Source organism: Anopheles marshallii, chromosome 3 (assembly GCF_943734725.1).
Source record: "Anopheles marshallii chromosome 3, idAnoMarsDA_429_01, whole genome shotgun sequence".
NCBI classification, from domain to species: Eukaryota; Metazoa; Arthropoda; class Insecta; order Diptera; family Culicidae; genus Anopheles; species Anopheles marshallii.
Genome location: NC_071327.1, coordinates 62,637,515 through 62,856,367, shown reverse-complemented (window position 1 = coordinate 62,856,367; position 218,853 = coordinate 62,637,515). Strand labels below are relative to the sequence as shown.

The 218,853-nt window shown below is 46.0% G+C and overlaps 19 protein-coding genes across 20 annotated transcripts; 9 read left to right on the top strand and 10 right to left on the bottom strand.

Moving 5' to 3' along the window:
* Nucleotides 1-4,937: 4,937 nt before the first annotated feature.
* On the top strand, nt 4,938-6,739 carry LOC128715729 (succinate dehydrogenase [ubiquinone] iron-sulfur subunit, mitochondrial). Its single transcript, XM_053810640.1, has 4 exons — nt 4,938-4,997; nt 5,766-5,876; nt 5,957-6,261; nt 6,343-6,739. Exons 1-4 carry the CDS (start codon nt 4,938-4,940, stop codon nt 6,737-6,739), a joined length of 873 nt encoding a protein of 290 aa, XP_053666615.1.
* A 3,459-nt stretch (nt 6,740-10,198) lies between these two features.
* LOC128712087 (klaroid protein) lies at nt 10,199-16,300 on the top strand. Its single transcript, XM_053806982.1, has 5 exons — nt 10,199-11,351; nt 11,429-11,635; nt 13,681-15,417; nt 15,686-15,798; nt 16,091-16,300. Exons 1-5 carry the CDS (start codon nt 10,199-10,201, stop codon nt 16,298-16,300), a joined length of 3,420 nt encoding a protein of 1,139 aa, XP_053662957.1.
* Nucleotides 16,301-39,909: 23,609 nt separating this feature from the next.
* Nucleotides 39,910-94,885, top strand: LOC128715493 (putative cyclin-dependent serine/threonine-protein kinase DDB_G0272797/DDB_G0274007). The gene is made up of 6 exons (XM_053810398.1): nt 39,910-39,988; nt 71,246-71,438; nt 71,716-71,773; nt 72,302-72,462; nt 72,536-73,181; nt 94,433-94,885. The coding sequence occupies exons 1-6, from the start codon at nt 39,910-39,912 to the stop codon at nt 94,883-94,885; spliced, it is 1,590 nt and encodes a 529-aa protein (XP_053666373.1).
* Nucleotides 61,933-62,636, top strand: LOC128715495 (uncharacterized). The gene is made up of 3 exons (XM_053810400.1): nt 61,933-62,062; nt 62,158-62,397; nt 62,482-62,636. The coding sequence occupies exons 1-3, from the start codon at nt 61,933-61,935 to the stop codon at nt 62,634-62,636; spliced, it is 525 nt and encodes a 174-aa protein (XP_053666375.1).
* Nucleotides 63,085-63,816, bottom strand: LOC128715496 (uncharacterized). Its single transcript, XM_053810402.1, has 4 exons — nt 63,702-63,816; nt 63,535-63,626; nt 63,320-63,461; nt 63,085-63,257 (listed from the first exon to the last, which is right to left on the bottom strand). The coding sequence occupies exons 1-4, from the start codon at nt 63,814-63,816 to the stop codon at nt 63,085-63,087; spliced, it is 522 nt and encodes a 173-aa protein (XP_053666377.1).
* LOC128715497 (uncharacterized) lies at nt 65,595-66,419 on the top strand. Its single transcript, XM_053810403.1, has 3 exons — nt 65,595-65,724; nt 65,968-66,198; nt 66,277-66,419. Exons 1-3 carry the CDS (start codon nt 65,595-65,597, stop codon nt 66,417-66,419), a joined length of 504 nt encoding a protein of 167 aa, XP_053666378.1.
* Nucleotides 79,949-83,052, bottom strand: LOC128715494 (uncharacterized). The gene is made up of 4 exons (XM_053810399.1): nt 82,893-83,052; nt 80,612-80,703; nt 80,266-80,410; nt 79,949-80,196 (listed from the first exon to the last, which is right to left on the bottom strand). The coding sequence occupies exons 1-4, from the start codon at nt 83,050-83,052 to the stop codon at nt 79,949-79,951; spliced, it is 645 nt and encodes a 214-aa protein (XP_053666374.1).
* Nucleotides 92,636-93,484, bottom strand: LOC128715498 (uncharacterized). The gene is made up of 4 exons (XM_053810404.1): nt 93,343-93,484; nt 93,186-93,277; nt 92,985-93,105; nt 92,636-92,751 (listed from the first exon to the last, which is right to left on the bottom strand). The coding sequence occupies exons 1-4, from the start codon at nt 93,482-93,484 to the stop codon at nt 92,636-92,638; spliced, it is 471 nt and encodes a 156-aa protein (XP_053666379.1).
* A 3,981-nt stretch (nt 94,886-98,866) lies between the features above and the next one.
* Nucleotides 98,867-99,383, top strand: LOC128715224 (anaphase-promoting complex subunit 15). The gene is made up of 3 exons (XM_053810106.1): nt 98,867-98,986; nt 99,073-99,169; nt 99,232-99,383. Exons 1-3 carry the CDS (start codon nt 98,867-98,869, stop codon nt 99,381-99,383), a joined length of 369 nt encoding a protein of 122 aa, XP_053666081.1.
* A 2,024-nt stretch (nt 99,384-101,407) lies between these two features.
* LOC128715479 (RNA-binding protein 1-like) lies at nt 101,408-108,014 on the bottom strand. 2 transcript variants are annotated; one of them, XM_053810384.1, is made up of 4 exons: nt 107,806-108,014; nt 107,646-107,725; nt 103,412-103,430; nt 101,408-101,507 (listed from the first exon to the last, which is right to left on the bottom strand). In XM_053810384.1, the coding sequence occupies exons 1-4, from the start codon at nt 108,012-108,014 to the stop codon at nt 101,408-101,410; spliced, it is 408 nt and encodes a 135-aa protein (XP_053666359.1). The 2 variants fall into 2 exon arrangements, with proteins under 2 accessions (XP_053666359.1, XP_053666360.1); XM_053810385.1 differs by lacking the exon at nt 103,412-103,430 and having other exon boundaries at nt 107,636-107,725.
* A 1,597-nt stretch (nt 108,015-109,611) lies between these two features.
* On the top strand, nt 109,612-110,853 carry LOC128712978 (collagenase-like). The gene is made up of 3 exons (XM_053807843.1): nt 109,612-109,871; nt 109,943-110,100; nt 110,237-110,853. The coding sequence occupies exons 1-3, from the start codon at nt 109,612-109,614 to the stop codon at nt 110,851-110,853; spliced, it is 1,035 nt and encodes a 344-aa protein (XP_053663818.1).
* Nucleotides 110,854-111,009: 156 nt separating this feature from the next.
* Nucleotides 111,010-111,921, bottom strand: LOC128711996 (brachyurin-like). Its single transcript, XM_053806889.1, has one exon. The coding sequence runs from the start codon at nt 111,919-111,921 to the stop codon at nt 111,010-111,012; it is 912 nt and encodes a 303-aa protein (XP_053662864.1).
* A 1,457-nt stretch (nt 111,922-113,378) lies between these two features.
* On the bottom strand, nt 113,379-114,299 carry LOC128712977 (brachyurin-like). The gene has a single exon (XM_053807841.1). The coding sequence runs from the start codon at nt 114,297-114,299 to the stop codon at nt 113,379-113,381; it is 921 nt and encodes a 306-aa protein (XP_053663816.1).
* Nucleotides 114,300-116,330: 2,031 nt separating this feature from the next.
* LOC128714212 (brachyurin-like) lies at nt 116,331-117,254 on the bottom strand. Its single transcript, XM_053809087.1, has one exon. The coding sequence runs from the start codon at nt 117,252-117,254 to the stop codon at nt 116,331-116,333; it is 924 nt and encodes a 307-aa protein (XP_053665062.1).
* Nucleotides 117,255-120,870: 3,616 nt separating this feature from the next.
* Nucleotides 120,871-121,794, bottom strand: LOC128711074 (brachyurin-like). Its single transcript, XM_053805938.1, has one exon. It carries the CDS (start codon nt 121,792-121,794, stop codon nt 120,871-120,873), a length of 924 nt encoding a protein of 307 aa, XP_053661913.1.
* Nucleotides 121,795-124,245: 2,451 nt separating this feature from the next.
* On the top strand, nt 124,246-125,235 carry LOC128716145 (brachyurin-like). The gene has a single exon (XM_053811066.1). It carries the CDS (start codon nt 124,246-124,248, stop codon nt 125,233-125,235), a length of 990 nt encoding a protein of 329 aa, XP_053667041.1.
* A 183-nt stretch (nt 125,236-125,418) lies between these two features.
* Nucleotides 125,419-126,518, top strand: LOC128712976 (uncharacterized). Its single transcript, XM_053807840.1, has 4 exons — nt 125,419-125,490; nt 125,806-125,872; nt 125,964-126,337; nt 126,414-126,518. Exons 1-4 carry the CDS (start codon nt 125,419-125,421, stop codon nt 126,516-126,518), a joined length of 618 nt encoding a protein of 205 aa, XP_053663815.1.
* Nucleotides 126,519-127,160: 642 nt separating this feature from the next.
* LOC128716144 (gamma-glutamyl hydrolase-like) lies at nt 127,161-128,633 on the bottom strand. Its single transcript, XM_053811065.1, has 4 exons — nt 128,377-128,633; nt 127,810-128,295; nt 127,487-127,740; nt 127,161-127,255 (listed from the first exon to the last, which is right to left on the bottom strand). The coding sequence occupies exons 1-4, from the start codon at nt 128,631-128,633 to the stop codon at nt 127,161-127,163; spliced, it is 1,092 nt and encodes a 363-aa protein (XP_053667040.1).
* Nucleotides 128,634-133,101: 4,468 nt separating this feature from the next.
* LOC128716143 (collagen alpha-1(V) chain) lies at nt 133,102-151,674 on the bottom strand. The gene is made up of 13 exons (XM_053811063.1): nt 151,591-151,674; nt 143,774-143,995; nt 143,511-143,690; nt 137,941-143,384; nt 137,243-137,878; nt 136,857-136,910; nt 135,804-135,899; nt 135,645-135,721; nt 134,430-134,473; nt 134,236-134,365; nt 133,524-133,615; nt 133,298-133,362; nt 133,102-133,165 (listed from the first exon to the last, which is right to left on the bottom strand). Exons 1-13 carry the CDS (start codon nt 151,639-151,641, stop codon nt 133,102-133,104), a joined length of 7,155 nt encoding a protein of 2,384 aa, XP_053667038.1. The 5' UTR covers nt 151,642-151,674.
* Nucleotides 151,675-218,853: the final 67,179 nt, after the last annotated feature.

Sequence of the window (218,853 nt, the reverse complement as noted above, 5' to 3'; positions counted from 1 at the left end):
CTAATCTTACCGAAACAAATGTTGTTTTGTTTGGTTTTTTTTTTAACATTACCCACATTACCACTTTCGCGTCTACCATCTTTCGTCACTATTTTGTAATGCAGTATTTAAGTTGTATTATTTTGTTTTTCTTTTTTAGCCTTTTACGCGTGAATAAACATCTCGACGTTAAAGTATTGTAATTGTTTTCGTTTCTTTTCCTTTGTTGTGTCTATCGTTTTTAATCCATTTCTGTCTGGCTGCTGCAAATGCAGCCAACAGTCGGCAAGTTGCACTTATTAAACTCAATGCACAACCGCCAAGTCTATCTCATTTTATAAAGCATCTTTTTCCTACGTCCCCTTGATGTGTTTCGAAAGGTTTCCCTGTAGTACGGATGTGCCACAACAAATGAGTTTACTAAGGCGACGCTCTGCTTGCTGAAGGATGCGACATGCCAGTGCTAGAGCGCCGCCTCATAAAAATCCACCGAATTAAAATACACACTGGTTCGCTCGTGGAAATAGCTCTGCAATGAATGCAGGGTAAATTGCGTGCCACTCTTCATCACTACACCGGCTATTTTGGCTTCCATTTGCTTTGTTCGAAGTTGTGTTGTGTTTCACCAAACTTCCATTTTATTGCGACCAATACTAGCACACAAAATATATCATACACGACAAAATGTTCGCCAATGTCAATATCAAGTGCATGTTAAGGATAAGTCACAAGAAACGCTAAAACTAAACTATTTTTCGTAACGAACAAAAGAAAAACAAAACAGAAATGCTATTTACAAGTGCGGGACAGCAAGGTCACCCAAGCGAATATTTACACAGTGCTGCGCAAATTTACTCAACACTCGCTCCTGTTAAAGTCCCCAACCAGAACGGTGAATGGAAATCTTTGGCTGGCCCAAAGCTGGAAATCCATTTCCTATTGTTTTTTTCCCCCCTTTTACTGCCTATAGCTATAGCTCCTTCACTGCTTAACAATCAGTATATCAGCTCAACTGTGGCTCAAGAAATGGCTCTTTATTTTGCAGAACAAAATAACCAGCCCCACAGGCATGTGTTTGTTAGCGTAAATGTGTTGTTAGCTTGTAAGAAAACCCCAAATGCAACCTATATCCACTAAAGTAAAATACCCTTACTCACACACACACCCCCCTAGCATCCGAACAAAAAAAGAAGGAAAAACATAACGAACATACGCATGTCCATGTGATTAGCAGACAATCTTTCCAAACAAATATAATAAAATGTAACAGATAGCATAGACAACATATTCCGTCGATGTGCAACCAGAAAAGAAAAACCAAGCGAACAGTGTGATGGAAATAGTAACACACATCGCCTGACTACAAAATGCAAAACCAAACGTAGATCTTACAGTGTTGGGTGTAGTGGAGGACGGCTGACTAAATGCTACCTTAAACCTTTACAAAATACCACCGGAACACCTCTTCCCGCTTGCTGGGTTTTTGGAAAGATACCCAAACATAAATCGCTTCACCAATCTCTTGCCGTATGTTTTGATAAATGCAACCCTGTTTTTTCGATCCTGTACTCCACCTTTTGTGTGACCGAGGCCGCGCGAATTCATGAATAAAAACAAAACAAAACCGTTTCAATGTGAATGTGATCTTACGTAAATAGTGTAGCGGAACCGATCGTTAGTAGCAGCTAGATCGATCGTTAAAATGTCAAAGAAGGTACTAATAGTGATTATAAATACAGAAAGAGAGAGCACAAGATAAAAGTAAAGGAGAGTGAGAAAGAGAGATGTACTAAAACGTTTAAAAGAGGATAAACAGCAGCATGTTTATTGTTTGTTTACGTTAGTAGGCTGTCATGCTCAAGAATGAACTGTGTTCATTAATGACTTCATCGGTTTTCCTTCAACCAACTTTCAATAAGACAATCATGTTTCGTACAGTGTGTGTGATGTGTGTGAAGAAACCCCCCGATTGAATGCAATTTCGTTCCACCAACCTCCGACGGACATTCCGCAGTAGCAGACGTTAATAAACATGGGTGGGAGGGCGAACAAACATAAATGTCACCTAGTAGAAGAACAATGTGTAATAAACGTTTATATCGATGTTCTGCAGGTGCGCCTGCCACTGTTTCACGTTTGCACCTAAACGATAGAGTATAAACAAAAACACATACGAGAGAAAACATTGAATTGAATATAAGCAAAACAAAATGGTGATTCTTTCTGAAAGGTGTTTAGCCGTAGGGAACTCTTAAAATTCACAACTCGTGAACACAACGCATGTTTCACTACTGTACCTTTTTGCTGAGACTAATACTTCGATTGATAGTGAAGACGATAGATAGGACAAACAAGAGATATATCTGTGAATGTGAAACAATGTGAAGGAGAGCAAAACGGACAGGGCTGAGGTTAAATGTTGTAGCAAACAAAGCAAACAAACATGAAGAATTAAGATAATGCCACAAATGTTAGCGTCTTTATCGACAATCATTCAGAGGGTAGAACAGCCCTAGTACAACATACAACATTTCGAACACTATCACCACCTGACCGGCGTCTAGCAATGTTAATGGAGAGTTACATTTTCGTTTTTTTGTTTACAGCAGCGCACCTAATTATACACCTTGTCTACTGATATACTCATTTATTGGTTTGTAACGCATATGGTAATCGAAGAGTGTAGCGCATTAGTAAACCGATCTAAAGTAGCTGCAGAATTTAGTTTTTTATTTGTTTTTTGCTAAAAACTTACACTAAAGCTCACACCAATGTGTATGTATGCCTAACACGAACAAACAAACAAACAAAAACACAAACACACAAGGAGATATCAAACGAAACGGCAAAGAAAACTGTAAGGTTAACTCCAATTTGAAAGCCAAACATGAATTAGCAGCAGAACATTTAGTGGGTGGATGGGGGAGGGGAGGGGCCGGGGAGTCGTTATTTGTAGTGCAGAAATATAGGGCGTCAGATCAGAATCTTTATGTTTGGCGAACTATCGCTTAGCATCGATAACAAAACGCAGTCATTTACCACATCAAACAGAATGGCTACACGCGTCACACCCGTCTGGACAATGTTGTACTTGTTTTGCGACTTAAACCCGAAAATAAGCTCGCTACAAATGCGGCTCTTTCAGCTCGTTCCGGCACGACCCTTTTGCTGTGCACGGTTAGCATCTCTTTCTTCCAACCGCCTTCCGCCCAGTTTTAATGGATTCCTATTTCCTTGGGAAGGGCACGGTGACGACTCGCTAGAAGTGAAAAAATAATAACCCCGGTAGCCATTGTGCGTAGTGTGCAAAAAAACCGTAGTGAAAATCGTAATACTAAATGTAATTAATGTGTATGTGTTATGTGCTGTACATTTGGAAGTCATACGAAAAGAAGACACATTCTAAAAGCAAAAAAACAAAAAACACGGTCTCCACCTGTATGCGGAAACGGACGAAAAGGTTAAATCGCGAAGCAACAGACAGATAGAACGGTCACTTAATTGTACTAAAAAATACACTATCAGTAACACTAACAGTGCATGTTCCATTTACTTAGCGAATAAGACGTTGAGGTTATCGTTCCTCTCACTCTCACCTCCTCTCTTGGAAGGATCAGAGAGGAAACGATCGGAGTCCGTGGAGGAAGTCCTTTTTCTACGCCGCTAGTTGATCTGTTTGTTGGAGAACGTTTATTAGAGTGTTTAGCCATGCGGGAACAATTGCATTCCAACGATTATTGACGCACGTGGTAGGCGGTCTGTACTTAAATGTGGTTATCCTTCTGAATAGGAATTGGAAATGCTAGGACGGAGTAATACGATTTTCTCGTCTTAACATCCTGTTGCGATGCAGAAAGTTGGCCAACCAGTTTCATAATCAAGCTAGAACTAACAGAACTATTGACTAACTATTTTTAGTACATAGTACACCACTGTACTACTATCGAGTAAAGCAAATATAGCGCGAATTGACAAATGGTACAATGGGTTTAAGAATGAAGGAGAAATACCGCTCATTACACGATTCAAAACATGGACCCCAAAAAAAACCATTTCTGTATCATACTTTGTAGCTATGAATTTAACAATTTAACAAGATTCCATCGATAAAAAGTTCTTACTCTCTACGCCACTTACACGCCTACTAGAATGCCCGTTTGAGGCAGGAAGACATTAAACCATAAAAAACCCACTAAGCATAAAGAAATAGTAGTTGAACAAAAGTAGAAATATTATTCTAAAACAAAATGGTAGATGGGAAATAAAATTGTCCAGCACTGTGAGCGCGAGCCGTGAGCGATGGTGTCGTTGTGAGTGTGTGTATGCGTGTAGTATGGAGAAGCGGCAAATATGCATGCGCCATACATTGGACATGAAATAATAAAGTATTTTCAAATATTTTCTCTTTTCAAGAAGAAGGTTTTGCTATCGTTTTATGAACATTCGAAAATTTTACATTGTTAAATGAAGTGTTTTTTCGTTTATTTTAGAAATGCTGTGCCCAATTTGTTTCATGTATATTTATGCAGACTTCTTTTCTACATTTATTAAACTTCGGTATTTTCCCTCAACTAGCACGAGCTAATAACGGTCGAATGATGTTTAACGAAACATTTGAAAAAGCATTTTCTTTTAACGATTTCGTCAAAACTATTCCACATTGAACGAAACATGCGTCAACCGGAACAACCACTCAACGAAACCCATGTCAAACAGATCCATCTTTTAACGAAAACAAAAAAAAAAACGTTTCTTGATTTGTTGCACTTTTTTGCGCCCTCTTATTTCACAAATTTGGGCAACGCAAATCGGTCAGGATCTTCGTGCCAGCGGAAAATCGCGGAATTCGTCGCCGCCCGTCGAAATCAAAACAATCTTCGAACGCTTCCTAAGCCCCGGTCCGTTGTGTGTTTTCGTGTGTGCGTTGTGTGCAAGGAAAAACCTTCGCAGCTAAAACGATGGCCGTAATTGCTGCGGATCTCAAGTTTCTGCTAGCTTGCCGTGGAACGTTCGGCCAGGTAATGCCTTTAACCCATTGGCGGTGGCGGGTTTTGTTGGCAGGTTTTCCTTCCAGAAACATCGTAGATGGTGGAGTGGATTGATTTATCAAACGTACCCATAAGCCCCTGGGATAAGTCGGATGCTGACGCACGTACCAAAACACACCAACATTGTCTCCGTGTTAAATTAGTGTGCCATTATATAACGTCTGCCGTGCAAAATGTGATAATTCCGAACGCACGAAGCTTTTAAAAATGGTTCCAGAAATGTTTTGATGGAATCGTAGAAGTCATTTCCCGGGGTTACCAATCTGTCAATTCCTTTTTCATCGTAAAGCACAACCATGGTCAACCTTATCGCTTCCCTGGATTGGCGCCAACACGGAGCGCTCTGAGGAAAGTGATGACTGGGTGGGTGAAAGGTGATCACGGGTCAACACGTCCCACCACTAATTGATTACAGCTCGCGTGGAATCTGGAATGCGCCAGACCTGTTTTCGTCGCCATTCCCTTTTCTTTCCCAATTTGTGCTGTAAATTATCACGATCGGCACGCGGCCACCGAACGAGTGTGACGCAAATTAATTCAGTAAATTTTATTGCCTCGTATACGCCAATTGACTTGTCGGCCTTCTCTCTCTACCGTTCATTCACGCCACGCCACCGTGTAGGTCAACAAGGCCAACGCGCGATCAAGTTAGCACTGGAAACGATTTTGCAGTTTGCGCTTGCTTTGAAATCGTGTTAACCGTGCCGTGAATTCGGTTTTTCTTGTGCTTCGTTTTAGATAAGAAACATTCACCTCGCTGCTGCCAGTAATGCTGCTGCTAAGAAAGTTAAAAAGTTCCAGATTTACCGCTGGAATCCGGATCAGCCCGAGCAGAAACCGTACAATCAGGTGAGCCCAGACACACGTAGAATGTTATGCAATGGCTGCATTTATGGTTAGATTGTATATCATCATTCTTTCACACACAGACGTATGAAGTCGACCTGAGTGCCTGTGGGCCGATGGTGCTGGATGCGTTAATTAAGATTAAGAACGAGATGGACCCCACGCTGACGTTCCGACGATCGTGCCGTGAAGGTATCTGTGGTTCCTGTGCCATGAACATCGGTGGCACCAACACGCTAGCCTGCATCAGCAAAATCGATGCGGATAACTTGGATAAACCGACCAAGATCTACCCTCTACCGCATATGTACGTGGTAAAGGATCTGGTGCCAGATATGAACAACTTTTACAACCAATACCGTTCGATTCAGCCTTGGTTACAGCGCAAGTATGTCTGCTGCTTATCAGCTTCGACCCTCCGGTGGCCTAGTAACTGACCTAACTCTCGTCGCACACTGTGTCTTTGCAGGAACGAAAGCTCCGAAAAGAAGGGTGATGCCCAGTACCTCCAGTCGGTGGATGATCGTGCCAAGCTGGACGGTCTGTATGAATGCATTCTGTGCGCGTGTTGTTCCACGTCCTGTCCGTCCTACTGGTGGAACGGTGATAAGTATCTTGGACCGGCGGTGCTGATGCAGGCTTACCGCTGGATTATCGATTCGCGTGACGAAAGCACTGCCGCCCGGTTGGACAACCTAAAGGATCCGTTCAGTGTGTACCGGTGCCATACGATTATGAACTGCACCCGAACGTGTCCGAAGGGTTTGAATCCGGGCAAGGCGATTGCCGAAATCAAGAAGCTATTGTCGGGTATCGCCAAGAAAGACGCACCCGGTCTAGAGACGGCCGCTCTTCACAACAAGTAAAGAGACCTCGGAGCCTCGGAAAGGCACTGCACATACATCCGCTTCCCAGTGCAGCTTTTGTTTGATAGCACACAGATAAACAAAGAAAAAAAAGGAAACGATGTGGATTAAGGAACTACTAGGAACGTACGTAACACGGTGTGTTGATAGAAGAAAGGAAAGTATTTCGATACCAAAAAAAAGAAACTAGCAGCTTCATCTTAAACGAATTGTTAAATTCAAACATTAATCGGTTACTTAAACACGACTACCACCGACAGCAACGGGCAGGCGGAAGTATTGTGCGTACAACAGTACGCTCTGTATTCCACTTGCTTGGTGCATAGATCCTACGGTGCAAAAATCAAACCAAAAACCTTATCCTGCCCCTGTCGAACGGTTCGATTTTAGTTTAATTTGCAAATTAGCAATGTAGTAGCGTTAGTTTTTCGATTCCAAATGCAACATTGAGGCCCCCTCTTACACCAATCCCAGTCCTACTACCCAGTGCGGTAACATACGAACGCGCGAGACATCAGAAAAGCAACAACACGTATAATCTACATCCACAATTTATTTATTTTCGTTCCGTAGCAAATGGATTTGTAATTATGAGGGAAATAAAGAATAGAATATCTACAAAACATTTGCTTGTTTAGTAAAAGAACAGTTGAATGAGATAGTGACTCTACCGAAGGGGATTTTAAAATGCCATTTTAAATAGCAAAAGTTAATATTCAAAATAAACTACCAAATGCGAACTACGGAAATTCCAGTTGAAACGGTTTTCGAAATTGGTACGAATATGAAAATTGATACAAAAATGTTGCTTGGGCAGTTACACGGCATTCGTCAACACAGGGCTCTTATACGCGATGGAATTTTGTTGTTGTCATTTCTTGAATTCGTGTATAAAGCTTACCTTCCTCTCTTTATAGACTGAAAATGCTTCAAATTCCCACTCGCAAGTAGGAATTAGTTTAAATCAAATTATTGCTAAGCCATATGATTTATAATTCAAGCAAAAATCATTCGATTCATTCATGACACGATAAACTAAACGAAAGATCTACCGTTAACAATGTCGCTAAGAACCCTGTCCAGATCTGGAGGTGGGTTTGACAGGTCTGGATGTGAACGAATCCCATCCGGAGCGGTAGTTTTGTTCGTTCAATGTGTGTGTCGCACGGGTAGCAGAAAATGGATTAAAATTTCTTGTAAAAATTGCTGATTTTGTGGTAGAAATAGTTGCAAAACATCGGTAAAACTGCACTGCAGGTACGTACATTCGAGAACCGTTGGTATTGTGTAGGATTTTGTCGAAAATCGAGTGTTTCATCGGTGCGACGACGGGATGACGCGAACTTCTAGGGTAACGCGTCCCCTGTGGGTGCTACCGCTGCTTCGTTACGATGTTGTTTGTATTGTACGGCTTGCTTTTCTTCCCGCGGCAAAACGGTTCGCGGTGTGACGAGGTAGCATTGCCTTTGGGCTTTTGGCCGTGGGTTGTACGGTGATCAGCTCCAGTTTCTTCCACAGTGCCACAGGAAAAGAGAGATCGTATGAAGTGAGTTTGTTTATTTATAACCACATTAAACCTCTTGTGCCCTTTAACGTTCTGCTTTCATGCCTCGAACGCATCTGAAGTGGACTGCCGAAAAGCATAATTGGTGGCTTCGCAATCGGATCGATCATCCGACACTTGGGTAGAAAAGCACCAACCGGGCTCTCATCCGTATTCGAGCGCAAATGATGATTGATACGCTTCTTCTAAAATTCAAGAGCATTGCGTTTTATCATCAACCGCGGCAAGATAACCTATACAGACGCATTATTCAATTGGCTAACATGCTCGTACGCAGGGAATGGACCGCTTGATCGAACACCCTAATCCGGCTTCTTCACGGTGCAGTGAACGGTGCAAACAATCTCAAGCACACGAGCAGGGTGGGGCCGCATCGAGCATAGAACGCGAATGAGCGAATAATCAAAAATTCGAAAACCTCCAACCGTTGCGCCGATACACGGGCTAAATGCGGCCCGCGATCACGCGCGACCAACGGCGTGCGCTTTAAATGAAAGTAATCGTCACACGACCAAAACGACCATCGGATTAGAAGTGTAGCAGTGGAAGAAACCGGGTCTCAGACGGTGTTCCACACCAACACGCACTCACTCAAGAAACATTTAACATTCGGTACAGCATACATCCGTCGACGATTGGTGACGCACTTGTTTACGGGGATCCTATTTTTAACAGATGCGTCCCATACGCCCCATACGAATTCGGTGCGGTGAAGCGAAAGAATAGAGCACAAACATGAGAATGATGATGTATGCTGCATCGTACTACGGAGCGTTAGCAGCGGTTTGGAAGTTCTCTTTAAAGTGCAGCTGTAGTTTTATTCGCACGAAATAAAACTTCATCTTTCCCCGCTGCATTCTCTAGAGGGGTGATCGAAATCGATGCATTTAAACCAGTCACGCATGAGAAGAATCACCACGCGATCAAGAGATTTTTAATTGCTTTAAAGGGCGAAGGGATTGCGGAGAGAGTATTTTTTCAGTTCCAGTGCCCACATACGTGGAACTCTTTTAGACCGTCCACTTGGGTAGAGGAGCTTTGGTAGGTCCAAACTGAAATTGAATGAAACAGTTGATGCGTCCGCCAGAGAGGCCGGCATATTGCATTGAATTGTCAGACTACGTTGCTCGATTGTCGGTGGTTTAGAACATTTCTGCAGTAGGCCACGACGGACCGCGAAGCGGTGATTGTTGTACCGCATAAGTAATTGAAAAGTAAAGGAATTCTAGTAAGATTACGCGTGTAGTTACTGTCAGCGTGTCAGTAACTTGTACAAAACATTCAATTTGTACATTACATAGCAAACCCCCTTTGCATAGCCTTGTAGAAGCATAAATCAAGTTACAAGATTGTTTACATTTAGCGTGTACACCACCGGGCATGAATGGCGCGAAGCATGTGAAGTGTTAATTACACATCGCCGACTTTGGTATGAGATTTTGTTGCGCGGGTGGTGGGAGCGTTTTGAAGCCACCAAAAAGGGGCGAGTTATTGAATTTCAATGTCAGTATTCTAATATTTCCAGTTTAGGTGACGTGGAGAGCCCGAACGGATATAGTGTGTACGTGCGTAGGCCCGTCAAAGAATTCATGTTCTGCGTGTACAACCGCCTACCTCTGTTTTTACATGTGTATGTGTGTGAATGTAGCTATTGCTACGGGTTTCAATGATCATGGGTTGCTGTGCTGACTGTGTACAAGCATGATCGTGCGTGCCACTTTGTTTATCTATGTTATGTGCCTGTGATGTGCCTTTATCTTTATTGTGTCTTCTTTTTATCTTCCTTTTTTTCAGATGACACCCAAGGCCGGATAGAAGAAGCAAAATAAACAACTTCTGGCAATAAAAGTGAAAAGAATTAGAAAAAATAACAGCAGCAGTCGTACACGTTCACCATGTCTCAACCACAGAATATCGGCGATGTAATAGATACCCGGCGACGGTCACGTTCCAAAACTCCCAGCATGAACCTACGCGTCAGCTCCGACCGTGAGCTGAACGGCTCGGAAACATCACCCGGTCGAAAAGTGCGCAAAACGCCTACGGTCGGTATGATCGAGGAGGAAGCATCACCCACCGTCCAGAAATCTGTTGCGGCCGCTCAAGGACGGCCCAACACGGTGCGTACTGCCCGCAACGTAACCTCGGACTACTCGTCCGAGGATGTATCGCCGGACCGAGCACGGCAGGCGGCAATGGCAGTGGCCGCAAACGCACAGCTATCGAAAACCACCAGCCAGCTGACGCAATCGTCCGTTAATACCACAACAACGAAGACCACCACCCAGCAGACGACGATCATTCTCGATGGTGGCAAGGAAAAGCTAAGCACCACACAAACCGTCACACAGACCAGTGCAAAGGCAAACGAGAAAGATAATGCGACCAGCGGGAAGGAAAGCCTTTCGAGTTCGCCAAAGAAAGACACCGAGACGCAAAAGTCTTCAAGCACAGCCTCAACCGTCACGCGAAGCACCAAAATGGCCGCTGCCACTGTTATTCGTACGAGCACGCCCAAGAATGCCGCTCAAAAGCTGACCACGTCGAAGGTGATGCTATCGCCGGAGGAGTTGCAACAACATGCGGCCTACAAAGAGTACCTGGAGGCGGGCGAGTACTGGAACAAGTACCCGAAGACGGATTACACGTACTCGGAGCTGTCGCCCCATCGGCGTGAGGTAGCACCTGGTCTGGTTGCAATGCCGAATATGTCCCGGCCGAGCCTGAACAAGCACGCCGAACGGGTGCAAACGATGATCCAGCGTAATCCCGAGCAGGAAGCGTTTATACGCGAGCGCTATACCTCGGCACGGTCGCGTTTGATCCGATCGAATCCGTACGATTCGAACGACGAGACGGATGATCTGGCGCAGAGCAAAAGTAGCCATCGGCAGCAACAGCGCGTAACGGTCGAGCATCGTTCGATCGTGAGCCGTTTCTTCCTGTCGATTGTGACGATCTGCTTTACGTGCGTCGATGCCGTGCGCAGCGTGTTCCGTCGTCGGGATGAACAGCACATGTACTACACGCGCATTGAAGACGAGCGAGGTATGTGTCGAATGTAATGTATGGTCCAAGCCAAGATGGTTCGATTATCGATTGAAATGTTTTCGTTTCTGTTTTAGGCTTTTTTACGCGCGTGTACGGTTCTGTGACGTCCTTCTTCGTGAACGTATTCAAACGCATTTATATGTTCATATCTTCCGTAATGTTTTTGGACGCTTGGTTGCTTCAAACAACGGCAGGTAATGCGGAACAACAGCAGGGCGGTCAACGAAAGCGTCGCTTCCTGCTGTTCCTGTTGCTGCTGCTACCATTCTTGGTTATCGGAGGTAAGTGTTGCAACAAGTACACGACGCTCACGAGACTTCATTTTTTCATTAATACTTAACTTGTGCCGTATCTTGAACTGCACGTTAACTTAAGTACACGCGTGAAACGAATATTTTCCTTAATCTCATTTCATAACAATCAAAACTGATAATGAGTTTGCGCGGGATTATTGTGATTTTTTTTTTCTAACCAAAGTTCTCTCTGTCGCCCTCTTTCACTTCCTTCACGTTGCCTTCTTTCCAAACCCCGACATACACTCTACAGGTACCCTGCTCTACCTAGATCCTTCTGCGCTGGAAGCGGTTCGCGCATACCTTCCGTCTGCTTTGCCAGACCTGCCCGAACTCACCCTTCCGAACCTTCCCGATATGCCGAACCTGCCCAGCGTACCGCTTCCCGACGCTGAGTCGGTGAAACAGTACGTCGGCGATCGGTGGACCGATTTGTCCGATTTGACCGGGTACTATCTTGAACAGTTGAAGCTTGCGTCTCAGAATTCGGCCGATGCCGTCCGCCAGCTGTGGGAAGGAGGGCCCGAAGAATCAAGTGCCTAAATGTGTATGGCGCGCGCGCCCGTAGAGGAGTTGTTTGCTCTACCGTGTTAGCATGTGTTTCTTTTTTTTTCTTTCTTCATCTTGTTTGCCATTTAATTTTTCTTGGCTTAATCAATACTTATAGCTTAGTTAATGATCGGTTCAGAGCAGGCTGGAGAAGGTCCTCGGTCGATCTTCGTAATGCCATAATTTTATTCTGGTTTAAAAGTTTAACCGTCAAGAAGCGTACGGATTCATCACAAGCATTATTATCACACGATTAAGTCAAGCCAATAGAAACGTATCTCTCTCTATTTCGTTTTAATGTTTGCATAATTCCAAAACGATTAGACATCGTTTTTAACTGTTTTATTATCTTTTTTGTTTTAAAACACCACTTGCCATCAATCTACCACCGAGCAAAACTATATTGCGTAAAAAGCAAACGATAATTACGTAAAAAGCAAAAAGGAATAAAAATTAGCATAACGTTTCCGTAAGAGAATGGATAGAGGAAAAGGATACAGTATAACTACGAATAAGTTGCTTTCCCGTACCGCAAAGAACAGTACACATTAGTTTCAGAATTTGTTTGTCACTCCTCGCACGTATAGCCGCGAAGTACAATCAGCACGAAATGTTTTATGTTACTTTTCTTTACTTTTCGGACCCATATCTGATTGTCTTGCACATTACATGAAATGCTTTTGTTTATGTTTTTTTTTTGTTTTTGTCATTTGAGGTTAGGCTAGTTACGTTACTTAAGAACATTGTCAATTATCTTCGCTACAACACACGAATAGGCCAGTAAAGTTTTCGCGAGTTAAATAAAGAGCGTATGGACGCAATGGGTTGTCCAGCGACAAGCAAAACGATCGACGTGAGCGTTTATTTTTCGCCTGTTTTTACGTACGGTAGTAAAGAAATTAAAGTTTGGCATTTGGAAGATACACTTGAAGTTGTCTGTACGCGCGCACATAGCTGAACGAGCTTCTTAAGAGAGGGAAATTGTAATAGTGCCAGGTAAGCAATAGTCTTTTCTGTTTGTCTGTATGTGTTCTTTTTACACTTTACTTTCTTAATTGCGATTTGTCAGAAGTTTGTTTTAATTTTGTTTGTTTCTAGTTTGTTTTTGTTCGTATTGCGTTTTTTTTTTCTTCTAATGTACGTCCGTCCTCTATCCTTCTCTCTGTTTCTTTCGTGTGACTAGATGTTTTGGGATGAAGAAATTGTTAGTTGAATGTGAAGTTTTGCTATAAGAACCTTTGGTTTTGGTTACAAGTTTGCTGATTCGTTTGATTTCGTTTTGATCGGTTTATGTGAAAAAATTTAACCTTATATTTTGGACATTCATGCAAATAACAAAATAATCGTTCATGTTAACGAATAAGAGAAGGTTAGAGGGCGACATCTATGTATTAAACACCTTTTTTTATCCTTAATCCTTTTACATTTTAGAAACAAACTGTCGTGTAATGTTATACGAAAGTAATTTATGATTCTAATTTTAGCGTACTTGTTGGCGGATGAGGATCAAACGATCGTATTGCCTGCCTCGTCCCGGGCCACACTCGCCCTCTCATCGCTGTCCCGCATTCTTCCATCAAACCTCAAGGATTCGGACGCGAATATGGAATCTTTTTACCAGTACTTGAACGAAAAGAACCTCAACTTCCGCGCGAATGTGCATTCCGCATCGTCGTTCCTTGCAGCACTGTCACCGTTCGGCTGGATACCGGCCATCTCCTGGCCTTGGTCATGGTCGTGGAGTTGGATTGTTGGTGATGGGTTCAAAAAAGACACGCCGTATCGGGAAACCATTCGCAACACCCTTCAGCGTACCCTTAGCAAGGAAGAGTTCGATGAACTCATGCGGTACATCGATGGGTATATCGATGGGGTGATGGAACAAAAGTACGCTTCCAAACTAGAAGTAGAACGGTTACAGAGGTCGATCGAATCGGAAGCTACAAAGGAAGCTATTACCCCCGCAATTACCGTCCACGTTGCGCAAGTAATCGAGGAAAGCTTGAAGTCCTACAACTACCATCTAACAGACAGTGATGTGGATAAGGTGGCGGAAAAGGTCCACCAAGCGTTGCAAGCCAACTATCCCCAGCTATTCAAGGAATCGTCCAAGAGCGAAGACACTACCCCGGAAAGAGGTACCGTCGTGCTGTCGAAGGAATACATTGCCGAGATTCAGCGATTGGTTGAGCAGCATATTACGGTGCAAAACAATCACTACGTCATCGGTGGTTCTGAGCTGGAGGATATTCTGGCGCGCATACTATCGTCCGATAAACTGAGCGCTTTAATCGATCAACGAATCGTTGCGAACAGTGTCGCACAGTCTGAAGATCGCAGTACGGCTGATCAACGCCAGCGAGAAGCGTTGGTGGACGATCTTCGCAAAGAGCTGAAGGATATTAAGGCACACTTTAGCGAGCAGCTGCTGAGCAGCAGTGTCACGTGGGAGGAACGCCTTCTATTGGTGCAGCAAAATCAAAAACAGTTCGAAGAACAGTTGAAAGCCTACAGGTTAGAGAGTAACGCGTTGTACCAAAAACTGCTCGCCGACATTGACAATCGTTTGAACGCGTTAAAGGAGGAAAAGTATGAAGGAGTGAATAAGGTTATTCGCGAGAACATTATCACAATATTGGGCCTTAATGTAAAGCAAGACATTGCCGATGGTGATCTGCGTGCGTGGATTAACGGGCTGTTCGTAGCACGGGACCATCTAGAGCAGCGGTTGCAGGAGAAACAGGCGCAGGTGAATGTGGACGTACGTGAGGAAATCGATCGAGCCGCGAGCCGTTTGATGAAGGAAATAAGCGAACAGATGCGCATGGAAATGATGCTGCGTTTGAAGGAAGAATCGGTACGAGAAACTTCCACTGTCAGCCATACAACTGTTACCTCAGAGTCGTCGACCGGAGGAGATGATACCCCGGCTAAGATTACCAGCTCCAATCTCACCGAGGACGACGTGAAGCGAATTGTCCGTGATGCTCTAATAGTGTACGATGCCGACAAGACGGGTATGGTGGACTACGCGCTTGAATCGGCCGGCGGCCAGGTGCTTTCGACCCGGTGCACCGAAAGTTATCAGGCGAGTTCGGCCGAATTTCGTATCTTCGGCATTATACCGATATGGTATCCGTCCAACACACCGCGAACGGTCATTTCGCCCACGATGGAACCAGGCCAGTGCTGGGCGTTCCAAGGATTCCCCGGATATTTGGGTGAGTGGCACAATGACCCTCTAGCTTTGCATTAGCCGTTTCTCTTTGTTTCATTCAGTATCGTATGGCTCGATAAATGTTCCGTTTGTTTATGTTTTTGTTTCTTCCGTTCATTGTTTTGTTTATCTCGCTTTCCTTATTTCCTTATTATCTTTCTTTTATGTTATGTACCTTTTTCTTAGATTATTCCTACTTGCGTTCAAAACCATTCCATTTTCTAGTACCGACCCTTCCACTGTTGCTTATTTCTTCTCTTCTCTATTTCTAGTCATACAATTAAATACCGAGATTATCGTGACTGGCTTCACGCTGGAGCATATTTCCAAACTGCTTGTATCGAACGGATCAATTAGCTCAGCCCCGAAGCACTTCACTGTTTGGGTAGGTTTCGATTGTGTCTCCAATGGAACTGTATCGTTGTGGTAGTGTCGTAATTGGGGAGAGCAAGAAGTTTTCGTGACGGGAACCCTTTTAGTTGTTAGTGTCAATTGATCGATGGCATGTATCCAAATTCAAAAAGCGTATTTCTTGTTCGAAACCTTCCACCGTTCATCCCATAACTAATGGCATGTCGTAATCCGTAGCGAGGCATAGTTACCGCAATAGTGCGTAGTAGAAACAACGGTATGGTATCGGTTTCTAACTTCTAACTCTGCTTCCTCTTACATCACAGGGTCTGGTGGCACTGAACGATCCCGAACCTGTCCTGCTGGGCAGCTACGAGTACCTGGACAAGATGGGCAGTAGTGTGCAGTACTTCCCGGTGCAAAACAACGACTGGAACAAGCCATTACAGATTGTTGAGCTACGCATCGAATCGAACCACGGCAATATTCACTACACCTGCCTTTACCGATTCAGAGTGCATGGCGATAAGGTGTAATGGTAACATTTCAAAGTTCAATAGCAATGAAGGTTTTTGTTTTTAGTTCGCAGCTATTTGAGATGAGACGGGGCGATACTTTTAAATTGTTTTACATATTTATTTCTCAGTTATGACGAACGTTTTAACGTGTCGCGCGTCGCATTGCAGTCCACAATGTAAATAATGATTTTGTTTTTGTTTCATGCTAGTGTGTAATTTAATTGTATTTGTGCGTCCCCGTTTTGCTAGACAAAGCGTAGGAATTATACCATTGATTTTAGAGTTTAGGATGCTGTCGTTTCGAGTGTCCCATCGCTAGCGCATTAGTAGGAAATTGTTGTCTATAATGTCAGTCCGTTAGAAGGTTTATTTTTTATCGATATATTTTAGCTACTTTATATATACAATACCAAAAACTTAAGCAACAGCAACAGTTGTGCGAATTTAATTTCACTTTTCTTACATTTCACATTAATCTTTTTGTTTTTATTTCTATTTAACACCCCCCCTGTTCGATATGTTTTCTAATACCTTTTACGGTCTCGTTGATACTTTTCTCCTGCTATTCGTCCTTCGAATAACGCTTTGGATATAAGTTACACAGGCTAACCTTTTCTTATTTCAACTAATGAAAACTAAGTGTTTCTGTTTATTTCTTTCTATTAGTTCTCTCTAACCAAAGGTGTGTTTTTTCATAAATTTTCACTATAAAATGACCAATAACGTTTCATGTTTTGTTTTCTGTTACTTGCGCGTTTGATCTACATACGTCAGAGCCATTTAATTACTTAAATAGATTGTATTATGGTTTTCTCGGTTCAGTATCGATTTTTTTTTACATTATTTGGAATCGTTTTAAAGAATCAAATGAATAGTACGTCCTAGTTGTGTTCATTGACTCTAGCAATATTTTCAGGGCAGTTGTACAACACAGAATTACCTATAAATTAAGTTCGCTATAATGTTATAAATACTTTCGAAGCATATATACCTCTAAACCCTCTAAACACAAGCTGATTAAGCAAACACATGTTCATAATAGGAGTCAAGTATTAGCAGTTGATTTTGTCCTGGAAAACTAAGTGCTGTATGATGTTTTGGATTGATTTTACTTACTAAACGAAGGCTAACGTAAGAATCAAACTACCATAGCTTAAGCTAGTCGTATCATGGGAGTACTAACCGACCAAATGTCAAGATAATAAAGAACCATAGCGGCCTTACTGATAGAAACAACAAAATAAATGGACAGTGAAAGTTAAGAAAGGAATTCGTAACACAGACACACGATGGGTCCAGTTGAGCTAGAAAAGGAAACGGTGGTTTCAATTTTAACCATTTCGAACAACTTCATTCCAAATTGAGTAATGTGTGATACGATCGATTGTTTGATTGTATTTTTTTTTTACAAAATTCTTATCAGCATACGTAAGTTAGTTATCATTACCAGAGAAAAAAAGGTTTTATCGTTTAACTACAATTTCAATAACTATGTATTAGTACAAATCGGGCACAACAAATGATAATTGCTATCATATTTTGATTTAGTTTTCCCACTTGCCAAACGCACGCAGCAAGGCCAGCGCTAAAGCGACTGTTTAATGTTTTTTTCTTCTTATCAGCAGTTACAGTAAAACAATTAAAGTAAAAGCAATGAAATCGTAACGGAAAAAGGATAGGGAAACGTGTGAATGGTAGAATTAAGTGTAGCAGTAAAGACTAAAAAACGCCATCCTCGTAATAAAATGAAACGTTGTCTGGGTTGAATCATAAAGTACAGTGGTGATGGCTGTTGTGTTGTGTCGAGGAATGCGGAAGCCGGCAGTGGGTTTTAATGACTGAGAAATTAAGTTATGTGTTTTTTTTTTCATATGCTGTTTAATCGAATATGTCCTCTTGCGAAGGTGTTAAACGGATGTTATCGTTATACTTATTGCGTGAAAATACCTTAAAGTAATGCTTCATAACTTTGGAAGGTTAATAACTATATCAAGCTACGCGTTTGAATCACCGGATTCTGTGTAATGCGAATGACACCGAACAATATCGGATTCGTGCGTTGACCTGAAATAGAGAAAATACCCTTAACTACTGTATAATGAATGTTTTAGTTGCATTTAAACCGTACGTTTAATTGTTATTGTGTTTTTTATCGTTATTTTAGAACGAAATTCTATTAGGACGAGCCCAAAAGGTTCTATGCTGTGCATTTAAAATCAAAGCTCCTTCTGCTATGCTGAACTCAGTAGCACCAGCGGCACACACAAAAGTACCAACTTTATGCAAACGGAGTACTAACAAATAAACAAAACTGCTTCCCGCACATAGCTCAAAGTGTGGAATGTGGAAAAACAGAATCGCGCTGTGCTACGCCATGCCAGGGGCTAATCCTCGAGGGCACTTGAAGAAGAATAATTGCATCGCGGTGTGGAAAGCGCAAAATGCAGCCAGTTGCAGCGTACTACGTACCGGTCGCCTGTCTGCTTCACTTGCTGGCGGGTGGAGTGCCGGGACGAGTCTTTTTGTGTGTCCCCGGGAAAACCCAAAACCCGCCTCGCATCGGATGCAAATGGTGCGGGATGGTTAAATGCTGCTGCACACCCTGCATAGCTTTATTTCCCGGGCTCATCCACTGTCCACTGAATCGTCGGTCTTTATTCGTTTCCTTCACACAACCGCATGGTTTTCCTCCGTGGAAAGTGGTTTGTAAAATGGTTTCCCATTTTCGGAGAATGAAAGTGTCAAAGAAAATTATCTTCTCCCCCACCCCCGTTCGAAACTGTTCGAGGTGGAAAATGAAAAATGAGCTTCCGGTTTCACGATGAACCGGTGTGTGTGTTCGTTGTCGGTGCTCCCGGTGATAATGTACGGGAGCGAGGCACGAGGCTTGGAAAATGGTTGTGTGCCGGGGCGCAGAATGAATATTTCATTATTCAAATGCTTCAAACGATTAGCTTACCCAAAGATAATGGCGGAAGGAGGGTGGTGGTGGGGAGAGGGAACACGTTAGGAAAAAAGGGTTGTGCACAGCCCGAAGCTTTTCGCTTTCCCTTTCGTTCCCGGAATTGTCGGTAGCCGTAGCGTCTAACAGCGGTGCTGGAGGGAAATGGAGCAAATATTAATTATGGCCAGGAGTTTCTTGGGAAATTATTTTAGTTTCCGTTGCATTCATTGCGCCGAAATGCATTCGGGTATGCCCTACTTAAAAGAGGGGGTAAATTAAAATAACGATCAATTTGTAAGTAATTTTAACTATTTAAAGTGTATGTAATGTTCGAGGTCTCTCTTTGTTTTATAACCACCGTCACTAATGCATTTCCTCCCCTTTTAATGAGGAAATCTGATCCATCCCAATTCCGTAATCCTTTCGTCCTGCCACCGTCCATCCCTTTGCATCGCGAAAGGTTCATGTTACAAACATTCCTTTGCTCTTGTCCAACCGGCGATGGAACCGGTAGTGTAGCAGCAAACATCCGACGAAAAAAAGGGCAAGTGGATTACGGGAACAAAAAAAAAAACACACACACAAAAAGAGACCGTGGTGTAGTCAGCTTGAACGTATAATTTTCCCTACCCACGGTACGTTCTTGTGCGCCATTCCCGGGAAGGAAAAGTCGAAATATGCATCAAAATCGAATGAAATATTCATTCGACCGTGAGCTGCTGGGGTAGGACGAACCGGACCCGGGACGTAACGTTGATGATGAGGATCCTTTCCCACCGACATTAAGAACCGCTGATGGAGGAGGAGAGAGATCATCATACTTTTGGGGGCGATTTGACCGGCCTGTCTCGCAAAGGCCGTTGTGATGTCTTAATATCGGACGGTTTGCACACAAAAGCCGCCCTCGCCACCCGAAACCATGGATGGAGATTTTTGATGGCCTTTCCCCCCGGGGCGCCCCTTTCAGCGGCATGACGAGCGAAAACTGTTGGAGCTAAGAACCAGCGGGAAGACAAACACATGAAATGGTTGTGTATCGCTTTGTAAGGTTCTCTCTCTCTCTCTCGATGGAACAATCAATACATATTACTGACTGCTTTATCATCGTTTCAGGATCTGGCGTCGGTCGCGGTGCAATCAGCGTGCGGAAATCGAGAGCCTCAGCTGATCGTTAATCGAAGGACTCGTCTCCGTCCGGAAAGCTACGGACTATTAACCCCGTGGCGAGTGGATTACTACGCGCGGCTAGTAAAGATAAGCACTGCAAGAAACGTAACGAAACGAAAGGAAATTACAGCAGAGAAAGGTCTCTAACGTTGTAAATAATATGTGCCTCATTTAGCTGGATTCGAACAGTGCGTTTGAGCGATCATTTCACAAACACACACACAAAGAATGGTAGCGTGTGGTACAATTTATTCAACACGCTTCAATCGCGCGTCATTCTTCATTTACAGCCACGGCGGAACCATGCCCGTCACCGTCACGGCACGGACTGATTTTATTATTACGAAAATTCAAATTAGCCACTCGCCCCTCCCGGCTTCCGACACCTTCCGCAGGACAGTGTGTGGAAATGGCCACGGAATGGCCAGCCGGCAGGCGAAGGAAACGGGGAGCATGACATCAATTAATGCTAATATAATTGGTCCGGAAGGAGGTGTGTGCAGTTCGCTTTTCCCTGGGGTCGACCCCACGTCCCACCGGGAGGGGGATGGGGATGGGGATGGGGTGGAGAATTCCTTTACGCATTTATTATGATGTGCTTTTTTACCGGAGCACCGAGAGGATGCTCGTTTGTGGGATTTTATTTTTCCACGCCTTTTTGTCTCGGGTTATTTGATTTTAACGACCTTTTCCTGGGACCGCTGTAAGTTAGTTTGTTTAAAGTAAAAAAAAACATCTGTAGAAGAGTATAGTTGTTAAATTGCTTTATCCGTTTTTGGGAAGCAAACATCCTTTTCAATAGCGAAATAGCAATATTGTTAACAACGATAGCACTCTTGCGCATCGGGAACGCTTGAATTGGACGATATCAAAGATAAAAGACTCTCGATGTATTTTCCAAAATTTCCATCTTCAATCACGCTTTGCTGAACGCTTGCACGGTGCGCTAACAAACAAGAGTCCTGCTGCCTCTACTCGACACAAGGAAAAAGGAACAAGAAAGAGCGAGAGAGCGGGAGAGCGCAATAGAATGTTTAATGGAAAAACAGGATTTGAGAAAATGGGGGAGGGGGTTGGAGTTTTCCCCTTTCATACAAACCGCATGCGAGAGCGCAACGGAGTTCGTGTGAGAGTAAGCTTAACCGTTCTCCACCGTTCTGGTGAGCGAACGATCTCATAATCTGCTACGGAAAAGCGTGCGAACACTGATGCTGGTGTGTTTGTTTTGTATCGATTTTTCCACATCGCTCGCCACTCGTGGATGTAGCAAAAGGCGCCTCGGTGTGCGTGTGTGAGTGTAAGCAGCAAGTGTATCACTATGCGTGGTAACCTTTGCCAGCAATGGCATGAGATGAAACAGTGCGATTTGGTGTACGTTCGCATGGGTAACTTAAGACTTTTCCAAGAGGCGTCAGAATATTGAGAAAGCAAGACCTGCTTATGAATTCTCAAGTGGCCAGTAACTGTTTACAACTGTAAAGGATGTTTCAAAGATGTTCTTCAATATTCAATCAACGTTAGCTTAAAAACCCGGCTCAAAGTTCAACATGACGAGCTGACATGGTCATGATACCAAGCTGTTTCCAAGGAAACTCCGTCCAAGGTTGCTCATCTCAACTGCATCTCTGGCAGGTGTAGCTCCACTTGTTCCAACCATCGACACTCTGTACTCCTCATGACTGACGTGTCTTTGACAAGGACCTTCTGGTAGGGCATTGGACCGGTATCCTCATCCTCCTACTCCAAAGTGTCTCAAATATGCTCAAATATAATCCGTAGCACCCACTGATTGAAAACAAGTTGGCGTCCTCCGCTCATTTCGATTGAGATTGATTAAAGAATCTTTTAAGAAGAGTCATCCATATGAAACTTTAGCGAGGAGTCATTCAAATCTGGAGTCGACTCTCAAAAGATTGATGAATCCTCAGAGCAGCGTGGCGGATCAAATTCTTTGAAGGTCTATCATCTTGGATGACTCATGATTCTTAGAGGATTTATGAATATTTGGAATAGAGATTCAGATTCATTAATCCAATTCAAATATTCATAAATCTTAATCAGATTTATCCATGGCTAACTGAGACATTCATAGTCTAGGGAATATGTGTTTAGCTGCCGTCCCCATTGAAAATTAGAGGTAGTTGAGCACCTTAGGTTCAACACTAACAGAGTAACTAGAGAAGGTCCTGGAAGCTGAATTCCCCAGTCAATCCCATCATAGTCATAGAGGACTATTACATTTATGTCTTCACGGAGTCACCTGAAACTCTGCTCCCCAATCAGGGAACTCCTATTACGGTCAAAGCCTTCGACAACCCTATACTTTACCTTCGTCCCAGTGATCCTCAATCCAATCCTTCAAGAACTCGCGTTTTGGCCGAGCTAAACTAAAACCAAGTCGTGTATCTAAAAAGATAACGTTTCTAGAGCAAATAATGATCCAAGTAGGTGCCAGTGTCAATGTGTATTCCAGGAAACGTTTGACCGGTTTCTGTTCTGTGCAAACCCGAAAACAATTGCGTGCTGTCACTGGCTTCGAACACTAACCTTGTTTTCTTGCGCGTGTGTGTGCGTGCGCGGTTCCATATCGTGCTATGTAAACAGAACGAGCGCTGTCATCTCGGAGCACGCTCCGTGAAAAAACCAAACTCTTCTGGAAAAACGCTACACAAGGCTGCTTTGCATACCATTTTCCCCAGGTAAGAACGCGTGCTCTTCCGCTCTCTTTCTCTCTCTCTCTCTCTTCGGTGGTGTTGCTTCTTTCGCTCTCTTCGCTCTGTGGCGGTTTACGCTCGTGCAAACGCGGTGACAGTACGCTCTCTTCTTTTCTCTCTTTCTCTCGCTCTCATCGCCGGTCTCGCTCTTCTAACAAAAAAACCGTTCCGTTGACAAATCACCCGTACCCGAAGCCAGACAGGCGCAAGCACCACGACATTAGCTAAGCGACCTCCCGCGCGCGTGTTCTCAGTGTACGTTTTCACGTTCGAATCGCAACAGAGTCCGCAGCTTGCACCATCCACTTTCTGGCTCGAGGGGACACACGGTGTGTGTGTGTTTTTTTTTCTCTCTCTCCCTCGTTCTTTTCGCATCACGGTGGTGGCAGGGAAGCCGTCGTCTGTGCGTTTCCGTTTTGACCGTCGACCGTCTCGACCGTGTGACACATCCGGACAGGCGGAGCGCCAGTGTCCGGGTGGCGTCCATCACTTTCCGCGTGTTGTTCGTCCTTCGTCAACACGGTGCCTGACTTACGTGTCCGTGAATACGTACGGCGCGCGCGTGTGTATCCTTGTGTGCGTGTGTGTGGTGTTCGGTGTGCATGCGTACAAGCGTGCCTGTGTGTACGGTGAAGTCGTCCGTCGTCTTCGCAACTCCTTGCGTAAATTCACGTACGCCTTGATAGCCTTCTGTGTGCACGCGAAGTGGAAGCGGATAATAAGCGGTGTTGGTGAAAATAAATAGGTAAGGTAAATCGTGCGTGTACGTGCGTGAGTGGGAAAGCAAAACACGGCTCCTTCACGCAATCGAAGAGCGATTGGTGCGAAGCTTCTTTCGCTGGCTAGTCTTGAGCAATCTTGAAGTGGTCCAAACACAAAAAAAAACGGTGGAAAAAGTGTTAGAAAGTGTTGGTAATATTATTCAATATTGTTGTTCCTTCTAATAAGATGTGTTTGGTACGAATATCATTATATTACGACTTGTCTATCCGTGAAAGTACACCAACTCCCATGCTGTGGTTGAGATTCTTTTATTCCCGGAAAGGTGAAGTGTTTTGTTAGTAGTGTCGTATCGTACTCGGTGCAGCAACATTCTCCCTTACACGCACACATACGCGAAGCATTATGCGTGTGTCCACCTCACTGAAGCGAAACGAAACGGAAACGGGTTTGCTACGGTGCTATAGAGAAGCCAAGGCAGCGTCCACTTCATTAGGCAGCAGTTCCTGTCTCCCCCCCCCCCCCCCCCACCCTTTCCCCCTTCTACAGGGAGTGTATTATCCGGTGGTTAAAGAAAAGGCAGTGAAGAACAAACCACCGACAGGGAAAGGAGGAAGTCGCCGCTTTTAAACCTCAAACATGCTCACACACAGGCACACACGGTGCATGCCGCCGGCCTGCTTTGTTTTGTGACGGTGTGTACACTGTGACTTCTCCGTTTAGTAAACCCCACTTGGGGGAGTGGGGGGAGCAGTTTTGGGACTGATGTTGGAAGGGATGCTGCCCAAGAATCGTAATCAAGCTGCCGCAGGACGTTTCAACGTGAAGCTCGGTGCCTGAATGTATGTACAAATTCCTGCACTGGTGGAATTCATACATCAAGTGACCGTGTGGTTGTGCTGCTAAGATGGATGGAGGGGGAAAGATGTGTTAGTACAAAAGGCAGAAAACTAGGCGAGTGTACTACAAGCAACATCCCGTTTAATCCACCAATTGTTAGCAAGTACAGCGAGTGTGCGGTCGAAACCTTACAAAACTCCCACGTCGAAAAACGTTTTTTTTTTTTTTGCAAAATACCTAACTAATTGCAAGTAGGTATATACGTACACTAATTAATTATAGTTTTCATCAGGATTATACCAAAGTGACATCGTTTGGAGCCTGCTTAGGTTTTTGGACAGGGATGCGCGTATCCTTTTTGTGGTATGCCCCTGTTCCGTAAAAACAGGGGTAAAGGGGGGAGGAGAGGGAGGGTTCAATTTTCCGACCATTCGGTCTCCAAAGTTCTCTCAGCTGCGAAATGGTAAAAAGAGCACGGGGACGTGCCGAAAACGTGAGTGCGTTCCTTCAGAGCCATAAGAAGAAAGAGAAGGCAAGAGACTCGCCTTACGTGTGTGTGTTTGATTGTGTGGGAAAACTGTGAAGCGAACACACCGTTTTCGAGGTTGATCGAGCATGAAAAGAAAAGCCTACTGTCATGTCGCTGTGTGAGTGTGTGTGTGTGGTTGTGCGAGACAAGACAAGGATGAAAAAAAAACACGAAGGCTCATCTCAACACCAGCGCATGGAAATAGTGGGATGTGTATGTGTGTATGCGTGCGTGAAAGTAACAGACATACGCACAAACACACGCGAAAGTGAAGGTGAAAACGTGCATCAACCGGAAAAATCCTGTGGAAAAATGGTGCCAACAAACAACGTTCACAATCCCAACCCCAGGAGAGTGTGACTGTATGCGTGCGTGTGTGTGTCAGTGTGAAGGAGGTAGTTTTTGAAGGTACCGGAGGTTGAAAAAAAAAATCGGCACAGGGTTTGGCGGAAAAAGTATGGAAAATGTCAACCCCGAACGCGGGTGTTCATTTCGGGCCGTGGGGTTGAAAATCCTTGCCAAGCCAAGTGTAAATATTGTGAACATGCTGCCCACGCACCCCCCCCCCCCCCCCTTAGCGCGGAGTGTGGCCTTCATCGTTTTGGGCCATGTTGGCACGTCGTTTTCGTGTTTTTTTCGGTTGTTGTTCTGCTACTACGTTGAAGTAGCTCGGGATGTGGCGGGAAAGCGGCTCTCATCGGCGGTTGATGTTGTGCCAAACCAACTGGATAATTTCGGTTGCTTAACGTTATCGTAAGCTCTTCAAGCTTCGAAGGCATCCTAATCTGCATCAAAGTCAACAGTCCGTGTGTATCTCGCACACAAGTGCGTTACACTCCCATTTCTCGACCGCTACAAACATTTGACACGTTGCTTTCTTTGACATCCTTTTTTTTCGTGGTGGGAAACTGCTTGCTGCTTGGCAGATTGTGCAGAGCTCTCCTAGCAATTCCAGGAATTCGACTCCCGTACGGAATGCAAGGGGAGGAGAAAAAAAACGGAGTAGCCACAAGTTTAACCGCAAAACCACAATCTGTCAGTTGCTCGGAACCGTATAAACCAATCCCCCACACAGGCGCATCGCCTACTTGCGCGTCATCTTGGTGAAGAGAATTTTCCACGCTGGTAACGTCAGCAGCCGTGTTTGGCTGTGATAAAACGCTTCACTGTGTGTGTGTGTGTACGCGTTGGCTGTCGTACACTTTCCACGCAAACACCCCCCACCCGACTTCTTTCCTAGGCAACCTCCCCCCACCCCTTGGAATGGGGTGTCATCGGTTACCAGGGGGTTTTGTGGTCTCTGGAAATGGTGTGAATTGGTGTGAATTTTTATCCACCTTTTCAACCCCCCCTCACCCCCTTGTCTGTCTGTCCCTGTGCGAGTGTTATCAACATTCTGGCTTCTGTGCTTGCCATCCGTGTGATAAGCAACGGAGACACGTGCTGCGTGCGGTGTTTTGAGTGTTCGATCGTGTTGGCAGCTGTCGCTCGATGAAGGTGTCTTCGTCACTCCTAATCAGCGTGAAAGTCGCCGCATCGGTGCATACTTGGAACTTGGTCGGTAAAACCGTAGCGATGGGCACGTTCGACTAACCTTCATCCGGTTTAGGTAAGTCACTCGGCGAAGGTGTTTTGTGGTTCGTTATCAGCGTGGAATACACTCCGAACACAGCACTCAAACCCCGCGCCCGCCTGGTACCCAATCCGTTATGGAACCGTCGGAACCGATAAGCTGGCGGGAAGATTTGAAGGGATTTCACCTATTTTTTCGATACGCAAAACATTCAACCGTCTGCTAAGGCGCCTCTCAAGCGTCACGGGATCGTCCGCGAATGTCTGGCGGTGTTCCCCCTTTTTTGGGGCAGGGGGTCTGTTTGAATGTTTAATCCATTGACAACGGGCCGTGTGTACCCGTGAGGGTTTCGCACTGGGTCTGGCACGAAGTTGAAGAAACCTTTTTGGATTTATTCTTAGTCACCAGAGGTGTTTTATGGCTTAGCAATTGGGGGAATTGTCAGGTAAACAGCAGTAAATCAATAGAATCCCTCTGCAGCGCATACGCGTTCAATCAGTCGAATCAATTGCCATCCAAAGTTTGCACACGAGAACCCAATACTGACTAATACGGCACATGGGTGTGTGGATTAATCGGTTCTTGTTGAAGTTTTGTAGAATTCCTCTGAAGAACTCAAAGGTTAAACGTTGCAGCAATGAATGTGCTACTTCTTATCCAGAATTGAGAGCTCCAATTTCTTGGAATCTCTTAGCATGCGAAAAGGTTCTCCAGAGCTTGTTTTAGAACTGCCACATTCAACATTCGAACAACATCATAAAAATAATGATTAGAAGCCTGTTGTTGTCACCGTGTGGTTTTAAGTGTCGCTCCCTCGAGATCGAACGGGCGAGAGACACAAGGTAACGAATCTCGAGGGCTCCTGTCAGTGCATCGGTGGTGTAGTCTCCTATTCGACATTTAATACCGAACGTGCAGATATGATGGCCCCAAAGCCCTCGATAGGGCCGGTGCCGAAGAGTACGCTGTGAGGGACCTAATGAAAGGCTTTTCCTCCGATATTATGTATCACACCGGAATCCAATTTGCGGTGTGCATATATTCCCCCATATGCACATAGCTCTTGCCGTACGCCGGTCAACATGTCTAAGCCCCGTACCCAGCGTGGTGGAGGTCACCAGGATAAAATCAAATCTATATTTTTATCCTCTTTACGACTGCTCCACCGAACTACTCCTTCGGGGAGGGGAGTGCCTCATGGGTTCGGGAGTGGCGTGGTCACTGTGTGCAAATAACTCGGTGACACCGAACTGCAGTTTGCGAACCGAACCGGATTTGCTTCGGGATCGAATGCGCTTGGCTTAAATTTCGCGAAAACTCCGACACTCCATGTGCAGCAACCCGGCCCAGGATATCGCCTCCCACATGGAAAAGAGTCCTATGGAAGATATGGATGTGTGTGTGTGTGAGCGATGTGTGCCTGTTTGTGGGGGTTAGAATATGCAAATCTCCTCATTTCGGTCTTAATGCCAGTTCAACCCTTTTTCGTATCGTATCTACCCGGACGCACCTCCCCAAAACCACTGCGCAACCTTGGCAGTGCTCTGCATGCATAATTGAATTATAGCTGTAACGCTATACCGTTGACACTCCGGAGCACAGCTGTGTCTTTTAGTGTCGAGTTTCTGCTGCTTTTACTGCGTCTAACGCCATCACAGTCCGACCGCCAGCCGATTGACCGTCGTGTGGTGGACGGGAAAAGCACTAAAAGGAGCATCGAAGAGATGGCTTCCGTTTTCTTTCTTTTTTTCGGTGGCCAAACACACATGGGGCGCAGTAGAACCTCGGGGGTGCGGATCTGCGAATGAGGGCATGAAGAGTTTTCGCATCCTCAACACACCGGCCATATACGCTCTAATTAAGTTATTGGATTTCCCTCTGCAATGCCACCATTTGCCTTCGGGAAGGGTGGGATAGGTTATTCTCGTTTTGGTGTGCGAATGAACCATCCGTTACTTGTGGAACGGTCAGGAGGGCGCTGCTGTGTGCTGCGTGAGAGAAGCTTTCAACCGTAAGGAGATCGCCGATGGGTAAATGATGGGCGCGTACTGGTTCAATAAATCTTGCCTCAAGATGATCCAGGTCTCTGCAGTCGGATGTCGGTGTGTTTGCACACGTTGGGGGGTGCCCATGAAAGAGGCTGCAGGAAGGACAAATTAGAATAACTCGATCATCTGCATAACTGATTGCAAGTGGGAGACGCAATGGATATTTTTTGTATGTTTGGTAAATGGGCTCACCTGCCGATCAGGGATTCCGGTGGGTTTTGTCGTCTAAATGTGTCACTCAATATTTGTGACACCTGTCAAACCTGTGATAAATAGAAAATTATGTGGTATTGACAAAATTTCACTCCATTGATCATGAATTTCGATCCTCTTTCTCTCAATTTTAAAGCATTTTTTGTTTCCATTTTGATTGCGTGTTGATTCAAGTGCATTACTAGCTTTGACGGCTTTTCACTGGACTGTAAGAAGGTTAAATTCGCCTAAAAGTATGCAATTTATTAAGCATCACCCTGTACCAGACGAAACCCCTGGAGACTCCTTCCTGTCCAGGTTGCTGATTGACAAGGGCCACAAAGTCTGTAAAAAGTGATTAAAAATTTAGTGATTGCATACTTTCAGGCGTTTATCAACAAAGCCAACTCGCGTTCTATTCGGAATGATGTAATCAATGGCAAATATGAAATACCAGTTTGAACACAATAGAATACTCGCGTGTTTTTCTCCTATGCACCTGTAATGCTTTGTTCCAAAATTCTGCCACCTTGACACGAATATGTATGGCCTGAAAATCGCGTTCGCATCGATTGCGATACAGCGATAGCCACTTTTCTATTGCGCCGTTAACCTACTTGGGTGAGTGACAGTAATGTCAGTGTAAGATAGCACGAAAAAAGGAGATAGCCCACTATTGTTCCAGTGACCCTTCTCTAACGAAATGTCAACTGCTTCGAAACGTTCAATTCGCAAAGCTCGGTGATGCGGGGCAGTGTCCCTTACAGCGCTCTATTTTTTCGCGTAACAAGCGCAGATCAAGGGACAATTGCACGGAGCGATGGTGAATATAAAAGCCCACTTTCCTTTGCCCCCGGAGAAGTAATCTTCCCGTCATCGGGGAGTTTCCTTATTATGGGTTCCCAAAAATAGAAGAAAACACTCAGCCGGTCGCTCAATATCTAGGGGTGGCCTTTTCCGAAGGGTGTGCTTGCTTCGCACCTTCCCACACACACACACACTCACACACACATACACTAACGGACGTCAGCAGAAGCTCAAGGATGTTTATTATTTATCGCAACACTTTCCAACTCTGCCGCCTGCCGCCATCGCCCGGCACATGCCCTGAAGAGCTTTTGACCCTCGTCGTCGTTGTGCTCGTCACTGTGCTGCTAAATGAATCATTGGCAAGTGGTTGGAAATGGGGCGGTGGAGGAAACGGCACAAGAGCACATGCCAGAAGTGTTTGAAACCTCATCCAACCCCCGGAGGGGGTTAGGTGGTTGGTGGGCTTTTTCTCCGAAAGCTGTGCGCGATTGTCCCCGGCAAAGATGCCGGTTCTAAGCAACATGTGACGGAGAAAATGGTCCTTCATTTGTCTTCCGTCGCTTCTTCGCTTACGATGCTACTTTCTATTTTCCCATTGCTACTTCCCCACGCTTACCACACTTTGACACCCGGGTGTCTTCTCTTGTTCGTGTGATTCTTTGTCACTAGTGTTGTTGTTGCAGCCCTTGTGTGTGTCTCGTAATCACTGCAGATAGTCCTGAAAGAGGATTGCCCGTCGCTCGATGTTACTGCTCCGTTTGCTATTGTCGTGCAGGTGGGGGGGGGGGGGGGCACCTTGCTACGATTGCGTGTCTATCGTGCCCTACGGGAAAACGTTTCCATTTCCCTGTGCGATCCACCACCCTTAGCGCTGCATCTGCTTCATTTGGGTCGATTCGAACTCCGGTAATGGAGGTGTACTGTAGGGGAGCTTGCTATATCATCACCTCAACGACAGATAAAGGCCCTAGAAATAGTTGATGACGAACCATGGGGCAACGTGTTGTTTTCGGACAAAACATGGAATTGTTGAGAAAGGTTCGAAAATACCACTTGTCACACAAAAATGTCAAGGCCCAATTCCTTTCCGTCTATGCAAAGAAATGCTTAACTAATCCTCTAAACTTACTTAATTATTACTGTGATTATGTGATTGTGAATAAATTTCTTAAATGTACTGTTATTTACAAGGATCATATTTCCACACAGAATTATAGAATTGGGGCAGATCATACAATAGAATTGGGGCAGATCATACAATAAGTTAACAAACTTAAGCTTTCTGCCAGTGTCTGTCAAATAATAATTCTGTCCAGATTTGTAAAGAACATAGCATTTTGACATAAAGAATAACGTAAGGGATCATTTTTGTGCAATTATAACTTGAGAAAAATCTAATAAAGTTCAGAAATTTTACTTTAAATTCAACTCATCCCAAACAATACATAACTAATTTTTAAAAAGATTATTTTATAGTTGTTTTCGTTAAAAATGTTTGTTTACATTTGTAGCATATGAGAAACATGACCTAACCTGGTTCCGATCTGTCAGCAAAATGGATTGTTCTGATATTTGTCGAGCAGCTGATCGAAGCTTTAATTAAGAAACCAATCTAATCCTTTTTTCCTAGACTTAACTTGGCTTGTCATTTGTATGGGGGGCTGAAAGCTTATAAGCCTGGAAACGTCAAAACGCATACAAAAAAACTGGCTTAGAGTATGATTCCGGCCATTATTCGTTGAATTTTGAAATACGTATTGCATAACTTTAGGCTATTTTTAAGCAAATGAAGTCGATCAAACTCTAGTTGGCCTAAAGTTAATGATTTCTATCTAGAACTTCTAGCACCTAGTTGGAAATTGTCCACCAAGTAAGGGTAAAATTCTTAATGTTGTGAAATTGCCTGGAATTCCCTACAGTATCTAAAACCTAAATCTAAACTCTAAACCAGAGTTTTGCATTTTGTCAAGAGTGAATCGATTTGCTGGTTCTGTACAATTGATGCCCTCCAGCAAAACCGGCCCGTTGTTCGACCACACGAACCCACATTCCCGCTCGTACGTCAACTCTCGTCCTTCCGTTTTTTGACAGATCTGTATCCGCCCCTCCCAACCCCGGGAGCCACCCGGTACGCCCACCCCTTATCGGCGCTGTGTCCATCTGCCCCAATCCGTGACCTACAGCCGCACAGGTTTGCACGGCCAGAAAGTAGGCCGTGTTGCCCCCGTTCGCTCGCGCACGGTGGTCGTATGTCATAGCGAGTCGGTACAAAATCTAATTATACCTAGTGCACTAAAAATAGCTCCTCACCGTCGACCGTCCAACCAATCGTGCGGAATCTGGTGCGCGGTACGGGCGGCCAGGGGGGGACGGTGTGCTAGAGTGAGGAAGGAAGTGCACCGTGCGTGCACCATAACCTCGTGCACGAGTGGTGCACGAGTTTACCACCTAACCCTCCACCTCCCCCCACCCCCATATACACACCCCCCCACATGGCGCGCGTTTATTGATTCAACTCGGCCCATCATCCCGGGCGTTTTGTTGCTGGTCGTGATCTACATTTTCCGACGAAAGATGGCCATTGGCTCATAACCGACCCGCAGCTGCGAAGGGTGGCAAAGAGGAGCCGTGTGTTGGTAGTGGTAATAGGGGTTTGTGTGAGCACTTTGCACTCAATTTCGAAGCGGCCGAGACACTCAACACTCGACGCATGTCCGCCCAGGGTATGTTTGTACGGAATAAGAAGGGAAAAAACGCCACCACCACCCTTCAAATGCTTCCGTTAATGGGTTGTTTGTTTAAAACCGGGTGGTTTGTGTTAGATTTCACGTACGTCTGTGTGTGTATGTGTGTGTCTAAGCATTAGCAGGACGGAGTAGGAAAAGAAAACGCGCAAAAATGTGTGTTTTTTTTTTTATTTTTGCACAATCGCCTGTGAGGCCACCGACCGACAACACCGCCACCTATGCCTTCCATGTGGTGGTTGAAACCGCAGCAAAAATGGTGAATGATTTCCCGAACATATCATTAAAGCACTCACAGTCCGGTTCCACATCAAACAAACGCCGGGAGCGTGCCTTTTATCAGTGCTGGTTCAGTTAAACCGTGTTGGTTTCTCCATCAATGTCGAGGGAAAATCTGGCCAGAAGTGAGTGGTGTGGATCAATTACGGGCGCGGCGCGAAAGATGGACACCTTTTGCAATTATGGGATAAATAATTGCATGAAATATTTCAATGATGCAGCATCAAAACTGAACGTGTAACAACACATTTGAGAATTATCATTTGTGAACACGCTAGGGGATGTAATTTCGTTACTACGGGTATCAACAGCTCAACAGGGTATTAGCTATTGCATTAGCTTTTCCACTGGGATGTTGGGCTCGTGGGATTGAAAACCCACGCTTTTGGCCAAATGGCAAATGGCTTGGCTGCGTTACCCCAAACGACGAAAGCCGGACACAGAAGAGTTGTTGTTATCGATTGTTGGTTAATAGCAGCCAACAAATTACGCTCGCAACAGCAATTGGAAAGAATGGAACACTCGGCAGCTGAAATAGGCATTGAAGTCTGAATGGAACACCGGTGAAATCAGCAGTTCTAGAGTATGCTGTTCCTCGCATGATGCTGATGAGGCACCAGAACAACACATTTTGGACTTTAAAGAAGAGGTTCTATGGGATGTTGGTCATTGAAGTTCAAAATCTGGTGCATAACTTGGCTTAGAAAGGCTTAGTTTTGATGATTTTTTTTTATAATAAACAATTTATTTAATAAACTGGCCTTGGCCTACTGCAGGAGTCCTCTAGACCGCTCACGGTTGAGCGCCGTCGTCTGCCAATCCATAATCCCGGCCTTTCTGGCGAACTCCATCTCAGTTTGGGCCTTTCCAAGCCTCCTCTGTCCATGTGGACGACCTAAAAGGACTTTACGGGGTGGGTCGTCCGGTGTCATTCTCATGACGTGACGAGCCCACCGGAGCCTGGCGAGCCTAATCCTCTGTACCACAGTGAGTTCGTCGTACACCTCGTCATTGTAGCGGCTCCCCCATTGTCCTTCCGCACACAAACTGGGCCAAAAATCCTTCTAAGCATCTTCCTCTCGTCAGTTTTAGAGTTGTTAGTGCTGGAGCTATATAAGTTCTATATAGTCCCAGCTTCGTTCGTCGCGATAGGTGTTTTAAGTGGAGAGGAGAAGTGAAGAACACGTAAAGCAATGCATATTTTTACAACTTTACTAGCTTCTTGAACTTCAAACCTTTTCTAGAAGTGTTCGTCTTACTCTTCATTGTGTCCATCTAACCCATATCAGGTGTCAGGCGTTGAAAATCTTGACGTCGATGAAAAAGTTCTATGGATGTTATTAATTATCTGATACAGTATGGATGTAAAACAAGGTTTGTACATTGCTCATGACTACTGCATTAATAGTTTAAAAGATATTTTTAATTGATCTTAGGGTGTCCATCTTTATCTACCATCCCCTACTGCTGATGAAAATGGTGTTTCGGAGTACTACGGAATACTTTTCTCATATTATTAAACAAAATGAGAATCCTTCGTGTCCTCCGATACTCCAGACATTGAAGTTGAACGATTATTTTCTAGCAATACAAATAAATCACCCAACAAGAGAAGGGCCCACACGGGAAACATTTTAAAAAATTCACCGGAACTCTGTTGGAGTGCTTGTTCTCCATGCCAGGAAGCCAAATTCCTGGATGTTTTTTTGTTTTTGCAAAAGCGACGCCTCCACACCCGGCTGTAGCAACTTTACACAAGTAAAACAAGCACTGTGTAACTATGGGCATAACTTTACTAACGAACCAGGCACGTTTCCTTTACCGAGCGCCTAAAGTTATGCTATTCGCATAACAAAATTGGATTTTAATGATTTTATTAGTTTATCATGCTCTTTCTCGCTTTCTCGTTCTCGCTCGTGTAACAAGCGTATGCACATTTTCCCGGAAACACTATCAAAAAGTATGTGGCTTGGGTTTTTTTTTGTGTTGATAGCATCCTACATTCTTACACATAGAGAATTTTTACCAGCATTCTGGAGGTTTTGTTCCACCCTTTTTGGTTGTGTGCGGTTCAACTGAAATGTGTTACTTTTTGCCTTGCTTATATTACTGCATGCATTTTTCACCCCTGACTGTTGATGTTTGACGGTACCACGGATGCATCTAAACCGTGGCACCATGATTGAGCGCGTGTTAAACCGTAGAGAAAAACCGGAATGTACGCACACACATGGAGCTCCAACACAGATTCGTTAGAATTCTTGCTCGTCTAACGTGGAAGGGAACCCCGTTTGGAAGGATGCACGATGCGCCATTGACTGATGTGTACAGCACACGTCATCGTTGGAGATGATAAATATTTAAAGAATGTTCTGTTTTCCGCCGTACCGCTTCCGTTCCCGTGCACTTCCGTGGCCATGCTGCCTTCATCCAATCCGCGTTCTTCTGTGATGTTGTTGGAAGGGCAAATTTGTTCCGAAGGGAAGGAACTGTTTTTTTTTGCGCTACCGTCGCCCACACATTCTGCCGATGGTTCGTTGACCTTTGCCGCTTTCTCCCTCTCCGTACATGCTGTGGTCTGCGGTATTTTCCCAGCCCGAGCAACCATTTTGCGTGATTTGCTCTGCTTCTGATATTGTAGTTACAGTTACATTCCACGAACGAACTTTGCCAATTGAGAAAGAAACTGAAGCCCGATTTGCCAAACGGTGAACCCATTCGGGGCTGTTGTTGTTTTTTTTTGTCTTTTTTACTGTTCGGGTTTTTGTTTCCAACCGAGCCTTAATGACACTGGAAAACCAATGTCCTGCCATCTTGCTGTGCAAACCCGCCCACGGAATGAAAATGGAAATATGATGAAAAATGCTTTTCTATCGTCATCATCCACGGCACACAAACACACACACACAAACAAGGGCACAAACAAAGGCAAGGTAGGTACAAGTTTTCATTCCCGATACAGAAGAAGCGACAACTGTGGGTATTATTTTTAGTTCCTTTTACGTTAAAAAGCCTAGCATGAAAGGCTTTTTTTAATCCGGGCCACCACTCCCGAGGCAGCTATAACTTCTTATCATCCCAGAGCTTGTGGAGTCCACTGGGAATAGTCCGTTTTCTGTTGCGTGCGGTCACCCCTACTCCAAAGGTAGGAAAGGGGAGACACGTGCGCTCCGCCACACACCGCGTGTGGAAAACATGGGCAGGGAAAGAATTACTCAGAAAAGAGCATTCCACAAAACCACCCCCCATCCACCTAACCAACCCACCCACCCTCCTGGCGATGGTTGTGGACATGGCGTGGATTGTGTTGCTTTCGTGTCGGCTCAGTCCGAGGGATGAAGAAAGCTCTTTTTTACACCTTATCGTTGCTTTTGAGCTACTCTTCTTCCCAACACACCGCTCCCGGATTTTTTTCCCCTTTCTGAGTCTTGCGCTACCTCCCCAAGCTCCACTCTAGTGTCTCCGCCCGGCGGGGGGAGTGGTGAGAGAAAAAAAGCGCCCACAATCTCGGCACGGCTCGTTTATCGTGGGAATGATAAATTATGTATCCATTGGCGAGTGTCACGCGCTAAGCTGAAATTATTAGTACCCGGTTACTGGTGGGGTCATTTTTACGCAATTGCCTCCCTGTCTCCCCTCACTCCCTCCCTTTCCAAGCTCGCTTCATCGCTGGTGGAGCTTAACGATCTTTCTGTTGCCGCTGCGAGTGCAATGAAGTGTAAGTGAATAGTTTGCACACATTGATTAAAAGAACGGTTGCCAAAGAAACCTTTTTGAAACGAGGAAAAAGAAAGCAGGAAGGATGAGAGTTAAAGAGAGAAACAGAGAGAATTTAATCTATTTGAATCGACCAACGTTGCCGCATTCTTTTCACTTCTCCGCTGCCCTGGGGGAAAAGAAGTAATGTTAGGTGTTGTAAAATAATTGATAGTGTTTGCGTGGAATGATGGGATAAATTAAAGTGGATTAGCAAGGAAAACGTATTACTGTTGCCATCCGGCAAGAAAAACTGAATTTGTGAAGTACCATGCGTCTCCATCAAAGTTGATGCGCTTGGAAGTTGAAGAAATACTGATTATAAAACTTTTCTATTTGCTAAGGATTTTTTATGTATTTTACATTTAACATTTTTCACTTGTAAACGTTTTAAAATGAGCAATCTTCGCAAAGAAAACAATCTACATATATCTTATGCAAATTTTACATGAAGTAACCTTGACACAGAACTGTCAGATGTCAGAAAGAGAGAGTGAAATGAAGTTCGGTAAACAATGGAAAAACTTTGCTCCGGGTGTTAAACCTCCCTGAAACCCTAGAAAACTTTTAAAAAATCCTGAAGAATTCCTTTTTTTAGGTGACAGAACAACGCAAGCGCCTATCCCCACATGCTCAGCACATGACATTTCAACATGACTTAGAAGACACCACAATTCCATCAGTCTTAGTATAATGCAAGCACATGATATCACAATGGCAGCGCTGCTTATCACAACACCAATATGACGGTAGAAGTAAAGTACGATCAGAGGAGTATAAACGTGTCCTAGGATGGATTTTCATAGCCAGACAATGATTTTTGGTAATATTTCCTTTTTTTTATGCAATAAAGAATATTTAATTCGCTAAATGCAATAAATATTTCTTCGGATCAAAGCAAACATCGTTTGGTTGTCAAAAAAAAATCAAAATCCTTCCCCGAGTGCGTTTAAACTCCTCGGATCGAATTCACTTCTACCGTCGTTCGAGTTTTGTTGTAAGCTGCGCTGCGATTGTGATATCATGTGCTTGCATTGTACTATACCTGCTGCGGTTGTGGTGTCTTCTAAGGTCGTTGAAATGTCATGTGTTGCGCTTGTTGTGAAAAGCGCTTGCGTTGTCCTGTCATCTCCAAAATCCGGTATAGTCCATCAAGTAAAATTAAGTGTGGAGCCCCCACAATGGAGGCCTTTTCCAAGGTTTATAAATTAAATACGTACACAATTAAAAGTTTGATTATTTTTTTACTGTACGTTATTAAACATGTTTTATTTTCTGTGAGTTGCATCTGTATTTTTGTTTGAAAAATATTTTTTAAGTCTACCAGATTGCCTATTTTTTAATATGCAAATGTTTAGAGCCAATATCAATTATTCTGTCACGTTTTAGGATACTATGGTACTAATGCAATGTGTATTAAATCGCCCTCTCAAGACACAATCAATGTGACCGTCTGTTATTGGTTTTCAGGGTGTCGCATACACATCAAGCCTTGGGCCATTCGAAAAAGCGATTGTGCGTTTGTTTCCATCTCGGCATTTCCATAAAAGATCTGCCAACCTCTTTTCCGCGCCACTCTCGCTTACATACTTTTATTTTCACCCCGTCATTTACCTCACGCTGGCTGCCATCAATCACTGCCGGCGCTGGGAGGACAGAAAATTCAATTAAATTATCGCAACGAAATGATTAATTAATTTTCCGGGCAACGCACGTTCGGCATTTGACGGTATGACGGTGCGCGCTGCTATTTGCCCGCCCCGTGTACCAACCAGAACAGGAAGGAACAAGCGCGCTGGTGAGAATTTCATTCGCCTGTGAGGCGGGACCGGCTCCGGGTCCGGTTCGGTTGTGGTGTGTGATGAGTTTATTGCAGCAGCAGATTGCATTAGGTGAAATGAACAGATCATTTTGAGGGAGTCCGGAAATGGGAACCCGGAGCTACTAACATGGGTATAGCAGGAACGGCACGGCAACGTGTACGAGTTGCCGGGAGAAAGGGGGGGAGAGAGAAGACACATTCGCTCCACGGGCAGTGCATGGGTACGATACAGCTGGACAATAATTTCCCCCGAGTGCAAGCACGATGGCGCAGCATTGCGCTCATCACGGGGACCCAGTTTGTGATGGGAAAGCGAGCATAAAAATGCTTACGCAAACAGGCTCCAGGGCTTTTGCATATACCGGACGCGCTCTCGTCAGCTGCTGCATGTTCCACGGGCGAACGTTCTGACGTTCACACTGTTACCCCGCCCCCCCAACCAGGGCTGTTAAAAGGTTTGGTTTATCCTTTTTTCGTTGTTGGGACGCGGGACGGAAGGAAGCGAATGGCTGGCTGAGAGAAGGCGGAAGGCAAGCAGTGGATGGGTGAGTGTGGAAATTGATCCACGATCCATTACTCCATTAGCTTATAATTTTCCTCTTTTTCGATCACTGGCTGTCGATGTGTAAGTTGGTTGCATCCGGGAAACGGCACACACACACACACGCACACACAAACTCTAATAGCTGGGGTTTTTGTGTCGGATTTATTTATACGATGGCCACATTTTGCTGGCCTGCTGACACTGAGCAAATTATATTGTTGATTGCATTTAGAACTGTGGTGCATTGTAAGGAAGAGAGCGTATTCGAACACATTTGTGCGTTATTTCTATGCGGTCTGATGATGTGGAGTCTATTGATGATCTGATGAGTGAAATTGCATACTTTTAGGCGTTTTTATTGATTTTTCAAATTTGTGTGTTGCGTAAACAAATCGTTACTAATTTTGTTTTACATTTTTATTTTCTTTACAGGATATCAGCATTCCCGATCAGGCCGAATAGAATTTTCACATCAAAATATCGATTTCGGTAAAAATTGATAACATACGAATCAACTCGGTGCAATAATACCCTTGTGGCGCCATCTATAGAGTGGAATTGATAGTTTGTTTAAAAAAAATAACAGATATAAACGTGTGCAAAAGTGAAAAAAAAGTCATTCTCAATGGTTTTCTGGTGTTCGAAAAGTGTTCTACAATGAAGTTAATTCGGGTTTCCTTATCTTCTCCAGCGTGTTCCTACTTATCTTACTGAATGAATGTGACGAATGCGGGGTTGATTGTATTGCAGTCTCGTTGGTGCTACATGCAATGGTGCTATGTGATGTGAATCCAGTCCGCACGGCTGAAAGTGCTCTCCCCGATGGGCGGTAAACTGGCCCGTGCGATCATAACCAGCGTCTGCAAAGTCTAAGTGTTGGTGCACGTGCATTTCCACGCGTGCGCGTGTGAGTGTGTCCCGGTGTTTAGATAAGCGTGCCACAGGATGGGATGCGGACAGAGCAAGATCCATCTCTACCCGAGGAAAAACAAAAGTAAATCGAACGGAAAGAAGAGCGGCCATAGTAAGTAACAGCCAACATTTAGCCATGTTAAGCAGAAGTAATTAGATTGAAGTGTTTGTTTCGGTGGTAAAGAGCAAAAGGAGAAAAAAAAACTCTCCCCGTGTGGCCCTTATACACAGAACCGGTCGCCCACTTTGATGTATCACGATTCGTTTGATTTCTTGAATTTAAATGTCCGTTTAAGGATGCCGCCCCACGGCCGATGGCTTAAAAGACGGACGGTTTCGGGAGATGAAATTCACGTTTCCGGCTGCAATCATGATCAAACGTTGCCGATTAAAGGGAGAGCTGGGTGAAGCACACACCGAAATAAAAGCTTCCTTGGCCTGGCTTCTCCATTCACCTTTCCCCGTTGGGGGGATTGTGGTGCAGGGAAGCGAAACCTTTGCTGCGAGCCCAACCTGAAGCCCCCAAAATTGGTCGATAAAAGATGCCCTCTATTTTGGTCCGGTTTTAACTTTTTGTGCTGCTGCTGTTGCTACGGGCATAAGGTTTAGAGAATCAATTTTACAACCACGGCACAAAAAAAAAATTGTTATAAACTGAGCATCTGCTCGTAGAAAGCAGTAAAATCTATGGGGTTTATTTTTCGTCTCTTTTGCGGCCGCTTTTAAGCACCACCCTGTGCGGCGTCCGGTGGTGCGCTGTGTTCGTCTGCAAATCAATGCTGGGACCGACGATGGTGTATAGGCATTTAAAGGGATATAAAAGGCAAAAAATATGAGTAGCAAAAAAAAAAATTATTAAACTGCTAAACTGTTGAACCGTGCCGGTGAACGGTTGTGAATTTATCAGGAAAAAAAATTTTGAACCGGGATCGGGAGAAGCTTTTGCTTCCGGGAAGCAGATATCGTAATCTAACATAAACTTCTAACATAAAAAAAAACTTCTACGAGAATTTTCGGTGGGATATCGCAATAAAAGGAAATGCTGTGGAACAATAGCACTAGGATTAGTGGTTGGAAATTTTCGACAAAGATTTATAGTTACCCCTTCGCTTATGGACAACGGGAATTGTAAAGCTTTCGCGATGTGTTTTATCCTATCTTCGTGCAAACAAACAAAAAACATAGAATGGCGAAAATCCAACAGATTTCAGGAAATATTTTATTTATCTAGTTTTAGTAACAATTTAGTTGCCAACTATTTTTAAACGGAGGTTTCACCCTACCAATTCGTGCCGTGTTTGGACATTAACCATGTTCTTCCTTGATTGAAAACTAAGGGAATTGGGTGTTTTGCTTCCATCAGTGGCCAAATTTGATTGAGAGCTCATTATCAAAGCGACTGTCCTCGAACCGCTTTTTTTTTGTTCTGTCCTTACGCAGAGTAGAGTGCCATAAAATGAGCTGTACACGTAATTTAACGATGAAGAAGCCAAAAGGAAAACCAAGACAACTCCATTGTGGGACGTCCCTCGGTGTCCATCGTGCACCGGTGGCGCAGTATTGGTGGAAACTCGTCCGAAGGTCGACCAAATAGACTTACGGTGTTGTAAAAAAAAAAAATAATGGACGCAAGAAGCTAAATTGTGTGAAAATTGGTTTATTGATCGGATGTTCGTTGAACCCCGGACCAGAGCATGGGTGGGTATTTTGGGGCGGAGTTTCCATCCCCAGGTAATACCGGTCAACGTAAATGAAGTGCTGAAGAAAACCCGGCCTGTTACTGGTTCATTCCTGCCGGACCAGGTTTCCCATTGCCCGTTCTATGTGTGGGGTTTGGTTTTTTCCCCCTTTTTTTGTGTTCTTTTAATTTTATTAACCTTCGGTCAAAAGTGGAAAATAGCGACGGTTGTCGCCTTTTTTTTTTTGTCCCCTTCGCGTAAACATTGCGCCTTTGCTGGGGTTGGACGGTAATAATGACCGTACATAAATGTCGGTCCCAGGTGAGCCTTTTTCCTTCGATCGATATCATCCGGTTACATTTCCCCGCGTGCCGTCCCCGATCTGGCCGGTCTTTTCCACCACCGTAATGGATAATGGTGATAGAAAAGTATGGGGTTTTTTGTTATACCGGTTGTTTACATCGACCAATAATCATTAATTTTGTTTCGGTCTGGACGGCGTGCCGTTGGGAGTAAAAAGTGCAAATTAAGCTCGTAACCATTGATGGCCTGGTGTTGTTTTCGTTGTGATGGGTATGGTTCTTCGGCGTAGAAAATTAAGATGACAAATCAATGTGGAATGAAGAACCTTACAAATTACCTGTTGATGTCCTTACGCTGTGTTCCCATGGGAGCAAAATGATAATACGCGAGAGCTTTAGGTGCAAAATAGGTCTTGGCCAACGTAGTTGTCATCCTTCCACTGCGTAGTTTGACAGCTGACCCGTTGGAAGTGGAATTCGAATGGAAAATTATAAATTTTGTTGTGGAATTGTAGAAACAGTCATGCAGATTCTTGCACAAAATAATGTTGAAAGTTCTGTTTCTTCTTGAGCTTGGCTGTAGTTCTGTTGACTTGTAGTCATTCCTTACCCAACCTCTTGGGAGGATGGGTGATATGGCTCAATTGGGGGGAAGGGACAGTAGTCAGCGTGTGCTCTCCATGTCAAGGGCGTCTGGCTTTAGCTTTCGTTGTGGATTACTAAAGGACTTTAAACAACTGGGAAGCGTAGGCCCTCCGACGAGACTGTGGATTGGATCTAGAGGCCTTGTAAACCACCCCCCAGTAACCACGTGACTTAAGGAACCCAAAAATAGTCGAATCGAAGACAGTATCGAATGCGCGTATTTCACATCTTTAGGTGTTCACACGAGGGAGGGCAACGCGCGTCTACGTCGTAGTGTCAAAACTCTCTCTCTCTCTTGAGAACACAACATTTAAGTCGTTTTGATTGGAGGGTTCTAGAAGGATTCGATAATAGCTTCTAATTGTGTAGGAATAACGTCTCGAAGCTTTAATATTTATTTTCGATCGGTACATTATGTATAGCATGTTTGGTTTTTTTTCTACTAAAAGGTGACCTAATAGACAACCCCAAAAAGTGGTCCCACCAAAAAATTCATTAAAACAGTTTTTCTTAATTTAATTTGTAGCACTATTTCAACGAAAATAGTTCTCTAAAGTACGGTATCAAGCGCAATGTTGCACTATGCAGACTATCCTTGTGCTGCTGTAAAATCCCGAATTACTCGCACACTCATCGCCCCACCCTTGCGGACGTCGCGCGAACGGCGGCTGCCATAAATCAATGGCGCTGGCCATAAATCAGTTCGCTTGAGAAGTGTTTCTTCTGCCGGGATGCAGAATCTCCGGTACCGAAAGGATGGAGAAAAATGGCGTGTCGTAAAGCTGGAATTGATTTTCCTTGTCCCCGTCGGTCGTAAACCGTGTAACAGCTTTGTGTTGGCAAAAATTTCTATGCATAAAAGCATAACATGTGTTGGACATTCTCTCGTGTGGATGGTGTTTGTTTTTTTTTTTTTTGAAGTGCCATTGGAGAAAAGTAGTTAACTTTCTTGGGAATTGTTTAAACATGTTTGCTGAGAAAAGTGGACGTATAACTAACGTTGTCCATCCAACATCGCCGCCAGGGAACCATGCGCAGCTTAAAGTGCTATCAAGGAGATAACATTGGATTCGGTAATTTAAGACCCTTTCGGCAAAGGAAAAAACAACACGGATGAGGGCATGGATGAAGTTTGGTTGTTGTTTCCAAAGCTTGGCTCGCCGTCCGCCCGGATTTCGTTTTATGTGGTGAATTTCAATCGGTCATCGTGCATATCGGACAAAAGGCGAAACCATACGAACGAACCCCTGAAGTGGTGGGGAAAAGCCTGGAAAGCAGCCTAATTTGTCTTCACCGCTTGCTGCACGCGTCGGTGGCAGTAAAAGAAGATTAATGAGGTACGCTTTTGGGCGTAAAGCTTTAGTTTTGGTTTTCCGGTGGTACGGTCGATGACTGGCGTCCGGTGTAAATTGCGTTCTGTCGCGTGGTCAACCATTTTTATTTTTTTTTGTTTGCTTGCGTGTGTCCGTTCGGTGGGTAATAGATTCCTACTATCATTCTCGGTGTAATGCTTGCTTCGCCGGAGTGAGATGCAATCTTGGTTTGGTTATTTCGAAGGAAAATAATTAAAATGATAGTTTCGTGACGTTATTTAACATATTGTGTGCTCGAAAAAGGGAAAGCAACCATAACACACATAGGCCTTCATCTGTTTTGCCCCGCAAGAGATAAATAACGTAATATTTAATCGTATTGCATACTTTACGGCGTAAATTGGTTAGCATTGCTTCAAAATAAAGCGCCTAGATATATGCAATTTGCGTGTCAAAATTATATTTATGACCTTCTTTTTGAACTCTTTCAACAAAGTTCGGATGTGTTGTGAGCACCCATTGATTACTGACGTTGATGGAACGATCCGTTCCTGCTGTCGTTACCCAGCTCAACAAGATAGCTAATTTACAATCGTTCATCATGAATCACATTACTGGTAGGTTACTGTTAATGTATTTTTCAAACATTACTCATCCTTGCCCCCACCTGCATGTATCTCACATCGCAACCCTCACATCAAAAATCTATAAATCATCGGATGAAAGTCGATGAGCGGAGATTCTTTTGAAGAGAAGGACCCATTTTACACCACCATCACGGCAAAACGATGTCTTCTCGGTGTATGTGTGTGTGCGGAGACGGAGTGCTGAAAAATGAATGAATCAATTCCGGTTCCATCTCCATCGAGGCGCGCGGGGTATGCATTAATGAAATTTTACACCGAAAAGCTTGGCCCGGCCGCTCGCATCGATCCACAACTTTATCGCACAAGTTCGATAAAATGAGCTTCCTGTTCCTGTTTCCCAACTCGAGACGTTGTTCTTATCTCATTTGCAGATCAGTTTTAGAAATTCATGACAGTTTTGGGTGAAAAATCGTCGCACACAAAACCCCCCCCCCCCATCGCCTTCTATCGGATGGTAAATCGACCGCTGGTCGAAAAGTTATAATGATCTTTCCGAGCTGCTCACTATTTTTGCACCGTTTCAGAGCGGGGTGTGACGTACACCAAAAAAGGCCACAGGGTTTTGCGCCTGGTAATGCGTGCTTGTTGCGAAAAAGGACGAACAGAGGACAAACATGCACACGCACACGCTGTATACGTTGGAGTATTCTCGTGCACCACAAACTGCTCCCGAAACGTATCACTGTTGCCATGTCGGAAATATTGGGTCCCACGAGCAGCACCGGCAGACAAACATTCACACAATCGGGGTGGGAAATTTTCGATTGTTACCACTCGCATGTACTCGTCTCTGCAGGGCGATGATGCCACGCTCTTGCGTATGTTTAAATAATTCACTAAATATTAGGCGTGTTCGTTCGCACGGTTAAGAGAGCTGACGGTGGTGCCGTATGCGAATCGTATACGTTTTATGACGAAAATATTATTGAACTTAATGGTAAAAGCTTTTCGGGATTGGAAAAAGTACCCGCAACGATTGAAATTTGTTTTAAAATATATAAATTGCCCATATATTGGTACTAAGTCGAGTTGAAATGATTTGCAACGATCGGTTGGTGAAAAATGCGCCGTAAGGTATGCAATCAGCGTATCAAAACGCCTAATTTAATGCAATTACGATAGCATAATAATCTTTTCTTTAGGTTTCGGTTTTCCACGCTTACTTTGCTGCCGTACTGGTAAGAACATTCACCCTGGGTTGGGTTTCGTCGGGGCATGGCAACAAAGAACAAAAGCGCCCAACTACCATTCGGATTCGGTTGCGCACTGCTGAATCCGTACATGCCTCGTACGGGTGGCACCATACGGTGGTTTTCGACTTCACAGATTGTTGTTATTAAGTTGTTATGATGTTGAAACCAAAGGGAGTTTTATATCTCCGAGTATAGCCAAAACCCATTCCGAAAAGCACAAAGCACCAGCGCCGACATTTGCTGACGTCAGCTGCGCAAATTCGAGTAGTCGAAGGGGGGGAGGATGACGGGACTGAACGGGAAGGGAATCCTTTGAGAGAGCAAAAGTTTGCATTGAACTGATTTGCGGTAACTCTCAAAAACAAAAAAAAAAGAAAAACGAAAAGGGATCTCAAAGTCATCAGAAATGGAGCAGAGCCGTGCATGGTGTGTGGAAATGGGATTTAACGAGCACTTTTAACATCGTGTGGGAATTGAAACCGAACCAAACGGGACGAACGGAAACAATCAACTTCTACGCGAGACGTATCTGATGGGAGATGGGAGCGCACGATAAAGGAAATTCGAATAACGATGTCGCATTTCTGACATTCTCCTGGTTTTAAACTCAATCTTAAATGTGTGCATTTTACTCTTTTTCCCAATGAGATAAACATCGCTTTAGAATATTAGGGATAGCCCTGATATTCCCAGCGTACTTCCATTTTTATAATGTGCCAAATATTCGAAAATTTTCTCAACGTACAAACTTGACTCATTAAATGTTTCACTAGATAGCGATAAATTAATAGCGCCGGGTTGATGTGTAGGTTTTCCCCCATTTTCAAATTCAAAGAAATTAAAAATCAAATTTCTCATTTTATGGCTTCGCTTGGTTGGTGGAAAATCGTCCTCGTTTTCTACATTTTCTTCCCCGTAGACACACGCCTGCATTGGGCAAGATAATGAAATCGATTTTCCAACCGAATGCACCACAAATAACAGCGGGATGATGTGATTTTATTTTTATTCCACGCAAAGACACATTTCCCTTTGATTGGACATTGTTTTTTTGTGGCCGGTTGAGGGTAGGGGGGAAGAAAAACTTTGTCACTTTTGCGAAAATGAGTTTCTTTTCGAAAGTTTGTGATTTGTACGGTGGCAGGAAGGAAAGTGTCTTGTTCTCCGTCCGTGCGGTGCGAACAGTTTTGTCCAGCCAGTTTTTTCTTCTCCCCTTTTTGCTGCCAACAAACAGCTCTTTTATATTTACCTTCTTTGGTTTTGTTTTGCAAGAAGTAAACACAAAAAAAACACTCAATAAAAACCACCTTCGGAGCGGTAAGAAAACCTGTAATGTTAGCAAAAGAACGATAATGCGCTGCAGAAGAACATCTCCCTCGGCCCACGGTCGTAGGTGCTCGAGTTCCCGCTTATCGGTGAGAGGCACTCACTCGCCACTCGCGCAGAAAGCTGAATAAACTTAGATGAAAACAACCACTTTCTTCCACAAACTGGGCCCTTCCCTGGTTTCGCTCTGCTAGATTTCTTTCCTGCCCGGGGGTTCTATTTTAGTCCCGAAGCTTTTCGAACCACGTCCGACGTTGCTGCGTTCGTTTCGTTTCGGAAAACTTTCAGCTTTGAGTACTTAAACATAATGGCATAAAGGTGGTTTTCCGCAATGAAGAAGGTGGTTTTGTTGCTCTGGTATGACCGGTACTGGATGGGAAATTACTCGACCGAGGCATCGCTGTTGGTTGCAGAACCTTTTTTTTTTTTGGATACGTTAGATCCGGTGGCGTGCCATATCCACAAACATACATGCATGCATGCCCCCGAACCGCAAGGCCCCTCTGCACGAAGACGCTGCGGTAGACATTTATTTCTTTGCTAGTAAAAAATTATTGCAAATGAGCATAACGAGCAATGAGCTATTTTTAGTCCAACCAACCACTTCCAGGGTGTGGAAGGGCAATCAGCTAGATCGGCAGCATGGCGAATGCCGTGATTCGATTACCCATCCGCGATGCTTGGCAAACGAATATAATGTCCCGCTTGTGTTTGTGGTATCGCACAAAAATGGAGGCGCCTGGTCGTGTGAGGGATGCCAGAAGCCTCATCTCTGTGTTCGGCTCCGGGCGGTGATTTATAATGCTCCGCGCAGAATACCGAACCGGTTTCGATTCCGAAGCGAACGTCAAAATGAGCCACGGCACGGTACTAACGATGGTTTTGCACATCTTAAGATGGTGTTTTCCAGCGGATTGGCGTGGCGTGGGGGGGTGGTGGTTGTACCCCACACTCACAAACCCTCCCCCCCGGTAACGATGATCTTCACAACCGTGGGCAAATTGTAAGCATTTGTTTCCATTCCATTTCCATTTCGAGTGGCTTCGTTGGCAAAATGGAGCCCACCGTCGACCCGGTAAGACACACACACCCGAAATCCGTTCTTAACGTTCTTTTTTTTCTACCCTTGCGAATGGTGGTGGATTCCGCGCCCCGAATGTATGTAATTCACTGGTGCAAGGTGTTGTTACCGCCGAGGTTTGTTGCGTTTTTTTTTTTTTGCATATCCCATCTCGCCTAACAGCCAATCTCGGATGGCACATTACGCTATGCTCCGGCAGCACTTTGTTACTGGATGATATGTTTTTTTTTTTATCTTTTAGCAGCATAAATATGGCAACAGGCCAGCGTGTGTAGAAGTAATGAACGGCTGAACGGAGTTTACATTTCCATCAAACCCTAAATCTCTTCCCTCCTACCTCCCAACCCCCCCAAAAAAAAAAGGGATGGGGGGGGGGGGGGGGGGGGGGGGGGAGGGAAGGAAATTTATCCAATTTTTCAACCTCGAGAAAATAGATTGAATAATGTGTTTGTATGCTTTTCTTGTCTTGTCGACTTTTGTGCCGGTGGTTACTTTCGTAGCGGCTGTTATGTTGATACTGTTTCTTGCCTACAGTCCAAGGGGGGTTTTAGGAGGTAGGCGTGCAAAGACTTTGAATGAAAGGCTGATATGAATTGGCCGCATGCGTTTGATGGGGTAGAAAATGTGATTTTCACTGCGTTCTCTTTGTTTGAAACGATTGATGTCCGTTTTGTTCAATAATGTTGCTGGTTTTGTTTTTTTTGTTGTGGGTTTTTTTTTTCATTTTAAGTCCAAATGTAAGATTTTGTGTCTGACTATTGTAATTATTTGTTGAAAAACTAGTACGCCACTGTAAAATGTTTTGAACTTTTCTTTAAAAATTCATAGTCTATTGTAAATGGACGTAATTTTGCGTTGATTTGTTTATAAGTACCAGGCGCCTCCATCATAGTGTTAAGCCTGTCTAAAAAGTAATACAATTATTTACGCAAGCTTCGAGTAATGGCACGATCTGACAACGTTACTCACGCTTATATTAGTGGTAGCGAAATGAGATGCATCATCATAAACCAAGTTCATGGAAATTTGTTGCGTTTTCCCCATTTTATGAAACGCCATTACTTTTCCCAGTTTGCTCCATTCAGTTTGATTGCCATTTGAATTCCCGATTTCCTTTTGCCAATTCATTTACATTAAACACGGTGTCAAAAGGTTCATCGTACGAACCGAGTACGTATTGACTTGAACCTTGTAAGCGGGGGGAATCGGTCGCATGAAGATATTTTCCATTTCCTGCTACTGCTCCACCCCTACACCTTCTCGTTTTCACTGCCAAGCGCTGCGAAGATTGTTGCGCTTTTGCGAAATGAGTTTAAAATACGTTCGCCCTAATTATCATCTGTTTATATTACTGTTGGCGCTGTTGGACCGGTTTGTTTGCCCCTCGTGAGGAGGTCAGCGATGGTGGCGGGAACTGGAAATGGGGATTGGCAATGGTTTGATTTGCTAAATGGATCTTCCGGCATGCTTCTCGCACTCCGGCGACGTGGGTTCTGCATCGCTGTTTAGGGGCCAATCGGTTGGACAAATCGTAGTTTACATTCTTCTATCGCCACCTACTGTTTCACATCCGACACGAACGTAACGTTTGAAAGGTGAGGAAGAGAAAACTGCCCTTGTGGCACGGAAATACTCGTCGCTCGAATCGCTCGTTTCGCTTCACGACTGTGCCCAATCGGAAACGATCTTCCCGGGGATTATTAATCTGACGACACTGCTTGACGTTTGACTCAAGTGTTGAATTATTTACAAAGCGTCGTTTGAGTGCGAAGACGATGGCCATCGTGAGAGACACGCGATGAGTGGTCGGTGGTGACGAGACACTCCGCCGCGACATTGATTCTTCGCCGAGTATCCACCCATAATGGCACCCCTACGAACGACGCTCAAGTTGTGTTGTTTGGAGAGGAAATCAATTTTGAACAGCAAAATGGCAAAAAATTATCCCAGACGCCTTAGTTTTGAAGCACTCGCAGACCGGAAACCCAAGCAATCGAGACATTTGGGAGCAGGGCGAGCGGAGTGGTCGGCGAAGGATGAGGGCAGGCGTATAACGGACGTAAACGAGGCTCAATTCTATTGGTCACTACCACACAGGTACGGTACCCACTAGGCAGGCCGGTGAAAAATAAAAGAAAAGGGTTCGAGAAAAGGTTGGTGTTTTGCCAAAAAAGAAAAGAAGGAAGCTTCCCGGTCGCTTCCTGACCTAGACAGCGGAAATCCATTAACATTTTCATATCCTTTTTACGTAGCTTACGCATCGTCCATTTCCTCGGAATTGCCCACCGCTCGCATTGCCTCCCCCCCCCCCCCCCATGCCCTCCACCCTTTTGTGAAAAGGCGTCCCTTTTTTTATTATCCCACCCTCCAATTTCCCTGCAACAGACGATGTGTTTTTTCCCTACCTTTCATTTCGCGCCTGCACACCGATTAGCAAATGTTACACCGTTTTCGCACAAACATACGCAAAAGTCAACAAATCGTAAGGATTCCGAGATGAAAGTGGATGGCAAAAAATAGCACAACCACCGCGCACACACGTGTGTGGTGCGGTACGGTGCTTCATTCCATTCACCGTAAGGTAATGACAACAACACGATCATCAAAGCTTTTCCGGCCCGTAAAGGATGCCTATTTTTCACCATATCGCTCCCATCACCCCCGTCCCTTCACCGCCCAATATTATTTCTCTGACGCCCATCCCGCCCCCCCGTCTGTGGACACACATCCGCTTTTCATCCCTGGCGCTTTTACGCCTGGTGTGTGTGTGTGTGTGTTGGGTTGGAATGAGCTGCAACAATTTACCGGTTTTGGGGGCGGGAAGAGCGAACGGTGAAAATTAAATTTTGTTTCCAATATCCTCCTACACATCTTAGAGAAATAAAACACCCAGACGCACCACCAGCCTCTTCCATTCCGTAACACGTAATTGTGCGGGCGAGAGCTAAGCACTTGAAGCGAAGGATACTGATTAGATTTTACTCACCCGATTGCTCATTTAAGGGGGCGAGTGGGGGGTGGGGTTAAAAAGGAGAAAAACAGCTGCTTTTGTCGGGCGATAAATTTTCTTCAACTCCCGACAGTAGCCCCCCCTTCCCTATTCCCATATTTACGTTGAAATATTCCCTTAAGTTGGGGTGTCGAAATACATTTTATTAAGGTGCGCTGACACGAATATTTATTTCGAAATGGTAATAAAATTTTTAATAGCGTTAATTCGCTCAATTTTGTTTCTATTTGCAAACACTAATCAAAACCAGGGTTTGTAACGATCAATTTTATTCGCAAAATTGGCCAGCCATGGAGTTAATAACAGTTGTTTGCAATTCGTATTGCATACTGTTAGGCGTCACAATCATGTAATGCTGGAAACCAGACGCAAGACAAATATAACGGCTTCACTGGATGATGTAATAGCGTCTTTCGCCCGTATCTTGGATCGATATTTTTGATAGTAAAAATAAGAAACTTACACAAACACACACCAACAAATCCATCCCGCCAGCCCATGAAGCTGACCCAAATTTAATTTATCTCTTCCCATACGTGGGATCGTATCAAAAGGTTTTATTCACAGGGCGAACATAAAAGTCTGCAGATCAAATCCGTGCTAAGCGCAGTACCGAGAGAAAAATCAATCGACGTTGCATTTATGGTGCATATAACATTCGTTCTGCTGATAGTTTTGCCATCGTTTTTTTTTTGTCCCCGTGGTTGGGAGCTTAATACGGGTACGTATGAAAGAGCGTACAAAGAGGATGCAACCTAGCGAAAAACGATTCAATTTAAGTCTTGCGACCGACATCCGGATGACATCCTTCAGTGTCTCGCCCGTATTAGTGGCATGGTTGATAATGTTGCGTTGAGATTGTGCACTGGAAAATTCTGTTTTGATATTTTTCAGATTCGTTTCGTTCGATTCGATGACATAAGGTTGCAGACTAGAGAAGTATAACAGTATAATAAGAAAGGGTACATTTATATTCTTTCATTTCATTTTATTCATTTCAACCATTTAAATTTGAGTTAAAGAATTAGAATAACGATTTAACTCTTTAACTCACTCTTAAAGATTCCAACATTGATAATGATGATCATGATTTATCTCATGATCGAGAGTTAACTCAAAATTTAACTCTTCACGGTGACCTTTAACTTACCATTTAAATCAAGAGTTAACTCTTGTGTGAGTTAACTCAAGATTTAACTCTTCATGGTGACCTTCAACTCACGATTTAAATCATAAGTTAGCTCTTGTTTGAGCTAACACATGATTTTAATCGTGAGTTAAAGGTAGCCGTTAAGAGTTTAATCTTTATTTAACTCACACAAGAGTTAACTCATAATATAAATCGTGAGTTAAAGGTCGCTGTAAAGAGTTAACTCACACAAGAGTTAACTCTCAATTTGAATCGTGAGTTGAAGGGCGCTGTGAAGAGTTAAATATATTTTTTTAGAATGATTTAATTCCCTAAGAATGAGTTAAATCGCAAAAGCATTACAAATAGTATTCTTTGACATTTGAATCAATTCACTCGCTGGATAGATTTAAATCATTTATTCATGTTCATAATCATCGTGCACATCACTAGTTCCAACCCAAAACTTTAATTATCACAAGCCAGCTTGTTCATGGTTCTAACCTACATCCCACTTAATGGGTACTATAAACAGAAACCTAGCAGCATCTTGGCATGAGAGAGAATAACATTAACCCATTCGAGCGTAAATTGCAAACAGCAGTGCGTACGCACTTGGTATCACCTGCAGCTAATCATTATAACGTCACGGCAATCACAACACTCACACTAGATGTCCGGCCAGGGGGGAAATTAGTCTTGGGGATACCATAATGATTATCCAGACCCACCTCGTGCAGACAAATATTCGATCCGGAAAGTCACACCAAAATCCTCCTAGCGACCGCGGGTGCGTTGTCCGTGCTCTCCGGCCATCCGGGAAGGTGATTTCGTGGTATGATGTTTGTCTGTTTTGCGGGACACATAATAGAGGACGTAATCTGGGCAGCCGCCTCGAAATGTGGTCCACACCTCCGTGGCAATCCGGCACTAATTTAGTTTTGTGCTGCACCATAAAAAGAGGTTTGATCGAGACGAAAATATCGAGGGGGGGGGAATGTTTTTGTTTTGGGCCAAGTTTACGGGGGTTTGTTCGACAAATGGTGAAACATTTCATGGTGGTTCGTGGATTGTTTCGTCGGGGCTGTTTCGCTGCGAGACAGCGTGATAATAAGGCATTAATGAGCTAGGATCGAACCGTTCTCCCAACCCTCCAATGGCGACCCGATGGTTTGTGTGGTCATGCAAGCGCTGGACAGCCGAACATTGTAACCGAAAGGTTGTTTATGGCTGAACAAAACATCGGCCGAAGCTTGCGTGTAATGTACGCGGAATAGTTTAACATTATCACACTACACATCTTGTAAGTATGTGTGCGTGATTGATCGTTGTAAGATGGCAGTTTGGAGAGGTCCATTTGCACGAAGGTTTTATTAAATTAAAACTGGCCCGCAACATGTGAATGAAGTCATTCGCCAGCCAACTAAGCATGTTTGTTTGGGTGTATAAATTATGATTTTTAAATGAGACGCTCGTTAGGAAAGGTTCATCGCACACGAATTGCATGCTTGTGCACACTTTGTCCCGCTTTTTGCATACATTTAGGCGCATTCTTTTCGCAATTATCCATTATGCAAATATCAGCGCAAAAATAAACCAACGAAATAGTGTCCAGTTCTGTAGTGGTGTGTGTGCGGTCTTATTTCCTGCCAAAACAAAGCATCTTCATCCATTTTGGGCTACATAGTACCGCGTCAAACAGCTACAATGTGTTCTGCTTCGGGGACGATAAAATTAATCGCTTCAAAAATCCCCGCACGTCGTTTGCCACCGACCTTACCGACCCGAATGTATCACGATGGACAATGTTGCTCATTTTCCATTCCGTCCTGGAAAGTTTGACGGTACCAAGAATCTGCGTAAAACCGTAAAACCTCCGATCAAGTTGAAACTTACCCAGAAGGCATTCGACCGATCCGCTCCGTGTTACACTAGACCGTGCGTCAACTTTCGTGTCCATTCTCCCGGTCCCCTGGTCCCATTGTGTCGCTGGAGATGGGGGGAGGTTTACATGCGCATTCTCACGTCAACGCCTCGAGACGAACTTGGGCCAGTAGTTTGCGGCTCCGGCAAACGTCGATCACGAACGTGACGGTACGGTTACCGCAAAAGACCGCGACAGTGTACAATGTAAGACGATGGTACACATTCTGCCGGGCCGACCGACCGACCGTCACCTTCCGTCCCGTGGTGACCAAACCGGTGGAGAAGGATGTGCTTCTTAGGCGGACAACGCTGCCACAGCCGGGTGGTGTAAGATGTGTCCAGCGGAGTCTGCATGTGGTACACCCGGGCATCCGAACAGCTGCCTGGCGTATTAATTTCTGGTACGCTGTCATGTAATGAAATTATTTTACATGTTTTCTAATTATAGCGTCTCGGGACGTGAGTGGTGCCGTTGTTCACCGTTGTCTCGTATACCGGCGATTCCGTAAGGGATGGTTTCCATACCTTGACGTAGTTGTGCATTTACACGCGGTATCGCTTCGATCTTTCGCAGGCAAGCGGACGAGAAAGCAGAGGCTTGGGGGTTGGAATTGTTTCTCGCAACACGAACCGTGTGCCGCTCCGGTGCCGTTGACTAAATTCATTAAATACCGGTGACATTTCAGTGGAGCCTTTCGCCTTCCCTGAACGTTCCGAATCCGTGCAGGTGCTGCCCCCTTTTTTGCTGGAATTTGCAAGAAGCGGTTTTGGTATGAGCGTCATGATTGAGTCGCACTTTAACGGTTTTATGCAAACGAGCCTGGTTTGGCAGGTAGTTCGGGTGGAATTTATGTGAAAAATTTGTCATAAAACATGCAACCGTTTCTACAAATTAGGGATACACGATCAAATGTGTGTCGAGGCAATCGCTGTCTACCGCCAATGACTGTATAAAAGGTGACAGTATAAATTGTGTAGTGGTCGTAATGGGTTCAGATGAGATTGGAAATCTCAATTTGCCTGTGGTGTAGAGATGGGTAAAATAGACAAGCAGCCGGAGCTGATTCCGAATGATTTTTTTAAAATTCTCTAAATCACCTCCGGAAGATTGGTGCAATTAGAACCGTTAGAACCGCTCAGAAATTGTCCAGAACCGTCGGAGTCGTCCGGGATCGACGGAACTGTTCGAACCCATGAGTGATGGGTTCTCTGAAGTACACCCACGGTTTCCGATCCTGTTCCGGCTAGTGTGACCTCGGTTCCTATTCCGGAAAAAAGGAACCGCTAGTTCCGCTCGGAATCGTTTGAAATCGTCTGAAACAGTCGGAACTATTCGGACCAGTCGGAATCGAACTATCTGGAATCGCCCAGAACCGTTGGAATCGTCTAGAATCATGGAAAGCGTCGGAACCATTGCAAACTTAGGAACCAACGAAATCATTAGCTTCGTACGGAACCGTCGGATAGTCGACCCATAGGTTGGGCACATACGGACATCCATGAGCTGTCCAAAATCATCAAAGTCATACAAAAATTCCTGCTTCTAAAATTCCTACCTTCTGGAACTGTTTCCGAATTTTTGTTGTAATCATTCGGAACCAGTTTCGATTTTTTGTCAAATGTGCCCATCAGTAGTTCCGACGGTTTCGGATGATTATAGACAATTCCAACCAGTTCCGGACGGAACTGGTGGTTCTTTTTTTTCGGAATCGAAACCGGAGTCGTACTGGAACCTGTTAGGAACTGTGGGTGCGCTCCAGAAACCCATCACTACCGGGGTGTATTAAACCTGACGTTCATCACCGGACGAAGGGTGTACCGTTTCTGGAAGATTACCTACTTCTTGAAGACGATAAAAGTCTTGCAGGCAGTGAATGGCATTGTACTACCTTTGATTATTTTATCTTTATTCTTGATATTTTGGGTGAAGGACGGTTCTTAGCGGGAATTGCTGAGATATTAGGAATTCCTTTCATTTAATACTGAAGAGTGATGATCAAACCATTCTCGTTGTGCATTCCCGAATGGAACTAAACGCTCGTACGCAGTTTCTCTCAACCAGGAAAATCAAAATCCCGGTCATGGTCAAAAGTTGCGCGTTCAAAAGGTACCCAAACGGAAGCGATCCAATTTGTGTGAGCGTTGGTCTAAGGTGTGGTACTTGAAAATGAAATTGTCTCTGCCTTGCTTGGGTACAGCAGGCTCGGAGCATTTCCAGCATGGGAGGAAAGCAACTACAAAAAAACCCTCGTCCAACCGTAGTCCAATTTCATGTCCAGCATTACAAATCTCTAATGCCGTTTGCAGCACTTAAAACGTCAAAGGCAACCTTAAAAACAAATAGGAAAGAAGAGAACTAAATCAAGATACCAGCCGTGCCTTTGGAACACGGGCATATTAACGGCGGACGGCAAAAGAGTGTGCTGTGCAATAATAAGCACACACTAATTGAGCCGTTAAATGAACGACGGCGACGAAATGGCATTTTTCGTTCGTTCTGCGTCCTTGCGTCGGTGGATGATAAACGCGACCGCGGCCCCATTTGTGCGATGATTGCGCCGCCCCGCATGCGGAGCGGGATATCCTCTCAACCCCCATTGGCGGACGTTGGCGATAACGGGCCGCCGCATGTCCTTGATTAAAAAGTGACCTTTTTTTTTTTTGCTTGGTCGCTGCGCCGTCTCTTTCCTCCGTTGGTTCGGCCGCACTCAGCACTCGTCAGCCGGCACTCACGGGAGCGGGGGCACACACCACGGATAATTGCATATTCTTTTTTATGGCGAATCCCATTAAGTAGCAGTACCCGGGGGAGGGAAGCCAAAGGGAAGGAGTCGGCAAAAACAGGAGACGCTACGAGACATTTGTTCGTGAACGTTTGTTTGGTGGATTAGTACGTGATTCTGATCCTTCCACGAAGAAAACCGGCAAAAAGAGGGCACACTGCTCACGGTGTACTGCTAATCCGCTCATGAGGTTTGAATGGTTCGGAACATGATGGGTACGCTATTATAAAGCCCCAGATGGGGGGTTCAATCCATCCGACAATCACACAAGGCAAGCGAATGAATATCCTTGAAAGCAGCCCATAAACTAATCGACGGAACCTCCGATAGTTACACTGAGTGTTTCTTGTACCTTCAATGACACACAAGCCGTGTGGGGACCCATCAGCTGCACGTCAGTCAACCGTTCAGGTAACACGTTGACCGTGTCCTCAAGAATACGGGCCCCCATTTCGTATGCACACCGGTGCACTGCTCGTTCAACCGTGCAGTTGAGCACCTTCCACTCTTAACCTCACTTTCTTAAGCCAGATCTTTTTTTTTTTTTTAGCGGATTTACGAAGAAAGTTCTTCTTCGGTACACACCGACAAGTCGCTTATCATCTTTAGTAGGGTAAACCATGGTACGAGAGGCAAGAGACATGCAAAACGCGTGGCCCAGTTCACTCCCACCAACCTTCCATTGCCGTACCATACAGTTCTTCCGCACGAGAACCACGGTGCGTCCCGGTGAATGCGAAGAGTTTGATTAAAGTTCCCGTTCTTTTGGTACAAACGGTACGGCTGCATCGCGTTCGGTGCAGCAAATTTCAGTTCTTTAAAACGAGCTGCGGGAGCAGCGAGAGAAGGTGAGGCCGTGGTGAGGACTGCTTCCTTCTTAAGATTGAGTAACACCGGACAAGAGCCGAAGGAGCACACGCTCGTGTCCCAGCGCAGGAGGACACACCGTTTTGTGCTACATCAACTGAACCAAGCACAGGAAACGCTATTATCTTGTGATGCATGCACGGGATCAGGAGCTTGGTGGTACAAACAAGCGAGAAAAGAAAAGCGAAGCCTAAAGGAAGTTGACTCCCGCTTCCTGTGTGTACGTGGGGTTGGGGGAACGCAAGCACTCTACACGGTGAAGCATTTTTGCATGCATGTATGCATAGTTTATGGGTGAACAAGATGCATCCTGCCTCGCTTGACAATGCCGATGACAGCTCTGAGGGAGCGCGTTTGGCCAAACCGCGAGGGTGGTGGACCCCACAGGCAGAACCAGTAGGACCGCTGTCCTGGAGCGGGAAAGTGTTTCGGTTCCGGTACGTTAGAATCGGCACGAACTGTACCGTCGCGTCCACGCCCTCTTTTAGAAGCGAGCGTGGGTATAACGTGGAGTTGGTCACACTGGCGCCATCTGCTGGAAACTCGGCCTCGACTTCTTGGTATGCCGCTTTTGGACTTTTCAAGACTTTTTCTGGGTTTCACGCCGGAATCGTACACCATCCAAGGATGGCAGGATGGCTAACATTAGTGTGGAACTTATCGTTCCCGTCCCGGCTATGATGAAAGGTTTTGCACGTTTCGCGGCCAGACTGACGGGCGATTCTATTTATAGTCTTACGATACTAAATTATATTACATTTATAGAGAGCGAACCAATAAAAAAAAATGGCGTGCTCGTAAATCGTGTCCTGCATTCCGGGGTTCCACCTTCAAATTGAACAGCTGTAGAAGTTGTCCTGCTTAAGGATGTTAAGTACCATAGCTAAACATCTTCTCCAACAATACATGATATACGATTCCATCCGTGGGGGCGCTATCTCCCTGGCTGGAAGCCATTTCTTCGCTGTAAGAATATGTAATGGTACTCGGTGGGTACCGAGCATGTCGTCTTGCAGTCCAATTTGCGGCCGTGCCCGCATCAGGGCGCCGGGAATGCGTGTCGTACATTCCGCACGCCGCAGCAGTAGACCGTAAGTGCCCCGATCGACTTTCAAGTGGTGTGCAGTTTGAAGAACTGTGCGTCTGGAATCGGAGTGTCGGGTTACAACAACACTTGCACGATGGTCACGTTTCCAATTTGCAGCGCAGACACGAGCGTAAGATATTGGCAAATGGTAGCCCCCCAGGGCAGCACCGAAGACGGTAAGGTTCCTGCTTGCGGTGGGGCACCGAGGCTCACCAGTGCCGAGTGCCGAGCTTTCGTTCGGGTTTTCTCAAACATACAGAGAGCAACTTGCACGATAAGATCAATACGCAATACCTCACCGGTTTGGCTTGAAGGTTTCATCTCCGTACCCAGGAATTTACCACACATCATTGACTGGGCACTTCTGAAGGTATATTAAACGTCTTTACTGTTTGCTCAGCTTGGACCGCTTGTTCCGCTTGCGTTAGCTTGTTCCGAGTCTGTGTTTGACGCGTGCGAGCATAGCAATCAGTCAACTAGAAGCTATCAGTTCCTGCGAATCTATTGCATCATAGCAACTTCCTCCTACGTGTGTGTGTGTGTGGGTTTAGCGTGGTGAACTTCGCAGAAGATCTAACCTAAAAATACTTCTGACGCAAGGATGTCTTACGCATACGCGACCTTTATGGCTTTGCTATAAAGGTAAATGGCTTTGCTATAAACTAAATTTCAACAGTCCTGTCTATAGTGTCTTCGTAATGTTTGTAATCTTGCACGAACTTTTAGATAAAAAAACGAAACAGATTGAAACTCCGCAACACTGTGACAGATAGTTAAGTTCGTTCAAGAATGAACGCCTTGCGGATATTTTTTCCAATAAACGGGTCGACAGCAAAGCGAAGCACTATTGGTTGGAACTCGTCATCCGTGTCGATAGAATGTCCTTCGGGGAAGGCAAGCGGTAACTTTCTACCACACCGCACATCAATCGATTGATACCGACTCGAGCGATACCGGTTACATGAAATATTGATGCTTCTACATCGTTCGATGAACAGGTCATTTGTCAGGTTTACAATGGTATTGGACGAGAGCGTCGGGTTTTTTCGGGGAAAAAAAAACCAACCACAATCAAACAGCTGGATGATTCGGATTAAAAGAACGCAAATGTGGGGTAACAAACTGCTTTTGCTGTCCGATGTATCAACCAGAAACCCGCTGTACCTACCCGGAGGGCTAAATGATCTACGGGCACGAGTGGAGCAACTGGCTTTGTAACACCTGTCAGCTGGGATAGTAACGTGTGTGTGTTTTTGTTTTCCTCCGGCGTTGGAAAGGGTCCAGTGAATGGCAACAGATATGCTTCGTTTGTTTCAGGATGGGCTGGTTATGTTGAGGTGGGAGTCGGGAGACCCAAGGAACGTAAGATATTTGCGTTAGAAAACAAATGTTTAAAGAAGGATCTTTAACCCTTAACACTAAATGTACCGAGTCATTTTAACTAGAACGCTTCATGTTCATCACATTATTTTTTTGTTCGGGGTAAAACAATTCTACAATGCTTGATGCAACAGTTTTACATATCTTTTCTATAACATGAACTCAAAAACGCATTGAAACATAATCAAGGTCTTTTAAATTGATGATAAAATGGCAATCTCGGAAAAAAACGCTTAAAACGCTTGGTAGTTCCAGTGTTAATCGTATAAAATTATTGGCTTCTAAGAAAATTAAATCGCATGTCTCTTGATGCAGTGGCATTTTGTCAAACGACGTTCCTATCAACCGTCCGTATAAGATGGCGTATGGCCGTATGATTCCACTGAATCTAAACATTACCCAGAATTACATTGGGACGTCACATCAAACAATTTCTTCATGCAAAGAGAATAAACTCACTCTTTTCATTATCGCTTCCTTCCCCCCGCCCTCGCTTTTCTAACCACGGCTCGTAATAGCCCAGCTTACCCATGTAAATGTTTTCTTATCACCATCAAAGATCGGGCAACACATTTCAATACACCCGTTTTGTGTGTGTGTGTGTGTGTGTGTGTGTGTGTGTGTGTGTGTGTGTATCCTAACCCTCAACTTCCGATGCGAGCCTGCGAGTGCGTGATGAATGAGCCGGAAATGAATGCCCATTCCAACAGGTGTCCCGTAGCATTGACTGTGAGCGTGAAATTGTGGCACTCCAGAGGTCGTGCCATTGTACAACGTTCGCCCCAGTTACCACCGAATACTTTCCTCCAATTTCGCGTGTAATGGCCGCCATTTCCTTTCCACCGGGAGCAGGTATGATTTACATATCTTAGCGACGGCATCGATGGCAGCTAATTAAGGGTGGCATTTTCCCTAAAGCAGCCTTTTCTTTAGCTGCAGCTCACCATTTCGATGTTTAGCTCGGGATATTGTGGAGGGTATTGTAATACGTTTGCTGACACGATTATATTTTTTTAGGTAAGATATTGTTTTTCATCACACTTTAGTATTGAAGCGTCGTCTAAAAAGGGGAAATCATCCCTTTCGCTTTACCCATGTAAGAGATAAAGATGTCAAATGTGAGTTCCTGGTGGTTTACATCAAGCATATCCTTATCTAACATTCGGGACGGAACTAAAATGACAATGCAAATCTTCCCAGCCTAATCTGTTTTGGAGACACAACCGGTTCCAACCCGTCAATAACTAAAGGCTGGAGAATCATTTCTTGCAGCTAAGTTGGTCACGGTGCTCACAAGTTGTCTAATTGTGTGTCGTTTTCTTTTCTTTGCTTGGATAAGGGCTCTGAACGAGAGTACGCTCATGTCGGATACCGAAGGCTCTTCCGCTTTCTCGGTCAAGATCAATCCGAAACGATTTCGCCCACTCCCACAACCGGTCATATGCAATGCCACACAATAACTCTCCCGGACCCGGGAGAGGAGGAACCGCTTATCAGCAAGCTCTGACCTCCGTGCTGGTTGTCGGCCGAACCAAGCGTAAAACGCACTGAAAGCGATTATTCGTCTGTTGGTGTTTGCATTGCGCAGTGTGCGACACGGTGCGCTGGAAGAACCGAAACAATTTCGCTGCAAAATAAACCCTTTTTTTGATAACAAATTTCACTGCAGAGTGTTCAGACAAACAAAAATGGAGCGTTACATACGGTTTTACATAAAATTCCAAGGCTACATGATCGGTGCGTTCACGTTGCTGTTGGCGGTGCTATTAACGCTGGTGATATACGAAAATAACGAACCGTACTATCCGATGGAGCTCTGTAAGTTGTCTAGTGCTACTAGTTGGATCCAAATTCCACCCCGCTAGAGCGCACAGTCTAATCCTTTTCGTCCATATTGTGCATTAACTACGCAGATTATAACTTCCGCTTCATGGGCAGCACGGCGTTAGTGTTGGGAGTGTTCTGGTTTGTAGCCGGTGCGGCCTTCCTGTATGGTGTGCATCAGGAAATCAAGCAATGCCTACTGCCGTTTGCTTTGCTGTATCTGCTCGATTTGTTTCTGCTTGCCATCCGGGATATTGTGATGGTTTGGCACGACCGCCGCTGGTACACCATGGTGTTTGTGAACATACCGTCGTTGTTGGCAGTGCTGTGTATGTGTGAAACATTCTAAGCCTCCCCCCCCCCCTACGTGTCGAAGCGTATATTAACATAGGAGCCTTCTTTTTTTTTCGCAGACATCACTTGTTACTTGTTCATGACGCTGATCGCTCTGGCTCGTTTGTTCAGCACCGATCCGAAGCCGCAAACGGGTGATAATTTTGTACGGTTCAACAACGGCATCACCAATCCAATCGCAATGGACGAGGAAGCTGCACTGGTGGCGGAATAACTCGTAGCGCTCCCATGCGTTGGATTCTGTGGCGTGTGCCTATCAGTGTATTGTGTGTATGCTTAGCTCAAACCCCAGTGGCCACCAGTAGTTATGGTCTAATGTTTCATGTTTCCGCGTTATCGTGGTACAGAAAGCATTGTTTGTGATTGATTCCATAGAGCTGTTTAGTTTAAATAGCAAACGAAACTCGTGTTTGCTGATAATGCATCGTTTTCATCGAACACCACACTATTATAGTGTTAGTAATAAAGTGCATAAAGTGCCATCGTACAGTTTGTAGTGTTCAGTTCAGAAGAATTTATTAGAAAGGTAACTTTGCCATTGTTTTGGAAGTCATATGTCTACTCACACGGTGTAACTTTTCCTGCAAGGCTGTACGATGTAGACTGCTTTGCCTACACACGGCCTTCGTGTAGTTCTGCGTATCGCATTAATCCTCAACCACCTACACGTCTGGTATTGTACGGTTCGTCGAATTGCTGGTTGTATTCGGCTCCTCGGCAACGGTCATCTCGTTGCGATCGAAACGCACAAACCCTTCGCTTCGCTGAGATTCAATCGGGTCCACGGTAAAAAGTCGATGCAACGCAAACAGACTGGCAAACACGTACGGTGCGACTAAAAGATCAACATCGCCATTCTCAGAAATCGGGATTTCATCCGCAAATTGCAATACTCACTCAACGTAGCGATGAATATTTTAAGCGATATTATTTCTATAAAAATCCCATGGATTATCATGAGGTAGAATTCGCGCAGTATTAGCAATGCGAGATCCAATCCGAACACGGCCAGATACGGGAATATAAAACGTTTATCTTCCTGTGTAAGAAATAACACACATCACAATATGTTCAGGCTAAGCTTATTGTGCCTACACGGTTACGATATTTACCTTCTGTATGGCTATCATCAGACACAAGACGGCTGCGGCCCAGGTGAAGCCAAATATTGTCGCCACGGGGCCCCCAAAGCGAAGGTTTTCAACTGAAAGTACAAGTACACAACGACATCAAACGTACCCGTTTGGCAGTGATCTAAACGCTACGAAACCGCTATTACTTTCACGCTGGCTGTGGTCGGACATTGCCGGTGTGATCACCACCACCATCGTCAGCGTAAACACCACGATCATGTACGCCTGATATTTGATGAACCATCGCAAATATCTATCCATTGCGAATTCAGCAACACACTTCGCACACAAACGATCAACGTCCGCTTCCGGCAATCGGGATTAAATCCGGATTATTACCGGCACCTGCCGCGACTGCAACTCATTGCGATCGGTCGGAACGCTAGTATTGCTTTATTTACAACACAAGAACGATCGAGGCGAACGGTTCTGACGTTTCAACGAACGATCGAGTGCGTTCCGTTTATAGCGGAAACTCGAAAACTTGCGATCGCGTTCAGATCGCATACGAAGCCAACTTAACGATGAAAAGTTACATGGAACATTTGAAATGTTTCACAATTGCGTGCGTGCGTGATCGGTACACGATTGTGTGTTTTCCATTGCATGACGTGTGGGTTTCAACACTAGTTTGAACCGAAATTTATATTTGATAACAGTTAATGTTTGATCATCTATTCAGCATTCAGCTCTGCAAAACAATAACGTTTCTTGATAATGATGTCCAATCACTGAGTGACGTTTACTGAATCATCACTTTGTGCATTCTCAAACTCAACATTCAATACAAATCGTTATTCTCTGGTTCATGTAATAAAAATATGTTGACACCGTTTTGTATCAAGAGCGCTGAACGGCAATCGCCATTTTAACGACTTTGGCAATGATAATTTCTAAAATAGAACTGCTTATTCACTTCTTCGTCTCAAGGCACTTGATCCCTTGTGTTTGTGTACGACAAAGATCAGATAAGATCTTGTACCTCATCCTTGATAAAGTATATTCTTTCCCCCGATAAAAAAAAAAACAAACATTTTCGTTGTAACTATCCAACGAAAAGCAAACAAAACTGGTAGAAAACAAGTGTTAAACACGTGGCATTAAAACAAAAAGTGGAACACATATTTTGTCTGAAAACATGCCCTGAAGCACAGCATGTGCACCAATTGCGTACTGTGTGTGTTGACACTTCTAACGCAACCTCGCACACTTCTTGTCACCTTGCTCGTTACATGATGGCGATCGACAACGGCCCATCGTACGCATATGATCCCGACAACCACATCACTGTGTGCCTCCGAGTCGTCACCAGTCGCCGACGCGCATTTGCTTATCGCATCGTGCGCGTCTTTCTACCGTTACATTGCAGTCGGTACCGAGATCAGGTTCCCATCACACCTTCCCCGTTCGTGTGCGTGCGCGACGGTGTGCACATGTTGCGTGCCCGTTCTGACGCGCGCGGGTACCCCAAATTCCACACCGGTGCGCCACACGGCTGGGGTGCCACTCGCTGGGAATGTCGGGAAGATGGTCAGTATGCATGCAGCGAAGTGGGCACCTCGCCGCCTCCGATCGGTGTGGCGGGTTTTGTCGTCATCAGCGGCGGTTTTTGTCGGGACGACGCTGCCTGCCCTGTTGGTATTGGTGGTTGCTTCGTACAGTGATCCGGATTATCGCGCGCGCACAGCGCAGCCGAAGGGGGCCGTTATGTTTGAGGCCATCCCGTTTGCCAGTAGGCAGCGAGAGCTTGACCGCCTCAAACGAGTTTTCCCCGACTCGGCTAGTGTGCGTGCGTGTTGTGCTTGATTCGTGAACGGGTATATCGCGGGGGTCCCTGCCGCATCGCTTCCCACTGCAGTTCGCTCCCTCCGGCTAGTCGCGCACCTCAGTCGTTCGCCAGTTCCCAGCCAGAGAACAATCGATTCCCTGGAGTGGATCGACCGATACGCGTGCGGTAGAAGCAAGATTACGAGCCGTTTAGACAGCTCGCAGGCGAGCGACTCCCCAAAAAGTCACCGACGACGGCAAGTGTTACACCAATGGAGCGCGCCCTAAGACGGTACGTGAAATCCCACGGGTATGCAATCGCCATATCTGCCCTGTTTTTCGGCTGCATCTACGTCGCCAGTATACTCAACGAAGATCAGCTGAGTCGCACCGCTAGCGAATGTAAGTGAGCAAAACGGCAGGGAGGGGGACGCAGTTCCCTCCGGCCACCTGCCGACGGTGGCTTCATACAGACCGAAGTCGATTGTTAGTTATTTTTAGTTGTAATAATTCGTACGACCGTTTGGTGATGTGTTTTTTTTGTTTTGCGTTTACCTTTTTCCCAATTTTTTTTCAAAACAAATGGTGTCGCCGTGTCTGTGTGTGTGTGTGTGCCGCACTCGTTTCACCCCGCCCCCCACGCAGATGCTTTCTTCCGCTCACGACCGCTCGAGCAGTTGATCTTTTCGATCGCGTGGATCGTCGCCGGGTTGATCTTCCTGCTGGGGCTGATCTGCGAGCGTAAGGAGGCGATCTTTCCGTTCGCCACCATCTTTCTGGTCGAGTGGAGCCTCATTCTGGTGCAGCTGGTCGGCAAGCTGGAGCACCGGAACCTGCTCGAGGTGTTCCTGTCGGCCGAGGCGGCAGTGTTTCTACGTAAGATACCGATACCGACCAGCGGGTTCGACGTGCAGACACTTAATTTGGGTTATTCTTTTGGCTCTCCTGATACAGTGGTGCCGTTGTACGTGGGATACACGCTGGTCATGCTGTACCGTGCGTTTGACAGTCTGTGCAAAGATGACGAAGACATCGAGCAGGCACGGCGTCCGGTGAAGTTCTTTTTCGGCGAAGATCCCGACGATACGTACAGCTAGAGCAGGCTGTCAGCTAGAGCGATTAGTTCGTAAGGTTCTAATGCTAAGGACTAGACTCTACTTTAACTTATGAATAGCGGAACGTGTGATGTTGGGGCAAAAAGAAAACCCCCGCCCCCCCGGGACAAGAAACAGTAAAGTCATGAAGATCTGCAGTACTCCTCTGTTGTTAGCGTCTTGCCATCATTGTTCAGTGATGCTTCTGGTACGTTTACTATCTGCGGAGCACGGGAAGAGCATCCTTCGGCAGTGGCATCAACAACCTTCTTATGACGTAAATCGCATTACTACGCTATCAATCGCACCACCATTCTTCCCATTTGTGATTAATCACCAAGAATTCCGTCCGTTGCCGGGGAACTCGTTCGGTGCCAGTTGGAAGAATCTGGCTCGAACTCGAGTCCCGGGGGAAAAAAAACATAAAATGAACATCACTGGCCGGTAAACAAGCGATAAGGATGGTTCTAGGATTGGTGGTCGAATCGCTATCACGTGAAACGGCACCGAGCTGGCGCGTATCAGTTTCCCGCCGTACATCACCGGCGAACGTTGGTATTGGCTCTCGCACAGCATGGAGCCTAAGTTCGGTGCGTACATCAAGTTTAACGGCTGCATTATGGTGCTAATAGTCGGGTTTCATGTAATTGTAAACGCCCATCAGTGGATTGTACAGTTGCAGCACTGGAGCGAATATCGTTTCCTTGCGGGTGAGAAACGGCGTCTGGTAGCCTGGTCTGGTAGTGTTGTGTTGATGCTTTAATACGGGGACTGCCCGTGTGTGTTTTTTTCCTTCATCGCATCACAAACCCAGGTCTTGGAATGCGCCATCATCCGGCCGTAGATGGAGTGTTTCAGATTATGTGGATTATTGCTGTAACGTCGCTGTATCAGGCGCTCTGGCTGGTATGTGTGGTGGCTGTCCCGCCCGCGGGGTTTGCGTTCGATTCGGCATGGCTTATGAGCGTGGTTTTTCATGATTGACAGGAGGTGGGACTGCTGCTGTACCCGATCGGGTTCGTGTTCGGCATAGAGACGCTGCTTATTTGCGTCGGGGACGTGATCAACTGGTGGCACGATGATGTGGAGGAGTGCTACCTGCGCAGGGGACAGGACGCAGTCCTGTTCTTCGGTAAGACCCCAAAACCGGGTGAGATGCCGGATTGCCTACGTTCTAGAGATGAGAATAATCACTCTTTTCAATGATTTGAATCGGAGTCAAAGAGTGGGTTTAAAGATTTGAAACCTTTACTCACTCTTTTGAGATTCATTAAAAAATATTACACTGCAATTTATGTTTTTACCACTCTTTTGCGTTTATACTCACTCTTACTCTCTGTGCCGACTAGAAACTCACTCAGGAGTGAGTAAAACTGTTTTATCACTCTTTGGATTATAATCACTCTGTAAGAGTGAGTAAAAGAGTATTATCACTCTTTGGATTATAATCACTCTGTAAGAGTGAGTAAAAGAGTATTATCACTCTTTTGGGATTGTAAGCACCGAGGATGAGTGAGAATACGTGTTTTATCACTCTCTTTGGATTTTATTCATCGCCCGCCAGGGGATCTCCTGTCGTTTCCTGGACGTTTTTTCACTCATCCTCGGTGCTTACAATCCCAAAAGAGTGATAATACTCTTTTACTCACTCTTACAGAGTGATTATAATCCAAAGAGTGATAATACTCTTTTACTCACTCTTACAGAGTGATTATAATCCAAAGAGTGATAAAACAGTTTTACTCACTCCTGAGTGAGTTTCTAGTCGGCACAGAGAGTAAGAGTGAGTATAAACGCAAAAGAGTGGTTAAAGGAGTCATAAAAACTCTTCGTGCTGATTTATATTCATTCACTCTCTCGAAGGTTTCAAATCACTCACTCACTCTTACTCAGCGTGCACATCTCTACTACGTTCCCTGCGGTCATGCTCTCTTTGTTCTTCACCCACTCCCAACAGCTGTGTTAGTGTACTTTTACTACACTTTGTACATCCTGAAGCAGCTGTTTCGATCGGAAGATCGCAAATGCACGGCCCTGCCAGCACCAGGATCGGTGCAAAGCCAACCAACGTACCCATTAGTAAGGGTACGCTAGAAAAGGAATTGACAACCCCCAACTAATGGCATGCTCGTGTACGCCCGTACCATCTTTATCGGCAAACTGTTTGTTTACGTTTTAGTGAACGTTGTATGGCCCTAGGTTGCTGCTGTGCCCCTCCAACTATGGACGATGCCTTCCAGACCCCCAGGGGAGTGCACACCACCCTTCCATGTGCACGAAGGCCGCCAGAGACAAAAACGCTCACTGTGCGGTTATGAACCGTGGACGACGACGTCTCGTTATCGGATCGAAAGCATCAATGTTTACAAGCACCGAAAATAATCGGCACACTGCCCATTGATGAGACATTTGACGGGTTGTACTTCGGCGTTCCGTGCACAAAGAGGACGACGCGCTACCTTTATCTTTCCGTTGACCCTTTTCGCAATGAACGTGGAAAGGTTTTTGTTGGCTGCCATGCGCAGAAACCCCGGGCTTGATTGTGATTGACTTGAGTGTGTCAAGGTTGTCAAACTGCAACTGGGCTCCCAGGTGCGTGTTGTAATGCTTTGTTTCGGCCGGTAGTTTGATCCTACTTAACCGTGTTGTTGTGTCTAACTTGTGATTAAAACGAATTAATCGAATAAAATAACATAAGTATCACTTTTTTTAAGGTTAATTTTACAATTGATTATGATTTTATTGTTTAATGATGACATTCAAAATATCTGGACATTTCAACGGCCTTGCTAGACACCTCAACCCCAGCAGGCATAGTACAATTCAAGCACATGATATCACAATCGCAGCGCAGTTTAGCACAACACCAATATGACAGTAGAAGTGAAGTACGATCCGTGGAGTATAAACGTGTCCTAGGATGGATTTTCACAGCCAAACAATAATTTTTAATGGTAATATTTACTGTATTTTTCATTAAATTGAGCATGTTTTATTCGCTGAATGCAGTAAATATTTCTTCGGATCAAAGCAAACATCGTTTGGCTGTCAAAAAAAATCAAAATCCTTCCCCGAGTGCGTTTAAACTCCTCGGATCGAATTCACTTCTACCGTCGTATGAGTTTTGTTGTAAGCTGCGCTGCGATTGTGATATCATGTGCTTGCATTGTACTATTCCTGCTGCGGTTGTGGTGTCTTCTAAGGTCGTTAAAATGTCGTGTGTTGCGCTTGTTGTGATATGCTCTTGCGTTATTTTGTCATCTCGAAAACCCTGTAACTTCCGTTGAGCAGAAGAGCATCGGTCCTAACAGAAGAGCATCGGAAGAGAAAGCTTTTTAGCTATAATTCTGGAACCCTCGACTTTTATCCCTCCTGACTCTTCCTTTCTGTCTCTCGGCTTTTGAAGTTGACAATTATCTAATTCTGTAGATCACTGTAGATCAATTATCGGGATTTTATTTGCTAATTGGTCGATGGTTGAATGGAGACAGCATCAGTATTATCATCAATTGGCAGTATAGTTGACGATGAAGCATTGTTTGTATATTTCCGACACTGAGCTTCAGCCCCTGGAGAGGCCCAGGGCGGCCCGGTGGTTTATTAGTAGCGGCACCGGTCATCACACGGTAGAACCGGCCCAAAATTCCATCTGGATCAATCCCCCGTACGCTCGCAATCCCCACTGACTATCGCAGCTATGGGTAAATTAAACTCAAGGAAAGTCAGAAATGGCAAACCTTAGACCTCATGACGTAGTTGAACTTCAAGAAGAAGAACTTCAACTCCTCGCTTCAATTTCCTTCTGAGAAACCAGGGCCCAAACTGGGCAAATTGTTTCACGAAACAGTTTCAGATGTTCGACAACAGCTCGACAGTTTTGGAGAAAATGGATCAATATCTAACAAATTCATCAACATACAGCAGCTCGACGATTTTCGCCCAAAATGGAAAGTTTTGTGGAAAATGGTATATTCCACCGCCTGACGGTTGAATCATTCTTGGAAATTGAGATTTTATTGAAACAATTTGCTTGCAAAAGGAGCTTCAATATCAAGAATTTCATTCAACCACTTCTAAAACTCGATAATTCTTGAGTTCACTGAACAGAGTGGCGTGTGAAGTACACAAGTTTAACACACACACACACACTCACTACCGGCTAACTTGTACCGGATTTGCATCGGATTTCATGTACGAGGTTTGACATTTTGCTACATTTGGATACAGCGCTGCCACCGAACCGTCCCCGCACGACGATTGGGGATAATGTACGGAAATGAGAATAGTCCTGGGGGGAAGGGAGGTAGCTGGAAGGGAGCATGGAGGGCCCCCTCCCTCCAAAAACCCCAAATTCGATTACCAACCAAGTAACACTGTTTTACGCAGTATCACTTCGCTGGAAAGTGCAAAGGTCAACCAGTGTGTAGTGCGATTCTGTGTGGGAGTGGTGGGAACAAAGTGTTCAACTGACTGTCCTCAAAAAACAAAACAAAAAACCCCCCCCCCCCCCCGGAAAAATCGATGAAACCGAGCGCGCCACATCGAAATTATGTGACCTTTTACTTTTACCACCGAAACACCCCCAAAAATTCGACACACACACACACACAACCACCAGTACAACCGGGAAGGATCCACCGATGCGAGAAAGGCACATATAGGAGCAATCGTTTATATTGTTTCTGCCCCGTTCCGGTTGTCATTTAGCTTTGTTTGTGTGTGTGTGTTTTTTCAACATTTATGTTATTATTTCGCTTTTAAATTAATTTTTATTCTTCTTTCTTTTCCGCCGAATTCCAACACCAAAATTCCAACGCTTTCCCAAAAAGTAGAGGACGCCGAAGCGGACGAAGAGGACGGACAGAATGGCCGGAGTGACGACCGGGGCGACCGGGGCGACCTCAACGGCGAAAAGGAGAAGCTGGACGAGGAACATTCGCTACGGGACGACGGTTCGCCGGAACCCCCGAATGGGGAAATCGTGTCAATACTTCGCAAAAATGGATCCCTGCTCCAGAGCCAGTAAGTATGCGGAAACAGAAAAGCAATTCTAGGAATGGAGAGAAGAAAAAACCCTTAGGAGGTCTGAAGGGCGAGGGAGGGGGCAGAGCGTGGGAACGATCTTCCAAACACCAATCATCGAACCGGTGCTTACTGCTTATTTCCCTCGTCTTTTTTCTTTCTTTTTTGCGGCACCTTGCCCAACACCCTGGACACGATGAAATTGCAAACGATGCTGCTGCTGCTGCTGCTGCTCTCTCACTCGCTCGCACTGCCGACCGGGTCGGCTCTCCTCCAGGGAAATATCCTCCAGCCAACAGAACTTCTTCCGAATGCTGGATCAGAAGATCGAAGAGGTAGGTGTTTCGTTGTTGTTGTTCGGGGAAATTGAATTGTTTCGCTCGTATCACGCGTAACAAGCGTGTTTCGCATGTGTGTGTGTGTTCGTGTTTGCTGCTGCCCTTTGTTTGTGTTTCATTTTTCCGACCGACGCAGCAACATGTGTGTGCTTGGTTGGCGGCGATGTCCCCCTTTTCTTGTGTCCTTCAAGACGATGTCCTGCACTTGTTGTTGACGCGAGAGACGCTGAACTTTGGCGCAAGAGAGTAAATTGAGTTTGGAATCCAATCAATTCTGTTTATAGTTGCTTTGTATGGGCCCTTTTATCAGGCACTGCGCGTGTGTTTGTTGGGGTGAAACAGAACATTGGAAGCTGCAATTCGAATTCCAGGTATTGCGATGATTCATTTCCTGCTAAGCTGTCCGAAACAGTCAAGTTTACGGGTAAATGGTTTATTCTATAGCGTGGAGTGGTTCGCCGAACAGAATAACCGGTACCGGTGTCTAATGGTTACTCTTTTTCCCGCGCGGGGGCGTCTTTGTAGGGCCCAGATTATGACTCGAGCAGTGAGACGGAGCAAGCGCTGGAAGAGGCCCGCCTGAATGCGCTGGTGCAGCACTGGGAGTCGGCCAGCTTGACCACGTCGATGTGTTCTTCCACCAGTCGGTCCCTGCAGGGTACGCCGGTCCGACAGGTACCGCTCAGGTAAGCCACACCACCACCATGCAGGGCGGAGGCAACGCGACGTGTATGTAACGCTTTAGCATCGAAATTGCAGACAGCCTCCACTGAGGCCGCCGTTCCAGCAACCGCTCAGTGCCGAGCTGTTGTCCCAGCAGCAACTGCTGCTCAAGCAACAGCACCACCATCTACACCAGCAGCAGCAGCACCAACAGCAGCAGCATCTGCAGCAGCAGCAGCAGCTGATCCAGCATCAGCAGCAGCAGCTGCACAACCTCCAGCAGCAGCAGCAGCAGCAACACAGCCTGCAAACGGCACAAGGTTCACAGCAGTCACCGCAGCAGCAGCCCATACTGCACCCGAACCTCAGCATCGGCATGAACAGCCCGAAGCGGATAATTGCCACGGGTAATGCGGTCAGCGTTGGCGGAATGCCGCTAGGGGGCGATGGACCCACCCAGCGCCAGCTGCTGTCGCAATCGATCATCCATCAGAACTATGGTGTGATACAGCCGTCCCAGACGACGCCTCAGCTGCGTCCGAGCTCAGGTCGCACACTACCCTCGCCGGTTCAGTGTTTGCAAATGTCCTACTACCAGCAGCAGCAGCAGCAGCAACAACAGCAACAAAGCCAACAACAGCAGCAAGCCCAATCCCTTAGCCAACAATTCCAACAGCAGCAAACGTTACCTCCACATTCTGCGACGTCCTACTACAATGACATTCTGCGACATCCGATGCAGGTGAGTGACAATTCCTGCACATACCGGTTACGGTAGAAGAGCTCTAATGCTGTATTCTTGGGCGTGATTGGAGTAAGTTGGAAGATCTTCAAGACTCATCATGACTTATTGAAGATATTCATGACTTATTGAAGATAGTGCTCTAATGCTAGAGAGCTCTAATAGAGCTCTAATGCTGTATTCTTGGGCGTGATTGGAGTAAGTTGGAAGATCTTCATGACTCATCATGACTTATTGGAGATATTCATGACTTATTGAAGATAGTGCTCTAATGCTAGAGAGCTCTAATAGAGCTCTAATGCTGTATTCTTGGGCGTGATTGGAGTAAGTTGGAAGATCTTCATGACTCATCATGACTTATTGGAGATATTCATGACTTATTGAAGATAGTGCTCTAATGCTAGAGAGCTCTAATAGAGCTCTAATGCTGTATTCTTGGGCGTGATTGGAGTAAGTTGGAAGATCTTCATGACTCATCATGACTTATTGAAGATATTCATGACTTATTGAAGTTAGTGCTCTAATGCTAGAGAGCTCTAATAGAGCTCTAATGCTGTATTCTTGCGCGAGCTTGGAGTAAGTTGGAAGATCTTCATGACTTATTGAAGATAGTGCGAGATCTTTGACTTTGACTCTCCAAACATCTTCCTTCGTGTCTCAACGAACCTTCATTAGTCTAACACAAGCGGTATTGCCCACTTCTGGTAATTAGACTATGACTTCTGTAGCTGTCTAACACCTTTATGACAGGACAATGCCTACGAATGTGACAGCTATGCGTGGGGAGTTGAGAACACTCAAGAGAAGACTGCGATGCTTCGTGCAAAAGAGAATATTCCCGCGATAAATGGGTGGTACTTAAAAATGGCTTCTTTGAATCATTCAATTCAATTTTCTTGACGATGGGAAACAACAAGTGAAACAACGCAACATAAGTTTTAAGTTCATTGCTCAACAAAACTGAGCGAAAATTTATTGTACTGCAAGAGATACCCCGTGTACGGAAGGGCAGTTAGGCTTCATTATTTCTTCGATAAATTACCTGAAGAGTCATTAGAATGTGAAAAAATAACGCTTCCGAAAGCGTGTTTATGGGCGGCAATGTGTTTGAAACGGGCAAAGCACAACCGAAACCGGCAGGACAATATCTCCGCTAAAGATGTTCCAAGAATACCTGAACGCGACTACAGGAAGAAAACGCTTGTTGTTGCTGCTGTTTTTTTTTCTTCTTCTTCGGTTCGTTGCAATGCTATCAGCCAGTGGGTCCATTTATCAGCTGCCTTTTGGCGGTGAAAAACAGACCCATCGTTCGGAAAGTCTCCCACGCAGCAGCGCAGTAGATCATCTGGCCCCTGGTGGCGAGGGTAAACTTTCGCGTAGCTGCCATTTTTCACCACCTAGGGGAAGAAGTTTGCTAGTTCGCGCGGCGAGTGCCTATTTTACTCGCACCAGAACCTCGTTCACACGCTTGCAAATGGAACACCAGCAGCGATGCAAAAAAAAAAAATGAATAAAAAACAAAGGTGTTGTAATGTTTTGCTACGGCGTTGGCGTGCTTCACCCGTCAGCTGCCGTATCGGTTGGCGAACATCTCCCCGGGAACACTGTGCCGGCACGCAAACGATCCCCCCCCACGGCAGGTGGTATCGGTGGCTAGGAAATTGCGTGCCTTGGGGCAACAGGTAATCTTGGCTTGGACCTGATTAGAGACACTGATATCATCACTTGTAAGCTTCAGGTCGCCGTTTTTTTTTTTGTTATTCGGTTAGCTATTGCCACCAAGCATCCAAACCGCCTACTAACAACGAACGGACCCGCCATCGGTTCGTCTCCCCGTGCATAATCCACTTTCAGAACGCGCCCCTCCAACTGCTCGAATTTCCAAAACTGTGTAAGAAGGCCACTTTTAACGCGCGCCTTCAATTACCCCTCGGCAAACGGCATGTGCGGCTTTTCGCGAGACACCCCCCACTGGGCGCGCGGTGGGAGGGGTGAACCGCACATTTACCGGATGTGCATGCAATATTTCTTTTAGTCCCAACTTTCCGCGTTCGCGAGTACCGGATAGATACACAAACAGCTCACGCTACATGAAGGAGAATTTTTAAACTCTTCCCCCCCCCACCCCCCTTCCCTCCCCCGCATGTACTTAACTACCCCACCGGCGAGGAGAACGTTTCATTTTTCATGTGGCGTTTGTTAATGCGCGCGCAAACACAAGTAATCGGATGACTGGCAGTGGGGTTGGGGGGGGGGGGGGGGGGAGGGAAAAGCAAAGAATATATATGGCAACATAACGTATCGTTTGTTTTTTCATTTCTCCGATTGTGTGTTTTATATATTTTTTTTTCTTAGGGCGCTCATTGTTGTACATTGTTTGTATTAACCGTGCTGTTTAAACTGCGTGTGTGCTCTCTTTCATCGTTTATTTATCTATTTTATTATTTGGCTTCGGGTGCACTTTATGTTCATGACCTTTAGCGTTCTAAATTTTTCGGTCTCAAATTACCCAACCCCCACCCCCCCCTTCCCGCTCACTCCTATACAAACAAGAAGATGCCTTTCATTTGTAAGGCAGGTTCGCCACCGAAGGATTTAGACATGTGTGTACGTTGTGCACTCTTGCTCCGATGGGAGGAAATCGGTAATGTGGCTTTACGTTACTACCTAGTACTGGCCATAATGGGAATGTATTCTTTTTTTCGCATACTACAAACCATCAAGATTAAGATCTTGTATCTTGTATTAATACATACAACTTCTACTACTTCTGCGTGACAGCATTTGCGGCACCACAGTTTACTAACCCTGTTCCAGCGCAGTTTGTGGCGTGCACCTAATCTAAAACCCATCTCACGTTACCCTACCAACGGTCTAACAATAACGCCACACGCAACATTATCTACATGCTTGATATGGACAACATATTTATAGCTACCGCTACTAAACTAACCATTAAATAAAACAGTAAACACATAACATTTCGCTAAAACAACGGTGGCCGGGTTTATCGTTAGACATTGGTTAGGTCATCTAAGCGCTGATCTCGTGTATCATCTTTCCCGGGCGAGGATCGCCGTATCATATCACTGTCCAACCGCTTCCTAACGTTGGCTCTTGCAGTGGCCTTGCTAAATGTCCCATCGACAACGCACATACAGACAGCACCCACAAGCGTTCCGTACGCTGAGATGTCCGGGTCTTTTGGAGGATCATTTCCCAGATGGGTACATTACACGCGAACATGATCACGGTGGACACGCACCGCATAGAAAGCCACAGCCACACAGATGGATGCGAGTTCTCATGCCCAGTTGCCCTAATTGGTCGATTGTGGTAAAGCACGTGAGTGACATTCTGCACGCATGGTTGATGGTAAGCGTGTGTGCGTTGATCAGTAGATCAGTTTCCTTTGCTGATGATGTTCATTTAGCTGCAGTTACACGGATCGTCTCGTTCGCGTTCGTTGGGTAATGGGCAACACATGTTGCATCGTGCTTGAAGGATTGGTTGGCATTAATCTGTAAATGTAAATAACACGAAAAGATCTTGTTTAGTTTTAGGTTTTCCAGTTCCAGGAAGATGTCAATCATGAAGCGCCGTAAAGTATGCAAATGAACCGTTTACTGCTTGAAACTCAATAGGTGGATAAATGGATAGGGTGAGAAAGTTGTACGACAGCTTAAGCTTCAAATGTTTTCACAAACACTGTCTATTGTTTATGCAATCGAAGCTTTGCAGTCTCATCGCTTCGTATCGTCCATTAGAGTGGTTCCTAATTAGAAACAGTTGTTCACAGACCGACCATAATTTTGACGAGCCGCAAACAAACGGCCAGGCGAATTAATCATTGAGCTATTTTCAAACCACAACGACATGATTGAAAACAGTTCATTACTGTACATCTTTCACCCTCCGTGTAACGCAATCTCTACGCCGAATGAGCTTAACTTTTACTTCGATTAGCATCTCCGTCTTAACGACCTCCAGTCCAGTGCGGAAAGAAAAACTTCCCCAGAGAAACCGATGGAAACTGAAAATAAACCCGGCACCGTTGGTAGCCCAATGCTCATCTATTCATGCTACGCTACGCGGGTTCGTGAAGATCGTTGCTTATCCTATCGCAGCGTAGTTCGTTATCGCACCCGATGGTCGTTTGCGGACGATGAACAACGTTTGCTGCCTTACCGGAAAACGGCCACAAAGTGTAATCCGAGATGATAAGAATTAATTTCGAGTAGTCTCTCATCGTACAATCCGATAGCAGCGAATGCAGATTGCCCCCGAAAGATGACTGAGCATGAAAGGTTCGGAAAGGTTCTCAGAATTCCTTGCTGGAAAGAGAGGACGTCAGCAATAAAGCAAAGATCTCCGAATATCCGATTTCCATGCACTTCTTGTCGTGGGTTGTATGACTAGCATTGTTTAAATTATGGCTTTCCTTTTAGCATCCTGCATTTCCCGAGTACCCGAACGAAACCACATCCATCTCAAATCAAAAGTGTGCACGAAAATCGGCTAAATTACGGTGTAATCACACGGCAACAATAACGAAAGTCATGTTAGTTCAGGATTTAACAAACCAAAAATCCCTCCCCCCGGCGCGAACCAACAATCGAAAGGCTGTGTGCATGCAAACATGAAAGGTTACAGTCGCCGCAATGCCTACGACACTCTTCCACGTCGCTTGTAGGTCATTGTGGATCACATTTTTTTTTTACATCTCCATCGCTCGCGATACGCACTGGAGAACTACTCTGTCCGGAACAATGCGTATGCGTTGCAGGAAAAAAACAACAACCAGCCCCCAGATGGTTGAACGACGAGCACAAAGACGGCAGCGCGCTAAACGGTGCAGCTCCGGTTGCGTGATACGCAATAATGGGTCGCCGCACGCCGAACGGACGCGCGGACGTAATATGTAGCGTGGAAAAGAGAAAAGAGCAGTGCCAGCGCGCCGTGCGGCCCATGTTGTATCCGAGCGACAACAATGAGTTGGATAATTACAATTTGTGAGCGAATTAAAATTTCGCCAACAGATGAAACCCACCAGGGGCGGTGCGATATAGTGTTGACCCTGCCCTCGGGAAAGGGTAGGAACCGCAGTTGAAAATCGCCTCCACGGACGTACACACAGCGGTGATCCACACGCAAACATTGCTTCTGTTTGCGTGCTGCAGGGGATGGATGAGTGAAGTACGCAAATCAGACGGTCGTAAATAATACTCAATCAGAAGGGGTGGAGGGAGCCTGCGCCAGCACAGGTGGGAAGGACGTCAGGTAGGTTAGGCACACGGTCGCACTATCAGTAACACAGCGCTATTGCATGTCTTCCGGGAGCACTAAGCTCCCCGGCGCTGTTTCGACTTAGATGTCGAGCGGAAATCATAGAGCTGCTGGCAGTCGTAGCAGTATACTAATGGTGGTGGAGGCTATTTACAGTAAATGACGGGGGTGTGGAGAGCGGCACTCTGTTTGTAGAGTGTGTGCTGGAAGGGTTTAAGCTGTGTCACTCATAAACGGTTTATTATGGCTGTGTTTATAGCGGAAAGCAGATGAGATCTATTATTGGAGCTATTACTAATTTCATCCAGCAGAGAGCAGACGGTAGATGGCGCTAGTAGTAATTGGCTCATCATGTTTATTACCTCCAAGAGTTCTTCCAATCGGGGGAGAACGCTATTACAAATGCGTTAAGATATCTCTCCAATGCCCATTCAATTGGGATCTCTATTAGCTATAACCCAACTGCTTATTGGGTGGTTAAGAAGTTGAAGCGATGATCTATTGAAATCTCTTTCTCACACCTTTATTAATCGATCAAAAGTTTAACTTTCTCTTGCAGCTGGCCAGGAAGATCTCACCCAAATAGAGAGCCGTTCCAACAACCTGCCGTCGGGGCAAACCATTCCCAAATCGTTGATAAGCATTGAAGAGTTAATTAAAAGTCAAAAATTTATTTCCACACCGAGCGGGAAAAATTTGCGTTTAATATCATCTTCTTCCATTCGCCGTTCGGTGTCTATTTTCGTTCGCCGGCCGAGGCAAATCGATATATTGCCTCTCGGTACCGCCCTTCACGGGCCATTAAGCGCCAAATGCGCCGTCAGGGCAGAGCAATGAAGTTGCAATATTTTTGGAATTAGCTGAGCACCATTAAAGCCCCAACTGCTCGTCTGGAGTTATCCTACAGAGAGGCCAAACAATTTCTCCCATCTTAGATGTACGGGATGGGTTTATCCAGCTGAAAAAACGCTGATTAGTCTTGGGAAGAAGTGAACAAAAATGTGTACTGAACGCAGGGGTGTGCGAATCTTCACGTTTCTGCTCGGTCTCTGAACTTTCTCTCGCATTGTGCTTTAATGCGTACGCTTCTTGTTGTAGTGTCTAAACAGGCGTTCGTGGGATTTGGCGTTTGTCAAACGCTGCCTGTACAAAACTTTGCTACCAACGCCGTACTTGGAATCTTGAGAGGAACTTACACAACAGACTGCGTGGAATTCGCGGTATCTCAACGCCTCACCACAGCTCCCGGAAAGCCTGCCGAACCGTATCCACGCTCCATCGGGCCGCATTGATCACTGAAGTCGGCGCGACAACATTCCAAACAGACACTTATAAAACAAGTATGTACATCACTTTCACTAGCATTTTAATGCCTCGCACCGCACTCCCGTGTGTGTGGCCCATTAAGGAGCTTGGATGGGGGGGACCTGGTTTGACTTTCCCGGGCTGTATGAGTCACCGCGGATGCCCCCGCCGCACCCTTAGGTCGCGTGCTGCGTGACACCGTTACTCGCGAAACCGGGCGGCGGCGAGTTCAACGCACCGTTGACATTGGCTGTTGTGACGGGTGGTGCTGTGGGAATGATCGTTGCCGGGACGGTTCCCGGGCCCGCCTCCACGTCCTGCTCGTTATCGAAGCGCACGAAGTTGTTCTGGGTGGTTGGCAGCGGTTCCTTGCCGAACATCCGATACAGCACGATTAGGCTGACCAGCACGTACACGTTCGCCACTGGAAAGACATTGTTCGATCAGTGGCGACTCGGCAGGAGGTGTTTGGTCCACCGGCAGCAATACTTACGTATCATCACCACCAGCTGGCGCGTATCGATCGTGGCCAACTCGGACATGCGTCCGGTGCAGAGGTTGACCGTTTCCTGCACGATCACCACCACACCGTCCGCAATGAACAGCGCCAGAAAGGGGGTGATGTAAATCTTGTGCTCCTGTTTGCCGCCGGGGGGATTTGGAGATGTGATGGTCGGAGTTGGTCCACATGTGGAGTAGAGTGGGCAGATAGCGAAGAGAGAAGGAAATAAGTAGATGCACAGCACAGTACAGTGCGCTATCGAACAACAAGATCGAAATTTCTCGCGGTAAAGTTTAAAGCTGACTCCGGTCGCCCTCCTACTCCATCCATCCCTTACCTTGTACAGTCCGGCCACCAACAGCACCGATGCCGTCAACCATAGGACCGATTCGAGCTGTATCAGCACGGGAAACTTTAGCACCGGTTCGACTGCATGATGGCACCAAGCGATGTCAACCGTCGGTTGGCCAGATGATTTCGCCAGTTTCGTCCCGGTAAGATGGCGGAAGGGAAGCAGAAGAAGAAGGAGATAAATTCATTACTCGAAAGTTTGTCTTTCGCTGCGGATACGCTTGTGCATCGTGTGGCGCATCAGTTCAGCGATGGCAGATGCACCTGCAAACCACGAATTGGCAAGTTGGTGCGTGTTTGCGATTTTCTCCACCATTTTTTTTTTGTTTTCTTTTTGTTGCTTGCTTGCCGCTCCCATTACTATCGAGTGCACCGGCTTTGGCCGGGGCACAATATCGTATCATTCGCGTGTGGCCAAACAACAGCAACTGGAACAACTTATGCTTCACCGGTCCCCCGGTGGGACGATGGGAGGTGGTGGTGGTGTCCGGCGCCGTCATCTGACCGTCGCCGGGGAACCGTTTTGCGGTCGGTGCTGAAGTTTCTAATTGGACCAACACTTTGGAATATTGACACTACACGAACTACGGCTGTCCATGTTCATAAGTTTCAGCTTCCGAGCAGGGAAAACTCCCTTCCAGTCACAATCAAAACGGATGTGATTGAAAGCTCTCTCAGTTGTATAGGTGGTTCCGGAGGAAAACAGTCCAAATCTCCATTTTTTTCCGCGGAACAACACCTAATAAATATTAATTTGTTGTTTTCATTTGCCTCAATTGCAAAGTGAAAAAAAAAACATTGCAAAAAACTGAAGCAACCTTTACGTATTGGGGATTTTTTTTTGACTCATCAAGTTTAAACTAACGGCAAGAGGGGAACAAAAAGGTCTGGAGCTAGTTCCAAATAACAAACCATCAACCTTTTTTTTCGATAACAATATTTCGTGAGTGTGGAACAAGATAATCAACCAGCGTGCACAACAACAGCAGCAGCAGCAACAACAAAAACGATAAATAAACAATGATCAGCCTGTGCTCTGCAGGAAATGGAACACGAAACAGAGCAGAGGAAATGGGAAATTCGCATCAGGTAAAGTTTGCACTTTCGGGGGTGGTGGAAAAAAACAGAATTGAACCCCCCTTCTTTTTTAACCAATTATTTTTCGATTTAGTATGATTAATCACTAGCCTTTTTTTTTAACTGCGGTGAAACTGCTCCAAAAAAAAAGGACCGTGGTGACCGTGGAGCAATTGTGTTTTGCACAGCACCACCTTGCTTCTATCGTGCTTGGTCTGCACAGCTGAATAAATACATGTACGAGCGCACAAAACAACGGTGTGCGCCTTAGAGACTCGCACCTTTTCGCGCTATTTATAACATCAAAGCCGAACCTTAGAACTGTGTCATTTATGTAAGAGCGATCGCTAGTAGGGATGGGAAAGTTAACTCTTTGCATGATTTAGAATAAAGACTTACCTCACTGCAACCAGCAATGATTTCAATCGTGAGTTAAATTGGGGATTTAACTCTTCACGGCGATCTTCAACACATGAGTGTAACTCGTGAGTTTACTCGGAATTTAACTCTTCACGGCGATCTTCAACTCAAGATTTAACTCTTGTGTGAGTTAAATCAGTGAAGAGTTAATTCATGATTTAAATCATGAGTTGAAGGTCGCCGTGAGGAGTTAACTCACACACGAGATGTCTCATGATTCACAATGGTGAGTTAAAGGTCGCCGTGAAGAGTTAATCCCGACTTAACTCACATTACAGTTAACTCATGAGTCAGAATGGTGAGTTGAAGGTCACCGTGAAGAGTTAAATCCCGAGTTAACTCACACAAAAGTTAACTCATGATTTTAATTGTGAGTTGAAGATCACCGTGGAGAGTTATATTCTGAGTTGACTCACACACGAGTTACCTCATGAGTCACAATCGCCATGAAGAGTTTAATCTCGAATTATTTGCAGCAAGAGTCAATTCATGATTTGTGAGTTAAAGGTCGCCGTTAAAGGGAATTGAAGTTATTCTTCTTGGAGTTTTGAATTAACTCTCACTCCCTAGAAAGATTCAGATCGTTCCTTCATTCTGAATCATTGAGCACATCATCAGCCCCCGCTCTATAGCGGTCTATTAAACGAACAAACCCTTTTTTGTTTGCGTAATGGTGAAGTTAAAGATGCCCTTTGCTTGTTAAACAGATCTAGGCGCGATCGTGATGTGTCTATCCCAATGTTCCCTGCTATCACCCTCGGTGAACTTACACTCTTCCTCCACGAACAGGGGCTCGTCGTGTACGTCCCGGCCCATGAACGAGCTCACGATGATGACGGAGGTGAAGAAGATCGTGCAGAACGCGATGAAGTATCCGTGAAACTTCATGAAGTACCGAAAGATTCGGTTCATGATCATCGATTCAAGCATTTTCGGGCGTGTGATTGGGGAAGGGGACACAGATTTGGGTGAACGATCGGGGATTTGTCGTTGTTTTTCGGCGTGCTGTGGGTTTGGAATTTGTAACCCACAAACGAGATTATAATGGGCAGATCAGTACCCAGTACTGAGCCGTGATGCGAGGGGTGGTTCTGCAAACGCAACACTGTTTTGCTTCCAATCGTTGTTACTTTTGTTTCTCTGCTCACTGCACACTAACTCGCCCACCGCGTTGTTTCTTCTACTTGCTGTTCTGCAACGTTCCGCTAAACGCATGCCACGACATGCCAGGTGGCGCAACACGCGACGAACCCTTGGCGGATCGCTTCGAACCTGACGAGGAAGCACTTTAACCAACCACGGTGTTTTGTGCCCTTTTCGACGATGCGTTGCGCCAGCGGGGTCTTCGTTTTCGGCCTGCCGTATTTCTTTCTTTTGCGGTATGTTGGTCGGTTCGCGACTCGCGTTTCGAAACGCACACAACGCGAACGCGGCACCGCGAAACACGGACCACCCCACCGCACACACTTTTGCAGCAGTAGCAGCACGCAACACGAGACCGAGCGGATCCTCCAACAATGAGCGTTTATTTCCGTTAGTGACCGCGCGTCAAGTGTTGATCTCCCTTTCACCGGGAGATGTGTACAATGGATGATCTCTGGAGATGGATGGACACACACACAAACACACACACACACACGGTGCGCAAAATCCGGATGAAAGCACTTCGAGAATTCACTGCGACACTGCGGCACGCTGAAGTGATCACACACAGAAAAACCACTGCGCCCACTGCCTGCACCGATATGATTGGATCGATTGTCGTCGCTTCGCAACGAAGCACAGCACACTTTGCTACTTTGCTGCCATATTCTTCCCCTGTTACGGGGGTGTGTTGCACTATTAGGCACGTGAAGTAATGCACGACATCGTTAGGACGGCGACGCGGTTCACTCTCTACCTGACGGTGGCCTCTGGTACACACGGTTCAGCTGAAGAGTTGCTTTGCGGAAGCAGACACGACCGCACGAACGACCGACTGACTGAGTTATGTGCGTACCTATTTTGGGGAACCTGTGGATAAACACGGTTGTTTTGCTGTTTAGGGTATGGTGGAGCGGTTTGGACTGCGCATTAGTGTAACATTATTAAATTTATTAAATTTTTTTTTTTTTGTAAAATTTTGACAGTTCGTTTTTTTCTGGTCAACCATTATAATTAATCATAGTGCTTTTATTAAGACCTGCTGTTAAAACTGACTACATATTATATATTCCTGCCCAGTCTCTTTGTCGTCGTGATTCGTTGTCTGTGCCAATCAGTCACACCTTGCATTGGTGTAATGATCCTCTGCTCTCTTCAGATAGTTTAGCGATTTTTCTGATCGTTATGATTAACAATTCTTCCTTAGCCTCCTTCCGTTCATGCGCTCGTTTTTAAATTGTAATGCATATTTGCTTTCCTTTTTTGTAATTCCTTTTTCGCCGGTTGCCTTTGCTCCCACTTTAAATTTTTCGATCGTCAAAGACTGTCTTATTTCAATTTATCTTTTTTATTGGTATTTTTTATATTAGTGTACATTGTTGAGCCTAAATGGAAGAATAATAATAATAATAATATTAGCAATATTTTAACTTTTTTATTACTTCACGGAGAGGATCTTCTGTAACAATATAGTCAAAGTCCAGTACAGGTCCCATAGTAGGCATAGGTTTTTGGTAGCTCTTGGAACAATAATGCAAAACAAGATAATAATACATCGCCAAGGACCCTCCTAATTATCAAAAATAAATCCAAATTGTAAAACTATTACAAGATCATATTACTCAATCAATTTTGAGCATAACATTTTTCATATACAGTTGCAAATGAACCGTCCGGAATCGGTGGAATAATCACGTCATTGAAACAACAGTAATGAAAGAACAGCTCATAAACCCTATACAAAGCTGAAAAGCCATACCAACGGTCAGCGGAAAATAAGCAAAGTGAGCAACACACAGTGCTCAAGCTCCACCATACTCTACAAACATCAGGGCGACACTACCACCACCGGCACGCAAACGCGGTTTGAAATCATGTTTGGAGCGAGAAACGTCTCTAAACGCTCCACCAACGTTACTGCTACATCATTTCGCACACTGTTACAAATCCGTCTGCGTGGTTGTGTCTGTGCAGCGGTTTCAAATGCATTTCCCCGTGTGGCTTCCTCTAATGCTAATTCTTAATCGCTCGCCCCGTTCGCCTCCCTATGCTGGGTGCTCGTTACAACCGTTGCGAGGCCTTATTGGACCGGGACCGGGAAGGACCAACTGGGTCATTAAGTCGGTAGATATGTAAATGCTAGGAATCAATTCTTTGCCGGTGAAACTTTGTTGAATGATGTTTGAAGTGAGTCACGTATTTAACACGTGGCTTATTCTCATCATTACGGAGCTTTATTATTCAAACCATAAATCCTCCCTTTGTTTCTGCTAACTGCTACATTTTATTCCTTTAGATCGTGTCGATCGATTAAATCGGTTCCGATTTTTTTGAACCTTACGCACAAAACGTCCCTACGCTGTGATCGTCCCATAGTTCCAAACGAACCAATGCAATGCGGGTTGCTCTCACACACTCACTCAAATCCCTCACTGTTCGCTTAGACACGCTTGCAATGTACGATCTTATGTTGTGCAAGATTTCAACACACCACCACCACTAAACGGCTGCAACGGCACGATGCGATCGTTGATTGTTTACAGCATACTTAGAAGACGGCAGACACGCAGTACCGGCCTTTCGTTACAAATGTGACAACCAACCGCATTTCTTCTACAGGGGCGACGTTGTTTTTACGTAAATTAAACTATTAAAATGTGCACAATTTGTTATACTCCCTTTTGTTTACGTAGGGTGCAACTTTCCTGCCGACCAAACAGCAGTGATATGGACTGGCTGGATGTTCCTCAGTACTCCCCAACGCTTCCTTAGCGCTTGAACGAAAAAAGAACCATCTTTGTTATTGGAAAATTTGATTTCGTTCCATGTTTTCGATATGGTTGCAACCCGTCAGTTGTAACCCGCGCAACGTATCGCTTATCGCCAGTTTGGTGTAATTAAGCTTTAGTTAGTTTTTGAATAAAAAAACAAACAAATTAAGCTAACAATCCGTTGTACAGTACGAATCCATTGTACGATTTGAATTAAGGTTATCGTCGTGCAGTTATGTTAAGTACCACTACACGCGTGATAAGAGCGAATCCGTTGCGGAGGCATTGATTTGAATAAAATTTCTTACACAGTGGTAGAGGAGTAGAATATAATTTTCGATGAGTGCGTGTGTATGTGTATATTTTTTTTCTGTTTTTTGATGGGCTTTCTGACTTAAGCGAGCAGAGGCAAGAAGTCATCTTGGCCGGAAAGTCCCATACCCTACGTACTGCCTTAAGCTGGCTGAGCTGGGCACGATTATTGGTGAGAAATTAAAGTATCAAAGCGTCTTAGCTGATTCGCTTTCTGGGTACGGTAAGGCTTACCTTGAGGGATACCCAAAGAGTACACAGCAGTTGCTCGATCCTCCTCAAGACTTCAGAGGCTTGGAGGTCAGGTGAACGCGAAAAGAAGTCATATTGAAGTGTGTTGAGGCAGTGTTTGATTATTGACGAACAAATAGAACGTAAAGTCGTACAAACTACTAAAATGCATTTAAAACAACTTATCATCGCCATTTAGTTACGCGTGTAGATGCTACTCGATCATAATTCTGTCACTACGTGTTTTGGTGCTGTTGTAACATAGCACGCGGGATCGCATATCCTTGGCTCCGGCTTGGCGTAGTCCGAGTTTACGTCACGCAGCTGAAGAGTCACCAACAAAAAGTAAGTTTTCACGACTAGTTTGACAGGAGAGAGAGAGAGAGAGAGAGAGTATGCAGAAAGCGTTAACAAGCGTGTGATCCGTCTGATTCGTTCACTTACCAAGCACGATCAGCATTACGTAGGCAAAAGCGATCTTCAATTCGAGCATCGCAACCACCAGTCCCAGGAAGTGCAGCGTGATATGTGCGACTATCAATCCGATGCACAGCGTCAGGCACCATCGTTGGCTCTGGTTGTTCGGTGAAGATGTAGAACGAAATCATAACGAACTGGGGGGTTTGGGGCCGATTTTGAGCATTACCTTGAGGAAACCAACCAAGAACACGATTGCGCAGAATATATGCACAACCACACCAACCACGAGAAAGGCCTGCACCGTAAGCCCGAAATGTATCACTGCAAGTAGCGAGCGAGCGAAGATGGAGTTAGCAGCAAACTTAACACCCGTCGTGCATTGCGACTGGCAGCTTACACTCGGCCCAAGGATCGTGTAGGTTAACAGGCAAAGTAACACCCATCAGCAGGACCATGATCGCCTCCAGGGTCAGTATAACTCCCACGAACACTGCGTGCGTTTGGATGTCTTTGGTAAAGTTGATATACGCCAGAAGCTCCATCGTGTGTTGGTTGGTTGGTTGGTTGGTGCTAAAATAAGTCTTTTTCGATCGTACCGAAACTGTTGGACGTTGAACGCCGACTGTGTAGACTGCTTGATGATGGTGCTACGTCTTGCACAGTCCACGTCGCGTCGTGTTTTAGCGTGGAACAAACCGTGGAAATCCTTGGGTAAATAGCACTCTACCCGGTTGTTGCCCGGTTTTTTCGCTGAGCTACTATCAATTTTGTTTATCAGACGTTAAGCGATTTTAGCTCGTTGGCAAGAAGTGGTGCCTCTGAATCACACACTCAACCGTCAGGTCAGTCGAACGCGGACGATCGTTCTCAAATGCTTTCCTTATGTTACTCATTTGCGTATGTATGAATTAAACTCTCGTTTAAACGGCTAAACGATTATTGGCTAAGCGAACTAAGCTTGTGCGAAAGAGAGAACCAGTGGAACTATTAATACTTACTTATCGGTCGCTACAACCGCTTCGCGGGCCTTGGCCTGTTGCAGGAGCAGTCCTCTATATCGACTCAACCATTATTATGACCAGCAACTACGTCATCACTCCTTCTCAATTTGGGCTTTTCCACGCTAACTCTGTCTCCATATGGACGACCGTGAAAGGATTTTACGGGCTGGGTCGTCCGGTGTCATTCTCACGACGTGACGAGCCCACCGGAGCCTAGTGAGTTCGTCGTACAGCTCATATAGCTCGTGATTGTGGTGGTTTCTCCATTGTCCTTCCGCACCCAAAAATCCTTCTGAGCTTCTTTCACTCGTCAGTTTTGGACAAAGTCCGGTGTCTCGGAGGCGTATGTGAGTACTGGAACTGTGTAAGTTCTGTAGCGTGTATAGTATATAGGTATAGTTCGTCGCCGACAGTAGGTCGCAGTTAGTACCACTATAATTTGAGGGTTTTCCATGTTAATCTCCAACGCTCCTACTTTCAATGCTATGCCAGGATAGCCTTATAGACGAAGGTTCTCATCGCCGAGACTGGGGTCCCCTCACCTGGCTAAAGTATTATGCATATTAAAGTTTAGTATTACGTGTTTACGCAACAAACGCACTTGGTATATTGAATGCATCGGGCGCACCGAGTAAGCTAAAAAACGGAATCGATTGCACCTCGCAAAAGTTCCACAAAGTGGGAAGAATTCCAGATCTTCCAGGTGTCTCGAAACAACTAGCTGTGGAAATATACCACTCGTTCCACTTCAACATAGCGGTCAAAAGTTTAGTATTTCAATCGCCCAACAAAAAAAAAAACTTCCCCGGCAAGTACCAACTACATAAAGGTGCACAACAGAACGTGCGGGCATGATAAGACATGATAAGAGCAACTTGTTTGAAGACGCATTGATTTGAATGGTATTTCGTACTTTTTGTTGGCCGCTTTTTTCATAAACATTGTTCCGTTTCCTATTTGTGATTATATTTTGGATTACGGGCGTGTTGGTGGAAGTACGCGCGATAAGACCAGTCATCTCGACCGGATGGATGGAACCGTATTAAACACATTGCGTATTCAGTTGGGTAAGGCTCTGATTATTGGGTGAGCAAACGGGGAAGGTACAGCACGATCTGATGTCAAACTCCCTAAACTCCTCCTTTACAATCGTTGTACGCACGCGGATGTTACGCAATCACGATTCCGGCGTGTTCTGCATGCCGCAACACAGTACGAGCGCCTTGGGTTAGACACCAAATCCGTCCGGCGGTGCCGTAAAGTTGGAGATACTGTTGCGCAGCTGAAGAGTCACCAGCAGCACGTAAGCGTTGGCGGCTAGTCGTGTTGTGAAGCGAGCGAGCGCGAGAACGAGAACGAGATGGAAAGATGGATCCGTTAGCCGGTGCCGACCACCGTCCCCTTTACTCCCCGGTGGTAATTATTCACTTACCAAGCACGATCAGCATTACACACGCACTGATGACGTTCAGCTGCAGCATCGCACCGAGCAGCCCTATGAACTGGAGTGTGATAACTACCGCCATGAAGCCGACAAACACCGTCAGGCACCATCGCACGCGCTGTAGCGGGGAGAAGAAAAGACGAAAAGACGAATTTCGATTGTAGCAGCATCCGAACCCGTGTGAACTGCGAGGTGCGAGTAGATTCTGTGCTGTTTTGGTGGTGGGCAGCCTTACCTTGAGGAAACCAACCCAGAACATGATGGTGAAGAGTGTGTTCACGATGCCCACCGCCAGGAGGACATCCTTCAAATACGCAATGTGTTGCACTGCAAGGAGGCGTTATTGGCAGAGTTATTGGCACATTTATTGGCACGCTTTGCTGTCACACAACTTACACTCTTTCGGCAGATCCTCAATTTTCACAGACCAAGCAGCTCTCATGAGCAGCGTCACGATCGAGTCCAGTGCCAGTATTACACCCACAAACGCTGCATGCGTTCGGATGTTGTTGGAAAAGTTCAAATAGCTTGGCAGAGTCATCGAGAGGCTTGTTGTTCGCTTGGGGTCGCGTTAGGACTGCACTAGCACTGGAGCGGTTGGCCGCTAGTTGTCAACTGTTCGAATGGTGGGCCACCTGTGGAGCGGCACACAATGCGTTCCGATTCGGTGATGCTGAGCGATTGTTGTTTTTGTATGGGAGATCACACGATCGCTCACACCACCACCACTACTACTACTACCACTACTGAGGGGCCGAGCGGTGCAGAATCTTGCGTATACGCGTATAAACATGGCGCCGAATCGAATAATCAACTCGAGTCTTTGTTTTTTGTTGTTTTTTTTTTCGTTGGTTTTTGTTGGTTTGTGTATGAAGATCGTTCGTTACATTATTGGTTCATGGTGCTTACCGGTTACATTACTCCGACACTGTAAGCACAACACAATGCCTCATGTGCGGCCCCGGCCCTCTACTGTTGGGGAACGCTGCTCCGAATTCCGAACTGCTGCTGACTCACTCGCACGTAGTACGTTTTTAATAGTTAGCATATAATTCATATAATTCATGTTATAATCAGTTGTAGAATTCATGTACTCAACCTCCCAGCTATTTCGGACAATTACCTGTTTTTTTTAATGCAGGAAGTGTTTGTGTCTACAATATCGGCATGCTGTTTACTGTGGCTTAAAGGATCCTCTTGGCATCTTCCTTCGTAATCCATCGACAAATACAGGCAGTCCCCGTTCAGATACGATATTATAGCGGACCGCTATAACGCGGGAAAAATCCGCGTAAGCCCCAATCCGAGACTAAAATCGTTTATACTTCAAAGTTAAATAGTTGACTTCCTCTCTCTCTGCACTTAAGTTATTCAGCAAACGTGGCTACTTTTTGATAGAATACTTTACAACAAACTAAAAACTAATGTTTTACATGGCAAAGGAAAGCTATTTTAGAACAATTTTACACCTTTTTGCTTAGATTTTGTGCTATAAACTAACTTAGTTGTAAAATTGCCAAATTGGTCTTCGAATCCGCGTATCTCGGGGAGGACTGCCTGACATTCCTGGTGCGTGAAAGAGTGGAGATGTTTGAAAAACGCATTTGCGTACTTTTGTTTATTTGTTTATTGTAAATTCCATTTCTTTGAGAAACTGTTGCTACCAACTGATCACAACGTTGATCCTTGTACATGCTAGAGAGTTGTGGTTAGTAAAAGTGAACTTACAGCGCTAAAATTGAAGGTACTTAGAGGAAAAATACAAAAAGAACTAGATACTGATTCAATCGAGGCAACGAATCACATTTCCATATGCTCGGTACTGCTGCTCAAGCTTCGATATCCACGCAGTCGTTCCTCCTGCATGCGACGGCTTCGCCGCAAGTCCCGGAACAGACAGAACACCGTCAGCAACATGTAGCCGAAAACAGCTGCAAACGAGGGAAGAATTAATCGTAAAGCCTCTCCCCCCAAATTGTCGAAGTGCTGTGTTATACCTATTTCGACCACCATGCCCATCGTGCGGCCCTGGAACATTTCCGGCCGGTCACTGTTCAGGATGGTGGCTATTTCCGTTCCAACGTACCCCATAAAATCTAACAGCAGCAGCATACCGAACGGGATGGTGTAGTATTCGTTCACCTAAAACAACCGCACACACACACACAGAGAGAGACAGACACAAGCAAACGTGTACACACGTGTGTTGATTTGGATTTGTTTGGGGCTGAACGCCGGAAGATCACTCACTCTCGCGATGCCGATGAAGTATGCTATGACCACCAGCAGTACGATGGCCACAAATGTGATGTCGATCGTGACGTACCGATAGTAAAGTGACACTGGGAAGAGAGGGAAAACAGGTGCATGCCTTCGTTATTATGCAGGTGTACACCCCTTCTGTGGCACACTTACACTGCTCCGGAACCTTCTGGAAGTCTGCGAACTTTACGCGCAGGTAAGCGGAAGCCATAATGGAGGAGATGGCATTGACCAGCACCAGCAGCCCTACCACCACGCCGTGCAACCTTGCGCTCGAAAGCCATCCACATATGTGTCCTTTTTTCGCCATCAGGTTACACTTCCGTCCGCAAATACTTTGGCTTAGTTCTGGTGTGTTTGATTTATGGAGCTCCCGCACCGTTGAAGAAGCCACGCACAACTGTCGTTGCGCTGCAGTCACCACCGCAGTCGCGTCTTGATAATAACGAACCTCTCGTGGATCACGGGACGCGCTCGGCATTTGCTTATCGGTTCGAATAATTAGTTTTTTTGTTGTATGCCTTTTTTGTTCTCTTAATTCGTCACAAATCAAGCTACAGGATGAAACAGATGAGGAAGGGTACGGCACGGCAGATTTGAGGTTGGTAACATTCTTGATTTTGGTGCGGATTGCAGCACAAAAATTTCGTAACACGACAGGGACTGGGACAATGTTGTTCGTTTGCGTGTAGGGTCATGTTGTTCGGTGTGCAAAAGAAACCCCTAGAACAAGGAAAGCAGTTAATGAACGGAGTCAATAGGTCAATGGAAAGGGGGGGGGAAAAAAACTCACATATTTAAGCTCCAGCTCCATTCTCTTTGTAGCACAAAAAGCAGTACGCGGCCAGCAGTAATAATCTGCTTCCTGTGGGTTTTTTTTTTGATAGCTTCTGCGCCCTACAATTACAGCACCCGCCGCCAAACAGCCGTCACAAACACATCGTTTTGTTGAACTCATCCGATCGATTAGTAGTGCCGTCTTTGGGCTGCATTTGGAAGAACTTGTACAGCCCAATAAGCGTGACAAAGATGTAAAGAAAGAGAGCTGCAAAGGACAGTGGAGAGAAGCAGTTGGAGTTCAGAATTCTGATTTATGCAATGTTAATGAATCTTTCAGCTGAGAATCTGTGAGGTTTCGGGAATCTTTTTGCTGAGAGTCGGCTCCTGATACGATTGGCTGCCTCTCGCTGGAGATTCATGCCGATGACTCGATTCTCCAAAGACTCATTAAGCACAACGACGCTGCACATCGGGGAAAGCCATCCCAACGCTACTGACCTGTGGTCACCAACCATACTTGATAGGGCAGCGCAGAACCGTTGCGAGTGTTCGTGACCAGGTACGCGATCCAATCGAACACGATCGATATCATGAACGGGATCAGGCAGAAGCGGTTTTCCTAGAAAAAAAAAGCAAAAAGAAAACATTGGAGAATTCTTGACTTGAGAATGACTTCCTCAAAGTTGTCACCCCACTCACCTTCCTGATGCCGTAGAACAGAACTCCGATCGAGATCAGGTGTACAGTATCACCGATAAAATCGAACCAACCATAGTCGATCAGGTCTCGAACTGTGAAGAAACATTGAAAGTGACATCCTTTCGGCGATACACCACCCCGCCTCGTGTGTACTTACAATCGTCCGGAATGGTCGGATCCTGTCCGTTTGGATAGATGCACTGCAGGGTGACGGAACTGACCAGAACGGTGATGGTGAGCAGTGCCGAAAACACCACGATCAAATATCCGTGGAACTTGATGCTTGCGCACAGACTCATCGCGATGTTTGGCGATCCGACTTCTGCCAGCACCGGAACGATACTGTGCCGGGAACGTTCGGGGCATCGTAGAAGCAAACATCTCAAAGAGACCACCTGCTTCAACGAAGAGCCAGAGCACGGAAAGATCAACGGGGATTCCCAAGGTCCGAAGGTTTCTCCGCGTTGTGTTGCGTGCGGTTGTAAAGAGGTTGTAATCATCATCACGCTCTGCCTTGAAGAAGATCCTCTGCAAAGCAAGAACAACAAACCAATGCCCAATGCAGAGCAAGGACGCACGTTGCCCGGAATTCGCCGAAGGAACAACGTGCGAGACAAGCAGCTGTTGGCTGTGAATGGTTTTGTGAAGATCATTCATTGCTGCTTCCATTTGCTCTCGCACCGAACGCATCTACCTGCCTGTGTGCATTGCTTTTTTTTCCGTTCCTTTCCTCGCTCTGCTACCCAAGACGACGAGCAAATCCCTTTTTTTTATGGATTAAGAAGTAAAAAGGAACGAAAGCTCAAGCAAAAAAAAGGCGATCCTTTCATACCGGAAGGAACGCAAAATGGAATTGGGAAAAGAAGGATTTATTTACAGCTGTCGTCGTCGTCGTCGTCGGGTCGCGATGGAACGGGCAAAGGGACACGCTGTGTTTTGTTAGGAAATATGCAAAGTTTTACACAACCCCAAATCGATTGGGGGGGGGGGGGGGGGGTGGGGGGAGAAACGTCCCCCGTCCCTCTTCTAACGATCGACATCGTTTCAATGGTGGTAAATCAGTGCAGCTTTGTGGGAAGCGACCCCAAACTCCCAAAGCGGTCATGTGCTTCCGAATCATAAAATCAATCCCAAGAGGGAAATGGAAAGCATGGCCGTATCGCCTGCCGGGCGTTCCCGGTCTCTAACGACGCTGCGCACTGTTCTAATGCATAATTTATGTTCTCTCTCGTTTTGCTCTCCGTTAGCTTCCACCAGTGACGCAGCTTCAGCTGCAACAGCAGCAACAGCAACAGATGCAATCCCAGGTCCAACCACCGCAGCCAATGCCGGCGGGAATCTCGAACGTTTCGTCCTCCGTGGCGGCCTCACTCGCGTCCGCTTCGGTGGCGGTCGCCTCCGCCAGCGGTACGAGCGGTGGGACGAGCGGTGCCGTCGGTGGCCCACTGTCCATGTCCTCCACCGAGCCCCGCTTCCCACCCGCCATCGCCGTGCAGCGCCTAGCGCCCCAGGTCCAGCGGCAGCTACGCGAAACCCAGGAGCTGATAAAGGATTCCTGCGTGCAGCTGTACGGTTCGGCGTACGGCACCGGGCCTGGCCCACCGACGACGGTACTGCCAACCGCGGCCGGTTCGGTTCTGGCACGAGCCACTGCCCGCCGGCCAACGCTCGAGACACAGTATTCGCAGGAACTTTCGTGATATCTAGACAAGTAGTGAAACATTTCCCATCAAAACGACAACGGCCATGGTGCGGCGGATATATGGGGGAAGCGGGTGGTACGCCAACGCCAACAAACATCCGATCCACTGTGTTCCGCTCCGTGCTCTACACAAGGTCCAGGGACTAGATCACTCTTCCGGAGCAAGGGTGTGTCTTTGAACCTTGCTTCGTGATACAATTTCATCTGCCCCGCGATGTCGCTTCTGAAGCAAAAGTCCCCGATGCTCCCAAACTCTTTCCCGTGCATCGGCCAAAAAAAAACACACTTTCAAGCTCCGGCAACAATGGGAGAAAAAAGACGACCTACATCTTGTTTGTTTCTGTTACTTACAAACAGTCCATTCCCGATGCTGCTCTCCACCAGTGTTCCCACTGACACACACATGCTGACTTTGGCTTGGCGTCCGTTCGAGCCAATGTACATATGAACTGAAACTCTCACCGACACTCCTTTCGTCACAAAGCTGCCACTCGCGGCGTTCCGTTGCACACACACACTCCGCACTCCACACTCCTTTTGGGAGGAAGCGTCGGAACAGCAACCCATCCACAAGCAAATGTGTACACGCACTGAGAAGAACACATGAACACAAAATGGTCGCCAAACGGACAGAAAAGTATTCACTCACTCAAAACTACACAAAACTACCAGGCACCGAGAAACACACATTCAGCGTACATTCAAATAAATTATAGTCACTATATATAAATAGTATAGAGACGAGTAACGGCGCAGTGTAACACGGACACAAGAGAAGCACCGTTAAGATAAGGTACAGATGGAAGCGAGTGAGTGCTAACTGTATCTAGGTCTTTCGGTCCTTATTTCTTCCCACCTTTCCCTCACCAACACGAGTAGAGAGTTTAGCTGGAGGAGAACTCATCACCACTAGCTCTAGAGGACTTCTCGGGAGGCGGAAGTTTATGTAGCAGCAAAACATGATGCTGATGGTTTAAGGTAGCGTTTAACCGCTTCTCAAAATGTTGCCCCGTCTCGAAAACAAAACAGAAAAGGATGAAACATTGAGGGAAAAAACAGAAACAACACGAAGATGGCAAACCGAATGGAAAACAACAAACAAATCCGAACATGTTGAAGGAGCGTAAAAGTACCGAGAGACAAAAAAAAAACAGACACATTATTCAACTTAGCTAGTATGTGGAGTATGGTTTTAGGTTTTCGTTCGTAAAACGAGGTAAACGGTGGCTTTTCCTTGCACTGAAAAGCGTGAGCGTGTGAAAGGAAAAAAAAGTAAAGCAACAAAACAAAAAATAAGCAAAAGCCAAAACAAAATAGAAATGAACAATGGAGCTAGGGCAAATAGCATGTAAAACAAATAGCGCGGATACACGAGCGGCACACGAGAAGAACGAACAAACAAAAGAAAGGGAAACGGAAACATGTAACCAAAAAACAAAAACAAAACAACAATTGAACCAAACCGATAATTGGAAGTAACAAAATTACAAAATGTGGACAAGGCACGCACACACATACACACACACAGCCATACAGTGTGTGGATTGTTTTTTTTTTCTGTGCCTGACGGTGGATTCATTTTAACGTTGACTTACTTTATAGTGTTTAGTTACTTACTGCACTAAAAGAATGACAAAGAGAGGGCCCTGTATGTAGTCTGATTTTTTATTATTTTTGTTTAAGTTTTTTTGTGATTGCGGTTTCGTTATGTTGCGTTAGCAATTGCAAGAAAAAATTGCAAGCGAAACGGAAAAAGTGATGGTCACAGTGAAACAGGAATTAGGAACTAACTTAGGAGGATTGCATTATAGGCGAAGCGAAGGAAGGCAGGAATCGTATTATGTAGCTAATATATAGTGAAGCAATCCACCAACCAAGCAGGCCACGGAAAATCCCGGAAATTGGATACCCGAAGTTGGGAAGGAAACGTTCGTAACATTGCACTACATACAATTCGACACACGACCGCATAAAAATCACACTTGATTAGATAATTTAAAGTGCAAGAGAGAGAGAGAGAGAGAGAGAGAGAGAGAGAAGCAGATAACACCCTAGAGTTGGTGTGCGTGTGTGTGTGTGTGTGTGCGTACGTTGTACAAAAAAAAACACAAAAGAAAAAGAGATAAACGAAGGACGATTTCGATTCTAAAGGCTTTGTTCCGCATGGTGGGACGATACCACAGCCGATGGTGGCTAAAATTAAACGAGTTACTGAATTTAGCAGCACATGGACGTGATCCACCCGCGCGGTGAACTTTCGGGCTCCGTTTATCGTCACACCAGATCCGTTTTTCTTCGTACACAACTGACACGCACGTTACAGAAGCATAAAGGGGCGTGCGCGCGCGCGCAGTTCGTTACAAATTAGCCAAATTTTAACTGGGTTCAAGCGCGCCGAATGAAGCCGAAACGCTTACACTGTAACTGATGTTGTGTGTGTTTGTGCTGAAATAGGCAAACACCGGCAGGTCAGTTGCATATGATAATTAGCAATAGGAAAAGGTACGGTACGCGAGAGCAGATCCAAGGGAGTCGAATGAAAGACGCCAGGAGACACTCTCAGACAAAAACAAAACAAAAAAAAAACAGAACAAATGGATGATTGATGTAAGATGTACTCATTGTAAGGGCCGATTGAGTGCAGCACACACTGTACTTCTACCGCTGGTTAGGTGTGTAACGTAAGCAGGCACCTTCGTACTGCTGTCCACTACTGCATCGGTGCAGTAGTTGCCCCCCCAGCGAGTAATGTCCCTGTAGTCCCTGTCACGAGTGTTCGTATGGTGTAGGTGTGTAAGCAGACTCACACAGCACACACGGTTACATTTCTCGCACGAATACCATTCTAAAACCAGTGTCAGTGTGTAATGTAAACGTAAAGAGAAGCCTCTCTCCCACCCAACAGATACATTTAGTTCATGGCATAGTAAACAGCGCGAAAAATAAGCAACCTTTTAGTGTGTAAGATGTTCAGTGTGTTAAAACAAGCAGCATGAATCCATACATTCACAGACCAGAGAACGGAGCAGGGCAGCAAGAGCAGGATTATAGCAAAAGGGTAATGCTGCAGCATTAGGATGGTGAAAACTCAAATTAAAGTAATGGACGAAGCTGTGTTTCGCTCCCTTCCTTCTCCTTATTAAGTGCACGTGAAATAAGTAAAACCAAAACAAAACAAAAGATTATAAAAAGTAAGGAACGGAAAATGGGAAAGAAGTGTGTTGTAACCATGCCAACAAAGCCGGTTAACGTAAAAAACAAAACCAAAAAGTAAAACAAACAAACAAACAAAGCTAAGTCATCATTCTAATGAGCCAGGATATGTAATGTAATTGGAGCAGAAATAGGGGGAAGAAGCAGTTAAGTCGATCGTGTCTTGTATGTTTTTCGTCCTTTGTTTTCCTCTGTTTCCTATTATTTAATGAAATCCGACTATGTACAAAGCCGTGAAGAGAAATCGATAGAGAAAAATAATTGAAAAATTATATAAAATTCAATAATAAAAAACAGAAAAAAGTCAATAACAATGGAGCGACGATGGTGGGTTTTCAAGCGTTTCGTTTTTTGAATTCATTCCTTTGTAGGGTTCCGTTCGGCCTTCGCTGTGTACCTTTTTTTTCGAACCATCCTATAGCAACCTTGACGTTTGCTGTCAAACAATCACGACGCCGCACGGTGGTCGAATCGGCAAGTTTGTTTGGAAATTTCCGTCAAAAAGCAGCTGTCAAATTGTGCTCCACCAGAAAAGGTAAACAAATGTTTGTATATTTCGCAAGAAGCCGCATCTGAGCGTACACATTGTGCGACGTAAATTGTGCTGAAATTGTTAGTGCATTTGTGCGATTTTAGGCGAAATTGCTTCCATTGCATGACTCATTTTTATTTGCTGCTGTTATTCACTAGTTTTTGTGCAATAGCGTGCGACTAGTTGAGTGCTGTGTGTGTGCAAAACAGCTTCACTCCACCAGCAAAGTACACAATGATTCCTTTTTATCCATCGCTGCAACCGTCCCCGGCGTACAATTTTTGGTTTTCCGTCGACGAATCTTACGACGATGATGCGGAAGTCAATACGATGGAAACGGAACACACGGAATGGGTATGTGGTGCTGTTTGTTAATCAATCGGCCAATTTATTGATTCTTTTTACACGCCTGTTCTGTTTGTGTCTTTTTTTCCTCACAGCTGAATCGGATTACCTTCATCGGGCAAGAGTTGACACCGATTGGCAAAAGCTCCAACGAGCAGCAAATGGAAAACATGGACACGGAAGATGAAGATGGTTGGTGCTAAGCTTCCCAATCCCTTTGCACTGTACTTAACGACTGTTTTTCCCTTTCGTAGCCAACGATGAAAGCGATGATTCGGACAACTCGGATGACGACGATGATGATATGGATGATTTGAACAACACGCGGGGAAATCTGCCGGATGAAATAACCGTCGTCACGGGAGGGTACATGGGTGACGAGCTTCAAACCAATGACACTTTGTAGAGGAGTTCGTCCGCCAGTTACCGTTATTGCTTTCATTCCCGAATCAATCATTATGTTAAGCTTGCTTTAGGTTAAAGCTGATCTTTGTAATATAGCTCTCGTTAGTACTTAACCTCATCAGCCCCAGTGGAGATAAGAATTATATTAAAAATACATTTAAAAAACCGATTTCATACGCTGATCTCTCTTCAGATGTCGAATGTAGCTAATTTTTATCATTATTATTTCGAATTAATTCCTTAAAAAAGCTTTTGATCTTCGATTTTTTTTTATATTCGATTGGCAATGGCGGCTTTTGGAAGGCTCTAGCCGGAATGGTAATTGACTCCGCTTATTTCAAAAACCGATCGTGAGGTTGTGGTATATCGGAAGAAGCGAAGAAATTCCTTCATCGCTTTGCATCCGGCAAATTCACAAATTCAATCGTCGAACAAAAGATAGCATAGATTCCCATTCAGACATGTGTGGCCCAGCTCTCTTTTTGACCAATTCTAGCCAATCGCTGGCTTCAAACGGTCCAGTTGATAACAATAGAGATCTAAATTTTGCGAATCAGCTCATAATAAACAATTTCCTGCCAGTCCCACCAAGTCCAGCTCACTGCATAACACGTCAATTGTGATAATAAAAAAAACGAACAAACGTACGATACCGCCTATTTTGTACTCCTGTACCGTCTGTTTCTCTTTATTTATCGTTTATGTTTTAAGATTCCTATTCACTAAGTAAGTGTTAGTTTGAAGAAAGATACAAAAAAGAAGAAGACGTTGCGCAGTTGTTTTGTAGTCGCACCCTCCGGGTTTGGCAGAGCCGTCGAAGAAGCTTCCGTAGAGACCACCTGTGCTTTATAATACAAAAACCCCACGAACACGCCTCGGATACGATCCCAGGCGTGAGAGGTGTGTGTGTGTGTGTGAGTAATGTCCTCCCACCCTCCTACTTCACAAATAGAAGCTTATTTGTTGGTAGGAAGAACTATACTCAAAACTCAACACTGCTACTAACTGCTGTATTATCGTGCGCATGCACACACACACGTGCCCATTCTAATTCCTTTAGCGCTATTTTTTGTTTTGTTTTACATTCTACTGGGTGGAAGAGATTAGTAGTAGAAAGCATTGCGAGTTTGTTTTCAAAAGTGTGGTTCATATTCATCAAATGCGTGCATTTCCGGCGATGCATCCACCAACATTCGCTAATTCCAGCAAATTTAACCAAAAAAAACACCCTGTGAGACGCACTTATATTGTGTGTGCGTGTGTGAGGAGCCCGGAAGGACAAAATGGTTCGAGATTATTAAAATCACACACACACTCGCGGGCGCCCACTTCAGCACACAGAATGAACAAAGTTATCTCGGCACAAGGGCGCGAGATGGATGAGGTGTGGCAGGAAGAATGAAAGTTTAGCAAATACTTGTGGTTCAATCTTACTGTCGGCCACTCACAACTGTTGTCGTTGAATGGTCTTTGCTTATATTATCGACCTCGTGCTTGTATCAAAGTCTACCTCAAATCGAAATACTCTACCACCACGAGTCGCGGTCAGAGCAGCTTTAAGAACAATGCTATTTTTTCTATTCTTTGTCTGTTCTTTTTCTATGTACGTTGTTCCTATATTAGTTCGTTCTATTGATTCCGAGCCATGTCGATGATGATGCTGCTGCTGTAGTCAACTATTCATTCAGTTTTCTGCCAAAAAATCTCCCCCATATAGTCCATTGTAAAATTCGGTGTCGACTTATCATCTAATCCAGATTACTTAATAAAAGTAATGATAAAGAAAAAGAACACATCGCACGCGCGCGCTTTGATAGTACCCTCCCCTTCGTGATGTGGCCGGCCTATCAAGCTTAGCACGCACATCCTTTTTCCCACACGCGCTATATCTATATATATATATATGTATGTATCGTTCGTCCCTATCCTAATCACACACGCACACCACACCTGCATTTATGGTCGCCCCGGGGTTTGTCCTCTTAGCGTACGACACACATGTCCACATCCACAGGCAGCATCATCTTAGCGACGGTCGCGAGATCCACTGCGGCTGCGACGATCGCGATCGCGCTCACGGCTCATGCTGCGGCTGCGTGATCTGGAACGACGTGGTGATCGAGATCTGAATAAAGAGAGTAGAGGAAAATGAAGCCGGAAAGGACGGTGGAGGACGATTGTTTCGGGGGACGGGGGGAGGTTGGGCAAGAGAAAGTGGAACGGTTGATGTTCGAGAACAGACGAAATTATTGGCGGTTCCAACTAGACTTATTCGCATTGGATAATGATGTATATGAGAAGAAGCAGCACATTAGGTATGTTTTTGGTAAGATCGGCTAATTTGCACTAGCGAATTACGGTAGAATCGAGTTTAATGAAAACCGGGCACTACTAACGCACAGAAGGACTGCTACTCGTAAACAAACAACTTTGTCCACTGGTTGGCAGCACACCTCGACGACCTTTCTTCGGTTGGATATTGCAACCTCTAGCTGCGGGGCCACGAGCGTTGAGACTGCGTCTCAAACCGCCTCAGTCACTCATTTACCTCAAAAAGTCACTCAAAACCAAAGTCTCCGTTGCCTCTTGAGGATTCCCTCAATTTCAGTACAGTGGTGACCTTACTGGGTTTGACGTTGACAACATACAGTGTGTGACGAGTAAAATGTTTTTCATGTATTTTCATTTCTTGTTTCTACTGTATTTTTGTTTCAATTTTATGGAAAATAGGGTCAAAAAAATTGTGGTTTGTTGATTAAAAACCAAATCATCATTTTTTTAATTACAGGAGCTTAATCCATCAATCATATTGCAGTTGAAAAGTATAAATTCAATTATAAAACATGTTCACAACTTTTGTCACACATTGTTCCAAAAAGTACGTTGCGGAGACATAAAAACATCATACCGTACGCCAAAACATTGTGCTTGTACAAACATAATTACGCATAAAACACTTTCAGAATGTAGTTACATTCATAATATTACGCAAAAAGTGTACTTGTGTAAAAAAATAAACCATTATTCTTTCGCCATACCATCGGCAGATACAACAGGTTTTGTTTACATTTTGAGCTGCTGACTGGCCGAATCTGTCAAAAAAGTCTCAAAAATTTTTGAGATTTTTGTAGATGAGCCAGGTTTCCCTCAAAACTCAAGTCACTCAATGTGTAGAGTTTTGAGGGAATCCTCATCGCTCGTGGCCCCGTGGCTGCTGATGTACTACCTATGAGACTCATCTTTACATCCGATATCTCAAAGAAGGTCACCGATCGTGTCCTCTAGATCTTAAGTTGCACCATCTTTGTTTAAACGTATTAGAACATCCACGAACTCTAGGCACGGCAATAACAATAAGCTGCTGATGAGTTTTTTTTTCTTCTCTCTAGCAAAACCACTCCACCATGCACAGTAGAACAAAGGGAAGCCACTCACCCTCAAACCCACTAAACACCCACGACACATATACACTACCAAGTTGAAGGGTATTAGGTGCGCAACTTGTTAGCCGTCGACGATGTGATTCCTTGCCCTTTGGACCTCTCTTGATTCTGGTCCTCGAATGTCTATAACGTTTGACGTTAAGAGAACCCCAAAGTACCTTACTTGCGAGTCATCCACAACGACCTACGGCACATGTGTTACAAAGTCCTCTGCAATTAATTCTTCTTCTGTTTTGACGCTACCCAACCAATAACTGGAAGGACAATCTTATGTATGGAGGAACGATCTGGATGAGAACTGGTACCTAATCCTGTCGTGTCACTCGCAGTAAACTCCCACAGTCCACAGCAATATTCGCAAGATACGATCATCTTCTTCTTTATCGACATACAAAACTCAAGAGGTCTAGAGGCGTACGGTAGGATTGGCCTGGATGGGATTTTGAACCGGTCCTGTCGTGTGATACCGATACACCGGCCCGGTGGCATCTTGGGTGGCCCCAAGATACGATCTACAACATCGAATAAAGCTCCCCCGATATTTATCTTCTAAAAGAAGTGAAACTATTGTGTGGTTGAGTTAAACCCTTCCCGACTCTGTCTTGCTTACTAGCTGACTATAGCTGTGACTTGTGGACAACCGGCCCCCAGTCCACCCCAGATCGACAAAGTTACCGATGATGCCATTGGTGTTACGGCGTTATCTAAATAGCAACAGTAAACGGGAACCGACACGGGGTGTACTCTGAAGATGGTGGTTGTCTTGGTCGAGAAGGGGGGTTGAATAGTTGCGAGCCAAACCGAACTGCCTGTGAGTAATTTGTTGTTTCACGGTGAATCATAATTTAAATCCAATAAACAAAGCTCTATGTGTGCGCGTGTATGTGTGTACGGAAACGCAGCTACGCAGCTACAAAACAATCAAAAACAGAATAGACAATTAATTGGACATCTACAACGCAACACACCAGTGACGCTCATACTTAAAGAAAAAGGATGAACAACAAAAATAAAAGTAGAAATACTAAGCAGCTAATCATTTAAGGACAAACATAGGACGTTTTTACTATTTTTGTACGTAGCACACCCGAAAGGAGGTCGATAACTAAAACAGAGAAATTAATAATAGAAGAGAGAGAAAAAAAAACCACGCTGCATTGCTGCGACGGTGGCAAAATAATCTGTGGTTGGATATATATATGAAAAAAGGAAAAAGCGTTACAAAAGAACAAAAAAAATCATACATACACATCCTACCTTTTCCGGTAACGGAAGAAGAGATGAGAAGAGAAAGCGAGCGCACACACGCGTTGTGGAGCATATTTGATATGGTGATGTGATTTGGTGGTGGTGGTTGGTGTAGTCGTGGTCGTGGTGGTGGTGGTGGTGGTGGTGAAGGAAGAAGCTTTGATTTTTAGATTCATTCGATCCAATTCAACAACGGGATGGTCGGATTATATGCGCGATCTTCAGTGGTTTCCGGACTGTGCGCCGTGTTCCAGCACTTGCAGAAAACGGTGAAGTCCTACCGAAGGGAGCTACAGATGGTAGAGATGGCCACCGGAAACGCGCTCCGAAGTTATGCGAAGAGATGCCAGTGTTGGGATGGGGAGATTATGGACTTTCGTGTGGTCGATGAATCACGGCAAGATCTCACGGCAAGGGAAAGAAGTTTGGAGCAGCTGGTTGGTACACGCATGATGCGGTGACTTTGGCTTAGGCCGCCCAAGCTTTACAGATCGGTGGTGCCGTTACATGGCAAACGAACTGGCAGCAAGATGATGATGGAGATGATGTGTAGTCGCGGTAGGTCACGCGCCTAGGTACGGGTAGCAGAGTAGTCAACGGTGTCATGATGATAGTGATGGTGAAAGAGACATGGTCGTGAGAGTTTGTTGTTTGTGGTGATGTCGGAAGGAGAAGCTTGAGAAATGGCTTGCAGCGATGGCTTCCACTAGGAGCTAAAGATACATTATTTACGCACAATGATTGTTCGGGGGTTTAAGAAAAAAAAAACAATATGGGAGAATGAATTGGGTTGGGTCACTTACAGTTGCGGTGTTTTTTTTGCTTGCTTGCTTGCTTGCTTGCTTACTGTTGGCATAGAGCTTAGAGCGCGCTAGCACGGAGAGTAGGACAATGTTTGGGCTGCTACCAAAAAAACACAACACAATTGCACTAAAACTGCACCAACTGTAACGTCCCGCTGGGATCACCACGCGAGCGATGCAAACTCGATCTCGTTAAGGATGGGTGTGCCCCCGGGGAGGGGTCAAGAAGCGAGCGTCAAGGAAGATCTGCCCAGATGTGGTGCATAATATCCCGCCACAGCACATCATTTACCCAAGCAGCACCGAAGAAAATGGTGATGACGGTGGCAGAAGGGAAGCAGCTGCAGCACCAGAAGTACTTAATGTTGCCATGAAGAAGCGCTGTTGAGAAAAGGGTGGTACGGCTGGTACCACCAGGTCATGCTGGTGTTTTGGTTTTCTTTTTTTAGTTTTTGCCTCCCAAAGGATGCCTGCCCATTCGTTGACGATGATGGTGCAGCACTAGTAGCAGTTGTGGGTAGTAGTACTAGTAGCAGCAGCAGTAGTTGTAGTACAACACAAGTAGATAGTAGTAGCGGTAGCGGCAGTGTACTCGCTTGGTAGGTAGAGGTTGGTGAAGAATGGTGGTCGGTGATGATACAGTTGGCAGGTGCAAAGGATCACGTAGAAGCCCCTAGAGCGCGCGAAGCCGAAGGAGATGATGATGGTGATGAACAAGGATGTGTGTTCGCGGATGATGGACACGCGGTTCGGTACGCCCATCACAAGGGAGCGCAAACAATAACATTTGTACAGGGTGGTCAAACCACGCACGCACGTACGCACACACACACACACAAATGAAGTTGAAGGATCTCGCTGGGAAAGAGATACAGAAAAAAGAGAAAAGAAAAACAAAACACAGATTCCGAGGTGCGAAAGTGCCCCGGAACTGGGACCAGGTGGTTGAACCATGGAAAAGGGTGACACGATTGGTGGCTGGCTGACTAACTGTTGCAGCGCGATGCCCCTCACGATGCTTGTTTCGTCCTCTGCAACTCGTACAGCTTTTGGCACCAAGACGGGAACGCTCAGAACGCTGGATCTAGCGCATGATCTGAACAGAACTTTGCGTGACTCGCTAGTGTTCTTGTTGTGGAAGAACGCTAGAAGAAGGAAGGCTGATCTTCATGCTACTGCTGTTTCTCTTCTGCTAGCAAGAATTTGAACATTATCAGCACATCAGGCGGCCGGTCGGTGGAAAGGCAAACACCAACCTGTCGCCCGCTTCTCCGAAGACGAGACATCCGAGGTGAGCTACACAGCGTAACCAGCGGAACAGAGGTTGTCTCACCAAGTTGGAACCAACAGAGTGTTCACGGGGGGCGAGGCGATGGCAGTGGATGAAGGCACCACCCGGCGGTGCAGGGCGCTGAATCGCAACGAAGGCTAGGTGTGGTGCTGCTGAGGTGATCGCTGCTACTACCCAGCCGTTGGAGAGGGTGTGGAGGAAGATGATGAAGTAGCAGTAGTAGTAGTAGTAGTGGCAGTAGCAGTGATGGTAGTAGTAACGGCAGTAGAAGGGGAAGCAAACTGCAGATCTCGAGGCCGTCGTATTGAAGGGCCGCTGCCGTTGCTGAAGCCCATCGCAAGAGGAAGCACAGCGCTGTCGCCGCTACTGCTGCCAATAATGCTGTCGCGGTGGGCGCTTGCGGAAGTAGAGGTAGAAGCACGTACGCATGCCCGTAGCGGCAGCAGCAGTAGTAGTAGTGGTAGTAGTAGCAGTAGTAGTGGTGGTCGCCGGAAGACGAATGATCGGGTCTAGAAGAGATCGAGCCGCACCGGCAGGAGCTCAGGCGCGCAGCAGAAGTATTGGTGGTGTTGGTGGAGGAAGTAGTAGTAGTAGTAGTAGTAGTAGTGGTTGTATTTTTGGTGGTGGTAGTTGTGATGGTGGTGGTAAAATTGGTGGAATTGATGGTGGTGGTGGTGGTGGTTGCGGTAGTAGACTTAACACTAGTAGCGCTACTAGCAAAATTTGGACAAGATGATGTTCTTTGGCGGAAGTCGCTGTCGTGGAGTAGTATCATAGAAGAGTTTGCCCTGAAATTTGTTTGATCAACCATCGGTTAGATTGTTTACTTCTATGTTACACGTACGAGTATCTTTTCTTGTTTTCTTTTTTTTGTGTGGGATGGGCGTTCTGTATTGCTTTCGGGTTTACGATAGGTAATGAGAAAGAAACGGCCCAACAAAGCCGCAATGGATCCTAAACCGAGTTCGAGCATTTTGCGTTACGATCCCCTCGCCCTGTTATGATTTTGCTTAATTTTTTATCAGTGTTAATGTCTCTCATCCTGTCAAACAAATACTCCAAACGATATTATTACATGCTCTACTAGTAGTTGGCGTTTTGTTTTCCATTCGCTCGGGAAAGAAAAGAGAAAAATTCGTGTGCGTGAGGCCACCATGTAGCTTGGTTTTACATTATTTTTGCTTCCACACACTCTCAAACACACGCAAAACAAAAAGAAACACAGTCAAAACGAGGCTGCATAAATCGAAATATGATTACATCGAGCGGGTGAAGTTCTACATTGTTTAGAAAGAAGGAAGGAAAAAAACGCTTTACCACAACACATTGCAGAGTGGCTCGAGAGGGTCGATTAACTCTACGGTTTTTGGTTCTTTAGCTTTGGATGTACTCTATAGATCGCTATGCTTATTTTATGAGACTAACATTTTACACCTATAACATCACTATCGGCTAAACCTCGACTTACCTGTACGAACGACGAGGTCGGCGCGTACGCTCATCACGCCGCGATCGGCCAGAGGACATCTCTACCCGAATGCGAGTTCCACAACACCGTCTGTCGAGGATAACAAAAAAAAAAATACGATAAAGCGGTAACGAACAAGCGTATAAACCGTATAATATGTTTAAACTTACGTGCCGTCCAATGAGCGAACTGCATCTTCGGCGTCACGCTTATCCTCGAACTCTACGAAGGCGAAACCGGGAGGATTGCGTGCTACCCAAACATTTCTCAATGGCCCATACTTGCCGAAGGCACTCTCGATCTCGTGCTTAGACGCAGACGAACCCAAATTGCCCACGTAAACCTTGCACTGCAGGTCCCACTCACGGTAACGCGCCATCTTATCCAGCGTGACGGATTTTATGTAATACAACTGCTAGCCGCGAAAGTAAATGTTATCAGTATTAACCTACGGTGAAAAACAAGAAAAATAAAATGCATTAGGCGGGGGTCATTGATGTTTTCTCTACATTAAGGTGGGATTTATGCTGCTCTCCCCTTTTGCACATATTCCAATTCAAGTTACGAAGCTTTTTCACTCATTTGTTCCCTTATGTTGTCGCATATCATTAGAGAAAGGTCTCAACGAAGAGGACGAGCGGTACGAGCACGAAATATCAAAACGCAAAACGCAAACATTGACCTTGGATCATTTTTCGTTAGCCTTCGTCGTAACGGGTGTAGCTGGTTTTACCTCACGGGGTAAATTTTAATTTTTCGCTAACAGACTTTTTTTTCCTTTCACGATTGTAAGATGGCCGCCCGCATCAAGAGCCAATGTGTCGTCAGCAAGAATTTTCATTCCTATTTTTCCGCGTTTTCTCGCCCGTAAAAAGAGCAATAATACATACCTGCCGTAGCTCGTGAGTTAAACTTTTGACTAATCGTAGTTTTGTAGAGCACTAGTGGGTTTAATTAACTTTTTTAAGCGAAAATATTACAGTACGACGCACTTTTGCGAGCACCACGCGTAGAGAGAAAATTTGGTGTGGACATAGCAAGGTTGGACCAGGCAGAACCGTGTTGACAGCTTGGGTATTGAAACACATAATCGAAGAGAAATATTGAAATTGACCAGTGCATAAATAAAAAGACGTTTATTATAATTTAGCAAGATAAATCTAACAAACTAGATAATACATGTGAAAGTAATGAAGATAATAATTGAGCCAGAAATATATTAAATGAGCAATGAATTTGAAGTGCCAACAACTGCCAAACAAATTAATGATGGAGCCTTCGCTATCATGACAGGTGCTGTCAAACGACAATCGCAGAAGTTCGAAAGAGAATCAAGGTATACATAAGGCGTTTGAATTTTTATCAAACACTGTCATTTGGTAACAACAATTTTTACGGTCCCCTATCTGTAGGATTCGCATCTTCACTGAAACGTTTTGCGCACACCATCCTGGATTTTTGTCATGCAATGTGATAAAATAGAATTCATAAGGATGTGTTTATCTTCTTATCTTCGTTGAAAAACACTGGCGATTGAAATCGGCAAACAAAATGAAACAGAGTATGAGTCGTGAACTTAGGCAGGCATTATAGGCATTATAACTTTAAATTAAGATATGCTTGGTATGTTGAGCAAAGTAGTTGAGCCATTGCAATAAAACTAATGGGCATTTTCATTCTTCATTCATACATCTTCAAGAAATTGTGTTAAATATAATTACAAAGCATTACGAAGTCTTTCTTATAACACGGTTAGCTGTTGTAACGTTCCATCCAACCCTGAAACTCCTATGAAATCATTGCCAGACAGTAACGTCGTAAGCGTTATCAGCACGCCCGTTAAATTACTCACCAAATCCGAATGGATTTTAAGCTACCACCTAATCACGCAAAAAAAATCGGTATAAAACGCGTTAATCTAATCCGCTTGGAAGTTAGTCATAAACGGTCCGCGCAGTAGCATACAAAACGACAAGATGGCGCACGTTCCGACGCTGTTGCTCCTATCTACCCTACTCGCGTGTGCATTATGTCTGCCCAACAATGCACTAGTCGGCCGACACATTCAACTTCCCTTGGGGAAAATTCCACGCATTCGGGGTGGTGTACCTGCGGCACCGGGTGAGATCCCGTACGCGGCCGGATTGATGATTCAACAGCCGATCGGTAATCGGTGGTGCGGCGGAAGTTTAGTATCGCTCAACTATGTTCTGACGGCGGCTACCTGCTTCAACAAGTGAGTATGCGGACGGATTGATGGCCTTGGTGGTGGCTAACATTAACATCACGGTTCAATGGTTTGTACAGTCCGGGTCCCACGACGGTTTTGCTGGGCGCCTCAAACATGAACGACGTCGAAGACATCGTCATCGCAAGCGAAGTCATCGTGCATCAAGCGTTTGTCCCGAGCCAAAACCTTAACGATATAGCCTTGGTACGATTGTCCCGACCGGCCAGCATTAGCAGTAAGTACGCGAAACTCCAACTCCACGTGCTCTGATGGGTTGTTATCGCACATCCGCCCGCGGAATCAATCTGCACCGATAACAGCGCCACGGAAATTAAACGTACAACAACACTGCATTGCGCTTTGTTTTCCAGATTACATCAGATTAGCGCGACTGCCCAACTGGAGACAGGCCGATTCATTGTTCTTAAATCAGCTGGCCACTGTAAGCGGTTGGGGAGCGCTCGGTCAGAACTCGGCCGAAATTCTCCCCCTGAACAATCTGCACCGTGTGAATGGTTCCGTCATCAGCAATACGGCCTGCGGTCTACAATTTCTCGGCGGCATTGCTGACTCACACGTGTGCGTATCCACCAGCAATGGATCTCCCTGCCAGGGTGATCAAGGTGGCCCACTGACGGTGGACGACGCTGACGGTGGTCAAACGTTGATCGGTGTGTTCGCTTTCCTGTCGGTGCTGGGTTGCGATGTTGACCGGCCAGCGGTATACACAAGGCTCACACCCTACCTGGCCTGGATTGAGGCGAACTCGGACGTTACCATACGGTATGATTTCGAGTTCCTGCCAACGCCACCGAATCCGCAGACGACTACTACTGGTGCGCCTCAAACGACCACCCCAGAAACGACACCGGACGTGCCGCAGACGACCACTACTGAACCACCGCCTACCACTACCACCCAAAGCATTATGCCGCCGCACCGGACGAACCAGCCAAACATTAGGGTACAACATCGCATCACCTACTGAGCGATCCAGCTTGCTAAGATTGCCCTGAGAGTCGTCTAAGTCAGTGACAGTTGTTCACACTAATAAAGGCACTAAGCACTACGTAATGCAATAAAAAGCGGGTATTTGTTTATATTTACATCTTCAAAGGTCTTAACGTCTCCAACGTCTTACATCCTATGCACCGAACTCGTAGTCCGAGTTCTGCTCGATAAAGTCCCGGTAGAAGGAGACACGCACCCACACGGAGGGGATGCCCGATGCGCAGCCCTGTGCCGACACGAACGATGCAATACCGATCTCCAGGCTGCTGCCGTTGTCGATTACCGTGAGCGGACCGCCCGAGTCACCGTTGCACACGGATCGGCCACCGGTCGCATCCAGGCACACGTTCTGATCCGACACCAGAAGAATGTTCCACGCGCTGATACAGGCGGCATTCGTCATGACCGGATTGTTCGTGTACATCAGCACATCCGACGCACCGGGCAGTGCGTCCGAGGTGCGGCCGAACCCGGACGCCGTACCGACCATACCGGCGAACGTGCGGCCATCGGAACGGGCCGGCAGGGCAATCGGTTGCACGCGCTCGTTAAACACCGCCGGACTGTTCAGCCGCACCGTGGCGATGTCATTGCGAATAAGCGTCGGATTGTAGCTCGGATGCACGGCCACACCGGACTGCACAAATCCGATACGCTGCTGGGTCGGCTCGTTCGTCACACGGTTGTGGGCACCGAGTATTGCCGTGCCGTCCGTAGCGACAGCACCGCTCCCATCGACCACACAGTGGGCTGCCGTCAGGATGTAGCTGTTCGTGATGACGGTACCACCGCACAGACCACCACCGCCGGCAAAGTTACTGAGCAGTGCAATCTGGTACGGGAACTGGCCGGGTACGGCTTCCTGCCCGTTCACGATACGCTGGGCGGGGCGGGCATGGCGCAGAAACTGGAGCTCCGCCGGCAACCGCTGCCAGTAGTGATCGAACTGCTCGATCGGCTTCACCTGCGTCCAGTCAATGTCGATCCATTCGCCACTGGCGACAACGGCCAACGCCAGCAGGGCTACCACGGTGAAGGTTTTCATCTTGCTTTCGCCGATTCTCCGGACGTTCTACACGGTGCAACACCGTTTTGGAGGTGCTTTATACAGTGCCGGCAAACTTAGCTGACGTACTGCAGCTACGGTACGATTGGGCACTAATCCCCGCAAGATAAGACATTCAAGGCGTCCGTTTTTGGGGAATTCCGATACATGGGACGTCCATACGCTTCTTCAACAGGTCTTTATTTGTCCATAGAGCGAAAAAAACGAGCCCGATAATGACTTAATTCTAATCGAACATTTTCCCAACAAGATATGCCGTAGTGGGATTTGCGTTGATTAAAGTCTTATCATAAGCTTTGAGGAAAGATTACACAGTTTCAGGGCTGATGTACAATTTTGATGACGATTAGCGGAAACTCCAAAGTAGCATGTTGCGAAGATTATATGGATTTCTATTCAAGCTCGAACAAGTAATCATCCGTGTGTCTGTCGTGTGTCGTAGAATTCGTGCCACACGTGCCTTCCCTGTAGGTTCACAGCAGCACTGCAGCACAGCGCGCGTGGCCATTTTCTAAAAGTTTATTTGTACCCTACAGGTGGGTGCTTGAACGTCATCAATTCAACTCAGTATTAGTCTACCAAGTCTCAAGAGTCTGCACATGTGGGTCATTCTATTGCTGCGACCAGAGTCAACCGATACGTGGCGATTTGAGTTCAAATTTATATGATTATTCACAATGAATGTTGAGGACCTTGTGTAGGATGTCCTCTATTAGGTACCTCCGCCATCTTTCTCTAGAGTATATTGAGGAGAGGACATTCGACTGTATTCTAGAACATATTGAGGAGAGGACATTAGAATACTAACAAAAAGCCCCTGTCAGCTTTGGATGGTGTCCATATGTAAGAGCTGTATTTTGGTTTTTCGGCTTAAGTAGTACTTTATAGTGCAAAATATGGGGCGACCCGGTGGTGTAATGGAAGCGGTGCCAGTTTTCACACGACAGGCACGGTCCAAAATCCCATCCAGACCAAATCCCCGTAGCACAAGGACTGACTGTCCGGCTACGTGATGAAATAAGTCTAGTAGGCCAAAATTGGCAGGTATGATCTAGTAGGTCGTTACGCTAAGAAGAAGAAGAAGAAGAAGAAGAAGAAGAAGAAGTCCAGAATACATCAGCTCTCCTCCTCCTGACCGTGAAGAGGTTTCCACAGCCTGCTGTTGTTGGCGATTAATTTCGAAACTGATTGATTTACCGAAGGCAACCCTATCTTTGAGATTCGAATGGCTCTGCCTTGGACAAAGTTATAGGGGAAGTAGACAAAAATGACCTTGACACTAAACCACCTAAACCACCTCAAATATTAGAATCATCTCGAAAATGAACAAATTAAATCGTAACAAAGTTTGCTTCGTGTCGATAGTTTGTTTTATTATTATTAATATTAATTGCTATCACTCGTCAGCGGAGAGTAGTCCTCTCAACCGGCGCCTCTTAAACGGAAAACTCATAGTCCGAGTTTTGGGAAATGAAGTCGCGGAAGAAGGAGACGCGCACCCATACGGAGGGTGCACCCGAGGCACAACCGGCAGCGGACACGAACGAAGCGATGCCAACCTCCAGGCTGCGGCCACCATCCTGCACAGCCAACGGACCACCGGAGTCACCGTTGCATGGCGAGCGGCCACCAGACGCATCGAGACACACGTTCTGGTCCTGCACCAGTGCCGTGCTCCAGAAGCTGTTGCACTGCGCGTTCGACAGGATCGGGTTGCGCGTGAACATTACCACCGGCGAGGTATCACCGCTAGCATCCGAGGTACGTCCGAAGCCGGACGCCGTACCTTCCAAACCGGCGAACGTGCGCCCGTCCGAAGATGCCGGCAGATCGATCGGTTGCACGCGCGCATTGAAGACGGCCGGGGTGTCGAGACGTACCGTGGCGATATCGTTGCGGATCGTGGACGAGTCGTACTGCGGGTGCACGGATATACCAGCCTGGGTGAAGCTAATGCGCTGTTGCGTCGGTTCCGTAACGGTACGATCGTGGGCGCCCAGGATAGCGGTACCACCGATAGCCACCTGTCCGTTTCCACCGACCACACAGTGGGCCGCCGTCAGGATGTAGCTGTTCGTGATGACGGTACCACCGCACAGACCGGTGCCGGTGCCGAAGTTACTGAGCAGCGCAATCTGGTACGGGAACTGGCCGGGCAGTGCCTCGACACCGTTCACGATGCGGTGCGATGGGCGGGCATGGCGCAGATACTGTACTTCCGCCGGCAACCGCTGCCAGTAGTGATCGAACTCATCGATCGGCTTCACCTGCGACCAGTCAATGTCGATCCATTCCGCGCTGGTCACAGAACAGACGGCCAGCAGACCGGCAATAACAAACGCTCCAGCGATCTTCATGGTGGTTCCTTGCTCTCCGGGGGACTACTGATACCGAATCTGGGGTTCTGCACGAGCTTTTATTTGCCACCCGGTGTGGTAATCCGTTTATCACCACCGTGCTTCATTGTGTTGCGATAAGTGCCACCGCTATACAATGCCGTACGGATTTTCCAAAATTAGATTATCGCGGTGCGATAGTATTGTAAATCACCAGCGGCGTGGCGTGTTGAGTCTAAATTTGGTGAAAGGTTTTTCCAAATTTAAGCATCAGCCAATGATCGAGCATCTTTTAACGTCAGCGCTAACAACAGCCACGCTTAAGTGTATGAAGATGAACCCCGCAACAGTCGTACGGGTGGAAACTATTGTAAGGCTCTGGTTTGCATCTTTCACTAAGGAAAAATCAGTTGCATTCTCACAGACGGATATCGCGATTACACACTATCAGAAGTATTCAGCATACTCTTTGGATCCTTACTGTTTACGATGCTGGTTTTTGTAAATAAGCAATATTAATAAGCTGCCGAATGTGGGGTTTAATGGTTCATGAAACCCGCCTTTTGCACGCCGAGTTCTTCCACGGGTCCTTTCTTTCCAACTCGACGTTCCTTCTCTCCTTTCTTCAATACTCCGTGTACATGTAGGTTGCAGTTCGTTGACTTTTTGACAGATCTTCATGAAAGTTAAGTTTTCGGCCACAATGGTTAAGATACCTGGTTAAGAACAAGTTCCCAATTGAAAAGGGTCCATCAACTGTTTAACTTCAATCTTCCCATTTCCTATTGGATTCCGGAACCCTGTTAACCGGTTCTACAACCTCCCTCAACCCACCATACGACTTGATTTACTTATTTGTCCTCCTTTTTTAGCTTTAAAGTAGCTACATTGAGACAAATAATTTGACGTTAATAGAAAATAAAAATAAAAGTCATCAATCGGCTCAAGGACCAACTGATGCCTTAAATATTTTATTTGTCAAACCGTTTGCTGACCGCAACAATGGCCATTTGCACAGGCCAGGAACAATAAGAATTTAGAAGCGTGTAACTTCTCTTCCGTACCGTAGCCCGTAAACAAACCACTTTACTCACCGCCTACTCAACAGCGTTATTGATAACGTCAAATGTGTTCGATGTAGCATAACTTTAGGCGCTTTGCAATATCCACTAAAGGTTAGCAGTGGTCGTTTGACAGCTTTGTGTGTGGCTGTAGGAAAAGACTAACAAAACAGGTAGCGTTATCCAGCCTTTACTTTCACTATTTATTGGCACAAAATCTCCTTAAGTAGTCTGACTCAAGCTAATTTTACGCTGTACTCATTCTTGGATATTCAATCCGAAGAATTATTATTTATTATTATTTATTCCATAATGGCCTGCGTTTGCCGTATTATCATCTAGCCGAAGAATGAATGATTTCATCTAATGTAAATATTTTGTAAGATCGATCCTTCACACATGCATAAATTCGCAGCGGTAAATTTCCCACCGCTTGTTTCACAAATCACACGCCATTTTTATGAACCTGACAAGGAATAGCGTTTATGATTGCTGATAAGATTGTCCACAGGCAGGAAGCAACGCATAAATTACCACCTGCTGTGATAAGACATTTCTCATACCGTTTGTCCCGTAATCTGTTTTTAACCGGTAGTCGATCATTTCGCAGATAAGAGTGGTTGAGGGTTATCTAAAGTTTATTTGCGCTTTTAAGCCACCTTTCTTGTGTTCCGGTTTTCGGGCAATGATTTCATGGTATCCACTAGATTAGATACTAAGCAGTACTCGGCAGAAATCCGGAATGGGTAACACACTCACAAACTTTGTCCGTTATCATTGCCGTAACGTCTCTAACCTCTTATGGAAATCGGAACCAACAAACAATCTTTCTCTCATCATCCTCTTGACTCCAAACTTCCCTAGATCCCGCTGGTGGACTCCGACAGCAAACAATCGTACCAGAAGATGTTTTCTCCCGCTTCTATTATATATTAATCGGCGTTCATGTTCAACAGAGCACCACCAAGCGTAATTCTTTTGCAATACGATTCTAAGCACGGAACACATAGTCCGAGTTCTGGCGGATCCAGTCGCGGAAGTAGGAAACGCGCACCCACACGGACGGTGCCCCGGACGTGCAACCGTTGGCCGACACGAACGATGCGATGCCAACCTGCAGACTGCGGCCCGCATCCTGCACCGTCAGCGGACCGCCAGAATCACCATGGCATGCCGAGCGTCCCCCGGTCGGGTCGAAGCATACGTGCTGGGCCTGCACCGTGGTCGTACTCCAGTACTGATTGCACTGCGCATTCGTCATGACCGGATTGCGCACGAACCGCAGCACCGACGAGGGTGCCGAATTGTCCGCGGTACGACCGAACCCGGACGCCGTCCCTTCCACCCCTCCAAACTGACGCGTGTCGGACAGTGCCGGAAGATCGATCGTCTGCACGTAGGTGTTGAATGCGGCCGGAGTGTTCAGCCGGACGGTGGCAATATCGTTCAGGATATTATTCGGATTGTACTGCGCATGAACGCGGATGCCAGCCGTGCCAAACTGGATGCGCTGCTGGGTCGACTGAAAGACGTCACGGTCCGTCGCACCCAGGATGACAATGCCGCCCGGCAAAACCTGGCCGAAATCGTTGGTAACGCAGTGGGCCGCCGTCAGGATGTAGTTCTGCGTGAGGATGGTTCCCCCGCACAAGCTGTAGTAACCGTCGCCGACATCACTGTAAATTACCGCCTGGTACGGGAACTGGCCGGTCGCCGCAAGCTGACCGTTCGTAATACGCCGCGGAGGTTCTGCCGCGGTTCGCAGATACTGCATCTCGGCCGGTAGACGACGCCAGTAGCGATCAAACTCCTCGATCGACTTCACCCGTGACGAATCGATCTCGAGCGATTCGGAACTGGCCAGCGTGCAAAGGGCCAGCAGACCGAGCAGAGCTAACGCACCGACAAACTTCATCCTGAATACCACTTGTGTTCACCTGTGCGTCCAGCGAGACTGCCAACTTCAGGCAACTGATGTTAGGTTCAACGTTTCGCCGGCTTTTTATTGTCGTCCCCCGATCGGTCCGATCCGGGTTCTATCGCTAGGATCAGAGTGCGATAACGCTAAAGCAATAAAATGTCCACCCGGCGCAACTACCAAAGGTCCTCCATCGTGTTTTTTTTTTGTTGTTGCGCGCGTGCCATTAGCCTGTGATAGTTACAGGTGGGTCACACTTGTACCGGCTGGTTTTTGCCTCCTTAGCAACCAAACATTATGCTTTGTTTACTAGACCGTTTTGCTGGAGGCAATGCAACCATGATTGGTCGAACCGATATCGTCCGTTAACCTTATCGGTTCCAAATAGAACTAAGTTCGGCAATCTTTTGCGGACACGGATTGGCGTGTAGTGGTTGAATCGGACAACAAACACAGATCGCTAATTTTCGAAGTAGCATTATCTAATCGTAGCGTTCAGAACAGTTAATGTTTACTGAGCGCAGCACTTTCTTTGGATTATCGTGAATCAATTTAAATCACAAGCTTGTGAGACAAAGTGATTAGGCGATTTAGTATCTCTTGGCAGAATTGAGTAGAATCAGCAGAATTGATTAAACAAATCGCTTCTCCTGAGCTCGAAGATCTCGAAGAATCGAAGATCTGGTCAGTTGATGGATATTGCAAACACATGCCACAAGATACTTACTTGCTTACTTATCAGACTCTAAAACTCTCGCTAAACTCTGATGGACCTGTGGCGACCAGAGCATCGCAAATAGCCAAGACACTAAATAGCGCCACCTAGGCAAAAAAGAGGGTACTAAACAAATTGCTAGTTGGGAAGTTTTGCCTGGACACGACGAATACAATCAGTCCTTTGTTCCGAGGTAAAACCCAAAATAGACAACCGGTAAGGCTAGAACAATAAGATCCTTGTTTGTAGGAAAGGAACGAAGGAATACTCGAACAAACTAAAAACAGACAGGATCAAACACGAAAGGAGACAGGAAAGTTCGAGACATGGCCAGCACAATATAAAAGCGGTGGCATGTCCGAACGAAAAGTTAGTTATCGCTCCGATCTCCGACGAGGAAGACCTTCTGCGAGTTATCGCTCCGGTCTCCGACGAGGAAGATCTTCTGCTAGTTATCGCTCCGATCTCCGACGAGGAAGACCTTCTGCGAGTTATCGCTCCGATCTCCGACGAGGAAGACCTTCTGCTAGTTATCGCTCCGGTCTCCGACGAGGAAGATCTTCTGCTAGTTATCGCTCCGATCTCCGACGAGGAAGATCTTCTGCTAGTTATCGCTCCGATCTCCGACGAGGACGACCTTCTGCTAGTTATCGCTCCGATCTCCGACGAGGAAGACCTTCTGCTAGTTATCGCTCCGGTCTCCGACGAGGAAGACCTTCTGCGAGTTATCGCTCCGATCTCCGACGAGGAAGACCTTCTGCTAGTTATCGCTCCGGTCTCCGACGAGGAAGACCTTCTGCGAGTTATCGCTCCGGTCTCCGACGAGGAAGATCTTCTGCTAGTTATCGCTCCGATCTCCGACGAGGAAGACCTTCTGCGAGTTATCGCTCCGATCTCCGACGAGGAAGACCTTCTGCGAGTAATCGCTCCGATATTCGACAAGAAAATCCTTCAGCCAGTAAACGTGTAGTAGGGAAGCAAAGTTGTCTGGGACCTAACTCCCAGCAGTTGGAAGGAAGAATAAAAATAGGACCCAACTTCGGTTGGACCACTCCTAAAGACCCATCAACGTCATCTCAATGTGGGTATGTCATCCCCTTCTCTGTCCATGTGGAAGATGTGGAAGACCTAAGAAGACTTTACGGGCTGAGTCGTCCGGTGTCATTCTCATTACGTGACGAGCCCACCGGAGCCTGGCAGTGAGACAGTGAGTTAGTAGTAAGTAAGGCTTGTAGATATTTACTTACTTATCCGGCGCTACAATTGCTTTGCGGTCTTGGCCAGCTGCAGGAGTCCTCTAAACCGCTCACAGTCGAGCGCCTTTATCCAATCCATTATCTCGGCCTTTCTGCCGGACGCATCAACGCCATCACTTCTTCTCAATTTGGGCCTACCACGCACCTTCTCGGTCGATGTGGATGAACGAAACCGCACTTTACGGGCTGAGTTGTCCGGTGTCATTCTCATGACGTGACGAGGCCATCCACTGTACGATAGGGAGTTGAGCACCGTAAAGCTCATAGAGCTCGTCATTGTAGCGGCTTTTCCATTATCCTTCCACACACAAACTGAGCCAAAAATCGTTCTGAGCATCTCCCTCTCGAATGCGGCTAATAGAGCTTCGTCAATTTTGAACAAAGTCCATGTCTCAACGGCGTATGAAAGTACTGGAACTATATAAGTTCTAGTATGTTCGTCGCGATAGGTGTTTTGAGTGGGAATGTTTCGGTTCCGATTCGTACTGATCTGGTAAGTTTGGCCAGGATTCCAAAAGCGCTCATTGCGTCGTAAAGATTTGCCCTGGCTGTGCTATCGTATCCGCCCCTGAAATCGATGAAGAGATGGAAGGAGTCTAGCTGTCGTTCCGCCATCTTCTCCAAGATCTGCCGCATGGTGAAGAGCTGGTCAGTGGTTGATTTTCCATTTCGGAATCCCCACGGATAGTTTCCAACTACCTTTTCGACGAACGGGACAAGACGATCTTGTAGTAGAATAATAATAATAATTATTATTATTTCGCCTCAGTAATAATTTGAAGAATTTCGTTTTCTAGTGCTGCACCTCCATTTGTGATCAGTTCTGCTTCTATTCCATCGGTGCCTGGTGCCTGATTGTTCTTGAGCGGACGGATGGCCTTTTGGGTTTGGTCAATACTAGGCGGCAGTAGCATGATATCATCTGCTAGTGAAGCCTCTAGCTGCTCGTTTAATAATTCATCAAAATACTGAGCCCATCGCCAGAAGACCTCTGGCTGGTAACTGACCAGATCTCCATCCTTATTTTGACAGCAGGTCGACGCCTTAGGTCCCAGAATTGTTTCTTGGTGCTGTGAAGTTTTTCCTTCTCCCGTCAGAGCCCTGTTCAGCCCGTAGATACGAGGCCATAAATCCTTCTGCCCCTCGTACGCGATTATGAGAGTGTCGTGAGTTTTACAAAAAAATCCATGTGTCAGAGACTACCGTATACGACTACCGGCACTATATAGGTACGTGGCCAGTTGACAGCCAGCATCCTAGCGCGAATCTCGAGATCTAGGGTATCTCTTCATAAGACTTAATAATGTGTAAACAGCCCGTAGTAGGTGATCTTCAATCATGATCAATGGAAAGTTGAGGAGAAGAAACAGCTTTATATTTTTTTTGGAGCCGTGGACGATTTCGGGAGGACACTTGTCACAACCGAAAGAGATTTAAGCGAATGGAGTATGCGATTCACTCCGCCATGTAAACGCATTTAAGTAGCATAATTCTACATTTATTTTACGGACTGAAATGGAATATAAGACCTCAAGCACACCGGCAGTACTTATGAATGACAATCACTCTTCACTGCATGGAACGGGTGTGGAATTTAGGAACCAAATAAGCTTAAACAGCTTCCAGCAGCACCTCCGCCTCATTAGTAATCCGAATTATCCAAAATCCACGGTAGGAAGTAGGTGATGCGGGCGTAAACCGACGGATAGTTTACGGCACAGCCTACCGCCTCACCGAACGACACGATGCCCACCTGCAGCGGTCCGAACGCACTGTTCACCAGCAGCGGACCACCTGAATCGCCGATGCACGGTGATCTGCCGTTCGCTGCACTCATGCACACGTTCTGATCCTCCACGTAGTACGACGACCAGGCCGCGACGCACTCGCTGTTCGTGATGACGGAATTCATCGCATAGCGCAGGAACCGCGACATGGTGGTGCTGGTGGTGGATGTACGCCCATACCCCGTCACGGTGCCCTGCGCACCGGCGAACGTTCGCTGATCGGTTGGACCGGGCAACAGGACCGGTTGGATGCGGACCGTGTAGGTGATGGGTGCGTCCAGCAGTACCGTTGCCACATCGTTCCGCAAATTAACGCTCGAATAGGCTGGATGGACGGTGATGCCCGCGGTGCTGAAGCGGATGCGCTGCTGCTCTGGCTCTACGATCGTGCGATCGTACGCACCCATAATGGCGAGTCCTCCGTTCGCCTTGATACCGGCACCTTCCGCCACGCAGTGGGCGGTCGTCAGGATGAAGCTGTTGGTCAGTACGGTTGCGCCACAGAACGCCGTGCCTAGTGTGAATTCTGACAGCAGCACCACCTGATAGGGGAACTGGCCCGGTACGGCGGTGTACCCGTTTGCAATGCGACTCGCAGGACTCGGTAACGCACTGCGGATCGTCTGCAGCTCCGCTGGCAGCCGTGTCCAGTAGTGGTCGAACTCGGCAATCGAGCGTACCTTAGACCAGTCGACATTCGTACCAGTAATTGCACCTTGCTCGATCGCAAAGGTACCACCAGCGAACAGCAAAACCAACGCACAAAGTTTGATGGCCATTTTTTGTGTTTTCCGTAAACTCAACTTGCTAGATTCGGCTCGGAAATTCTGCACAACTGTGAACCATGTCCGCGGGGTGCCATATTTATACGGCGGTTTCAGATGACGCCTGGATGTGGGTAAGTAGGTCAACCACCAAATTCGCACACAAGATAAAGAATTATAGTCGTTTTTTTTTTTCCTTTCTTGTGTGTCGACTTAGTTATCAGCTATAAACTACGGTACGGCGCTTAGTTAGCGCATCGCATTCTAGGTTATCTGATTATGGTCTTGAACTATGAAAAGACAACACCGTTTTACGATGTGCCGTATGTCATGCATGTCACGCAGGAGGAGGTTTGCCCCCAAAAACGTGCTGCATAGCGGAGGATATCTAACCTAACCCGGCGTCATCACAGGCGTCATCTTCCGGTATCATTTACATGACGTGATATTGGTACTAAACATCTTCTTCTACTTCTTCTTCTTTGGCCCGCTCTTATTGTTGAGCACGTCGTGCTGACATGGCCTGGTCACCAATATGTTTCCAGGAGACTCGATCCAGGGCTGCCGCTCTCCATCCTCTGCTGCACCCGATCTCCGACAGGTTCTGCTCCACCTGATCCAGCCAACGGGCTCGCTGCGCTCCTCTGCGTCTCGTGCCGAACGGGTCGCCGACGAGGACCTTTTTGGTGGGGCACGAGTCCGGCATCCTCATGACGTGCCCCAACCAGCGTATCCTTCCGGCCTTCGCCACCGTGAGGATGTCACGTCCCCCAAACAGCTCAGCAAGCTCGTGGTTCATTCTCCTCCTCCACCCGTCGTGCTCCAAGATACCGCCAAAGATCGTCCTTAGCACACGGCGTTCGAAAACACCGAGTGCATTGGCATCCTCTGTGAGCATGGTCCAAGACTCATGACCATAGAGGACAGCCGGCCGTATCAATGTACGGTATATTGTGCATTTCGTGCGCAGGAGAAGGTTTCTGGATCGTAGGAGTTTGTGGAGCCCGTAGTAGGCACGATTCCCCTGAACAATGCGCCTTCGGATTTCGCTGCTTACGTTGTTGTCCGAAGTTATGATCGTACCGAGGTAGCAGAACTCCTCTACTACCTCGAGATCATCGCCGTCGACCGATACGCTGCTTCCCAGCATGGCCCTATTACGGTCAGAGCCTCCGGCAAGCAGGTACTTTGTCTTCGTCGCATTGATCAGCAATCCAATCCTTGAGGCTTCGCGCTTCAGTCTGGTGTACGCCTCGCACACCGCCGCAGATGTCCTTCCGATGATGTCGATGTCATCCGCGAAGCCAAGGATGGATTGGATGGAACGGGTGAAAATCGTGCCCCGCATATCGAAGCCCGCGCTTCTCATGACACCTTCCAGAGCGATGTTGAACAGCAGACAGGAGAGTCCGTCACCTTGCCTCAATCCCCGGTGAGACTCGAACGCATCCGACAGCATGCTCGATACTCTCACCTTGCACTGCACCCTGTCCATGGTGGCCCTCAACAGCCGCACCAGCTTTCCCGGAAAGCCGTACCGCTGCATGGTGTTCCATAGCTGCATCCGATCTATGGTGTCGTAGGCCGCCTTAAAGTCGATGAACAGGTGGTGCGTGGGGATTTGGTGCTCTCGGCATTTTTGGAGGATCTGCCTGAGAGTAAAGATTTGGTCGGTCGTCGATTTTCCTCCAACAAAACCGGCTTGATAGCTCCCGACGAAATCTGAGGTACTAAACATCGGCCACGGTTATTCTCAGCCGTCCTCCTCCGACTGCAAGCGATAAGTTGGTCCTTTCGGGTCCTTAACGTCCGTATCTCATGATGCAAAATCCTGAAAGATATCACAAATTTAATTATTTTAATGACTCAAAACATGATTAACTTACGTTAGACGTCATGATGATTGAGCCAATTCACATACCGATTCTTTGCTGTACGGTTCCTCGTACAGACCCAGAGGTGAATCATAGCCCACAGGCGCATATCTTCAACATTAACACGATAATGATCGTACCATCATCAAACATGCACACCCACCGCAATTGCGTGTTGCTTTCCCCCAGCAGTGATGCCCCTTCCCGGGAGGGACCGCTGCAATAACACCACACACTTGGCCCTGGCAAAATGGCAAAACCTTGGACGGTAAGAATTCAAAGCTCCCAGAACTTAACCCTTGAGTGACGCGCCCGTACCGTGCCCGTTCCGCTTTGCGATGGTACGCGGTAGCTGGACGGTGCTGTTGATTGACAACTTCCGAGATCGACCCCGACGAAGAAACAATCTTATCGTCCCGATCGGCCAGTACTTTCCCATATCGCTCCACTACAAAAAGACAAAGACATTGGACGATATCGCGCACAGTTGATAAAACAGTTGATGTTCCTCCGCCTCCGTTGGACACTGTTTTCGATCGGTCGTGGGTGCCATTACCGGACGCAAATAGAAGCTGCTGCATTTGTGTACAGGATGTCCTCCTTACTAGCCGCCTGGTGTATTGTCGCTCCGTGTTTATTGGTGTTGCTGATACTGTGCGCCTCCGATGGCGACACTTCGCCAGTGCTGCGGCGAACAAACCCGTCGAAAATGGGCATGTTTTGGACGACGATCCGCAACGCGTCCGCACCGTCGTCCCCGTCCTCGTTTCTATCGGCCGCATCCAGCGTGGTGTACCGGCCGCAGCTGATAATCGATCGGGCCTCGGTTAGCAAGGTGGCCGGTGGTACGGTCGCGAAAAACGAACAGTTCCCGCACCTGGTCTCGATCATTCTTATCTTTGGCGACGGTTCCGACACGCTTTGCGGTGGATCGATCATAGCCGATCGTTACGTTCTGACCGCCGCACACTGTCTGTACGGAATGCAGGAAGCGACCATCATTCCCGGTCAAACAACGATACAGATACCGTTCGCACCGGATACCGTTACCGTGAGAGTTAAACCCTCCGACACCATCCTACATCCGGGGTACGATCCGGTCGACATACTCAACGACATTGCGCTGATCCGCCTGCCACAACCACTTACCTTTTCATCGCGCGTGCAACCCATCCGTTTGCCGTCCTGGACCGACTCGTACACCGGTCTCATCGGCTATGATTCGATAGTGTCCGGTTGGGGTGCGCAATCGAACGATGACTACGCTGAGCTGGCGGATGAGATGCGGCTCGAGCTGCGTTACGCGACCAACACGATCGTCTCGAACGAAGTGTGCTACCGTGTGTATGGGCCAATCATTCGCGTACAGCAGATCTGTGCAGCGGGCGAAGGTGGTCGCAATCCCTGCCAGGGTGATTCCGGTGGCCCGCTGTCGGTGAAGTTCGACGGACACCGCTTGACGCAGGTCGGTATTGTTTCGTACGGTTCGGTTCTTGGCTGCCAAAATGGTGTACCGGGGGTGTATACGCGTGTATCCTCGTACATCGAGTGGATCGTTTACCATACGGGAATAGTTACGTAGGTGATCTTCAGCTTCAAAAGTACGAGCCTTCCTGATATCGTGCTTATTTATCCTACAAATAACCATGGATATCAAACCACACAGCTCCCCATATGCGTTAAACATAATGTATAGCAAAACTATTCATTTAATTTTGAAAGTGAATGTGAATAGTTTTTGCATTAAAGTGAATAAAATGAAGTTATGTATCTACAAAAGCAACTGCTGTTATTTCAGTTATTAAACATCGCAAATATTTGTAAAGAAAAAACGATGGTAATGAAAAGATAAGAAAAGAAAAACAATTCATCATTCACGCTTGAGTGCAATTATCCCTTAGCAACGGATTTTTTAAACAGTATCCCGTCTTACGTCTTACGTCTGACATTGGATCTAACGTATCATAACGCCTACCGTTGTAACGCTGCCCGGCAAACGAACCGTTACGAGCAACTGTCAACATTTTGAACGGAATCAAAATAAACAACTGATTGCCAGCGCCCAGCACGACTGTGAACAGCCAGAATTACACAGCTTAATAATGGGTAAGCGTGAGTTCAAATAGTGTAAAATGACGATTATTCAATCCAGTTTTTATTTGCAGATACATCACGACGTATCAATATTAGCAAAACGTTGGAAGAAGTGCGAAACCTAAGTACGTTCTTTACGAGTAACAAAATGTTCTAAATGCTGTTTTACGATGATCGTTTCCGTTAATACCTTCCTCCAACTACAACCCCAAACAGATACACGAAATGATAAACTGTTGAAGGATTTCGGTGTCGATCCGTTCACATTCGCCGATTCCACGCAGGAATTGCTCGACCAATTTGCGCAGATACGGTTCCAAACTGGGCTTTGTATCGACGAGCCCCAGATGTCGTTTCTCGAGGAGTTTCTTTACCAGCGGGAAGCGAAACGACTCGAAGCCAAAACACAAGCAATTGCGCTACGTTCGGATGTTGCCTCGCTACGGCGACAATGTGACATTGAGGCAAAGGATGTAAACCGGTTAGAAAGCTTCCTCGAAGAAGCGCAGAAGCTTGTGAAGTCAGCGGAAGAGCTCGAAAAGAAAAAGGCAAATCAGGAGAAGAATCACGAGGTGGTAAAGGGGAAGCTAGTAAGTATTGAACAACAGGTCGGCTTGTTGTGATAATCAGGAAGCGGTAGTAATTACGTGATGCTTCTTTAAACAGGAATCCCTTCCCAGCGTTTCCGACGACATCAATTTGGATGAATTGATCGCAAACGTACGTCTGCTAGAAGAAGAGAATGCTGAAAGGCGAGGTGGCGATAAGTGAATACGCAAATGCAGAATAAGTGGAACGGTATATAAACATGCAAAGTCACAAAAAAGGGGAAATCACACACGATCGGGGACATACATTATGGGGAAAGGCAATAATAAACATGCCGTCCTTTGCGGGGATTTTTGCTATTGCAAACATGTTTTCTCACGGTTGCCGTATGATTCAACTCGATGGCGATTGGTTGCCGGATTGAAGAGAAGGGATGGTAAATCACCATATGTACACTGGCGCATAGGAAGGATCGTTCTATTACATACAGTGCATGTAAAAGCTTTAAACACAATATCACCTCTAATAATTGCAATAGTTCATCAATGTGAAAGATAAAGTAATGAAAACCCTCGTCAGATCTGTTGCACGTGAATAGCTCTATTTGTTCATTTCACCTTATTATCTTCTCCCCGTCCGATTGTCCGGTAGCACGATTATTTAAGACAGCAAATCGTCCCCCGCATCATCTTCTTATCTTCTCATTCGGCTGTAGATTGCCGGATTCAATAAAGATTGCCAACAGTAGCTGTCAACGAGCAATATTTTTAACTTGTCGATGATTCTTCCCTGATAATACAACGTTACACATTGTGTGCAACAATGTCGTCCACTGCTATTCTGGCCTCCCCATCTGATACCACTTCAAAGCCTAGCGCCAGCTGGATCACGCTGGGAAGTCTTCTTCTTCAGTCCGATTTTTTTCGATTTCAATACCTTCGGCAACACTTTGGATGATTCTAAAAGCGAAGAAAAAGTATCATTACGCACCTTCGGAACACACATATGCTCAAGCGAATGATACGAACGGAGGAACTAAATTTCTGCGGATAGTTACAAGCGTTGTACATGCGGTGTTAAGTTGATGTAGAACAAGGTTAGCAATGGGAGCATGCAGGAAGATAGGAACGCGATGCTAGAGGCCGATTTATCCGGATCGTTTGCCGTTTCCGGTAGATCGATATAATTACCACGGAACATGTAGCACTGTTCGAAGCTGGACCGCTTCAGCCCGGTGAAGGTCGGCTGATAGTTGTAGATGACGTGCTTTTCCAGCATAGTTTCGCTCGTAAACTGGTGATCACTTTTGCGCGACTCTTCGATGAAAAAGTCCGCGAAGAACTGTGCCGCGCGGATGGCATTCGCGGTATGGGAGATGTTCTTGTTCTGCACCCACTCGTAGATGTTCTTCTCCGGGTGGAATTGAATACCGTAGAATGGGTAGCTAAAATGGAACCGAACAACATCAGCACAATACCAATTGCAGCAAGGTGTAATGTGACGGAAACTTTACGTCTTATGCTCGATCGTGGAGATAAACTCCATGCCGTTCCAGTCCTGATCGACTGACATAACGCGCCAATCGTGGTCCAATCCGTAAGCAGTCAGGTTCGCCTCGGTTACACAGAATTGGTGGAAGTTGGCCGTTACCGGTTCGTTGCTCAAGATGTCGATCACATCGTTTGGTGCGTCGGCAAACAGACGGCTGTTGCGAAAATCGTTCTTAAAGTTCAACGGTAGCGCTTGACTGTTGGAGCTACAGTGTGCCCGATGTTCGGTACCGTTCGCTGCCAGATAGGTGAGCAGTTCAAAGCCCAAACAAGTGCCCCAGAGCGGGAAATATTCGCCGTTTTCGTTATACTGCACCGCTATATCGTAAATGTGCCGACCGGCCTCGGAGTAACCGTTGGTCTGGTTAAACCAAGTAGCACCACCCGGCAGCAGCACGCCGTTCAGGTTGGACATAATGTTTTCGTAGTACTCCAACGGTTGGTTAATCCTGTGGAACAAACGGTTGCATTTTGTTCGAGATATTTATTACTTCCCGCACACGTCCAAAACACGTCCTTCGAACACTCACCAAATCGGTACGACGCGAGCACCCGCTCCTTCGACGAACTTTACATAAGAGGCTGCAATGTAGCTGTCGTAACCTTCATCGCCGTAGTTTTGCGTCATTGAATAGGACAGCTCCTGCGACAGTATGCCAATGATGGGTTGATCATTGCTCGGTGTAAAAGACGGCACCGATCGTTCATGACTTTCGATCACATGCTTAGCGTGACCCCGATCGGCCAACAGCACCACCAAACCAACAAACACTTGTGCGAGCTTCATTATGCTTCCGTATCTGCTACTGTCCAATGTGCAGCAGTTTACCATCCACACTCGGTCCCGGACCAGCTGATACTAAATGCTGCGCGAACGAGGCTTTCGGTACAAATATGGGTGACAAGTGCGCTCGCTGCTATCAAGCTTGCTGAATAATTAATTACCGTCCCCATTGGAACGACAACAACAGACAACCGTAGACAGAGAAAACCATTGCCCGTTTTACGCTTCCCATACCCATCATCGATGGGAGCAGATTACTCTTATCACCCATCAGAGCCGCAGCAAAAGCTAACGACGAATGTGTGGTTGTTAAGATGGATCATACATCATACAAGAAAAGCGATCATGTACGATCGATAGGCTGGCGGCAGAGAATAACGAATAGAATTCGCTCACAATGTTGTTCCCTGTACGCACACCAGAATGATGCTGCCTTCGGAATGATCTTGTGCGTTAAGAGCGGCATGACGTCATCGGTGACGTGTACGTGTCCCCAACATCCGAAACAACTCCACTCATCACGATTTTAACGGACTCGCGTGTCGTACACTTATTTGTTCTTCTCTTTCGTCCCATGCGTCTCAAAGTAATTTCAAATGCATTATTATTTTTTCTATCCTCCGTCGGCTAGCGTTAAAGAGATTATATGAAAAAATGTGTTTCTAACACTCACAATACACTGAATGGGAGGCGACACTTCAATAACGGTGTGAGATTCGTTCACAATTGGTTTACCGATTAAAAAAGATGATGCGCCAATCTACTGTTCATCCGCGTGTGGCTTGCAGGGTAGTCAAACCCAAATCCACTACCCAGGTGCCGAAGAGCAAATTTGACTTCGTAGTTAAATTAAATTAAATAATCATTCCCTTTCTGGCTCTTACTGGTACAATCAAAGCATAAGCAGCTTCAATAAAACACGGTTATCCCTAATTCTATTCGACGGCGGTGCATTACACCTTAACAAACGCATGAAACGATCGCAGGGTCATCACGAACATTATAACGACTAGTCTACGGCAGTTCGGCTTTCAATTTTCATATATATATTTTTTTCAATATTCGTATATTTTTTATCATCACCAGTTCTCGCTCACAAGTACAGCCACTGTGCGTTGTGCTCACTGTGACAGATCCTAGGGTCGCTTAATTTCTACATCTACATCATCTTGCTCAATTACATCGCTTTGTTGTTTGCCTTGCGTTCCTTCCTTATCATAGCGATAGGACGTTCACACGCTGATTTACTCTTGCTGCGCGGCTGATAACATGCTTTCTCACTGTACGCATTACTCTGCTTATCCTGTCGCTTGGTTCGTCGATTGACTTATCATCGGTACTACTATTCAAATCTGTGTATCCTTACGGTGTTACTCAATACTATATTTAATTTGTTTTTTTGACCACGTTTTGCGTGCGTTCTGTGCGAACGGGTGTGGTATATATATATATGTGTGTGTGTGTGGGTTTTTGTCTGTTTCTTTTACATTTTAAACTTTGTTTCACTCCTCCGTTCGACATGTTATTTGTTTTATTTTTAAATAGATACCCTTCTTACGATTGAATCAAACTCCATCTCGATTTTCGATTCCGATCATTCTGTTTTTTTTAACACACCGTACATATGGCTGCACAGGCTTTTTATTTTCTTAGGTAAATTTTGTTTGATGAAACGATAACGACGACCGGGTTTTTGTTTAAAACATTCTACACCCCTGCGCCTATGTTTTCCAACCTTTCTGATGTCGGCTTGCACGATGCGCGAACAGCGGCACCGGTTTAACACATTTAACCGCACGGCAAATCATCAGATCGCAGCGCAAGGAGGGTTAAGAATTCGCGTCATTCAAATCCATCGTATTTCACTAGTATAAATACACATTTGCCGATTGTTGTACCACGCACGTTCGAATGTCAAGTTCGAGTGAGAATTGCAGTGTTTGCTTTCTATCTCATGTAAATAATACCACGTATTGAAGGATTATAACAACTAAGACATTATTTTATATACAGCGCGCCAGGGTTTTTGTGGTAATTTGTCTATTTTCTCCTCCCAGCGTGGTGTGCAACCGCACGGGGATGCACAACGAAGGGCGAAACACTTTATCGAAGTAACGTATACAACTAAACTCAGCGGAGCGCCATTTAAAACCAAGGGCCCAAACGTACGCGTGTGGAGATTTAAGCAAGCTTGCACGTTGGGAAGTTTTACTACAGAACTCTACAACTAAAAAGATGCTACCGGCAGTTCTTCTAATGCATCAAAAATCACACCTCGGTTGACTTTCGCATTGTGAGGCGGGCGGCGCTACTGCACCATACCTCCAAGTCTTCTAACGCGCTCCGTACACATCGCATATAACAACAGTCAGTCTAATCGCGAACATCCCGTTCGTTCGCGCAAGTTCCTCTTTCACACCTTTGCACATACGCAACTCAAACACACGTACCTACACTTTCTGCCGATCAGTTACTCAGTATATATATATATCTTATGTATATGATGATAGATCGACAGCATTATGTTCATCGGGTTTTCCATAAATATAGACACTTAGAAATGGGTTCAAAAATCTGCACACATTTCACCTGCTTGGCTTACCACCTACAATGCGTATCGTGGAAACGCATTCACGATTTGGTTGTTTTGCATGGAACCATAATGCAATCTGTGGAAAAGTGGGGGTGCTTGATGCGGCTATGCATCTTTCAATCATGCTATAACTGATCTCCCTCCACAGAATTTCGAGCGCGAGCGCTCACATACACACACACACAGGCCTATCGAGTTAATATATCTTAATAGGTTCCACCGCTATACGACACCGTTAGGATTTTTGATTAAATGCGTTTTTGTATCGCTCCCATTACTCATATTGTTACACCGCACAATGTTTACTCCTCGTTTTTCCTGTTTGCCGTTTGTTTTGTTAAACTACCCGTGCAATAATGTCACTACTCTAAACATGGTTCCATTTGTGTACAGTTGGGAGGACAAAACGCTAAAAGGTATGTGCGTTCAGTTAATTGTTCGGTTGTATTTTCTTCCCTTTTTCCCGATCGGCAGCGAACAATGGTGCACCGGCGTGCGGCGGAATCACTACATGATCTGTGGGCAACAAACGTTGCCTCGGATCCGTTTTTCCTCTGTCTGAAGGTGTATAATTGTATCTTTTCTTCGTTTCATCATAAATATAAAATATATAATATATACCGTTTTCTACTTACATTCTAATATTGTTGTTTTTCTGTTGTTTACATCGCATTATCTCTCTTTTTACACGTTGCAGAAGTATTTGCTCCATTCGCATTTGTTCACTTTTGTTGTACCCCATTGCATTTGTTACCGCACAAAATATCTCTGCTGATGTTATCCCTCCCCGATGCCCGATGATTAACTTCAACTGGCTATTCCTTTATTTTGCAACCATGTTAAATGTGCTCCCTTCCTTTATGTAATGCACATGAATATGATTGCTATAAAACGAAACCGTGGATCTACCGTTCGATGAGAATCCAACAAAACAAGTGGGAAAGAGTAATTAAAATGAACTAGCACTCGCAGACTTCTCACTATCATTCCTTCCCGCCTTTTTTCAGTGTAACCCTCGGCAGCATTTATTGGGGAGAATATATTCATTTTTGTGTGTTTTTTGTTTTAATGGCAGACGAAACGCTCTGAGCAGTTGTGTGCATCTTGATTGCTTTACCTTCGCGAACTAGTTTAAATTATGGACTAAAACATAAAATATTTTTTATCCACAATAACATCGAGCAAGAGCAAGGTGTGTGAGTGTATGTCATTTTACAGCAAATAAGGGGGCACCGAAAATTAATGTAGCGTACACTAGAGCTTAGTCACTAAGGTTAAATCGATAAAATTGGGATATAGTTATCAAATGCGAACCTAAACCATATTTGTTTAAATATTTACATCGTCAAAAGGGGCCGTGCCCGGCGGCGGGGCAATCGAACTAGTTGGCTACCTTACGCTGACAAAGTCATAATAATATTAATAATCTAATCAAAGAGAGAAAAAAGACTAAAGTTTAAGTCTACCGTAATCGTCCGACATGACGAAACATATGTACCCGATCATTTTGCCTGATCAAACCTAATTCTTTGCATGCGTTTTAACACTCGGTGCGACATCCATTGCCTGGACATACATATCGTTATCCACTATATAGATGAATATGTATATAGTTTTTGTATCAATCTAGTGTTGCTTTAACATTTTTGTTTGTTTGTTTTGTTTTTGGTCAAATTGGGAAGAAATCAGGAAGGGATGTAAGTGATCTACACAGCTTTACACTGCAAAAAAGGTACCAGTGGTGTTAGTGTGTGTTTGTTGAATGAACCGATGGAAATCTGGCGGTGTGTATTGCATGTATCTCACACTCTAAACATCGCTCACAGTTAACGGCTGCGGCCAGGAGCACACAACTGTTTTGTTGGGTTAAAACAATTCTTAATGTTTGCCGCCCCGTGCCGCCTCTTCCAAAGCACGCACCTTCATCTCACGCTCGTGTTGCCTGTAAAAAAAAAACAAACAAAAACATCAATCAATTAAACATAATTTTTATTATTCATGTAGTTTGAAAGCTACATTCCAATATTTTTTTTTTATTTTTATGGATTGTTGTAAAATATGTCATTACAAATACCTCATGTACTGCTCATGGAGCGATTGGGCCCGGTCTAATGCACTTTGTCGTTGGAATTCAGCGGCCTGGTGGAAGAAATTGCGTTAATTAAATCGATTTTAATAGGCCAGCTCTCTGATCGCACAAATTCGGACAGAGCTGATATGTTTCGTGAAGGTGGATTCAAACGTTAATCACACACTAAAAACCATATACCCTTCCTGGTGGTAGTGGTCCAAGTGCTTACCTGCAGTGGATCATAGGACATACGCAAAAGCACCTCCGAATGTGGATCCCTCGGCATTAAAACATTCGGTCGTGGATACGGAGGAACGTTGGCTGCATAATGAAGTGCGTTGAAGAGCAAAAGCAGCATCCCATCCGTAGATCAATCGATGCAGGAAACATGTAACAGAATAACAAATAAAAAATATGAGCAAATCGGTTAGACGTAGAAATGGCAAGGCTGAGAATGAAGAATGGGTTGCGAAAGTAAAATTCGAACAATGGTCGTCGACATAAGCTGATGATTTGCTATATAATGTTAATAAAACCAAGCTAACTTTAATGGCAGAGATAATGTACGCGATTCTTCTATGAAAACCACTTTTCCGAATGTATTTACTCGAGCCCGGCACAAATTCGGTACTAGAAACAATCTAATGACTATACCACCCACGAACGATCAGTCGGCTCTAGCGATCAAGCGATAAATGAGCGATTGTGAATAGATGGAGACAAACAATTGAGGAACAGCTGATACGTGACATGGGAAAAATCACAGGATAATGGATGGATTGGGCGTGTGGATTGGATTTTATTTGCATTTTACTAGGAGAGCAACATGGCTGATGGATTGTGGCGAGATGGAGTTTCAACAAAATGGTGTTTGAGGGATTTAGATTTTTGATTTAGTTTCGTGTTCTTGTTTTTTTTTTCGTTTTGCAATACAAACTCACGTGGTAGATGAAACCCTGCTGCCGCCGCTGCCGCTGCCGCCGCCGCCGCTGCTGCCGAGTCTTGCTGCTGTTGCGAATGCAAGTGCAAGTGCGTATGGGAGTGTGCATGATATTCGCCAGCCAAGCGCAACTGTAACAAGTGAACAGAAACCAACAACATAAAACATGATTGACGTTTCGATGCTGATACGTACCATCGGATCGGATGGATCCAGCCCAACAGGATGCGGTGGCAAGCCTGTGTGTCGATCATTTGGTTTGTTTTTGCGTTTCGTTTGCATCATTTTCGCATTTCGTGCAAGTTTTTGGATTATCGTTTACAGAACAGCAATTCGTTCGTTTCGTTACGACCAGCATTTTTTTCCCCAGGTTGGCCAGTGGCATAACACGCAATGGGATCATCGGTAGTGTTGAAGGTTGATGTTGGTTTCAGTATCATCCAAATCGCAAATAGAAAAGGGCGTGAAAAAAGGTTTTTGTTTTGTTTTTTTTTTGGTTGGAATCACAATCATCATGGTGTAGTAGACCGTCCGGCCGTGCAACAAAAGTACGCAAGCCATACGTCCAACAGGTCAACAAATTAAAGACAAAAGAAAGAAAGACAACAATCGTAAGATGCACAAATAGTACGCATGTCAGAGTACCAAAAAAAGGGCAATAGGGTGACGATAGGTCCCCCCCCGTATACCGTACAAATAAAGTATGGGATTCGTAGGTTCATTAAAAGATTTTTGTTTTTGGTTAATTGTGTATGATTTCATTTAACAAGTTTCCCATTGCAATTACAGTGCAGACGGCGCAGTTTAGCGTTCAGATTTGTTGCGGGTGGCAGAGATGTTGGCAGTGGCCGCGGGGTTGTCGGCATCGGCGTAGTGGTACGGTTATGAGCATTTTCACCACATTCAGATGATGTTTGTATTTTTGATTGTAAAGATAGAAACACATTCAAACACACATATAAAGATATAAGGACGCGTGATTATGTAAAGGATGGACGGGGGAAAGATGGAGTGTATCAGCATTCAGGAAGATGATAAATCATATTAGACGCATTAGGATGGTCGCCCAGCAAAGCACGCGCGGTTCATCGGTTGGTCGGTCGTCGCAGAGATTCGTTCATGGTTGATCATCACCGCACGCGATCGCGATCGCGAAAATTAAACACATACACACACACACACAACACGCGTTCGGGAAGATTCGTACATTCGATCACGTAAATCGTACCCACGTGTGTGAGAGGAAGAAGAAAAGAGAAACACAAAAAAGGAAAACGTAAGAAACATGTGACGTATAAAGTAAAGAGATAGAAAGCATAAGTTGATTGATTCTTCAAACAGCCGTATCAGTTGGAACAGTTTCCCGTTACCGCTCGGCAACTGGTTTGTGTCATGCGCTTGATACGTTACCTATTCGTTCCCGTTCCAGCTGTGCGAGCGCCGCAGGATTACCGTAAAGACCGGGAAACTGTGACGGATGCATTCCTCTGTAAAACACGAACAGTAGTAATTAGTATTAGCACAACCATTTACACACCCCAGAGCATAACATGTCGTCTTTCGTCTTACCTCATTCGGTAGTACTCCATCCAGTGCGGATCCAGTCGTGTAGGCCCCATGCCGGGCTGGTTTTTGAGGTCCTCAAATTCCCTAAAAAAGATGTCCCTGTTAATCGGAGAAATTTCGCAAAAATCGATCAATATCATTCTATGAACGAAAGCACCACGGTCGGGGAAATATGGAAAAACAGAATAAATTTAAACACAATAAACACACAAACAAACACATAACCCAATAACGGAAGCAACTCTGAAAGATAAAAGCGATTTAAAGAAATTTAAGCCAATTATTCTTGTTAGTGAAGCACGATTTTTTAACCAATTGATTTAAGCAAGTTAGAACAAACATCGAGTATAATGGTGACGAAATAAATTGTTTTAAGTTACTTAAACAAAATGCATAATTGCGAACAATGTGATAAACATTTTCTTTGATCATAATTTTAAAACACGAATGATATGGATGAATTATGTAACCTTTCCGTGAAAATGAATAATGCTCAAGGTATGTGTGTTTGTGTGCTTATTTACTCCCTGTAGCTATCGTGCATAAAAAATGATATTGAATTTTGATAAATGAGAGTGGAAGGAATCGAATATAAAACATCGATAAAATATACTATCATTCTACTTCAATGTTTCCACATTGCCTGCCACTTGAAATAGGGCCACATGTTTTGTAGAAAGATACTATGCAAACAATATCCAACCACTGAAGGCGGTCGTCTTCTTTGTGTAAAACCAAAAAGTTCAGTACTCTATGTTAACCGTACTAATGTGACAATATAAATTTAGAAACAAAAGAAAAATAACTCTTCATGAAAGAAATCTTCCAAGGTACTGAACAGAATGATAAATCAATAGCACATGAACAATGAATGGTAATAGATGATGCAGAAAATTGAACAGAAAAAAAACAACATTAAACAATGCTTGCAAAAGAAAAAACAAAAAAGATATGTGTTTATGCCTCTGGTTGATTGCGATATTTAAACAACACAGCATAAAAGCATAGAATATGAAGCAAAAGCAGAAGAAAATAAGAATATTCCATATATTATACCTTTCTCTATTGTACAGTGGATGGTATGGTGGCGGGACCATCGTCTCCACAGGACTACAAATCAACCCGGATCAAGATAGTAATCGAGAAAGAAAAAGAAAAATAAAGAAAACATGAAAAATGTACGCACCGCAGTGGAAATGCGACAAAGTACAACGGGAATACAGAAGTAAATGGATAAGATAGGGAAAGAATGTGCAGTTTTGACCGCTAAAATTGATATGAAATTTGTTAATATAAGTTTAACTTAAATCACTGAAAATTCATTCAGCATTAATCGTTAATTTGAAGGAAGGCTTTTTGCTTTGTAGGGCGCTTGCAACTTGCTTTAATTGCCCTGGACGAAAAAGGAAAAGACGAATTAAGCGTTTAACGCAGTGCCATACCTAAATCCAACATGCGGTCGTGCATACTCCGACAGCTGTCTTAGGGCCGGTGTGTCTGGATATGGTTTAATGTCCGGTTTCATCGACTGTTGTCCTGGTGATGGATGGCCTGGATGATGACCAGGAGGTGGTGGACCCGGTGGTCCACCCGGTCCCGATCCACCTGAACTTCCACCCGCACTGCCTGGCTTTCCTGCCTGCTGCTGCGCTTGCTGTTGCGCCTGCTGCTGTGCTTGGTGTTGTGCTTGTTGTTGGGCCTGCTGTTGCTGATGGTGATGTTGTTGAGCTGCAGCCGCCGCTGCTGCTGCCGAGGCAGCAGCCGCTTGATGTTGGGCTTGGGCAGCGGCCACCGCTTGTTGATGGGCCGTCACACTCGGATGCTGTGGATGATGCGGGTGTGGTGGTGGAGGCTGATGTGGATGCGGTTGCATCGATGGGTGATGCGATTGCTGCTGCTGCTGGTGTTGATGTTGTGCCTGAGCCGCTTGCTGTGCCTTACGTTCCCGTTCCTTCTCGGCGAGCTTTCGGTCGCGCTCCTCGCGTTTGCGCGCAAGCTTCGAGTCGGGCGTTGGTTTGAATTCGAGATCGGTTCGTGTGCATGAATTGTAATCACCTCGATCGCAGCGTCGTACGAAACTAAAAGTAAAGAAACGTTAATAATCACTCTTTCTTTGCTACATTCTAGATTCAATACTTACATTGCCGACTGAGATCGATGGCACTCGGTATCATCTGGTTTGGCCTCGGGGCTGGGACCACGGTTCATGTCGTGGACAGGTGACGGTGGTTCCGGATCCGGGTCTATGTCGAGTGTTTCGATGTGCACCGGTTCGTTTGGATGCGCAGGATGATGTCCGGGCGGTGGTGGCGGTCCGTGACCTGGATGATGATGCGGGTGATGACCCGGTGGTGGACCTAAGGCTCCACCAGCTGCTGCATGAGCGTGGGCTCGTAGTGCATCCATGTGACTGGTCGGTTTACCGCCACCAACCGGCGGCAACTGGTTCTCGATGAACGGATTGTGAGGCTGTGGGGGACCATACGGGGAGTGATGGTGGGGCGGACCGGCAGGATGAAACGGACTCCCACTGAGTGGGTGTCCACCGGGAGGACCTCCCGGCATGCCTACCATTCCGGGACCAGCGCCACTAGGCGAAGGCCCACCTCGACCAGGACCACCAGGTGGTCCACCTGCTGAAGAGCTACTCTGGTTGGACGAACTGGAATGTCCACTGCCGGGACCACCGTTTCCTCCAGACGAGGAAGATTGCTTCGATCGCTCATTTCCGCCCGACCCAGACAGTGAAGACACCGAAGACGTTGAGGAGGATGACGTTTGTGGCTGCTGTGATTTGCTACCACCACTGGAGGATTTTGATTTCTCACCAGCGTTACCATGGATACCTCCTCCTGGACCGCCAGCTCCGGGTGCGTCTTCTGGTCGGGGTGGAGGTATTGCCGTCGGGTGCCCGTGAAGCATCGGATTATCAAGCGGTGAGCCACCGGGCTTCATGTACGAAAATCCGGGCCCGTAAGCCGGTCCGTACGGATACGGAGCGTAGAATGGATTGTGATGGTGCGGGTTGAACAGCGACGGATGCATCAAAGGGTACGGTTGCGAGGCGTGCATTACGGACCCGGGAATACCCGCCATTGGACCCGTCATCGGTATAGGTAGAGGCATCTGGGGGTGTCGTATAACCGGCGGCGAAGCACCAGGCCGGAAAGGATGGGATGGAGGTGGTGACCGCTGTCCCGACGGGCCACCATACATCTTGCTCAACGGACTTGAGATCAGAGCGGCCGACGGTGCAGACGAAGACGGTGGAGGAGGTGTCATGTGAGGACTCTGCTGTCGCATAATCTGTCGGTCCCGTTCGGCCGATGCGGCTGCCGCGGCTGCGGCAGCTGCTGACGAGCCGCCACTTCCTCCTGCGCTACCAGCACCCGGTGTGGAAGGATGATGGCTGAGGTGCATAGGACTGGCGCGGCTAAGACCAGAGCTGTTAGAGTTGGCAGGTGAGCTGGAACGATGATGATGCCCTCCTGGGCCGGGGTATCCTCCGGGAGTTCCCGGACCACCAGGTGGTACATTGGGACTGGCACGACTCAATGCAGAAGACGATGGTGGTCCTCCGCCCGCTCCTGTTGGAGTTGATGGAGATTGCGCCAGAGAGCTGACTGACTGATGCATCGATGTCGGTGGCAAATGAGAATGAGGTCCACCCGCTAGACTTCCCGGACCGGAGGATGGCGATCGACGCCCTGCGCCCGCCACCTCCATTAAGCTTCCGAGCGCGGAAGGTGTCGGTCCGCCAAGCAGTGGTATTCCCGCACCGTGTGCCGCCAATGAGGGTGGTAATAGTCCGGCGTGTCCTAGTGGACCAGCCAAATGTGCTGCTGGGTGGTGTGGAGGTAGTTGCATGCCCGGATGTCCAAGATGCAGAGGAAGCGGATGCGACAGAATACCGTGTGGAGGCGGAACTCCTTGCAATAGAGAATTGATTGGGGAAGCACGGGTGGGAGGCATATCGTTCGCACCCGGCCGAGATGGTTCTCGGTCGCGATCCGAACGATGGTGGTGGGGCATTGGTTGGAGACCCAGCGGTCCATTATCGGACGAGGGTCTCATAGGTGCCGGCGAATGTGACGTCACCGATGTTGAAGACAAGGAAGCAGTGGAGGATGCAGTAGTAGAGGTCAGCGCAGTACTGCCACTTGAGGATATTGCTAACGAAACGGAGCTTGGTACGGATGATGGTGGAGGACCTCCAGATCGATGCATATTGCTTGGTTGGTACGGACTGGAACCCGGGGGAGTTGGTAGCAGTTGTGGTGGGGGAGCTGATCCTGGGTGGGCCAACGGGTGGCTTCCCAGCGAAGACGGATGTATCCCACCTGGCTGAGATGTCGGTGGAATCGGCGATGAGTTTGGTCCGGATCCGAGCAGCGTTGGCATCAATCCAGGGTTTACAATATGACCTGGATGACCGGGTGGTGGTGGTCCGTGAGGCGGTGGATACGTTCCAGCACCATGGGGTGGTAAAGATGGCGGTGGTCCACCGGACTGCGGCGAAGCGATGCTGCTGCTGCTGCCATGAAGTGCAGTTGGTTGCGAGCTGCTGTTGCTACCCTGACTGTCCTGATTGGGAGTCACAGCGTGACGGGCAGAAGCCGAAACATCAAGCGGATTCGACGAATCGTTGCCTCCACCACTGCTTGAGGAACTGCTCTTTAGGAGGTTGTCCGCCGAGAAGCTGTTGTTCTTGAGCGATGTAGGAGTATCGTTCGCTACTGATGAGGGTGGATATTTTAGAGGACCCATGCCGGCAGCGACGACCGCCTCCGGCGGAAGGTACTTCAGATCTTGTGGTTGTGACTGAGGTTGTCCCGGCAGTGTACCCGCCAGTGGATGGTGCGGATGGTGATGACCGGGTTGGCCGGGAGGCGCACCGAATGGCGGCATACCCGGTGGACCGTACTTTACTGCCGCCATCGGATCATATTTAAACGTGTGCTCGTAATGCTGCCGTAGCATGCTCAACTGCGCTGGATCGGGGTAATGACTCTTCGGGATGAGAGGCAGTGGTCCACCGACTGACGATGGTGGTGGAGCTACACCGCTTCCGCTTCCACTGTCCGAAGCAGGCGATGGGGCAAACTTTGTCCGCTCGTCTGGGGGTGGGTACTTCAGGTTCAAACTCGTCAGATCTTGTGGATACTGGGAAAGCTTCATATGTTGTGGAGGTCCCACTGGTGGTTCTCCTGGTGCTCCCGAACCCGCAAGTGGTCCAGGTGGTCCGCCAAGTTTCAGTGGCAGTGGTCCACCATCCTGAGCCGATGGTGGTGGTGGAGGCCCGTGCGCTGGATAACGTTTCATGTCGTACTCTAGCGGTTCGTCCTGTGGCCCACCCGGAGGACCATACTTCAATCCCGGAGGTTCACCAGGACCAGGAAGTTGGTGTGGTGGTAGCGGTCCATATTTATGTTCGCCATATTTTATTCCATCTTCCCCAGGATGGCCACCATATTTGATGTGACTTTCGTATGGTTTCATCACTAAATTCTCTGGGTCGTATTTCATATCCGCACCGGGACCGGTACCTTGGTTCGACCCTTCGTTGCCACCTCCTGGCATCAACTTTGCTTCCGACTTTACTTCAATTTTCAGCTTTAAATCCTGTGGCTCACTAACAACACCGGTCGATGCTGCACTTCCGCTATTACCAGATCCAGTCTGTTCGCCAGCAGCTGTAGATGCGGCAGAGGCTGAGCCGAGTGCAGCAGGTTCCTCATTTGGTTCCTTCTTGATGAAAACATCTTTGGAGTTGAAGTCAACCGATGTAGCTGAACCGGGCGGAGCACCGGCCGACGAACCGGTGGTAGATGCTTCTTGTTTCATATTTGCCAACTTCGAGGCCATTTCTTGTTCGTTGGATGAAGCAGCACCGATGGAGTTTACGCACGGCTTGCCTTCCGCAGTGGTGTTGCAAACACCAGTCGCACTACTCGTCCCGTTTGCGGTCGCTGCTTCTTCCGCCGATGGAGGTCCCTGTTGCGCTTCGCTGCTACCATCCGCTCCGGACACTGCAGACCCCGATGATGGTGGTGCCGGAGTCGCAACAGGTGTTGTGGCCGCTGTCGACGGTGGAGATATATCTTCCGTTTCGGGTAGCTTAGCAGTGTCCGCTGCGGTCGGAACCGTTGCTACCGCAGATGCGACAACTGCTCCTGTAGCACCCGCATTCGAATCATCATCTTTGTCCTCTGATCCGCCTGATGACGACTTTGCGACTGTTGATGTGGTCGTATTGCTGCTGCTACTATTTTCGTTCGATTCCGTAACCATCGGTTCCGCAGCAAGCGGTGGCCCGAGAGATAACGGATCCTTGTCGTCTTCTTTCGTACTTGTGGCACTTCCTTCAGGCCCACCTGGGCCATTTCCAGCATTGACAGCATTCGCACCCTGCAACCGGTCGTGACCAACCGGTGTTGGGGTGCCGGTAGTTCTAGTGCCCACGCTGGTTTCTGTAGCTGCCTCACTAACCGATTCCATCTCATCAAGCACGGAACCGGGCCGACTGTCTGTCGTGAGGCTCTCGGCTGGACTGTCCGCGCGCTTTCGCTTTTGTCCATCCTTTTCATCGTTGCCGTCCACCTCGAGCTCGTTAGCACGCTTTTTACCCTTGCTTGGGGTCGTCTCCGTCTTGCCTGTACCGCTGGACGAGGATGATGATCCCTTTCCTTTGCTACTGCTTTGCGAACTATGTTTCCCGCCGACACCACCGTCCACCGTTCCACCGGTAGCACTCGAACCGGTAGCATTACTGCTATTGCTGCCACTACTACCCGTCGTTTTGCTTGGCGTCTTCGGACTGTCCAAGCTTCCCGTACCATTACCACTGCTACCAGCAGCACCTCCACCAGCGGTGGCGGATGTGCCGGTTGCTGTCTGCTGTTCCGGGGTCTCCGTACCGCCACGCTTTGGTCGCTTCGCATTGGTAGCATTCGTTTCCTTGGTTGGCTTTTGGCGGGTCCGCATCCTCGACGGAGATTCCTCGCCGGTGACCGTGCCCCCGCCAATGCCGCCGCTGCTGGCCGTCGTCGTAAAGTCTCCGACGCCGACGGAACCGCCGACGCCGCCGTTACTTCCGTTACTACTGCTGCTGCTGCTACTGCTGCTGCTACTACTGCTGCTGCTGCTACTGCTGCTGCTACTACTGCTGCTGCTGCTGCTACTGATGCTGCTATTGCTGCCGTTGCCTCCAACGCCGGTACCGTTGGCGGTGGCTGTCGCTGCAGCCGCCGCAGCTGCGGTCGCCTTGTTGGCGCTCGAATCACTGTCGCACTCGCTCACGTCGTCCTCGGTAACGGAGCTGTTCTCCTCCTTGCCGATCGGCGACGGTCGGGACGAACCGGTATCTGTCACAGTCCGCTCGGGGGTCTGTTCCTTCTTGCTGTTGCTGTTGCTGTTGCTGCTGCTGCTGCTGCTACCACTGCTGTTCGGCGGGGTGCCACTCGCATTACTGTTCGTCCGTGTGTTGCGTCGTCTGAGCGAGCTCGCCCGTCGTCTGCGGTGCGGCCGGTTCTGATTCGCTCCCGGCGTCTTCTTCCAGAGATAGTAAAACTCTACCAATTCCGGCTACGCAGTGTAGTAAACGTGTGCGGGAGAAGCATAGGGGAGGAGTGGTTAGGAAAAAAAGATTAATTTTTAGTTCAATGCAGGACAACCAACAGGTGCCAACGAGTCACTAGAATCCAGCATTACCGTTGGCCGATGTGGTAATAGGTCTTTGTGGATGCGAAAAAAATTCTTCCCAAACTGTCGCAAACCCTTGATGAAGCGTTTCGTTTCCTCCTCTGTCCACTTCTTCTCGATTCCCTTCGTTACGGGACACTTTAGTAGCGCTTCTAGAGCTTTGCCTGCGTCGTATCCCGAGTCGTGTAACTGCAAGTAAAGGCAAAAGTTCGCATCAGAGCGTACAGGACAATGGGCGGTTGTTCGGCATGGTGGGAACCGATGATACTTACAACATCAAACGCATTTATAGTTGTATCGTCACGACTAGCTGCCATACAACCATCTTCCTCGCACATACCCTGAAAAGCGGATATTGAACGAGCGGCGGTCAGGTACATTAACAAATCATTATCAATGTACAGTCCGGGTGTCCATCTCGGATCCTCTAGGTCGCGATCTTCATCGTCCTCGGAGCGGTAGTTCTCGATCGGTTGATAGTCTGGTAATGTTGCCTGTGAAGTGACATGAGACGCATACATCAAGCAATGTTTGTAATGAACTATATTAAACGACCAATTGTACACATCTCTGCTGTGTGGCAATTAAGTGTTGAGTTGGTGTATATTAGGAGATGGGTTTGGTGAAAATGGTAAGATGTTTAGTGGGACTCGGAGAGTAGAATGGTGTGGTGAATAAAGCGCGTTTGATGTTTGATAATTTTTACACACGAACTCCACGCATTTTACGCATTTTCGATATCATTATCGGAAATAGCACAAGGTAGTAGAGAAAGTAATCCATAAATTTCTTATCCGGAACAGCTTATGCAAACGTGTGAAACCAATTGAACAAAACCAATTGCATTGCTACACATTTACACCGCGGAGGTGTTATGCTCCGGCCAATTTATTCCAACATTGAAAATAACCTGCGGTGGTAACCGAGTTCAATGAGCATGGGTGTGTTGCACAAATTAATCAAATTAGAGTAAACAAATTGTACGCGAATGGGGCAATACATTTATATACACAGGAAGAAAATTATGACTGCCGCAGAAGAAAATCATTGCAATGCGCGTGTTTTGTTTTCAGTATTGCGTGGCGTGTTTGGTTAGAGGGGGCGGTTGTTAGGTCATTATAGCTAAAAAGAGAAAAGCCATGCAGCGAAGACGGAATCGGTCGCCAATGTTTTAAGTGTGCTAAGTGTGGGCCGTAATGAGGAGCTTCCAAAAGATGATGAAGGTGAAATGAAACAAAATATAATTAATGCGCGTGATTGTGGCATGTGTAATGATGTCATTATTTAATTATTTGATCGCTTGCAGAGCATCGTGTACCGTATTCAGAGACGTCAGAAAGCAGCACGAAAGCCTCACACCCAACGGACGGTTTGTTTACTACAGCACCGCACTGTGGAGTAGGCGAAATGTAACACTACCACCTGCGGTAAGTATTAGAGAAGCTAAGCATCTTTTTTATGCTCTTGCAGCTAGTGATTTATTTGCCACTTATTCGACGATTGCGATTGTTTCGGTGAAATTTAAGTGAAAAGAAATCTAACGAAGGTACGCACAGGAAACCATACATGTCAGCAGAATCGACTCCAACCTCCCAATACGAAGAAGTGGCTCTTCCACCAGCATTACGGCATTGTGTTTGTAGCTGATCACAATACTTGAAACCACGTTGGTACACATTAAATTCTCTAAAATATATAATTTCCCTGATGGAAATTATGTGATGATTCCGCCGAGCTGGCACGAAGAACGAAAATGAGACCGTTCATACGCTTAATCTCCTGAATGAAGTGATTAATTTTCCATTTTCCCTGTGTAATTGCAGCTGCGAGGTAAATTATTTTTACCATATGTCCGCCCCAACACCCCAGCCCCCCCCTCCCCCTCCCCCCTTTTCCACGGCTACATTCCACCACAAGTAAAGATTTCATTTAAACACTACCGAAACACAATGCACTACGAGCGCCTTAACGCACGAGGGCGGTTATTCGCTATTAGCAAAAGGAAGTTTCCATCGCACGATTTGCTCCCTTTTCATGGCGCCGGCAAAACAGCAACCAAGCCAAGTGCTGCTTGGTGGGTTTGTTATGCGGTGCTTAAATTGATTCCAATTTCCTCATTTTCATTCACACACACACCCACAACGTAGCGGCTGCAACAACCACTCTCCCCCCCCCCACCACAGACACAAATCCATTGAAAGCGATCGGGGTTTCTTCAATTTTCCCGGATCATGATCATCTCATCCCACGGGTTGGGTTGGAGTTGAGGAGAATTCTTGTTTAATTCCACCATATCTACCACCGCATTCATCACATGCGTTACACATCCTTCCCTTTTCCAGAAGCTACAGTATAACCTCGAATCCCCCTCTACGGCGGTACATTTTAGAGTGAAACACGCTTAAGTGTGTGTGTGTGTGTATTGTATACCATTTCCATGACCATTTCCTACTCTTGTACGGGTGGTGTTTTTCTTCATTTCCGCCCATCGTTCCATCGTTGGGGTCGATCGTCTTAAAGCTAACCGGGAGAGATCTTACGCAGACGATCGGGCCGGGCCCCACCACCACCGTACACACCGGGGGCAGGGGGCCCACGCTGTACAAATATGTGTTTACCCGTGCTTTTGCTTTCGCCCGTCCGTAATTAATTTCAAATCGCTTCGTTATGGCTAATAAGCCAATAATATGGTGGAAAGATTTCAAAGGTGAGATTGACGGTCGGTGCGCACACACAACCCACACCTTTACGTCCCGTGGCTAGAGAGATGGGATGGATGGATGGAACGAGCCGCTTCTTCTTGATGCGAGCGCCACGACCCGCCTGCCTTTGCCTGTGACCGTTGCGGGGGGGGGGGGGTTTTCTTTCTTCTTCATTCGGTAAAAACTCATCTCATCATCAACAACGTTCATTCTGTGGCCGCGCTGTGGTCATTCAAGAAAGAAAGGCGCTTATGTGCGTGATGATGGTGATGCACTACTACACCGTCTGACCGCTACCGCTACGACCGACCGTGTTTTGGTACAATGGCGCTAGGCAAACGGTAAAACTGAACGGTGGCCACCGTGTGTCCGACCCTCATAAAGAAAACTCATTGGGCGAGAATGGTACACGGAGAGGTATGGGGAGGATCGTTTGGGGCGGGGTATGTGACCGATGAAAGGAGCAAAAACAACCACAAGATGATGCTCTTTCGGGCAGATGAAGTGGTTTGAAATAAAGAAAAATGAAACGGTTGGTAAACCAGTGGCCATACTACGAGGCCCTTACTCCTCAACTCCCCCTCTCCTGCCTGCCAGTAGGCAGGGTACCGCACGCAAGGGGAAAACTCGGCCAAAAACGGAGTGACTGTTGGTGAAAATTCACATTCAGCCAGCGTTGAAGGATGGTAAATGTGGTTGAAGAAGAGTACCCCAACAATGCAACATCATCACCATCATCATCACGATGAGCCAATTTGTCTGGTGGATGGGTACCGTTTTGCTCGAGTTTTGTATTTGTATTTCTTTTACGACTCCATTTTCAAGCGGTACAATTTCTACTGAACACGATTGCACCAAATGGACACACACTCACACACCGTACCGAAGTGTAATTAATTAATCTAATCTTAACGCAACGAGGTGATTTTAGTCCATAAGCAAGTTGTTATATTGTTATACGTCATCAAACAACAATTATTAAACAATAAACAGACCTTCTTCGGATAGTAATATAGAGGAAGAAAACATTAAACTTAAATAGTCACAGCGACCCTTCCAAGTTGAGGGCACTCCTTTGGCGTTCTTGGCTTTAATAAACCCCACCTTGTCGGTCGTTTGTCAACAGCATTAACTTTAAGCGCGTAAAGCAAAAAGGGGGAGAGGAAGACTGGCTACATTCGAACCGAATCTATCACGCACATCGCTCATACTCCAAAAATGCTCTTTATTACCCCTGTACTGCCAACACCGGCAAAGTGTTTGCCAGAAATGTAAACAGAAATGTTTCTAGCAATTGCTTGTGCGTTAATCTGTGCCAGTGAAATATTTAACACTTTTGTGTCGCCACTCTACTACTGCTCTCAGCCTTTCAGCCTCCAGTTCCGACCCGCGCACTTGCAGGCCAAAAAGGGCAGTCGATTTTTATTGCCTTTTCTCAATAATGCCCCCCCCTCCCTGTCGATATCCCTGAGCTACCCTATTAGAGGGAGTCAAACATAAACATTGGCCAGTGCAGGAAGGTTTGGGAGGAAAAAGATGGAGGAGGTGTGGGGACCAACACAACAAATGGGGTTTAAAGTTCCATTTATAACGTGTCGTTCAACGGTCGGATTGATTTTCATTTCCCCGTTTCCTCCCTCCCGTTATCGCACCCGTTCTTCACGCAAGCTCCACACACACACACATTAAATGCGGGCGGGAAAATCGGATTTACGGTGGTGCGTTTTCTTATGGCTTCTGGCTTTTCTTACGAGGTAGAAGCGCAACTGAAAGCAAATCCCCCTTCCCCCCTCCCCCACCTCTTCTCCCTTCCACAAACTAAAACACTCAAATATGTTCCGGGGGAGCGATAGAGAGTGAACCGGAGCCACCACTAAATTGGAAAATTTACGCCCGTTTGCAATGCGAACGACCTTTTGGGGAGTTTTGTGGGGGGGGGGTCTCTGTCATGGCATGGGTAATTTGAAGAAGACGCAACCTACCAACCCTTCTTTCTCTCCCAATCGCCCACCAACGTCGGTCCCTTGTCCGGGGGCCTGTTTTGGTGCGCACGTTGTGTTTTCGATCCTTTCAAACATCATAAAACAACGGCCATTAATTATTTTCAAACAGAACTGTGGTGCGCGTGTATGCACCTCCGGGTTTGTAACACATATTTTGTTTATTTACATCCTATACCATGAGGCGAAACCTAACACCCATCGCCGACCAACACCCTTTTTTCTTACTCTTCTCTCTTTCCCGCGAGGTGCAAATGCGATGGGAAGCTTTAATGGGAGTTGTGGTGTGGGGAGGATCATGAATCAAACATTTAAAAACAAAAAGTGAACAACTTGTAGAAAAATTTATCGAATAACGATTGTGTTGAGTGAAAAACTAATTCACTCGCGTTTGCACGAATGCACAGAGAGTAACAAAAAACAGCCCCAACAAAATGGACGGCAACAAAAAAAAATGGCCTACTTCGAAGAAAAGACTTGCGCCCTACACTTTACGGGTTTAATAACATTCGTTGTGCGGCGCTTTTTTCGCGCTCGGCCCCAAGTTTTGAATGGGGGGATTTTTTTGTGTGTGTTGTTTCTTTTGTTTACACTTATAAAAATACAATTTTGTTAGCAGAAATTATTAACGGTGCACTTTAACAACAAAAAAAAAAAAAAAAGGACAATTATCAGCAAGTTATGAAAACCGAACCATATCGAATGTTATGTCAATCTCCGATATTGTTACAGTGCTGTTAAGCTTTTCACACCCCCTCTCCCCAAAGGAAGGGAGTTTTGTTTCGTTTGAAAGCAATGTCAACCCACTTTTGCATTGGAGTTGCTAATTATCGGTGCTTACATAACGTTTTCCACTTTTCAAGGGCTCAACAACGTTGTTTTCCGTTCAGACCAAGCCACCAAAATGTGCAACACAGAAAACATAAAGCATTTTTTTTTTGCTTTTTGCTTTCCGTTCCGCTCACGCGTACAGGATGTTTACATATGCCGGGATTTGGACACACACAAAAAAAGGGAATTTTTGTGCATGCTTATCTCGCAACATCACACTTACTAGAACAAAAATATTTTAATTACAAAAAAAAAAATCCCCTCTTCAACCCACTGGGGTAAGGTTAAAACGATAAATGGAAGGCAGTAACCGAAAAAAAAAAACCGCTTCCAACAACCTCCACCCCGATCGGGTTCGAGATGCAGGAGAAAAAACAAAACCCCCAAACATGGCGGTGTAAATAAAACACCCCGGAATGAAAATGAAGTTAGCTGCGCGTAGCGAAATTTTAACTGCAACCTAAAACCCCCCCACCCCCCCCCCCCCCCCCCCCCAAGGTTTGTAAATTATGACTTTTTATTGACCGTTAAACGTGTGAAACTGGCATCTTTTCCCTTCGCTTTTTTTTGCGCGCGGTAAACAGCGCAGAACCGCGCGGAACCTTTCCTTCTCAGTGTGTGCGATGATGTTGCTGTGCTTCTTGGGTCTTTTGGAGGGGGGTCAGAAAGAAAAAGGGGTTTTACTATCCTCTCTCCCCGGGGGGTGGAGGGGGCAAGAAGTTTGGTTGTCGGGATAACAGAGGGCCTGTGTGCTGAGAAACTCCACATGAAATCGGGCCAAGAATGGAAAAATGGGTTGATGGCAAACCGTTCATGTGTGTGTGGCCATGCTAGACTTATATGTGCGGTTTTTTTTCTGTTCCATCAACATGATCTGCACTGTTACCGGCGCAGAGTTCCAAATCGTAAACATACGCGCACACACACACGCGGTAAAAATGAAAAAAAAATAACACAATTTGTTTCGGAAACAAAACCGCCGCAATACAAAAAACAAAACAATAACTACTAACCCCGAAATTTAACCGGAGAGAGAGGTTGGTGAGGTGAAACGAAAAGAAATACCCAAAAAAAAAACCAAACACCCTGCCAATAACTGTTGGCCGGAAACGAAAGAACGACCGACACCCCGAACCGAAACTGAAGCGATAAAATAAAAATCTTTCATCTGCCGACGTGACCACCGCGCCAGCACCGCGCCCACAGCAACGGGCAATGAGAGAGTCGACGCCGTCTGGCGGGCCCGAAATTGGTCACGGGATGGGATGGCTTGTGCGATTTTTATTGGGACGAAGAATTCGACAAATGGTATGGGACCGTAGCAGTGGTCAGTTGGATTCGGCCATTTTTTTGGTTTTGTTTGTCGTATCTTTCTGCTTACGAGATGAATTATGGATTCCGGAACGGTACAGTGTCGGTGGTCGTCAGGGTCGCCGAGATTGCGACACTCAACCGCATAAAAATGATGAGAAAATTGGGGAGGTTATAGCGATCCCTAGCTTCGATGGAGAAATGAGCAGCCATCGCAACTGAACAAGGTTGTCTGATCTATAGACCTTGTATATCCAATTGTGACGAATTTTTCATAACTAAATTTATTTTACAGGAATAATTACCCAGCAACAAAACCAAATTAAAAGTTAAATAATAACCTTTCTTATCTCTTAGCCTAACTGCTTCAAAATATTACTCAAAATATGATAAAAGAAATGAAAACCCCTACTGAAAGGTAATATTTAAACAAATTTACACTTCGAAAACATGCAAAAAGGTGTTCGCGTATCGTAAAACGATAAACCTATCCACTGAGGTTAAGAAAGGGGTATGTGCGATAAAGAAAACCATCGTAAAACAGAGCAACAGCTCTCCTAAAAGACGGAGATAGATAAACGTGGAGTGTACAACGGAGCAAAAAAAAAAGAAATAGAAACACACAGAATCCGCTATAAATTGTACAAACGAACCATAAAAGTGGAACTGTTAAGCTAAACAGATAGTAAAGATAATAAAGTTGCAAAACAAGCGGCAATACCGAGAGAGCAACACGATGTAATAAAACAAAATTTAATTCGTTTCGCTGGAAAAAAAAGGTCGCGATGCTAAAAAAAAGCACTGCTTGGCGAAAGGAAGGAAGAAACCAAACTAGTTTCGGAAAGTTTAAACGAAACGGACAATCCGTCCCCACCGGCTTTTAGTAATCTATGCAATTTCGAACCCATTTTGACGATATTTCGCAGTTTCGAAAATGTCTTCCGATCTTCAAATTGATTTATGGGTTGGGGTTCCTCTGAGAAAATTATGACAGAAGGCCAGAGGTTGTTAACGATACCCCCCAAAAAAAAAAATGGATGCCGACGATAGCAAGATGTATGAAAATCTGTATGTGTCGGCATTAGCTGATTGACACTCCCTGCGTCTTCTGTTCCTCCCTAACATAAATCCATCCTTCCCATGTCCTGGATGTGAGGCCAGGCCATCACCCGTCCGAAGGGTGATTCGCCGTTCCCGGTTTGCTTTCTGTCGCACTCTGAATGTGTAACATAGATCATCGTTTACCTGATGGCCGGGACCCACTCTGATTTCTCCTTCGGTTGGCGGTGTGGCCATATTACCCCGAAATGACGACGGCGGCGATGAATCGAGCGGGGATCACGCGCGACGACCACGGCGGCACCGGTTGGACGGCGAGAAGAGATGGCGATCTCCGCCTTCCGGTGGTACCGGGCGAGACGACGGCTGGGCGCGGTTAGCGATCGTGGACGACGTGCCGCCGGTGTTGCTGCTGCTCGTCCTTGCTGCTGCACCTGCACGCTCTGCATTCAACGGGCCGGGGGAAAATGATAGAATCGATCGGGAGGACGCGTACCGGGACGTGGGGCGGAGGGAAGCTTTGTGGCAGCTGTTCGCGTCTCGTTCGCCGCCTCGATACACGGTGCACCGGTAAGTAAAGGACTCGCTTCTCGTGCAGTGGCAGGGAAGTAGGGTGCTAATTAAACCGGATCTTGCAAACGGGGGTTCGGTGCTGCGTTGCTGGCCGGTGTGTTAGCGTCTCTCGTTAGCACGTCGTGTGATTAGCACAGCACGGTTAGTTTCTCGTCGCTTTCCTTCCACTTCCTATGCACCCTGGTTCTTTACGCATTTCCCGCCGTATTTGTCGCTTTACCGCTGCCGCTCCTTAGTGTCCACCAGCCGGCCGTTGGTCCTGCTGGAGCTGCTGTTGCCGCGGAACCTGCGCGCACCGCAAACCGCCTGACGATGGGCCGCCACCGAGCTTGACGACGTTAACGCGGTCCAAAAGCGTCGACCCATCAGTGTGCATTGTCCGGGCGTTTGGGTTTTCCGGGGCGGCGAGGAAACGAAACCCAAAGAAAGCCTGCAGAAGCGTTGCCCGTCCGGGGAGGGCCCCCCTTGCGACGTCCGGTTCGGTGGTAGGGGGCTGAGATTGAATTCCTACAGAATGGCAACAAGGGGAAAGGGAGAAAAAACAGGGAGAAAACAGAAAGAGAAGAGAGTGTGTGAGATAGTGAGCGGCAAGTTAGTAACACAGGAATGTTGAACAAATTATCAAAAACAATTAATGTGAACGATCTAATCTCGGTTGCTTGGAAGGCCGCAACTGCCACCACGCAGACAGTGCTTTACTGTGCACGACCGTCGGATTTGACCGTCACGGTATTCGGGACCTTTAGGAATTTCTGTAACCCTTTTTAGGATGACCCCAATTTGTAGCAAAAAAAAAAAAACACCCCACACCCCTCTCTACAGGTTGTGAACATATATAGTGCGCGCACACACACACACGTATAGAGCAGAGTTACATCAATCAATTGCGCGTGTTTTTAAACGTGACATTAATGTACATTCGTACAACCATTTGCACACCCCGATACACGTCAGAGATTCGAGGTACCCTAGTAAATTCTCACCCCGACTAGAAAGAAGTAAGCGGAGTATCCGATTAAAATGATTCCCATTCCGAGGGACATGGCGACATGGCGGGTAACCCGCCACTACTCTATGAACAATCTCAGGGTTTTTTTTTTGGGAAGAGGACGAAGCAAAAAAAAAAACCCCCCGAAGAGGAACTCAATCAGACTCGAGACCGGGGGGGACCAACTCAACCGTAACGCTTGCAATCGTTCCCTCCCGAAGTTCGGTGTATGGGTGTACGCAGAAACGGTTCCGGTCGGTCGATACGGTGCATGCTCTATTTATAATAGGAAAACCCACCACCCCAAGACACTACAGTAAAAGCCCCGGGGAAAAGCGGGGAACTTTAAACCGTGGAGATTTACGCTTCTCGTGCGTTGGACAAACAAACATACAGTTTTCAAACAAACCACCATAAACGGTACGTATTCGTTCGGTGCAAGAGTTTTCCCCCCATGCGAAACAGGCACGTCTGGGTGCGCAACAAATAGTTGGGAATTAATTTTAAGAAACAGCACCGAAACCCCGGTGGGGCAGGACGGCCAATTCTGGTTAAAGCATCGTCTCATCTTCGCCCGCTCTAAAACCCGGGCGCTTTATACATCATCCTGCCCGTGGACCGCTTATGAGTGCAAATAATAAGCAGGCACAAATTGGTAGCCGAGATTAAGTGCGAAGGCAGCAAAATTTATCACGCGACGCGGTATCCGCGCCGTCCGGTTTTACACACCATTCGGTGAGTGCGCGCGCGCCCGTTTGCAATGGCAGGTTGCAATTTATATCATTTTTATTTATACACACGCCAAAAAGGGCCGGGCTGCAGAGGGGGGGGCGCGATGCAGAAATAACTCCGGTGCATACACTGGAGAGGCATGGCGTAACACATGTGCGCCCAAGAAAGGGGACAGGCCCCGTTTAAAGAGCATCCGAAAGTTTGGACAGGAAAGTCGGGGCGGGGGGGGAATTCCGGGATGGAAGAGGTGATGATGGTAGGACCCCCATTTTCACTAGGGTGTAGAGGGGGAAGGAAGGGAGAGGGGAGGGGAGCACCGTAACAGCCCGTAACCCGGTACACACACATAATTACCGTTAATGTCTTTTCCCATTTTAAGAACGATTCCAAACCAAGCCAGTTACAGTTGAGCGGCAGTAGCAGCAGCAGGTCCATGCGGCCGTTTGCGACTACACCATCGAAGAAACCGGCTTCCGATAACGAGACTGAAGGCAATGGCGATGATCGGGGGAAGGGGGAAGAGGGTGACATTTCACGACCCACTAACGCAGCGAAATGATGTCGACGGCTGACGGTGTGTGCGATGGAGGTGACGATCGATGTATACATCTTCATTAGCTCTCATTGCCGTGTATATGACGCGACGGTGGCGTTGTAGTGCCTCGTTTTTTTTCTTTGAGGAGGTGATAAAGAGTAGGAAACTCATGTCTACCTTCCCTACTGCTTCAATGGGATTGGAGTTTCAGAAGCAATTCGGTAGCGAGATGCGTCGGAAGTTAAACTTCCTCCTTTTCACCAACTCCTTGTAGAAGAAACTTGTACGTCGGAGTGTAAAAGTGGTTCTAACGATGACAAACTCGAACGCTACGTTACATCAACGCCAATGTAGGAGCCGTCCGCCGTGCGACTTTCACTCAGGTTCCCACTAATGAAGTGTCTGCAAGGAGGGGGTTTTGTCATCATCTACTCAACAAACTCTGTGACCCAGAATGACGTCCACGACCAAGAACATGAGTGTTTTATCATTGCGAGCTCTCATCTTGCCGCTGCTGGCGCTATATACGCCATCGATTTTCCCGCGGGAATTCACTGTGTGTGCAAAATCTGTTTCCCGGTAAAGTTTACAAGATTGCCTCTAATGATGGGTGATCTCCACCGTACTCCCGATACATAGTTAGACGAATTCATTATACTAGCGGTGGGGACCACTATTCCAGGCCGGCAATGAAGTCAACATCTCCTCCTTGGGGTTGACAGCCACAACGCAGCCCATGTGCGAAACGACCCGACGAAGAGTAAACGGGGTGAAAATTCACTCCCCCCAACCAGAAGGCTACAAATACTTGTGCCCCGATAGTAGAAGATTGGTGCACATCTACCTTCCCCCAAAGGTAAAAAGGGAGCCCACCCCATGCATTAAAACAACGGACACGTGTTGGGGGGGGGGGGTTTGTTGTAACGCCGGTGGGTGGTCACTTCTTTTATGCGCCACATGCGGGTTAAACGGGGGGGTATCGCTGAATGAATGGGAGAGACCCACATTCCGCGAGCATATTAACGGCCTTGTTTAAAGCGGTTCGACCCACAGCAGGTTGAGGAGTCTGTGCATGCCACTAATACCAGTGCCGTTGTGTGGTGGTACTGCGTGTTTTTTTTTTTCTTGCCATTATTCGCTGTCAGGGGTATGCTTCTTCGTACACTTCGTTTTTAACCCTGTCCTGGCTGACTAACTAACTGACTGACTGACTGACTGACTAGCTGACAAGACGGGTTGACGACTAGCTACCGTACCAAAGAAACATCCCCCCACCCTCCCCCTTTTGTCCTTTTTTTACCCCGTCCATTTCGTACGTTCGTACGGCAACCAAAAAGTGTACCACCAACCGCAACTCCTTTGACAGGAAAAAAAACCTCGACGAACAAGCAGTACACATACCGTGCGTGGACCATGAGGGCTAGCATACACCGCGCGTGTGATGTGTGTGATGAAGTGACGAACAAATGAGCCTTCGATTACACACACCGCACAACACACAGACACATCAGAAGGTTGGGAATTCTGCTTCAAACTGGCGGTACGGCATCGATTTTTCGCTTAGCATTCAGCTCACCTTACACCATTTGAATGGCATGAGCGGAGCCGGCTGCGTGTAACGCGGTAGCCCGGGGTGACCCTCTCCGGCGTCGAACTGGAACCGGAACGATTAGGTTGACGTGTAAGTTCCCGTTCCCGGTGGCACTTTTATGTGATTAACGTTGCTGCTTGCGGTGTGAATTTGTCTTGCCAACTGGGCTGTCGCACCTTAACGTACCCCCGTCAGAATGGAATCCCTTCGCATAGCGGGTTAATTGGCGAAATGTAAGTACACGGGGACATGGTCTTGGGCAATCAATTATCTCCCGGTGCTGGAGCACCAACGAGTGGCAACGTTCTCTGGCATGTTTGAGGTCTTGGAGAAACTAAACCGCAACGAACGAACGAATCGAACTACAATGTTTGTGGTGTGATAGTTCTTGTTGACCTCACGCCGATTGGTTCAAACTGCGGCAAACACCTGACGCGTCGAGTACGCACACCACTGCAAAACCGGCAACGGTCCAACATTGCCGCACCATCACCCCAAGTGGCAAACGACAGCCCATAAAACAAACATCCCAAAACACACGGCGACAACGACAACACCGATTGTCGATGCCGTAAAAGCGCACACAAGCGGACAGGATAGATCAACTCTCTATTAGTCCGCGCGCGGTAGCTTTCTACCGACTTAATAATATTCGCCACAGCATAGCGACCTGCCAGCGACTAATTTAGCACCGAGTGCACCCATAATGCTTGTCATGTTCTACACCGACCGAACGAGTTCTTTCGCTCGTGCGTCGCCCATCCTCTTGGGTCCTTCCGCCACCTTCTTCAATTCGAGGAATTTGTTTCGAAACGCCAGCAAAGCGGACGTCGACAATAACGTCGCTTGTCATATGCGCGGCGAACCGCGCATCCACGGCGAAGAAGAAATTCCCATAACGAAGCGTTTCCTCGCCGGGCCCCCATGCTGCCCCCCCTCGCATGTCCCACACCCAGTGGACCCGGTGCGGGGCGTGATGTGGCGGTATGTAATTTATTACACGCCGCAATTGACGTTGAAAAATCTTAATTACCCAAAGAAAACAAACGCATCTTTTGCCTCGCAGCGGAATTCGCTTCTTCTGCCTCGGACAGGACGGGGGTCTCTCTCGACCATCAATTCCATCTCTCTGCTCCCTTTATGTCTTTTATTCTGGCATGCACTTGGGGGGGGGGGGGGGGGGGGGGCATGGACACACACGCACACACGCACGTACCAAATTAGTGATGAATTGGAACACACCGTCGCATCGTGAGCGGAATGGCAATGTAGCAATGCAACCCAGCCGGCGCTCCAACTCATCATCTCATGCACAGTCAAAAAGCAACTCATCAACGAGGGGAGGGGGGGGGGGGGTGGGGAATGGGGGACGTGAACCGTACTGCACACGTACAGCACACAAACACATTCGATGTTTCGGTTGTCATCAGCCACAAATCGTGCTCATCGGCCATGTGTGCGTCCTGGCTGTCGAGATTCAACGAGCCAAGTGAAATGACACCGGGACTGAGAGGGGATTTTAACTGTGCCACAACTTCATCGTGCGTGTGAGTCTGTTTGACGTACCGCTAATGAAGCAAAGTTGCCGAAAATCTTGCGCCGGTTTTTCGCACGCCGTTGCGAACTGGCGCTGCGGCGAGAATGGAGAGGAACGAACGATGAAATTGTACACAAGCGTGAAATTTGCCACGAAAAATGGCGACCGTTGTTAGGGACAACGACGGAGTTTTCGGTCGAACACGAGTCACTTGGTTATGTGGGTGTGTACCTCCCCGTACTCCCCCCCCCCCTTCGATAAAAGCCGGCAATTTGCAATATGCCTTGAGAATGGAGGAGAAATAACAACACCTTCCAAGCGACAACATCTCCAGGACGGAGGAGTGTAACTTCACATTTAATGATCCAACTTCCGATAGCACCGTTTAAAAGGCACCTTTCCGCTGCCTGGTGGCTAGCAGGATAGAGAGGTAGACAACGAAAATTAAGTACCTCCAGAGCACAGCAGCTTCCCGTACGAGGCAAGTTATCCTTCTAATGCTACCGCGTGTAAGCTAAGCGGAATAGAGAGACACAAGGGTACATAAATCTTGACACCGTACCTTCCTGGACCTTGCCCACCCATTGCCCACATTTTGTGGTCAGTGAATTTTCATTACATTGGCCACCTTTACTCGCCCGAATCTAAAGGCCACCGCCCCCTAGGAGCAGCCATGTAATCCCTGCTCTATCCAGAGGAGATCCCTGCTTCCAGGTGGCTGTATCCACCGAATGATTGGTGACCAGGCGAACCACTCCGGAACCCAAGTGTCCGTAGGAAGCGGCACCTATATACCTGGTGGGGGCGAGCGCATTAGGATCTATAAATTTTCCACTCACTTTGTGGCGGGATTTCGCGAGCACAGTTCACTCGGGTCGGCTGCCCCGATCCGGATGTGGGTGCCGATATCGTCGGAATGATTTAGAAGGTCGTCCGAAGTTCGAGTTCAAACACATTGCGATTAAGTCGTTTTGGCCACTCCACTGCCGGGTGGTTCGTCGTTGCGACTAAACGACTTCTGGTGGTCGTTCGATTAACGCCACATAGCAGAGAAGCCCATATTTCAACGTGGTTAGAACGGAATATCTCGCAATTTTTTCCCCCGAATTCTTCTCGTGGAGTACGATAAATAAAGTAGTGCTCGTTTTCAGCGAGATGGATACACACTTTAGCAACTTCATCTGACGATATAAATCTCTGACGTCTGACGCCAGCGTTACGGTTAAATTCATAAGAGAAAGTAGCAACCAAAAACACGAAATTCGTTCCTCCTTTTAATAACACAGCGCGTCGGCAGACGAAACGATGCGCACACATTAGGCCCGCTTTCGGGTACGTGATGAACCGACGATAGAACGATCCTTCATAACTCACCTCCAATACATCTCGGTGACCTATCTGCGTCTTATTAGCGTGCGCTCACAGAAACCGAGCCTCTCCACAGACATTAAAAAGAAAAACGTGCAGGAAAGACTGCCCATCTTGTGGCTTTCTTCTTTGTCTCGCTTATTATGCCCGGCTGCGGTCTATCACTCCACGGAAGAGGCAGATCACGGTGGTGATCCTTGAGAAGGCCAAAGGTGGAATGAGAAACCGAAGAGGGCACCAAAGAACACCGCCACACTGTGGCCTTACGCGTCCAACTCTGCCGACTAATTTTAACGAACCAGACACATGCGAATTGCGGGATGTTTTGAGCTCACGTACCGAGCGCCGCTACTCCAACGACGGTAGCACTGATGTTCGCCAGAGTCTGGCCTGGGATAGAAGGGCATGGTGCGCTAAAACTGATGGACCGCTTGTTACGCGTTGAAAGTGAAAGAAGCGAAGCAACCGTAAACTTTTTGCGCAACTGACACGAAGTGATGTACCCGGCCACCGTCAGCAGGGCAGCAGCATCATCATCCGCTCATTGGCGCTTCGTTTTGCTGCACACTAATCGTTCTGACTAAGTGTGAAACGATGGACGAAGGTTTGTACCCCTTCCTCCCGCTTTTTCCAGCGTTTTAGCGTCGTCATTGGCAAAAGGTGCTGCAGCACACCAAGGATGCCCAACCGCTTGTTATTGATTATGCAGCTAATTTGTTGAAAATGCACCCAACCGTCACAACACACGCACTTACTGCTGCTGCCCGTCGTCACCGTATTATGCGCGGTACGGTACGCTCCGTCTCTCTCTCTCTCTCTCTCTCTACTACGAGACTGGCGGCATCATATCGACCCGGGGAAACGATCGCGCCCGAGGCAGCGTAAACGATGCGCGTGGTTTCTTGAATGCTTCCCCATTATGGGGCCCCAATGGTTTGTGGGTCTCACCCGTCCGGCTCGATTCAATCTTTCCTTTTCATCGCTTGTTAAAGTAGGAGTGGAGGACACGCTACGCTGATTTAGTGTGCGCCTTCCGAGCAACAATGAAACCATGATGGAGCGAGAGTTTTATTGAATTGTCACCTCAAACACCTCTCCCATTCAAGACGTTCGTTGGGGTTACGGTCGCAGAGTGTTCCAGTGGATATGGCAAACCAGTCAGCATTTTAGGCAAACGGGGCAAATGTCAAGGATGATTGGAAGTGATTGAAGACGTCAGTACAGTACTCGCTACTATAAACGCATTGCAAAGTAGTAACATGCTGGCATTTATTTATCGTTGATTCACTTGTTGACAAGCCAATTCACTAGTGTTGGGTGAATCTGATTCAAATTCGTCAAACTGAAGGAATCTTTGAACTAGAATGATGAATCCTTTTATATTCGTGAATCCTCAAGACTCATGAATCCCCATGGATTCATGAATCCTCAAAATTGACGAATCTTCAAAGATTCACCAAACCTCAACAGTAATGAATCTTCAAAGATTTGTGAATCCTCAAGAATGATGAATCTTCAATGATTCAATGAATCCTCAATAAGCAAAACGAATTCAATTCCGCAAACGATTCATTGACCTATTAGGGATTCATCAATATTTAAGGAATCATAATGATTCATGACTCTTTAAAGAGTCGAGATTGATATAAATGACTCTTCGCATAAGATTCATTCAGCACAAATTCTACTTTCAACTATTTTTGGCGTCTTAAATGATGCTGCTTTTGCATTATCAAATGGTACGGTTTGTCCAAATTCAGCTATATTTCAATTATATTCTCCCCATCCCGAATCGCTGTGGAATATTTTCATTTAATAACACCCACAAAATACGGCCCAAAGTAACACCCATTCTCACCTTTATTTGAGGTTGTGAGAACAAATTGAGAAACACTTGTTTTTAGCAGCATCCATCAGCATACACGCGGCTTGCCAGTGTGCCAGCCGGCTATTGTAGCGAGGGAACGGTTGGAAACAGTTTGCTAATTTGAGCGAAGGCGTTAACAGAGCGACACTGGCGAACAGCAAAGGTGCGGCCGGAGCACGCACGCACCCAACCAGGGCGCATGTTTTACCGCCAAAAGTGTCACTTAACAACTTAGTAAGTAGTAAACCACCGCATCGTCGCGCCTCCCACCACACCTTCACCCCGGATACGCGGACGTGGGACGTCGTCTGTTTAATCACGTGCAAAATGTTCGACATTTGTTTGTGCTTGGCGGGTTCTATGAATGTTAACTTCGTTTAACTAACAACTTGACACATGTGCGACTTCGTTGCGTTGGGAACACGCTGCCTCTGGTCGGCAGATGGTGTGTAGCACACAGATGTTTGCTGTTATCGGGTGTTCTTATCGCTTTACGTTCGGGACTTCCGTTTTAGTTCGAACCAACGTTCATCGTTCATCGGTTGCGGATCATGTGCCCTTGTGCTTTAGATTCACCCTTTCGGGCGACCTTTCACAACCTTGCGTTATAATTATTCTTATCCTAATTATAGGTCACCAACGAAAACAACTAAATTAACCTAACGTCCGCGTCTTCAGGGTGGCTCTGCTCGAATCCACAAGAGGTGCGCGCTCGCTTTGGCGCTTGCTTTCATCTCGTTCGCACGGCACAACCCTATTAAGATGTTGACCGCGAACGTCACGTCACGTCATTTCAGGAATTGCCAATGGCTACGATAATGGCGACGTTCACGACGTCCACAAGATCAGCCTCCGCGGGATGATGATGGTGATGGCCGGTGATCACATTTATAATCCCATCACCAGCCACCACACGTGCATATCATATCGGGCACGAGCAGATAACGGATATCATTTTGAAATGTATCTCCCCCCACCACCACCCCCATTCCACCCATCTCCTCCCATCCACCATTGGCAGGCGCACCAGTCGCACCTTCACCCGTCTCCAGTTCCATTCGGTTGATGATCATTTACATAATTACCCGACAATCCGGGCGCGCCCATCAGAAATATATGAGCCGGTCGCGGTTCGGATTGCCATTTGCACCTCTCACCCGGTTTGGCATGACGGTCGATTTAGCTTCTTTACTTTTTCTTGCTTACTTCACCATCGCTTCCTATCGCTTCCTTCGCTTTGCGTTTTTACTTCGCAATGGGCCGCAAAAAAAAGTCAAGAAATCAAGCATACGAAACTGCACGGAGGCGTAATTTCTCGAGGGGCAGCGACTACGCAGAAGCGAAAGAAAAAAAAAACACACACGGAATAGCGTCCAAGATACTTCGCGAGCAGCTCGAGTGCGCACTCCTTTGGGGGGTGGTGTGCCTCTTTCGACCGGCGGTATCTTAAACTTCTCGGACGTTGTAGCAAAAGATAATATGCCGTTTTCATCACAACCATGCTCCGGTTGTATTGACGATGGACAAACAATCCCGGTGGGGGAGGGGGAACGGTGCCGAGGTTCTTCGATTGCGCATAATTTCCATTCTTTCTGTTCTGCTTTAAGTGACCGTTTTCTTTAGTTTTTGCTCGTTTCGTACTATTTTTTCTTTACTGCTCCGTAATCCGACAGGGCGTACCCGTCCGTAGGCGCTACTTACGACGTTTGGTGAGTTTCGATGATGATGATGATGATGATGATGATAGTGCTCACTAATTATCCACTAGCGGGTCGACCCCATTATCATCGTCGTTGCGTTGGCCAGACTCTCTAAGGGTCTGCCGGCCCCCCCTTTCACTGTGCCGGGGAGGCTTTCATTCATTTTCAGTTCGGTTCGTTACTGCTGGATGTCTCTTTTATGTTTACTTTTATAATTGCACTGCATTTAAAAGAAGGACCTTGCAAGCAATCTGGGTACAAAAAATTGTACTTTTAGCAGCATGAAGCACACCTTAATTATATAGTACAACGTTTGTAAAGTTCCTGCTCGAAATGAATAAAATGGTAACTAGAGATGGCAAATTTTTTTTCGAGGATTTCAATCCGAGTTAAAGAGTTGAATAAATGAAGATTTGAATCTTATACTCACTCTTCAGCAGGGGAAGGCTGTGGTCTTCATGACATGATTTAAATAGTGAATTAACTCTTCTTAATTAACTAATTCTTTACGGCGATCTTTAACTCACGATTTGAAACGTGAGTTAACTCTTGTGGGAGTGTGAGGCTCGCGATTTAAATCGTGAGTTAAAGGTCACCGTGAATAACTCTCTTGGGAGTTTACTCGCGATTCAAGTCGTGAACTAAAGGTCGCCTCAAATATTTAAATCTTAATTATTTAGAATTGTGTAATGCGTTGTGAATGAGTTGAATCACAAAGAGTTCTAAATACTCTTCTTGAAGATTTGAATCAACTCACTCCCTAGAAAGATTTAAATCATTCATTCATACTGAATCATTGTGCACATCACTACTGCCGACAAAAACAAAAACAAAAACAAATTGATCAGTAATTCAGAATATAATAAATTATTACTCGACCAATTGCCAGGAACTTTTGCACAAGGATTAAATCGTATCCAATAAGAAATTCAACAGATGTCCTTGGCAAGCTTGCCTAATCCCGGTTCCGGCGTTGACCGTAAAACAGTGTTAATACCTTCGAATACCAACATTCTCAAGGGCATTCTACAAACTTTTAAGCAAATTGCCTCAGTGTCCAGGCTTGTTTAGCTGCATCATAACATTCCCCGAAGGTTAATCGCTTCCGACTGCAAATTAACCCTTCTCTCTTCGCTGCTGACATGCCTCATTGGACAACCATACTATCTTCAAAAGCATTCCACCGTCCGCTTGGTCACCACTGCCTAGCCCTAGAGCCCGGCGAATGGAGGTGGAGCGTCAGTAAATCGCATTTCACGCCGAACGCGACAAACAAGCCCAGAACGAGATAGAGTGGGTAAGATGGCGAAGAAGCTGGAGGGCTGGCAACGGGTGGCGGAAGGGAAATGTGTATCATTCGCCACTTAAATTCCCTTCATCCAATTACGGGGTGGTGACCGTTTTCAAAATGCCACAAATGTTCACGCGTTTATATCTGCTCCTTCTCTCTCTTTCTCACTCTCACTCCCTCTCTCTCTCTCGCTATCACTAAATCCCTTGTGCTTCACACCAATTTTCGATTGCCATTCGGTTGCGCATTCTTCACACGAACGCCATTCCACACAATCCCCCCCCCCCCCCCCCCCTCCTTCTCGTGCCGCACACCCCCCGGGGCGTCTTATGTCCTCTGACGCAACCCTAAAAATCCACAGCCGGAAAACGGAAGGAAGACGCACGGTTGTTTCACTCCATTAGGCTGTTTGGTATGCCCGCTTAACCAAAAACGTCTGCATCCGGTGGCCCAACAATTTCGCGTGTCTAGCTGCCACACCGGGAGAGCACGAGCGAAAGAAACGGGAGAGCAAAGCCGGTTGGAAGGGAATAACATGACATATGGTTAGTGACCGGACCGGTCGGCCCGGGGGGGCGGGTGGCACCGTTCCCCGGTAGTTTATTAATAAAAATACAACACACAAACATTTTGTCCGCAATTCGGCACTCAATCACTGTCGTCGTTGCCGTCGTCAAACATTCCCGGTTCCGGAGACTTCCTGCCCCGTCCCCGGCAATCCGGCATTGTGCCCCCGGATGTTCGCAGCAAAACGGTGGAAAACCAATCTTCAAAAGCCGACACATGACGACACAATATTGATTCCGCAAAAGCATCAATTCCGGGTGGCCCCGCAGGGGGTCGGGAGCAAACGAGGAATGAGAGATTTTTGGAAGATTATTTATTCTGGCGTGAGTTTTCAGCATCATCCGGGAACGGGATGAGCATATCCATTCATTTTTTTTTCTACATAAACACATGGAAGCTTCTGGGGGCCGCCACAACCCCACACGCGACAGATAAGCCAGAAGTACTCCCGCCCCCCCTCCGTCCCACGCCAAAAAAAAAGCGATAAAATATGATCCGTGCAGCGGTACTATCACCCACACCGTACATTCCCCTCCCTCACAGCACGGGATTTCCCTCCAACAAGGGGCTGAAATTGTTGGTCGATATAGAAGATGGCATATGGCGCGCGCGCGCGCGCGAGATAGATATATCATTATCTCATAATGGAGTGAAAACGTCGGTGGTACTTGGCCGGAAGAATAACGAGAACCGTTCGGACGGCCAAAGGCGGCAATGATGTTGTACCCAGCTGCCATTGTGCAGCCCGATTATGATACTTTTTCCCATCCGGCAAGGGATTTTTCCACACATACATCGGTAGATTCCTGCAGGAGAACGACGACGTGCAGAAGGACTCCGCCATTGAAACGTTTGCGAAAGCAAAGAAGAAAGAGAAAGCAATCTCAAATACGCAAGAGAAAGAAAGAGATGGAGCGATGGAAAGAAAGAGAGAAATAAAACGAGAGCGAGAAAGAGATATTCGCTATCGAAAAAGGATAACGAATTTTGCAACATGTACTTCATCGGGAGAGGCAGTTATGATGCCGCCAGTAGTGCAAGAGAGCAAGCGAATACGTTAAGCATCCTTGGCAAGGATACGGACCGGACTGTGTACCAGTCGGGAACAAAGAAAACAGAAAGAGACAGGGAATGTTAAAAGGAACGCCAGAACACCGGAGCGGAACGAAACAGGACGGATAGAGATTGGTGGTGGCACCGCACTTATCGATCCGATCCGGAGATCACCCCACCACCACCACCCATCGTTCGCACAACAAAATCCATGAACAATATGCGATATATTCGGTACCACTCGTTTAAAATCCATCGACAAGGACGAAGGGAAGGGCGATATAATCTTTTCTCACATCGCAATCACCTCCAAACCGGTATGGAGTGGGCTTAACGGTAGGGATTGGGCCGATTCTTTGCCGAAGCCGGAACTGACTAGCAACGCGCCACATATCCCCGGCCCCGAGATTCACGAGATCATGATGGTTCAATTGCTCTCGACAGGCTCATAAAATCGGATTGTCGTCGTAATGTGCGTCGCGGGGTGAGTAGTTTCGGCAAAGCGGACGATTTCGGGTGAGTAAATTAACACAGGTAGGGAAAAACAGATTGCGGTCCTGATATGTTGTCGATATGCGAAATCCGAACACCGGGGCCCCGAGAGAAGTGCCGTGACAGGAAGGAAGGAAGGAAGGACGAAACCCCATTGCAATTCCATCATTCGAATTAAATTCCCCGTGAACCCGCTCCGTGTCCGGTGGAATGAAATTGAATAAATGCACTTGTTGTTTGCAGGTGAACTCGATTTGTACCGAGTAAATACCGTACACAGCAGGATGATGATGATGATAGGTCGGACACAACCACAAAAAAACCCCCCCTCTCGCGTGCTCCAATCCAGGCACGATCGTGGAGTTATCCAACCGATAAACGTCCGTCGTGTGTTCCGATGCAGCGCGGGGTAGCTCCGGCTGCACCGGGATCAACACACCCAAAAACGGTTGGAATTTTGTTCAATGCAAAAGCATTTCCACTTCCACTTTTTTTTATAATCCCTGCGTTCCCCCCACCCTCCTATATTCGGTTGGCCGAGATTGGTTGGAAAGTTTGGCGAACGAAGCCGAAACGTCAAAATGCCTCCCGGTTAGTGGATGGAATTTTCATTCGCAAAACCATTTATCCCGGCAAATCCCAACCAAAAACCCGGTCCTTACACCACCGGTACACGCAAGCACACATTCCATATTCTCCAATCAACCCCCACAGCATCCTGCCCGTTCCTCCCCCCCCCCCCCCCCCACACACACTGGGTGATGGAAAACTGTTTGATCCTGTGGGTGCTATTTTTTGCCATTTTCCAACATTCAATATAACAAACCAACAAACCGAAAAAAAGGCTGAATTTCCCTGAAAAACAAAACAAACAAAATGGAGGAGAACGAGCGAGAAATGGACGCGAATGAAATGGATGGAGTCCTTACAAAAAAAAACCCCCCCGTTTGTATGGGACTGGACCGATCCAGTTGCTTTGGTCTGTCAAATAAAATTATTCGATTCGTTCCACGTCGTAACCACACACAGTCGCTCGTTTGTGTGTGCTTGCATTGGCGAGTCAGCATGCGATAGACAGTTCCCAACAACCAAAAACGGAAAAAAACAGCATAAATGGAAAAACTGGCCATATTGCACCCTCCCCACCATGTCCTTCATGCACTCTTTTCCCAAATCGAATCGCTTCCAACCATAAGCTGGATTGGACAAAAAATTGGACAACTTTGACGCCAACTTCGGGGGGGTGTTGGTGTGCCTGCTGCAGCCGGCACACGATGAAAAATCCCGACAGAAAGGGGGAAGGGGAAGAGGATGAAGACTGGCAACAAGAATGGACCAAAAAGTGTGAGGAATACGCGCAGTCAGCAAGTTTTGACAATTTTATTAAATGACACGATGAATTTGGCACATTTGGCACTTCATAGTACAAGAAGGCACACACACACGCATACACCGAGAGTAGACCAGGAAGGGAACCGAAACGCAATAGAAAATGTGTCCCCAGGGCGGTGTATAGCGGGAGGTTAACACACACCGGACAAAACTGTGAGATGCCAATGCCGATAATGTAGTAAGGTGTGTGGTACAAATGGCCATTCCTCGCATCCCTTACTGAGCATTGCCGTCCTGCGTGCCACTGTCCGGGTGTTTTCCCAAACATTACGAGGAGAGGGAGGGGGTGGGTCTGGTGGTAGCAGGCAATTCAATTGTAGGGACCCCTTTCCCGTCCTCAATGTTCATTTGTCATTTCCCACAGCATGTTTTACGGTGGAGTAACGATATTATTTCGTACAAATTAAATTAGCTTCACCGGACACACACTTTCACGTTCTCGTATCGTGCCTTTATTGTCCTGCTGCTGGTCCCGTTTTATCCTGGTTGCACAAGGGGACCCAAACATGTGTTCAACAATATGGATGTATGGTTTTGCGTGATACAATCCAACCACACCTTGGTGCCGGAAGTGATATCAATTTGCTTGCCATAACGTATATAGAGCCCCACAGCCATACAAAACTGGCCGATAACCGGTCATGTGTATGATGCGCATCATGGGGGGGGAAAAAAACTAATGGCTGTTAAATTATTGATTACTACGGAACGCAACCCTGCGTAGCTGGCGCTTTGCTTTGGCCAACCGATGTGTGCGAGGGGAAAGGGTGCACGTTAAAAATCAGATCTTTGACACAAACAAAAACACGATCAAAGGATTGCCTGTCCGATTGGATCTGGCGTGGTACGGCAATACATTTACTCCAAACACACACACAAGGGTGCCCCTGAATGGAGAGAATGTTCCGACAAGCAATGGGACAACAAACTTTTCTCCCCCCAAAAATCATTCTCCCATGATGATGATGATGATGATGGCGAAGACATCGACAACACACCAGTGCTGTGCCGGATATGAATATTCGATTTGGGGCAACACACAACTTTGCCGGAGTTGTTTTTTTGTTTTCTATGGCAGAATCACAGTTTTTCTGCGCGTTTTGAGCACACGTTGTCTTTTGTGACTTTGTGGTGCCCATCATACACATCCGTTGTATGCCGCATATGTTCCGGTATGCATCGGCAGAGCGTTGGTTGGTGGTGGACATGCGAGGAAACAGCAAACAAGGATCCATTTCGAATCATTCCTGCATCAGGGAAGATAACCTCGTTTTCTTTTTTTTTTTACGGACGTGAAACAGAGCATTTCATCCCCAGCTCTTCGTTTTGTGATTTCTCTAACCCCAAGGCAAGGATTGGGGCGGAGACACGCTAGGAGAACGGAAAATTGCAGAGCTCTAATTTCATCACCTCGAACAGCAGTAGTCAAAACGTCTAGCAAATTCCTCTCTTTTGTTGCTTTATTGATTATGTTTAGTGTGAGTACTTGTGCTGACTTACTTATCAGCCAATACAACCTATTTGCGGTGGGAGGACTGCTGCAAGAATCCTTCAAACGCATCAACGCGATGACTTCATCTCAATCATCTTCATTTATCTCAATTTGGGTCTAGCACGCCTCCTCTGTCCATGTAGACGATCCAAAAGGACTTTACGAGCTGGGTCGTCCGGTGTCATTCTCATGACATCACCAGCCCACCGGAGCTTACCGGACTAGAGTCAGCTGTACGACAGGGAGTTCGTCATACAACTCGAAATCCTTCTGATCATCTACCTCTTGAATGCCTATGAGGGTTTCGTCAGTTTTGGACAGAGTCCATGTCTACGAGACATATGTGAGTATTGGAACTATATAAGTTCTATATAGTGGAGAAATTTTCCTAAGACAGTAGAAAGGTCGGCTGACAGCTAGCAACCTAGAGCATATCTCAGCATCGATGTACTATTTTTAGACATTGAACTTATGTGTTCCTTAGGGAGTCCTGATGTAGTTGAAGATTACTCCAAAACCTGGGTTGATACAGAGCTAGTACCTTACAAAATCTTCCATTAATGTCAAAGCACATTTCTAAAGGAACTCTCGGAATATCAAGACATTTTCAAGACATACCCTATCCCGAAGAAATGGAGAAAATCCCCCTCACTCCAAATTGACACATCCTCGTTTAGTAGAATGTGTTCTCCCTTCGGAACAAGCCTAAGAGCAGTAGCGCACCAGTGTCCAGAACCGTTGGACGCAGGTTGTATGTGTTTGGTACGGAACGGAAGCCTGATGTTCCGACACAAATCCAATTGAGATGGAAGTGTAGCGTTTTCATTTTCGATCGTCCGCAAGCCGAAGCCGTCTTCCCAATTGCCAATTGCCGGCATGCCGTATCTGAAAGGTGACAACGGTAAACTATTATTCAATCGATTGTGGCGGTCACACATCCACCGTGTGACTGTTGTCCCCTTTACCATCGGGAAGTGCTTGATTGCCATTCCAAAACACACGACCAGGTCCAGGCTGTCGATAACAATTTATGTTCTTCTACCAAACCACCATCAGAACACGTCGTTGTGCGGTGCCGAAGGTACAACGGCGGGAACACACAAAAAGTCTGCAGTCGTCCAATCGCTCGAGAATACACGCCCGACACCCGGAAGTGTATATCTTGGGGCAGAACGTAGTATCTCTCTTCGCCCCACTATGCGGTGTGACGGAGTACACACCGAAAAACAGACACGACGAACGATAAAATCTCGTTTCCTTAATTCACGGACGTGACGGGTACCGACCATTGAGAACCCGTAGACACTCGGCACAGAGGGCTAGAACCATTTCTAGCAACAGCAATGTCTCTACTTTGGCTTGCTGGGTTGTAGACGACACGGTGCAGCCAGCCGCGCCAAACTCGTGGAAAACTCGTTGACATCGAAAATCGGAAAAACCTTTTCCAGCAGCAGCAGCAGCACCAGTTGACGATGATGTTGGTGACGGAAAGGAATTTGTTCCCTCGTCAAGTGATTTTGGTGCTCGTGGAGTGGAGTGGTATGATGCACCTAACACCGTGTGAGGGGGGGAGAGCCGCAGACTATTTCCACCCGACGGGATGCGCTTTCAACGGTGCAAGGTACGGAGCTGGTTGCGCAAATCGAAAGCAAGAAAAAACACAACCATCCACCAACGAGTCGATGGTACGATGCGCTGGATGGAGCGAAAGAATCTTTTTTTTCCCTTCTTGTTGGTGCGCGCTGGGACATCCTTCCCAAAGGGATCACCACTAACGTCAAAGCATAAAGGAAGAGTTTCTCTGGGTGGGTTTATAAAAGCGGTACAAGGTACCGAGCGAGCATCCGTCTCGTATTATAACGGATATATCACTTCTGGCACACTTCACTTTACCCCGTGCACGAGAGGATACGCGACCCAAGCGCACCGGAAGCAGAACGACACAACGACTCGTCCCCACACGTACATCCGTAATAGCGAGGATTTTGCGTTGTTTGAGCAACACCGGTTGGTACCACCTTACTAAAGAGAGAAAAAAAACCCCGGCGTATATTCATCGCCTGAAGCCCTCTTTCGAAGAACAGCAAAGTGAAGTGATCTAGAAAACATTCCTTGGGATTTATCCTACCGAAAGGGTACCTCTTCCACCACATCTGGAACCGATGTACTAGTTGTGAGCGTATCTGTGTGTGTAAACAAGCGTAAAGAATAAAACCATTCCCACAGACAAGAGATTGACACTTGACTCCAAAATGATTGGAGAGCTGTCAATGCTGAAAGCGCTGGAGCAAAAGCTCCAAAACCCCCCAAACACACACACACAGACACACATACACACGGGAAAAATGGATTGTCTTACACAAACACAATTCCGTTCCGTTGCGCCGAAGACGATGGCATCAATCAAACCGAAACCGCCAGCAGAGTTGACGGAGTTAAGTAATGTTTGTTCTTCAACCAACTTCTTGCCTCCCCCCCCCCAATGGGGGACACTCTGTTTCCCGTCTTCAACAAGGGGGGATGATGTTCAGAGATTTTGGCACAAGAAGAGCACAACAACGCTGGCTGGCGAGCAAAAGCAATGGCCGCAAAATCTGCTCAATATCGGGTAGGTATTTCCGTCAACAGCATGGTGGTGGTGTCGTGCATGTGTGATATGTGTACGTACCACAGTATTATTTTGCCATCGTCAGCACAATGACACGCCACCTCCATCAGCGCGAGTTGCTCGCGTACTTCCGATGCGAAGAAAGTCTTTTCCAGCTTTGCAGCAGCCCGGGTGGAGAAAGTTTAGGGCATGCAAAACAAACATCATCACGTCCCCCTCCATCCCAACCAACGTTTTCGATGGGCCACTTTCGACGTACTGCTCCGTCTAGAAGTCCCGATTTTCGCATTGTATATCCGTGACACGGATGGATGCTTTCTCACGGCCATCGTTCACAGACCGAGTGGAACGATCTGCATGCTTTCCGTTCGCCTCACATTGTAACGCTTCGCCGTCGATTGTGGAGAGAATGTGGGGTTGAGGGAGGGCGGGGGTGTTATGCTTCGGTAAATCTTATGCCAAAACATTCCAAGTGTCAACACAACATGTAAAAGCCTGGGCACCGGCATAGCAGGTGCTCTATTAACCTGTACATCCCACCCACCTGCAGCATATCTTTGCCGGGATCACAATCAGACATTTATGGCAATGGTTGACATGTTGGGGCGGATAGCTAACCTTCCACCCCCCCGGGTTACAATTGTCAACGACGAATGATCACGTCAACGTGGAAGCATGTGTCTCAAATTTAAATGAGATTGCGCCCCGAAGAGTCCCTTTTTTTATTGCGATTTGCTTGGTTTCCGCTAGTACGGTCTCCACCATCGAGAAATTCATTACCTCATGAATATTGCTATTAGTTCGCATCAACAAATGCTGGCAGACAGTGCTGAACAAATTGGGCAACCGACCACATGAGTGTGTGTTCCGGTGTTCAACGGCGATGAAGATGATGAGTGTTGCCAAAAAAAAAAGGTGGGACACCTTTCTGTCAAGAAACGCCACCATAAAACTCCCTCTGCCTTCGCCACGGTGTCTCGGATAAACACCGACCGGGCAAATGCAAATCAGATTCTAAGGTGCCAACACAGCCGTAATGCCACCAAACGGTACAAAACGGTGCATGCAAATAAAATAAAATGGCTCACAGCGAGCTGCCGCCCACGGCAAAAAGAAATAACCTACCCCCCCACCCGATGGTGCCCAAAAACCAGTGCCATAAAACAGTATAATTTTATCATGATTTGATTCGTGAAACGAGCAGAGGAGAAAAAAGAATATCCATAAAAGCGATCCAAGTCGGGGAAAAGTCAGGGAAATGATGAGCGGGTATGCCAACAAGCCGGAGCAGTGTCGTCACTTCGGTGGTGAAAGGAGCGAAATCTCTTTGCGACGAAACTGTGCTACGGTCGTGTTTTTTTTGCGTCATAAAATGAACGACTAAACGCAAACAAAGCAAACTCTTCTGAACGGTGCTGGACGAGCCTGCTGTACCAGCAGATGATGGACATTGCGTGCCTCAAAGAATTCCACCACATTCGAATGGTTCATCGGTTTCAGCGCAGGTAAAGTTATTGGTTTTGCGGCACCGATCAAACCTCGATTGGGTCGAGGTCTACGATCATCGAACCTGAATTTCCCATAAAATCCCTGTTATGTTGGGTGCAAGTAGACGACTTAGCTCTCAAGGAATTCTCTCTGAGACTCTTCATTCTGTAGAACATTTCGCCAACTCTTTGACTAATTGAAACGTTCCCAGTCTTCTCAATGGCTTCGAGGTTAAACGAAGACAACTAAAATTCTCAATGCCCTGTTTGCATCTCCGAGGATTCTTCAAGAGTTCCAAATCCTACCAACAACAATGATCACACTTTGGGACCTCAGTGAACCTCGCAACTAAGTTAAAACTGCCAGTCTCACTTCTATTGTCCCAATTTGCATCGTCGCCACAATCACAACCATCGGAAAAAAGTGCTCACCTAGTGGGCTCCTTACCTATTGACGTAGAGTGTAGCCAAGCAGTGAACGCCATAATACCTAAAGCATGATGTCAAACGAAGCGAAGGATAATTTTCCCCAACCAATCCCAGCGTTCCAGTTTTGCACACTCAACGGGCTCACACACCTATGCCTGGTACACCACATGTGTACGCAAGAAACATGACCTCAGGAGTTACAATCGACCATCGACTGGGTTTTGCGCGAGAGAGAAAGAGTGTGCAGGCAAAGTGCCGCGCGGACAAGTAAATTGAAACCTTTCTACGCTCGGTATCCATCCGTGACACCTTGCGCTGCTGGTTAGTGCCCCTCCCCGGTCTCGCTGTTGCCGTCGCGCCTCTACCGTTTGTGGCCAATCTTGCATTTAACATCACCACCGAATGGTTGCCTTTGCTTGTTGAAACTGACACCTCTATTAGCTGAGGTGAGGCTAACACCGCTTTGGCTTCACCTGGCAATGTTTGGGGGGGTGGTGGTGGCATCGAAGAGGTCAGGCAGGTTGTAAACTTACACAAAATGACCGATTGAAGCGAAGCTGTTGAAGTGGCGTAATGCTACGTCGTGATGAGCGACCTGACAGTGGGTGAAGCGTTGAAAGGAAAGGTGAAACGATCACTCACACACACACACACACACAAACACACACAAACACCAATGTTAATCCCGAAAAAACAACTTAAGCCCTAGTAAATCCGTTGTATCTCGGGGCTATTTGCAACACCCACCTCACAACATACCAGTGGGTCGTCTGTCACCACATACTTTCTCGCATACCCCAGATCGATCTCTTCTTCAAATTTTCCAACCCCCAAACGGCGGAACAGTTTGCATTTGGTTAGGAAACTTAATCACTTCTTCCCCCATCCCTGTTCGCCGGTGGACACATTCCTTCTGCTTGATAGTCCTCGTAAAACCACCCAACATTCCACTGACCGACGGGGAGCCGATTAATCCGCCAAACGCGGGCTTAACAGAGGCGCACAACAATTTATTCTACCGGAAGCTGACGGAAGGGGGCGGGGGGGTCATACAGGAACACTAACCATTAACCAAACGTATACACTCACTTGCGTATCCGTGGCAGTCAACACAAAAAAAAACACCCCTCCTTCATCGGTTTGGCATGTGGCCAGCCTTAACGCACGAGAATTAAATTGAGCAGCTTGACAATCAAATCATCACCGTCATCATCGGATGAGCCACGACGACGTACGGTGCGAGAATGAGGCGACGATGGCCCAAACACAGCCGATGATCAAGATAAATCGGACCCACAGATATGGGGTGTGGAAGGGTTTTGCAGAGAAATTTTACGATTCCCCACCACGGAAAAGGGGTTAAACACACTTTGCAGCGGACGGCGCACGGTCTCTGCCCCTCACAATATGCCTGCGGCTGGCAAGGGGAGGGGACTTGCTCTCCGTTGAATAAATGGATTAGTTTATTTTCATTTGTGTGACACATGTGAATGGCTGTTGCGTATCTCCCCACGACTATTTTGGACTATCAGCAGCACAGCAATGGAGCAGACGAGATAAGCTTCAGAGAGGGAAGCAACAAAAACACCAGCATAAAAAAAAACCGCTTGAGAACGGTTTAGAACGTCATTCAAAAACCCCAAAAGATGGGGGATCATTTGGATCATTGGATTCATAAAATAATTTTCCAACCCATTTCACTTCCAAGGGGAAGTTAAACCTATGCTAGCGATGAGTTTAGAAAACGAAGATAATAAAAAAAAACCACTAACTGCCACCAGTTAGGAACATGCAATTATTGGTTAATTTTATTGCTTCAAACTAGTGTTGTGCTTAACGAATCTTTGGAGAAGAGTCGTACGTATGGATCTTTACCGAGGAGTCATTCAAATCAGGAATAGGTGGAGGTTATAAATCATGAACCTTTCGAATTTTTTTTTTATTATTATTTTTTTTACAAAACTTATATCCTAACTATATTCCTAAAAGAAAATCATTTGTTCCAAATGATGTTTGCTTATGTTTGTGTAGTTACATAGTTCTTTGTTTTCAATAATTATAACATAATTTATAAATGCAGACATGATAGCAGTTCTGTACTTTTTCTTCACGTTGTCCAATGCAGGTTTGATTAACTGCTCAAACGGCGGTAACGGTATTTGTTTATCACGCATTATCTCGCAAAATAAACTCCAAATATGACATACAGCTTTACAGTCTTTAAACTTATGTTCTACGTTTTCTATCGTCGTACATTCAAGGCAGTTCGCATGTGAACTCATTCCAAATTTATATTTTAGTTCTTGTGTTGTTATTTTTTCGTTAACCAATAGGTAGTATTGGCTTCTTTGTTTGGAATTAAGAGCGTTGCAGTTGATATTTTTCCAAATCTTTTTCCAACTATAGTAGTAATATTTTGTTTGTACGTGTGGCAATGGACATGATTCAAGAACTTTTTTGTGTATTAATTTAGCAGATGAATTTTCAACTGTACTTTTGTTAAGATAGGCAATTTCAGTTTTTAATGCTTTTAGGCAAGGGTAGAACGACGGAATATCGGAAATATTGGCTGGATTATCATATTTGATAAAGCTACTGGTGTACGGCATTACTTTTTTTTCTTTAATTTCGAATAGATGTTCAAATTCATTCATTCAGTTCAAAATGAAGCTAAATCAGACAACCAAACACTGCACGAAACGATGATTTTTATAGTGTCCAAGGTAAGTATCTCGATCTTGCAGGTGGTCTGAAGATGGTACTTGTAATCGTTCATCAAAATAAGACACCTCCCCCAACACTACGAGCGCTGTGAACCATAATTACAACTGTGGTTTGTATTTTATTACCATTTTTCGTAAACAACAGCGCTCGTTAAGCGCTGCAAACTACACCAATAAAGCTACTAACGATAGCGACAAGTTGCGAAGCAGCAGCTTAGCTATTTTTAAGCCAGAACGGTGACTCCGCTGGCTGAACCGTCGACGATATTCACAGCATCGCCGCGCATCGTGTTGTGACATTCCAAACGGTGCCATGCGTGACTGTAAATTAGCTCATAAAGATGGGCTCAGTTGTGTAAAAGGGGAGGCTAAGGTTTACGCTCGCGCGCTATCAGTCGCTTTGAAGCATAAATTTATGGAGTCGTTTATTAACAATAACATGCTAAAACATTAGGCACGTCAAACCTGTAAACGTTACAGAAAAGACGACCGATCTTTGACGTTTTTTTTTTGTGTCGATTTGCACTCGGTTAGAGGTGAGGCATACGTCTCGCAAGCAGCAAACAAATCAAAACACATAAATTAATCCTTATACTTCCACCACCCGGTCACCCACCGGGGACGCAGATCTTGATTCGGTAGTCAAGACACGTTTCCCCCCGCGCGCGCGCGCGCTACATTGTGCCACTCACCTTGGCACAACTTCTGTTTCTCGCGTAACCCTCATCCACATGCAACCACCCCCATCCACGTGGTGAGTTGTTGCAAGCTGATCAAAACTTCATCATTGCACGGATATACACGGTATGGCATGATGTAGAAAATAGCAGTAGTGATCTTCCGGTGGCACGCCACCATCATTCCAGAAGCGAAAGCACTAAAGCTCTCAATGGCCATGATTGAAAATAACAGATCCCGTACCGCCGACACACCAAAAAAATAAACCCCCCCCCCCCCCCCCCCCCCCACTACTCCAAGAGCGAGGCTGGGTAAAACACTCCAACACACAACTCGCCGGTAAAAGTTGCGCCAGGCACGCCAGGCTAAATCAGAATAAAAAAGCATCTTTGCACTGTCTGCAAACGGCAGTACCAGGGGCCAGGGCTCTTTTGGTTGGTTGCGCTCGGTTCATTTAATTTCCTATCAGTTGGAAAGTTCTTGCCGAGGGACCGAGGACGGAGAACTAGTGAACGGAGCGGGCGTTAGAGTAAGGCAATTTGCTCTTGCCTTAGCTCTATCGTTGGTAGTCCAGAGCTTCATCGCACACTATCGACTGCCTGAAATCCCAATCCCAATGGATAAAGTTCCGCATCCGTGCACAGTTGATATCCAATTCTATGCGAAGCCAAGGTACCGGGGGGGTAGGTAGGGGGGGGAGGGGTCTGATTCAATTGATATTGCTTGCATCCAGGCGCTTATGTGTGTGTGTGTGTGTATCAGAATGCAATTGCAGAACAGAAGGAACCGCTCATAGCCGATCTGTCTCCTGCACTTTTGCTCTGTGCAGGCGCTCCTCGATATCAACTCCATCATCATCGTCATCATCATCGTAATTCCACAGCAGAAAACCCACCCGAGTGTTGAGAGCACCCGGGTATATACGTGTGTACATCACACCGGGTTTTGTGCAACGAGAAGCCACATTAAGCACGAACCGTTCTACGTGAAGTGCGCCATCGTTTCTCAACCGCCCACCCTTGTTGATGCGCCGTCGGAAAAGATGAGCATCATATTTACTTCTTTTATTTTCTACTCCCTTTTCGGTTGCTTCAAGCACGGCCAAGAACAAACGTTTCTGTCGATCTCACCTTCCGGAAGATGACATCCTCACGAGCTCGTTTCTCATATTTCACCGGACGTGCAACCTATACACGGCAGTGTGGTTTACTTTTAAACACCGCAAAATAATCCACCACGCTGTCAGGTGTTTGAAAAAAGTTTTGTCCATTGTGAACAAGTGATGTGCACAATCGTTCAGACTGGATGAATGATTTAAATCTTTCCAGAGAGCGAGTTAATTCAAATCTCGCAGAAGAGTATACATAACTCTTGACGATTTATTCACAATGAATTAAATCATACAAAGCAATTAAGATTTAACTCTATGCGGACTCTTATGGGAGTGAACTCTCGATTTAATTCGTCACAATTACCTTCAACTTAACTCCCAGTTAGTTAACTCCCACAAGAATTAACTCTCGATCGTGAGTTAAAGGTCACGACATAAATCACGAGTTAACTTACAATTTAAATCGTGGGATAAAGAACACACTATTGAAATCTTTAGGAGTGAGTTTCAGAGGTGAACCTTCATTCTCTTAGACGGAAAAGAGGTTTAATTCTTTGATTCGGATTTAAATCCTATTTTAATTGGAGTGAATGGAAAATAGGAGGAGTTTCAATTAACAATGCAATTAAAAATGAGGAAGTATGATATATAAGAAACTGCCAGCAGTTATTCCACATATGACTTCTCCAAAAACGAAATCTGCTCCGGGCAGAACTTTGGGAAACACCTCATGACAACTTGCACTCCACTATTGCTACCTACACACGCTAGCGTGACGCATAGCACATGGAGCGCACATAAACCGGTATATGCGACAATCCCGGCGATAGCGAAACACGTCCACAAAACGGTTTTATGAAGATGAAAATAAGTGTAACAAAAAAAAGAGGGGGGGGGGGGTGGAAGCATCACGGAATAATATTCTACCCACTCAGCAAGGCGTCACAGCATTATGAAGATTATGCTATGAATGCATAATGATGATCTGCACCCATCTTCGCCCTAACGAGAGTAAAGCGAGCACTCAGACACACACACACACACTCGGGGTGGTGTTAAATCTTGTTCCATTTGTTTGTTGCCATTTCGTCATGCATTTATTCTCGTCTATCGGTGCTGCTGCTGCTGCTGTACGCCGCGTCGTACGGTTGGAAAAGGGTCATAACTCAATTGGATTTAAATTTCATTAGCGTGCATATATTCAACTGTGACCGAAAGAAGCGAAAGACTTTCGTACTTTAGTGCTAACGATTAGATGAACGAAGTGTGTAAGACAATACTGTTCTAGACCTTATTAGATAGACTAAAACAGCCATTATACTATATTGATGAATCGACTAAATTTTGACAGAATATACTTAAAACCCTGTATCGTACAAGAGAATATCACCATCATCATTCTAATGCACTAATATTAATGTCTAAATGATGATGAATGAATGATATAAATATGACTTTGAATGAATTAATTTATATCCTCCGAGAAGAGCAATTCGAAATCTTTCGATTTGACTTATCATTCAAATTCAGTTATATTGAACTCTCTAAATAACTCATGGATGAGTTAACTGAGAATTTCATTTTTCAAGGCGACCTTCAATTCATGACTTAAACCATGAAGCTGAGTTAACTGAGGTTTAACACATTGCGTAGACCATCAACTCATGATTCGATCTTTATTCTAACACATTGACTCCGATTTCAATTTCTGTAGTCTAAGTGGAACAAAACAGGACCAAAGACTTCAAGATTCTTAGATCCCCTTTCATAGCAATTTAACGTTTTATGTAGTGTTGAGTGACTCTGATTCATGATTCATGAATCTGAATGAACCTTTGAACCGGATGAATGAATCTGAATCTTAATTTCAAGGATTCAAGAATCCCCAACGATTCATCAGTTGCCAAAAACTGGACGAATCCACTGATCTAAGGATTCATTAACCGTTTGAGAGTCAGTTTCTGATTTGAATCACTAAAAGTCGAAATCACTAAAGAATCATATGAATGACTCTTAAAAAAAAAACAAACTGCAGTACGCTTCTTGAAGCGCCACAATAACATAAACGTTCAATTAAACCCCCAAAAGAGCCCCAAAGAAATTCCGTTGGATTTTATGGAGCCTGTTGCTCATTTCAGACACTGCTCACTATATTTCTGCTCAACTCTCTGCTTCGAATCACTCGAAAGCCCTTGAGCACCGCAAAGAGATGGATGATGTTACATGGAATCCCCCGGGGGAGTGGTGGCGGCTATTTTCTAGCTTCTTTTCTGTCGATTCCTATCAGCATGTAAAAAAAAAACCCGTGTTGGATGTCCCGAGATACACGACACCGCAACGATAGGCACACAATAAGCGCTGGCATGCGCTTGCAGCAGCGTGGTGTGTTGCGAGAACCCAATCCTGCACCAATACGAACGGATGCTAAAATATTCCTATCCGAACACGATTATGTTAAAGACTCCCCGTGACGAAAAGCTCAATTCCTGTGGAGCCCTTGAGCAAAGCCCTACAGTGCCCTCCACGGAGGGAGTGCGGACTTGCTTCTGTGCGCTTTTTCTTAGGTTGGTTCACATCAGAGCAGAAATCGCACAACCGAACGGCGCACGGCAGAGCAGAAAATGTCTACCAATATCCACCGCAAACGTTGCACAGAGACCTGAGACCAATCAAGATACCGGCGAGCGAGAGAGCTAGAACATTGCTCATACTTCTGCTGGAAACATGGATCGAAATCCACACAAGCTGTGCTGGCCCCTCTGGAGGGGATCGAGGCGCGACAGGCGCACAGGGCTACGCGAAGAAAACATTCCCCGACCGGCAAAGCAAAGGTCTCTGCAGCCATGAAGAAGCCAACCAAAACGAAGGTGCGATCGAAGAAGTACCTGGCGGGGGGGTGAAGAACAAGCGTGCGGACATAAACCCCCAAGTCGGCAAAGAATTTGTAATACACCGAGAAAATCGTCATAATCTTCTCTCGGCATTTTCCGCTCAACAAACGACCGTTTCTCGGTTTCTCGTTTCGTTCCAGCGCCGACAAGCGTCAACCCCCATCCCATCCACCGTGTTGCACCGATTTCTCGCTCGATTCGCGTGATTTTGTGGACCAGAAAAGGGACTCCACGTCCGATGTGCTTCTTGTTCTGGCGGTGGTTGTACACTTGCCGTTGCTTTCCATGCTGGTGGAAAGGGCTTTCTTTGGAGCTCCCTTTTGTTCCGGCTTTTAACCGCTGCTGGGCCAGTCCTTCCCTCCCCCCCCCCCCCCCCCCCCTTCCCTCCCTTGGCCATCATTCTTTTCTTTTGCTATTCCATTTCGTAACCTTCTTTTCCCGCGGGCAATGCTGATATGAAACGTTGGCGAAGCTCGTTCCTCGGGTGTAATGATGGTAGCCGCAACAGAAGCTTCTGTTGCTGCCGGTGCTGGTGCTGGTGCTGGTGAGACTTAATGCGAAAATGTGCAACTTGCGCAAAGGGAAGACTCGCCTGTCGTCAGCGAACATTGAAGGTCGGGACACAGTTCCAATGCCACAACTTCTCGCCAACAGACAGATAATGGAGAAAAGAAATTCATCCTTACATCCTTCCCCCCTTCAGACCCCTTGAGGTGGAATAGTTACAAAACGCAATAGCAATATTAATATCCCCAAGGTACTCCACCCGGTCCACACGGGAGAGCTGTACAGGGTTTGCACAGGAAAGTTGTCATCTATTGATACGAACGATCTCACGGTGTGCAGCCGACGAGCGAAAGGAGAATCATGATGGATAGCTAACAAATCGGCACTCAAAGAGCCATTCATTCCTGCAGTCATGTCCGGTGTCAGAATTCTTCCAATGTCACCAACCAACCTGTCACACAGCGAGACTATTGCTGCCGAACGAGCTCTCGCACGCTGAAGAAGCGATTAAAGAAGACGTGAATGTGGAGAATGGCGCAAAAAAAAAAAAAAACCCCCAACCGTCGAAGCAATTTTTCATCGGCAAACTTTGATTGATCTTGTGCTTGTGCAGTTGTTTGATTCAATCGGGTGAAATAAGGGATTCTTGGCGTTTGTGTCTTGCTTGAGCTTGAGCCTCAACACTCCACGGCGACCGTATTCTTCTCGCCCGGTGCACTGAACTGGATCAATCGTAATAAAAAAAAATAGCGACTGTAACAACTTCGCGAGGGCTGCTAAATTGTACAGAAAATATCTGATGCTTTGGCAAAATGGGAAGTTAGCTTGCATACTTTATGAGGCAACTTGTAGCAGGGCAGAGAAGACCGTCACACCATCCAACGCACCAGCGTTCCCAAGCAATTCCAGACACAATTCCCCATAAACCTCCACTTTTATAATCGCTTTTTCTTTCGATGCATAGCATCGTTATTTCGTATCGCGCTTTGCTTCTGCTTCTTCACGTGCCAACCAACCATCATCCTGGTGGGCACCGTTGCTGCCGCGGGGCCATGTTTTTTTTTTTCTTCACAAGTGCCCAAGACGACCGCCGCTACTGTTGGCTGCTAATCTCATAATTTCATGACAATTTAGCATAATATTGTTCACCGTGTGGCACACGATTAGCAAGCGCTTTTACCCAACAATTCGCCTACAACATCACCATCACACCTTTCTCCTGTATGCGTGGTGAAGGTGGTGCCCGGGATGGGTGGGTGGACGAACCAAAACAACTTTGAGCTAGCAATTTCAACTCAATCTGCTGTAAACAACAGGCAGCGAAACGGAAAAAGAGATCACAAAACTCTAACAATCCTCAACGAGAAACACCCTCCAGAGAGAGATGGGAACGACGGCTCTGGCGTCTCCTAAGCGAGCCCACCTAGAGACGCGTATTAACGGGGAGTCGTCGACAGCACTCCCGGACACAGCCGACAGCGACGACGACAACGGCGGTGAAACGCAACTCGGCACTCAACCGCGATGGTGAGATGAAGCACAACGCAAACGCGCAAGAAAATTGGAAATAATAGAGACACAGATGTTATGACTTTTCTGGGCTTGGGGCCTTGCTATTTTTTTTGTTATTTTTGGTATGATACTTATTTCGACCCATCCGCCCCACCGGAGGAGTATTGAGCGAGAGAGTGAGAATGAGTGAGATGCAAAGTGCCCCCGCCATGCACGAGACCAACTCGAAGGCCCTCAGCAAAGTTTACTGCGGTACTGTAATAACATCGTGCCGCACCAACAGTACCGAAAAGACACACATAAACATAAAAATAAAACAGGAAAGGAAAATCCGTGACGATCTTTTTCCCCGTACCCAACCGTGGGTGGAGGTCGTCTGTTTCCTAGCAGCACAGCAAACTGCGGTTGGCTTCCGCGTCTCGGTGTGTGTCTGGTTCGTCTACTAGTAGCGTTTGGTAGCTTTTTCAGCTATATCTCTATTTTATTCCATCCGAACGTGGTTACACGACACCGTAACATCGGTACGAAACGGAACTGATGGACCGTCCGGTGCAACAAGCGGCTTCCCGGGAGCGCCAGCGGTGGTGGTGGGTGGTTCCGGATTAATGCGTCATCCATCCGTTTATTTTATTTCTCGTGTGTGTGTGTGTGTGTGTGTTGACTTTTTATTGTTATTGCTATTGTTTTTTATTGTGACACACCGATGACAACTGTATCATCTTCTTCGGGAAACGAGCGCGCGCGCGCGCGTCAAGCTGTGCTGTCACTTCTATCCCCAAACCAGACAACTTCCATAAGGGGCGGAGGAAGGGGGTGGGGCAAGGGGAGGACTGAAACTGAAGTGATATTCCTGTCTCCTCCAACCCGAACCTTGTCCCATGCAAAAGACCACACAAAGCCACTGCCGAGGCAACGGAGGGATGATCCGGATCGGACAGCAAAACAAGAGATTCGCATTCACCGGTGAACCGCCGCAAAAAGACAGTCGGCCAAGTCGGGGGGGTTGTTATTGTTACTTAAGATATATATTTACGAGACTGTCGCGGAATTAATGTCACCGCGGGTGATTCTTTTCTTTAACCGCGGTTCTATCTGTCTCTCGAGAGTGTGCTAACGGGGAGCGTGTTGTCTTGGTCTCTCGCGAGGCTTACTGCCCAGTGGGGCAAAATGGCCATACACACGTCCTCCAGCACGTTTGCCCTTTTGCTTTCTGCATCTCCGCCCGTATATCCCACCGGTACAGCAATCTGTCACGCGATCGGATGGCGGTAAATCATGTGCCCCAAGTGCCATTATCGCCCGCTACTCATTAAAGCCGCACACGGCGATCGTTATACGGTGGACCCCCGGTGGGGGGGGGGGCGCTCGCTGCGTGGCGGTGGCGCTCTTCTCTCGCGTTGCCGCGGCCCCCGTTGAGAACAGTTGACTGCGTTTGCGACCAATTAGTGTCGTGCGAATATTTTACGGACTGCTAGGCTTTTGGCACTGGTCGGGACGTTCGTGGCCTCCCTCCCTCCGGTGGCAAGGGCGCACACAAAATGGGGGAGTGTGGGCTTTGTGTGGGTGTGTGTAAGACGTTGTACCATCAACCACTGGGTATTATATTGATTTTCGAAAGCATGTCGACTCTCGCTATCGCCGCTGTAGTACAAGGGTCAAACAAAATGCCTATGTTTGGAAATCTTATCAGCGTTTTGTGCCATAAAACATGTGCTATAAATATCTTTCTTCCGAGCACAATAAATTCACGACGATATCTTAATCAATGTGGTCTAATCCCGTGCTGTACCTAATGAATCTTTTGAGATGACTGCTTTGGTGAAGAGTCAAACGAATCAGAAATTGACTCTTAAAAGATTCATGACTTCTCACAGCAGTGGGAGATGATACTCGTTTGATTATTGGGAGATTCTTTACGGCATCTTTAAAATAGAGATTCAGATTAATTCATTTATTTCAAAGAATCTGAATCATGAATCTGAATCAGTGTTGGAGTCTTGAATCTGAAGCACTTGGTGCCGTGAAAATCTATAAAAAAAGGCGTCATTCAAGAATTATTTAACTAGGTAAGTATTTATGGTATTTGATGATCCGGAAGATATCTAAAGCTACATTCGGAACCGCTAAAATGGCTGTTGTTTTACTTAAAACACAACAAACTCCAATAAACCAAAGCCACCGTAATGCAATCAAATCGGATATTAATTTCAACAACACAAGTTACATCTAATCAACACCTGATGGAAAATCTGCTCAAACCAAGGGAAGGAGGAGAGGAAAAAAAAACATCCCCTAATTATCTCGCGTTTAATTGTTTTTTTTTTCACCCAAACCGCTCGCCCATGCCCCACCACCCACAACTAATCTGTTAAACATGGTACGGAAAACGCGCACCGTATCTTGCTGAAAAATGAGCTGTTAATAATAATTGGAAAATTGTTTTTTCCGCCCCCAACCGACCCACTCCCCCCTTCTCCGCCACGCAGCGTTTATAAAGCAGGAATTCACATGTTGGGTCGGATTCTTTTCGCTTTTTATTATTATGCTTCATTTTTCCTACCATTTTTTCCACAAATTTCCACCCTTGTTTTTTCCACCCGCCAAAACACTTCCACTCGTCGGACATTGGCGGAACAACAGCGAATAACAATTAATCATTTCGATGGGCCAACCGTGGCTTGTACCGTGGGGATGGGGAGTGGAGAATTAGACGTGTTGTAACATGTTGCAACGCGCCGGCACCGAGAGAGCAACCCCGAAATCCGATTATCGCACACACCGGCGAAGCGTTAACTACACCACCAGGCTAACATTCCACACACCGGCGTATGATGGTGATGATGTGCGCAACAATGACTGCGTGATTGTGTGTGTGTGTGTACGTGCGCGAACGCCCCGCAAAAATGTGTATCTCTTATGCGCGGTTTAACAAAGTGCGATAATGGCACGAAAGTGATTCCAATTTTCAAAAACCTACCTTTTAATTGCCTTCTCTCCGCGAAGGGTGGGGGGGTTGAATTGCACCACCGTCTCTATCTGGGCACCATCTACGTTTCCATTGTTCTGCAAATGTGAAGGGGAACGAGAAAAAAAAAACCAGAACGCAAATTGTTATTAAACGTCAACAAGGGAAAGATAAAAGTAAATTAAATTACTGTTGCTAGTATCAGCTGCCAATATAATTCAATTCTATGCGCAAAACTTAACACAGTGACCAAACTGATGGAATTCATTCAACTCCGTAGCGACCGTACGCGTTTGGAGCGGTTAAATTAAATTACAGTTACGCAAATAAACTTACAAAACAAATCCCTCCATTTATGATTTATCCGCTCATTTCATATGCTAGCATACGAATAAATCTCCCTTACTCCCCCCCCTGGCTGGGACCCCGGGCCCCGGAAGGTAAATTTCGCATTGATTTTCCACTCGAATCGCATTCAACCACAGCACATCGTCGGGAAACATCGAATCTAAAGGACTGTCAAGTGGGGAGCTTTGAGGCTACAGCTACCTCCCCCTCCCCCCTCCTGTATTATGTGACCTCTGGCATTGCTGTCCCTTTTTTACATACATGCCAAAAAAAAAAAACGAGTCACGTCCCATCTCCCCTCCCGCCAGAATTGAGAAATGATTTTTCACGCCCGGTTTAGGTCGGGAAAACTGTCTGCAAATCTGCACACCGCAGCATATGCAAACATCCGGCGACCCTTGCTTGGTGTGCACACATGGCACAGCTGGTTCACAGCCTACAGGAGGGAGATAAAAAAAAACCCCCCACCGACCGGCGGGAAACATAACCTAGATCGCGTTCAATTGACCGTAACAAACAAAAAAAAATGGATGTTAAAAATGGAAATATTTTCACGGAACAAAAAAAAAAAACACCAGCAAAACCAATACGTCGCCATCATATTGGTACATTGGAGCAAAGGTGAATATGCGATGCATTGTACTGCACACTGGGTGGCCACTGGGTGGGGATGGTGGTGGTGATCATCACTAAAACATCACTTTCATTCTCTCACGTCCGATATGATGTTGAACAGCATATTTTGCAAAAGTCCTGCAGGCTCCCTGTTTGCATAAACGAATTGCACATGCTGTGTTCAGCTTTCCGATTTTATGCTCATATATATGTGTGTGTGTCGATTGGGAAAATTGCGAAAATCCGACGTTTGGCAAACTTCCCAAATGTACCAGGCCAATGTGAAACAACACTCCATTCACGTGGCTAATTCGTTCCGGTGGCCGATTTTGCACGTTCCGCACATACCTAGCCCACCACCACCGTAGCCACCCACACACCGTTGCATCGTGCGAACTATTTCATAATAAAGCGAACTGCAGCTATAACGCTCTTCCACCCAAAATGACCGCGAGGGTAAAGTTTATTCGCGGTATATTTGGCACCCTGTGTTTCGGTGTACCGTGATTTGGTGGTGCAGCAAGCGCTGCATCGAAATGCACCGGACGGATACGGGTGTGTGTGTGTGTGTGTGTGTGTGCGAGGCGGCGAAGCGGGGATGGTGGGAGCGGCAGTTTTTCTGGAACGCAGCCCAAATTAAATTGGTGTCAATCAATTTCGCATACCGCGGGCACAGTGAAACAGTGCAGCCGAATGGCAGCTAATGCACAACAATATGGTCACGGTGATAGCGTGCTGGTGGGGACCGCGCCGGTAACGAAGCGAAATATGAAAGAATGATCGATCAGGTCAGTTAATTGCTATTGCTGGGAAGTTGTGAGTAGTGCCAGAAAAAAAAAAAATGGTATAAATCAATTAAATGTTACTAAGTGCTCTTGTTTGCTCTGGACAATACATCCCGTTGAAATTAATTAGTTATAAACGTTAGTGATAAAGGGGCTTTTCACGTGAAGCTGGACAAATTAATTTGAAACTAGTTGTTTTACAGTGCGTAAAATAACTTTCAGAGCTAATAAATCTGAAAATTCCATACATTGTACAAATCACCAGCAATTTATAATTTTTTTTTTGTATAATTTAATTTTTTGGCCATTTTTTTTGGCATTTTCAATAATTTTTTGTATAAGCCAAACTCGACGGAATAATTCAGTTACGGATGGAGAAAAGCTGAGGTTAGTCCCAAAATTGCAGATCAAACCCAAAAAACTTTCGAACTCGTAATGACGTTTAGAGCCAATCAAAAGTCTTGTGAATACCAAAAACATATGGTTTACATAACTGTCAATATTTCAAAATTCTCATAATTCTGAAAATGATACTAGATTTTGAATAATTGTATGACTACTAGAACTTCTTTTTGAGCTAGTGTTAGTACTTAATGAATCTTTTAAGGAGAGTCATTCATACGAAATGTGAAATAGTGAGGAATCATTCAAATCATGAGTCGACTCTCATAAAATTCATGAATCTTTAAAAACTAAAAAAAATCTACGGGGCCATAATTTTGGGAATTTTATTCTTTTGACTTCTAATTGTTATGACTCAAAAATTGTTGAAGAATCTTTTGGAAAAATGTTATTTTGGAATTGTGTTTTTTTTTTAATTTATTGGGTAATTGAGTTTATTCACAATATGTTTTAAAATATTTGATGCAATCATATTTATCGATTTTTTGCTATTGAAATGTTTATAGTTCCTTATAGCAGGAACGGCAAGGATAATAATGCTTATGTTAATGCTATGTTCATATTTCCGGCGCGATTCACGAAGGTTAGGGTTTTATAAATCTCTGGAGTAGAGCTTCATTCATTCATTTAATCAGTTTAAAAATCGGATTCATGATTCATTCAACCCTACTTTGAACCGCTGTGAAAGGTCCTGCTTTTATCATGCAAAAATTGAGTCACTCTTATTGTTATGTTACACACTGTCTACATGAGATTTCGCTCCATTTCCCCCCCGGGGGGAAAAAGTGATATACACTGGCTAGCGTTCAGAACAAAATTGAAACACAATTTTACCTCGTTTAACACCCAACCGAGGATCTAAAATCTGTCTTCCAAACGCACCAACATCAGCGATTTTCACTTCCGTGCGATTTCACTCGGAACGGACACACGCACCACAAAGTCCTTTTCCGGTTGTCCAAAATGCCGGAACAATGCTACCACTTTTCCCTCCATTGCCTCAATCGCTGACATAAAATTCATTGATCTCGGACCCAATGTGCGGTTCTGGCGCACGAACGTTAGTCCGGAAAATGCAGATGTGCAGTACCGTCGTCATACGTGCGTAAGATTGGGACAAAAAAAAAGTTAACGCATTCAGTGACGGCAGCGAATTCTTTGCTCACGGCAGTTGGACGAGGCAAAAAAAAAGATAACAAACACACACACACTCGATTGGGAATGAATATAGGCAAAAATTCTCTATCAAACAACCGAAAATTCTGCAGTTCCCACTCGCTGGAACACATAACATGTGCCACCCCAAAAAGGATATGTTTCTATAGCGCGGAAGGATTTGTTTTTCTTTCCCCCCCCGTATTTTGTGAGACTGGAATTTGATTTTTTTTTTTATTTGTGTGTGTGTTCACATCTTTATTCTTTGCTAGAAACCGGAAACGATACCACTTCTGCTGGTTCGAGCAACTGCAAACTGCATCCCATGTGCGTATATTGAATGCAGTACAATAAGTATCTCTTTCCACCTTTTTTTTTGCCCACTCGCTCTTGTTGCAGTTGAGTTTTCGCTTCGTCGAACGAACTTTGCACCGGATGTGCGGTAGGGAAGCGGAATAACCGGAAAACACCCCTTCTACAGGGGGTTAAAATCTATCTCTAAAGCGTCTGATACATTTCAGCAATGGTTCAGAAAAGAAACGAAAGAGATAACATGCCACAGCACACGAATGACAGCCATGCGCTGATGGAAGTCTCAATGGCTTCGGCGATATGCTTGCCCGTATAAAGATTGAAAATTCAAGTAAGTAGTCTAAATCCTCTTGTTTTATTGCGTTTCAGTTGCTTCCTCTGGCTGTCAATCTCGGTTACTGATCAACCGGAAGGTGATACACCCGGTACCAGAGTACAAATAGAAGGGCAAATATCTTTTTTTTTTCCCCGTGGCCATAAAATAAAACCCAAATAAAAAAAAACATTTTGCTAAAACACACATCAGGCAAGGGAAAATTGAGCGGGGGGAAAAGAAACCACACGGCAGGCACAATCAAGCGGGAGTCGGAAACACGTGAGAAGCAACAAACAAAACGGTACTTGAACATCGGAATCACTCCCGGGTGATGACTGTTTTGATAAGATTATAAAAAGAAACCGTACGGGAATGGTGGCTGAGTGGCCACCCTCGACGAGGCGGCAGACAGGGAGGACGGTGTTGATGTTGTATGTGCCAAGCGGATTTTCGAAGCGGAGTGTGTGTGTGTGTTTATGTGGGTGAAATCCGGAGCAAAACTTAACTCCCACCACACCGGGGCGTTTGCCTTTTTCACTATGCTCTCATGCACCACAACGACGACGACGACGGCGGGTACGTACCCGAGAGCTCCCCCCTTCCCTTCTCTACTCCCCGTTATCTATTACGACTCTATAAAACGCAATATAAAAGGCAGAATGAAAAAGGTGGAAAGAACAGCATCAACCCGACGCTAAACCCGTGTTTAACACTTTGTTATTTTTTGTGACAGCGAAAGCTTGCCGGATTTTCACTGTCGGCGCTGGGTTTTTAGCTGGAAGTTGATTTTATTTGAGCGGAAAATGACACGACCCGCACACTCACCGGTTTTGAGCGCTTTTCCTTCTCCTCTTCTCCTTGCTTTCACAAGTACTATCGGCACAGGGCACGGAGCGGAAGGTTTTGCTAGCCCCGGTTGAGTTATTTTGCGGCGAAGAAACTTCACTCCCATGTACAGGTTTTATTTTTTTTTCTTTTGGTCTCTGGCCGTTTGCTTATATGCTGGAACAATAAGGCTAGCGAAAGGCATGTGACAGATAGTGATGGGAGTATTTTTATTCTGAAAGCACCAAGTTCTCGAGTGTGAGGCGAGTGCGCTGGTGCGGAAAATATTTTGCAGCATAACGTGAGCATAGAAGAATTCGAAACATTCGTGATAAATCTTAATATTCTGATTCTGAAATATCGATATCATAGTAATAAACGTGTAAACATTTCACCACAAACATTGATTAATGGAAAAACATCACAGCGAAAGGTGAAATAAATTATCACCTCAGTGACACACACGATAACTTACTCGGCCCCGCGTGATAAGCAACAAAGTTAGACAGAAATTGCATCACATTATGTCCTCTTCCGCATTGAACACTCGTTTTTATGGGTCTCATAAGAGTGGAGAACAGGCCAATTATCGCAGACGTAGTGCCACAAGCGCAAAACAAATAAATTCCAGCACTCCTCCAGCGCGCCCGCAGCAGTGTGGGGTTCATCGATTTTGCGACTACTTTTTCCCGCTAGATGGAGCCGTCGTCACGTACCGAGTGTGGTGCTCTTATTTCCCCCAAACATACACCAGGCACACACCCGGACACGATCCACCGAGGGCACGATGCGCAACGCGAATGAAGTGATTTATTGAGCGAATCGATTCTTATCGCGTGTCATGAGGTACTCTACGAGGCGGAGTACAGAGAGAGAGAGAAAGAAAGAGAGTTCATCATCATTGTGCTATTGCGGTGCATCTCACCGTGCTGTGCCCACTTATACGGCTCAACAGGGGCACCACTACTGTGGATGGGTGAGTACGCCATCACCATCATCATCATCACGGACCGAACACATCATTTACAGCGTGGTAGCGTTGATGAACATGCCTGTGTGGTAAGGTCATCCACACTGCTCCCTGCCCTGGTGACTATTTTCCCATGTGGGAAATGAGGTAACCCTCCACCTTTAGCCACGCCGTTAATGTGTTGCAGGATAGGAATAATAATGATCCACAGACAGCGCTTGCGGTTTGGAGGTTTGTCCGTGCGCGGTTCGGACAATGTCGGGCCGAAAACGCACAGGGTAGCACACAGCAAAGTTTATCGATTATCATCATCGCCCTATCACCACCATCAACGGCATGCGTCAAGCTACTCCGAGTAATGTAGGGACACACACACACACACATGACATCCAAAGCGGGGTGTTGATATGCATTGAAATAATCCCATGGACAGGAACACCGACAGTTGCTGGCCCCTTGCTAGAGAAAGTCCATTATATCATCCCCCGGGTTCACCACAACACGGCGCAATGCAAGCAAATTATCGCAAATACTCATTAATCGAGGGGCAGATGACTGGACCGGTGAACACCATCCAAGAGCCGTGGATAGAAACCCTCCCCCACGGGTTGACCTAACGCACCCCCACGCGCGATAGACACACAACATGACCCGCAACAAAATGCAGGATCAATTTGTACTGCATAATAGTCGGCATGCTGACAATGCTGACCCCGTTCAAACTTGATTCGAAAGATTACTCAAAAAAAAAAAAAAACACACACATAAACTGGGGAGGGATCAATCTGGGGACACCACCGGGTGTTTTGTGTTTTAAACTAACCTCATAAATTTTATTTCCGTTCCAGCTCACTATTTATAAACAGAGCAAAGCGAGTGCACACGTCCCGGTTTCGCAATCGCTAATGCTCAGACCGCGAAAGGTTATCAGCATAATTCCTTAATTAGAACCTTCTATCAGGACGGCAACAAATTAACAGCTGGAAGGGGCAAAACAAAAGCGACAGGAAGAAACTTTTAACACGTAACTAAGCTGGACACTATAAATCAGGGGTCGGCAAGCATAAACATAAACATTAGGCCACGGGGCCACGAGCAATGAGGATTCCCTCAAAACTCTAAACATTGAGTGACTTGAGTTTTGAGGGAAACCTGGCTCATCTACAAAAGTCTCAAACATTTTTGAGACTTTTTTGACAGATCCGACCAGTTAGCAGCTTAAAATGTAAACAAAACCTGTTGTATCTGCCGATGGTATGGCGAAAGAATAATGGTTTATTTTTTTATACAAGTACACTTTTTGCGTACTATTATGAATGTAACTGCATTCTGAAAGTTTTTTATGTGTAATTATGATCGTACAAGCACAAGGTTTTGGCGTACGGTATGATGTTTTTATGTGTCCGCAACGTACCTTTTGGAACAATGTGTGACAAAAGTTGTGGACATGTTTTATAATTGAATTTATACTTTTCAATTGCAATATGATTTATCGATTAATCTCTTGTAATTAAGAAAATGATGATTTGGTTTTTAATCAACAAACCACAATTTTTTTGACCATATTTTCCATAAAATTGAAACAAAAATACAGTAGAAACAAGAAATAAAAATACATGAAAAACATTTTACTCGTCACACACTGTATGTTGTCAACGTCAAATCCAGTAAGGTCACCACTGTACTGAAATTGAGGGAAACCTCAAGAGGCAACGGAGACTTTGGTTTTGAGTGACTTTTTGAGGTAAATGAGTGACTGAGGAGGTTTGAGACGCAGTCTCAACGCTCGTGGCCCCGCAGCTTTAGAGTTTAACCGACCCGATTGAAATTTTTAAAAAGCTCAGAAACAAAACAAATTCTCGGAACTAACAATTTACACATCTGAATCGTCATGAATCCTAAAAGATTCATGAAATTTGGGACCTCAAGGGACTTGATCCTCCACTGCTCCGAGATTTCGTAAATCCTTTTATCAGGAGTCGATTCCTGATTTGAATCATTCCTCACAAAGATTCATATGAATGGCTCTTGTCAAAAGATTTACCAAGCACAACACTAGTTTTATGATATCACCTATTTCATGACTCAAAAAACCACATTTGGAGTTTCTGGAGTGTCTGATCCTCAGCTTCTACTCTCTGGCCCCGTGTTCGTTGAAAGGTGTGTGCCGATCCCTGCTATGAACAACGGACGTAAAAAGTAGAGCAACCGAAATCACAACTTCGGTAGCGCATAACGTCATGTTTTCTGATTACGAGATGTACACAAACATTGCCACATATTTTAGGTGGTAAGGCAGCTGCTTTGACAACTCGTTCTTATCTTTCACTCCTTATTCGCAGTGCAAAGTTTTCTTGTCCGCGCATAAAGTCACGCCAAGTAGTGGACCATGGTAAATAATAAGAAAAACACAACTAAATAATTAAACATTTTCGAACAGTGATAAGAAAATCCAAAAAAAAAAACAAAGGTTACTAAAGCGTCACCCGGGGCGTTTGACGTCATAGACCGTCCACTACCAACCAAACGTCAGAGGGAGAATGACGTGAGATGGCAGAAAGCAAAAAAAAAAAACGCAGCCATATCTCGCCAACACCCGGCCGGGTTGCATCAGCGACAGCTTCAAGTCGGGAAGGTAAACCCAAAAGCCGGGCTGCCGAAAGGAAAATGTCCAATGAATTGGTTCCGATCAATTTCGAAACGAGTTCATCAATCAAACTCTGCGCGACCCAAGTAGAGTTTCTGTGCGTGTGTGCGTGTGTGTGCACGGGATATAACGGGTGTCGTCAATTGATTGGCATTGGGTAAAAAAGGGGCCGAACTTCGCCCCTCTTCATCGGCCGTTGTTGTCACTGTCGTCCAGCTACCCACACCACCGTTTGGTTCGCTCTGCCCCGGGTCGGGTATGAAAATAGGAAAATTAAATTGAGAATTCACCGGGGACAGCCGAACGAAAATCGAAGACATTACGGAGCAAAAAAAACACATTACACACCAAACCGGAAAGAAAAAAGGAACGTAGCTCACCGATTCCCTTTTGGAACGAGAGTGGGGATGGGAGCACGATGAAAAATTAATTCCATCCGACCCCATTTCCAACCACCCACAAGACAGCAACGGAAAGGGAGAAAAGTTCAATCTTAAGCGCACCAAATCTTCATCTACGCTAAAAACCGACCCGCCGCCGGTTAGGGGGCGTGTGTTTTAAAGGCGAGAGAAGAGACCTGGAATCACGATGTATCCGCTGTACTGTGCTTCGTTCGCAAGACAGGCAATGAAATTGCATCTACCGGAACCGATTCACCGACATCACCCATGGACCACCGAGAAACGGAGCACTCTCGCCCGCTTCCTAATTGATCCAATTAGTAGCAAAAGTAATCCTCCCGTGTCCCGGGGGTCGACAAGCTAAAAAGGAAAGCGGTGGAAGAGATTTAGCAGCCCGATAGGGTGTAGTGGCACACACACAGTCCGAGTGTGTAAGTCGTAATGAATCACGGACCAGTGCGCACCAACCTTCCCCCGCACAAGCTGTGCGTGGTCGGTCAGACCATCGCGATACATCCAGCGGTACCGTGCGCTGTTTGAGTGTGAAATGATGGTCGATGAAAAATTTAACACAACACAACACCGGTACACCTCATCAAACAAATGGAAAAGCAGCGCCTTGGCAAGTGAGTACCAATATCTAACAGCACCAATCTACTTCAATTAATCGAAGAAAACCATACACGGTTAGATAGTTTTGCACTCAAAACGCTTCCTCAATCGTTCGAACAACCATCATAAACTAATCATCTGCAGAGTACAACAACGAGCGCAAATACACATTTGCCAGTGTGTTTTTAGTAGTTTTTGAGACGCGGCCGGGTGTAGGAGGTGTGTGTTCGAGGTGAGTAGTTTGCTCGTGAACATTTAATACCCTATTACTTAAGGTGCTCTTCTGGCTCTTACAAGGTTTTGTACAAGGATGTGTGTGTTATTGCAGCACAGAACGCAGAAGGGCAATTTCAATATAATGGTGCTATTCCGTGTCCTGGGCGTTGCGCGTCAATCCAATTATAAGACGGCTCTCTCTCTCTTAAGTAGTGGCTGATAGAATATGCTAAATGTAATCAATTGAGACATGTCTTATTCTAACCACTATACCCTACTATAATTACTAAAGTACCCACCTATTTTGGTCAGATAAAATTCAATCTTTACTACCGGGAGGGATTATTAGATTCGCGACGAGATTCGATCCACGGCCGTCAGTGTGATAACCCGAATGTCGAAACACAAGACCACCGAGGCCGCACAGTTTGCGACACACAAAAGTGCCATTTCAAGCGGTTGCGTAACACTCACAACCCACAGACACCTAGCCGTGGATGTTCACAACTTGACAGAAGTATTGAAACATTCACAATTTCGATGGACGATAATTAATTCTACACATGCGCATTATCATTTGCCATAAAATGTGCTTCTGGAAGTGGTAGCAGCACATGCTTACAGCTGTACACTGATACACTTTTGCTTGTAAATCCCTGTAATAAAGCTGCCTGCAGGCAGCAGTTAAAGGGTTTTAGCAAAACAGTTGATCAATGAATAAACAATTCTCCGTCTCTCCGGTGTCTTTTCCATCTGTCTGCCTTGAGACGGTAGACCGAAATTGCTACGGTGAGGTGTTCGTTAGTGTGTTGATACTTTCTTGACTGCATACTGGAAGTGTCCTGTCCACAATGACAGCTGGAGGTAAAGCGTGCAATTTACTATCCAATTATCTAGTGGACCATCGATACACAATCCATCGATCCACTGCAACAAAGCGCCCCCTGCGCGGAGTGTGTCGCACCACCGACGGGCAGATAAATATTGTATCGAACGCGCTGCCTGGCTGAGGGCTACAGTGCCAGAGCTGAGCAATAAGCGCAACAACAACGGCAAACGAAAAACACCATACAAATAGACACACCACTTCACATCATTAGCTCACATTCGATAAACTTCAACGGCAACCTTCTCCGGGTGGCTATTATGTCGCCAATTCGTTGTCACACGTTGTCGTCGCCTGCGCCAACGCGAGCATTTCCCTTTCCCACTTGCGACCGAGCGCAAAGCGAAGCGTCCGATGTCAAGGCAAATTGATGCGCTTCCTATCCGTAGTGGCACGTGTGGCGAAGGCCCAGGCCCCCGGTAGAAAGCTACACGCGGCGAGACACAAATGTCTCTTTTTTGTCCCTCTCGTTGTCGTTGGCTTTCTAAGTGGACGGCGAATAGGTTTTCGGTGTCGTAAAATGATTTGAGCTTCGGCTGCAACTCACGCGATCTATCGCCTTGCCACACACAATGGGTCGACATAACAGAGCCGTCGTCGTCGTCGTTTATGCTAGACACTGCTGCCGTCATAAGACGATAGTGGCAATTGATTACTTCACCATTTTGTTGCACTACTTCTCTGAAGGGGGATATTTTTTTATTTTCATTAATAAATCACAACAAACAGTGAAGGAACCTCCCCACAATTGCTGGTGGCTTATCAATTTCCCTTCGACTGGGAGGGAAAATCTTAAACGCACAACACAAAATCACTGTAACCTCAACGCCGTGCATAACTCCACAACCCTCCTCATTCTTTTCTGCTCAATTGAATGCCGCGCTCTCGGGGCCTAGGCTAGACAAATAAAATATTAATTACCTCATCCATCAATGCACATTCCAGTCGCTTGGGAGCGCTGCCTGGGGGGGGTATTCAACTCAACAACGACGGCCCGCTTGTAGACGGTGCTTGCTTTCAATCGACACGTTAAATTAATTCTACGGCTCACTTACTCCCGGCCGGTTAGCAGATATCCGACAACGATTCGTCACCTCGTCCGGTACTGCCAAGGGTTGAAGTTATTTATTCCCCCTGAAGAATCCTGCAGCAGAACACATTGAACACTTTTCGCCGCATTCAGGAACTTGGGTGCTATAAAATACACCAGCGAGCGAAACTGCCTTCAAACAATGTCCATTAACAGGTTTTTTTTTTGGGTGGATGAAGCATCCCCTACGCCCATTTAGCTTGCCTTTAACCGGCCAAAGTTAATAAAAGTATTGATCCGGATCATCTCGTCGGATGGGTTTCGTCAAAGCGAACCACGGATAAGCAGGATAATAAAATCAAGACCCAATCCCTTCGTACTCCATTCACGACAACTTCGAACGTACGCCAGCGATCTTCACCATAACAATGTATCATAGGCGCGCACAGAACCGAACAGTGGGGAGAAGGCGTAAAATTTGCCAACCATTTCCCGGGCTGCCTTTGTGTGACCGTCCTCCCCTCTGCTGCAAGGAAAACTCGGCCCAAGTACCACGGAGTCTTTACCATCCTTGAGAGCCTCCGGGTTTTTTTTTTTTTTTGTTAGTCGTGCTGAGTGAAAAGGGAAGGCGCCTTCACCATTTCCATCGAAATGGCTAATAAAATTTTGCGTATACTGCCGCGTCCGTTTGGCATCTTCTCGTTGTCGTCATTTCGTCGGCTTCGTTCTAGTCACCTCCTGCCCCACACATAAATCCGGGAGCGTTAGATTGAAAGCGAGTGGTTGGAAAACAATTTATTTTCCTCCATCCATGGGGGTGGGAGAGGGCCTGAGATTTGGGGTGAAGGAGAAGATGTCAGGGAAGGAGAAACACCGGAAGCTATCGTAAAATGTTTCTTCATTAAACCAAACGCTTCGGACTATTAAATCCTTCTCGCCTTCGTGTACGTTCCGCACCAGAACCAACTCACAAACGGGCCCCCTTTTCCGTTCGAACCCCCCCTTCGCAACGCACACCCCATCTGCTCTCCTGCTGACTGCCGCTTGGTCAATATTTGTGTTTTGCACACTGTGCTCCAGCGGACAATAAGGCAGAAAGGCGAAAACTTACTGCCAAACAAGTCGACAGACAACCATATTGCCAATTAATAGCCATTGCCAATCCCGTGTCCGGTCCCCGTTCACCATGGGAAAGGTAGAAATGCTGGACTGGAGAAACAGAATTTCCAAAACTCCGGGAATGTCGTTTAATTCCGTATCCTGTTTCTGACACAGCTCGGCTCATCCGGACGATACTCGAGAAGGACACTTATGCTCTTTCCGCTCCGGGTTTGGGGTGGACCGGTGCACATCCGAAATCAGTGCCCCAAATGCCCATGAACACGACCAGTGACGACTCTCGCTTACGAATGTATTCCGCACGTACTTGATAGTCGATTGTCCCTTCCGAGCTACCGAGTACCAGTTCTTGACATTGCGCTCTCTCTCTCCAAAGGTTTGCGGTATGTATGTTTATAAATTGAACACTCCTAGCGGAACCACAAACAAGGCGCTCCTACTTGCAATGGGCAGGGGGGCATCTAGAACTTTTGCGTAACGAAACCATAATTCCTTCACCCCTCTCTAGCTTCGGGTTTCGACCTCCTCTGCAGCAGGGAAATATAAAACGCTACACCCTAACGGGAATGGGAGAGAGAGCGCGCGGACCCTACGGGCTTTCAAAACCAGGACACACCACATTCAGACGCACGCCACCCTTGGGCGATAATCTTTGCGCTAAATGAAATTAATTACCATCATAAACAATATTTCATAACATATTCATTTACAACAACCGTGAACGAAACGCGTTGCGCCGAGGGTTGGTGCTCACCCTCTTTGCCAGTTAGCGGAGGTTCGAGAGCTTCCACACAGTCCGAACAACCCGGGCGTACCCTAAACCGTTGACAGACGACCAACGACGAGAGCCAGCGTATAATTATTTGTTCAAACATACGCTCCAACATACATCATACCACTTGCCCAGAGAGAGCGAGAGAGGTTGTTGGTAACGCAACTTACACGGACGGACACAGAATGTGACACGCTCGAACGGGTCCCTCGAAGGATAAGCAGGCAGGGAGATTTGGAAACCGAACGTGTGCACCACGTCCACACAAAAAAAAACGCACGAGCAAGAGTGACAGAACGGCGGTTGAATGATATTCCAATATGGCCATACGGTCCGTCCTGTGGAAAAGCGTTTCGTAACGACGCACATACACAACCCCTACAACAGCAGTCACGCTTCCTTGTATCCCTTTTATGCTCAAGTACGGTTTTCACGGACGAATCGCACTCTCGCAACGGTAATGATGTTGATCCCGGTACGATGATGAGGGGCCCAAACGAAAACAGGGGGACACAACAAATGCCAATACTCCAGCGGTAGAAAGGTAGGGGGGGGGGGGGGGTGGCAACCGTTTAACGCCAAAAAGGACGATGTTTATTAAACTGCTTACATCTACTTAATAATATTAACACAACAATCAAACGATGACGGTACCATAATGCGTACGGCGAACGGCGTCATTTGGGCCCGGCGGGGAGAGTAGAAACATTAAACCCTCTCGGGGTGGAAATATGATGTGCGACACACACACACACACAAACAAATTCTCCCCCCAAAACGGTAGTGTATGGGGAGGTAGTAGCTTATCGATCGACACTGCAAGGTGTCTGTGTATCCTCGTACAATATAACATTCAATGACTCAAGCGTCCGTACTAGTGATGTGCACAATGATTCAGAGTGAATGAATGATTTAAATCTTTCGAAGGAGTGAGTTTATTCAAATCTCTAAGAAGAATATTTATAACTCTTTGCGATTCAACTCATTCACGAAGAATTAAATCGTTCAAAACAATTCAGATTTAACTCTTCGTGGCGATTTAATTCTTCACAGCCTTTCAACTTAAACTCACATTAAAATCATTATTTAAATTGCGAATTAACTCCCACAAGAGTTCTTCACGGCGACCTTTAACTCCCGATTTAAATCGCGAGTTAACTCCCACAAGAGTTGATTCACGATTTGCGTTATTGATATCAGCATAAGAATGGTTTTTTTCTTGATTTAAATCATGACATGAAGGCCATAGCCGCTCTCCCCTTGAAACCTTCATGAGTTCAAGAGTTAAATCTTCATTCTCAACACTTCAACTCGGATTTAAATCCTCAGAGAGAATTAAACTTCCCATCTCTAGTCCGTCCCATCACGGCGCACCGGAAACGGAGCACGGAAATATGCAGTTACGCGCTCCACAGCCATCGATTCCATCGATGCTTTCTTGTTGTGGGGGAGCACCCTGACGGTAGTGGGCAGACATCGGTGTTGCTCTGCAAGGATATAACATTCCAAAACAATTTCCGATACCAAACGCGCTGGAGAGTGACGGTAATTCGGAACCAGAGTGTGTTCTTTCCCTGGGCGGAAAGGAATCTTTTTTTTTTTTATTTGGTCCACAACTACTTCTGAGCACAACATTGGGAAGGTCCTGGAATAGCTCAAGTACGTACACTCACAGTTCATTGCCCAATAATTACAGCGTGCGATCCACGATAACCTTAGCTTCAATCGCACGGGAAATTGAGACCATCATTGAGGCAACGCAAGCGTCGAGTGGTTCTGTTCTATCAAGAACCTCGGAGGACAAGGATCTTCTGTGTAGATTGAAACACAACCCGCCCCGATTCCGAGGGTGCGAGAGATTGCATGCATGTCCCAAACGGGACCGGGGAGATCGGACCAATCGATTGAAACTATCAAAAGGGATCGTAATCGTTCACATTGGAACACTGGCTGGCAAACTCCCGACTGCTCCTTTTGTATTCTCACCAATTCCTCGTCGATTGAGGTCAGAGATTTGTCGAGGAATTAGTACTCGTCTAAAGCGATCCGAAGCCTGACTCACCGGTCCAACTTCTTTTGTGCGCCACCTTTGTGGCGGGTTCCCAACCGATTGCCAGTTGGGGTTTCGTGACAAAAGGGTGCTGTATACGGCCAGGTCAAATGCAGACATCCAGACGGCTTTCAGAAATCCCGAAGAGGGTTTGATGGCGTCACAAATATCCCACGGGGTTTCGTAGCTCCTGCATCTTCCGGATCACACACACCACACAATATACACACCACCCCGCGGTTCGATAGCCTATCCAAAACGGCAAATATCTTCGATCTGCGAGAACGTTCCGTTTCGGGACGGAAGCTATCGGTCGACCCTTGTGTTGTACGTACACACTGCTGTAAGAGGAGACTCGTACCATCGCACACACATATCACTATTCCACTATCTATCTTCTCCATCATCATCATCATCATCAGCGCCACCCGAAGGGGTCGTCGGGATCGCTCATTCGGTTCGAACCATGGTCGATAAAGTGGTGAAAATAGCGGAGTCATATAAAACCATTAACCATCATCCGGCTTCCGATCCCAGAAGACCCGGGCTTGGGCAGGATAGGGCGCAGTAGTTCCGTGGGGCAGGAGTTACACACCCTCCCGCTATCTTCGAACCGATTTTCGCTAGTTACGTGCAACAATTCCGTCCCCAACCACACAAAGACCTTATCGTATGGAGCGATATTGACGTGGAAAGGTTTGAACACCCAACGCCGCCTCCTGCTGGCCAGCTCCTTCGTGTGCTCCTTCACATTGTGGAGTTTGCCTTTTCTGGTCGTCGATGTCGTACGTCGATTAAGTTTTCGACACGGTTAGTTGCAATCCGGACATGAGTGTGCGTGCTTGGGTGGGAGGACATCGGCATCGACATCGAAATTGTGACGCCATGGCACGCGATGAAAGCGATGAGTAAATTAAACTGCTCAAACACGCCATCGGGTGCCTGACTAAGGAATTGGTTTGGCTAATTGAATGGCAAGAGGAAACATTCTGCCGGGCAGGGAGTTGTCAACATGGACAACTTGCTTTCCCTCCTGCTGCACTGTGATGGTAGGAAGATAGCAAACAAAACATAGTACGACTGTGGGTCGAGCTTCGAGACTATCGAAACATAACCGACTTCAACTTCCGAGCACACCGGGAGTATTGCTTTTCTGTAGAAGAGTTCGAAGATATCATGAACGACCGTGATCATGCCCGTACCGAAAAATGTTGCCACACACATAAGGGAAAAGTGAAAATTGGATAAATATTGACACTGGGTGTAAATCGTTCCTTTAAAAAAAAAAACCCCCCAACTCACAAGGGGTTTTTCCTACCCCTCAGTACGGCTTTCGACAATTACGTCAATCACTGTAATCACATCCGTCAGAGGACACACACACACACCAGTGATACGGCACTGAAAGCGGACGTCGGAAGGGATGGAAGAAAATCCATTCCATCCGGAACACAGAACCCAAGGATCTCCTCTCTCTCTCTCTCTCTCTCTCTCTCTCTCTCTCTCTCTCTCTCTCTCTCTCTCTCTCTCTCCCTCTCTTTATTCTATCTCTCTCGCTCGTGCTTGGCGTCACGACTGACGGCACACCGTGGCTCGAGGACGCAATCACCCAATGCAGGGTTTGCAGGTTTGAGTGAAAGAGACCGTCGACCGGTAGAAGAAGGCAAACAAACGAAAAAAAAAAACACATCGAGAAGGTTCATCATCATCGGCCATTTTGCCACAAAATACATCCTCTCTGCTCACCAGGAGGCAGGTTTGGCGGGTGGTATGGAAACCGAACTGGCAGGCAGAAATTTCCTCTTTCTTGATCCTTTTCACAGTTTCTAGACCCGGCAGCAAGTTTTGCGACAGCAAAGAACACGGCTCACTGGAATTGAAAGCATATTTATCCTCTTTTCTACGAAAGGTTCGACACTGGCAAGAAGAAAAAAAAAAGTGCAGAGTAAAAAGAACACACGGATCAAGCAATGGAAAAAAGGCCCTCCAAAGAACAAAAAAAAATGAAGGTAGGCCAAAAACGGAGCGCGGCTTCCCCATGCGAATCGTATACGCGGGCGTGAACACACAGGGGAGCGACCCCCCCTCCGCTGTACGTGGCGTACCTTCATCCCCTTCCCCCATTTTTATGGGGTGGGACGGTAGAATCCTGTGTGGGGCCCTCTGTCGCCGTGTGCCATCGTCAAAGCCAACTCATTCCATCGCTCGGTACACACAAGAGCCTGGGGTATTTGCTTTGCTCAGCAGGTTATACGGGGGTTGTGGCAACAAAAAACCCCTCCGCACCCACCGGCGTCAGGAGAGTTCGACCGGCTTCGGTGAACACGCAGCAGGGGCGGCGGGAGGGGTGGAAAACGGGTTAGTGTACCGGATCCGTTTTGAGCACGGTTGAGTTTGGATAAAGGTGTGATAAAGGAAAGCAAACAACTGCTAATTTTTCCGACCGTCACACACACACACTCACACACTCACCGTTTCGTCCTTCCGTCCTTCACGCGAACCGTGCGTGTGTGTGTGTGTGTCGTCTGCAAATTTATGATGCTCAACATAAGTCTACCTCGCAAGCAAACCGATGGTGGCGCACGCTGCTGTGTACCCTGCGGGGCCAGTCACGGCATACACGCAAAGGCAAAAGCCGAGGTTGAATAATGGATTTTCGAAAACTCTCATTCACCGCATAAGAGCTATAGGTGCTTTCCAGCGGATTTTGTGCTGGAGGGAGTTGGAGTTGGATTTTTCCCTACCCGAATGTGCACACACACACACAAAAGAACGCTTGGCAATATTGGCCCGCGGTGTATGTGACGAGTACAGTGAAAGGATACAGGGTTTTACAATAAAGATAGGATATGGCGTACCCAACTCACTGAATCACATAAATGAATAAGATAAACGATTGATAGTGGAACACAAAATACTTAACTGAATCGCAAAAGCTTGATATGGAATCCCGGATTCAAGAGTTGAGATATAAAACTGTAAATTACAGTGGAAAAGTAGTTGGAAACTTAAAAAAAAGTACTTCTGCACATCATTTGATCAGATATTAATATTAAATTAGGTGAAGTGCAAATATTTCTTCTGTGTAACTGAGTGCAAATATTTTTTATCATAAGGTATACTTTTTAATTCCCATTCTGTCCTATCGCTTGTTTAAAATATCGTAAAATTTCGTATTTTATATCTCAACTCTTGAACCCGCCGCTTTGCAAACCACCGCTTTTCCATTCACTAAATTGTGCACGCGATTCCATATACGGTTTTTTTTTTACGATTCAGTGAAGTGTTTTGTGTTTCACTATCAATCTTCCAGTTTATCCTGCTCGTTTGTGCGTGTGTCGGTAAATTAGGTATCCCCATCTTGCCATCTTTTATAAAACCCTGTAAAGGAAGAAAAAAAAGCACATGGACAAATACACTCCAACAACACAGGCTTTCCTCTGTCGGACATGATACACCTTTTTTTTTTTTGCTCAATGATGGCAAGCAAAATTGATCGCGCACAGAAGCGCATCCAATAGTGCCAAACTGTCCAACCCTTTGGGAGTTTTTTGTTCCGGCTCTTCTGATCCGAGTCCGACAAAACTATCAACCTGGAAGCCTGTTGTCATTTTTTTTGCGAGTGGAAACCACCCGCCATACAACATATTGGACAAGCAAATTCTAACGGAGAAAATTAAGAGCTACCGAAAAGGCTACGGCCCCCCTCATTCTAGTCGTCGAGTTCAATCAACTGTACATTAGTTCCTGATCGTCCGCAGTAGATTGCCTCCAAACGAGTGTCCCTGTATCGGTCTCGAGCGTGCTACACAGCCACGCTTTCCGGCAGTGGTGACGATGATGATGACGATGAGGACGACGATAAAATCCAGTTGACTCTGGCGCTGCATCAAACACACATCAGAGAACAAGATAATCCGCTTGCGAAACGAATTGTGGCTGAGTAGTGAGAAAAAATGGGGAAAAAGTACCTACCGCAAAAAAAAATGCTGCTCTAACGGTCGACCGGGTGGTTGTGGTGTGTCTATATTTCGGAGAAAAAGAATGCAAAACAAAAAGTTAGCCAAAAATCATCAAAGGGTGTTTGGTGCGTGGATGATCTGCTAATGAAGTTAAGTGAGCGTTGCTCATTCTCCACAGCGCGAGGAATTCTTCAATCTGTGGATGATAGTTGCATTCCGACGCTTATTTAACTCGAACCCATTACGATTACCCACCGGCTGGACAATCAATTCTTTATTGGAAAACATAACCCATCCCTCCAACCCCCAACCCCATCAGTCAATATAAAGCCACTCTCCTGGTGGAAAAAAAGGCAACGATTCCGACTCGTGGCGCCTCTTCCGTGTTATAAACCTTAGGGAGAACCCCCACGGAGGACACGACGTCGACGACATCGATCGATGGCACACTCAAAACAGACACACGCGCCCGCACACACACTCAAGTGGATGGAAGGAAGAAGTTCCGAGTTGGTCGTCGTCCTTAGTCCGTCCTTTGCGCTGCGAGGCATTGTATGGGGGGGACACCATGTGAAAACACTTTATTTAAGCAATTTATTCACTTCTCGTCGTCGCGGCACTTTACATTTTTATTCATCGACCGCACTCTCTCCGCACCCCCCAGCACGGATGATGATATCTTCAAATATCCGCGACAAACATGAGAGAAAGCGAGAGAAGGGGAGAGAAAGAGAGAAAGAGCGAGTGGAAGACAAAAGGACTAAAAGCGGGGATCTTCTGCTCTCTGAAGTGAGGGCGAAGTGCGTGACCGGATAGGGAAAAATCTGACCCCAACAGCAACACACCGGGTACCGTATATCCACAACACGAAACGAAAGTTGATCATCCCTGCAAATCCTGCTGGCCGCTTTTCACCAACGTCCTCTATCGCACCTACACACGGCGGTTGGTTGTTCGATGCCTTTATTTGTCTCGCTTCTATCGTCCCCTTTTTCCGTCACACACACACACACACACACAGACTCACAATGCGATGATTGCGGGGAGGGGGAGGCAAGGGGGTGGGTTGGTGGAAAATCGGCTTTCCCTTACGAATGGAGCGCGCGCGCGCGCACGCGTGCCATTTTGCCTTTTTGCCTATACAACATTGAGCAAATCCTCGCCTTTCCGCTGCATATGTCTTCCGATGGCTTTGTGTCGGTGCATGTGTTTGTATGCTGCCGTGTCCACCGTGCTCTGGAGGATGGAGAGCATTTTGGATTGTGCGTGCTCGTGTTCGTGAACGACAGATTTACCGGAACAACGACCCGGGTCGTGCATAAGGAAGCATAAGCCAACCCGAATCCTGCCCCTCTCTCTCTCTCTCTTTCGCTTTCTCTCTCAGCCACACTACCTGCTACTGCCCTGCTGCCGTGGCCATTTTCTCTCACCGTTAGGAATGCTTTGTAAAATCCCTGCTGTTTCGCTTGAATGGCTGTGTGCGTGTTGAATGTGTGAGCCAGCAGTACCAGAGCTGGCTGTATAATCTGTTTTTCCTTATCAATCAGGAGTAAAAATTATGTTTGGTCAAGCAATTGATTGAAAAATACTACGAATATATATATTTTTTTAACCTAAAACCTAGATTTTTCGATTCAACGACATGACATTTCGAAGACGCCCTTCATGGCAACGAACTGGAGTATAAACAATTCCATCTCCACAACTGGACAGGGAGGACTTTTCATCGAACGTTCGCTGACATCACAGATTTGCCATTAAATATATCAATAAATGTAACTCATTTCCAGCACAAAGTCACCTAACATTTAAACGACATTCACAAATTGGTATGTTGTTGCCCATTTTTGTCGATAATGGAATAACCGTTGTAATTTAAAAACGTCACTCAAAACATTCTCCAAGCGGATGATTGAATCGGGACAGACATTTATTGTTTCTCGTTTGCAGTATGGCGATACTGCCACGAGAAATCAATTTCACGGTAAGACATTAATAATGGAGAAAATTTCACCAATCAAGCAAAAAATTGATTGATTACAGTCATCCAAGGGTCGCAACACGTCATGCAATCAATGCGTGTAAACATCATGTGAGCAGGAGGGGGGTTTTGGTACGCTATAAGTTCTGTCTTTCGCAGACATGCAAGGAATCTCTGGAGTTCTGAAGTCGATCTTAAGTAACATAATAACCGTAAAGTCTAAACGAAATGCAGGTAATGTTTGTTGAATAATAATTGCACAAATATATCATGACATCCTGTCCTACTTTAAGCCATTACACCCCCAAGGGGTACGAAATCTTATCCCAATTGACATGAAACATTGCAGTCATTCGGCCATCATCGGAACTCGAGATATCTCAAGCACAAAAAGTCTACTTTTCCAAACATGTTTCAATCACTTTTCGTCGATTTTCTTCGGATTTTTTTTCAAAAATATTCCCTACGGTTGGCCTTTAATCACAAATTTCATCAATTTAAAACAAGTTAAATAAGAAATGTTTGACGTTTTAGATGATCATATCATATTAAATTTTTCCCCAAACTTTCGAATTAACCACTCTTGAATTCTTATCTACGGTATCGATTAAAAACAAGCTGGGCGAAGCTTAAAACAGAGTTTTTTTGGGTAATATGTAAAGAGCTTGAAGAAGTCAATAATTTGAATATTTAGCTTTTACTTGTAATAAACTTTCGCATCAAGAAATAATGTAACATAAATTGGTCGAAGTGTTTTTTTTATACTTGTCTAAAAGAATGTGGTCCAGAAGCTTCACTCCACTGGCTTGCGTACCAAACCATTCATGCGAAACATAAATGGTCGGGCTGTAGTACTGTGGCTCCCGGCGGCCAAAGTATATCCAGCAAAATTAGCGTCAGTGTTACACCACCGTGCTTCGAGAAAGTGCTGCCAGGCAAAAGTTCATTTCCGCCGTTACGAACTTTTCGCCAGTCGGAAGTCATCTGCACAGAATACATCATCATTCCAGCGCAATTCGCTGTTACCTTCTTTGCTGCGGGGGCGCCAATCTCAGCGTATGTATCAGCCATTTAATCATCATCATACCTCCCCCGGAGGGATTCCAGATTTTTAAACTCCCCCCCGGGCCATCGGACGAGACTCTATCGCGGGGGTATATCGTGAGAGGGAGCAGGCGAGAGTACAATTTGGATGGAAATGGACATTCACAAAGCAGGAAATCTTTGAAGTTATTTTCAGCCAAACACGAACAGCTAAACGTACATTTCCCATCGCAATTTTGCAGAGTTTTACGACAAGTATCCTGCGTAACTTTCCCTGCGTTGGCGTGGTGCTGTCATCCTACTGAACGGGCGACCCAAAGAAAATCGTACCGCAAATGGGCCAACTTTGGTGTCGCCACTTGGGCGAAAATAAAATTATGTTTCAACAAGTTTCCAATCGGTGGGTGCTGCTCCTTCGTAAAATTGCCACCAATTACGGTGCGAAGCCGGCTAATGAAGGTGACAGCCGATAAAAAATTAAAAACCAGTCTTAATAAAACCCGCAAGCAGGCAACATGTGTGTTAGTCGGCCCCCATTTCTGCCCTATTGGACGAAGGAATTGTTTTGTTACAACTGTTATCCGATCCTGTGTGTGTGTGTGCTTGGGTTTATTTTGGTGTTGGGACTTCTGAAACATCAAAAACGTCGTCGTTTTACTGTTCATTCGCACACCGCAGCAAACAAAAAGGACGAAGCGGACACCATTCCGGGTGCGATCCGGAAGCAACTTCTCCCAATTGAAGGACCATCTTCAATGAACTTCACAAACCCGAAAAGGAAAATGAGTTTCAACAAAGCCACACAATAAAAGCAGAAAGGAATTCCATGTTACGGAGAAGAAACAGACACTAACGACACTGGTATGACAGGTGCTGTTCAAGCACATTCATGTGTCTTTAAACAAAAAAAAAAGGAAACGATCCAAGAGTAGCGCAGTAGCAATTCGACAATGAAGGGACAGTTATCATCCCCGTTTTTCTCCCGGACCGGAAAAAGATTATCTGAAAAATTTGTCCTTTTTTGCGCCTTCCTTAATCGGAGGGGTCCGTCCCCTCTTAGGCTTTTTCCCTCACACACACACACACACACACGTTCGGGGTGACCACATCGGGCTACCATTTAATGCTGGACGCCGTCCAACTGACGCGCTTTTCCACATACCCATTCAAAAACAAAAAAATGTTCTGCAAAGTCCGGTGAAGTGTGATATCATTTTCGAAAGGGCAAACACGACAGCAGGAAAAATTCTTGAGCAAAACAATAAAAAAAAAAGCAAAGCGTTCCACCCATTTAATGGCATGAATGAGAAGGTTGAACAAAGCGTCCTCTTACGGGAAAGGTTTCCAATTGCTTACAACTGCCGGTGTCCTTTTTGCTTTTATTTCTCTCCACAAAAACGATCCTAGGCAAGCTGGAATCAGAAGTTGCACGTAATAATGAAAGAAATACCTCCATTCCGACGGCATTGGCGACGATCATACTCTACTTTAACCTCCCTCCCCAGCGAGGACATGAAAGGTCCTTATCCGTTTTTTTTTTGTTTCTTCGTGCCAAAAAGGATATCGTGTTGTGCACCGCAATCATTACACTTCTGCCTTGTTACACATTTAGCGCGTACCACCACCAAACGCTGCTGCTGCGCAAAACACGGACTCGCACGGTAGTGCTTCGGTGGAAATCGGACGGCGTTGTGTTGAGTTCACATTTGTTGAATTTCTCTCGATTGGATTTTATGTTTCCCTTGGTTGTCCTTTTTATGCTGTCCTGCCACCTGCCACCCGGCAACACTACCCCCCTCCCTCCACCGGGTGCCTTCTTTCCCATTCCGGAGCGGGTACTTTTAACCGAGCCCGTAATTTCCTCCCCACGATTGGACGTGCAGCAATACACACTATTATTATCACCACAATCCACCGCCACAGCAGCTCCCGGCAGAGAGAAAGGCACTGGCACTGGGAGGCAAAAAAAACCCTTCTACCAGCAACCAGGGAGGGGACAAACAAACAAACAAAAAAATCGCCCCTCAGCAGCATGCAACACCACACACTAGTGGTACCGGTACAAGCGTCGTCGTGGCCCAGAAGCAGCTGCTGGTAACATTAAAAATGAGGTTATTTTACGAACTTTTAACACCGAAACCGTTGACCGTTCAACGCAAGCAGTGGACCGGGTGGGGTGTGCGCCCGTCGAGAGTCGGTTTGGAATTCAGTGGTCAAGCGGAGCCAAGACAAAAAAAAACTACACCGGAGGACCATTTTTCGACTCGTTGCTACCCAACATAAAAAAGAGGTGAATCCCCTCAACTCCTTTGGCACACACAACACACACACGTACATGAAGCCCATCATCCCCTTATCGGTTGTCCTTCGCCCCTTCTCGGTAGTCTCGGTTCGTTTCTCACTCGCACTGTGTCACGCCAAGTAGCCTTAAGTGATTGGCAAAGTGCCCGCCGAGTGGCAAGTTTTCATGTTTCCTCACCCTGTGCAGAATGCTATCCTCCTCAATTTGTTGAGAGAGAGGGTTCGAGGGGGGGGAAAGGGGGTCTCTTTTTGGCAACAGTTCACCAGCGTACACCCAAAAGTACCGAAAGCTGGCGGAACCAGGCAGCAGGTATTTGTTTTATGGACACTTAATTTGACTCCTTCGTGTTGAACACTTTTAAGCCCTCCGCCCTTCTTGTGTGCTCAGTGCCCCGTGACAGAACGGGTTTTTTTTTCTTCTCTCTCTCTCTCTCTTGGGCCCTTAGGAAGAAGCAAACAGTCAACAGTGACGCGAAGGACCTTTGGCCTTTATGGCAATTTTTTTTTCTTCGCTGTGGTGTGCTCTTCGTTCCAATGACAAAAAAAGGTATTCACACACACCCTTGGGAAATCCTTTTTTTTTTGTTCGGTAGTATATGGACACTATTTTACATTTATTGTCATGTAAATGTTAAACTGTTTGATCTCTGTTTGCTGCTATTTTCTTTTCATACCGGTTTTATGGCTCGTGAAAGATGGCTTCCACTAATTGGTATCCTTTTTTGTTAGGTCCAAACCTACCTCATGAAACGGATTTCAATTGTGTTTTTTTTTTTACAAGAAGTAAAGCTTTTAATAATTCCACAGTGGGAAAAGTCTTAAAGGTGGAAAAGACGACTTATCGTTAAAGTCATTACAAGTTTAGAAAGAATTTTTAAGTATGAAGATCTGTTAATAACAAGAATTTTCATAAAAATAACATTAATTGGCGTGGTAAAATAATGCCGTACACGTACGTAACATGTGCTACAGTGCCGAACATAAGAATGTGATCATTTGTTTTTTTTTTTCTTGATAACAATAAAATTTAATATCTAATAACATTTAGTTCATTCGTCTACCAAGAACGGTGCAGGGAAGATGTTACAAACACTTTACAAAAACTGTTATTTCAAAACTTAAAATAAACACGAGGAGTTTTTTTTTAAATTGGGACATAGACATGATAGAATCGAACTTTGACGAACATTAAATGGTTTATTGTTCGATGGTACATTGTTGTATAATATATTGAATATTGAATATTGAATTTAATATATATTGTATAATACTGTCTAGTTATGAACAATTCCGTCAAGAAGCAGATATCATTTTGCCATAATTCTAAACAAATAACCATTGCGAACATGTCAAAGCACAGTATCACATACAATATGTACACAGGACCATAAGAATGTTAAGCAAAAAAGGTTTAAAAATTTTAAAAAATATCCAAAAATGTTAACCCTTAAAATCTTTACCAAACCGAGACATCAGCAGTTTATTTACTTTTTCATATTTATCTATTAGCTTGTGTGTTATTATAAACCATAGAAATATTCTTACCATTATGATAAGTACTGTATACATTTTTCTAAGAACAAAGCCGACACATGAAAAAGTGCTCATTTTAGTTCTCGTACGACCCTGCCGAACTTAATGATCGATTTGCTGAAGCAAGCACACACACAGACACACACACCCTACTGCCACGTCACCTTCGTCCTTGTCCATCGAAGGAAAAAAAGGCGAAAAATTGGTACTTTGACTATTAGTACTTCCCTTTTCGCCCATTTTGCCGCTGCTAAGCAGATGGATGGCGCGCGGCCAGCCGTTAACTTCGAGCCCACAATTATGGGTATTAAGATCAATTTGGCTTCCAGTTAGCTACAAAGCGGGGAAATGGGCGGAACGCTGCGCCGGCTTACCTTCCGCAACACCCGCGCGCCGCGTCATTCACACGGTAACTGCCGAGGACGCGCGTGCGAACGAACTACTTTACCGCACTTTCCCCGGGGGCCATAACGAAACAAAACGCCCAGACACGAACGTCAAGCCAGTGTGTGCACGGGGGGCCTCTACCGCTTTGGGGTAAAACCATATATACTGTAGTACAACGCGGCTGCGGGAATACACTTCCTCTAATTATGCACCGTTCAATGTTTATTACACCCTTGAGTGAGTATGCGCCCGGGCGCACCGGGGGCCACCACCGTGTATCATAATAAAAGAAGGCGAAAAAAAAGAGAGAAGTTGAACGGTGGCCAAATAAAACACACGCCACACCGCAGGAAATGAGTGGCCGCACCATCGACGCGAAGTTGTGGTCCGTTTAGCAGCTCAAAAGGGAGGGGGAGCGAGGAGTTCGCCAAGAAATCCGACCACCCCCAAACCGTCAACCTTCCCCTCCGAAACCCCCTCTCCACACCCGTCGTGTCCAACTATTTTAGTGGTATAATTTCTGTTTAACTACCGCTCGTTTTATTTCATTTAACGGCGCACGGCGCGACAACTCACTCACGGCCGGTTGTGTGCGCCGGTTGAGTCAATGAAAAGCACCCCAGCGTTCGTGGTCGATTGGCTGGCCGATGTGTGTGAGGTTTTAAAAAAGGGGGATTTGATTGGTCTCTTAAAAACGATCAATCCACAGCATGCGGGAGATCTGAGAGACCCTGAGACCACACTGCTGCACCGGGAGTGCTGGTAATAAAAACGCAAAACCGCCGATCGAGAACGATCGGGCACTGGTAGCATTTTTACGCGCTGTGAACCAATAAACACGTCCATCCTTGAGATAAGCAAACCGACCGTCACAATTTCTCTCAATTTAATTTTCTCGTCCTATCGCACTGCTCGGGGGCCGTGGCGCACTACTGCAATCGGATGGAAAACTTAACGATAAAACCTTTTTGCACATAACCAGATAGTGGACATGTGCTACCAATGTGTTCCACAACAAAGCAAAAATACTACCCACCGCCTTATCCGTATTGTTGGTTTTATTGAACGTACATTAATCACCATTAAAACAGATTGACAATTTAAGGCTTGGAATGGGTGGAACGTCGGTACAAAGGTTCCCACTTACTTCATCCGCACACGGTTTTAACACAGTGCCACAATAAAGCATTATATCACACACCAACCAATAGTAAAAAAAAGGCCAAGGATAACGCACCGCACATTTGACCACGGCGCTGGAAACATAAATCTTACTACTGCCCACCGGAATAAACGCGACAAATGAAGCAAATCTGAAGGTAAGACTTCAATTGGAAAGGGGTAACGCTGCTGATAAGCGACAGCAATCGTACAACAACTGGCCGCGTGGTTTAACGATAAGCTTTATGACGACAGGCCCCACTTTATGCTTGATGGTGATAGACCAGATAGTATCTGTGTATATTTCCAGATTAAGAGGATTGTCCAGACCATATCAGCGTAAAACCCTCGCTACTGTCAGCATGGTTTAACATCAATCGTAAAGAGCTGTACCACCGACAATATGCTACTGGCAGACGTATTTTCATTTGAAATGAGAAAACAATCAGTATTTAAGGCAATCGAATCATTACAAAACTAAAATTTCTCATCTCCGATACCTTTAAGTTTAAACTTGATACTAACTATACGCTACGATTGGAATATATTAGCCTTTGTTTGATTTACAATATAAATACAATGAATGGCCGTGTACACCCTGGATAAGGTGACCTTTTACTGTTTGGAGAAGGAAATGTCTTTAAACGAATGTGAGTTCCATCTTAGATCGAGCTGCCTTTAGTTATAAGCAATACGGCCTGGCAGTTCTTATTAAATCAAAACAAAATAAATACAATAAACATCAAAATATTCAAATATTGCGAATCAAATCATCGGTCAATCCAAGAGTAATGAGTCGTCGATTCACTTGTTCTCAAATGTGTAAGTCTCTATTCCGTCAAGCACGCAAGAAACACAGGGTCCTGGATGTCTAACCGAACTGATTAGTGTTGTGCTTAATAAAACTTTTGCTCAAATCAGGATTCGACTCTCAAAATATTTACGAATCCTCAGAGATTCATGAATCCTAAGGGATCTCTGAGGATTCATAAGTCTTGGAGGATTTATGAATCCTTTGAATAGAGATTCAGATTTATTCATTCAGTTAAAAGATTCATTTAGATTCATGAATCTGGATCTGAACACTAGTGTTGTGCTTAACGAATCTTTTGAGAAGAGTCATTCATATCGATTCCCAAAAGATTGATGAATCCTCATGGCGGGATGGTTGGTACATGGACAAGCTTCATAAATCTTCCAAGATTCAGAGCTACTTTAAGGAATATTGGGAGATTCATGGATCTTTCTGGATTGATGCATTTTTGAAGAAGAAATTCAGATTAATTCTATCAGTTTTTAAGATTCATTCAGATTCAATAATCTCAATCAGATTTGCCCAACACTTCAATTGCCACTTACAAAACCCTCTGTAGGACAATGTTCCGTATTGTAGATGTGGTGTTACGCTAAGTGTAATTAAATACTCATTATCGGCACAACAGCTTCAATAGGTTGATATCTGCCTTTTCTAGCTTTCTACGACTTCATTTTCCCGTAGCTAAATAGTCAGTCCTGCGTACGAAGGATTGGTCTGGATGGGATTTTGTCCCGGTCCTGCCCTGTGAAGACCGGCGCCACAACCAAATACACCACCGCCAGTCAAAGTGTAATTAAAAATCATTAATAATCCGATGAAATGTACATTGTAAGCTTTAATCCTTCAATTACTAGCAAAAAAAAAAACGAACTCGTTTTAAAAACACGACAAAAAAAAACGAGATCAAAATTTCAACACCAAACGCTGGATCAATGTCAAACGGTAAACCGTTCAAACGTTTCAAATCAATTAACTACACTTTACAATTAGCCTGGCAGGGCTTACAAGCTACAGAAGGCTCCAGGTTAGTCCAGTGTCCTATGGCCATGTAATTGATATTGGGTGTTAAGCGAGTGCCACATAAATACCGTATCACACAACACAATTATCGTTGGCTCACGGGTCACGATTTAGGGGTTGAAACAAAAACAAAAAACAGTCAATACGCCATCGTAACACACGGTGTGTACAGTCGCATGGAGTGCGCAAATCGCGCGTATCCACCACCACAGCATGGGGGGGTAAGTAATAGTCAATCATTGCCACTCTGCCGAATTATAGTCCGTGGATAGTAATTCTATACCATTTCACACGGTTTGCATACATTTTGACAGGGTTGTTTAGGTGACGACAGACAACCCTCCGGCCATCGTGGCCCCCCCCCCCCCCCCCCCCCAAGCGCTACAGTGTTAAGTGACCGAAAATCAATTGCACAGATCGCTATCAAGGGCAGTAGTACACAGCAGAGCGTGGTAATGTTGGGTATAGTTATTTTTTTTTTTGCGCTTGGGGATAGGATCTCCACCAACACCAACGCTCTATGCTCCATCTTTCTTGCTCGTTTTGCCGACATTTGAACAAATAAAGCATTAAATTCCTCACTTTCTGGCTGTTGAAGAAGCACTTAGCAGTGGACTAATGATGTTGTCGGATGGCTTGCCCCTAGCTTTTCGCTACCGGTGGTAAGTGAGAAGGCAACATGTACGCTTTTTTGCATCATGCAACACCACCTTCGAACATTTCTCTATCTGGCCCACTGCTTCCCTCATCCACCGTTCCCCTTAACAGACCTTTCTCGGAGAATGAATGATTAGCTTTCCGATAACGTAAACTCCGCCCCTCACCCTTATCTACCTTACCGCGTGGGGATGATATGCATCCAACCATCCATATTGCGCCCTCGTACTTGTGGAGTAGTCTCAGGTGGGGTAGGAAGGATGGGTGGAAAAAAAAGTAGCAACTATCAATCACTGTCCACCGTACGTATTACAACGAAAATCACAGCATATCACAGCTCCGGGCAAAGAGAGGGGTGTGTCAGCGCATATTCCAACGGTTGGTTGTGTGTTCTAACCTTGCCACACCACACCACCACAGGCGCTATACACACAGTGTATTACCCTGTAATACGCACCAGAGACGGGACGGAATTCTGAATTTCAAATCCTAACTGCCCGCACTAGGTGCGGGGTTGCGCTGTAAACATGGAAGGCAGAATGCCAGGCAAGCAATTCCGAGGCGACACACATAATTAATTTTCACCCATCGTTGCATCATCCCCCCCCAATGGTGCAAAATGGCAAAACCGGAAGAGTCTTCTAATGCAGCATAAAAGGTAACTCTACTGCAGCTCCTTTCGATGCACCACCTCACGCAATCCGTTTGCCATCGTTTGCACGCTTCACCATCAAAGCCACACACACACACGGCCAATGCTGCTTGTTCCTCATTTGTTTCATCTCCATTATCCATTAAACTGACAGCGAGAACAGCTTGTAAAATAGTGAAGAAGGAAGACGGAACGGACGGAGTTGGCGGAGTGTCCCCTCCTTGTCTGGTTGGGCGTTGCAATGATAATCAAATCAGCATAATTATCGTTCACTGCAAAATGCAACACACACACACACATGCCCTTCCCTCGTCATTCCTGCACGGCGCACCACAACGCTCGTTAGCAGAGGCTGCAGCACACTGTCTGCTGTCGTGCACATGGCGGCAAAAAAGGCACGGGAAACTGTACGAAGAAAACATTAAACATTGCATACACCACACCACCACCGAGCGATACAAGCGTGCAACAGTGGAGCAGGCGCAAAAAAAAAAAAGATGTGGTATCTTCTCGAGCACGTGTAAAATGCATTGCACATTCCTGCTTCCCCTCGCCTCTAAGTCCCCCCCCCCCCCCCTCCTTCCCCTCGACTGGTGGTCGGTTGTCTTATCTTTTTTCGTTCATCGTTTTGCCCCCTCCCGCTCCCTCGATGCAAACCCCACAGAGAGTGTAACGCCGGACACCGGGCCCAACCTTTCAACCTCTTTATGTATTGCAGCCTGTGTTACCTTTTCAGAGACCCTCTCGTCTCCTTTCGTATGGAAGCGGAGGTACAGTAGCAGTACCGTGTCGGCCAGCAGCTGCCTGAATTGGTGTGTGGCCTTCCTGGATGGTTTCACTGCACAATACAGGGAGCCGTTTCTAGTGCATTTTCCCTTCATTATGTGCAACAAAAGCGCACAGACTTATACCAACACTTTTCTTTAGATTCTAACGAAATGCTTATCACCCCTAAACGTAGCAAAACAAGTATGGAATAAAATAAACATTCACCAAAATACAGTAGAATTAACATTAAAGGAAACAATTCGGCTTATTGTAAAGACGAGAAAAAAAGAAAAACAATCGCTAACGGAAAACGAGAAGGAATGCATAACAAATGCAACAAAAAAAAAATCCCAACAATCTGCCGGCATTGTTCCAACTGCAACAGCAGTTCGATGTTGCAAGTGTGGAATTTACACATTCACTATCGATCGGGAAATTGATTGCATTTCCGACGCATTTTCACAGCCAGCCGAAAGGAATGTTTCGTGGCGCATATTAAAATTCTTCCACGCTGAAAAGCATCTTGTTTCGGTGGCACAGTGAAGATTGTGTGTTTTTAGGTGTTTTGTAAACAAATTTTCTGTGAGATAACTGGTAAACTAGTGTCTTCTGAATCTTTTGAGAAGAGTCAGGCATACGAATCTTTAGCGAGGAGTCGTTCAAATCAGGAATCAACGCTCGAAAGATTCATGGAATCATTAAAGCAGTGAAGGAGAATCATGAAGCTTTGAGATAGCGTTTGAGATTCATTGATTCAGTTAGAAGATTCATTCCGATTCATGAATCTGAATCAGAATCAGACCTAACACTACGTACAAACCAACCATAACCGTTGCGAATAGTAATGTGCACAATGATTCAAAATGAATCAATGTTTTGAATCATTCTAGAGAGTGAGTTAATTCAAATCTCCAAGAAGAGTATTTACAATTTGCGAATTGTAATCATCCGTGGAGGATTAGATCATTCAGAACAATTAAAATTAAACTCTCTTTAAGGCGATATTTTACGTACGATTTAAATAACGAGTTATCTCGAGATTTTGGTCAAACAAGAGTTAACTTATAATTTAAATCGTAAGTTTAAAGTTGCCGTGAAGAGATAAAACTTGAGTCAACTCACGATTTAAATCATGAGTTTAAAAGATCGCAACACCCGCTCCTCCTTCCTCATCCCAAAAGGTTCGTTTATATAAAATTGTTGGATTCTTTATGAGTGAGTTAAGGATTTAAATCTTTATGCTAACTTTTTAACTCGGATTTAAATCCTAAAACAGGAATTAAATTTCCCATCCCTAGTTCAACGTGAACACATTAAAACGCGGCGCCAACGCATTGATAATCGTAACATGGTAATGGTCGAGATAAAGCCCGGCCCCGACCTAAACGGGAACGCTTGTTTAGAGAGTTTACAAAGCGCTGTCATAACACATTAACAACAACAACAAAAAAACCCCCCCGCACAATACAAGGTGAAAACAAGGCAAGGGAGGAGGCGAATGGGGGAAGAGGGGAAGGGGAAGAATAAAACTAAAAGATTGTTCGGTTTGTAATCGTTTGAATGTAAATGCGACATTAATCGACCTTTTGAGCGAGCGCACCACCGGTCCGCCAGCC

Coding starts and splice junctions, on each gene's coding strand:
- LOC128715729 (XM_053810640.1), top strand. CDS start 4,938: ATGGCCGTAATTGCTGCGGATCTCAAGTTTCTGCTAGCTTGCCGTGGA. Junction 4,998..5,765: donor GCCGTGGAACGTTCGGCCAG/GTAATGCCTTTA, acceptor GCTTCGTTTTAG/ATAAGAAACATTCACCTCGC. Junction 6,262..6,342: donor CAGCCTTGGTTACAGCGCAA/GTATGTCTGCTG, acceptor GTGTCTTTGCAG/GAACGAAAGCTCCGAAAAGA.
- LOC128712087 (XM_053806982.1), top strand. CDS start 10,199: ATGTCTCAACCACAGAATATCGGCGATGTAATAGATACCCGGCGACGG. Junction 11,636..13,680: donor ACCATTCTTGGTTATCGGAG/GTAAGTGTTGCA, acceptor TTCTAATTTTAG/CGTACTTGTTGGCGGATGAG. Junction 15,418..15,685: donor AGGATTCCCCGGATATTTGG/GTGAGTGGCACA, acceptor CTCTATTTCTAG/TCATACAATTAAATACCGAG.
- LOC128715493 (XM_053810398.1), top strand. CDS start 39,910: ATGGGATGCGGACAGAGCAAGATCCATCTCTACCCGAGGAAAAACAAA. Junction 71,774..72,301: donor TGGATCAGAAGATCGAAGAG/GTAGGTGTTTCG, acceptor GCGTCTTTGTAG/GGCCCAGATTATGACTCGAG. Junction 73,182..94,432: donor TTCTGCGACATCCGATGCAG/GTGAGTGACAAT, acceptor GCTCTCCGTTAG/CTTCCACCAGTGACGCAGCT.
- LOC128715495 (XM_053810400.1), top strand. CDS start 61,933: ATGGAGCGTTACATACGGTTTTACATAAAATTCCAAGGCTACATGATC. Junction 62,063..62,157: donor GTACTATCCGATGGAGCTCT/GTAAGTTGTCTA, acceptor TTAACTACGCAG/ATTATAACTTCCGCTTCATG. Junction 62,398..62,481: donor GTCGTTGTTGGCAGTGCTGT/GTATGTGTGAAA, acceptor TTTTTTTCGCAG/ACATCACTTGTTACTTGTTC.
- LOC128715496 (XM_053810402.1), bottom strand. CDS start 63,816: ATGGATAGATATTTGCGATGGTTCATCAAATATCAGGCGTACATGATC. Junction 63,462..63,534: donor TGATGATAGCCATACAGAAG/GTAAATATCGTA, acceptor TTTCTTACACAG/GAAGATAAACGTTTTATATT. Junction 63,258..63,319: donor AATATTCATCGCTACGTTGA/GTGAGTATTGCA, acceptor TTGATCTTTTAG/TCGCACCGTACGTGTTTGCC.
- LOC128715497 (XM_053810403.1), top strand. CDS start 65,595: ATGGAGCGCGCCCTAAGACGGTACGTGAAATCCCACGGGTATGCAATC. Junction 65,725..65,967: donor GAGTCGCACCGCTAGCGAAT/GTAAGTGAGCAA, acceptor CCCCCCACGCAG/ATGCTTTCTTCCGCTCACGA. Junction 66,199..66,276: donor CGAGGCGGCAGTGTTTCTAC/GTAAGATACCGA, acceptor CTCCTGATACAG/TGGTGCCGTTGTACGTGGGA.
- LOC128715494 (XM_053810399.1), bottom strand. CDS start 83,052: ATGCTTGAATCGATGATCATGAACCGAATCTTTCGGTACTTCATGAAG. Junction 80,704..82,892: donor CCTGTTCGTGGAGGAAGAGT/GTAAGTTCACCG, acceptor GCCATCATGCAG/TCGAACCGGTGCTAAAGTTT. Junction 80,197..80,265: donor CCAGCTGGTGGTGATGATAC/GTAAGTATTGCT, acceptor ATGTCTTTCCAG/TGGCGAACGTGTACGTGCTG.
- LOC128715498 (XM_053810404.1), bottom strand. CDS start 93,484: ATGAGTCTGTGCGCAAGCATCAAGTTCCACGGATATTTGATCGTGGTG. Junction 93,278..93,342: donor TCCGACCATTCCGGACGATT/GTAAGTACACAC, acceptor GTTTCTTCACAG/TTCGAGACCTGATCGACTAT. Junction 92,752..92,984: donor AGTATGGTTGGTGACCACAG/GTCAGTAGCGTT, acceptor TGTCCTTTGCAG/CTCTCTTTCTTTACATCTTT.
- LOC128715224 (XM_053810106.1), top strand. CDS start 98,867: ATGATTCCTTTTTATCCATCGCTGCAACCGTCCCCGGCGTACAATTTT. Junction 98,987..99,072: donor AAACGGAACACACGGAATGG/GTATGTGGTGCT, acceptor TTTTCCTCACAG/CTGAATCGGATTACCTTCAT. Junction 99,170..99,231: donor GGACACGGAAGATGAAGATG/GTTGGTGCTAAG, acceptor TCCCTTTCGTAG/CCAACGATGAAAGCGATGAT.
- LOC128715479 (XM_053810384.1), bottom strand. CDS start 108,014: ATGGCGCGTTACCGTGAGTGGGACCTGCAGTGCAAGGTTTACGTGGGC. Junction 107,726..107,805: donor GTTCGCTCATTGGACGGCAC/GTAAGTTTAAAC, acceptor TATCCTCGACAG/ACGGTGTTGTGGAACTCGCA.
- LOC128712978 (XM_053807843.1), top strand. CDS start 109,612: ATGGCGCACGTTCCGACGCTGTTGCTCCTATCTACCCTACTCGCGTGT. Junction 109,872..109,942: donor GCGGCTACCTGCTTCAACAA/GTGAGTATGCGG, acceptor TGGTTTGTACAG/TCCGGGTCCCACGACGGTTT. Junction 110,101..110,236: donor CCGACCGGCCAGCATTAGCA/GTAAGTACGCGA, acceptor TTTGTTTTCCAG/ATTACATCAGATTAGCGCGA.
- LOC128711996 (XM_053806889.1), bottom strand. CDS start 111,921: ATGAAAACCTTCACCGTGGTAGCCCTGCTGGCGTTGGCCGTTGTCGCC.
- LOC128712977 (XM_053807841.1), bottom strand. CDS start 114,299: ATGAAGATCGCTGGAGCGTTTGTTATTGCCGGTCTGCTGGCCGTCTGT.
- LOC128714212 (XM_053809087.1), bottom strand. CDS start 117,254: ATGAAGTTTGTCGGTGCGTTAGCTCTGCTCGGTCTGCTGGCCCTTTGC.
- LOC128711074 (XM_053805938.1), bottom strand. CDS start 121,794: ATGGCCATCAAACTTTGTGCGTTGGTTTTGCTGTTCGCTGGTGGTACC.
- LOC128716145 (XM_053811066.1), top strand. CDS start 124,246: ATGTCCTCCTTACTAGCCGCCTGGTGTATTGTCGCTCCGTGTTTATTG.
- LOC128712976 (XM_053807840.1), top strand. CDS start 125,419: ATGTATCTACAAAAGCAACTGCTGTTATTTCAGTTATTAAACATCGCA. Junction 125,873..125,963: donor GGAAGAAGTGCGAAACCTAA/GTACGTTCTTTA, acceptor AACCCCAAACAG/ATACACGAAATGATAAACTG. Junction 126,338..126,413: donor AGGTGGTAAAGGGGAAGCTA/GTAAGTATTGAA, acceptor TTCTTTAAACAG/GAATCCCTTCCCAGCGTTTC.
- LOC128716144 (XM_053811065.1), bottom strand. CDS start 128,633: ATGAAGCTCGCACAAGTGTTTGTTGGTTTGGTGGTGCTGTTGGCCGAT. Junction 128,296..128,376: donor GCTCGCGTCGTACCGATTTG/GTGAGTGTTCGA, acceptor TTTGTTCCACAG/GATTAACCAACCGTTGGAGT. Junction 127,256..127,486: donor ACAGTGCTACATGTTCCGTG/GTAATTATATCG, acceptor CTTCGCTTTTAG/AATCATCCAAAGTGTTGCCG.
- LOC128716143 (XM_053811063.1), bottom strand. CDS start 151,641: ATGGCCACACCGCCAACCGAAGGAGAAATCAGAGTGGGTCCCGGCCAT. Junction 137,879..137,940: donor CATCGATCTCAGTCGGCAAT/GTAAGTATTGAA, acceptor CTTTACTTTTAG/TTTCGTACGACGCTGCGATC. Junction 135,900..136,856: donor CCACTGTACAATAGAGAAAG/GTATAATATATG, acceptor TCCGATTAACAG/GGACATCTTTTTTAGGGAAT.